This window comes from Telmatherina bonti, assembly GCF_933228915.1.
Source record: "Telmatherina bonti genome assembly, chromosome: 2".
In the NCBI taxonomy this organism is placed as follows: domain Eukaryota; kingdom Metazoa; phylum Chordata; class Actinopteri; order Atheriniformes; family Telmatherinidae; genus Telmatherina; species Telmatherina bonti.
Genome location: NC_136620.1, coordinates 25,338,351 through 25,570,879, shown reverse-complemented (window position 1 = coordinate 25,570,879; position 232,529 = coordinate 25,338,351). Strand labels below are relative to the sequence as shown.

Here is a 232,529-nt window from a genome sequence, read left to right as displayed (position 1 = left end):
GGGGCCTGAGACTGGAATTGAGAAACACTGTTTTACATCAATGCTTCCTACCTTTTTATAGCCAGTGACACCCTATCTAACAACCAGGTCCCCTACCACCATAAAAATGTAATGTTCATGCTGCAGATCTTGATGCTAGATTACTATCTTTTATTGAGATCCGATTTTTTTTCTTTTACTTGGTTAATCAAATTTGGGCACTCCAAAAAGGTGCAAGGGAACACATGGGCAAAAAAGTTAAAGATCATTCTCAGTTTTGGTCCCATAGGATGTGACTTGCATATCTGCACTGTTTGCAATGGCAAAAACATAAACAAAGCAGACATACTGCTACTGGCTTGACTGCCAAAGCTAACTTTTTGTGTCGGAAAAAATAATGGTGCATTGTTATTTTGTCCATGAATCAACATCCCAATGATGGGATTTCATTTTCTGGCCTCCCTGCCGACCCTGAACGGCAGACTAAATGGGTTGCTGCCATCACACAATATAAATGGGAGCCGTCGCAAAGTCTTGGCTGTGTAGCAGCACATTTTTGGTGTTATGTAACTGCAGCGGTTGGATATTTCATATTTTAAACTTAAATGCAAGATCTGGTGTAGACAATGCCAGTGGTGATGAAAATTTGACTTTTTTTCCTTCATGGTGTCAGTAAACAGTCATAAAAGAGCAATGTTTTCTCACAGTAATTTTAACATAAAACCCTAAATATAGCATTGAGACATCTCTAATTTTTACAATACGTTCACGTTATCTCCATCTGCTGTTTTTCACTCATCTTTCACGTGAAGATGAAATACTTTGTTTGGGTCACTTTCCACAGCTGAAAGCCTGACACCCATCCTGACTTGCAAGCTTTTAATTCTGCCCCTGTGAAGTACAATGATCAACTGTAATTCTCACAGTAAGCTGAATTGAGTAGTAATATCTCCATCAGTTGGCATTTCTGCAGGTTTGTAAATCTGGATTTTGGAAAATCATTTAAGTCTTGAGCATCAGCAAGCACAGGTTTTGAAAATAAATGCCCGACATGACCACATAAGTGCTAATTTGGAAAATGGAAAAGTCTGCTGGGGCCACCCTTGATAGGAAACTGTTAACAGCAAATTAACAGTCACATAATTATGGTGCCTTGCTTTTTGCCAGCCAACATAGTGATGTATCAAACAATGTCACATGACTGAGAATGGTCTTTATCTATCTGCCATGTGAATTAAGCAAATTCCCAGATTACCTGTCGTTGATTAGTTGTTTTTTTTTTTTTTTAATAATAAAAACTTTTTTAGTGAAACAGAAACCAATGCAAAGTTTAGAAAAATATGATGTTGTGAGTCTGGTAGCCTTCATTGACTACGGTGAGGACACATTCAGCTAAAACCAGATTTCAAACCAGGGCCAGCTGAGCTGAGGAACCGTGGCCAATTTTGTGTAAAAAGAGCCTGCTGTACCAGATGAGCTAAACACAGATCTTTATTATTTTTTAAATAAAGATCATAAAGTCTATCAAACTCTTGTCTCATAAATATTCTTTAAAACTCATATGCCACTTGTGAGAAAAAAAAACAAACACAGCTGGGTTTCCTTACTGTGATATTTGAAAATGACTCACGAGGATTCAGGTTATAAGTGAAGAACAAAGGTTTTTAAGTTTGAGCATGATATTTCTGCTGTATACATACTACTACCCTTTGGATTCACGTCCATCTGGTTCATTGGTGTTTCTTAGGTGGATTTGTGAACTAGGTCTTGTTTCTCCTGTTAGTGATTGGTCGATTTAAATAGCAATCATCAAATTCGCACAGTAGATTGACAACGCCCCCAAAGACAACGCAATGCCCTCCTTCTGTGAATAATTCTTCCAGTGCTACTTGACAGTCCCTTAACAACTCCCAGTGGTCCGTACCACCATAAATGTGCTTATATAATATACGTAATATGATATATAATTATGGGAGTTTTTTTCTTTGGCTAATTTGTTTCCTCAGTGGTGTTTTTTATGTAGGAATATTCTATTATGGAGAAAATGGGAAGTAATACTTAATCTGTTCTGTTAGGGAGAGTTAAATAAGAGGAAATGGCAGTGGCAACAGACAAACTAGCCACTGAATAGTTTTATAAATGAGAAGCATTGGTTAAACGTGTTGTGGTTTGTGCAAAAAAAAAAAAGCAAAAAAAAAAAAAGCATGACATTGACCAAGGACTTTCAGCTGTGGAAACAAAGTAACCTGCAGTCAAGCCAAACAGCAGAAAGGAAAGAAAGAGACAGGAGTAGATAGAGATAGTAAATGAAACACATCAAGATGGTTCTGTGTTGCGGCAAAGGAACCTGAATCGACAAAAATAGACACAGCTCGCAAAAGCTAGAGTAATCAGATGGACTGAAGTTAGTAAGATAAGGCCAAACAATTTTAAGAGACAGTCAGAGAACAGGCAAGGAGAGGTAGGAAGAGAGCTGGAATCAGGCTAAGGAGGAGGGAGGATGAGAGAGAAAACAGGGAGGCAGGCTTTGCCTTTTCTGGTAGTTAAAGTTACTGAAAGGACTAACAGGAATTCTTTGGGCTGCAGAAGAGCTGAGACATAAACCAGACTGCAGAAGTTGAAGTATGACAAAAGAGGAGACACAGTTGTTCATGGACTAAACAGGAGCTTCTGTTAAGGTATTGTATTCTAGCAGGCACTCCAGTTTCTTTGTAAATGAAGCTGTCTTGAGTGGTCCGACTGATCCAAAGCTAATAAGAAGTTGTAATATTGTGTGTTCTCTCACAAAGCTGTGAAGCTGTGAAACTCGATGATAGTGTTGGGCTGACTTCAGACACACAAACTGATGTCATGTTCGTGTCTCTCAGCGAGAACAGAAACATTGGGCCATCATGGATGATGACTTTGACCGCCGCATGGAGCTGAGGAGGCAGAGGAGAGAGCAGATGCGCCTTGAAGCTGAGAAGTGAGTAAACCCTTTAAAAAGATTTAACTCTGTAAATAAGAAATCAAAAGGAATTCTATTCCCTATCATCTTAAAGCAAGCTTCAATTGAGTCATTTGTGTTTAAATCTCTCATTCATCGCTGACAAAATAAACCAGACACACACTCTGTTTGATCGGCTAATGTTGCTCTCTAATGAATCACATCTGCAATAATGCCAGCAGCTGTTTCCACAGCTGACAGGTTGCTTTTCAACACTCTTTTCAATATAAACCTTACTATGTGAAGCATCTCAGAAGCATTCACGACATCACAAATACACATGGTCTTTTTATCTGCCCTCTAATGATTCATTAATCATGCGGAGAGATGGGATCAAGGCTTTATGTGTGTGAGAAGGGGTTTGCCTGTCTCTATGTGGAGCAGGCAGACTTCACAGAAGAAACAACAACTTAATGATCTCCACTGCCTTTTCTCTGGCCAGAGCTATAGTCAGCTGTGCTGCTGTTTGAACTCATCCTTTCTCACTGCTGTTTTCCTCCATCTCTGTTTTTCTGTTAGCAGACTTGTTAGAGTGATTGTGCTGACATCCTCTCCAGACATGTAATGCAGTAGGTCGAAAGATTCCGGCTAAATTTCCAAATGTGAAGAATGATTAACGGAGATGTAAAGTTTCTAGGAACAGATTTCCAACCAGTTAGCATTTCTGAGTTGTTTACATAACTCAAACCAAAGCGAGTTTACATGATTAGCTAAATTTATATGCAACTCAAAGTGCTTTGAATGATGCTTTGTGAAAGAAAAGTATCAAAGGGTATGAAGAAAGACTAAGAAGCATTTTCATTTCAAGGACAATAACAACAGAGAAAAGCAATGTTGAGTTTGACCTTATTCTCCTTCATACAATGCGTTGATATGAACAATAATAATTTCTACTCTGTTCAGGACCGTGTTCAGGTGACATTTACTTGTCATATGCAGAGATGTCTCACTCTTACTCAAATCAGATGATAAAGAATCAAGTCAGTGTGTGTCCATTTGTGTAATGCTGTTTAAATTAGTTTAAATGCCTCATTTCTTCACAAAATGCTAAAGTACTTTCTGTCATAAATGTTCCCTGATTGGTCACCTTAGTAAAACCCAGGAAACCAATTTGTTATTGTATTAAATAAAAAATAATTTTATTATATTAATTCTTACCTTAACATATAAGCTAAAACACATATGTTCATGGTAAAAATTAAAATGATAATATTTTTATTAGCACAAGCAGTTGATTTCTTTTAGTTATTCGTCTCTGCGCTTATCCTGTTGCAGACTGAACACATTAACTGGCACAGTTATGAACATAGATATGGTAAAAATATCATGTTACGAGCAAAAGGGGAATATTTGGATGCTAAATAGAGAAGTTCCAAGAAAGGATCCCTGAGGTTCTCCAGGTTAGATTTATTTAGCTCATAATCAAAATCACTAAATGATACCAAGTAATTTCCCTTTTGGAAATACGATTTAAACTGGTTGAGTAAAGTTCCCACCACTTTCCAGTTCATCAAGAACCAGAACTGAAATATTTGCATCGCTGCTTAGATTAATTTTATTGAGGTGAATTCATAATCCAGGTAGAAATACATTTTAGTGAATCAGAAAGACAGATTAACAATTAATAATTATTTGCACAGAGTGATTATTATTATTATTATTATTATTATTATTATTATTATTATTATTATTATTGTTATTCCTGTCCAGAAATACTTGTCTTATCAACTATCTTATAAAAATCCTGGTGAAACAAACATTCCTAGCAATTTTCTCACAGTCTCGGGGCCAGCCCCTGCCAGCAGTGCCAGGCCTGCCTGCCCTCCGGCCCCCCAGCTTCTCTCCCCTCTAAATGCTGCAGACACAAGAATGTTTTCACTGCCATTTTTATTTCAGCACATGATAGCCTGCTTTAAAAGCTTCCGACTCATTTCTGTCAGCCATGTAGCACTGAGCATATTTCCTTCAATTTATTATGTTTAATATCCCTCTGCTTTGTCATTTGGGAGTTTTAGCTGTAATATTATGGCAGCACTCTGTCAACAGGTTTTTAGTTAAGGGGGGAGTAGCTTATTGAATTTCTTGGGGTGACCTGTGGTTTTGGAGCGGAAGGAACCCCTGCCTACACATTTATTGGCTTTTTGTCTGTTTGAAGACAGAACAGATTCTTATGGTTTCTGTCCACCTCTTTCTCTCACAACATCTGTAAATCATTGTACTGTGGATTAAATAAGAGGAGAGGGAAATAATACCCGTCTGCTTCCAATGGACCATTTCAAGCTCTCCCTCTACCTCATAAATGCTTTGAAAGACACTGAAATGAGTACCCAAACATCTCTGTCTATTAATATACTTTCTCTATGCTGTAGTTAGAAAATGGTCAAAGGCCACAGAATGAGGAGAGAGGAAAGACTCTGATGACTTTATCCTCCTATCTGAATCGTCTTTTTCTTTTTCCCTTTTGCAAAAGCTTCGCATTGCTTACCTTTATCATCAACTGACACAAATTTTCCACTCAGTTATCAAATTTACATTCTCCACAGTGTCCCTATGTTTTCGGTAGGAAATATTTAACCCTGCAAGTGGGGGAGAATTTTATTCTGGGGTCAAACAAATGACAAACGACATGTAGACTGTTAAAATAGTTTGTGGTTAGACGTAAATATAACAGCATAATGAGGGTGTACAAGCCAAAGGACTCAGTAATTATTAGTTGTGTTCCATGGACCACTTTTAATCAGACTAATAGTCCAATTAGAATCAAAATGCTTCAGGTAAACACACTGATCAGAGCAAACTGATCCAACTGAACTCAGCTGGAATGAACTTTTGGTCAAATTGAGGTTGTATAAAACTTGATGATGAAGAGGGAATATGTTGCAACCATGGATACACTTTCTTCAATTGTTCCTGCATGATTCGAATAACTATGTTTAGATATAAACATAACTTGACATCGATTTAAGAGGGTAATTATACTTAGTATAATTACTTTGGAGTTTTAGCCACAGATTCTAGATCTGCTTTATATTGAAACTAGTGAACTACTTTGTAAAAGATCCCCATTGTTGCATCTTGTTTACAGAGAGCCAGAGATGTTGGCTTATTTGCCACTGGATGAGCTATGAAGCTAAAACCATGTTTATCTTTTTTTGTCATAATTACCAATAGTTGTTGAGTACATTGAGAGCATTTAATTATGTTAAATGCTAAATAAATGCCATAATGTTCATGTAAAAAAGTTTTTCAAGGTTGAGGAAATAAATTGAAGGTATGTTTTTGATTTTGAATTTTAATAAGATAAAAATATATATATATATGTTTAAAAGAGAACTACTTAAGTTCAATTTATGTTTTTTTCCTTCTGGTTTTTTTTTTTTTTTTTTTTTTTTTTTTAACTTTTCAGAGTCCTGTCCCTCCATGTGAAATCTGTTGTCACTGTTCAGGCAGATCTGGCTGGTCCGGTGTGGATTGTAGGCCATTAGACAGGACATACTGTATGATCATTACTGACAGCAGAACAAAGATGGGAGAAATAGGGAAAGCAGCAATATTACTGTAATTGCAAAATCCCTGACTGATTTTGATTCCATTTAATTCCACATTTTGGTAATGTAATTTGTGATTTAATATAATTTGATCATTTTGCAATAATATTGAAATATGTTGCTCTTAAGGCAAATATGCCACAAGTGAACCGCTTGCCCATAAAAAAAAGTTCCTATTTCAGAATTTCTTCTTGTAATTTAGCCTTGCATGTAGCATAAAGTCAACTTTAGTGATAAAGTATAACTATAGTCATGAAAGTATTGTTGTGTAACTTCAGATATGAGAAAGCGTTAGTCTTACGTAGTTGCATGCTTTTTTTTTTTTTTTATGTATCTCATCTGGGTGAAGTAGCCCTGCAACAAATTGGTTTGATCATTTTACAGGACTGCTGTTAACTTAAGTTTGTTTTAAATGTGTTTCAGGGGGGGGTTCGCCAATGATGATGATGAAGAAGAAGCTCGGGAGCAAAGGAGACGTGCAAGGGAGGAAAGGAAGAAAATGAGAGACTTAGAGGAGTCAGAAACAACTGATGTAAACATTACAAACAGGTATGGATGAGGATAACACAAAAGTCAGAGGAGCCATTATTAATATTATTTTAATATTGTTTAAATTCATAATAATATTCTAACCAGTCTTAACCTTTTAAAAAACCTTCAGTGACTGTCAGGATCCTCAGTTTGATCAGATGCATTTGACTGTAAAGATTATTTATTTTAGGTTTAAGTACCAGATGAATAAGTTTATTTCATGCTTTTACAGCACAGATGCTGACTCCTCCATGACTACTGGTGGACTAGCAGAAGATGACCAGGCTTTGCTGGAGCGTTTGGCCAGGAGGGAGGAGCGCAGGCAGAGAAGAATGAAGGACGCAATGGAGAGACAGAAGGAGGTGGACCCCACTATCATCACCAGCAACTGCACAGACAGCTCAGCAGAGGTGCAGTCTTCCATCACCAGCAGCAGCATAGAACAAAACACAGAGGATAATGAGCAAAAGGAAGAAGAGAAATCTACCCAGGAAGAGGTGACAGAGAATGATACAAACTCCTGGAGGACAAACGAAGAAGACAAGAAGGATGATGAGAAGGTGAAGATATTCATCTGCGTGAGGGCAAATCCCCTTTCTTGAGAATCACGTTGCATTAGCATAACAGCAAATCTTTATTATCTTTGCATGTGCTTTCTTAGCTGCAATGATCAGGATCCAAAACAAAAATGACGTTTTATCACTTGCAGATGCTGACTATGGAAATCCACTGTTCTGCTAAAATGTAACTGTTAAATTCCTTCACCCATTTATGACTATATAGGTTTACTTGTTACTTTAGTTTATCTGAGACTCTTATATACCCTTATCTTATAGACCCAGAATCTGACTTATAGGCGCTTATAAAAAACATTCAACAAGTTGTTTTCAAATTTCATCCAACCATTTTCAGTTAAACTTGATGAGTAATGATATATTTAAAGAAATCTATAAAAAAAAAAAAAAAAAAATCACTGTCACCATATTCTTTTTTCCATGTCTGAAAGTCACATAGTTCCCCTGGTTAAAACGGTATAGTACAAAAACTGGCCTCCGTTGGCCCAGTTCATGAATCTAGCATGGCTAAACATAGTTTGGGGTAAAGCCACTGTCATAAAGACACCATCTCAGAATGATGAATTTTCAAGCAGACTAAAAGATGCAGTATGAACCATAATTTTGGATCTAGATTGATTCATTTATTTCTTATTTCCATGTAACTTCTGATGAACTTATTATGCCCTGAGAGAGAGAGTCGGAGTTGGAACGTCCTTGAACTGGTTCTGGTCTGTTTCTGTACCCTTTGCTTGGTAGAATTGCACTGTCCATAACTATGTCTTAGTTGAGCCAAAAGACAAGGGAGTACAAACCCCCCTTAGTTTTTGGCAATCTGAGTGAAAGAAAAGTTGTTTATATTACTGTATGTTATTCTGGCAGGCATCTAAAAAATTAGGAGCAGTTACAGAAAAAGACTTAATTACTTTTTCCACTTTGTGTTATTTTTATTTTTGCTGCTATGTGTGAACAGAAATTGCCCCAAAATAATGACATCTTAACTTTGTAGGCGGACGTTGCAACAGAGGTGGAGGCTGAGCCGCCTGCTTCAGAACAAAATGATGCCGAAGAAGAAGCTGTTCCTGATGTTGACAATGAGGACAAGGAAAGGGAGAGGAAAAAAGAAGAGGAAAGACAGCAAAAAGAGATGGAAGAAAAACTTAGGCTAGAAGAGGAAGAGAGGAAGGCAAAGGAAACAGAGGAAAAACTCAAGAGGGAAGAGGAGGAAAGGAAGAGGAGAGAAGAAGAGGAAAAGCAACAAAGGGAGATGGAGGAGAGACTTAAAAAAGAGGAAGAGGAAAGGCAGAGACAAGAGCTGGAGGAAAAAATGAAGAAAGAAGAGGAGGAAAGAGAGAAAAGGGAAATGGAGGAGAAGCAGAGGAAAGAGGAGGAGAAACAAAAAAGAAAAATGGAAGAGAGACTAAAAAAGGAGGAGGAGGAAAAGATAAAGAAAGAAGAAGAGGAAAAGCGGAGGAAAGAACTGGAAGAGAAGAGGAAAAAGGAGGAGGAAGAGAAGCAGAAAAAGAAAGACCAGGAGGAGAGGAAGAAGAAAGAAGAAGAAGAGAGACAGCGAAGGGAGATGGAACAGAAGAAGAAAAAAGAGGAAGAAGAGAAACGCAAAAAGAGAGAGATGGAGGAGAAGAAGAGGAAAGAGGAGGTACTGTCGGTATTAACAACTCTTTTTACCAACACAACTTCAAATACCACAAAAACCTTAAATGAAGGTTCAGTATGAAGTCTGCATTTGTAAAATAACTACAGTCATAACAGAATAGTCAACAAGAAATGGCATCAGCTTTAGTTTCATGATTTGTGGCTTTGAAAGGATCGTTTTAGACAAGATATTTTTTAAAATCTGACTGTTTATTTTTGCCTTTTTTTTCCCCCCTCAGGTGTTTTCTGTCAGGCAGTGTTTAATCCCTTTTCCATCAGGTTTTCATTGTTTACTTCTACTGTTCATACAGTATTTACTTCCCTAATTCCCCATCTCTGTGTCTTGTCTGTTAAAAGGAGGAGAAACCGAAGAGATTTGGATTTAAGGAGAAGGTAAAACACAACTAGCCAATCAATATTTCATATGCTTTTGTTGTTTAATGGGGTATATAACATAGTAACGCCTCATTTCCTTTCTGCAAGAATGAACCGGCCAAACAGAATGGAGCTGTGGTTGAAAACAAATTTAAGAAAGCAGAAAAATCCTCAAGGTGAATCCTGACAGACTTCTCATCTCATCTGAAAATTAAACTTTATAAACATGACTTTTTTTGTCCACTTCGTCTCGTTTAAGAGACATTTATTTCTGTTAACTTCCGTTCAGTTTTATTGAATTAATTCATGCTCAAATACAGTTTAAATAAAATAAGATTACATGTGTGAGCAGCTAAATTTAACATCATTTGATTACATTTAATTTAAGTTAGTCTAGTTTGATTAATCTATTAGTTTAGAAAATTTAAAGACAGCACAAACACCTATGAGCTGTTGAGATAAAGGTACGATATGACATATAATTGGTTCATGTTTGCAAGCAGGGACAACACTCCTGCCAGCAAGCAGGACGACATGCAGCAACTGGAAGCTGAGCGGAAGCTGCAGGAGCTGAAACAGCGACGAAACAATGCAGAGAGCGAGGAGTTTGAGAAGATGAAGCAGAAGCAGCAGGACGCCGAGGCTGAGCTGGAGGAGCTGAAGAGGAAGCGAGAGGAGAGGAGGAAGATCCTGGAAGAAGAGGAGAGGCAGAAGAAACTGGAGCAAGAGGAAAAGAAAGCCAAAGAGCAGGTGTGGACGTTCTCCACTTGTGCTTTATTTCTGTTTTCCTTCAAGAAATGTAAAGTGTAAAACATGACACAGATTTGGCTCCGTTGGATCATTTTACATAAAACACCCCACTTTCATAGGATCCAGTTTGCAGCTGATGGAGAACATGTTTGGATTTTTGTTTGTTTACTTCTGTGACAGGAGGAAAGAAAAAGGATGAAGGAAGAGATAGAGAAACGCAGAGCAGAGGCTGCAGAGAAGAAGAAACAGAAAGAGGAGGAGTGTACAAAACCTGCTTTCACAATCAGTCCCAAAGGATCCTCTAAGGTGACTTCTGTTTTAGTCTTTAATTCTCAGGATACTGGCTGTTCATTGTGTGAACAGCAGTTATCACACAATACATACAACCAGTCAACATTTTTTGACCCACTTTCCCATTGGATGTAGTCTGCCCACTGGAAAGCAGACAAAAAGAAACACTGAAACTTGTTGGGTCTTAATAAGACAACAGGGTTTCGGAGGATTTCGGAACCAGAACTTGGATGCTATTTGTACCTTTTTAACTCTGAACATTTACTGGGAAATGTCATTTATCTAGAACAATAATACCCTGTGTGTGTGTGTGTGTGTGTGTGTGTGTGTGTGTGTGTGTGTGTGTGTGTGTGTATGTGTGTTTGTGTCTGATGTCTGACTATGCATGTGTTCTGGCTCCCTGACAGCATAACTTTCAAGGTCAATAATGCAGGCACCATCCATCATAGTGCTCAAGCATAGTGAGACCTTCCCAGGGACAGACTGGTCTGCCTCCCTATGAGGTCATTCTAAAGCAGGGGTGTCAGACTCCAGTCCTTGAGGGCCGGTCTCCGGCAGGTTTTTGTTGTTTCCGTCAACCAACACAGCTGATTCAAATCAAATGAATCCAGCAGCCTCTTCTCAACCTACTTTGAATTTTGGTCAGGCGTGTTGGAGCATGGTAACAACAAAAACCAGCAGGATACTGACCCTGGAGGACTGGAGTTTGACACCTTTGTCCTAAAGAAACCAGGACAACTTAATCTGTCAAATATCATCACTGCATGGCAACAACAGGTTCTTCTCTCTAACTTTGTGACATGTTGTTTCATACAGATTGGAGAGAAGGCAGAATTTTTGAGCAAATCAGCCCAGAAAAGGTTAGAAATATAATCTTGACAAATAAATACATACATCCATTCATACATACATATATGTATACATGTATTTATATATGTATATGTATATATATATATATATATATATATATATATATATATATATATATATATATATATGTATGTATACATATATATATATATATATATATATATATATATATATATATATATATATATATATATATATATATATATATATATATATATACATATATATATATATATATATATAAAACATAGAACATAGTAACTATAGATAATTTTACCATTAGCCTCACTGATACTGTATATTCTTCCTCCATTCAGCTCTGCAGCCAGAATGTCACACACCCCAATTGTGCCCAAGATTGGCAACAGATTGGAACAATACACTTCTGCCATTCAGGTGAGACTGCATGTTTTACACATCAACCTCAACAAAGGTTCAAGTCTTTTACATCCCACAAAAAAACAGTCAAATTATTTTGGAAAAAAGAAGTCCAGTATATTACAACCTCAAAACATGTTTCAGCATGTAAGATGTGATTCAGATTTAAATTCAAATAATGCATTTGGAGAAAATATATACTTATGTTTTATTAAATGAGATCAACAGTGATTGAAACAACTCTTCACACTTTTTTTTGGTAAAATATCTTAAATATTTTTCTCAATAAATCCACAGTGAGTACATTATAATGTTCCAGGTCTGAATGTGATTTGATGTGGTTTTGCTGAAATAAGCAAACACTCTCTAGAAAAGAAAAACAAATTAATATCAACATACCAGCTTGTGCAGTATACAAGCTATATATGATTTATGCTGCATATCAAGTTATTCAGTGATGATGACCAGAAGCCCCCATACTGTGTCGTCATAACATGTCAGATGTTCCCTCCTCTGCTGTTTTAATTAATGATATCTCTCTTAACCTGTTGTAAAGCTGGAAGAGGAAACACTTAGAAACACAGTAAAACATAAAATGAAAATAATGATAATTAAAGCACTGTGTAAACGTATGAATACACTGTCATCACTCTGCTGCTTTTGCCATGTAAAAGAATTTGAGTCCGTTTTTAATCCTCCAGGGAAACAAAGATGTAAAATCCCCAAAGTCTCCAGCGGCAGATATACCCTCAGGAGGCACACGCAGCATCAAGAGCATGTGGGAGAAGGGCAATGTCGGTAGCTCCTCCGAAAGCCCGGCTCCTGCAAACAAGGTGGGAGAAATGAAACAGAGGATCAGACAGATGTTCTTATATCTGATCTTACATGAGTTGCCCCCTCTTCTCCCCTTCCCCCAGGATGTGGCTGGTATCAAAGGAGGTGTGGCCGGACGTGTCAACAGCTGGATGACAAAGCCTGCAGAAGCAGAGAAAACAGCAGCACCAGCTGCTACTGCAGCCTCACCAGCAGCAGCATCACCAGCAGCAGCAGCAGCAGCAAAGCCAGCAGTAAGGCCTCATAAATCCTCCTCTTGATTAAGCACCTGCATTAATTTAAATAAGACACCAGTGTTGCATTAGAAGAGTAATCCCTTGATATTCTGTGCACGCTAATGCGCTCTTTTGCACACTAACATGCCAACTTGTTGTTGGCTTTCACCTTTAGAGCAGAGCTACAAGACTGAGCAATCTTGCAGGTTGGAGTCTGGTGACACCACATGGGCAGCTTATCCAACAACATCTGCTATCACAGCTTTCAAACCTTGTATTATTCCTCACATCAGTTGGAAGATTTCAATGTGTGTATTTAAACCATTACCTTTAGCAGCTTATTAGTGTGGGGAGGGAAGTTATTTCCCTCCTTTGCACACAATACTCCACCTAGAAAAAGGCCTCGCAGCAGGTGGCCGAACGCCAGCATGCCTTCATGCACAGAGGCTTCTACAACCCTTTACAAATCAATCAATGTGAGGTTTCTGTGAGGTCTTTATCATTACATTGCAGCCATTTCGCACCATATTGTTGTAACGTTCGTTTGTTTGCGTGTTACCCATTTAAACTAATTCCAGCCTCCAAACTCTTTCTCCTCCTCCAATGAGGGAAGGTCATGTTCATTCACATCACAAAACTTACAACACAACCAAGAGAGTGGAAACTAAAATATCAATTGACTTTATTTATTCCCACATGATGCTGACGAATAAATAAGGCCACTTGTAACCAGGCACTAAGTGAACACAGTGTCCTTTTCTTGAAGCTGAACACCAGCTGCTAATTCTGCCAGGTCTTCTGGAGGCATTACACCGTGTCCGCATACAGCAGCATTTCCCGATGACGTGTGACATTGTTCTAAGCAAAATTTATGGGTGAGATATCTTTGGTGTCAAGCGTCTTGGTCAGAGAGGGGTTTGACTCGTTGCAGTTTACTGCTGCAGCAACACCACCTCCTGATGGGACAAAGTTGCACAGCAGTCTGGTGCATATGCTAAATGTGTGTCTCAGTATCACTGAATTGTGTTTCTGGATTTCTTGTTTTTATAAGCTGAGTTGTCAAACTAAATCTGCCTTCCTTTCTCTTTGATCGCATCACTTTTCCTCAGCTATCCTTTGTGAAACATTTCCTGCTGCTCTCTTTCTTGTCTTCAAACTGGTCAAGGTACAGCTTTGCCTGGATTTCATCACAGCTTCCACATATAAACAGGAACATCACATATAAGTCTGCAAGTCACGCTATAGTTGCATTCAGCACATGTATTGGGAAGCACTACTCAAGTACTTTGCTTTGAGTTATTTACACTTAAATTTATTTGATACAATATTATACTTCCTCAAATTTTAAAGGGATGCAGTTTCATTTTCGCTCCTCAGCTCTGTAAAGCTCGTAGTGATTTGATGAAATGTCCAGTTTTGCTATTGAAATAATTGATAAGAGAACATTTAAAGAAAAAAAGAAAAAATCAGACAAGTCAACAAAACCTTTCTTTGTCATATTTTCTTTTTTTTCTTCATGTGAAGCCATAAAAAAACAATCAGCAAGGTTTTTAACCACTGTATACATTTTTAACATTTCTTCCACCCTTCTGGATCTGAAACATGTGACAGGATGTGAAACCAGGTGACGTTGGTAGCAAGCGTGGCATGTGGGAAACAAAGAGGAGCTCTACACCAGCCAAGGTAACACACATACACACTCGCATCCACTTTCTGCGAAGAGACAGAGGTCAATGTTTTACAGGATTCATGGTAAGATGGTCTTGTTTGTGTGTTTGTTTCAATCAGTCCACCAAATAGATGAGCGAAAGAGGTACTTTGTACGTCTTCTGCAACAACACTTGCATCTGTTACCTTGCAGTGGGCATGATGTGGTTCATTTGTTACACTGAAATGTTTTTAGTGTGAAAATATCATTTCTGTCTCAGTTAATTTAAGCTATGAAGTGAATATATGATTGTTTGCTATTTTTATGTAATTATTATAGGTGTCAGCAAAACGCAAAGTTTGTTATTTTTCTTTGGATCCTTGATTTCTCTCAAATGAAAAAGTAGAAATAATAATTTTCATCGAGGCCCCAACTTACCACTATGCCTCTTGCTAGATGTAAATTGAATATGTTCAGTTTTTATCCTCTCATTCTTATACCTCAGTTGAAATAGAAATATTGATTGTGATATAAAGAGGAACATGGCTGCCATAAGAGGGGATTCTACCCTTCTTCCACCTTCCCACACACTCCCATTTCCTTGGTCTATATTAAGTGATGCTATCATTAGTGTTTAGACTGACTTTAAGGTCATCATAACTGGCTGTGTATCGTCTGTTCTGTGAAGTTGCTGTTCGTTTTAAAGATCTTGTCATGCAGAAATGTGATCATGGCTCCACAGCTTTTAGACAATTTCACCACAATGAGGATACAATAAAGTGCATGTGCTCATGCTGGAGTGCTCTGTTTTGTTTTGAAAAGCCTTTTACTCATGTGCCTTAGATTTTATAGCTAGAATTTTTGGCTGCATGCAAATAATTTGTTCAACATTTATAAGAGTGTTGTAGAGTATGCTATATCTGACCTGCTGGGAATGTCCACCCCATGTTTTTACAGCTTGTTGTGTTGTACATCATTAACACACAAAATCCCTCTATCAATCTCACTCCATCTTTAAGTTTGGTTTTGTGTTGATTTCATTATATTATGTATGTGTTATGGTAAAGAAGAATCTAATTTATTTTTACTTTAATTCATTCCTATTATACATCCTGCTTTTGCTTTATTTCCTCTTGATTCAAGGTGGCAGTTGGAGGCAAGAGCAAGTTTGTGAGTAAAGGTGAGTTCCCATACCCTATTTCATTAAGTCTCTTTATCCACATGTTGTATTTATACTTGTGATGTGTGTTACTTTATCTATCTGCAAATCAGCTTCACAAATGCTCCATATTCAGATTTTTTCTAAATTATTATACACAGCTATGATGTATAAATATCAGAGCTAAAAGCAACATTTCAGGTGCAATGATAAATGTGTGTCTTTTTATACTTCAATTCAAATTAAAGTCTCCCAATAATCAAATACAACTTTGATACAACTAGTCTGAAATTCCAGCCAGCAGCTTGCTTGTACAGAGGTAATAAAAGCCACCGACAAGCAGCTCTAACTTCTTTTACTTAATAAGAAGTATTTATTAGAAAAGAAAAGTCTCTCGTTCACAGCTTACTTGTTAAACCCGGGTTTATACTGATCAGTCCTGAGGGAGCAGGGTTTACATGACGTGTGTTTGTCCTTCATTTCCTGGGCAAGGAGAGCAGGCTTCAACTGATTTATAGTCAACAGGGGGCTCATAACTGCTGCTACCCACCGACTGTCCTTTGTACCACAGTGGTTCCTCACTGTAAATCAAACCTGCTGCTGGAGATTTTTGGGCACAGACTCAACTCTGTGGCACCAAGGTCTATATTTAAAAACCTTCACCATGACCTTGTTTCCCAGTATAAAGAAAGTTCCAGACTCCAGGGATGGCTGGCGTGTTTTTGCCATGCACCATTCACCCAATGCCACCTGGATTGTCCAAGCAGAGAGTCTGAGAGCTGACATGCATACCAAAGTGCAGCTGCTTGATTTTCACATTACAAGTGAGTGCTAGGAAGGATTACTAGCTGTTTGAGCTGCAAATCGGACTCGATCACCAGGCTTACTCACTCAGTGCTAATGATTAAGACTTAACATGTTCCTACACAGCTAAGTTAGGTGTGTGGAATTATACAAAATGAAAAATATACACTACCAATCACAGGTTTAGACACACTATCCCATTTGATTTAATGGGAACGTGTGTCAAAACTGTTGACTGAATATTTTAAATGGACATTGACACATTATAGCTGGCTCTCCTCTCCGTGTCCAGAAGTCTTATTTCTTGCAACACGAAGCCTGCAGTGTTAACAATATGGATGGAAAAGCATTTGTGGAGTATCAGCTTCAGCCCTAAATAGCGGTCTTTGTTTGTAGCCTTCCAGCTTCTTCATCAGAAATGTACAGCTGAGGAATGGCGGAAAGGGCAAATGACAGAGTTGCAGCTTTCAGTTACACAGAAACATGTTCTGACTGACTATAGCCTGTCCACAACTGTAACTCTGAGTCTGATCTATAGACACACTGCAGTCTGTCTACAACTGTAACTCTGAGTCTGATCTATAGACACACTGCAGTCTGTCTACAACTGTAACTCTGAGTCTGATCTATAGACACACAAACCCACATTCACATACAGTAAACTAGATTCATAGATCTTTTGGTTGTCAAAGCTTTAATGAACAGCTCTTTGCTGGATCTTATTTCACACCTAATAAACGCTGATAAACTATGCAGTGATGTTGACATGGCAACACTGACAGATGCTGTGAATAAAAGGTCATTGATGTATGTCTATCAGCAGACTAAGACACTTACATCCCGGCCAATCCTTACCTGACCAGGCAGACCTCTGCTACCGTTTGCATCCATGATTCTCCAAAACATCTGTACTTCACAAGTGGCTCATCCAAGGATGAAGAAAGTCCAGGCTGAGTGACACCACCAGCAGCTTCCAGTTATACCTCTACAGTATGAGAAACTTTTTGCATAGTTTTCTATTGCATAGCTGTCCTTTTAGCTTATTTTTAAATAAAAAATTAAAAGATTTAAGTGTGTTGAGGCTGAGAACTTCTGTGCCTGCAGTCGGTTATCTTCATTTGACCTCTTCTCATTATAAGCTTATTAAAGCAATCCACTCTGGTCAAGTCATACATTTGTTTTTTTCTTTGCTGCAGTAAAATGAGCCCAGATAGTATCTTCCCATGGTGACTGCTTGCTTCAGCAAAAATGTGCTCAAATAAAGCTGATGCATATCTTAAAGATCTTAGCCAGCCCTCTACAGCAGTCCAGCATCTGAGAACCATAACCAATAAACCTTTTTCACTAGAAATGACAAAATTAACTTTTTATCATGACAGATATGTTTAGTTTTTTGTTTTTTTAAAAAAATAACATAGACTTCTCTAAAGCATGTCTGCTATCAGCATCCTGACTGTTTCCACAAAAATTCAAAAAGCATGTTGCAAGTTTTCAAGAAAAAAACGTGTGCAATATTTAATAGAAAACCAGCTGCCTTATAGACATTGTTTTCAATTTCTTTTTTTAAAATAGCTTTTGGTTTTTTATTAGTAAAATTAAATCATTGTTTTCAGCAAATCCTCAAACCAAATCAGGAAAATTAAATGACAATTTCCAATCAAACATGCTCTGCAATCTCATGAAGCATTTGATTTTTGGTGTTTTTGTAGATTGGTAATGACCCATCATTTCTGCTATAATTTTTTTTTTTTTTTACCAGCAAAACACCACTCCGCTGGATGATGAGTGATAATCCTATGTGTAATATAATGTGTTTAATAAGTTGGTTCATTTTTTTGCATCATGGATAAGTTGAAGGCCTTGAGTTAGAATAAACAGGCATGAAGAGACATATTTGGTTTAAGTTTAGTCTTTTTATGCAAAGGATCAAAAAGTTTACTGCCCTCACGTAGTTCAGCTCAAAGATGCGTCAGCATATGTCACAACTTTCTAGTTGGTTACTTCCATTCTAAACTGCACCCACATTTATGGCATGAAAGTTGTAAAGACATTCCTGTATGGACTTTTTTAAAAATAACTTCAAGTGATACTCTGACTTTAATTATCACCAGCATCAGATCATTATTTTCTTGTGTGTATAATTTGGCTTTATAAGTTAACGCAGGCTTTATTTCTGTGATGCTGCGCAGTACTTTGTGTTATTGCTTAAGAATGTTTGCATGTAGATTTAAAACTAAATGGGAAATCATATTAAATATGTTAAATGCTGATCACTGTGTGTTTGCCATTTAAATAAAAACACAAAAAAAAACACAGTATAAAATCACAGCCAATAACAATTGTTTCTTTGTTTTAAGCTTTTAAGGAGGCAAAAAGTCCATTTATTATTAATACTGTCAAATGACTGATTGAGTCAATAACAGCCATAAAATGAGTTTTGTAACATGGTAATTAAAAGCACACAATCTCAGACTAGAATATGACACTTTAACTGCAGCTAAAGAACCACAAAGGTCAACATTTCTGTGGAAAAACTGTCTGGCTTTTGCTAATGCATCCATTAACCATTATATTGCTTTGTAATATTAACTCTAACTCAGCCAATGACTTGTTGTGTATCTGCTGTAATAGCTATTCAGTGACCAAAAGCAGCTCTGTTTGACAAGTACATGGGGGTTTTTGCTCATTTAAAACAAAACATACTCTGTTTTCATGCAGCCGGTAATTAAAATGAAATGGATGTTAAATGTGAGCAGTACACAAGTAACATAAGTTAAATCCAGAATGTGTTGTGAGTCTAACAGTATCACTGTGGTGGTATGCTTTGTTTGACTTGTTTGACATCATTGGCTTTAGCAATAAAGGTTATGAATAAAAGCTTGTGTTCCAGTTGTGTTGTTTATTTTTACCTACAGAGAGAAAATCTTGTCCCTCCTAAGCACATGTGAAATTATGGACTGTTGAAACCAGAGTGGCTGGTGAAAGCTTGAATAGATATATGATATTTTACCAGTGCAGGAATGTACCTGTAGAATGTGTGTGTGTGTGTGTGTGTGTGTGTGTGTGTGTGTGTGTGTGTGTGTGTGTGTGTGTGTGTGTGTGTGTGTGTGTGTGTGTGTGTGTGTGTGTGCGCGCGAGCTCAGTGTGTCAGAGACAGCCTCTGATGTCCAGTTGCCTAACAATAGACTGGTCAGCCATAGGGTGTTGTAGTCACATGAGTACGAAGGGTTGGGCTATGTATCCTTGATGCTCAAACTGTGTGTGAAGCTCAAGGAACTTAAATCGTCTCTCGTCTCCTGTTTGGGTTGCAGGTAAGGGCGTTCTGATGGCAGCAATGAACTGGCACATTAAATACAGTTTAACTTTACATTTATAGAACTAAACTGCTTTATGAATACATCTTCTACTTTATCGGTTTATTTCTGATCTTTATTGGAGATTACTGAAAGAAAACGTATCTTTTAGTTAGTGTTGTGCTTTGTGTTTGCTGAGATGTTTCTCAGCCTCATTCATCATCTTTAAAGTCACCATCATAACTGCTCTAGTTTTTTTTTTTTTTCTGCAGTCTCTACTGCATTCATGCTTTGTTAATTTTGGGAGCAATTGAGCAAGAAATCATTAATCTGCTGCATTTGGCCAAATTTATTTCATACAAGTCCTTTTACTAAAATGTTACACTTAGACTCAAGTTTGAAGTTCTGCTTTAGCAAAGAATTAGTCTTTAGTATATTGTACAGTGCTTTACTACCTCACAAAGAAAAATCTATTTCTAATAACACTTGGATAAACTCAGAGTTGTGCTAATTACCAACTTGGATAATACAGATTGCATGGCAAAGCATGTGATAAAAGATCTTTTTTTCAATTTATATCAACCATTCCTCATTGTTTTTCATTAGGTACTAAATATGAGTATTTGTTGATCATTTTATCACTTATGTGCCCACAGTAAAATTTTGAATTACTTGTTTCAGTGCCAGCTCATGCAGAGGAGTGAGATATTTGCTCACACTGACACCCTTTGTAAACTGTGTACACTCTTGTAACCCGATGTATTGGTGTTTAATAATCAGAAATATTCAGCAGTGTAAATATAGACTGATGGGGATCCATTTTGCAGAGCTCATCCATCGCAAAATGTCTGACACAGAAGAAGTCATGGAGGAGGGAGTTCAGTGCGTAGTCGATTTTATTCCTTTACATATTAAGTGCAGCATTTGTCCGATAAAGGTTAACTTTGCCTCAGCAAATTATTCATTTAATAAATGTATCGTAACACATTTATTATTAACTGCTTTTTCTTTTATCCATTGTTTCTTCTGTTGACACTGCTGTCCTTCTAAAGGGAGGGAGAAGGTAAGTAAATTGCATCATTTCAATGACTTTAAAGTAAATTTTATCACCCGCTGAAAATAAATCCAGATGTTATTTTTTCAAGTTTTTCTAAAAACACAAAATACTCATTTCTTCTGCTTATTTGGTATAATTCTATGTTTTTAGAAAAACTTGAAAAATGACTTTGGCTGTTATTTTAAGAGGTTGCAGATTTTAGACATGTAAGAGTTGCCCGTGTTCATCTGCATAAGAGGGGGCAACACATGATGTATTACTATGCTACTGTTGGTGCCTTCTTAAAATTAGTTAAGTACATTTAGATTGTTGCAGTACTTATTATTGAGCAATACAAAATATTAAATCACAAAATAAGAAGATAAAAAAAAATGGTAGAGAATCACTGTGTGTGACTATTGTGAGCTTGAATGACATACAGTAGCAAAATTGAAGTAGCCTCTGACTGAAGACATTTTTGTGTTCGCAGGATATCATGCAAACAGTGTGCCATTATATTTAGAAACATGTGCTACATCCTTATTTCTGTACTCAGCCCTTGAAGCAACAGGACAATTCCCATTACAGAGCCAGTCTACATTATCTGTTTGTTTGGTTTCTTTGAGACTCCAACCTTTTCCAGGCCCATCAGTCCTGCCTTTAATATGCTGTGCAGAAATGGCTGCCGGCCCTGACACTGCTGCCCAAGCACATGTCTGAAGAGAGCTGCGCTTGCCATCTCAGTATATCTAACATCTCACTGCAGACATTAAAAATCTGAGCTTCCTTAAAATAAATGCACTCAACGTTTTTTTTTTCGACAGCATCAGTGTTCAGATGCTCAGAATCCAAACCTTAAGATAAAAAGATACATCAAAACAAGTGCAGACAGAGAATCAGACAATATAGCAGCAAAAAAGACAGTGAAAAATAAATGTAATCTAAACAAATAATAATAATAATAAAAACCAAGAACAATTCTCTCAACCTGGGAATATTTCACTGCTGCTGCTTTGCATTACTGAGAGCTGAGGGCCTAAGATCATCTGCCTACCCTAATTTCACATTCTCCATCCTATCTCACTTGCTCTTAAGACAGTGTTTCTCCTGGTCTTCAGGATCCTGTTCCCTGCATATTTTAGACATGTTCCTCCCCAAAAGTGCCTGAGTCAGATTATTAAACTTCCACATCAAGCCTGTTAATGAGCCCCTTATTTAATTCAGGTGTGTTAAGGTAGAGTGGCCTATAAACAAGCAGAGTAGGGGGTCCTGAGGACCAGACTTGAGAAACACGATCTTAAGACTGTTCCCAACCCATGCCACTGACACCCAACAAGTCCATCCATCCATTATCTGAACCGATTAATCCATTCAATTGTTGCAGAGGAGCTGGAGCATAACCCGGTGGCCATCGGGTGAGAGGCAGGGTACACCCTGGACAGGTCCCCAGTCCATCGCAGACCCTACAAGTTCATTCCTATTTTTTAACCTCAGTACTAGAGAAAAACAAATGAAAGGGTGTTTCCTCCATAGTTCCTCCATCATATATTGCATTTGAAATATCCTATAATATAACAAGTAATACCAAGAGATGTCTTTGGTCTGTGCCAAACCAAAATCTGTCACTGGCTAAACAATTAGGTTTTTCCTTTGTCTGTACCCAAGTTTGACACCATAAAAGGCCCCTTCTGTGTTTATTATACAATATCTTCATTTGCAAATCTTACAATGATTCTAATGTTAATTTTGGACATTATTTGGCATGCCTTATGTCACTTATGCCATCTTTGTCTGATTGTAAAGACATGCTTTTGTAAAGACACCAGCAGTTGCAAGACTCTCCTGCTTTTAACTCCCTGAAGAAGAAGTTCTAATCTTTCGAATCTAATCTGAAAGCTCTCCGTAGGAAAGGGATAAAAAGATCAAATTTAAACCTTGTGCCATAAGATACATTCACCTTATCTAGGGGCTATATGGAGGAGTTTTCTGTGATACTGTCACTTTTTCATGACTAAATATTCATGACGACTGTTTTTTTGTCTTCCAGATGAATCAAAGCCCAAACCTAAGTAAGTGCTTTAAGTCCTCTATGAGTTAGCAGTTAATAAACCACCCATAAAATATATTTAACAAAATATCAAATTGTTTTAATCTGCAGGTTTATGACAAACATCTCCGCTCCAAAGATTCCCGATGGTGAAAAAGTGGACTTCGATGTGAGTTAGTTTTAAAAAAATGCTTCATTTAACGTCTGTTTAGATCTGATTGGCCACATTTCAACCAGTGTGTTTCCCCTACCTGCAAATGTGATGACAGGACATCCACAGGAAGCGTCAAGAGAAGGATCTGGCTGAGCTGCAGTCTCTAATTGAGGCTCACTTCATCCAGAGGAAGAAGGAGGAAGAGGAGCTCATTGCCCTTGTTAACAGAATTGTGAGCACGTCACTGTCACAGATGTCAAACCATCAGCACACAATCTACAATGAACACTAACTTTACTCTTGTTTGTGGGTTTTAAGGAAAAGCGTCGTGCTGAGAGAGCTGAGCAGCAGAGAATCAGGGCAGAGAGAGAGAAAGAGAGGCAGGCCCGGCTTGCGGTATGGTCTTTGTGCATGACGGTACCTGATTGCATCAAGATTTAAAGAGACAAAAAAAACAACAATTCACCTATGATGTACACAGGAAGAGAAGGAGCGCAAAGAGCAGGAGGAGCAACGCAAGAAGTTGGATGAGGATGCAAAGAAGAAGAAGGCCCTCACAAACATGACACAGCAGTACACTGCTGGACAGAAGGTCTGGCACCTTTTTTAGGCTAGAAATATTTCAGTGTTACACTACCTGACCACACAGTACTGAAAAAACAGCCAGAACAGTTAAAATAATTACATTGAACAACTATAATATGCAAATGTTACTGGTTGAAAATATATTAGCAAAACTATAAGGAGTAGAAATAATGTGTAAAATACACAGCAAGTTGATATGCATTGTAAACACTTCTTATTGATGCATAATCCATCAGATGATCCAAGTAAAAAACATCTTTGTTCATTGACAACAGAGTGAAAACAGGAGAGGAGCCAAAAAACAGACAGAGAGGGAGAAGAAGAAGAAGATCCTGGCTGAACGCAGGAAGCCTCTCAACATTGATCATCTGAGTGAGGACAAACTGAAGTATGGCACAACTCTGCTCATCATCTATTACAGCTCAAAATGTTTGAGTTATTTTAAAGGATCTGATTATTTTAAGAATGAATCTTCACATCAACATGTTAACATTTCGGTCTGTTTTAGGGAGAAGGCCAGTGAGTTGTGGCAGTGGCTGATGGGCCTGGAAGCCGAGAAGTTTGATCTCGGCGAGAAACTCAAAAGACAGAAATATGATGTAAGTTAAAGGCAAGGCATGAGACCCGTCTTTGGTATGAGATTATATTTTAAGTTAGTGTTTAAAAGTTGAAGGTGTTGGGTCCAAAATGTTTTTTAGCCCACAAATTCCTGATGAAAACAATCCTCTGCACTTGTAAGGTAACCTGTGCTCTTTGAAATGCTAAGAGACTGTGTACTTCGCAGATTAACCAGCTTCTTGCTCGAGTGCAAGACCACCAAAGGTAAGTACATAACTCTTGCTTATGATAAAGTCCCAATATTAGGCTTGTCCGTTTTTACTCTCTAAACTTGTGTTTTTTAAAGAAATGCTGAAATTCCCCATTTCCCATCTAACAATCATTATTGATGCACCGATCCGATACCTGAAACTTGAATATCTGCCGATACCAAATCTGTTTATGTTGGTTTGGCTGATTTCACCTAAATACAACTATAAATGTGTGGTATTGAAACAAAGATCTTTCTTTTAGTGGAACAAAAAAATGTCACATTTTAAAATTCAAGGCATTTATTTTTTTTAAAAACATGTCTGAAGCATGTCATCACACATGTCTGTGCTAGCTTGACTAGTGTGGTATCGGTACACTTTTATTAACACCAAGTACGAGTACACATGCTTGGTATTGAGCCGATACAGATACTGGTATTTAGCCAGAACGGTTAAAAAAAGAAAAAAACAAACATATATTTTACTTATGTGTGAACATGAATAGTATTATTTTTGTTGAAATATCACATGGAAGAGAAACCCTGTCCAACATCGATGATATTTAAATAAACCTATTCTTCTGGCAATAACCGGGAGAAAGAAACAAGATGTGTCTAAATGTAATGAAAATAAAATTGTGCAACACTGTGATGCCATAGAAAACTGCAACATCTCCGCACTTAAAACACGAATTTTATTTCCACGATTGTGTCTCAAGCCATTAAAAACAGCCATTTGTGTTTCTATCTCTCTCCCAAAAAGTACCCTGAGTACTGACTTAATGGCTTTCTAACATCCTGAACTAATTGTTAACTGTGTTTTTCTGTCTCCTTTCAGTGCCAAAGGTCGCGGTAAGGGCAAGATGAGCGGTCGGCTGAGGTAAAGCTGCTGTGAGACCAAGTTGAAGGAGACCTTCACACCTATGCCTAACCCATGTGTCTACAGTTACTGGGATCGCTGTCCAGTTGTGTTGGGCTATATGTCAATTATCAGGAGATCAAAACAATAAATAAGTCTGTGCACCCACTTAGATCATTTTCAGCAAACTATATACAGACCGTGTGTGTGTTCATTTGTCCAACATACATTATGGGACAATAACACTTTTATAAAATAAAAATAAAAGAAAAAGTGAACAGCAAAAATGTGTCTGATTTAGCTTTGTTCCATGTCTCTACAGAAATAATACTGTCATTAACAGTAATGTGTCAAAATGGTTATTTAGATCTAAATTAAGGGCAATTCATTGGAAAAATAATTGCATCGTCTAATAATGAGAGGATGTGCGTGTTTAATATGGTTTTGTCATTTCTAGCTTTAATTCCAATCTACAATAAGAGCAGACATTCCTCAGCAAGGCTCCACATAGTGGTAATGTTTAATATTTATCTCTATGTTTACTGCTTCAATCCCAAGAAGAAAATATGATCTAGTTAATACCAATAAAAGGGACTTAAATATTCTGCCCCTCATGTGATTCAGTCCATGCTGTTTTGTACATTAAAACCACGTTTTGATATACACATAACCCCAGCAGTGCATTTTCAAGTTGTCTCTCCAGTCTGACGAGCTGTGAGACTTCGTAGGGGAGGTTTTGTGGGCGATGAATGGTCCGTGATGATGATGATGGCTCTGGAGGGATAAAAGAAGCTGCCTTCACCAGAGGTGGGTCTCTCTGATCTCTGCGATGACCTGACTGGCTTTCTGCAAAGCCTGAAAACAGATAATAAAATCAACAACCTTTCTTTGTTGAACAATGCTTTTGCTATGTAAATCAAACTGTTTGCCCATGAAAAAGAACATCTGAAACAGCTTTGTATTTCTAAATTGAGAATATTAAATTAGCAATGTTGGTCATAAAGCAGTGAATCCAGACTGTAGCTGTTTGTCCTGACCATTAAAAATGTCTTTCAGAATGACTTGCAATCAGAGTAATAGAAGATTAAAAACAGTTTTCTGTCTGTTGTAGCCCAGCAGGAAAAAACTGTTGATGAAAAACTCTCTCTCTACTTCATCTCTTAGAAATCATTCCCTTTGGTGGCTGCAAAACTTAAGACATCCACAAGGAAAATGACTTTATCACAGTAAGTCATTCATTGAATGAATTAATTTAATCAATCAGGGAAACTGATGTCTTATAATGCATTAAAAACTGGGAATTAAAAGATGCTGAAAGTTTTGGCTCTTTGCTCACATTATAAACACTGTTATCAACAAGAGTTTCAAATCTTCACTTCTGATTTCCAACAAATTTATAAAATGATGTACTTTAATAAACTGCATTCATATTTATAAAAGATACCACTGATGAAAGTCCAGAAATAACATTTTAAGTCACTAATAAAATTAGGACAGTCTGTGTGGGGATTTATTGTCCCTTTGAAATGTATCTAAATATTTATCTTACAAAATTTTTTAGCTTATGAGCTGTGCGTGATTGACACTGGCTCTTGTTTCCCAGTTTGTAGTGATATGTAAAGAATCTGTCACCTTCAGCATGTCTGCAGCCTCGTTGCGTCTCTGAGCCATGTCCTCGGACTCTGTCAGCAGGTCGTTCAGCAGGGTTGTCTTGTATAACTGACCCACTAGCTCGCTCTGCAGGCAGTCCTTCACATGATTCACCAGGAAATGCATCACTGCTTTTGGTACACTGAGGGCAGTAAGAAATATTCACTTTAGTAGAGTTTCAGAATTTGTTTCACACAAAACAGATAAATAAAGAAATAATAATTACAAATATCATATAAAAAAAATCAGTTAAATAAGAACATTTGCAACAATGTGTACCTGTCTTGGATATTTTTCCGAACAATAAGGAAGTATGATTTAATGAGTCTCTCAATGACTTCACAGTCCCTCTGCTCTCGAGCAGACAACTTCCTGGAAACTGGAACAGGCTGGTAATGAAAAGATATCAAATCTGGTTGGTAATGCAAGGAGTGTATGTGATTTAGAAATTTATGAACTAATAAAAGCAAAAATAACAATAAAACTATTTACTTTTATAACCAGGTATAAATGCCAAATAAAACACATCAACTGAGCACAGAAAATCTTTGTTATGATACTGATGTATGGCAAGAAGCCTAAAACTAGACAAATATGACCGAATTTCAAGTGTATAAATAACAAAGAAAAATATTAATTCATGCATTCATTATCCAAATTGCTTCGTAGTAAAGGTCGCAGGGAATCTGGAGCCTTTCCCAATGGTGTTTGGGCTGGGTTACACCCTGGACAGGTCGCCAGTCCATTGCAGGGCCAAAGAAAAACATGTCTTTATAAATAATCTACCCCTTTGCAGATAAATCCCAGCTTTCTCAAGCTTTGCAGTATAATTTACATCTGGACTCATTTATTTATTGTTTCAGTGATGAAACAACAAAGTGTGTTCAGTTAGAGGCTTCTTCAGGTCTGATGCAAGGCTGAAAGATATAGATCATTCCTGCCAGCAGCCATCAACCTCAGGAACAAGACCTCCTCAAATTAATTATCATTATATACTACAATATTGAATTTCCCTTTGGGGATTAATAAATCATTTTTAATTTCATTTAATTTAACAGATTAAACCCTCTGTCTTCTCTCCAGACAGTGATGCTGGGTTTATGCTTCAGATCACTTTCTTGCTGAAAGTCCAACAAACTTAAAACTTTAACCAAGATTTAAGTTCTTGCTCCTTTTCATCCCCTTTTAAAAACAGATACAAACTTTGGTGTCTTCTGTCCATAAAGCTAAAAACCATAAAAACGACAGCTTATCAAAGAGGGACTGCAAAGATAAATGCTGCCTTTCTCAAACACTGGTGTCCTTCTTGGTCTGTGCTCATGTTGGCCTTTTGGTTTGGGGTGAGGACTATTGTTTGGGCTGAAACCATCCCTTCACATGTTTCACATCAACCTGAGTTTCTTTTCATACATCCTACTTATCTTACCAGTATTCTGTGAAATGTCTCAACAACTTCAGAAACAGGAGTACCCACCACATCAAGCAGATTGACAGCGTGGCCCCTCTGTGGACTTGCAGATGGTGGAGCCAGAGGTGTGTTCCTGTCACCCGCAGACATCTCCTCCCCCTTCCTCAACATGCCCCTCCAGCCGCCTGTCCCACTGTCTACCTGCTCACTGACAGGAGCCACCTGAGAGCCACCTGCTGCTGCCTTCAAATGGAAAAAGAGAAAATGATGGACAAAAAGGTTGAATTAACATAACTGATCATTTGAAAACAGCTTCAGGGGTAACATGCCACAAGCCCAACTTGATTTCAATCCAAACTGAATCCAAATGTGGACTTTTATTCTTCTGAATTTCTTTCTGATCAGCAGAAACATTTTAAATTCAGTTCAAGATAGAATGACACTCACATACTGTTTATCATGAGGCAACAGAAGCACATAAAGTAAAAGATTTTTTAAAATAACATTTCAAGAAACTCTTGACTGTGATTGACTGGTGTGAGAATTACTAGCAAATCCAAATCTCAATTTAATGAAAGCCTTTTTTCTCCCTCTTTTCATTGCAGAGCACGTATCCATTAAAAGATAACGTCACATGCACTGTCTCATCACATTTCAGCCACATCAAACTTTTCTGCATTTTTTAGGAAAAAAACTGAATTAAATCAGAATTTAACTCAGCATTTCATTCTGAGTTGAATTTCTTCAAACAGGGCTGTCAACATGCACAAAAAGGGTTAAACAAACAGTACATTTGAGTCAAGGGTAAGATTAGAAAGTTTAGAAGAGGCTAAGGACTCTGCCTGACATGCTGCACATGCTGACCACTGAGGGCACAAACAAACACTTGGAAAAAAGGTTTTGAGGTGGTTTTGAGATCATATACAGACAAACAATGCAAGCAGTTAATGAAAGGGACACACCTTGGCGGCCTCGCCCTCCTGGGAAAAAAGCTCAGTGGGGGAGAGAGACTGCCCACCGGGGCTTTTAAGAGACTAAAAGAAGAAAGAAACGAATGGACAGAAGGCTAGCAAGAGCTACAGGCAGAGATGTACATGGCTTGGCATACTGGAAAGTGGAAAGGATTGACTATACTAGGCCTGTATCTGACTCACACTTCTGTGAATACAGGCTGAATGAGAAACAAAACTTCTGTTACAGCCTGTAACAAGAAAACAGAGGAACGGTGTTGAACATTGTACCTTGTCTCTTGGAACAGAAGGGGGCAAGTCTCTCAGCTTGTTACGCCTCTGTTCCTACAAACACAAGAGTTTGACACATGTACCAACATATATAGGAGAAGCAAACAAAATGCCTTTTATGTTTTAGAAGATATTTCCATTATAGTTCCTTTGTTCCGCTGATGTACATCAGGATCAGTGCAGAGCAGTGGAAGAACTGTAGAAAACGTATCATGAAAAGTGTAAAGTTAATTTCTTACTTCTAGATTATTGTTCATGAGGCCACATGCATCAGCAAAGTCAGGGTGCTTGGTGTTGATATAAGCCAGTTCAATAGCAACCAAGTTATGAACCTGCAAAGAGGTGAAGAAAATGCATTGATCAGACTGAAAAATCCCCTGAAATAATTCAGAATATTCAGTATAATCCCGACCATATCATTAGTGACAGGGAGTCTCCTTCTGAGGAGGGAGGTGACCACTTCTACAATGGCATCATGGAGCTTAGGAAACCTCAACAATTCCTGCAAGAAAAAAACAACTGTTGCAATCATTTACAATCATGACCACAGTGTTGTTTATTTACAGCACACTTCTGCACATTTGTCAGCAATAGTTTGCATGAGTGTGCTTCTAACTTGTGTGCTATAGTTGCTGCAGTGTTGGATAATCCTCTGCATCTCCTCATGAACCAGCTCCACACACCGCAGGCTGGGCTCCTCCAGACGTTTGACCTGCCGCTTCACCAGCAACTCAAACGAAACCTCAGGCACAAACAGAGCAGGCCTTGGGCCCTGTCATAGGAAATTCAACTGTGAGCATTAAAATGGAGTCGTTAAGACAAAGATTATAAAAGAGAGGGGCAAGCAGAAACCCACTGTTGCATTTCTGATTGCTGTCAGCACATCAATGGTTGTCAGGCCGCCCAGAGGATCAACAGACTCCAATGTGCGACCAAACGTCTCATGGAATATATAACAAATTCTTGCTCCACCACATCTGTAAATAAAAAAAAAGGAATAAAATGCAGAAAACATTCAGATTTAGACAGAATTTAGTTTCAAACGAACATGAAACCAGCAGCACCCCACAGTGGTGAAAGAAAGAAAATGCTGCAAAGAAGGTTACATAACTCACAATTCAGCTGTCTCAATGTACTTGGCCGTGCCTTCTATGGTGTTGCAGTACTCTGCAGCAAACTTAGTGATAAGCTGCAGCAACGTGGCACTCTTGTCATCGACAGGTTCACCATAACTGTTAAGTAAAGACTGGTACTGTGCAGCGAGCACATTGATTCTTGTCTTCAGCTCAGGAAGACAGTCTCTGATATGATGCATCAGTAACCTATAAGATAAGATTTAGTCAATATAGTAAGTAAAAACCATCTCATGGGAGATTTCAACACAGTAAAAATAGAGAAAGAAACAAAAGATTACAACATCAAAGTCAAAACCTGTTTAATGTTCTAGCCAGAAATTTGGTTCCATTTCTGTTTGCAAGGGAGGGGTACTTCTTTTGCAGGAAGGCATATTCATCACGAATAGAGTCAGCCACTGATTTCTTCTGGTTGATGTCCAGCTGACTCCTGAAAAAATGCACCAAAAACACTTATCAGGACATGTTGTCCTTCAGGTTTAGTTCAGTTTCAATAATCCTGCCTACAGTGAAACTGCATTTACAGTCATCATACCTGTTAACTACCCCAATGATACCAAGTTTGACAGGAATTACTCTGCCCATCAAGACATCCATGGCATCTGTACCAGCATCCATCAGATCCAGCTTTGTCACCACTGCAAGGGTCCTCCTGCCTAAATAAAGAAACACTCAACTGGTGGCAATCATACTGCTGTGACATGCAATGTAAAGAACACACGACTGAGAAGATGAAAACAGGGAATATAACAAAGCCAAACAAGTAATGACGGGGTTTACCATCAGGATCAACCTCGCGAGCCACCTTCAGAGCCTCCGAGGTTGCCATGTCTGTGTTGGCAGCAGTCACAGCAAGGATGATGGAGTTGGGGTTAGAGATGTATTTTAGAATTAGTTCCCTGATCTGGATCTCTATGTCTTTAGGCTGGTCTCCCACCGGTACCTGTTTAAAAAAATAAAAAAAACATATGGATGTGGACTGGAAAATGGAAAGATTTTAACAAATTGCTATTTGAAAAGAAATAAAAAATCCAATTAATTCAAATGTTCATGATGACAACAAGAAAACATTGATGGTTACTTATACAAAGATATACATTCACAATGGTTAACTAGCAGGGAAAAATAAACCTTCTGAAAGGGAGCAACTCAGTAGGTTACACAACTATCCACACACAATGATTGCACAGCAACACAAAAGTATATGCAGATAAGAAACTGCAGCAATATCATACACACGGACACACAACTCAGCCGCAGCTTGTCAGCCTGATTTGCACAATGATGATTTTTTTTTCAACAAAATGATGAATTACTGAACTGCATCTGAATTTTGAAAAATGTAATAAATAATCAGATTCTTAACTACAACTAAATTTAAAAAATGAAAATACTCGGTCTCCAAAAGCAGATTGCAGGTATCATACTATAAAACTTCAGAACGAGTACGGCTGAGCTCAATTTTGCCACTTTATTCCAGACATACCCTTCAACATGCTAACAAGTCAGTCAAGTGGCCTTATCAGACTGAATATTGTGTGTGTGTGTGTGTGTGTGTGTGTGTGTGAGACCCATCTACTATTGCAAATTCAACTAAGAAGCACCATCTCATATCTTAAAAGGGTTGCAAAGACAGAGCATAGAAAAAAATCTCACAAAATTGAGAATCAGAAGCTAAAGCGATCTTACTTTTGTAATGCCAGGAAGGTCCACTAATGTGAGGTTCACAACGTGCGGAGAAAATATTTTCAGATGAATGGGTTCATCACTAATACCCTACGGGAAAACAGACTGGTCAAATTTCTCCATAAATATCTCTCATTTGACAACAGTTCATGCTGCATAAGTGCAATCAGCGTACCTTGTTAATACCAGAAATTCTTTCTGTTTCTGCTTCAATTTCTTGTCTGATTTCCTCAAAATCCGTGTAAATCTGAAAGATATTTTTAAGCATTCTATGTTACAAAAAACACCTGAAACAGCAAGTTTATTTGTATTGCACCTTCCATGAACAAGACAATTCAAAGGGCTTTACATGAAACATTAAAAGCATTACAGATGGTGGCACTGAAAGGGGGGCAGCACTGAAAGCTGCTTTTTTTATATCCAAAAAGTAAATCAATAAATTTAAAACAGAAAGAGGACAAAAAAAAAACCAACAAAACATGAGATGAGAAGTTTATAATGAAACCCTGAGAAAACCTGATTACCATCATGAGGCTACCAGGACATCATAAGGGCTTCTTTGTTCAGACATTAGGAATTATTGTACATGGAGCCCAACCTCGGAAGACATTTCCCCTTCAGCCGTTCAGATATTTTTAGCTGCTGAGGAGTGTGCCTGCTCCCATTACAGGTTATGGATCTCGCTGTTGTAGGCAAACTTTAGATCCACAAAACGCCCTCCTGTTGCTGATCACTGATACTAGCGTGTTAACAGAGGCACAAAGAAATTATTCAACTCCCTCTCTAAAATATATGGATGGATTTTTTACATAGCTCAGTAGTGAGTGAAACATCCAGTGTGCAATTCTTTAAGCTAAACAAGAATTCTACCTTGTTTTTGGTGTGTAGGAATTTGCCCCATTCCTCTCCATCAATGCCTGCAAAAACACAAAGTTGAGGACAGACGTGTTAGTTGCGTGACAGATGTGGCCACAAGAAGAGTGTTACTATGACAACCTTCCCCTTGTTAATATCTCATGGGAGGATTTCTTTTCCCCTATGGGGGATAATGGGATGGAAAAACTCTTCAGAGCAAAGATCCACAGCTGAAGAGTTTTCAGGAATAACACACAAACAGTCCTTTCTGCACAGTGGAAATGGAAGCAAATTATGGGAAAAGCAAATTTAAAAAAAAACTGTGTATTTTTTGAAGCAGACATTTAAAGAGTCAAAATAGAAAACAGTGATTGTTATGGCTACAAAAACCCTACATCAAAACACGGCTTGAAAAGGGTGGCTCTGTTTCTCATCTGGAGGAAGCTGCTCTTTGACTGCATTAAATAGTTTTTTTTTTCTCCCCATGAAACTGGAATTATGATTGTAAAAACAAAATCCAGATTGAAATAGTTATTTTTTACTTAACAGCAGTATGCTAATATCTTCTCTGTAATTTTCTCTGATCGAGACCAGTCTACATGGAGAGAAGAGCTGCAACTGAGCAAATAAAGCCACATAGTTTGTAACTTTGGAATGTTATAGAAATACAAAGCATGATGGGGTAGAGAGGGTAAAAAAAAAAACAAAAAAAAAAAACAGAGCAGATGTGGTAGGGGCAGGTGTCGGAGTGGGGATATTGTAATATAGTCACAGAAAGGCAAAAAACAAGGAAAAGGAGACCTCTGGATAAGCGTCCATTTTTCTTTGGTTCTGTGGTTAAAAAGAGATGACAGGAAACAAAATGGTTAGGCTGGGTATCTGCAGCTCTTATATGAGAATCTGCTGCAATGCAGTCACTCTGAAGACATTTACAGAGGACAGCATTAGATAAGACCGGCATAGTTGCGCATCTCAGCCTCTTTTTACTCAGGACCAGACCCCATCAGAGTTGATTTTAAGACAAAATGCTACTGCTTCCTCAATTAATACAAAGCTAATCTAAAGATATGAATAAGACTGTATCAAAATATTGTAATAGAAATACAACAATAACAGAGAGAATCTGTTTCATCTTATTAATGCCAAATACTTAGTAAAGAAGCATTTTAGCAAATATAAGCTTCCACACTGTGTACTGTGTATTCTATGCTATATATGTTAAATACTGAACATTAAAAGGCTTAGTTTATTAGAAAATATCACATTCAGATATACCAAACTGTAAGGAAAATAGTGGAAGTGGAGGTAGGAAAGTTACCATTCTCTTCATTGGTTTTCCTGCGATCCTCAGGGTCAATGTGCACAAGCTGTAAGATGAGGGGCCGGCGTGTGACGACTCCTGTACCTCGAGGAAGGATGTCTTTGCCGACCAGGCTCTCCAAAACAGAACTCTTCCCACTGCTCTGTAGAACAGAAACACCAACAACATAATTAACATTGGCACTAAATGTAGAGACCGCGTGATTCATTGGTGTTCCAGAGAAACCTGTCTTTTCAACATGCTAATACCGATCAAACATGTCACTGTCAGCTTAGAGCAACTGTACAATATCATTTTTTCACTCAAATCTTTTGAGCAATTTTTATTGAACAAACTTACAGTTCCCAAGAGAATTTGCAAAGAAAAAATACTTGAATCTAATTATAGATCAAAGGTAATATTTAAGGGTTCCCAAACAAGTCATTGTATGGGTGTGTACAATGTGAGTCAAGTAACAAACTAAGCAAAGAGTAGACTCACATTGTACAAATTCAGTGTCTATCATGAGTGACTTTTCATAAAGATGAATTAGATGTGAACGAGTCCCTTATACTAACATTTGTTGAACTGAAATACCTCACTTTGAATGGAAAGGTACTTTTGCTCTCTGTAGGAGAGGAGGGCTAAAATTGCCTAGCAGGCATCAACCTAAAATTGTTTTAACTACTATAATCAACCAATCTAAGTCAGCAATACTTGACACCTTGTTTTAGCCTTTAAAGAGCAATAATAACAGCAAACAAAAGGAAACTAGACATTCAAAACATCCTATAGCTTGCCTTGTCTCACACTTAACAACCTCGGACACAGGCCAAAAAGTCTGAGCCAGTCACATCCTATTACCTGACCAGCAGGAGAAACCCTGTTAAGATAAAACCTGCCACTTTAAACCAATTAGGCTCCTATGTGTACACACGGTAGTGACTCAACTTAATAGTCGTAAATAGTTTGTTCTGTTGTTGTCTTGCACTGTGTTATAGTGCAGAACCTTTTATGTTACAGCTGGTTCATTTTAATCTTTTAAAGGAAGGAAGAGTAAATTTAATTTCAGATCACATTAAATATCACGATACAATAAAATATTTCACAAACTGTGGCAACAACAAAAGCGAAAGGGAGTTTTTAGTTAAGCTGCTCTAGATTCCAGTGGCATCAGCACAAAAACCGAACCAGCAAGTTTGATGTAAACTGAAAGAGTTTTAAGATACAGCATTCAACACAGAGTTTTCCATAAAAACAAAATACACTTATCCAGAACGCAAATTATGCAGCGAAATCGAAAGAAGTTAGAGAAAATTAACATTTAGCTGTTTAGATAGTGATCAGTGGGATAAACGCTCCTGTCAACTGTCAGTCAAAACACTGCTGCAATGACGAGCGATTACTTTGAGCTAAGGCTAACTGAGTTGATACAAAAGTCAATTTTTAAAAAAATCCAAAAGTAAGGTGAAAGTAAATCCAGACAATTGAGAGCATAAGACTTGTCTAAAAGTGAATAAAACCTGTGGCAAATACGAAAGTAAATGCCATAGCAGTAAGTTCGCGCAGGCTAAGTTGCTAACGTTTAAGCAGAGTGACGTTTCTCACCTGGGTTCCCACAACAACTATCTGCGGTAGTTGCATTATATCTGCGCCAACTGTGTTAAAGACATCTTGCAGTTTGTTTATGACAGGTATAAGGGCCTCCATTAGCTGCAATACAAATTCTGACCTGTCAAATACTTAACTTTCTTAACGTTGCTACACACGGGTACAAAGTCATTCAATGTCCCTCAGCTAAAACTACTGGCGACTCTCAGATTTGCCCACAACTGCGCACACAGTCGCTGAGGAGTGCATCATGGGAGATGAAGTTCGTGAGAGTTCCTCTCTAAATGTCTACTCTAGGGTTTTGTATATTGCTGAACTACATTTCCTGTAGTTGAGACCACCATGTGTACCGCACCAATAAAAAGTCCGATCTATTTTCTCCACATGGCGACCGTAACTAAGAAATAAATCATGTTACTAATGATGTCAGCGATTCATAGTTGGATGTATAATTATGCCGACGTCAATGGGAAGTGTTAAAAAATTGAAACACTGAAATTAGAAGCGCATGTAAGGACGACACATTGTCTTGGAAATTAATTTTGACTACTAATTACTTAACATGCAATCACCACTTCCTCACTTTAAAATAAGACACACAAAAAATGTTTGGTTGTAACAATTTATTCACAAAATGTAAAGTGCCAATGGATATTTTACAAGAATAAACTCAATTTATGAAATAAATATTACACAATACATTATGAAAAATGAGACAAAAAAATGATAGCTTATAAAAGCACTAACATCCTGCTGCTTTTATCGTGCTTTTTATGGCAATAGGTTAGCAACCTATTTGGAAAATATACTGAGAACCCATACATTTAACCATTTATACTGTGTGTGTGTATACACACAGTATTTATTCAAGACTGTGGTAACTTAGTACACCCACACCTAGTACAAAAAGTAAAACAAACAAAACAATTCCTCAAAGGTATAATGGCCCCTTCACCTTGCACATTGAGTATTCTTCAGTTTGGCAGACATTCATACTCTTATGTAGGCTTGTTTGGTCGTTCCTCCAGAAAGACAATTAACCTCACGTTGCTGTGCATGTGGAGTGCATCTATACAAGCATAAGCTTCATTGGAGTGCATGAATTGGAGAATAAACACATAGCAAAGTACTGTAGAATCTAATTTTACACTTGTGAGGACAAGAAACGACTCGCTACAGAATGACCTAGAATTTATCTATGTAACAACACCTTGTCTTGACAACGCTAATAGAGTAGAAGCAGACCATCTTTTAATGCCACGAGAATCAAAGCTGTGTTGATAACAAGACTTTCGGACTCATGGTCAGTTACACTACCATAGGGTCTGACTCCAAAATGTCTACTTTTTTATCCCATTTTCTGCAGATCTGTTGTACAGAAAGTAACACTGAAAGTGGTTTAACCGCAAAAGACACTAAAAGTTAAAAAATTTACTGGCTTGCAGAGTGCAGGAGTATTTCTATCCAATAAAATATAAACCAAACAAGATCACAGATGTGTGAGAATGCCTTTCCACCTAAAGTAAGGGGCAAAAGTCCTTAATTTGCTATTATAACTGCCGTTAGTGATTATTGAGTACAGAGGAGCGAACGTGAAGCAATTAAAAACTGTCCAAAAATATCTAAGGAATGGTAGTTGTGATTTGACACGTTTCTGTATCATACTGAGCTAATGTAATGCTAATGTTGTCCAATTCCATTACTGAAAGAAGGTGCTTAAAAGAAATATTGGAAATATTCAGCCTACTTCAACAGCAAGCAAATAACTACATTCATTTACAAATCTATGAAAATATTCAAGGAAAAGCTTAAAAATAGCTGAGTAGCTTAAAATCTGAATGTCAGTACGCAGTGTCACTGTTTATACCTTACAGCTTTTAAATAGACTTGGCCTTTAGCTACTTGTTAACTGCCACAGTGTTTCATCCTCTTAAGGCAATTTAAGTAAAAAAAATCAACTCACGATGCAGTGCAGTCTGTGTATGTGGTCACCATATTTCCTCTGCGTTGAGTTACTGTTCTACAGTGTTGTTTAGGTACACCATGAAACCGACTTTCAGTCTGTTTTGGATGTCTATCAAAAGTAAACATTTTCTCTATGTCATCATACATGTCATCAAAGATTCCTGCTCCAAAACCACCTTGAAAGTGCCTCTTGTGTCTGCTGTGGGATTCCTTATGGGACCTGGAGTGTTCTTCGAAGTGTCTTCGATGACGTGCATGCCGGTTTTGGCTGTAGATGTCAAAGTCTTTAAACATGTCATCAAAGTTGAAGCTGAAAGTTTGGTGGGCACCTGCTCTGTGTGTGCCTTGCGTCTCCCCAGCGAAGTGTGTAGTGTCACCAAACTGATCATACTCTCTTCTTCTTGTGTCATCTGATAAAATTTCATAAGCTGCATGAGATAGAAAGAAATTATTCAGTCAAATCACTGTACTTCAACACTGAACATTTTTTTTTACTTCTGCATATAAATATTCACAATGTATACATTTCAGTAAACACAATGCTGAAATGACTTTTTCAGTACACTGCACTGCCCTAATAGAGAAGGCTCTTATAGACAGACTGCAGTGCATTAACTCCCAATTTTAAAAAAAGATCAACTTTTTTTTTACTTTAGAGGCAAGGATTTCTACAAATCTGGGGAAAGTTATAATTAAATAAATTATGGATTTCTTTTCTGATGTCGAAGCTGTCCAAAACTGTCAATAAGGCATTTATTATGAGACAATACCCTCAATCACAAAAACAATGTGGTATTGTATACTGGTGGATTGTGACTTGTAGAATTAATGTCAAGCCACGCAGATGCTGATCTGGTGAAACACGATGAACCAACACATAAACAAAACACTTTCTAACAAGCTTAGTTAAGCTATACAAAACTTAGCTCGAAATCTTAAAAATTCACATATGAAATAAATCTTTTGAGATCAACTGTACCTTCAGCAATTTCCCTAAATCTTGTTTCAGCGTCTGGGCTTTTGTTTTTATCTGGGTGATATTTCATTGCAAGCTTGTGGAAAGCCTTTTTCATCTGGCGCTCTGATGCACTTTTGGGCACTCCCAATATATCATAGTAGTCCTTCTTGGCAAGTATAAGCTCTGTTATCATGAAGATGCACACTGCAAACGTCAGGACAGACTGTGCAGCTGCCATTGCTCACCAGCCCCCCTGCAGTCAAGAGAGAAGTGGACAAGTTGGTATAGACTGTACAAACCACAGGTACAAACAAGTTGCACACAGCAACTTGGCTAGTTAAATACTACAGTTCGGATAAATTGCGGCTCTTTGATCGATGGTATTTAAAAAAAAAAAGACATGCAGGGTGAGGAAATCCACACCCAAGTAGCGAAGTCTTCATGTACAGATGAATGGCACCAGGGACATGTTACAGGTCTACCAAGCTCTTCCTGACATTAGCTTTTTGTTGCTAACACAAGCTGTCCTATCAGACTCCACCTCTTCAGACTCAAATCTCTTACCTTTTGGAGGACACAACTGCCTTCCTTAGAATTCACACTGGCTTTAACTGTTTAATTAACATGAACATAATGTTTTATATAATCTGTTAAAACAGGGACGCTAGCAGTCAAAAACCGGTTATTTTTCTTCTTCGTTGGTTTGGCAGTGTCATCGCGCCAAGAACATGTCCTGGTCTGCCCTCTGCTGGTCATTTCTGTTATTGCTTCCTGTTTAACTCACCGACGGTAACCCCGAAAGACTGAGAAGAAACAAGTAATTAGGATTACGTAACCATGGTACAAAAATAAGCAAGTCAACGCAAAGTAGATTACACGACCGGGCATGATCAGTTAATTACACTGTTGATGATTTTTTTTTTTTTTTTCAGAACAACTTAGAACATATGACTTAAAAAACAACACCAAATGTGCTGAGCTGGGCACGTCATCAACCTCCCCTCATAGGTCTGTTTTAATTAGAATGTTGATGATTTATTTGTTTACCTACATTTTATAATTCCTAAATAACACTTAACATAAATTCTTTTTTTTTTTTAAATGAGACATTCATTTGTTTTATCTTTTCTTTTTCTTTCTTTTAATTTCTCACGCTAATAATAAAACAATCTGCATTCAGTAACTGACTAAATTCCAGTTTCCTTAGACACAAACCTAGGTTAAGTAATCAGTTGTGTTAGTTACTTCTCGCCCACAATTGGTAGTGTTCATTTAGTTGAGTTGGGTAACTCCAATGTACTAAAATTAAGACTTTAGAGTTTTCCAGTTGATGAGCCAGCGTTGATGAATAGTGAGGACCTTCCCAAATGCTCTGACACCGCCTGCCCGGGTTTATATCGGGGTGTGCTGGTTTGTGTATAACACGTTAAACCCACACAGATCGACCAATTGTAGAAGAGTGCTCACAACCAATCAACAGATTCTATTTATGGGCCAACTTTCAGACAGCCAATGGTAAGACAGAAGGAGAACCACGTGGTTGTTGTTTTTCTTTCGACAGTCACCGTCTCATCATTCTGGAAATTGTTAGGTCAAAAGAGCCAAGACATTTTATTCTTGGTTGTACTTTCTGTTTTGATTTACGAAAAGGGCCATATAATGGAAATGTTAAAGGATTCCGGACATTGTTGAAACGGAAACATAAATAACTGGTATGAAATTTTATGTTTTTTGTGGCCTCTGTGAATGCTAACGATAGTAGCAAGACGCGCTAAGCTAGTTACCGATGTTAATAATTTTCTATACATACATCAGACATTTATGTCCACAGTTGTGACTTCCTAGAGAAGTGTATTCATTGTCATAACCTTAACAATGTTTAAATGACATATATAGAAAAGTTCATTGTTTGTATTATTTTTAATGTCATCTTTCAGACTTATTTTCCTCATTTCATTTTTCGTCTTTGATTTTGTTTATTATTAATTTTGTTTTTGTCATGTAAACATCGTCCTTTTTTGTTGTTGTCGTTCATTACCAGGCTAATGTCAAAAGAAAGACAGCGTTTACCCCCAATATTTCTTTGGATGGCATAAACTCTTCTGCTCTGAGACGATATGAATCATAGATGGGCTCCAAATACCTGGGAGAAAATAAACAGAGCATCTCTTATGTGGAAAACACATGCTCACAAGTCAGCAGCATCACATCCTTTGTCTGCCACCTCTCACTGTAGGATTCATGTGTCACTACCTGTTTTCTACAACACTGGCTACCCCAACTTGAAGCACATACATCACCTGCGGATTCGGGGCCGAAAGGGATGGATCTTTAAAGCCAACCAAGTTAGGCACCGGCTGGGACTCCACACCAGCTCCCTGTATTTGAACACTTCAGCCTCAAGGTGGTCTGTCAGTCTAAGTCAACACATGTCACGGGTCAAGAGCACACTGGACACAGTTTCTAAAGCTGTGAGTGGGACAGAGCTCCTGTCCAAAATGTCCCGTCTCAAAGCTAATGCTCTAAAGGCACGTAAAAAGGCTGAGGCAAGCGCTGAACTGCCAACAAAAGTTGATTCAACTCCTGCTCCCACAAATGGTGCTTCACCTCCTGCATCTACTTTACCCAAATCAGTAAAAAACCCGTCCTCTGCCAATCCGCCTCTTGCCTCTTCTGCTGCTGCATTGAATGCCATTTCCACTACCTCCACTCAGCCTCAAAGCCCTGACCCAGTGACTGTCACTGCTGCTATCTTGACTGTGCGTGATGTTCAGGAGAAAAAGCTGAGACGGGTCGTTCCAGTTGTCAAAGCTGGTTGTGCCAGGAAGCCAGAGGAACTTCCATCATCACTGAAAGACACCGAGAATAAAGGCACAACTTCCAAAGAAACCACAGCACTTTTCCATCCCAGCACCTTCTCAGCCAGCCTGGATGAAACTTACACCTATCTAGCTCATCACATCAACTCCTACTTCGGCAGTAGCACAAAGACTCAGGCCAAGAAAGGAGACAATGTTCAAAACTCTGCTGCCTCATCTCAGGATCAACAAACCTCAAACCTCATAGTGGTATCTGATAAAACAAATCCTGCTGCCCCAGTCATCCCACCCTCCTCCAAGAAGGGTTTAGGACAGTATCTGTCCTATTCAGCTCCCACTGTGCAGGCATTTGTTGGAAACTACATCGCTCCTCTTGTCCCGAAGTTCAGAACAGGGGAGCCCAAAAGTGCTGCACTGGAGGAGAAGAAGCCTGAGGAGCTGTCAGTAAAACAGGCTGAGGTCGCAGTCAGTAAAGAGCAGATGACAACAGAGGAGAAAGCCAAAAAACTTCTACTCCAACGCGAAAAGGTAAGTCTGCACAAAGCAGTATGTAACTCACTGAGCTATTATAACTATATTAAATAGAGTAATTAGCTACATGAGTCATTTGTCACACAGCTATTTGGGATAGCATAGCTTTTTTTTTTTTATTGGTTTACAGCCTCAACCAGTAGGATATTTGATTGATATTTGATATTAGATGTATATAGTTAACACTGGTGTATGGTCTTTGCCTGTGATTAAGGCAAACATGGTGCCTACATCAAGTATCTGGTATATTTTTCCAGCTTGTTTCTAGTCCATTCACTGACACTCATCACCACTCTATACGCTAGTAGGCAGTGTCCTTACATGCTGCCTTAGTTCTGGGAATCAGTCATCAAAAATAACCCCCTTGTGGTTAGAAGTCAACAGGGGTTTCATTTAAAGGGTCTCACATTTGTGGACTTCGAGCTCCACAACACTAGTGTGTTGTGGAGACATGAAAAAAAAAAATTAGAAACATTACATTTATTTCCATGCATGGGGTGGTAGAGCTGCTTGTCTTGTGGCCTGATGGTCAGCAGTTCAAGTCCTGCTCCCGCACATTGCTGCAGCTTCGAGGGGAACAGTTCTCTGAGGGTCCCAAGCCCAGATAAATGCAGAGGGTTGTGGCAGGAAGGGCATCCGGCGTAAAACGTGCCAATTCACACGAGCAGTGATTCGCTGTCTCGACCCCTTCAGAGGGACAACACAAAAAGGAAACATTTATTTCTGTGCCTGTAATTCACATGTTTTTAAAGGAGCAATGAGCACAAATGAATCATTTCTGGAGTGAAGGAATTAGAGGTGTAATTTCATCTGGAGTATTTTACAACAGAAAGCATTTAGCTTTTTGCTCCTTTATATGAAAACATGGGGGAAAAAAGCTCCTCTAAAACTTTTTATTCCCCAGCCTGAAGGAGCTGTATAAACGTAGCAGAAAAAGTGAGGACATTTGTGTTTGGTAAATGATTTATTACCTTTTATAACAACAGTTGGTCTCGCAGTCGTTTTGTTTGTAGGAAGGCTTGACAAGCCACATTTGCAATGAGGCATAACTTTTAAGTATCGTGCTTCTGTGGAATGACAAAATGTGTGACTGCAGTCAAAGCACCATGCAATGTTCAATACACTCAAGCTGATCCCAGGAAAATTTAGTATGGTCGATGTTTGATCTCATGGGATGCCAATCCATACTCTCCTGGATGTACTCTACGATAATCCTGACCTCATGTTGGACAGTGATGTCATCCGGGACGAAGGAGTTAGGTCCCAAATATATCTTCCAATTAGGTGCCTAACAGGTGCCAGTCATACATCGGGTGACTGGTGCACATCTGGCAACACTTGAGTCTCAAAACAAGAATGAATACCAACAGAAGAATACTGCAGAGGGTTTTGGCACATCTATTGTGGCGCTACCCACATGTTTAGCCGTGTTGTTCCCTTGTTAGTTATAACTAGTTGTAAAAGAGACTCAGGCTTTCCAGTAATCTACAGAACACCAACTGGTACTATTAGAGGGGAGAACTAATCAAACAACTTTCTATGTATCTGTAATGAACAGTTTATTGAGTGTACTACTGTGACAAACTGTTACCCAAGCAAGTGGTTATGCAAAAATACTGGTTAAGATGTATAACTTTTTATCTTCCACTTTTAGTCTAATTCACTTTAATTCATAAGTAATAAAGCAAACATCTGTTTACTATCGCTTCAGTGAGGTTATTATGTATACATTTTAAAGTTGTTTATGTGATGAACCACACAATATGTAAAGTTTTAACTGAGAATCTTGCAACTCGTTATAACTAAAAGCTGACCTGGTTGTGAATTGTTTTTTTTCTGTCTCCTAGATCATTGCTAGAGTGAGCGTTGACAACCGAACTCGGGCCCTGGTCCAGGCTCTGTACAGAGCATCGGATGTAAGGGTCTACATCAGCAGGGTGGAGGACTTAAGCTACCATCTGTTGGAGTTTCCAGAAACTCGCGGTGTTGCCATCAAAGTAAGGAATCTAAACAAGCATTTTTTTTCTTTTTTTTATCAATGCATGTTGCAACAACATGCCATATAGAGCTGTAAAAAGAATGAACTTTAATGCTGATAGCTTCTCTGACTACAATTGATCAATCATGATTGCATGGATTAAGCATTCATTGGCTTTGTAAAATTGATCTTTATTCAAAAACTGAATTGTCTTTCCCCAAATGTACATCCAAATACCCCCCCCGCTAAGCTTAAAAGTGTTTGTTAACATGCTTTCATGTTTGTTACATATAAATCATGTTCTCTGGTGTATTTTCTTCAGAATCCATAGCATGTAAATGATATAGGTTGCAGCATCACAGAACATGTGATCTGTAGATAGTTCTGTAAAAGTTCATGTGAGGTAGATAAATGCAAACTGCGAACTGTGGGGTATATTTATGTCACAGTCTCATCTCTGAGAATGTCAGGAATTTGCTCTGTACTGAACATAAGTTTTTTTTGGGGTTTTTTTTTACCAAGGTCATTGTATTTCTGTAACCCAGCAAAAGGTTTTGGCTCTGCATATTGTTGGGAGAGAATGCAAACTTTGCAAAAGGCTTTTGATATAAAAAAAAAAGAGGGTGATCTCATTGCAGCTGTGCTGTGAGACACAGTACTCTCAGACATTTTCCAGATTCATTTTAAACTTAATAAAACGTTATTTTGTCATGTTACTTTTGGCTGTTGGGATGTATTTACAGCCAGTTTAAATTAGTGTAGTCACATTGAAATCCATCTCCTGTAGTTTTTGATGATGAAATGATATTTGCCTTTAGTTTCGACCTCATTTCCATTATCTTACTTCTATACAACCACTTTGTAGAAGTAAATGTATCTCTCTTATTTTATCCGCGTTACATCACTGTGGACTGACAGCAGGTTCTATTTCCAATACGGACAGCTTTTTGCATGTTTATGTTCTGCAGGAGAAGGTTGTCCCTTGCCTCCTACGTCTGAAGCAGGCCACTGACCCGGGCTTAAAGGCAGCAGTCAGAGAAGCTCTCGCACTAGTTGGTCATCATAAACCCGTTAAAAGCCGAGGCGTACGGATTTTATCCATAGATGGAGGAGGTTTAAGGTGCATTTAAAGCTCTACTTTTTTCTTGTCTTAACCTTTAAATACAAGTGACTCATGTCTTCTAAACATAGATCCAAAAAATGTTAACTGATTCCAAGTCCACATCTGAATGTTTTTTGTACAATTTGTTATTGTGAATCATTCGATCAAACTTTCTCTCCTTTGTGTCACAATGTGTATGTTTATCAAAGTTGTGTGTCTGGCATTATTTTTTTAGGGGACTTCTTGCTCTTCAGACTTTACAAAAGCTGGAAACCCTGACTGGCAAACCCATTTACAAACTGTTTGACTATATTTGTGGTGTCAGCACAGGTATGTCATCCTCCTGCCCTACTTCTATATATATATATATATATATATATATATATATATATATATATATATATATATATATATATATATATATATGTGTGTGTGTGTGTGTGTGTGTGTGTGTGTGTGTGTGTGTGTGTGTGTGTGTGTGTGTGTGTGTGTGTGTGTGTGTGTGTGTGTGTGTGTGTGTGTGTGTGTGTGTGTGTGTGTGTGTGTGTGTTTGTAGACAGAGGCGTGTATGTGGATTATCAGAACAGAGTGCAGCACAGACTGGACGGGCTGCACAGATCACTCGCTGACCCATTTGTTGCCCTGCTCTTGTTTTGACCTCAATTTCCCCAGCAGCACTGCACACATCAATCATTCTGTGTTGCCGCAATCTACTGGGTCAAAGCAAACATACAAGCAGTAGTTTTACTATTTTTTTTACATTACATTTTGTTTTAAAAATTGATAGATTCTTAAAATTGTTATTGATCTGTTAATAGCTGGTTGGATTTGCACTACTCTGCAGAATGAAGAGTTACCACAAGGGGGGGCTGTGCACCATCCTCAAAATATCTCATGGCGCATCATGTTGAACATGGCATTTAATTTGCACAACACATATGATTGCAAAACCTAAGAGCTTCTTTGTCTGAAGTTTTCTTCAGAAAGTGTAGGAACTTCATTCTTTGATTTAGGAATGCTGTTAAATAGTAAAATAATCTCCCTGCTTGATCAAACAGCATTCACACATTTAAAATCTACAAGAGGAGCATCTGTCAAGTTCGATTACCGACGTTATTCTAGTAGACCTATCTCTGCTCCATAGCACTGTTGTGCTTTCTTAATTGTGTTAGCGATCCGGAATTATAAGAGGGCAAACATTATAACACTGGGATGTCTAATGATTGTGTCAGTACCGTTTTATTTCTTTTGATTGGCTCATTAGTGGGTAATGTTATTCCTAACAGACAATCCTTCAGCCAGTTATCTTCCAGTACAATAAAACCCATGGCATAAGTGTTATGTTCCACTTAGTCTTGAGAATAACTGAGCAACAAGCTGCAGTGCAGTGTGGTGCTTTGTTAGCTGCACAGATGACCTTGTTGCGTTCCCAAATGAATAACTAAAGCTATATTACCCTATGACAGCAGCGTCTCAGTTGTTTTTCTATTTCTGGCTTTTTTGTGTGTTTTTCCCTCAGGTGCTGTACTAGGGTTCATGCTAGGTGTGCACCAAATCCCTGTGAAAGAGTGTGAGGATCTTTACAGGAAACTCGGCGCTGATGTTTTCAAGCAGAACGTGATTGTAGGCACTGTGAAGATGGGCTGGAGCCATGCTTTCTATGACAGCGAAGCCTGGGAAAACATCCTCAAGTCAGTCTCACTGTTTTTTACAGGGGCGGTTGCTGTGATAAGACATTGCTATTTTTCAGGCTTATTTTTTATAAGAGTACACGGAGTTAATTGAAGCTAGTTAAAAAGGAATGGGTTGAATTTCAAGAGTTTTTTTTTTTAACATGCAACAGCGTGTTGCAGTTAAACACAAAAGCTAGTGTCTCATTAAAGAGAGTAAAGTTTGCTCTCAGACGCGATGCAAACTGTAACTTAATAAACCAAAGAATAACATTTCTGTGCTTCAACAGGGAGAAAATGGGCTCCCACCTCCTGGTGGAGACATCAAGAAACCCTGAATGCCCTAAGGTGATTTTAATTTTTTATCTTTTTTTTTTTCTTTAACCCTCTATTCTTGATTTGTTTCACTGCATGCGAGTGAGTCTTCACCTTGCCGTGTTTACTTTGATATTATGGAGAAAGCTTGTCTGTTTGTCGTGACTTAGTCTATGACAGATGAATGAAAAATGTATCCTAAAACCATGTAAGACAATGTGTCAAAAGACATCTGAGCGTTCTCAGATGTCATCAGACTCCTCTGAGGCCCAGAAAGCAGGGATATGATAAACTGATCTGTCAGGATATCAGTCCTGCATTTGTCACCCGTTTCCTTGTAAAATGCCGCTTCATGCTAAATGAGGAAGTCATCCTGAATGCCATTTCTTTTACTTACAGGTGGCAGCTGTGAGCACCATCGTGAACAGGGGCCTTCCACTGAAGGCCTACGTGTTCAGGAACTACAATCTGCTGCCTGGGATGCGCTCACACTACCTGGGGGGGTGCCAGCACCAGCTGTGGCAGGCTGTTCGTGCCACTTCAGCAGCTCCTGGGTATTTCCAGGAGTTTGCACTGGGAGATGATCTCCACCAGGTCAGTCGCATTAGCAGCTGGTCCAAGGCAACATTTCTCTGGGCAATAATGTGTGCAAGTTTTAGTTTCAGAAGCAGAAAAGAAAAATAACCTAAACAGATGTTTAAATCCTGATTTGTAAGTCTTTGTGTTTTTTTTTTTGTCAATAATGACTCAAAATAGCTGCTGTTGTAATAATTTTTTCCTTGGTTTTTTTTTTTTTTTTTTTTTTTTTACCCATGCAAATCACTAAGTTAAGTTTTAAATGGGCTTCCAACACATTATTTGATGTTTAAAACACAGGATGATTGCCTGCATTGTTTCACATGAACCTCAGCGTAAGTCAACAAAAGGCCAGGTTCTTAAATCCCACATTTGTGCTATAATACACAATGATGCCAAACATTATCGTTATGTTTGTTTTTTATTGACCCATAACACTTGAATTGTCTCACCTATCAGCAAACATTTCTTAAGGTTACTGGCTCCCCTATGCTTTCTGCCGACACATTTCTATTGGTTTTAGATAATAACATTGTTTTGACATAAACAGAGTTATTATAACAAAAAAATTGTACTTCATCCTGGTCCTCATTCAATAAAGTCTCGTCAATAACGCAATAACTTATACAACAACCCACATAACTTACACAGCAACACTTAAGTCATCATTGCACTTCAGTCTGTGCATTCCTTATTGACCTTATTTTTCTCTCATATTTAATATATTTATTTATTGTTCCTTTTGAAAGCCTGTAGCTTGTCCTGTATATTTTCTTCCAACTTTTCTTTCACTTGTTCACAACGTCCAGTCAGCAGATCCTGTGTGACAGTTTAACCGCAGTCCGCTGCGTCATACTGCAGGGTTTATTGTCAGGACGCTGGATTATAAAGCCTTTTGCAGTCATTGTTGATGGGGAAGAGTTTGAGGGATTTCACAAAGCCTAATGAGAAAAATCCTCTGCAAAACGAGTGGGAGGGAGGAACTCCATTTCCTTTTTGTCAGTGTTCATTTCCAGTCAGCTACATTTTGACTGCAGAGTGAGGAGCAGAGTCATTGAGAGACACACTTCGATTCACCACCAGTAAACTGGTCTGCATGAGCCATCAGAAAACTAAGAGCAGCCTACTTTAGCTTTCTGCTGATCAATATGTATATCTGCTCTGGGCTCAGGCAAAAAGCACAAAGAGCATCAGTAAAGGCATATAAGGTGATAAGTACCCTGCTTATTTTATTTGATTTAGTCATAATTGTAAGTAACATCAGTAGAAGGGACAACAAACAAAGAAGATGATTTGGATGCAAATCACTGTCCACTCCAGTTTGGGAATTTAGTCATTACCAGTGTTAAATATAGCGGATGTCCACGTCTCATCAGACTGTCATTTAGAATACTAATGTAGTGTACAGGCTCTTGACAAACTCAACTAAGAATACACGAGTGGGATTGTGTTTACATCAAAGGCAATATCCACCGTCGGCTGGAAGCGCCACTTTTAATTGGAAGCTGTGTTCATTGTGTATGTGAATGAGGAGGAGCAGGGGGAGAAAATGAAAGGGACTGGCTGATGAAAACCCACCTATGGAGGGAGATTTTCCCAGCATGCCGGCTCGCAGGTCTCCTTCTGCCTCGAGATGCATAAATTATCTCAAGCCGGGCTTCCCTCTTCATGCACTTAGCTATTTACTTGTTACATCTGCTTTGTGAGGCTGGAGAGACAGACTTTCTAATTATGGAGTTTATTTTCCAAGCTCAGCTAATTCGCCTCCTCTTACACTGTGAGAGGATGAGACATCATCAGTAGTTTAATGTTTAACACATTTTGACATGAAACCATTTGAGTTTTTCTCCCATTTTGTTTAATTAAAAAATTGGTTTGAAACAAGAAAAAAGCTTCAGTATGGATGTAATAAAACGTTTTTTTGTTTTTGTTTTTTTTCGCTTCTTTTGGGCTCATAACTCACAAGAGAATATTTTAAGTTGCTCTTTGGCATTAAACAGCTTTTCATTTGGGGAAAAAAACACTTTTTACCCTGGGTTCTGCATTTAATTTTGTTTGCCATGTTCAGAGTAGTTCTCTGTTTATTCATTTGCTGTACTCTGCCGTCCAAGGTAATATCAGAGCTGAGGTGTCGCGCTTCAAACTTGGAGGATTGAGAAGAAAGACGTGTGCTGCTTTCCACAACTCTTCTTAGCTAGTTTTTACCTATCTTTTGTTAAAATAAAAGTCTTAATTATGTTATAAAGACAATCTTTAACTGTAAGGATGTTCGATATACTGATTTCGTTCAACTCTTCATTTCTGATATAGATATTAACCAATACTGATACTGATGCCAAACAAACAAAAATATCTGGAAAACTACATACGAAACTATATATTTACATTTTATAAATTTGAGTTAGAGGAGACTGAGTTGATAAGTTTAATATTTAATATGAGCATGTTGTGTAAAATGTCATCAAAAAAGTAAAAACTGATTTTAGTGTTGATATCAGTCGATAATATTGGTATGCCACTAAATTCTGACGTCTTCAGAATGAAATTGACAAGAAAACGGTTGTATTAATAGGTCTGACTTAATAAGAAGTTGATAGCAGACAACAGGACTGGACAGTATTATTTTCTTCTCTACTGAAACTTCCAATATTCACTCTGAGTTCTGAGCTGATTTGTGCAGCCAATTATAATTCATTACTTTTTATACAGTTTTTTTCTCCAGTTTGATGCTTCTCCATCTTCAAAATGCCACCCTGTCTGATGACATTATTTACGATGGAACCAGCGGCGAACACAACATGCTATCTGTATGATGTCAGGATTCCCTAGAGAGAGAGTCATCTCAGTCTTTTCCACAGACACCCACAGACTTCTCCACTTAATCCAAGCTCAGAACAATCTCCCTTTTGTGCAGCGAGCGCAAGAGTTGCTGCGCCGTGTTCTGAATGACGGCTGGAATGTTTGAGTCCCGTTTGAAGACCGTTGATTTGTTTCGTTGGCGTGTCTGTGATTCTTCAGGCTGGAATGCAAATCAGCCGCAGAGTCGGCGTAGATTTCGACTCATAACGTTGTGATAATTGTAACTTGCTGTTAGACCTTTGCAGCAGAGCAACCGTGACGTTACCCAAGCTCAGTGGTAGCTACCATTGCGTCGGAGAGGATGCTTTAGGGATGGGTAACAAAGGAGAATAGTGAAAAACAGAGGAGATGAAGAGGGAGATGTGGTGCATGTTTCACATTTAAGCTCTCATGGTTATCTCAGCTCTGAAGTACACAGCTGTAGAGGACCGCAGATGTTTCACAGAAGATGGCAGGGCATGTGTGGAATGGCGAGGAGGTCCCGTCCCGTAAAAAAAGTTATTGGTGCTAAATGACTTATTCAGCACCACAGTGTTATGAGAGAAGAGATGGGGTCGATTCAGTAAGGCAACAAGGATCAATTGAAGCTTTAAGTCACTTTCTTATCCTTGCTCTCCCCTCTTGTGTTAACCCTAAATACAGCTCAGACACTACAGAAGATATTTTAGCTCTGATGCAGACAACTTTCTCTGGAAAGGAGAAGACAAGTGAAACTGACATAGATCAATATGTATATACAGGGATTAGTTGTTGGTGAACACAGGGAAGAGATGAGGATTTGTGGTACTTGTGTTTGAGAATCACAGTTTCATGCAGATTTGGGACCGCTTCCCACCCAGTAATTGTCCCATTGTCACATTACTTCAGTTTGCCCAGCTGACCTCTCTTTTTGCTCTGTTGTACACACGTTTTTGCACATGCACAAACACTTGATTGAACCGACACACTTGTTTGAGGATTAGGTTGGTTCTCTGATGCTCACTGACTGCAGTGTAATAGTTTCTCTATTCCTTCCTCTGCCTCTAGCCCTTCTACCTTCTCACACTGCTTTGCATTTTGCAAATTTAGTTTTTCTGCAGTGCCTCTACATGTCAGTCTTTGGAACCTGTACATCTTCAGTTGCAGTTTATCGTCATTGCAAGTCACCTCTTTACAACTATCCAGTAGACAAATCCTCAAAATAGGCTTTTTAATTCACTGTTCACTGAAACCCAAAAAGATTTCTGACTGAGTAAACATAAATGAGGGTTTCTGTACCAATTTATATCACTCCATGAGATGTGGCAGTTTAATTTCAGTGGCTCCAGCCAGCACAGATGATTAATAGTTTTAATACTGCTTGTGCAAGTGTGCCATGAGTTTGCAGAACATGTGGGGAAAGGTAACTTATCAACATATCTCAGTTGTTTTGCCAGCCTGGGGCAATGCTGGCTTTGCCACAGATGTTTTCCTGTTCTGTTTACGGCTTGGGAGGATGAGTTGAACCTCACTGCGACCTTTGAGCTCTGTGAAGCTAAAAGGCCAAGTGAGGAACTAGTCGACGTAATCATATAATATGCCATGAAGACCTCTGACTTGACCTGGCCAACGCATAGGACCGGCATTCACACCGTTCCCATTCTCATCCTCGCTTTTCACAATGGTGCCTTTTATTTGGATTGGATGCCATTTAGACAATTGATTTTCCTCATTGAGCAGATTTCTTTTTCTCATTACATGAAGATGGATTGGAAGCATTTTATGTGCAAACACCAGTAATTGGTTTTCAAGATCTGTGAAAGGTAATGAGAGCACAGAGGCATTTTTTTTAGTTTATTTTTCAACAACCTAATTATCTTCTCATATATTGAAACAGCCATCTGTGGCAAACAGTCCAGTTATTGTCTCAGAAATAGTCAGATGTCCATGACTTATGTAACACTTCCTTAACTAATTATAAGATAAAGGGGAAGCTCATTTGCAGAGCTTCATTATAAATCATGACAGAGCTCAGTGACCAGTCCAGTCCTGTAAAAGACACATGGAGCTCTGAACTCTGTCATTAGAGAGGAATGGGTAATGACCGCAGCTGCTCTTTTAAAGCTGTGATGTGAATACCACTCCTGATGTGAACTGATGTCTCACCTCATTTAGGTTTAAAGAAAAGATGGACTTATTCTTGGTTTGTGGCAGCTCAAAATGACCCAAGCCTTGGCAATCATTGGTGTTAACCCAGAGTTTACACAGGAGGAGACGCAAACACAAGGAAAGCTGTCTAAAGGGGACAGTTTGCTTTTGCTAATTGGAGTCAATTTAATTGGGGACTTGAAATAACTTTTACTGGTCCTGATAATGATTGGATTGGGAATTTAATCATAAATGAAGGACGCTTACTCATTAACTACATTATGAACCTTGATATGTTTTTAAGTAGTTACTAAGAGAAGCAAAACAATGACAGATGTGAGCATACACGAGATGTGTAGAGAGAGTGTATGTGGTTAACTATTCTAAACGCTCTTTTGCAGATTTTTTTTCCCCTACCATGATACCTCTTTCTGATCTATTTGACCCTTTCCTTCTCAAGAAGTTTATATTGACACAATGAAGATCCCAACATCCCAAAAAGCCATGAAAGCTGAGAAATTTCAAACAGGGAATTTAAGTGACTTGAATGTTGTCCGACACCCAAAAAGGCATAGTAGTAATTATGAAACCTCCTTTTCTATTTATTCAGCACAATAAACAGATTGCTTGGTTTTAGCGTGTGTGTTATTTGACTTAGACATTAATTAAGTTGCTACGGTTATGGTTTCCTCACAGTCATCATTAGGAAGAATAAGTGAAACAAATTTCAGAGCTTTATCAGTACTCCTTAAACTTTGCCTCCAATAAACATTAGCATGTTTCTCTAAGCAGGAAAGAGAACATTTTAATAATTGATGCCAAGAAGAGAAAACGATCAGAAGAAGCTAGACAATTAAAGATGATGAAGAAGAGTAGAGATCAAGTTGATGTGTTGAGGATGAAGGACTTTTTTAAGTGCTTGTGCCAAATTGAAAATGGTTAATGGCCTCAAGCAAGTTTGGAGGAAAAAATGCACTATTTAATATCACCATTATCATTTCTGGTCCACTAAAGAAAAAGATTCTGCAGAGAATGAGAAAAGAGAATGGCTTCTCGCTTTAAAACTAGCAGCTGACTCACAAGGTCGCTAAAGGTGTAAGCTGAAGAATTTGTGTTGTCATTTTCACTTTCCTGACCAATCCCACTTAGAAAATGTGTGGACTGATCTCCAAATGAGCACAGCATGCATGATGATTCAAGGATTTCACGGAGCATGAAGCATTTTCCAGGAAGAATTTGTGTAAAATCCCCATGGCAAGAGTTGAAAGGGTCCATGGCTGTAAAATGTGTTTTCGCTGGGTATAACAGTACTAACCATGCAGGGTGCACCAGGCCAAAGGCTGCATTTCATTATTTTAAAGCCATTAAAGACCAAAACAAAATGGTAACTTAGCATAAAGTCTTATTTTTAAAAAAACTTTCCTGTTATTCATGCTTATGAATAATGTTTAATTATGAATTTAGGTTATCTGGTATCCTCACAAAGAAGAAGATGACCAGGGGTGTCCAGAATTTTACAAGTCACTATAAATAAAAAGTTTCTGGGGGGCAAAGTTGAGGCCAACTACGATCCTCCACTGTATAAACTGAGTTCTACCAGAATCAGAAAACAAGGTCAAAGGAAAGCATTGAGTCTTCTCAGAAGGCAGAATTTAAAGATGAAATTCCTCTTCGTCGTGGAAATTTAACCTCAGATTGTGTCCTATTAGGATGATTTCTGTTGACACATGGCACATTACAGTTTGAGCAATGTTAACCCTCTAGATCCAGATGGATAGAGGCAACCTTTGCTTCACATCATGCTGCATGTTTGACAGATTAAGTTGAGCATTTTTGCATGCAAAGCTTGTTTGCGGTGTGTCCTGAGTAGATCATTGTTTCTAACTTCAGTGCTTTTCCAAATATGCTTTGGTCTCAAGGAACCTTTGTGTGAGTATGTGGCAGTGGGCCAGGAATGGAAATCACACTGAATAGTAACTTTGAACAGCCGGAGTGCTACTGACGCAACTTTCCTATCGATCAAACTGTTTTTATTTATTTTACTTTTTCAAACATGTTGAATAATGCAAATTTAACTCCACAACAATAATGTTCGAAACATGTTTAAAGTGTGTGAGAAGAAGCTTAAGCCTACTCAGTCCCACCCCTTCTTCACAGGCAGTCAAATCAGTCATCCAGCCCCTATTCCACCTAATGATATTTACAATCACATTATTTACCTGCGTTCATATTTATAAACATACAAACGTATCCACAAAGACAGTGAGGTATATATCTCTGCAAACAACAGAAAAGCCATAAAAATAATTTTTTTAAAAAGAAGAAAAACAGTGGTGACTTAGTGTGATCACCTGTTGAAAAGATCTTATTTTTTTAAACTGATTTGTTTCACAATGTTTGAACTTAATTATTTTTGGACATTTCTTCAGTTCATCATCCAATCCCTTCCACAACGTTGCTTCACACACACATATGCTAAATTTTCCGAATGTTGTTCTTTCATATGAATGTCGAGGCAGATGGCTGCCCTCCCTGAGCCGGGTTCTGCCAGAGGTTTTTTTCCTGTTAAAAGGGAGTTTTTCCTTCCCACTGCCGCCTTGTGCATGCTCAGGATGGGGGATTGGATCGAAGTCATGATTCGATGCAATCAGTTGGTTTCTATTCTAGGCTATGTATGAATTGGCTTGAAATGATGTGTATGTAAAGTGCCCTGTAACAACATTGTTTTTAAGTGGCGCTATACAAATGAAGCTGAATTGAATTGAATTGAATGTTTGAAGTTTAAATTTCCCCGCGACCCTGAATTGGATTAAGCAGTTCAGAAAATGAATGAATGAAAGTTTAAATTTCATCTGAAATTAAACTTTTGATCTTTTTTAAACCAACAGTTTTAAAACTTTATCTGGGATTTGTTTATTATTTATTTTATACATGAATATTGAAGTGTGGAAATAAATATGTGACTTAAAGAACAGTTGGAAGTGGAACAGACTGCCATCCGTTGAGCTGGCGGCATAACTAAAAGTGAGGAAATGTGACTTATTAAAGACTAAAATGTCTTCTTATATCACATTCTGATGGATTGATGAACTCTATGAGTTAAAGTCAATAATGTGTTAGAATGACATACTGTAAAGACTATTCCTAAATCAACCTGAAAGTTAGTTATTACATTCGTAATGTGAAAGTCAAAATCTTAAAATGCACCAAATTAAATGGATGTGAAGGAAGTCACAAAAAGAGGCTGCACTTTGTCACAAAGCATGTAAAAACTGCTGAGGTTGTCGTTTGTCCAGAGCACATCATTATGCACCAGCAGGGTGTCTGGCAGAGCACGAAATTAATCAGAAAAAGGGAGAAAAGGCTTTGGCTGGAATCGTCCTAATAGAGACTTAGAGGGAACTTACTGCAGTGGGCACCAGACAAACCCAGCTGGGAACCAAACAACCAAGCAGTTTTCTTATCATTTACTCTGCTGTGTGAGGCTCCATTTTCTGAATTTAGTGGCAGTTATGTCAACAGTCTGAGGCCCAGTTATGGCCTCTTTGTACTTAAAGCTGGGGGCAAGTTTCACGGGAACTGTGGCCGACTTTGCACACTATGCCAAAGCCTGCAACATTACACATCCGCTGTGCAATGGTCTCATTAGCGGGGGACTGAAAGTTATAACTTGTCTCCATTTCAGAACACCTGCTCAGTCAATTCAGAGCTGGTGAACACAGTCAAGACCTTCAAGAAAATCTGCTTTTTGATAGTGAAAGTAGTACTGGGCAATTCATCCAAAATGAGTTAAAACCAACACTCAGTACCAATAATCAATGTATTCTCGCTCATCTATGTTGTTTTAAATGTTTGGAAATATAAATATCTGCTAAATAAATAGAAAACTATTTATTTATCTACCTGTCTGTTATATATCTGCCTTTTTATTGCAAAAGTATTTGCAATAAAAAATTTCAGTTAGCTATGAGAGCTAAAAGTAAAACAATACTGAAATAATTGCTAATAATCATGATCAAGGTAAACTGATTTGAAGTCATATCGCCCAGGTCAGTAGTGAAGATCTGACTGTTTGTTTTTTTAATATTGAAAAAATTAAAGAACTTTAAGTGTAGAGGAAAATTTCAATCTGTCTTATTTTTTTGTTATTAAAAAATCATTTTAAAAAAATCAACTTTCTATTTTTTTAAATTAAAAAATCATTAAAAAACATCAACTTTGTTGATTAAAAAAACCCAAAACAATAAAAGGCTAGACCTATGCTGAAAACAGACGTGTTGGTAAAACTCTGTGAAATGGGTATTAAAAGAGCACCTTAGAGAGGAAAAGTCTCTTAAAAAGTAATGCAATGTAAGAATTTTCTTAAATCTAAAATTGCAAAGACATGGATGGTCCGATTACAAGGGATACAGATGGAAATCAATGTGAGACGTCCATTGTGCCCTCAGGATGCACTACATAAAAAAAATGTTGATTCTGTCATAGAAATCAAAGCATGGGCTCAAAAACATCTCCAGAAATGATTGTGTGTGGACAGTGTGTGCTACTATCTGTAAATGATGTTTAAAGCTCCATTATGTCAAGAAACCACGAGGAAACATGATTCAGAAACACCACCATCTTCTCTGAGACAAAGCTCATTTAAAGTAGATCATGGCAAAGCCAAAAGATGTTGTGTGCTCAGATGAATATAAATATGAATTTATTTCCTAAATCATTGCTCCCACATCCTGGTGAATAACAAGGAGAGGGACCATCTGGCTTGTTATCGGCATGCACTTCAAAAGCCTGCATGTCTGATATGGCATGAAGGTGCAAGGAAGCTTATGGAGCTGGCAACTTCTAATATGTGGAAAATAAGCATCAGTACTGAAAGGTCACATTCAGAAGAGAACTTTTTCAGGTAAACACCAGACATTATCTACCACAACAAGATAACATATTAGAAAGATTCAGACTTTATACTGCCATGATGTGTGTTTTGTGTCTTTAGTTCTGGTTTCCTTTTGTTTAGTTCCCTAGTTTCTTGTTTAGCCTTTGTTCCTGTTCATTAGAGTCACTTGGTCTCGTCTAGTTTCATCCCTTTCACCTGTGTCTTGTTCTGTTCCTCAGTATTTATACCTCTTGGTTTCTGTTCCTCATTGCTGGTCCATTGTGTTAGCTTTTTTGTGGATTAAATACGTCTTTTTCCTGCATCTCTGGCTCCCGTTTCATACATTTGGGTCGTCACCTGCACGCCACCGTGACATTTTACTAGTTATCAAAAAACTGTTGTTGAAGGATCCGCTACACATAGTCCGTGGAATATTTTAACCAAAGGATGGATTACTATGTTACAATATTATTTGTCCTCAGAGTCACAATCAGACCTAACTTTTTCTCGTGGAGGACTTCAACAGCTCTGGTTTTTAATTGGCTCAAAAAGATTAATTTCAATATAATTTTATCAATTTGGAGTTCAAGTTTGAACATTTGGGGATTCATAGATTTCTCACACATGATTAATTTCATTTAAGTGAATTGTGTTCATATTATTGGGCTGAACTAACTTTAAATGCATACAGACAGTAATATAGGGAGGAAATGACCACTTTTGTGCTTCTTAAACTTTTCATCTGGTGAGATCATATGATGGCTTCCCAACTTTATTGACTAAGTGATGATAAAATGTCTGAGGCGATGCTTTCAGAACCACAAAAATTGAGGCTGCTGCCATAAAGTAAAGATATGAGAAATTTCCCATATTTAAGATGTTTGAATGAGATGAGTTCAACAAGCATGACATCATACATACTACAAACGCAGAACATTTCTGTTAGTGATGATCATCAGGACTTTGTGTAAAATTGTGAACTCAATGGGACGTTTTTCTTAATCATAGCTGATACTGGTTGAAGAAATGTCTGTATTTGTTGATGGTTCATCACAACACTCTTATTTTTGATCAACGAACGTCTTTACAGGCTGTTTATGTTACAGAGTAATTGTTGTTATGTATTCTGAAGAACCAGGTCTGCCATAAACATTTTTTCCATTAAAAAAAAAAAAAGAACTGAAAACAGTCAGGCTTTTGCGTGATTGTTTTTTCCACTAGGTGGGCTCACTTTCTGCTTCTGCACATAATGAATACAAGCAGCCACCGCACGGCACAAAGACATAACCAGGACTTGTTTTTTGGAGGAAAAACATGTTTTTCTTTTGACTTAAACCTGAATTTCAGCAACAGTTTGAATTAATTAATATAACACAGGAAACGCATCAAACTAAACCTGAGCCATTAACAGCGTTTTACTAGAATCTGTTATTGTTATTATAATGAGAGTGTCTGCATGCAGACGATGACAAATGGCCAATCTACCACTGTACCTGGGTCTGCTTTAATAGAACTGCAAGTGTATCCGCAGCCTCTCAGTGTTTAATGTATTTTTTCCTCTTAATGCACTATTTCTGTTACATTCATGTTTTGTTTTTGTTTTGGAAAAAAAGCACATTTTAAAAAAGTTGCCGTCATCAAAAGTGTTTCCTAGTTGGACAGCGTCTCCAGTTTACGGTAGCCAGTTACACTTGCAGTTTTAGTTTCCTGGGTTTTGGATTGATGTGGATGATGTAGGGTTCATATCATCTGTCACTTTATGCATTCCCACAAATTTGTAAGGAATTACTGTCTGGCTGCCGCTGTAGCGGTGTGTGAAAGGTTGGTTAATTCCCACCCTTCTCTCCAATGTGTAAATCCATGTGACATTCACTGTCAGTTACACCCACATTGTAACATGCATTGACTCAAAGCAGGAATGCGATATCAATCAAGCATCCCCATACGCACAGTCCCATAAACAAGCACTCTTCCCCCTGCGGTGTCCCAAGACACTTGGGTCTCTGCGGTTCCTCTTACCCAGCCTGGCCTCCTTTAATGAGGACTGGCCTCTGTGTGTTTGATCCTGCTGCCAGCTCGCAACCCTGAGGCCCCTCAGCCTCATGCCTATTCAACAATCCCCACAGCATCTCCAGTTACTCCCCCCACTGCCTGGGGTACAATATGGATCCAAAGCAAAGCCACTTCTGGGTGGTTGTTTGATATCAAAGCAAGCCTGACTGTGAGAAAAAGGGAAAATGGGGAAAAAAAACACAACAGTTTGGAACTGTGATTTGTAGACATACAAATGGCCGTGTAACTACACATGAACTTGTTTTTGTTTTATTTTGTTTTTCATCCTCTAAGATGTTTTTCAAAAGTATCATCTATTGGCTGCTAACATGTGCCAAAGATTATAGGTTGCGAAACAGTAATTCATTGGTTTTGGTGCCCATGTTTTTGCCATGAAACAGCATTCGGAGCCTGTGATTATGGTCTCTAACATGGTTTTTAATTCTGTTTTGTGTACAGGATGGAGGTCTGCTGATCAACAACCCCACTGCTCTTGCAATCCATGAGTGTAAGTGCTTGTGGCCCAACACCCCCTTGGAGTGTGTGGTCTCACTCGGTACAGGCCGCTTCGAAACACCTGGGAAAAACAGCACCACATATACGAGTCTGAAAACCAAACTCACCAATGTGATCAGCAGCGCCACAGACACTGAGGGTAAGTCCCACTCCAGTGTTGAAGTCTTGGCTTTGTTTGACTTAATATGTACGCTCAATATTGGGGGTTTTTTCCATCTACATAAAGTGGGTTTTTTTTGTTGTATCTTGTGTAGATAGTGTAATTTTCAAGTAGCTACCCTAAAACATGCATAAGAAAATTAAATATTGATGAATGGATTATAATTTTAAAAAAAAGAAAAAAAGGCTGGGACACAACCTAACAGCAAAATCTGAGATTTTAGATTAACTGCATTTTGTTTGTCTACACTTGAAGGTTGAAAGACGGCACACCATGAATTCTAAGTATAAAGAGCCTGTGTATGAATGCATCCTGGGGGTTTTATGTTATCAGTGCTGAAAATACCACCGTTCTTGTTAAGTTTGTCCCAAATAGATCCTGTTGTGTCCCTGAGTAGCGTTGCCCCCATCGTCTCCTTATCACCTCTCGTCATGGGCATTTCTGCTGTGTCTGAATTTGGCTCGCTCCCCTCCCTGTTGCTTATGTGGTGGATTGTGTGACCTAGATGCTTTCCTGCACTTGTTCCTCCTGTATTCAGGATTAGGCCCTCCCCAGCTCTCTCGTGGGCTTTGTTGTTTAGAAACAGCAGATAAGACAGAGTCTTTATCACAGATTTTTTTCTGTTTTTCAAAAGCCGCCTGTTCATAAGCTTCCTGCTTTGTCTTGGGTGTATCAGTGGAGCTTGGTTTCTTGTTCAGGACCGATAAGGCTAAAAGCGGGTTTTAGATTCAAACAAAGCTTTCATGGAATTGGCATGAAACTTTCAACTGAACAGGCAGTCATGCACTATTTTTGAGCCTGGAGTAGCATTACTCTGAATGTAAAACATGTGCTTTGGAAATATGACCTTGGGTACATGCTCTCTTGAAACAGCTGTGCAGTCACAACATTCGACAGAGTCTCGGCGACAGTGCCGAAATGCTGTGCAGGTAATGTGTTGTCGTACTGATTGGGATGCTAAAAGCGTACAGCTTGGAACCAGTTGCCGTTGATTGTTGGTGTGGTGGGTGTCTTATGAAGTGCAGCAAACACTTGTGACAAAAATAAAATCATCCTGGAGTCCTTGTGTAATTATTTTTCCTTCATTCTTGGCATTACTGATTATAGCGGTGGGGGGAAGAAAAAAAAAAAGCACTAGTTGGCAAAGACACTGTTATTTCATATAGCTAAAGGTGTTGAAAGCATAATTGGCTGTATAGTTTATAATATCCTGGTGCTTACCTTGTGAGTGTTACTGGATGTGAGGAATTTCTGGGGTTTGCAGTGGCAGCTACAAAACTGTGGTTAACCCACAACTGGATGCCAATGCATAGCTTACAGAAGAATCCATCTGCCATACGGCATACTGTTCCTCAGTTCACTCTGAAATGAGCTGAGAACCTTATCTTCTCAGAATACATTTGGATTCTCTCCATGTCTTTTCCACTTTTATTACATCCACCAATGAGGGTCATGTGTTCTGCCTGTATTTATCTGTTTGTTTATTTGCAATTTTATGCAAAAAGTACTGGTTGGATTTTTTTTTTTTTTTTTTTTTTTTAAATCTGAGAAGGCGTCTTGATCTAACCTACATTCCATTACATTTTGGATGATCAACATCTGGATCCAGGAATTTTTTTGAAGGATTCTTTATGATTACGAGATAGAGCCATTTTCTTTATAAATGCTTGTGACTCCACAATAAGTGATCAGGGTGCTTGGAATACATACTTTCAAGTGTATTTCCTTCTGTGCTAAGCCCACACTTGAAAAAGGGTGTGCCCACAATGATGAAAGCGACATGTATTTACTCAGGCGAGGCGTCTTTCCAATTCTTTTTACTCCTTAATATCCTTTTAACTGTTTCACTCTAGTGGTCAATTTGCCAGGTAAAAAACCTTTAACACAAATGAACAATAAAAGTAAACACATTATTCACAATACACATAAACCACAGTTGTGTCACCAAATTACTTAGCCTACACTAAAATTTGCGTCAAGCATTTATTCAGCCTACCTAGCACATTAAAGCATCCAGATTAACTCCATAACTCATGTACCATGATAATCCACGCCACCTGTTTTCCACCACAAACATTTTAATGAACAAGCCCAAATGCAGGCAAAACGGCACATTGCACTCTATTAATGCGCATCAAGCGCACATCAAAGGTCCACACATAAATATAATGAATGCCCTTACCAGTTGCCTTCTTACCGATCTTGCAGGCACCTGTGGCACGGTCAGATGCTCCTCATGCCCCGCTGTCTTTGCGGCCGCTGTGAAGGCTGTCATTTATGGCCGCGGACCTATTAGAGCGAGCACTCCAGACGCAACAAGCGGCCCTGGTTCCGCCCCAAACTGTCGTTCCCAGCAGCTCAGTGCGACACATAGAAAATACAAGAGAAGTTCCCAACAGGTTTTAAACAATATCAAAGATCGATCTGGGTCCCAGCTAAATTCTGGATACTCCAATCCATAAGAGAAAAAATATGGCACCCAGGAACTTTCATTACAGCAAAAGAACAAATGAAGATTTTAAACATGCTACAAATACCATCATACATCTAAGGCACAGTTGATTTATTATCTAATAGTGTTTACATATCATATTGAAGTAGGACATTAACAAAATTACACAAACACATTTTATATCGTCATATATCGTATGGGGATGTAAAATGAGCTATATCGGGATATGAGATTTTGGTAATTTCCCCCAGACCTATGGGTGGAAATGAGCTGTTAGGCAGAGGTCTGCGCTCTCTCTGAGCTTTTTAGCAAATGAAACATGTTTAAGAAATGCCACAGAGCAGATGATTTGTCCTTATTTTGAAATAAAGTATGCCTATATATGAATAATTACCTTAACTTTAGTTTGGTCAGAGGAAATCATTTAGTCAAAATGCATTTTTTTTATGGTGAGAAGCAGCTAATTAAAGCATAAAACCAAGTATGGTTTCAACACTGGGCCGGTGGGGAGGGGTCCACAGCTTTTTGGTAGTTCCATGAAAGGGGTCTTCAGGGGAAATAGGTTGGGAACCACTACACTATGATATCATTAAGATTATCAATTAATGTCTCCAGATACCTTCCTATAAATGACTAGTATTGCAAATCCTTAGGGCAGCTGATGTAGATAACATCCATGTTAACCTTGACTCGCCGTGGGAACCGCTGTTTGGATCCGTCAGGCACATTCACGCTGTTTTGTTAACCGAGGCTTGCTTGTATGCATTTGCATGCAGTTGATTTTAAAGCACTCATGCAAAGCAAATGAAAACAGCCATGATAGACAAGCTAAACTTCTTTTTTTCCCCCTCAGAACTACCTCACACTTTCAGCTCAAAGCACTCCCTCAGTGTTGCATGTGATGCTTTCATTGTGCTGACAGACAAGGTTTCACTTCACATGCCCTTTCTCCTTCTAAACATTGCATTACATGTTTTTATATATTGGAGCCATTTGCAAGTCACTTGTATGCTTATGAATTTGTTGTGTGGTCTCACTCTCACCTTTGTTTCACCCCCCTCCCCCAGAGGTTCACGCTATGCTCGACGCCTTCCTCCCTGCAGACACTTACTTCCGCTTCAACCCCTTCCTGAATGAAGATATCTCCATGGACGAGAGCCGACAGGAGAAGCTCAACCAGCTGCAGACAGACGCTGTCCGTTATTTGGACAGGAATGAGGAGAAGCTGAACAAGGTTGCTCGCATCCTTACCCGAGAGAAAAGCTCCGTCCAGAGGATGACTGATTGGACCAGACTCAGAGTTGACATGTATAATGGTCTCTCTTACAAGTTTTAGATCCGGTGCATTTACCTTTCCCTGTATTCACACAAAAACTCTTTCCTTCTTCAGAATTTACAAAAAAACCTATTTCATAGAGCCTCAGTTTATGTGTCATAGTTGATTATTTTTGACGAGTAGCTCTTTTTAAAAAAAAAAAACTCTAATGCATCTAATATGCCAAATGTTACCTTATTTACCAACATTGACAGATATTTTTTAGTGTTCATGTGCGAACCACTTTGGCATTTGCCACATTAGCAGTTTCCCATGCCAACTACTTTGGCAGCAGACATTTACCTTGCTAATGTTGGCATGTAATATTTGACTTAGTGTAATGGCTGTAAATAGCTTCTAGATTTGCAAACTTCTGAAAACAAGATTAAGTATCAGCTAAATATTAGCTGCCAAACGCATTAACAGGAAGAGTTCATCATTTGGGGCAACATGTTTCTCCACTTTCTTTCCAAGATCAGTGCAGCTGAATGGTAAATTTGAAGTCAGTCAGTAGAAAGTTGGCTTTGCTTGAAGGAAAGACTGGAATGAGAGGAACAACAAAGCAGAAATTGAAATTGCCATTAACTCTGCTGACTTAAAGCTAAAGGAAGTCAACCTGCTGCTGGCACCAACTTCACTTACCGTGCAAATAAGTCAGAGTTGTGTCGGTCTGATGGCACTTAAACATATATCCTGTTCATATTCGTTCAGAAGTCAATCATAAACAATAAAAATGTGTACAGCAGCCATTCACAGTGGAGTTACAGGTTTGTTTGGGGTTTTTTTTTTTTTTTTACAAGTAAGCATTTTTTTTAATCAAAAGTTTTCCTTTAAAAGCTTTTAAAAAAAAAAAAAACAAACAGAAGAAAGAAAAGAAAAAAGACAACCGGTAAATCCTCACAAACCTTTGTTTGTACCCTCAGAATAATTTAGAGTTGGTGTGTTATTAAAATGTATGTTTGTTCAGCTGAGATACCAAGCTGCAGCACTGTAAAACACAACGGTATTGAATGTAAATGATTTAATCAAGGTTGAATCGAGCACCTAGTGCATGTGACATGTTTCACCTGAAATTATAATAATTTGCACATTTGATGATGCAGCTAATGTAAACTGTGTAATTCGGTAAGATTACTAGATGAGGGCCCACTTCAGGCATTAGAGTATTATATGTGTAATACTGCTATACATACATAGAAATGTAAAAAAATGATGGTAAATATCAATATTTATGATGCGTTAAAGGATCTAAATGGAATCCGTCATAAGGACACTCTAGTCTTTTAAGTTCAGTTGTTTCATATGCTTTCATGTTTGCTTCATTGTTTGGTTTTATGGACTTCCTGCAGGCCATTCACAACTTCTGCTGTCTTTGGTGAGCCCTCTTTCCTTTGATGCCTTTATCTCAAAAGCCACTTTCACCCTGTCCCACCTTGAGCAGCATATTTACCTGCTATTCTTCTGTCCTATAATGTTTGCTGTAATCATGCAGGTTATGTTTGAAGGGTTTTATTCAAATAGCTTAATTGTTTTTTGAGTTACAAAGAGGTCTTCATATGCTGCTACATGCACTGGTGGGAAATGCACTGCAGATGTCCATTTTAATGCCTAACCAGGTCAAGTACTGTATAACTAACACCATGATGTGTGAATCACTCCCAGGGGAGACCTGAAGTAAAATGATTACTGATATCAGCCAGATTAATGTAATTCCAGTGTTCTCCTGTTGGTCCTGTGTAAAGTCTGTTTGAGAGTTAATTAAAACCTTTCTCTGAACCTCGCTGGATGCTGTTGAATAATTATTGGAAGATAAGCTTGTGATCCACGTAAAGCTACTATAACAGCTAGATTATTCTCTTTAGACTGACATACCTCATACATATACCTATCATCTATATCCAAAAGCCACATAATACACTTAGACATCTTAGTCCTTTAGAGTCCATTTTTATCCCTCTAAACTCAAATATATGTTGTGAAGGTAGGACTGTTTGTCAGGGGAATTTAATTTCAAGGCCCATCCTTGAGCTGCCTGTCAGAAAAATGAGTAAGGTGAGATGAGACAACTGTGCAAGGCTGTGCTCAGGCACCTGCATAACAGCTCTGGCCAGTGATGGATCACATTTCCCTCCAGCATAAACACTCTGCACCGACACAGCTCTCCACCAACTGCTTACACGCATGAAAACACAGAGATAGCTGAAGAAGGCAAAAGGATGCAACGAACACAGCTCAGAGGAGGAAACATGGCTGGATGTTCAACTCTTTAAAAAGTAAACCCTGACCAAACATAGCAGAATAATTTGACGCTAAGTGAACAGAATGAAGATATTTCTAAATATTATTAAACTGGTTGAAATGTGATTTCTTAAGCGTTAGGCAAGTCACCTACTGAGTTGAATAACTGGACTCATGCAGGTTCAACTGAGAATTCATAGATAGAAATTGCATCAAAAGGCACTGATATGTTTAAAAGACCAATAAAAACAATTAAATAAATTTCAAACCAAAAAAGAGCATTCATTTCAGTGTCAATTTTAGATGAAAAAAAAAAAAATCAAATGTTAACTTAAAAAGTCAAAGAACTTGGAAAGTTATCATTAACAAGTGCTGAGAATGTGCAAAAATCTCAGTTCATGACACATGAATACAAAATATCTGTGTATTTAGGGACACATGCAAGCTTTTAAATGACCATGCAGATATGATGAAAAGAACATTGACAAGATTGAGAAACAACGCTGCCTCTTGGCTCATCTCACTTATTGACACAGTTATAAAATAAGGATGCCGAAGATGGCTGTGATTGGGAATTGGTGTACATTACATTGGTTTTGAAGTTAAATATAAACAAGCTACACCAAACTATTCACAGGACTCTAATTTCATACCATGCCGTGGTTTTACAGTAAAGTTTCAAAATAAACAAAATATTAACAGCTGATGTCCTGCATTTAGACTGTGTTATAAATGCATTACAGTGAGTTAACAGTATTTTAGAAACAGCGCAAACAGCATGGATTTAGTTGTTTTTTCTTCTAAAACACCTGAGCTTATAATAGTAGAACCAGGACACTAAGTGCGCTGGTTTCCTTCCACGTCAATCCATTTGCATGAGCTCATGCACCAACACAATTGTTTTGTCAACTATTCTTTCATTTGTTACCTTTGATAGCTGCTTTCTGAATAATAAAAACCTTGATGATGGAAGCTGCAGCAGCACCGTGTTGATCGAAAATACCATTTTTATTTCATCTTCTTTGATGGCCCGGCATTTTTGCCCTTTCATTTGATTGCGAACTAAAGCAAACAACCTTGATTTGTTCAACAAATAACGCTCATGTGTAGCTGGGAAAAGCACTTATAGTGATAAATAAAGCTGATTGGGAATTGATAGCAGCAGACAAAGATGTGAAATGAAACAAAGAAAAAAACCAACAAAAACACAAAGTACAATCTGTAAAAATCACCAGCTTCATATTTACCTGAATCCAGCATGGAAATGAATCCAATCAGTGATGCAGTGCTCAAGTTTGGTACAAAAGCTTATTTTTTGTGACAATATTTTATTTATTTTTAAACTTTTAACAAAAAAACAAGTAATATACAAGTCAAGTAGTCCAGTGGTACCAAATGCAGTAGTGCTCTCTCTGCCATCCCTTAAAAGTTGCTGTTTTTGCTGATCCGTTGCAGTAAAATGTTCTTCCAGCAAAAGTCAAAACACAGTAAAGTTTCTTGCATTCAGACGCTGTGGATCTGCTTGGAAGTACCAAAATATGAATTTCAAAATTAACTCTATATGATCTTTTCCATTCCCATTAAGATATCTGTGTAAGATATCTAATATTTTTTAAACTTATGGCATGACCTAAAACAAAGAGCAAGAGTGCTCGCTCCCATCTCACATGAAGACACATGGGGAAACAACAGGATGGCACAAATATCTATTTTTGTCCTGTGTGTAATCTTAAGCTGGAGTGTTTTTGCACAATTGCAAACTAAAAATAATTAAGCTTGTTTCCAAATATTTCCTTGATTTTCATCATCAGCTGTAATGGCTGATTGTGTCTCCCATGTCTTCTTCAGTCCCTGCAAGAGAGCAGGGGAAGCAGAAAGTGGGATTTTAGAAAACAGACTGACAGAAACCTTCTCTGCTGTTTGAGAAAGCACCCACTCCACAGATGATATCGCTCAATGTTTGACCAGTATTGTTTTATGCAATATGTAAAGTCTTGACTGGAGAAAGCTAACAAAAAACAAAAAAAATTCTGTTTGGCAAAACTATTTCTCTGCTATTTGTTCAAATATCAATACAAACTTAAGTTTTTTTTCTCATCACCTTCTTGACATTTTCTTCACCATCTGAAAGGTCCATCTTCTATGCATGCTTGTGTGCATTTATTTACAGTCAATATGTTTCTTTCTTTCAACCTTTAAAAATCTCTCGAAAACGATTCAACTGACAGAAGTGGAAAAGCTCAAGTGAATCAGTTAATCAATTGGTGAAACAAGAAAAAAAAGAAGTTGGTTTCAGTCTTTTAAGCAAACAGCTCTTCTTGTTTTTTGTCAGAATGCCTACAAACCAAATAATTACTCAACGTAGCACAAAAAGTAAGAACATTATTTTGGTTGAGCGTTTCTTCTCAATAATAACTTCAATAATACCAATCGTTGTTGTATTATCAATTGTTGAAAAACTTGATTGTTTTTGCAGCACAGTACATCTTGTCAGAAACAGACACATAATTCCCCTGAAATATTATTTTTTTAATTTTAAAAACACATGTTGGCAATTTTTAAAGTTGAATCATTTTACACAGTCACTGCGCTCTGCATTGTGGGAAAAATCAGCAGCTTTACCGTTTTTCTACCCAGGGTCATCACAAGCCTGTTTTCCTTTTGCTGCGGGGCTGCATCCCATTCCTCAACCAGGAGTTGTTCATCGTCAACCAGGTTGTGTTAGACACACTAGAAAGCAAAGCATGCTCAAGCAGATCTTAAAAGTGTTCTGTGGAGTTGAGATCTGGACTCACAGCAAGCAAATCCAGCTTCTCCTCTCCCAAATTCAGGAGGTACTTTAGAGATGATCCTGGCTCCATGGAAACAGCGCTGTTATCCTGAGTGAAGTCTCAGATTCTGGAGATGTGGGATTAGTCGGGGAAAGAGAGCTGACTTACACATACCTAGCCGCTTTTCTAAAGCCAAAACAGTGAATACCAATAGGAAAATATTGCAGAGGAGTTTGTACATTTTGAGGGGACACTACCTGCATATGTTGCTGCACTGCTCATCCCATGTGTGCACAATCCCTAGAGGTTATTCCTTGTTTAAAAGGTGATGAATCAGGATTTCAAACAATGAATAGTACAACTTCAGTTGGTATTAAGGGAAAGTAACATTCAACAAAACTTTATTTCCTTATTTTTTGTACAAAGTTTAGAAAGTAATTAGCAGCCTTCTCCATAATAAAGTAGTCATTAGGGGTGGAAAATCGAATCGAAAAATTAAAAAATCTGGATTTCTTTGCTTCACAATTTTAAAATCAATTTTTGGCTAAAAAAAAATCGATTTTCTTTTCAAATATTAAAAAATCCATTAAAATTTTTTTTTGTCATTTTTATTGATACTTTTACTTGTCATTAAAGCAGCAGAGTGATGATCCGGCTTCTGTGTTGTTTTTTCCTAATTGAAATCAAGAAAAATGACATGCAAAAAAAAAAAAAAGTTTTATACATTTATTTTGTTTGTAATCTAAAAAAAAAAAAAGAGCAATATAGAAGAATTGGGAGGATCACAATTTAACTCTAATCGGCACCCAAAACATCGGAACATTGAATCGGGACAAAAGCATATTTTCACAGCCCTAGTGGTCATCAATATTATTTACAACAAAATACTTCAAAGTCGCAACTAAAGGTAACATTAAAACTTTCATTTTTGGTAAATTAATGGATAATGACTACCGAATGAAAGGGCAGATAACAGAAAAAGAGTCACACATGATAGTTTTTATGCTTCAATCCAAACAATGTTGTAAATTAGAGATTTAATCTTCTTCCCCACTGACTCAGATGCAGGTGATCCACCAGTTGTTGCTGAGCTCTATTAAGTAAATTCCTCTCAGAATTTTGCTCCTTGTGAGATAACACAATCATGCAGCTGGTAAAGGCTGTCCCCACTCAATATGGAGGAGACATAATGTAATTACACAGTTCAAGAGAAAATGCACCCCCACCTTTGATGTAAACTGATCTGACTCATGAGCCTGTCCCCCAGCAGTAATCACATCAGTAATTTACACCTTTGGCAAAAACCTTCATGCTAAAAACGTAAACATGTCTCTAAGGTTCATCCTGGAACTGTGTGTCGGAACCGTTTTGATACACGCTGTGATCTCTTCCTTTTGTTTATATGCAACTGTTTTATCCTCAGGGTCACTCCTCCTTAATTGCACTTCCCATTTGCCAGCAGCAGGTAAACCCAGCACATTATCACTAAACTGGTTTTAGAGGGCACGACTGATACTGAAATAAATTATAGTTTAATCTTAAAATGTGACCTAGAAAAATCAGTGAAGAGCAAATCCTTATAGACTGAACAGCTAATGAATAACGTGGCGCTCCGTCTTTGTCAAAATTATGTATTTGCAGCTCATTGAAAACAGGTTCAAAATTAGAGCACATCATACATTTTTGGTCCTTGATCTGTGATGAATCTGTTCAGTTTATCATCACCTCATCACAGGCCCCAAGCTGACTCTCCTTCCTCCTGGGCGTGGAAGAAACATGGCATCTCAGCAAGCAGAGGACTTCAAAGATCTGCTGCAGAAATAGCTTCCAAAGCTGGGGAAGAGATAACATCTTTGCTTCTGTTTTTTTTTTTTTTTCCTTTTCAGTAACTTGCAAAGTCCCAGACATAATCACCTTGGTATCGTATCCTTGAACTTAAGAAAATCCCTGAGTATTTTACAGATAATATGATGGAGGAAATTATGTGAATATAATAATTTGATTCGAGACATATGCAGATATGTCTGCAGACAGTCTGAAATGAGCTGCAAGGACACGTCCCTGTGTGGCAGTGAGAGGGAACGTGTAGTTGAGAATCCCACTGGTCCCCCGTGATAATGACTCTCGTAAAATGAGTTTGCTCCATCCTCAAATTTCCATCGCTTTTCATAATAGTTATTGAAACAAGATAATAAACTATGCACTGGAAGAATGTTTCCTCTTTAAAAAAAATGTCATTTGTAGCTGCTTATGTCATCTTATGATGTGCAGTTTTGCTTGCTTCCTCATGATTTCTTTTGTCGAGTATAAACTCATTGTCATCTTGTTTCATGCCGCTGCCTAATTGTAGTTTATCTCTGCTAACCACCTTCTGGATGGCTTCTCAGATCACAAAAAAACCCTGCCTCCTTTGCAAAACCCAGCTTACAGTAATAGCCTCACTTGCTCTCAATGCTTGATTTCATGGCTGCAGATGGTTAAGCCTAAGATAATGCATGAATGTGTGTGTGTTACAGGAGGGCATGGCTGGAAGAGGACTCAACTAAGAGGAAATGTGCTTTTAGGGTCACATGACCACATCCAGTGTAAAGGTTGCTCCACAAACTGTGATTATTGGTGCAATCTCAGTGACAAAGCACAAAAAGCAATCAATGCCCAGAAAAGCTGACATTGAGTCCACTATCTAAATGGGGAAAATACCACTTATGCTTGACTAAAATGTGGATTTGATATTTTTTTTTGGTGTGTGTTAACATACTTTATTTGTTTGTATGTTTCGGTTTAATCTTTTTCATGCATCCAGGAAAATAAAAATGTTAGGATTATTAAGCATTTACGGCTTGAAGATACTAATGTTGAACATTATCTCACTTGTTTCATCGTAACAAGGAATTTAATCCAACATTAATCATAAAAAAAGAGAAGCTCCCTGCTGTCAAATAACCAAAAATTGACACGAGTAAGCTTTTAAATGACAACTTTTGACTCGTTTAATATTATTTTTTTAATGAAAGAAAGAAAGAAAAGTCAAGGAGCTGCAGTCCATTTGCGATTTGCAGTAGTGAAGTACCATTACCTACCGAGTCTATTTGTGTAACATCGTTGTGGAGAGCCTCGAGGGCAGCGCGCACCAGCGCCGGCGCTGCAGCGCGCACAGCGGGCTTGCGCACGCCTCGTACAACTGCTGCGCGCCCCCGCCTGTGCGAGTGTTTGTATGTGTGTCTGTGAACTGGTAGTGGGGAGAGAGATAGAGGAGAGAGAGAGAGGAAAGGACCAGTGACTGAGGCAAGTGGAAGAGGCTCGGCGCTGAACTGGACTCCACTTAAATAAACAGCACGCAGTATCGCTGTCGCGCGGGGGGCCAGAGGACACGGGAGTGGGCTTCGTGTGTCGCGTCGCCGAGGAAACCGGTGAGGTGAGCTAAACGATATACCATTCATTGCGGACACGTGTGGTGTCGCTTACAGTACACTGTCAGGAGTTTATGTAGAGAGAAGCAGCTGAGTTGGATGGTGTATGGCTGCCAGGAGAATGTTAACTGTGCTGTTTGCTGCTTTTACACCTGCAGTTTTACTGAGGGTGGTTTAGCTTAAGAAACACGCGGCACTTCACTGGATTCCACATTGACTTCTCACTGATGTAATTTGGGGTCATCTGGGCGTCACAGGAGCAGGTGGGTATGTCAGAGGCTGGTAGTAGTGCACTGCTTAAAGGATACTCCTCTCAGTCTCATCCTCTGATGTGGTCTCTCTTTTCTGAAGTGGTCACATGTTGTACTAAATGTACAGTATAGCTCTACAGAAAGACAGCTCTGCTGTAGCTGACCACTGTTTGTTGTCCTGTTATGAAATTGCGGTCACAAAATCCCCCATGTCTCTAAGCTGATTTTCTCCCTGCTTGTTTAATTCCTGCCATGCTCATATCACAACTCTCGTTTCGTTTGGCCGCTCAGATTGTTTAATTTCCCTTCGTCAAGCTCAACGCCTTGATAATATTCTCTCCAGAGATTTTAGCAAAACATCTCAGGATTTATTTAACTTGTCATGCAGTTGCTGATATAACACAAAAACAATGTGACCCCACAATCTCACCCAATCCTCTGCTTTCTCTCCCCCCTTCTCCCTCCGTCTGCCCCCCTCAATCAAAGCTTCAGTCAAGGGGGGAGCTCACCATCATGCAACAACACCCCCCACCCCTCCCTCCTCTGCTCATCCCCAGACACTCTCGCTAACATGCACACTCAAACACACATGCCTTGAGTGCACACTTTCGCTCTGCTCACTTGGCCAAATTAATACAATGCTAATGACCTCTGCTTTATTGTCTGAAGCTCCGCTGCGCTCTGAAAAGGCTGACATACTTTCTAGCAATGTTTATTCACTCCAAGCAGACTACAGTTAATCTGTTTAAGAAGATAACAATATCCCTCTATTCCATCCTTATGTCTTGTTTGCATTAATGCAGAAACAGGCGGCAAAGTGCATGATGCTACTTTACTGCCCCACACTGAACGTGTGCTTGCTGGTAGTCTCTTGACCAGGAAGCGGCTTAAGTTCTGCGAAGCATCGCTCTGAAGCGCCTGGAGATTTGCTAGCATGAAATTTCAGGCTCATTTGATAGATGTCGAGAAACCGGGGAGGGACAAGATAGTGACCTACATTGTGCTGCCATCCTTACTTTCACCATCAGCACAAACGGCACTACGCGGAGAGATTTGCATAACTAAGGGATTATCATGACACACGTTGGCCAGAGTTATTGAGGAAGCAACAGTCTAAGTCAGACTGCTGACCTAAAACCAGTGACGGCTGTGCAGCTCTGCTCCGGGGGCTGTGGGAAAAGCTTGGGTGTTGGAGGGAAAATGCCACCGATTTCATTCTGTGGGCTGAAGAAACACGTAGACTATTCTCTGACCAGTGATCAGGACTCCTTCTGTGAGCAGTCGTCTGTGGCCTTGTAGATACCACCAACCTCGGGATGGAACAAAGTGCCTCACAGAAAGAGAGTCATTCTGTGTCACTTCTGGCAATGACATCATTTATTTGAGGAACTGGTCTAAACCTGGGAGCCTTTCACTTTGTGTGTATCTCCACGAGTACACTGAGATGTTCCTGTAAGCTATATAGAAAACTGAAAGTACTGAAATGACCCAAAAAAACTGAATCCAATGTTAAAATGGAAAGAATCACATCAGCAGGCTTTTTAAAGAGGAAGTAGCAACAGAACCAACATTTTGAAGGTTTTTTCTCTTTACATTTCTTACTGTATAACCTTCTTCTGGATGACTTGGGGTACTTTGTTCTCTCAGCTAAAGAGGAAAATATAAATCAACATTGCCAAGATTACGCTTGACGGTTCATGACTTTAGGGATGATTTCTGAAATACCCAAGGGCTGGGATTTGCTACTTTTATTTATTTATGTGTTTATTCGTTTATTTTTTAAATTTTTTTTTATTTTTCATGCTTCTCTGTCAAAGATTAACCAGTTTATAGCAGCTCAGCTGTGATTTTGGATGATAATCTTTGTTATTATGAGATTAAGATATGAATCCTTGGACTTTTCATGCTAGACATTGCTACAAAAATTTCCTGTGTTTTCCACAGTCCTTGTTCTTTCCTTCCTTTGATTAAATTATTGATTGCATAGCAAAAACTTCTTAAAAGGTTCCCTCTCAAATGGGCAGAAAAGGAAAGCAGTATTAAAGATTTTGATGGCACGCTGAGATTTATTATGTACATTCCCAGAACCGACATGACTCTGCACTGTCCCAAGGCTTAGAAACTGCACTCAACTTTTTTTTAAATTTTTTTTTTATGCTCGACTGTTGCTTTATGGCACCATTTCACTTTAAGGCTAAAAACTATTATTCCTGGCATGAGATTACTGCTTTATACTACAAAAGCATAATTTCCAGCCACGGATTTTGACTGTAGTGTTTTTATGGTATTAGGAAAATGTGCAATATGTTTTAAATTTACTTTTACTCTATGACTGATTATAATATGAAAAAAATTGTTAAGTATATGATGCCAAACACAGATTTATTGTTGAGGTCAGCTTTCAATCCAGACACTGTTAAAATACATCTGAATTCCTCTTCCAGGGAAGGCATTGTCGTGACTTGGACTTTTTGTGTCTTTTGTTCTTTCCTGATTTATTTTGTAGTTTTCCGTGTTTATTTCCCGCATGTATTGTTTCCTGTTTTGCCTTCCTTTTCATTCAGTTCACCTGGACTCAATTACAGTAGTTTATTTAATACATCTGTGTCTTGTTCTGTTTCCATGTATTTATACTCCTTGGTTTCTGTTCCAACTGCTGGTTCATTGTGTGTTAGTGTGTGTTCTTGTAGTCAATCCTGTTTTCCTTTTTGAAGTTTTGGGATTAAAATGTCTTGGTTCTGCATCTCTGCCTTTGGATCCACACCTCCACCAATCCATGACAGTTATACTGGGATCAGTGTTGAAACCTATATGACTGTATCTCTTTCTTGGAGCTCATTTTTACAAAACCTTATCACATTTTCTGATCTTAGCATGTATCATAATCCGTACAAGTTTGTGCCATAAATGTTAGAAATGATGGTCAAGGTTGTAAAGGTTGAGCCTGTTGAGTAAGAATGGCTGATATCTCTGCACCTAAAATAGGAAGCGATTGTAGAGTCAAGGAAATTACTCTTTCTCAAATTGCCACCTATGGCTTGTTATAAAACAAGGTAGGACTCATTCGTTCATTATCCTAACCGCTTAATCTGATGGAGGGTAGCGGAGAAACTGGAGCCTATCCCAGCAGTCTTTGTGCGAAAGGCGGGGTACACCCTGGACAGCTGACCAGTCCATTGTGGGGGCACACAGAGACAAACAACCATTAACGTGCACACTCACTTCTATGAGCAATTTTAGAGTAACCGTTGAATTAACCTAACATGCATCTTTGGATGATGGGAGGAAGCCAGAGTACCCGGAGAGAACCCATGCATACATGGGGAGAACATGCAAACTCCACACAGAAAGGCCACTGTTCAAGCCTCCCCCTAGCCGAGGATCAAACCAGTGACCTTCTTGCTGTGAGGTCACAGTGCTAACCACTATTCCACAGTGCAGCCCCAAGGTAGCACTCACGGACCAAAAGTAAACTATTTTATTACAGAATTGCACAAGTTCACAGGGTGGAACAAATAATACGTTTCTTTTGTTTGTTTTTTCATTGCATCTGCATGGAGGGGTTGACTTTTACATCAACTGACAGTTTAAGTTGTGTTAAAACTTAAAGTTATACATAATTTAGTGTATGGTTTCTTTGAGTGACAGGTGAGCACATTAGCTGCTTCCCACAGCTTTAGTGTCCTCAGGTTCTTAGTCAGATCCATCTCCTGTACATCACTGTTGGCCCCACAAACCCAAGATGGCAGCAGCAAACTGACAAGTCCAAGCTTCAAAATAGTCTACAAACTAGAGAGTCATATCATGGTGGCAATATTCATTCTTTCCTCCCAATCTATGGAAGAAATGCACAATTATCCCTCACTGAAGGACAGTAAAATTTTCTTTGTGGTGAAAAATTGCACAGTTCCATTTTAATAATGCAGAATCATATGTCACTCCTGCTGATTGACTGAATGATTGAGTGTGCTCTGGGGAGACGTAGGCGATCCAGCAGCCGTTATAAAAAGAGGAGCTGTGCTGCTCAGCTGTGATGAGGCTATATCTCCAGGGACTCATGGGGGTCCATGCCTATCCATTAGTGTCACTGCAGCCTGGGTGTTGCTTCCCAGTGGACCAGTCTCACACAGCAGTCCAGTACGTTGACATACCCTGGACCTCCTTGTCACAAGCATGTTCATTTCACATTGGGACTGATGAGGACCTCATTAGTGGACAGCAGAGGGAATAAATGACTCCTCACCTCACTTCATGGCTGCTTGAATGCTTTGCTTAGTTGTAATTTGAACAAATACATGTAGCGGTGGATGCATACATCCAAAGAGGGGCATTCAATGCATACATGTTCATTGTGTGAACACAAATCTCACTTTCTGTCTAGCTTTTTCCTTGAGTAGGATATAAGCTAGTGGGTGTAATTAGTTTCACAGTTAGTTAGGCAGCAACTCTAATTGGGATTGACACCGGAATCCACTTCACGCAACTGCAACTGTTGATATTTACATTCAAGACTTGTGCTATATTGGAGGAGATAGTGACACATAACTAAGGAAAATAAAAGAACAAGATGATTTGTGTGTCACAGGCGGCACGACTCCTTCATAAAGATTTATACTGCAGTTTGCAGTTTTCTCTTGTCTCTTATCTTTGTTGAAATCATCTCGTCATACTTGTTCACTAAATAAAAATGACAAACTGTGGTTATAGCCCTTCTAACATCAAGAACATCAAGCTTGTTTTAGTTTTTGCAGTCTGACATGTCAGTAAATTGATTATCTCTGGTTTTTCAGCACTTTGTTGGATAAAAATGAGATTTATGAGGATGCTATCATTGAATTCTTAAAACTTCTTATGGAATTTGTTCAGTTTTTTGATTAACTGATGATAAATTGCAGCTATTTCTCTATTTTTTTTGTTTTATTCAGGTAACAATTAATGGAAACAATCAATGGAAAGCTAACTGGATTTTTTTTTTCAACTTAATGGTTAATACCAGTGAAACTTCAATTTCTAGCTTAATATATGCAATATTTGCTGTCTACAAACGTAAAATAAATGTTATTGGACAAAAAAAACCAAAACGAGTGGACAGCTTAAAAAGACCAAAGGACAATACTTTTCAGACTCATTTGAACCCTGATCCCAGTCTTCGATAATCATAAATTCTTCAGTTTTGTGATAAAGTTATTTTATGATTATGTTAGCCTATTATTTTTGGGCAGAAGGGTGATTGGGCAGATGGTGGGTGAGCAGAGGTCAGTGCAGACATCACAAGACGGCCCACTGTGACCAAATAATTACACCAGAGCTTTACAGCATGACAGTCATCAAGCCCAATCACTCAACGTTGCCAAGGGAACGCTATTATCACCCATGTCAGGTTATTACACCCTTTAGTGAATACAAAACATGTAAAGATGTTCTTGTTTTGTCCCAACCAACGGCAAAGAGGCCGCAGCAATACAGCTTTCTTTTGAATTGGAACACTGGGAAAATGGGTTTTATGTTTCCTCTTTGGTCACAATGTAGGTTGGGGTTAGTTTGTAACATTTACTGCTAAACTTGTTTGAGCCAAGCTGAAGTTTAGAGGTGAGATATAAACACATGGAGAGGGGCCGTAAATGTGTGTTCAGAGTATAAGCTTGGATATTTTTTTTTACTGCTGCTTTTGCCATTCACGAGAAGAAGTGAAGGGAAGAGGAGGAGGAGGTAAAAGTGGGTGTTTTGAAGCTTTCCGGGTTCCAGGGAGGAGGGGTAGATCATGTACCACCACTGATGCTGAGAAGGGGCTGGGTGAACAAAGGGGGTCTGTTTTCTCTGTCTGTAATGGTGGGGTGCTTTTTTCTCGCCTCTTCCTTGCAGTGTGTGTGTGTGTGTGTGTGTATGTGTGTGGGATCCACAATAGGAACTTGGGTGTTGGTGCCTCTCTTTGAACACACAGTTGTTGCTGCAGGAGATGGATGGAGAGGCAGTCCCTGCTACTGACAGCTTCAGGCCTGTTGAAACTCTGCCCAGCTTTGGATGGGCAGCAGATGTTGGAGAGGTTGTTGGTGGCCCGGTGGTAACACAAAACAACATGCTTCCCTTTCCTGCCCTACGAACAAGAGAAGGTGGGCATCGCTCTGCCGGCTCGCCAAATTTACAAGGAATTCAGGAAAAGCATGCATTTGAATGGTGATTCTCAAGCTTCCATCTTTCTCCTATTTGCATGGAGCTTAGGACAAACTGTTCCCCACATCCCACTCGCTGTTGGCAGAGTGATGCAGCCCACTTGTGCTGTCTTGAGCTCTTAACTCTGCTCATAAAAATCAAGATTTTTGTAGCTGAGTGCTACATGCTGTAAACTCGTAGAATAGAGGCCTGCTGTGATAAACTGAGCAAAGGCGTAGATTATATGTGTCGCCCCAGCACATGATGCAACAGTGAATCAACAGGAAAGAGTGTGACACTTAGCTGACAGCTCATGAATGAAGTTGACATGGAAACACGAATTTGCTGTGGTTCATGTCTCTCATTGACCTCAAGGTCTTATTCAGGCCAGGCCTTCTAATGCCTTTACCCTCTGCTCCACCCTTTACCCCCTCCCACAACCCATCTCTGGTTAAGATACCATGTTAGCAGCTCAGCAGCCACCAATGAAGGGCCCTTAATCCAAGTGGGATGACAGCTTGGCTCTAGATGCTGTTTCTGTGGCGCTGAGACCAATGGGCTTTTCTTTCCCTCTTTTTCATCCCTTAAACCCCCCAAACACAACCTCGGGAATCCTGGGAAAAGAAAAGAAAAAAAAAAACTATCCCAAGGGAGACAAAGAAATAGGATGGTAAACAAATCTAATAGTGGATCTGAGATTCCTGCATTCAGCACAAGATAGATGTGCACATCCTTTCAGACATTGAAAGGAGATGAATAGTGACATGGGCTGCTCAATTAAAAAAAACAATTTCAAACATTTTTTTCACTCGTCCTGTGCTACATGTTGTGTTAAAAACATAATCTACACCCGCATAATCTTTGTCCAGGCCTCAAAATGATTAGGGAAGATTGAGGTCAGGAAGCCATTAGAATAAAAAAAATTTAGTACAGCATTTACACCAAATCCCTTTTTCTTATTTTAAACCAATCAGCTTAGCCATTCAGAGATCACATGTCCACACAGGTTCAAACGGACCTGTCTAACATGGTTAAGCATCACATGTTTACCAGAAAAGTCACTTTCAATAAGTTATCTTTGTCCACTAAAAACCCTCTTTTCCTCTGGTGTGCAGTTAATTCCAGGGACAGCCAAGTTGTGAATGGGAACATTTCTATTCTTCCTGTAATGTGAGGCTTGTGTACTGTTGTATATTTAAATGTTAGAGATAAAATTGGTCTGCTGCTCTGTTGTCTCAGACTACATTACACACAGAAAAATGTAGAAATGTTTGGTTTTAGATTTAAGTACCCGTACAATTTTCAGTTTTGTCACGTTAAACTAAAAAAATTGTCTGTATTTTGAACAATTTTGTTGAATAATACTGATTGTCGGACAAAGACTAAAACTGAGTAAGGAGCAAACTAATACAAAGCATAATTTAGATTACTTAATTAATTAGAATATACCTGGTAATCTTGAAGAACAGAAGAAACCCAGAAAGAGGCAGTAAAAAGACACAATCAAACATATTACTAAACATAAGTAAGTATGCATTTTTTAAATCCTTTTCAAATCATATGAAGCACAATGTCAATCACCATTAACTGTTATGAAAGGAGAGTGCTTGTAAATTTGATTGGTTAACATAAACCTCAGGATGGCATGGCTGGCGTGTGTAAAGGCTTTGCACTAGAGCTATTTAAGATCAGACAATGCAACAATGCAAAAGCAATCAGTTTAATCTCCTTGTGGTTTGTCCTCTGCTGGCCTCTCAGTGCTGGGCATCAGTTTGGGCTGGAAGAGTCTAATTGTCACAGAGATAATTCCTTGCTGTGGGATAGCTGCTATGATGAAGGGAGAGCGGACAAATGGCATCTTCATTTATCAGGATCTCTTCGGAGGCTGGCCGGCCTGATAACCCAATCAAATGTCTGCTGTGGCTGAGAGCTTTCCCAGCCCACAGTGGGCTTTTTTCAGCACTATTTCTGTCCTGCAGCCTGTGTGGAAATATCAATGAGTCCATGTGGAAATATCAATGTGTCTTTGTCAGTGTGACATTGTTGATAGCTAAAGCTCTGTGGTGTTAAGAGCCTAATGCAAAATCTCATAGAAAAAATGTCACCTATAATCTTTTTTTGTACCATTGTCTTTACATTTTGACACAATCACATCATTGTATATTTAGACCTTGGCAATGAATGACTTTCTTCAGTTGGACCTCGTTGGAGTTAGTATTGTGGTGTTGGAAGTTGAAAAGACTTGGGTTTGGAGCAGACCTAATGCTCGGGTCTTCAAGGTTGGCTGATTTTGGGCCTCTCAGGGCTCAGGGCACAATGACCACATTTCTCCATGAGTGGACCCATGGTGGATGTGTTACTCAAAGGGCTTACTGCGTGACAGGGCACACGCCTCCATAGATCTTGTGAGAGAAAAATAGGACACTTTTACCATTGCTCATTTGTAATGTCTCCCTGCGGTAGAATTCACGTAGCTCCTGATTTTGATACCAGTGTCTCGTCTGTAGTTGACATTTTGGGATATGCAGAAGGCAAAAGGCGTTCTTTAGATGTTCTCTGCTGCTTGCATGAAATGCGTTGGGCTTGGAATAATGGACTCAATTGTAAATGTACTCTGAGGCAGCTTTTTATAAGTCAGCTATGTGAGCTGTACACATCCAGGCTTTTTAAATAATTGTCAAAATTACTATCCAAATGAAAATATCAATTTTCACTGATTGAAGGATAGTGATTAAAACTGTGGTTTCATTTCCAAAGCCAGTTTCTGAGATCCTGAAATGCGCAGAGCTTAAGGAATTATTTAAACCTATGTGGAAAAAAGGAGCAGCCATCGCCCAGGGAGCAGATTATACACTGATCTCTGTCTGTCTCTCTGTCTTAGCCCTCTTCTGCTGCTTTTCTCACACTGACACACTTAAGTTTGGTCTCTTCTTTTTTTTTCTTCACCCTTAACTTTTGTCAACCACCAGTGTTGTCACCCTAATTTCCCTTGTCCCTTGTGGTTATCCCAGAAACATCCTTGCTGCCTGCTGTCATCCAGGCCAGGCTTAGGGTGGCCCAAAAATGAACCTTCCATGTTTGTAATGCCCTGCGACAAATTAATAGCTGTCATTGTGTCCTTGAATATGTGATTTTATAGTTTTCCTTGTTCCAAAATTGCCTTTAAATCCCTCTCTAGGCAGAATCAGTCCAGAATTGAGCAACTACATGGACTCCAGATTGATTGGATTCTTCACAGTCAGAAAAAAATTTCTAATTAAACCATAGGCATCCCAAGTCAGAGTCCCCAGGATTACCCTGGCCCTGCACCCAAAACCCAACCCTGGGAGAGAGTGATAACCAGGCTCCCATAATCCAAAACTGGGGAGGACTAGAGGGGGCGGCAATGATGAAATCTATTCAAACCGAATCTACCCATCCAGCTGCAGGCATGGCTGACACCACAGACTCAACATATGAGCCATGTCGTCCTGACAAGAGTAAAACATTTCAGGTGAATAAAGTTCAAAATCAAACATCACAGTTTGAGATTTACTAAAGTGGAGTTTGTGTTAAACATCTCAGCAGGGAGAACTGCATACAGCTGAAGTGTGTTTCAGAAAGATAATGATAGTAGAACTGATTCCATGCAGAGTTTCATCCATATCGTTCTCCCCCCCTCAAGCTTTGAAGTCAAATTAGTAGTGTGTCTGTATGGGTGGAAACACAGACAGATTAGAGAACTGAAAACATGCCTTTCAAGCACTTTTAAGCCCCTTTCTCCTCCTACTCAAATCTGCCTTTTGAGACAATTTAAAACCCAGAGAAATTTTCTCTCCTTTTGTCCCAACTTTAGGATGTGGGCTTGATGTTCTCTCTGAATTTTAGGGTTTTTCTTTTCACTTACTCTCTTGAGTGAAAGTGCATGTTTACTGTGGTCATTGCCTTTTAACAGTCTTTAAAATGCTCACAACAGGAGACCACTATAGATTAGGTGTTTGTTTCAAGGAAGCAGGGAGAGTAGGGGGTGGAGGTGGGGGAGGGTGAGGGTGAGGGTCAGGGTAGGGGAAGAGAGAAGGAGAGAGATGAGGGAGAGTTAGTGACCAGGACATGCTTTCCATTTCACCAGGATACAGCTGAAATATAGCTGTCTTCTTTTAATCTTGGAAACAATGCACCTGCTGGAAGCCTGAGGATCGGCCGTGTCTTCATCCATCCTGACTCGTGTCTCCAAGGTATCAGTGTGTGTATGTGAATAGGGCTTATGCTTTTCAACTATCATTACACAAGCAATTTTCTTATTTTCTGTGTAACCACAGAAGTTTGGAAATTGCAAGACCTTGTCATTTAAGCTCCCACTCTCGGGGATTTGATTGTTTGTGAGTTGTTTTTTTCTTTTCTTCACTTAATAGCATGAAATAGAAGGCAGAGTAAGAGCTGAAAATGCTCATTTTGCCTTGGAACAAAAACCTCTGCCAGTTCATCTAAACTCTACTTCACTCAAAATAGGACTTTGGATATGAATTGAGAGTTGAGGCAGAGCAATGGCCATGGTGGCAGTGCCATGACCTTGACTGCCCTGTTGGAGTAAGCTCTTCCAAATTGCAGGTTTTAGAACTGAAAAGAAAGTCTTGCTTTAAACCTGCCACTGAACTTAACAATCAGCATGACCAAGTTCCATCTTTTACCATCATGCCTTTTGATGACTCATATTATGTGAAACTGAAGTATAATGGAGAAGGTGGACACAGAGGTTCAAGCCAGAACAGTTTATTTTAGGGCTTGGATTTGATTGACATACCTCTTCTTTTATCACATCAGACAGGGTAAAATGGTATAAGAGTGGCTCTTTTACATGACATTGGACAACTGCATGGTTAACCTCCTTTATTCAACACTGGGCCGCCATTGATTCAAACTGGAGGAACCTCAACTTCGCAGAATCTGAGGCATGCATTTGATATGGTAATGGAGCAAAATGATTATGGATGAGCATTTGTAGCGGTACTAATGTCTATAACTTTATTCAGACAAGCAGAAATATAAGTAATTTGTAAATATGTTCTTATATTGTAAGTTTCCTGCATTGAGGAGTGAAGATTGATTCTTGACTGAAAAATGGATTCATGACTTCTTATGACCACCTTCTGTTTTTCAGCGGAACGTTCAGCCTTATCTCATTGACTTTGTTTGATGCAGTTAACATGCTTTTTTTTTTTTTCTTTTTTACGTTTTAAAACTGAATGCATGGTAGAAATAGTCTGTCAAAACATCCTTTTACCTCTTAAATACAACTTATAATTCCATCCTGTAAAAAGGGATCCCCAGCTCTGGCCCTTTAGGCCCACTACCCTGACTTTTGATGTTTCCCTGCTTCAACACACCTGACTCAAATGAATGGCTCAGTAGCAGACCTGTGCAGTGTTTTTCAGAGATCCATTTAATTAGAATCATGTGTGTTGTATGGTGGCCCTGAAGTGTCACAGCAAAACAAAAGCCACAACCCAACACAATAAGCCACAACACAACACATGAAGCCACAACACAACAAAATTAGCCACAACACAAAACATTAAGCCACAACTCAACACTAGTAGCAACAACACAACACATTAAGCCACAATCATAGACTGTATAAAAAGACATGGACGGAGCCTCCACGACGTCACCCTAATTTCTGAAGAGCTGAATTGAAGCTTGGTGGGTGGTTCCTACCATCGCCATCTTAGCTGGGGCGTGTGTGTCGTCTCGCCTGGAAAATACAGATATGGGCAAAGAGGTGGAGCTGAGAGGGGCGCTGTGAGCAGCATGGTGGATGATTGACATTGAGCGAACTCTGAGCTGCCTGTAGCTAAGAGCTTACCGAGCTAACATGGGCTGTGTCTCAATTCGTTAGTGCATAGTGTATAGTGCATAGTGTGCACTACGCACTTTTCTCTGTAGTGTGCACTGCGGTGGGTAAGTACTGTCCCAAATGGAACACTGGACGTAGTGCACTAACCGGTAGTGACGAACTCGCATTTGACCACAATTATTCTGCCGCCAAAAGTAAAACAAAGCGCTAAATTAGGAGAATGAATTTGCTTCTCTCATGAAACCACATCGCATTAAAGATGACAAAGGGTCCTCCTCCGATTGGCTGAACATGAGTTGGTACGTATATTTATTTATTTCTAACGTGTATGACCCGCCTGCATACGTGCCCAGAGTGCGTACCTGTTGCCAGTCTCGCATCATTGTTGGCTTATCGTTTCAGGGACGGTTCGTCCCACTAAATTCTTTATAGGAAGTTGTAATAAAGAAATGAACAAATCCAGCAAACATAACTTTATGTATCATATCATCATATATTATGGCCTACACTAGAGTGATCTATCTCAGTTGTTAACAATACAAAGCAACATCAGACTGTCATGTGTCTTTGCATGTCTCCCACAGGCTTACTAATATAATAAATTGCAAATCAAAACACTAATAAAACAGCTTTTAAATATGCAAAGATATTGTCAGTGGAGAAAATGTCCTTTACATTAAGCACATCTGTTTTAACTGGTGTTTACTCTGATGCTGTGCACATTAGGATTAGGATTAGGATTATAAATGATAATGTAGGGAATGTAATGCTGTAAAGAAGTTGCTCAGACATAGGGACGCAGCAAAGTTGTTACAGAAACATTTTATTGAATCCTTTATTGAATCTCCCCCTGCTTGTAGCAGTCCATCTTCCTCATGACGCTCCTCAGGCAGCCTGTCTGAATCCACCTGCAAGCTCGCTTCAACTGCTGCCTGTCAGAAGCCAGGTGTGTGTGGAGAGGTCTTTCAGGATCCTAGAGACCAGGTGGAGGTCCGTCTTCCTAAAGGCTCTGGAAGGAGGTGAAGTACATCCACCGTCCTCCACAACATCTGCATGAGCAACGGTGACCTTCTGGAGCCAGATGATGATGAAGATGTCAGGAGGGCAGCTGGGGAACAACCAGCTGGAGAACCAGCAGCATCTCCAGGAACCATCTGTGAGACTGATGAGAAGCAGAGGATGGCAATGATGTGTTACTCCCCAGATCATGATTGCATTTATATCTTAACAATAAATAATTTGGCGAATGGGAAACAAATTGTGTCTCTATATAATGAAGATGTACAATGAACTTCTCTTTACATTTTTCTAATATAATTAAATATTTTGTAATGATTAATTTATTACCATACACAAAACACACGAAACATTCAGTAAATATTACATGACACCAACTACAACGTAAACTAAACACACACACACACACACTTGATCAATTTTCAATCAGGGACAGACGAGGTGGAGCCATGCAGAAGAAAGTTACACACCTCACACTTTGCATTCTAATAATCATACCAACTAAATTCACTACTATATTTATTTTATATCTATATTTTCTCGTTCAGTCTCAGCACTTCAGATCTGACCATACAATGCAGATTTATGGCATCAGTGGTAACCATGGTAACGGACCGCTCTCTAAAAACTGGCGCTATATCGGTATTAATAGTTTACGTTATAAACACCACAATGCTTCATCTGGACGTTCAACAAGGATCAATGAACATAAAGAACCTATAACATTCATCATTTATAACACCTATAACCTGTATACGTCCACTACAGCGGATAAAAACTGCTAACAGTGTGCTAATCTATCCATAACTGTCGTCAGGGATAGATTAGCAGGTTGCAGTATACATCACAATCATAACGGAATAATTTAATACTTACATTTATACAAATGAATCCCCGCCTGGACCGGCGTTAAACTCCGCCATTATTTACCTGGTAAACTGATGGAAAGTCCATCCTCTTCCGCTACGTCAGCAAAATGGCGTCGATTTAGTGCGCGAAGTGTCCATCGTTCCATACTGCATTTATGGGCGGGTTTAGGGCAGCATCTGGGTACTTTCAGTGCAGAGATTTTTGCACAAAAGTCAGTGTAAACGCACTACACACTGAAATATAGTGCGCGAAGTAGTGTTAGTGCGCTGATTAAGACACAGCCCTGGAGGTAAGCGGGCTAACGCTAAGTCATGTTGCTAACCGGCTAAAAACCGTGTTTGTTCTATGTTGTTTTTACTTGAAGCAAGAGATTGGGTAACTGTCAATCAAAAAGACACGCCCCTAAATATGTCGAAATTTGAGATTAAAATACTTTTAAACAGGCAAATTAGAAAAAAGGACTGAAAACAGCTGACTTCCCTTCAGATGATGTAAATTCTACTGCGGTGGTCCCGAGAAAAAAAGTAATAAAAAGCAATATCACTTACGTTGTGGCTAATTGTGTTGTGGCTTTTGTTTTGCTGTGACACTTCAGTTATTGTAACTAAGTTACTGTTAAAAGTAAGTTTTTAGTTACTTTTTAAAAAAATGTTTTTTAAAGCGCTACTATTCCTAATGTGTGTTGTACAAAATATAACGCTAACTTAAACACAAATTAATTTGTGAAACAAACATATAAAAACATAATTATTAGTAATTTTTACACAAATACAAACTATTTGCTTCCTTTTTCTTAATAAAACAATCAAGGAAAGTTTATTTGACACATTTTATGTACAAGACAATTCAAAGTGCTACACAAAAACATTAAAAGCATTACAAATGGTGTAAAGAAAGCATTAAAATGAAAAAGTGAAGAAGAATAGCAAAAAATCACTGTAAAAGCATATATGATATATTCTGATCCTTAACCGTTCTGGGATTTGTGAACGAGTAAGGTTTTTAAACCTATTCTGTGACTGACTGGAAGCCATTGCAAAGATTTTAAAACTGGTGTAATATGTTAAGATTTCTTTAATTCTGTTAATCTCTCTGAGTTGGTAAAAAGCTGTTTTAGTCGCAGCTCTAATTTGGTTGTTGAAATTCAGATCTATGCCCATCAGGACTCTCAATGTTACAAACTTGGTTGCTGATTTTAAGCACCTGAGTCTCCAGATGTTTATTAATGCTGACCTTCATTTCTTTGTTTTGAAACAGAATAATCAGAAACAGATTCTGGCTTCATTTAATTGTAGAAATTTTTTTCATCTAGATGTTTATTTGTTTCAGACATTGACAAAATAACTCTGTCTGACTGCAGTCATCTGGTGACAAAGACATAAAGTTGTGTATTGTCTTCATAACTGTGATTATTGAAATTAAAGTTCTGTAATATTTGATGCAAAAGGGGCATTTACTAGTTGAACAGAATTCCAAAGACCAGTCATGCCTGTTTTAATAAAATGACTCCGGCCTTGAATGGGACCTGAACCAATAAAGGTCTGCTCCAGAATATGCAGGCTAGGTTTTCAGCCTGTACACCAGGATTCTGTGATTTACAGAATCAAATGCAGCACTAATATCCAACATGTGGTCAGTGTTCAACCTAATGTCATTTAACACTTTAACCAGAACTGTTTCAGTGTTGTGATGAGAACACCTGACTGAATTTTTAAAAATATTTCCAATATCATGATCACCTTTTCCGGAACACGTTCCACTCTGCATGTTCTGCATGTGACACAGTCACCGAGTCGTCACGCAGTTTTATTCACTAACAGCAGCTAGTTTTCTCATTTCTGTTTGTTTCTCATTTATATTTAACTTTTTAGATTCATAGTTTAGTTACTATGATCTAAAGTTGGCTTGTATGTGTATGTATATGTGTTAATACTGGCAAGTGCGTATATGTTTGTACGTATGTATGTGTGTGTATGTGTGTGCATAGAGGTGTGTGTGTAAATGTATGTATGTATATATGTATATGTGTACATATGTATATATTTGTGTATATATATATATATTATGTGTGTATACGTGTGTGTATATGTATGTGTATGTATGCGTGTGTATGTGTGTGTATATGTATGTGTGTGCCTGTATGTGTGTATGTATACATCTGTAGGTTGTTTTCTTTCTTTTTGTTTTTGGGTTATTTTTTAGTTGTTGTTTTTTTCTCTCCCTTTTCTCTCCCTTTATCTCTTTCCCTTCTCTTATGAGGTGTTTCTTCTCCTTTCTCTTTCTGTCTTTTGTCTGTCCTCTCTGGTCCAGCAGTACAAACTCTACAATTCAAACAACAATACAAAATAAACATAGAAATAAAATAAAAATTCAGAAAGTCAAGGGGATCATTATATCTATAAAGCTTCCCTTGGCAGAGAAAATTTGCTCAGCAGAACACAGCATCCAGACCATCATTCTGCTTGCCTAAATGCTGGACAAGACAAAAAAAAAAATATTTCCACTTTCTTTTAAAAAGACATTAAGCTGGTAAAATACAGGTTGCTCAATAAATCTTGGATGTAAAAGAGAGGTCATAGACAGATCTGGTCTATATGTGTGGATGTTATTGACTTGCATCTCTTTAGACAATGACACATTTTTTCAGCTTTAATCAAGGACTGGTATAGTTTTGCCCATTCATTGTCACTGTGTGTATAGCTGTGTGTGGATTAACCATGACACAATAACATCTTATTAATACTTTAGGGCTAATTCATGTATCCTCTTTAATGGTGTCACTCTGTTTTTTCCCCCACTTCCTTTACCTTGTGTTCCACACAGGACTTTCTCAGGCTTTCCTAAGGCAGAATGAAAAATGCATGTAAACATTTAACAAAAACGTGCTTTGTGCTTGATGATTTATGATAGTGTTGGTTGATGTGACACAGACCAACACTTCTGTGATACTCACAAGTTTTCCCACATATCAAACAGTTGCAGCTCTCAGCTGTGCAGAATGCAGGAGTGCTGCTCTAAATGTTTAATGGAGAGTTAAGGGATAAGGGGCATCTTCTGTCTCAGTCTGCATAGTGTCTCATTCCTGCCTGGCCAGGCTCCAGTGCTCACTGCAGCATTATGCCCCACTATGCTGCAAGACTGAGAATGGATACATTCATTGGAGACTTTCTAGCTCCACAGAAGTTATGCTGTGTATTGACTAGTTTGTACAGCAGGGTCTTCTCAAACTTGGCCAGACTACAAAGGCTCTTTGTCTATTAAGTCGTGTGCACCTATATTTCACTTTTTGGCATGGTTTTTATCTTCAGCATCCGACTAGTATGCAGGTCGCTGACCACCACCCACCCGCCTGTGTCACTGTCAAAGCCTCAGCATTTTGGTGAGGCCCTGGCTGTCCTTCAATGGCTCATTCAATGCCACTTGGTCACAATGCATTTTTTCCATGCCATAAAGCAGATGCTGTATTATAGCGGCACAATACTGGGCCCATCTGAAACTGTTTACCATGTGAAAGGCACACCGGGATCAGGATGCCTGCCACTGTGTGGGGCTTTTTGACTTGCCACTACATAATGAGTATACACTGGAAGGAAAAGGAGCGGACTGCTTAAACTGGCATTGTGATCACTGCATGGAGAGAGGAAATGCAGAATAAAGTGCTGATCCAGGCTATTCTTCCGAGGCTGGGGCTTTTTATACTTTTTGAATACAGTGATTACTGTGACATCAAATGAGCTTGTCAGCAGTTGGACTCATAGCAGATCAACAGGGCAAAACAATTGCAGTTTAAAATCTTGTCTATCTAGAAATAAACATTCCGATCTGAGTTATTTATAGCTGTAAAACTTGTTTAAGTGCATTTCTTACGCTACCTGTCATTGACCTATAAAGTTCGGTCCTGATCTGATCATTTGAAAACTGTTTTTGACATTTCAAATCAAGATCTGAGAAGTTAACTGAAAAAGGCTTGACTGATAGAGGCTTATCTGGTGGAACAGATGAGCCCTGCAGTTAAATGATTGGCTTACTTTGTGTGTTTGCTACCCATCTTCTCTGAAGTTACTGTTTGTTGGCTGGTATTTAAAGAGACTCCCCTTGTTCATAGTTTGTTGCCCTCAGGGCTTTCTATGTGATGTACCTTTGCATCCCTAGTTCTAAGGAACTGCAGCAGTGTAAAACCAGCCCTGTTGTCAGACTTAATGGTTGTCTGCTGGGAATGTGCTTAGTTGCTAACTAAGCTCTGAAGCAGAAACAGACCATAAAAGGCCAGATGTAACCAAGCAGACAGAATGGTTGATCAGTCACCTCTCACAGTCAGACTCATGTCCCAACAGATTAAATGAAGGCCTTCAAGGGGCTTGCTGGAGACAGAGAACACTCAGAGCTACTCCTGAACCCAAGGTCTCTTTGGCCCCTTAGCACCACTCAGGGGGATTATTCTTCCTGACAAGAGCTCTCTGAGGCCTCCAACTGGTCATCCGTCATGTCAAGGACACACATTAGTAATGTTGAGAGCCTTGGAAAAAAAACAAAAAAACAACAGCATTGACACAGACAGGAGCCCACATAGGGACAGCGAAGTTCCACCTTAGAGGAACATTCACTGCCGGATGGTAATGTGAAGTTCAAACCATTGGATTGAAATGATTTCTGCTTTGGTTGCAGTTTGGTGAGTTTGCAAAACTGAACCCTCTTAGTCTGCTGCTTCTAGATAAAATGAATAAGCAAAGCTTCTTAGTTTTTCAAATAAATACAATTTATTTTGTTTAATCCAAGGATGTGAATACTGGTTTGCGTGAGAACCTTCAGAATGTAACATCTGATTTGTAACATTTGATTTGTTCCACAAAATTTATTCTGATTTGAAGAATGAAAATATTATAATTGAACTAATTTCTAATGTTAACCACTGGTGAAATTGCGGTGTGTTTTATTTTATAAGTTTATTCAGAAGACGTAAAAATTTCATAAGTTTGATTTTGTTTTAAGCACTTGACTAATTGAAAATTGCAAGTGCAAAGGTTTTGGTTTTGTTTGAGGGGAAACTGAATAGAAATTTTCTGGACCAAGCTTTGTGTCACAATCCTAAAAACACACAACTTTACTAACAGACACAATGAGGGTATTGCACATTATATGATTCGAATCATGGCAAGTTAAGAGAAAAAGCACAAAAGAAAATTGTTTCTAATGGCCTAATTTATTTCTGCAGAGGATTTCATAAATTGACTCACCTTCAAGCTAGCCTTCTCCAAACTGGCTCAAATCCATCTTTAGTTCCTCCAACATCTCTAAAATGTAAATGCAGGAGAAGCAATATGTGTTGATGACTGCTTATCCCAAAACTATTAACACAAGAGTAAAAATGTGTTACACAGAATTTCCTTGTTAAATATAAGTGCAGTTTCTATTAGCCTAATTAGCTCCTGGTTAGGAATATCCCTTTACATGTGCAAAATGAATATATTTAAGTTTTCTTCTCCGAACACATACAGAATTCTTTGTGAATGTCCCAAATTGCATATTCATTGTGGCACATGTTTTAACTGGATGTAGGCTAGCTATTTGGCTTCTTTGAAAATCACAGCCGTTAGTGTGCACTGTAAGTAAATCTGTTAGTTGGTATATTTTTTGCACACTGTTTTGTACATGGAAACCTTTAGTAGATCCGACCCCGAGTTGTTGAGGTAATCACTGAGCCATCACTAGGGGGGTGTTGGACAGGTAGGGCAAAGAGATGAGGTGTAGTTGAATTTGAGAGGTGGTGAAGAGGAGTGTTGGGTGAGGCATGTGAAGGGGAGATGTAAAGGGAGGTTTGGAAGCAGGAAATGGAGACAGGACGAAAAAATGGGATATCAGGGACGGTGGTGGAAGGTGTAATAAAGATAAAGCAGCTGTTGTCCAGTTTAAGAACAACTAAAATCTGCCAATATGCTTCCTACATGACCATTTCTAAGATGATCCGTCCTTACTCCTATCTTTCTATTAACCTCTGGTGTCTTTTTCATAATGGAGCTTTCCTCTAATTCTTTGGTCAGTTATTATGAATGTTTGTTGAATTGTTAAGGCTCTGGCCTTTTTCAAAATGGAGAAAGCCTCGCAACTTGATCCCACCACCAATACATTGGTAGAAACATTGCTGGCCAGTTCAGCCACATGTCAAAATGGCAATGACTGGAACCAGTAAAACCAAAATGTGATAAAGGAATGTTGTTTTTTGGTAACATGAAACTAAGGAGTTAGTTTTCTCAGAATGTAATGCTAAAACCAGACAAAGTAAATTCTAATAGAAGCAATCGTATAGTATGAAAACATTTTTCCATTAGACTTACCCAAAACATCAACACGGCTAAACATTGGCATTATCTGGCTTTGTATTGCTGTTAGCTCAAAATAGCACAGTTTGTAGAACTGCTTTAATTCTTTATTTTCTGACCTCTAAAAGAACAAAAATAGCATTCATACCATGATTAATGCTAAATGGGATGATTTAAAGTATATGCACAATCAGAATGAAGAAATTCGTGTAGCATAAAGAAGCAAAACACTTCTGGTAAACAAACTATTGTACTAACAAATCCCCCCCAGTCAAATTTTATATTCATCATAAAATATTTCATTGCTTTTCTAACCATGCTACGGACTGCTGCCACCATAATTATTTTGCCATCTGTTTCATTTTGTTATATTATTTCCCCGAAGAGTACAAGTCATGCTGTCACAACAGTAGAAACTGTTAGTTTTGCTTATCAAGAATCACAGTGAATACAGACCTCTGAGACTTACCCATAAGCGGTGAAAGCTGTGTGAAATCACTCTAGGTTGGGAATAAGTGCGGATGTGGCACAGATACCAGAGAAATCACATCACCGAGTCAACCCAGGCCCACATGCCTGTAAATGACAAAGCTGTTGTCTCGAACAAATCAAGTGAAGGCTTTTCCTTCCCAGCATCTTATCCTTGGAGCCAGTTCCTCCAACATTGTGCACTCGGGCAAAGCTTCGTTTTGTCACTAATTTATTCATTTAAGCTGTGGCAGCTATATTCAAAGACAATAGCATTCAAGCTTTGAGTTGAATCAACCCCAATTATTATGCAGTTCTGTGGAAGGAAAAGCCCAATTGTTACTCACTCCTTAAAATTCTTGCCCCCCTTCTGTGCTTAACATCCAAGTGAATAAATTATTCTAAGAAAATATTCACATTCCAATCTTAAGAATTAACAAGGAATGGCAGTGCAATGTGGTACGTGGGTTCCAGGTTTGTAGACTGTACTCCCCAAGGTTACACATTTTGTTTATGTTTGCATGTTTGCAGCTAATGGAAGCATGCATCCACTGTGAGTGCATTATCCCATGCTGGCAGTGCAGGGGATCCATTTTCTCAAAACATTTTAAAGTGTTTCCAATAAAGGCTTGGTCAGAAATGCTAATAGGATCATTTGATCAATATTTGAGCTTTTCCACTGTATGTACCAAAGGTTGCTAAACACATTCATACAAGGGCATTTGAATCCATTAAGTGATCACTTTAATCCAGGAGCAACTTGAGATGCAGTCAGTCTGTATGATTGTTGCATTCTGAACTCAGGTTTGTTTTATTGGGAAGATCTCCTTCTTTGTAAACTAATAACTTGTATTATAGCTAAAAAATAGGTCTGGGAGCTTCTAATCAGTCGGTCCAACATTGTACAGTATTACAAGTCACCGCTAGTCTTTAAACATGAAGAGAAGTTACACTGCAAAACAGTCAAAGTCTCATGAAAGTTTAACATTATCTTTACAAGAGAAGTTATCTAACCAGGTTCTACCACACCTGAATAAACATTTGACTTAATCAGTAACCTTTATTGAGAGCTACAGTAGGGTTTTAAGTGTGATTACATCAAAAATACCTCCTATTCACCAACCGATTCCATGTTGTTCTGAGCTGGAAGTTTGATTTGTTAAAGGCTGCTTGTGACTTTTATAGCCTCTCACTTCATCTAAACATTTGATAACATTTGATTGTGCCTCTCTTTTTCTGAATTTTGCTCTCCTGCCCTGGCACGTTCAGCTTGTTGCACGTCAGCATAGGCCGATTTTGCTAGGAGCCATGTGTGCTTTTGTTTGCAAATGAAAAGAGATACAAGTTTGAACAAGAGAACTAACCTTTCCCAAAAATATTCTTAGCTGAAATGCATTAAGTCAAATAAGTGTGTATCCACATTTCGAGGCAGATCCTCATTAATTCACCATCTGTTGATGGTGTTGCACAACATTTTGTCCCAACAACAAACCTATACTGTCTAAAAACTTGCCAAATGAAGGCTTTTCTGCGAAGTGATAATAGTCTGTACATATATATGTTACTGAAAACAGTAGATCTGAATAGGACTGGGATTTATAATAACAAATATTTAATATTAACTATTGTTAAGAGTTGCATTTCCTTATCTCTGTTACTTGTAGCTACAGTTATTGTAGACAATCTCACTCGGTTTCCAGTGTACAAGGTATATTATGTTAAAATAATGTTAAAGTTAATAACCATGAAAATAAAATACACCATTCAAACTGATAAAATACTTGAAAATTTTTGTCAAAATATAGGGGTGGAATATCCATGCACATACCATCACACAGCTGAAAAATAAATCCTGGCTAACTGGAAATAAACAAGCAAAACCAAAAATACCAGAAGCACATTTGCATCTCATACTCAGCTGCTACATCAAGGCTGGCTGAAATTCTGGCTCATATGTAACTCTGTACTGAAGATGAAAGCCTGTCTCCGTTAGTGTGCCCAGAGCTCAACCTGCTTCAGATTTTCTATCATTAAGAAGCTGAAAGATTTTTTTTAGTCAGGTGCTTCTATGAATAGAGCAGCTCTTCTGCCAAAAGTCTTTCTATTGTTTGTGTTTCGAAAGCTTAAACCTGGTTTGATCAGCTCAGTAGTTTGTGCTGTAAGGATGCAGTCACATGCTTTAAACAGCAAATATTTTTACTTCTCAGTATCACTGTGTGGATCTACGGTTTTGACCTCTTTTTGGCCTTTTCAAAATGTAACAAACCATATTTGATGTGTTTTGTGTGGGCTCTCTTGGATTTCTACAAGGTTGAAATATTAATGCAGTGTAAATCCAATCTGCCTTATGGTGTGGCATGTGCTGTTTGTTGTCCATGTGTTTCTGACTGCCTAGGAGGAGAAGGAGGAGGAGAAGGAGGAGGAGGAAGAGGAAGAGGAAGAAAGAGTATTGCTGTAATTAAAAGGCAGCACAGTCTGCAGTTCAGCCCATATACAGCTGCAGTCCAGGCACACAGGCTATGGACTCAGTGTATACCTTACATATACATTTAACCATGAGAAGGAGGGCTGCATCTGAATTCTCCACGTCTCCCCTCCCTATTTCTCGATCTGTTAGTCAGCTCATCTAGTCATTTCCTCTCTTTCTGCCTTCTTTTTTTTTCTCACTGTGCTTCCTTTTCTTTTACAAAAACTTTGCAGCATGCCTCACTCAAGCTGCTGCAATCTGTTGTTGTGCAGAACGCGGACAAGCTGCTTGGAGTCGACCAGTGATATCATCCCATTGTCCCGGTGCTGTCACCTGCACCAAAGAACATGGGCTGTGGAAAGGGCTAGACAGTGGAAGAGGAGAGAGGTAGATGGAGGAGAAAGAAGGAGGTGGAGGAAGAAGGCAGAGGGTGAGGGAGGGATAGAGGAATCCTGGGAGAGATGGAGGACTGTGTGGTCTTCCTCCACTGAGCCAATTAGAAACACAAGCTACTGAAAACACAAGACGAGTAAAGTAACTGGTTTTAATTGTTTATTGTATTATACAAATGAAAAGATGGCTTGATCCTATATTTACCTCACACTGTTGCACAAAACAACCTGATGCCTGAGACCTTAGTTCCCGTTGAAGTGTTGTTTGATGACAGCAGTCAGCAGCAGTATCATTTGTAATAAGCAATGCAATATCTGATGGTAGGCACAGACAGCCTAAATATGTGATAAAATGGCCATGGATTGATACTGTTACAAGATTTAGGGCATGCTGGATGCCTTAAATGAGAATTCAAATTTACATATAAATTAACTGAACAGAAAGTTCATGTCCTGTCAAGCAGAGGCATATGATAAAATAAATAAATAAATGGAGACTGACTACCAGATCAACAGACTGATATGACATTTTTATTGGGTTTAGCTGGATATTGGAAAACGTCTCTCTGGTTGCTGTGAAAACAGCCAAAGAAATAGAAAGAAAACTTTATTACTTCAAAAATATTGAATCAGTTGAAAAGCTGATTTAAAATTGATCAAATTCAAACGAGAGACTTAAAACATTTATTTTGTTTGGCAGTTAGATATATGATGATATTTTGAAGAAGTGGTGATGGGAAGAAAGGGAGTCAGAGTTGAACTGGTCATACAAAATGAGTTAACTTCACTGGATATCAGGAAAAGGTTCAAATCCACATGAGGTCACTCAGCAGGGAAAATGACAAGACACAAGATAGTTTTAAAGAAAGGGGATGAGAGTGTTTGGCCTGAAATGTACCAAGCAACCCCACCACTTGACCAGCGGTGATAACACAATTAAGATTACAAGGAGTTTAACAGCATGGAAAAACAGAAGTTGTGTTGTAAAGCAACAGTCCTTCTTTCTACATAATCCTCAGTTCTGCAGTAACACACAAATAACAGGCGGATAATTAACATAAACTTTTTCAAATCAATAACAGACAAGATATTTTGCCAGCAATTTAACCGCTGTGTTTTTACATGATCTCTATTGTGATTATGATTGTGTTGAATAAGCACTACAGATAGACACAAAAAGAATTACAGTGTCCATTTATAGCTTCAATTATGGGACACATTCATTTGACAAGCTTATGCGGTGTAACATTTATTTCTATTCAGTTTCAGTAATTTGAAGATCCTGTTTTGATGGTGTAAGAATTGGGCAGTAGTGTAAAATCTTCACCACATCCAAAAGATTATTAGTGGGGTAAAGATTTGGACTCTGTGAGGTGCAACTTGTATGCCAAAGTGATATCTGATGGTCCCCAATCATTCATACTTTGAGCCTGATAAATCCTAAAAATGTCATGCTGGAATATGGCCGGAAAGAAAAAGTCTGTTATTTAAAAAAAAAAAAAAAAAAGGTCCTTTAGTATTTTAATCTTGTCAGATGACAAACTAAAGCAATCTCAGATCATAGCGCTGTCTCCACTGGGATCTATCTTGATACAATTGTTATTCTGGAACAGTGCAAGTCTGGAAACTTCAGACCACTCGGTCCTTAAATTGTTCCACAGCCTAACCTTGATCTCCCCATGGCAAACTGAAACCTCATTTATTATTGATTTTCTCAAAGCTCTATATATATATATATATATATATATATATATATATATATATGAGTAAATATGTGGTGTGTGGTAATGCTCTAAATTTCATCATTAAACCCTGTCATAAGTTCTACTGATGAGGCAATTTTCTGCCATTAGATACTAAACAATCTCTAGTCATTTAGGATTTTTCTTTGACCAAATTTCTTCCTCTGAGGTTATGGCTAGCTGAGATACTTACACGTTTAATAATCATAACACAAATTCAGTGGTTTTGGCAGGATCTGTATATACAGAGTAGCATCTCTTCCACAACCGAAGGACTTTGCTTCAGTTGTTAAAGTGGAACTATTATGTGTATTTCAGGCTAATTTATTTTTATTTCTGAGACCAGAAGGGCTGGGATTGATCGAGTTATTGTCACAAATCACTTTATTTACTTCAGACCGACCCTCTCCGTAGGCAGTCAGATCAGCCTGTGGGCAAAACGAGTGGATTGAGACTCTTCCGCATTAAGCCCCGCCCTCCCGCCACTGCACTACATTGGGAGCGCACCGCAACTGCTTTCGCCGTCATTGTAACATCTCATAAACAGAAGGATTAGGCTAATATGAACTCAATAAAAAAACAAAATACCATGTCAACACATAGCATACAGCCCTACATGTTGGAACCTGAATCAGACCCTGAAAACGAAGTGGAAAACAGCAACCCACAGCAACAAATGCAGCAGGATGTCTCTCTTTGGTAAACTCACCAGCCATCGTTCGAAATAACTTTATCCGACGTTTTCCACCCGCCTGATGTCTTTGTACATGCCCTTGTTAACCAGTAGAAGGTAACCAATCACCGAACCTTATCCATCCCCCAGGACGTCACAAGGATTTCCAAGTAGAAAAAACTCTCTAAAACGATGCGTTTTTCGTCGCCATGGAAACCGAACGGAGAGAGTGCTGGAACTCAAACTCAAAAATGCATTTAGGTGATAAAAAACAGTGCCGTTCACATGTCTGATGAGGATTCAACACTGTAACACTGTAGAAAGCTCAGAAAACTCCAAATACCATAATAGGACCCCTTTAAACACATAAGAAGCTAGTTAAAACATCCGTTTAACTGTTTCCAGCTGAAACATATTAAACACTAAAGTAATTTAATAAAAGGCTTTAAATAGTATTATGAAATCCTGATGGTTTAAATCCTACCGTTTGAGAATTTATAATTCACATACACACTGATACACACGCATTCATATAAAAGGGGATTGATCTTTCAGTGTTGTGCTCATAAGTCAACCAGACACACAGTCTCACACATACGAACCTTTGCTGACTTGATGCAGGAATTTGCACACCTTTTTCCTTCTCACGATTAAACACACAAGAATACATACTATCACCTAGACACACACTCACACACAGACACACACAGGCAATGTAGCCAACACCTCCACACCTTCACTTTCCTTTTTACTTCAACTCCTTTCATTTGCTTCAGCCTTTGGCACAGCTTATCTCCCCTATATTTCCCATCTTTCTACCGCTCCCCCTCGACATTTTTTCTAAGCACCTGCAGCAACATGACGAGTGTGTGTGTGTGTGTGTGTGTGTGTGTGTGTGTGCGTGCGTGCATGTATGTGTGTGAATCAGTCTGCTATACAGAGGCTGATTAAACCATTCATGGTGTCTCCTTCACCACAGAACACCTCTACATATCACTGACACTCCCATCCCACCAGCTATCTGCATCTTTTTTTACTTGTATTAAAGCTTTTTATTAAAAAATATATTCTGCATATTATGACAGAGTAAACCAAAGTTATTCTTTTCTAAGTTTTTTCTGTTTCGAGATTGAACATAATACAGATTTTATATGAGAGCAGGAATAGATCACGTTGTCAATTTCCTGACTCAATAAAAAGCTGCTAATTTGGTCTTTGTGCTGATGGAAAAACAGCTGAAGATGAGGTATTTGCACTTGGTTCCAGTATTATTTGTCTTGGCCTTTGCTTTGCCATCTGTTCTCTGCTCAGGCCTGCGTATGTGTGTCTGAAGTGAAGCTGTTATTCAGTGTATAGAAACTAGTCATCATTGCATTTCTGTGCTCATTCACTTAAGTCTACCAATCGAATGCAAGGCCAGAACGGCTTCCTACTTGAAAAGAGGGTGACACATACATTGAGCTATATGCATGTTATTTATTTGCTTTTGTCCTATTAATTATCAAGCCCAGACTCTCTGAGAGCCAGACATGCATATTGTGCATACTATTACTTTTAGGTAACATGAGGAACTTTTTTGTTTGCACTTCTTTTCTTTAAATGAAATATTTATGTCAAACTGTCTTTGTTTACACACTTGTATTGTCTTTGAGACGTTAGGTGAGTGTTTAGTTGACAGGTGGTATGTGAACTGGGCACACAGCTTGGGTGAAGATGAAGAAAGAAGTAGGGGGGAAGATGAGAAATCTCATTCCCCCCCTGCTGCCACAAACATGCACTTCAAAGATGCTTTCTGGAGACACCGAGCTCGTTCAGCTGTTGTTGTGGATGGCTAGTGCAACTAATGAGGTAGATCACTTACAGTCATGAAGCAATTTCTGTTTTTTCCTGCAGCTGCTTGTGAACTAAAGAGTTAATGTTTAAGTGCAGTATTAGATGAAACTGCTGTCCATCCATGCAGCACTGGCTCTTGTGTAATGCATCAGTGGGGCAGGTTGTTTTTGCTTATGGCCATAGCATTGCCAGCAGTAATGAACAGCCTGGATGAAGCACCCTGTGCAGCATCGATCGCGCACTCTCACACAGACGGCGGATGGAAATTGGTCCTGGTGGGAAAGCAACGGAGGGGCACACATGCCTACGCCTTCTGTGGACACATATGGACGCAGGGATCAGCACTCGTACATACTGGGAGATAGAGAAAGTGAGACAGAGTGTGTGTGTGTTTATTGACACCCGTGGATGCTCCGTGCTCACTGGGCTGGGGATGATCTTCTTATGGGTGACAGTACGGAGCATATAGAGGAGGAGACTTGCTCAGTGGGCCTCTCTTTATTCTCTGCAGCAGAAAACTCTTGGATATCTTCCACCTCCCCTCATGTCCTCAGCTGGTATGCTCTGCAGTTGGATGCAAGCCCCATTCACACTATGTCAAAGAAGGCTGCAGAGCTTCTTCTCCTGCTTCATTACCACATGAATGGTTGCCATATTGCTGTATGCTTCATGGTTGCTGTTGGCATGTTGTTCAAAGTCAATGGCTTAAAGATGGTTAGCTAACAACTAGAAGGATTTTTTTTATTTCCTCATAAAACAGTACATGTTAATCAACACTAATGCTGCAGAATAGTTTCTTGGTCAGACATTCGGTCTGGACAGTTTTAAAGGATCAACTGGAAATAACAGCATAATGTTAAATTATTTTTTCATTCCACTGAGAAGCTGTACAACATAGCAAACAAGAACAGAGATGGTAAAAGCAAACATAAAGAGACTTCTGGGAATACTACATATAAACAGAACCAGTGTTAAAAGCAAGTGTATTACTGTGTGCCTATTTAAAAACACACATCAATGCAAACAGTGAGGAACACAAAGCTTGTGAAAAAAATAAAAATAAACAAAGCTTGTGATGTTGACTGGGTTATACTGCTGTAAGAGGAGAATATGGTTTAATACAGCTTGTCTTACAGTTTTCCTAAGGACAAAACTAGCATCATTCATGTCATATTCATACTTACAAGTTACATTTATAACCACAGCTACAGTCTGGGGCAATGTGGCCACCAGTCCGTGCCAACGGCCTCTCCGACCGCTACCAAACTCATACACACTCAATCTCATACACCACTACATTTTTGGAGGCAAGGACGGTGAAGTATTTTGCCCATGGACACAGTGAACAGGATTTGAACAGCCAACCAACCAACAACCATCCCAGTTGCTGCTATTCCTGATTGTTGTTGGTATTACAAACCAGTAGCATCCACCCTGGCTGTGCAATACAAAGTGAGTTCATTGTGAGAAAATGCTGTATATCTGCCACAATGAAGGCTTTTAATACTGTTTTCCTAAAGCCAAATGTAACTTGCATTTTTTGGGTCTGAAAATTAGGAGTTACTCTGAATGTTTTGTTTAAACCATCTGATCATTGTAACAGGAGGTAAATATCTCTGCTTATGCAGGTCTCTGCTAGTAATCTGTAAAGTACAACATTATTTTTCATGCTGCAAAGGATTTCAGAACGACTGATAATGAGAAAATGTAATAAAAGGAATTTTTTTTCCTTAATAATCTAAATTGCAGTCACCCTTTAAGGGTAAGAAACAAAGCGCCTGTCACCACTTTGACTTCTGTTAAGTTCCACTCTTGTGTGTTTTCAGTTGTGTCAGTGAAGCTCTTTGAGTTAAGAAGAAATACGATACCTACAGGTCCTTAACCTCAGGGATGGTCTGCAGCCTGTGTGTGGTAAATCTCTCCCATACTACACTCGCTTTGTTTCTTTTACTGCTCTCTCTGCCTCTCTCTCTCCGTCTGTCCTTTTCTTTTTCTCTCCATCATCTTCTCTGTTGTCTGTGAGCATGTTAACACTCACGCCCTGTCAGTGAGCCTCATGGCACCATGGAAACCAGTTATACCATTCTCCACCAGTGTGTCTTTGTGCCTGTGAGTGTGTGTGTCAATGGGTGGGATCGGGTTGTTGTTTAGTTTCAAAAAGCTGAGGAGAGGTCGTGGCCGTCCCTATGGGCGTCTTGCTGTAATTCATGTAAATTCCCTTAAGACCCCATCTGCTTTGTTTTCCTCATCGTCCTCTGAGCTGAATATGATGCCTGTTTGATCAGTGCAGCTTGATAAAAAAACCAAACAAACCTTGTTTTCATAAAATGAAATTCCTTCACCCACATGTATCTGTCTTGATAGATAACCAGATACCTCACATCACAATGACCGCCCTACTATGTGATACCTCAGGACTCATGACCTCCTCGCTGTTATTGTGTTGTAATGAGTTCAAGCAGTTAACAAGAGTTAACAAGAATGAAATTGATTCAGACATGGATGAGAAAAAAGCTAAGCTATTGCCAGAGGAGACTGCTGTCCTGTTTCATCAAGCCACTGTCACATTTTATTATGCTATAAGGAATAAGTGAAATTGAAGTAGTTGTTTATTCTGCATGTCCTGGGAACAAGACAGAAAACCATATTGTAGAAGTTGTGCCTAAACAAACAACTGTAAGAAGATTACTTGAAAGATGTGTCAGCAGCAAACTTTAGAGCACTAAATCATCCATGCTTGTCTTCTTATTTTGTTGAAGTATTTCACAAGTGTCCCCCACCCTGCCTTGATAGCCTTGTGAACCAGCCCCTTATTCTTACCCCGAGCCAATCATATTTCACTCCCATTCACATTTCTGAATAGAACATTTAAAAGGAGCTCTCTCCACATACACCCACACATACACCCACCCATGCACACACACTCTCTCTCACACACACACACTCACAAATGTGTGCAATTCGCAGCTCCAGTTAGGAGGATCCAGTGTAGACTGCTGCACGAACTTTGCTCTGTTAAAAGTTGCCATTGAAATATTGTTCTTCCATTGGTGTCGTGACAAAGAGCAGGGAGGGCGGCGGTCCCGTCTCAGTGTGTGTCTGCAGAAGCAATGGGCCGGTGGGGATCACCCAGTGTCTCTGCTCTACAGAGTCAGTGTGCAGAAATAATGCCCATTAGACTTGGTCAATCATGCCACTCGTTCAGAGAAATATAGCCCTTTCAGTCATTTCATACTATAATCCATACACTCTAGCACTATCCATCATTTCTTTGAAAGATGCCTCCCTCTATGAAAGCTTTTATTTATGATCCATTTTTTACGTTAATGCCCTTCATGTAGCGATGTTAGACCCTGAGAAACCTTTACATGCTGAGTTATGTTTACCTATAGAATGTCAGTAGCTGTTCATTACTGAATGAAAGTGAAATTGAGGCACAGATGGCTTATAAAAGAATGTAGATGGAAGGATTCATCACTGAAACATAGTGGAAATGATCAATTTTGCTGCAATGTGCATGTTGTGAGGACATTTTGCACGTCTGCAGACAGGTTTCATGTAAATTTGTTGGATCATTAGCTGTCTTTTCATTAAAAGCTTGCAAACAATAGAGTAGTAATTGAAGATTCTCTCAGACATGAAGGGTGCATTCACATCATGATAGTCCGTTAGACTCGGTCCAATTGAGGGACTCAACCAGTTGTAGGGAGGGGTATCCATTCATACCGAGATTGCATTCACGCTGCACTTTGGTCAAATATGTCAGACCTTTACAATAACATATCCCCATTCCCACCAAAGGTGGCGCTGCACTAGTATTAGGCAAAAGAGAGGACAAGAAGAAGAAAACTGCATCGCTATGTATTTACCCACAATGCAATTACCATATGCAGGAAGTGACTTTTTGGTAGTCTGCTTCTTTGATTTGGTCTGCTTGAAACAGGCTGAGACCTGTGTATGTAGGCGGACCAAGTCCGCTTCTTTGGTCCGAATCAGAATTTGTTTGGCGCATTCACAGTTCTCCAAATGAAGCGGACTTTCCGAGCAAATGGACTTGGAATCTAATCCAAAAGAATGATGTGAATGTGCCCTAAAGAAGCAATCCCAACTACCTCTGCAGGTCAGAAGCCCTGTAGTTTGATGTCCAACTAAGAATAGGTTCAGATTGTTACAATACTAAAATTTCAAACTCTTTACCCATACCAAGTTGGTTTTTGATACTCAATATAATTTTTAACACTGTACAGGGGGAACAAATACTTTCCATTAAAAAAAAATCTAGACCATAAGATAACAAAACATCACAATCCAAATGAAACAATAAAAATATATTAAAAAATATAAGAAAAGACATTAACACTGTGAATGTATAATAAATGCATTATTTTTAAGCTCTATTAGCTGATGTTAATGTAGTCTTCTCACACTTTTTACTTTTTATAGTGCAAAAACACAAACCTAGAAAAGCTCCAACAACTACTTAGTGTACTTTATTGCCAGTGCTTTTTTTCTTTACAATGCTTGAAACTAGGCGAGATGATTTAATTTTTTAACTAGATCAATTATTTAAAAGTAGGCATGAATATCTAACAGTAATCCGAGACGGGATCAGTCATTGGCAGCTTCATGAGTTTTATTTTGAGTCTAGGGATGGAGCAGAGGTGATTGTCTGCTGCTCTTCCTGGAGCTGGAAGCTGAAACTACTGCTGCGTGAGGACTGAGTTTCTTGTGAGCACATTTGGAAGGGGGGAGCGGCCACCAGTTTACTCATTGAGAAGAGTGAACGATATGTGCTCTCATGTCTGTCTACACTAACACCAGAAATAGTTGCTAAATTTGTTGCTTGTCATCTACAGTGTGAAATGTAAATATGGACACAATACAGTAATTTGTAAGGGGCCTATATTCAATGAAATACTCTACAGGACAAGATATTTGATGTTCAAACTGACAAAAATAAGAAAATGAGACAGGGGCAAGTAAAGACTGGAAAAGCAGAGGAATTTTACAAAAAAAAAAACTGTTTGGAGCACTTCACAGGTGAACAGGAGAATTAGAAACATGCGAGTGCCATGATTGGGTATAAAAGGAGTATCCCAAAAAGCTCATTTGTTCACAAGGAAAGATGGCGTGAAGATCACCAGACCAGCTGCACACTGACCAGTTTGTCAGTGTGCAGTTGGAAGGAAATTAGGGATTACATCAATAACATTTCTTCAAAAGTTTTAGAGAATCTGAAGAACTTCTGAACTTGGGCAACAAGGCCAAAAACCTCAGTTGAATGCCTGCAACCTTAGGCCTATCAAGTGACACTACATTAAAAACCAACATAATTGTTTCAAGGATGTTGCCATGTGGGCTCAGAAACACCTCAGAAAATCATTGTCAGTAAACACAGTTTGTCTCTACGTGCAAGTGCAAGTCGAAACTCTACCACCCAAAGCAAAAGGTTATCTCTTTTAACAGTAAATTTCTTGTCTTTGTAGTGTATTTAATTAAATATATAATAAAAATGGCAAAACACTGTATTCTGTTTTCATTTATGTTGCACACAATGCGCAAAATTAATTGGGATTGTGGTTGTAGTCCTGGGAAATTTCATTGCTAGTTAGAAGCTAAGAAATAACTCAAGGCAGATCATTGATGCATTTAGTACAATCCCTGTATGTTCTTATCTTGGCTCATTTGCTTAGTGTGTATGAATTATTCAACATAATTAAGAGTTTTTTGGCTTTCAGGAACTTAGTCAAAATGAGAGTAGTGGGCATGTTTAAAATTTTTTCTGAGGGCATGTACAACATGTACATCTTAAATAGTGTTACTGCAGTGTTTTCTGAGGATTCAAGGCTTCAAGTCCCTTTTCAGGGTCTCAAACTGTAGTAATTTTTCAAAGGAAATGTTGAGTCTTATAATCTGTAAAATTAGATTTCTACAACACAAACCTTGTTTAATTTGAATAACTTTATAAATTTTTTCTTTTTTGAGTCATTACATCATTTTAACATTTACAAAGCATTTAAAAGATGACATTAGTTTGATGTAAGTCTTTTAACAGCAGCTGTAAAGTATTAATTTTCTTTTAAATGAAAATACATAAACTAAATACTTCATATTTCCACTTAAATGTAAAAGTAAATGCTCCTAACAAAGTTACAATTGAGAGGGAAAGATGTAGATAAATGTGCTTTTCGAATGTAAGAGTTTAAGTCATTGTTGAATGGGTTGCACAGTGTTCTTTGATGCAGATAATGTTACATTTTCTGTGCTTTTGTCCGGAGAGGAGTGTTATTTAAGGCTGGGTGCAGAGAAAAGCCACTCTTTGAAACCATTGTTGCCCTCTGCAACCGCAGCTAACAGACGCCAAAAGACTTTCCACATCCATTCTTTTTAAAAGGGCTCCAATAATACCAGTGAGAAGTCGGCAATAAATAAGCTTCCTCTCACTGAGTCAACTAGATTAGATTGCATGGGGACATCTGTTGAGTGTAGGTGAACACTTTCTTTGGTTTCTTACTGTATGGGAAAGGAAGTCCTTAGGATGTGCCTTGAGGCTGTTTCTTTTTATCACGTAGCTGCTCGTTCTGTCCCCCATCTCCACCCTCTATTGAACATCCATAAGGCTGCATTGACTCGAGTACAATCAGCACAGCTGACAGTTATTTTGCTGTGTACTGGCGGCTTTTGGATTTAACATGAAATTAAAGTGTCAGTGTTGCTTTTATGCTGCGCCAAGTTGAAAAAGCAGGATGTTAACGCTCTGTGCTCTCCTTATTCTGCCGATGGATGTGGCTGATGCAAAACAAACAACTTTCTGAATGTTCCATGTTCTTGCGGCAACACGTCAACAAAAACCCAACCTGGCAACTCTGTGGATTCTGGTAGCTGTTCATGTGATACCAGGAAATGTTTAACCCCTATTGTGGAGAGACAAAAGGTTGTTTTAATCCCAGTGTGAGAGGGGGTGGGAGGGTTTATGGGAGGAGGGGGAGGGAGGGAAGGGGCTTGTGGGTGTATTAGTGGGTTGGGGGCTGATTTTGTGAGGGAATCACCTCCTCTCTTTACTGTCACTCAGTCACAGCAGATACACCGAGGAACACAGCCACTGGGATTATGACAGCTGGGCTTCTCTCATGCAACAAATAGACAAGCTGAGGGGATTTATCTTTATTGATACATACAGGAAAAAAAGGTGAGGTATACTTTTTTCTTTTTCTTTTTTTTAGAGGCTGTTTGGATGGGTTTAACCTACAAAAGACAGCATTTCCTTTCATACTCTCTAATATCTGCAGGTGGTCACCCAGACAAACATCTTGCTAGAGCTTATTAATGGGTTTTATTTCTCCTAAATGGTTGAAACCTGCAGGATAATTACAGCACAGACACAATTAGTCCATAGATAAAGCAAGATGAAACATATTTTGTGTTTGATTAGTGTAATTGCTAAAAATCACAAACTAAATAGACTGTTCAAACATCACTATAATTTTTTTTAATTTAATTGTGCTTAAGATATGTAGATATTTTGGGATTAACGCTCTGCAAAAAAAATAAATAAATTAAAAAAAAAAAAAATTAAAAAAAAAATCTTTGGCTTTTAGACTGTGATTATTGTTTAGCCAGTTTTTTTTTAAATGTTTACATAGACTGAATTATTAAACATTCCCACTCTGAGCTTCTCAAATGTCCCAAATTAAAACCCTGGATTGAAATAGGATTGATCCATACATTCTGAAATGTAGTTTTATTATTGTTATTTTAATTTAAACCATAAACAAGAAGATAATAATCAGTTGCTGTTGACGGGTAAAGCTTTAAGTAGTTCCTCGCAGTGAGACATCCAGAGGAGCTGTTCGCCTCTGACAGTCTGCTGCAGTATTAATCATTTACACTTTTTCAAAACGTGCACATTAACAAATCCTCTTTATTCTGCTGTTTACGCTGCTGAGTAGGAGCTTATCTTCAGCGTAGTAACAAAAGACAGCACATCTCTGTCTTGACAAGCCCTGTGGTTTGATGGTTATATGGAAATGGTCATAAGGAAAGAAAGAGTGTGTTTCCACTCTAATTATTTCTTCCCTCTTTGGTAGTAATTGCGCTTCATTGGGAGAGTGGTATCATATATAGCTATGCTCAGCTTCTCATTAGGCAACACTAAAATTAAACCCACAGGCTGCTTCACTGGTGTTGAGCCCCCTTCCACTATCTGACACATACACACACACACACACGCACACACACACACGCGCGCACACACACACACACACACACACACACACACACACACACACACACACACACACACACACATAGTTGCACACTCATCATGACAAGACAGCCTGGACAAGAAAGCCAACCTCATTAGAGACCACACTACTTGGAATTATCTGCAGTGAGCCAAGCCTGCTTGACCTGTTGACATCTCACTTTTACCTTTGTTATATTTTAGATGACATGACAAATAGAAAGCAAACTGATGCGCTCACCAGGAGATATTCATTAGTGTACAAAATGAAACTTTAATCAGCTCCATTTGATCTACACTTAAGTAGTTTTAATAACTTACTTTCTTTTGGGTCTTTTAGTAGAATTTTCTACATTTACTTCACTTTTGTTGCTAAATCCAGTAAGATTAAGTAAGGAAACTTGTATAATTTGATAGCAAATGTGCCTACCTTTACAGAAAGCTCTAAATATTTGTAATTATTTTACTTTTACTTTTACAATTCTAATCACATGTTCTTATGAGTTGTAACCACAGCATTAACTTTTTTAAACTGTTTATTAAAAATGGATTCAAATATAGAGCAGTGTTTTGCTTGTAAATGATCTTTCTTTAAAATGTTGTATAACCCAACATAAGTTAATGTTGTGGGGATTGTTAAAAGAATTTTAGCAAATACATATTTTAAAAATAGATGTAAAACTTAATCTTTATACTGAAGAAGTTATCAGAAGTTATCAGTGGCAGCATCCTTCTAATTTATGGTGCAACTTTTGTTCTGCTGATTTGTTCTAACCACTTACTATTTTTAGTTGTAAAATTGTTGTCATGCTGTCAATTCATCATAGACAAGGCTCTCTATTTCTTGTGAGTCCTTTGAATGGTACAAGTATGCTCTGAGGTACTTGGGATACTTTGTGTTTCTTGCTGCGAGGTGTTTTGTGCTCATGCTTGTTGCCCACTATTGGCATCATATCAGGCTATTTTCCGTCTCAGTCCTCCATCCTTCTTCCTATCACCATGGCAGCCCATCTAGACTGACTGTGTAGTGTCTGAGGGCAGGGTTGGGGGAATGGGATGGCTGGCACAGTGTCATGGGGTGAGGCTGCTTTTGATGGGATCAGGACTGAGATCATTCAAACAGGATGTGGAAAGGTCACTTTGTTTTTGTGTCTTATTCAGAAATCTCAGCTGCAATCAGCTGTTGTTGCTGTCTGTGGGATGCACAAAGGGCCTGAAATGAAGAGTCGGGTCATGTAAGGCCGAAGTACAAGAGCTGATGAAGAGTAGAGTAGTTCTTCACTGGGTGTTTGTGGAGTAAGCACAGGTGTCTGATGTTGGGAAGGAATCACATCTATAGCTGCGTTTTCAGGACATTTATTTTGCAAAAAAAAAAAACCCAACAAAATTTGTTAGTTTCAACAACAAACAATGATTGATATTTTTTGCAATATATTTTCATGTTGATTTATTTTATGAACCTGTACAGCCCTTTGGATACCTTGTGGTTCATAAAAGTGCTCTATAGATAAAGTTTTGATTTGATTTGATTTTTCTATATAAAAGTCCTCTCATAAGAGTGTTAAAACTGTTTAGCAATATTTTAGCCTTTTTTCAAAATGTAGGTGTTTTCATTTGGGTTTTTTTATTGTGATATTTAGTTTTTGCACAATTCTAGGTGTAATAGAAACACTTATGTCAATTTGTTTTTGTTTTAATTTTTTGTTTTAATTCTCCTAAATTCAGAACTGTGGTAGGATCAGATAGCTTTTATGATATTCTGTAAGAAGAAATTTATTGTCTGTTTGAAAATATTTTAAATGAATGGATTGCACAATAGTAGAAATAAACAATGTAGGCTTTGCTAGAACAGCATGACAAAACTCATGTTTTAGACACACCAAGGCTGCAGGAATGTTGTTCAGCCAGATGGAAAAAGAAATGCACAGAAAAAACACACTGGGTATTTATGTGTAAGAGAGTTACTGTAAACCTGTAGATGACAATTGTATCTGCAAAGTGGTGCAGAAAGCAGTGTTCCTGTTTAGCCAAGTGGAAACGGTGGCTTCTCTCTGTGGGGCTTCCAGAGTCCCATTTTCAGCAGCAGACTGAAGTCGATAAGCCTTCGCTAGAAGTAAATTGGATTGGCTTCTTCAATCATTTTCCTGTCAATTCTGTTGGGGTGTGTCTGTGTTCACTGTGACACAGTTTAAAGAGAAAAAAAAAGAGAAAAGAGGGTTTGATATAAAACAAAAGCTGACAGAGAATATATGCAATTATCTGAGAACAGAAAGACAAAAGATGAAAGGCTTTTCTGACCTGTCAACATTTATACTGCATTTCATTTGTTTATTTTGATAAATTAGAATATAACATGTTTATATATTACATGACCGGAGAGTTTGAACTGAAAGAACGAAAAAGATAGAAAGGAGTGGATAGATATGAAGGATGATGAAGATATGAATATACAAGCCATGACAGGAAGATATAAAAGAGACGGTGCAAGACATTTATAAATTGGGTATCGAAGCCTTTTGCAACTTGTGAGTCAGCTTTCCGGACTACAAGTGTAGACATCAGAGTAAAGAGTTATAAAGTTGTCGTATGATAGCAGATATTTCTTTTAATTCACATCACATCTTAAAATGTTAGAGACATTGTCTGTGTGCTTCCTTGAGTCTGTGTAGAAAAATTAAAAGGCAATGTAAGGAAAAGCATTTATTCATGTATGTGAATCTTCCCAAATTTTCATGATTAGAGGACATAATCTGGAAGAATTGCTGAACATAGTCTTCATTTTAGAAATGCGCAAACATCTTTATAGCACATGTACCATGACTTTCTGCACAGTATGTGGCCCTACATACTGACTTTAAGGCTGAGAAAGTGATGACACAGAGGGTAAGAGAGGACATAAAAGAGATGACATGAAGGAAGAAAAGAGGATTGGTTATGGCAGGTTAGAGAGCAGGAGATAACACTGGGAGGCAGTGAGATGAGAGAAGGAAAATTAAGACGGTATAAAAAATGTGGAGAAGATTGAAAAGGAGACGCTTTTAGCAGAAAGAGGACATGAGTGAGGATGACGGTAAGGGAGGAGGAAGAGGTGGAATGGAGAGGTAAAGGGAATAAGAAGAGGAGTGAAGGGAAGAAGAGATCATGAAGATGAAACAAGACAAGGGGTGAGATGAGGGGAGGAGATGTGTCTCTCCTCCAGCTCTCAGCTACAGGCCTTTATGTCTATCAGCTTGGATTACACACTGTTGCTTCTGAAAATCCATGATCACTCTGGTTTACACAGCTTGGCTGTTTGCTTTCTTTTCACCTCCAAATCGTGTCACAGTTGGGAGTGTTTTAAGTGCATTTCCAAAGAGCCAACACACTCACAGATGATTATACGTGTCAAAAACTCTCACTTTTGTAAGACCGAGCCTTTGGTGCAGCGAGATTTCGTGTTGGAGCATCCTGTGGCGTGATGGTGGCTGAGCAGGAGATGTTAATAATGAAAGGAATTTTTAGCAGATTATAAGAAAAGTAAATATGGAGAAACAAATATATTATGGAGAGAAAAAGATAAACTGAATACTGTGCAAATTCCCCCCTTAGAAATATCTCTAACAAAGCTTTAATTCTCTTTTCTACTTAGTGTAAAGTCTTGGCGTTTTTCCTAGAGCAAAATGAGAAATCTAAATATTGTATATTCCATTTTTTGTATCAACAGATTGAAGAGAAGTACAGACGAAGGAGCAGACAAGCCAGGGAGGAAGAAGACAGGGGGGATTTAGGTCTCTCTGGTAAGTTATAAACATTTCTTTGTGACTCTAAATCCTTGTTTCTGTTTGTTTCATCTCATCTCCTCTGATATCATTCAAAACAGTGTGAACTTCCACTCTTACAATCAAACGCTCTTCTCAGAGGCATTTCCGCCCCCTCAGGATGCAAACACACACACGCACGACTGTCAGTCTATTGCCATGCCTGGCAAGTTTCCTCAGTCTAAACATCTTTATTTGTTTTGCTGCAAAAATGTGAAGTTTCTGATATTTACACGTTCTCATAAGTAAAGCTCATGAGTCCTCTATCCCACCTCTACCTTTCCAAATCCTGTTTGTTGTGGGGAATCTTTGTTTTTTCTAGCTGTGCAGCAAAGACCACCACTTGCTTGACTGCCATTTATCTGTTGGCAAAGTATGTTTTCATGTCAGCATCCATTTTGGCAGCAGAATTAGGCAATGAATTAAAACAAAACACTGTTTTCAAGGCTCCGACTGGCATTTTGATGCATATAGTTGTCAAGGTAACAAACGCTCTATATTCTCACCCACTGCTGTGACAGTGGGCGTCAATACTTAGAAATCACAAAACAGGCACTTAGAGTCTAAAATTGGACCAGTGCCCCCCTCTCTCTTATTGACACATAAAGTGTCATCATGGAGCGTGCAGAGGTAGAAAAGGTCCCTAATGGCGGTCGCAGAATTAAAAGCTAAAGCAGCTCTCTACAGCATCAGGTTTCAGGATGCATTACAGCTCAGAGAATTGGTTTTACAACAACCCCTGATGACCTTTAGCTCACTCCCTCATTGGGCTGTGCTGAAAGTGTGTCTGTGATCCAGCAGGGAGTTGATCTAACGCCCTGTAAGTGGACGTGACAGAGTGATGCCTGTCCACCGTCCACTGGGGTGTGAAGAAAAGGTTCCACCTCGGGCTTGCAGCGCACCACGTCAGGCAACAAGCACTTTGAAGCTCATCTGCCTCTTCTATTGATGCTTCATTTGTTTTATTTTTACCAGCAGGGTGGCGCACACTAGCTCCCAGATTATCCATTTACATGCCTGTTCCAAACCTCCTCTTTGCCTCTGCCTTTCTGTCGGCCTGTTTGCCTCCGAATTCTTTCTGTTTCTCCCTTGTCATCGCTCCGAGGCGGTCGCTTGTTGTGAATGTGTGCTGCAGGCCAGAGAGGCTGAGTCTACAGTTTTGAATGGCCCGAGTCACAGAGGGCCACACTTAGGAGCCGCAGACTGAATTTGCAGTTTGAAACACAGCGAGGCGTGAAGTTTCTATTGTGAACCACTGCATTCAGAGCCCAGGCCCTCCAATAGAAAGCCGCAGAGGTTTCTGTTTACCTCCATGCTGCTGTCTTTCACCAGTCTCTCTCACGTGGCCGTCAGGCAGTGTGTTTTTATTGTTTAAGTTTGTTGATGTCAAATCGGGCTGGGTGGAAAAAAAAACCTGTACATCCAAGATGTTTTATAAGAAATTTTATAACCTACAGAGTATTTAAAAGTTTTGAGCTCGCAAAATATATGCTTTGCCTCTAATTTACTAACACCCATCAAATCTGCTTCAAAGAATCAAATGAAGAATTTTTTTTTCAAAAGAATTATTTTTGTAGAATTAAAAGAAATTGTGTGTAACACAAACTTCAGGAAGAGAGCAGAGAAAATTTCTAAGCATATGTAGAACAAACAAGTTTTTGTAAGCCTGTTCAATACTCAAACCCGATCAGACTCTTCTTCACTTTGCTCCTTTTTAGTCAAATTTTGTACCTTCTCTGCCTTTCTTGGTAAGTAGAATATGGTAAATATTTATGTAATGATGGTAAAACTGAATAAGGTATTGCGGCTCTTACTGTGGTGAAATTGCTATAAGCGCTTTAGTCTTCTCACTCATTAGCTTCATATTGCACTTTAATTAACAGTAACTTGCTATTTTTTATTACAGAAAGCTGCAAAAACACCAGCATAAAAAACCCATCAATGAGTTTTATGGAAGTAGTTTTTATTGCCTGATTCAAGATATTTGACCTTGCCACAGCTGATCATGTGTTTTACTTGCTAAAAACTAGACTGAGTTAAAACTCCCTGAAAAAAGTAAGAAGTGAAGATGGCTGCAGTGCAGGATGACAGGAACAATGCCAGGTCATAGACTTAGACTTAGACGTCTGGGGGCAACTATATGGTTTCATATTGTCATATATGACTCTTATCTGCAGCACTTTGAATAAAAATATGTGATCTGTAATTTTATTTTGTTTTTTTTTTTTATAATATATTATTGAAAGTATGTTACCTCAGTAGCATTTGTAGTTATTTTACTTTAAGATTAATTTTACTCATGTTCAGGGAACTTCAAAAAAGTATCTAATTCGGCTGTAATGTTGTGCTGTATAAGCACATAGCCAAGTTTCTGGGTTTTTTTGTACCAGTGCTTATGTGCATGAACTCATATACTTTGTGCTCTCTACTTAAAATGGAGCAACTTCTTGATCACATTTGGTTTAGTGATATTATATGGGACTTGTTATGAGATCAGAGGAGCTGAGGAGTACTGGGATTCAGACTTTTGCAGAATGCCCCTGGGCTCTTCTTGGCACACATAGTTTCAGATGAACATGCCAAGACATTTCCAAGGTTTCTTTTTGACATATTTCTGACATTCAGTGTCTGTGCATGTCACATCTACTGCATGTGAGAAAGTATGTGTGGAGTTTTGCCTTTTTGTGCTCTTGTTCGAGAGGCACCAGCAAAGAGGGAGATAACAACTGAATGAAGGAAGACATGAATAATCAAATAGATAAATTAGGGCTGGGCGATATATCGAATATACTCGATATATCCTTGCTAGTTCCCTGTGCGAATATAGAAAATGCCTATATACGTCATATTCGAGTATCCTGTTGTCACGCAGTTGTTTTTAGCTGTGGGCGGGGTTTTCTCCCTCCTCCTCGACTCTGCACCGCTTTGCACAGAGAGTTAAAGCAAGCGCACCTAGTTACGTACATAACGTGAGCCACGTGCTACGTCATGAGAGGCAGCGTGTAGCCACTTTCTAGCTAAATCTGGCAACTTCTTGTGAAAAGCGACTAGCAACAAATCTAGCAACTTTTACAGGAGTTATTGGAGACTTTCCTGGTGTTTTGGCGACTGACTTTAAAATGCATATTGTAAAGTTATTGTTTCGAACGAGAGTCTCTCTCCGTCCTAAAGCACTCAGTCGCTCCGGCTGCAGCTGCAGCCGGTCAGAGGAGCAGAGAGGACACCTGCACGACTCCACCTACAGTCACAATGAACAGCCAAATCCGCCACTGATGTAAATTACAAAGTTTTTCACGTCACGCAAAAATAATTCATTATATTTGATTACATTCACAGCCTCTGTCACTTACTCACCTCATCCACTGTGTGTGTGACACAAACATATTTATTTAGCTCGTCATGTCTCTAGAAAGTACAGAAAGCAGTGGGAATCAAATCCTGAATTTAAAACTGGCTGAAGCCGTTTATTGGAGACGATACGAGGACATTCTGCTTGTATTATAAGACGGATTTCTACGCTAAACTCTGCGATTACACGAAAAAATACACGACAACTCAAAAACGTATCCATAAAGCAAAGCCTTATAATAGTTCATCATTTGAAAAGTCCCCCCCTAGAGCACCTATTTTCATACGTTGCATTTTTTACATCATGCAAAGGCACTTTATATTGTTTTAAAATGACATGTTTCTGCCACTGCTTTAACTGTTCAATAAGTTCAATAAGTTTTGATCAGTTTGCTTCGTTACAATTTCATCCTTTTGGCATGAATGTTTAAAATGAGCATATCTTAATGCAGTATGAACAATTATGTTTTAATGGAGACACAAAATCATCTTACTGATGTGATTGTATGCACCAAAGCATTAATTCAAGGCTGAGGTAAATGTCGAGATATATATCATATATCGTGACATGGCATAAAAATATCGGGATATTACTAAAAGGTCATATCGCCCAGCCCTAAGATGAATACAAAGAAAGTTAAAGGAAGACAAGCTACACAGCAAGAAAGTGGTTTTAAATGGCCCCATTTAAGATGCTTCTGCTTTCTTTTACCTTTTTCCACAGATGTGAAAGAAGTTGGCTTTGTCCACAACTGAATCCAACTGCTTAGCAAACAGCCTGTATGTCTGGGCTGTATCTGCTTTATTCCTTTCACCTTCTCATCCTTTCCCCAAGTCCTGTTCTCCTCTCACTTCTCTCCTTTTATGTACAGATTCTGCTTAAAATTGACAGAAAAGATAGTGTAAAGAGAGTGTTTCAGTCAGGCAAGCAGATTTCCCTTATTCAGTAAATCACCTCATGACACTTGCTAAAGAATTTTTATACAAACATAATATATGTCTTAATCTCTTTAATGGGTAGAGCTCCGCAGGTAGCTGCATTTCTGAGGCCTGCTTTAGAAGAATGTGCGTCTGCAAGTTTTTAATAGTCATTTAGATGGAAAGCTGTGGGAAAAATTCAAAGGCACATTATAATGACTGCACACGCCATTATTGACGGCATGATTGAGTCTTTTTGTTCACCATTTTCTTTTTTTTTTTTCGTTCACCTTTTTCATTTTTTTTTTCTTTGCCTGGGACTTTTCCCCTCTCCAAAGGTCTGATTTTTTTCAAGTCTACATGTTGATATGGCATTAGTACAGAGATGAGTGTCCTTACTCTGTCTAAATCTGCTAGGATTTATGTGTTTGAAATAGCCAATATGAGAAACCAAATGATTTATGTGACTGGTAAAGTAGGGGTCCTGGTTCAAGGCCAAGACTATCTGCTCATCACAATAAACAGTTGCCTCCCTGGGTGTTGCTGTGGAATACAAATGGATGAATTTAGATGTAACCTCCAGCTCACCTGCATCTCAGCTGATTATAATGAGAAATCTCTGTATGCACCTGCTGTGAAACTGAGAATAGTAGAATGAACACATGGCAATGGCAAGCGGCGCAAATACTTTTCTCGTTGGATTTCCACTGCATGGTAAATTACACCACATCTCAATCTTCCAATGTGGGAAATTCAGCAAGCCTTACAAGCTCTTCTGTAGCTACCTTGTGCATTTACACCAAATACTGTTCTGCATTGTTATATAATGTTCTTGTTTTGAATATTGCACAACAATACAAATACTGGAAGCTATATAAATATATCCACACACTACACATAGTCCATCATGAAATGCAGTTGTTTATTCTTCATATGAAGACAGATGATTGAGGTGGTTCCTCTGCAGGGATTTTACTGTACCCTGACAGCAGCTGGTTCCTGATACGTTTAACCCTGAGGGTGTAAACAAACTCAAACCCCACTGGTTCCCTTCCCTGAAAGCAAGTCACATGCACCATGTCCGGCAGCACTTTTCGACCTTCCAGTGTCAGCCTTTTTCTGTACAGTACCTGCACTGACTAAGAGAGGAAGTCAAACAAAAAGCTCCTAAAAAGCCTCACCCAGCCATTATCCAACACTCAGCAGACACTTTTCCTGCATTAGCAGCGAGTCTCATCCCTTCAAATGCAGACACAGGGCAGAGACTCTTAGTGGAAGCTGGCTGGACTCTTAGCTTTAAATGGGAACGACGCTTCCTCTGGAATCATGTTTGACAGATAAGGGCTGACGAAGCAGCTCTTTCTGGTAACATTATTTCTGACAGGACCAGACATCTGGAGAAGAAGAAGCACTGTTTGTCTGGTTGCAACACTCTCTGGGCAAGACACCAAATTTACTCAAAATACACTCAAACTTCCCTAGTGATGGGTGTAATGTGGGAAATCTTATAATACAAGAAAAACAATACCACAGAAGGGGTGAAAAAGTGAAGTTGTTTTGCACTACTGTTGAATCTCTGGTGTGAGGAGTTGCATAGAATCTTCCGTTATTAGAAAGTTAAATCCATCATCAGTATGATCAGTGCTCATTAGCTAACAGTTCAGTCACCCACACCCATGAGACAGACAGAAAATGCTCTCATCGAGCCTTGGTAAGGCACCAGCAGACTCAATCAGTTACTCACCACCAGGGACTTTTAATCTCTAAAAGTATCTCTTTCATTTCACAAATCCAATGATTCATAAAAATTGAGGTCACCTAATTACTTCCTGGCAAAAAGCACTCCCATCTATTTAAACAAGGAGCTGTTTTTCCATGTTGTTTCATTTTTGATGAACTATCACAAGTTTCTCAGCCACAGAAATGAATTGGATCAACTTAATAAAGCCTGCGGAAAAGATATTTAAAATCAAAATTCATGTCCTCTCGTTTAAATTCAATCAGAAAATTTTACTTAAAGCCTTAAAAGATTTGTTTGCTTGAAGCAGAATTATAAAAAAAAAAAAAAAAAACACAAAAAATTGTAAAATGCCTGTTTGAATTAATCGGTTAAATCAATTAATCGCCAAGACCCAAACTCATACTGCTTTGTCATACAACCTATTAGTGCATGTTTAGAATTAATGTAGAAATAACTAACCTCAAAGTAAACCTGATTGATAACTTGATGCTTTTGTTAATTTAATCTTTAGACTGGTCTTGACTAAAATTACATTAAAACTGGAGCTAAGCAATAATTTTAGAAACAAAGACTAATGATGTGCCAGTAAAAGTAAAAAATTTGGTAAGAGAAATTTAACAGCTGGTTGGTAAGTTACTTTAAAACAAATGTTAAAGTTTTGTCAATGGATGGATCATTTAGATCATTTACTGATCTAAACTTAAACATTTAACATTTACAAGTTGTATCATCAGATTTTCTCAACTAGTTCTCCATTTTGGAGGGTGTAACTCCTGATTAAAAAAAAAGACCATGATTTGATTTTCTCACACTTTGAAAGGACTATTGTTTGTCTCCTCTACATCTGAAATTGGATGGTGAGTCCTTTTGGGAAGCAGCGGAGGGGAAATGATTTGTATTCACCTGCTGTATCTGAATAGAGCTGAGGAGGGGCAGTGAGACAGAAAAGGAGCTGTTACATAGTGCTTCCTTTATGTGATAATGGATTGCTCTGACATTCACACACATTGTGATGTGGTGTGTCTATCAGTCAATACTCAGGCTTGTGAGATGAATGCCGAATTTTAAACACATGCTTTTTGAGTGTCTTGCACTGACATAGCAGGTGACATTGTTGCATAATGTGTGTGTGTGCTTTTATGTCCAACTAACAAGAGAAATGCAGGCATTTTATGCACATGCTATATAAGTCTTATCATCTTTGTTGCAAATTAATTCCTATTCTCTTTGGCTTTTTTTTATATAGCTGCACTCTCTTTTATTGGCCCAGCTAGGCAACTGGATTCTTCTGTCAGTAACACAAAAGAGACAAAGTGAAACTGGGGACGGGCAGTAATGAGCAACTCCTCGTACAGTGTTACATATAAACCCGCAGCAGTGTGGGGAAACCTTCTGAAGACAATGGAGGGTTTTGAGAGGTCTCTAGTCCTCTGAAGCCCTTCTTTGATTGAGTTTCCTGACACTGGGCTCCTGTGTTGGGGATGATTGTGGAGTGGGAGCTGTGAGTTGAGGGAGGGGGGAGGTAGAGACCCTCCTCTGTGCTGACCTTTCACAAACACAGGTGGAAAGAGCTGCTGAAGAAGGAGGAGGAGGAGAGAATGGTGGAGAGGTCTATTGTGATGCTGTGTGAATGTAGAGGTGGCTCTCAACAACACTGCGTCCATCCACCTGCAGCAGATTTTCTCACAGTTTACTTTTCTCACAACTTATTTGTCTCACACTTAAATGACATGTTCTGGTAACACGCAGAGGCGACAGATTGCTTGAGCGCACGGTGTTCACTCTTTTCTGGTTATGTTGGTAAATTTTGATAGACACATGCTATCACAGCATGCTCTTTTATTGGCCGCACCAACAGCATGCCCCTGGCAAGGCAGCAGTGGTCTGTCAGATCCACTGATTCTAATAATTACTGGATGATGGCATGTTGTATGGTTTCCATAGTCCCATCAGGAGAAATCTCATAAATGAACAGATCCATCATGTTTTCCTGTTTTATGATGGTAAATTTGAGATTCATTTAAAAAATGTTAGAAAATAGGATGATGGAATTCGTTTTTCTGCCATTAAAGCTATTATATTGTATTGTACTAAAAATAGTCATACGATACTGATCAATGTGTGTACGTGCATGTGTGTGTGGGGAGGATGGACTCAAGCTCTATGTGCATTTCAATTTATTGATTGGCATTTTGGCTTGCAGGTCCTCATCAAGGTTAATTTGTTTAATTTTATGTCTTTGTCTAAGTTATTACAAAGTGATAAATATACAGATTAGATCTGCCTGTCCTCCTGGACATGTGAGGAACTCTGACCCCCATTTATTTACTTACTTACCCGTTTCAAGGAGGGAAATGCTGCCAAGATTTCTACAGTGTGTGTTTTGTCATGCACAAAAGCTAAACCTCGTGCTGAATTTGTAAATCAGGAGGTCCTGGAATAAAGAACGAGTTCCTCTGCGGTGGGTCAGAGGAGAAAAAACACTCAGTGTCCATCCAAAAATCTAGAGCTTGGACAACATTCAGGTAATAGCTGGGACGAAAAAACAAAACATTTATTGTTTTATTAAAACTTGAACAGAAGCACTTTGTAATTGGTAATATGATGTGTCGTCTTCAGTTCTGGTAACTTTATATTCCCTGTCTTGTTCCCTACTCTGTATGCACTACCCAGATTAGCCTGTCCCTGATAACACACATCACAGCCAAGCGGCAACCTGCAGCGGTTAAAAGTGAAGCCTATGCAGAAGTGCATAAAACTGTAGTTCCCCCTTCATCTGCAAGGGGCTGGCTGCAAAACTTCACAGCAGTAATAAATATGTTTACAGCCTGGTTCAAAAATCCGTTTTCAGTTTAATAGGTCAAGTTTACCTTCATGAAAACTGTGTGGGGGAGTGATTTTTTTTGTAACTCCACTGTTTAAAAGTAATTTATTTCAAAATTGGGCATATTTAGGGGTGTGTCCTTTTGATTGACAGGTAACAGATCTCCTGCTTCAAGTAAGACTAACGCAGAACAACCGCGGTTTTTAGCCGGTTAACAGTGTGACTTAGCTTTAGCCCGCTTACTTTCGTTAGCTGGTTAGGTCCTGTTATCTTCGGGTTAGTTGGGTAAGCTCTTAGCTACAGGCAGCTCGGCGTTTGCTTGATGTCAATCATCCAACTTCAAAACTCCAAGTTCCTAGTGTGAAAAAATAACTCGAACTACTCATTAAATCGGATTTCAAGCATGGAAAGTTGGAGGAACATCACCGTTCATGTCAACTTTGGTTGTATGTTATTATCAGCTCTGAGTTTTGGCTGGTGGTGCAGACTGAGCGCAACATTAACACCACCATGGAAAGTGATGAAATGCTGGCTGTCTAAGGAAGAAATTCACAGCTGTAGGGCAGGTTTATGCACTCAAAATATGTAAAAACACGATATGGTCATGTGAGCAAAGTTAAAACTTGATTTTTCAGTTTACCGGTGTAACAGTAAATACCTCCTAATGCCATTTTAAGCATGTCAGCATAGTGACACCTCAGGGTACACACTGACAGCTGGATGCAATTAAGAATAGTCAAAATGTCAGGTTTCTTCAGGACATGACATGTTTAAAAAGTCATTAATCATACCTCTGAATCTTTTTCAGTCTGCTTAGTATTCTGAGTATTAAAGTGGCTACAGTGTACAGGTTCAGTCCAATAAGAGCAGACCTAACTGTCCCCATGTTGCTTTCTCAGTTAGAAATTACAAATGCTGGTAACGTGCTGTGGTAACAGATTGTTCCAGCTCACAGTCACAGCTCACGCGTTGTTATCTGATGTTGTCTGCAGATTTTGCTAGAATGAATGGTACCACACAGACAGCCCTAAATGGCCAATCTCTCCCTGCATGCCTGCATACTGTATCAGCACAATTGAGATTCCATTAGAAGAGTGTTTATTATTATGCAGTTGTGTTGTTCTAGAAAGGCCTGGCCACTTCAGCTGTTGACTCATAGCTGTGATATATAGACACGGTTCCATTCTGTGGCCATGGCCAAACGGCTCACAGGAATTCATTTGCAACAAAACATCTCAGCTCCCAGTTTGTGAGTCTGAGGGAAGCACTTCCTGCACTCTAACACAGACTCTTTCTGTTTCACCCCAGCCCTAAGCTCAACATAAACTCCACATATTGGCTCCATCTTGAGAGACCCTTTACATGTGGAGTAAGCCATCCGGTGTGGACAGTGCCTGACTGAGATTCTAATCATGCCTCTTTTGTTAAGCTCAGGGGAGGTTGAAAGCTTATTTATGGCCAAGCAGATGTCCAGTGCACAGATCTGTCCAGCGTTATTCCTGAGAAGACAAATGGCTGTCTGACTCTTTGTTCTGCTTTCTTTTTTAAAAATATGTCGTTGTTTGATGAGGACGTTGACGTCTTTTTGTCGGCATAGAGATATAAGAGCATTGGACGATTGCCATGGATACAGAGTGCACTTTTCGAGAGCAAATTTGAGTAGCTTCACTCAAAATAAGTGGACAGGTTCCAACATTTTCCATCAATGTGGACTGTATTGCAAATTAGATTGTGTGCAGTGTATGCATGGAAGTTTTTATCTGCTGTCTCATAGGATTTGCATGTCTTCCCACAGGAGATTGGTTTTATGTTGATTACTTTTTTGAAAGCTGGCGTGTTCCTGTTGTTAAAGTGCATCTTGTGATGTTGTATGCTGAGGAGTTTGAGAGTCCTTTCAGCTATTTAAGAAGCTAGTCACCATGCATTCCTCCCACTCTCCTGCATTTGCTCAGCACAATGGACGTCTGCTCAGCATATGAATGGCCTCACCAATGACACTCTCACGTGTCAGGGCAAGCAAACTCAACCTCTGTCCCTGACGTCCTGTGTTGGCCAAAGTAAGAAAAAGCATAAACCAGGCAGATATATATACAAATAGATGTGGATATGAAAGCATGCACTACCATTGATAAGCAACATGGTTTAAGGATGCAGAAGCATCTTTTAAGAAAATAGTCCATGAATCAGCTATCAACTAAAGGTCAAGTTCAGCTGCCCTGTTGCTCATTTACTTTATTTCTGCTTTGTAGACTTCACCACCTATCTGATTATCGAAGAACACATCTCCGGACCAACCAAGAGTCACATTAGTGTGTGAGTGTACATTTGTAGTTTTTGCAGTTTTGCTGAAATTGCATGCACACTAACAATGTGAACATTTTTTTGAAGATGAAGCAATGAAAAGATTGAAACTTCAGAAACAGTAGTCCTTGGTCTACTTTTTTCTCTGGCTGTCGCCAAGAAAACAATCTTTTAAAACTACAAATCAAAGAAATGGATGCATATTATGGGAATAGGCTTTTTAAAGAGCAATAGAAGAACTAAAGCCCATTTACACAAACAATATACCTGCTTTTAATGATATCTTGTATCAATTTCTAACTCATAATTTTATTAGAGGTTTCTGATAATTCTTTTTTTTAATTATTCTTCCTATTAGTATCAATATTACGATTAGCCTTCAACTTGTTTTTAAACGTTAAAATGATTTAATTTTATTTTATTATTTGTTAACCTTCTTTACCTTTCTTATATCCAGTATGTTTCAAGTTATTTATTGCCATTATTATTATCCCTATAATAATTTTATGGTTTAAGATGGTTTGAGATACTGATGCTGCTATTACTGTTCTATTTGTCTTAAATTACATTCTGGTATATTTTATTTACATCTGGACTGAGTAGAGTTACAGTCTCCATGTTACAAAATGCACACAACACATATTACTCTGTCTTATAGATATATCTATATATATATATATATATATATATATATATAGATATATCTATCTATATCTATATCTATATATATATATATATATATATATATATATATATATATATATATATATATATATATATATATATATATTTATATCTATATATATATATATATATATATATATATATATATATGTAATATATGAATACTTGCATACATACATAGAGCTAATTTTGTTATATTGCAGAATATTAACTGTCTTTTGGATGTTATCGTTTCTTTTTGTTAAATATTAGCACTGCTGCTGCAGAGTATGTATAGGGTTATCCAGAGTTAAAGATCTTTTAACTCTGGTACTCCCTGATGGTTGTCCTCCTCTGACTTGAAGTAATTATTTTGCTGATATTAGATAGCACTGTTACCACCTGTCTTAGTGAAATCTTGATATGCTTTTAACCTCTTCTTCTTTTACCACGTTTAGACTGATGTGTGACAATACTAATTTGTCATTTTTACGCATCGTCAGCACTTTGACAAAGTAACTGATAAGCTCAGAGGCACAGAATCTGAACAGTGGTGTCATACACCTGTACAAATCAGAAGAATCCTCTTGCTGGGAGTCTCATGTGAAGACATGATTTGACAACTAAATGTCATATTTCGGGTCACCAGTGAGAGGAAGAAAGCAAAATGTTATTTAGTTCCTTCCAGACTAAACCAGCCGGGATTCCCTCGCTAACACCACCATCTCATCTAGAGGTGCTGCTTCTATCTGCATGCTAAAAAGGAAGCCTCTCTCAGGAGTGCCGGCGCCGTAACTGATTAGCATTTGGAGAGAAGGGACAGAGAGCAAATCCCGGAGTGTTGTTGGCGTGTATGTAGAGGAAGCCTTGCGAATGTCAATGCTCTGTACTGTGAAAAGACGGGAACTCAACAAATCGTCGGACATGTTGCATTAGCAGCAAATGTCAAATAGAGTTAAGGCTTGCGTTATATCTGGGGAAGGTTTGAAGAGAGGTCTGCCATCGAGATTTCATGTAGCACTTACACGAAGCTAGCATGACCACGTTTGAATAAGAATAGTCATTTTCCAGTAGGAGATAAAAATTAACTTCCCATGATACAGATGTTAACAGGTATATTAACATTTCATTAATGACATTAATGACGGTTCAGTTTGCATTATGGATCCCAGTAAATCATAACAGCGAAACAGCATGCACACCAGCAGGACCTCCCCCAAGTGGAACGTTGCCATCATTAAGACACCTGTGCCTACTGTGACAAAAAGTCTTTTCCTGCCTGCTAAAAGCTTCCTTTGAAGGTTTTGTAGTCTGTAATCCCAAACTGTATGATTGCTGGAGCCCACATCATACATGAGGATGTATTATTAGTAATGCTCTGCCCATGGACAATAGCTTAGATTTACAAATAAGGAAGGTGGATTTTTTTATAGATGAAAGCCTCTGCAGTTCTGGACAGCATTGTCTATACAGCAAGAAAGAGTTGAAAGGGGAGAAAACAGACAATGTACAGTTTTTACATGGGAGCTGATGACTGGTGATGTCTTATTGTCTGGTATTGTTTTGTGCCAATGAAAAGCTTTGGTTTGTGTTTGAGCTGCGGGATTTCCATGAACAACAGGATGCCAACTCATACGCTAACCACACCAATTATTTGCATGCGGTTCCCCCCAATTATAAAGGCTAATGAAGAGATTAGGGGAAATGCACACTGAAGCCAGACCATGGAATTTCCATTGTGATCATGAAAAGGCCTGCGAGACGTTTTTGTCCAAGACAGCAAACGTATGGCTTAAACTAATATTGCTTACACTTGACCGATAATTTAGCTGTGAATCCAAAGCTCAAAGAAGCAGAGTAATCTGTTAAATTAAGCACAGTTAATGTTTTGTTCCCTACGGCGATGAAATAGCTCGCTCTATTTTAATGCTCTCGTGATTATGATTTTCTCAATTTTGATAAGTCCATGGATGTTTGTCTTTTCATCTTCCTCAGAAAGGCCTTTTTAAGCAAGCACCCTCTCTGCTTAGCTATGTGATGGTGAAGAGAGAAGTGCAAGGAGCTTTAGGCATGAATAACAGGCAGCCTCAGGGAAATAAACTCTTCTAACCATACCCATTTTCTCATCTCCATCTTCCAGAGTATGCAGCCATTGTCGTCATTAACCCTCTTTTCAGTCGCCTGTAGGGGAACCCTGCTGCTCCATTAAGGCCATACAAGGCCTCACAAACTCCTGATTGCATGAGCCATCAATTGCACTGATTAAGGTAGTTAATTAGGATGCCTAGCATGAGAGAAAGGCTTCTTTCATCAAATATGTTAAAACTGTACAGCACTGATGCAACAGGGATTCTGACAGGTCATATTGCATCACTCCTATTTAGTAAACATCCTCTTTGCTAAGGTTTAGCATAAATTGTAAGATGTAGAATTATCAGCTGCAGCAACAGGAGTGCACAGGGATTTTACCCAATGATTGCTTTTCATTTACACTGCAATGGGCTTTCATTCTCAGTCGTTGTGCCCTTGTCACCTCCATCTGTGTGCTCAGACATGTCCTGATCCTCACGTTCTGTGGACGGCCTGTGTGATTGTGCCTTACACTGTGTGTGGTTGCCTGTGTGTGCATTTGTAAAGTGTACAAAACCAATTAGTTTTGGGATGGTGAAGTAGCTGGCGATGGGAAATTGACAATGGAGTAATTGAAGAGACTGTTTGAAAGAGAGGCCAGGCAGCTCAATGCAGCTTTGACAGAGCAGAGTGGGTTTTTTTTCCACAGGCAAAATGAAAAGCAAGGCCGTTGTGAAGGTGGTGTCATGTAGTTCAGTAATTAACATCATAGCCTTTACTTTGCTGACAGTAATCACACTTGTTTATTGTTTAGTGGAATTTAATCATTATTTGTGCCATTGATTGATGAATTTCTGTCTTTAACAGGATATAGCTTACTGTTATGAACATCTTGAGCTTCAGGAACTGGCCTGTTGTACAAAATTAAATTTACTGATAAGTCAGCTACCATAATCTATGTCCCTAGGAAGACCAACACAAACTCCCCCAAACTGCAGAATTACAGCACTTCCAACAGAATTCCTAAAATGTTTACATTAAAACCTAGCTCCACTCACAATTTGACACATTCCAGTTTTCTTATGTAGCCATCAGACCAGCTACTGGTGTCGTCATCACTGCTCTCCTACTGAGAGCCATTTGGAATGCCCAGGTAACTAAGTCAGGATGCGCTTCATTGACTACAGTTTGGACTTTAACACAATTATCCTGGACATCCTGATTTAAAACCTAAACAAAAGCCCCTCGATCAAGGACATCCCCTCCAACTGTCAAACAAAGAAAGCAGAAAGTCCTCAGAGTGTGTGTTGTGTTCTTTCCTCTACTCTATGCACACTTGTGACTCTGCAACAATCCCCCCCCCCACCATCAGCATTATTAAATTTTCAAATGGTGGGACTTATTGCTGGAGGGGACAGGTTGGTATAGAAAGGAGCTCTACAAGCTTCCAGAGTGTTGTTCAGTGAACAACATGATGCTCAACAACAGCAAAACTAAGGAGATCTGACCCTATTCTACACTAATGATGACTTTATGAAGAGGGTGTCCTCTCTCAGGTTCCTGGGGACACACAACCTCACCTGGTTACCCAGTATGACAGTAGTGGTTAAAAAGGTCTGGCAGCAGTTACACTTTCATAGGATGCAGCACAGGGAAACAATCTGGAGCCTTTTACTTCCCCACCACCACCCACCATGAGTTGATATTTCTGTCATTTTCAATGCTTGAATATAAACATTAATTCCATGGGGAATTAAAGTACTCAGTCAGAAGTTGTTATGGAATCATTATCCTTAAATAATTAGTGTTTAAAAGATAATAAAAATAAAAATAACCTTACTGGATGTGCTGTTTCCAAGCTATCATGTTTCTCTCTAAGAGGCCATTTCCTATTCGATTTTATCTGCTGGCTGACAGCTTTTGGCAAAGCACTCCAACCAGTACTGCAAATTTATCTAGACCTCAGCAAGGGAGCTTTATTGACTTTGGCTTCCCCATCTCTGTCAGCAAAGGATGCATTGGAGAGTTTAACAATCGAGGCAGATATTTGTGAGTCCTTGAAGAATAAAATCCAAATGAGGAAAGGCTTACTACTCGAGTTTTATAGCTATAAAACTACTCACCTTGCTATAAGCTGCATTTATAAAGTAATTTTTAAAAAATTAATACATTGATTTCTCTAATAATTCATCTGAAGTTTTTCTTGGGTGGTTGGTCTGTTGGTCTTAAGAGCCCCAGTTGAACTTTCCACTGTCATCCTGCTGTGAGAACAATGTGAGTGGTTAGCCCCATATTTCTGCAGTACATAGGGATAATTATAGCACACACACAGACAGTGTTTGCATGCTCAAGTGAATACAGGCATCGGCATACACACAACAGACTTGGAGACACACGTGCTGTCCGGCTGGAGATAAGCTGCTACACCTCATTAAATTGGGAAATGAATCCTGAATGAAGCCTTGGCTCCATTTCAGATAAGAATCTCCAGGCTTTTGGGATACACCATAAAATTTCTAATTAGCACATTTATCCTTTTACTGTCATGCGTTGCTGCTGTTTGTGACTTTATCCATAATGTTGACTCTCAGTTTAAGCTGCATTGTATGTTCCTAAAGAAGCAAACACAGTGATCCAGACATTAACATCTACTTACAGCACTGAAGTTGCAACTGAGTTGCAGCAGTAATCCGAGCTATCCGAGTGGCTTTTGCTCTGAAGGACTCTGATTCTGAATTTTTAACATAGAGTTTACTGAAAACAAAAAGTGAAGGAAAGAGTGTATTCAGGTTTTTCACCTCTGCCTGAAGCCTTCAGATGAGCTTGATGATACAAACCTCTGGATCGTTTTTGTGTCAAATCCCAAGCCGGACCTGCCTTTTGGTGTACACAGCAGTGTGATTGGATGCCATGGGCGAACAGTACAGGCCTCCCCAAGAGAGGTGTAGCTGAAGCTGGGGGCAGCAGACATTAGCCCTGATCTTTTCCCATGCTACTAGATACCTGCTTTGGGGCCAGAACTGTATAATGACCTTGAGGCGGCACGAACAAATACATTAGTTCCCCAAAGAGTACCAGGTCTCATTGCCCAGCTGTTTAGCCTCTGGTCCCAGACACAGTTCCACCAGATCATTTGTAGCCTTGACTTGTCTCATGCCTACAGGCAGCAATCCACATCTGCACTTCTGCCTTAAAATGGCTCCATTTTATTCTTTCATAGTGTAACCAGCATTAATATCCCAAATTTGATCATGTTCTTTTGTTATAATGCACCAAATTTGACTTCCTTGGCTCTAAATGAAGCTGTGACATTTTAATATCGCACCAGTGGATGCCTCGGGTAAGACAGGCAGGAAGGCAAGATTAAAGCAGGTCAGACTGTAGTCATTAAAAAGGGAAAAAAAACAGCTCCTCTTTAATTCACTTTCTTCATTCATTTCGCTCGTCATCTGAGAGCGGTGCTCTCGTTAATAAAAAATATTGAGAATGTCTTTGTGACAGCACTGAATGACTGTATCAATAGGAACATAACTGAGCAAAGACAGTTTGACTGCAGTGCCTCTTATCATTTACTGAAACTTGTTCCACATTCTGTTTTGAAGTACCTTGATACATCAGCTTTCTGTCATTCTATTATGGTCAGCTTTGTCTAAAAGAATAACTGCATTTTTTGGAGTAAAGTGTGATATGGCAGCACTGGGCTCCCTGGCAACAAGTGAAAAATGTCCAGTATGATTAATGAGTACATCCATTTTGTTGTGCTCTATAGTCAAGTGCATTTAACCATCTATCACAGTTGCTTCGATGAGGACACATTTACACAGCATTGCAAAACAAAGAAATATGAAATAGATAGCTAAGTAATCTTTTACCCCTTTGTTCAAACATAAACAAGTGGCCTCAGTTTAACCTGAGCATCTTGTAGTGTGTGTATCATCTGGCCCCATTTACCAGAGAAGTCAGAGATCTAAGATCTGTCCAGTTACTCCTGGCATTTCCCATCACAGCAGTCTCATAAAAGAGTGATGATTCAGTTTCTGAAGTCTGACCTCACTGGAGATCAGATTGATGCTGGGTCTCTCTGCCAGTCACTCAAACCAGTAAAACTGAGAGTAAAATGCAGTGAAATCTAAAGTGTGTCCTCTTGTCTTGAACCTTGGCATGTCATCGGCTGGCTGATGAAACTGACATGGCAGCAAAGCCTAATGGCATCTTGTCAACAACAGTGATGAGTGGAGCAAAATGGGCCCATGCGGGTTCTGCCGATCTCTATTGGAATACACTAGATCAAACAGATAGCTTCCAGCCAAATGCAGCACATGGCATCCAGCATCGATCTATGGCCATGGTTTTAGTTTGTGCCTTTCTCACTTATTCACCGTCTGACCCCTGATGAGCAGAAAATAGAACAAACTGTGTGTTTTGATTGATAGCAGCAGCAACTGGATGGACTATGCAGTAGGTCATTTCTGGTCTTGCGTCTACACTACTTTCATTAAAACGCAATTTCTCTTTCTGCTCTTCTCGTGCAGGTGTTCTCAAACAGTGTGACTGAGTGGCAGAGAGGAGGGAAAGCTCATTATTTTGGAGGCAGACCGTCGTGTCACACTGATGATGGAGAGGAGAAGGAGGATAGATGCAGCACTGCTAGTGTTGTTCCTGGGACACCTTGTCACTGCGCTGGAAGTCCCACTTGACCGTAAGGCAACAGATCACACACCCACCCTGCATTTCAGGCATCAGAGTTGCAGGAAGTTTAAACTTTAGTCAATTGAAATATTAGTCTGTCATCCAGTCAGTCAGTTGATTAAACACAAGACTGAAAACTAAATCTGTTGAGTGTTGGACAGTTAGACAGACTGTGATGTAAAAGGGCCAGTATGTAGAATTTACAGCCAAATGCAGTATTAGTAACTTAAACTGGAGTCTTCCTATGCAAAGCCCACGTTGTGCTGGTATCTTTCCCCAGGTTGCAGTCTGAAACTTCATCTTTAGATGCAACTTCATCCAACACTTTTTTGACATATTTTTTTATTAAGTAGTTTTTTTTCTGTTAACTAATAAGGAAGACCCATGTTTTTTTCTTTTTGTTAAATTATCCACTGAATATTTTCTCCCTGAATTTAACAATTTTATTGTAAATTTCAGAACCAATTGAATTTTTAATTACATTCCTCAACAAAATATAATGTTCTTTCATTTTCATGTCTATCAGACCAGTCTAAAACCAAAAGGCTTATTGTGTCTTTTCTAATCACAAAGACTGATATGAAAAAAAAGCCAGGTCATCTTGACTCTCTGCTTCTCTGACTGATGAAACTGTACTTTCTGTTATATTATCATTATTTTCCACTCATCAACTTGGTATTTTGTTGGAAATGTTGACCAATGGGTACTGGCCCTCCTCAGTGGGGAACTGGCCTTGCTGAAACATCGCAGTAAAGCAGAAATAATGCAGGAAGGTATTTTTCATCACTAATGTTTGGTTCTCTCCACTGTCACACTGTTCTCTTGTTTCCTGATACTTGGGGGGGAAAACCCTTAAAGTTCTTAAAGGATGTAAGTCTCAAACAGATGTGAATTTTCTGACAAGGTTTTGCTGGAACACTTCTTTTGTGTGTGTGTGTGTGTGTGTGTGTGTTATGTTTGATCTTGCTACTCTTTTATTTATATTTAATGTGTTCTTTGTTTGTAGATGCTAAGTGTGAGTTGGAGTGATTTTGGCATTCTGCATGCTTTGATTTCACTGTTAGCTGTTTTTTGTTCTGTATCTGCTTGCATTGGTAGAGCGGTTTCCATCATGCAAAACTGCAAACAATATGAGTTATTCTACTATTTGTTCCCATAGTCCATTAGTTTTCTCCTCAGCAGTGACAGGAATACATTATGTATTGAACAACTGCAGTAAATGGAAATGCACCTGAGTGTTCTGCATGCCGTTGCACACGTTGTGAGAGCTTACGTTTTCTTTTATGCATGTCAGCAAACCACTGTCTGGTTTAAGGCAGCACGGTTATTTCTGTGTGTTTGGTAATGACTGCTTGTGTGGAAAATATGGCAGCAAGAAAAGCCATAGCAATGCAGTAAAGGTCATGATTTAATATTTCCCTCTTTCTGATCGCTTTTAGTGGCACAGCCACCGACAATAACTCACCAATCCCCCAAGGATTACATCATCGACCCACGAGAAAATATTGTAATTCACTGTGAAGCGAAGGGGAAGCCACATCCCAGGTAGGAATAAGTCACCTGTGGTTTAATATTCATGATGCTGTTAGGTGAGGAAGACACATCCCAGGTGGGGATTTATCGTCTACCAGAAAAAATTAAGTTTGAAGCATCCGCTGACAGCAGGTTCTTTTGTACTGAGTCTAAAGAACTGCTTTTAAGGTGCCGGTTTATACAAAATATTAAATTAATTAAATGGTTTTAATTATAGGCACGTTGGCCTTGCCAGAAGCTTTTTGAATGCTTTAAATTGGTGTAACACTTTATTAATTTTCTGGCACTTCCACAAACATTTTCACTGTTATAAATACAAGGAACCTCAACTGACAGCGTACACCGTAGCCCCTTAATTTTAATCTGTCTTAACCTTAATCCTAAAACCAATTCCATGCATTAAAAATTCCAGACTAAATTAGCATTAAATCACAATTAATTTTATTTTCTACAAGTTTATTACAACCAAGGAATGTTTGTATAAAGATGCATGTATCTTCATCACCACTACTCATACTCTGTAGCTCAAGAAAATTACATTTTGTTATTTATTCTACCATTTCATGTTTGAGGTGACAGTTTTGTGCCTTTTCATCTTAGTCACATCCTTGTGATAATGCTCTGCTGTTTTTTCTCAGTTTCTCCTGGACAAGAGATGGGACCCACTTTGACATTGACGAGGACCCCAATGTGAACATGAGGCCCAACTCTGGCACTCTTGAGGTGGATATCAGCAGGGAAAGGGTCGATCAGTATGAGGGGGTGTATCAGTGCACAGCCAGGAACAAACACGGAACTGCTGTTTCCAACAATATAGTCGTGCGCCAGTCAAGTAAGTGTATCCTCGTGTGTCGTTTCAGCGAGTCATTTTCAGTTTCTTCCATTCTATTAAAACTGTAAATATTTCACATCATATCAACGTCATCTCCCTTCTTTTCTTTTTCTATCAATTAAGTCTCATTTGCCATCTTTAGAACTCTCCTGGAAGGTAAAGGTTGCATGTAGGAAGATGCATGTTGTACTATAGGATGCAATAGAGGATACAGTCCTACGTCCTGTTGTATTTTTCCTTTAGCATATTGTTATTCTGTTAGGTATCATGCCTCATCATCTCTGTCATTATGTTAGCAGTAGTCAAGCAACAGCAACAATTTCATATGAAATTATAACCCTCCTAATCCTCTGTATGTCATAATGCAAATAATCCAGGATCCCCGTTGTGGTCAAAAGAAAGGATCAAGCCAATTGTGGTTCAGGAAGGCGTTTCCTTGGTGCTTGAGTGTCGACCCCCTGCAGGGCTACCTCCTCCTATCATTTTCTGGATGGACAATAGTAAGAAAAACGGTCTCCTGTGTTTCCTTGTTGTGTTGTTGTTTCTTTACACTAACGTTTATGTAGTTTTAGTACATTTATAAGCTAATATACTAAAAATCATATGCAATTAATGTCATTTTCTGAGCCAAGTCTGAGGAATTGTGAGATTTTAATGATTGTTCTGCTGTGGTTTAATAGATTCATGTCATCAGAAAAGATATTATTGGAACTGCAGAAACAGAAGCTTCTCTTTGACATCCCTAACCTCCCTCAAACACTGCTGTTGATGTTTCATGTAACTGTGATATAAGTGTACTTAAATAACCATACATTTCAGACTTTCAGAAGCTGCCTCAGAACAAGAGGGTGTCCCAGTCCCTGAACGGCGACCTCTACTTTTCCAATGTACAACCAGAGGACTCCAGGAACGACTACATCTGCTACGCCCGCTTCCCACACACGCAAACCATCCAGCAGAAACAGCCCATCACTGTCAGGGTTCTCAACCGTACGTTGCACTCTGTGTGTGAAACAGACAAAGATAGCAAAATTCATTTAAGGTGTAATGAACTTCCACATGACTGACACAAATAGAGAGCCGTAGTTTTGTGTGTAATGTGTGTGTATGAGAGGCAGTTCATTGGCAGTAGCACAGTATGTGCTAGCATGAGTGTGTGGGAGGCAAACAGTGTTTCCTATCTCAGATCCCATCCTCAGAGACGCCACTGGTTCTCGTCCCACTGAAAAGACATATTGTCAGAGCTCTCATAGCTTTTTGCACTATCTGCCAAGCAGGCGTTCACTGTCACTTCTGCGTGACGTTGTCAACACACATTCTCCAGCAACAACAAAGACCGCTCTCATCACTGTAGCATTTCCAGTCGACATGGTAACCGGCTGTTCCCAACAGATCCTGATGCTGATCATTCCTCATCCTCAACATTTGAGTCATGTCAAGTTCTGTTCTTTTGCCTTTTTTGAACACTCATTTTAAGTGTTTTTGTTTTTATGTCATGATGATTTCAACTTGTGGCGTGTGTGATTTTTTTTCTGTTGTTACAGTGGATGCAATCAATGACACAATGGCAGCTTTTTACAATGACACTGATTTATTTAGTGGTGAGTTTTGGCACCCTCTAGTGTTTAATGTTCAACCTTGCCCGACCTCGAGCTCCAAACTCCAGCTTCCACCTTTTAACACTGATCCTTCAACCCAACATCCCTGGGGTTTCACTGGTATATTTGGGGCAATATCTGGCACCCTCTGGTGGTTAAATCTAACATAGCGCTCTGATCTGTAGCTTCCCCACTAACATTCACCCCCACAGTCCAACTTCATTCCTTACCCTTCAGTCTCTCCTGCTCTGTCTAATCAAAACCCTTCTCTTAACTATTTACTTCCTATTATAAATTGTTTAGCTAATTCCTGCATGTAGATTTTACTGTTTATATATCTGACTGTGTGATATGTGACTTTAATATTAAAAACAGAAATTCGAAAAAGCTACAAGTGAATTTAACATGAATTTAAGTGGTGATATAATCATTTAAAGAAATAAAAATATAATGTTGTGGGTGATTAACAACAATCCTAATCCAACCCGTTAAAGTGTAAATTTAGTAAGAATGATGTCTTTGGTCAAACAAGTAGCTGCAATATAAATTTCTAAAAACTTCATGCTACCCTACCCGATTAAGCACCAACTTACTTATCTCTCTGTCAAAACAATTTTTTTCTTATTTCACTCTTCATTGCCTTAAATGTCTTCATCACGCTCCCTTATCGAAGCAATCTCACACACCAAATCACTTTCTTACATTAAAAGACCTCCATTCTCATCAAGTTTATGATGTTTAACATTATTATCATAAAGGTTTACTCTTTTTTATGTTACTAGTTCAGAAGATAATTTTATTGTCATTTCAATTGCCAGTTCTAACAGAAAGAAGTGTTTTTAAATCAGTTCTAAATTATATATTCAATTGATTTAGGTTATTTGTGCTTGGATGGCAACTTTAGCAATAAACACCCACTAACAGCAGCATATTATCATATAACAGCAGGTTATTATTGCCAGGACATAACAATAAAATTCACATTGAACCATAAACCATGAACATTTGCAGGCAGTAAATTAGCAATGTTTGCACACTGCAGACTTACATTGTTATTTCATCTCTGTGGACAACGGAGGGGGACTTAGTCAACATGAAGGGCCCTATTTTGCCTGAAATTCTCTTCCTCATGGACTGATGAAAAGAATATGGTCATTTTTTCTGCTTTTTTTTTTTTTTTAAATTCTGAATGTGTTTGTGTTATCCACAGAGGCCCCGGCAGATGAGAGGAAGCCAACCTTTCTTATCCCATCTGGCCCCTCCAGCTCCAAGATGGTGTTGAGAGGACATGTGTTGGAGATGGAGTGCATTGCAGAAGGCCTGTAAGTCTGTTACTGCATGACTGAATGTTTCAAGTGCTCACCACCTGGATCCGCTCTCTTAGTCTCTTTCACTAACTCTGTTATTGTATTCAGCCCCACCCCTGACATCTCCTGGAGCAAAGTGAGCGGCGATCTCCCTGCCAGGCGCACATTCTTGCTGAATTACAACAAGACCCTTCGTATAGTCAACGTGTCAGAATCAGATGCAGGACATTACCGCTGCACAGCCAAAAACCAGATTGACTCTGTGCACCATACCATTCATGTCACAGTCAAAGGTGAGTCTGTAATGAAACATGCACTATTTGCTGTGAGACAGAGTGGTCTCTGCTTCTTTCCATTTCTTACTTTGCCCTCTTCCTCTTTTTTATTTGATTTAATTTATGTAATTTATGCACAGATGCCAACAGGTCAGTGTTCAGTAATTAATTCTCCAACCTGCTGCTGAACTCTTCCTTTCTTACAGCTGCTCCTTACTGGATTGGTGGCGCTCCCAGGAATCTTGTTCTAGCTCCAGGAGAGAATGGTGTACTGACCTGCAGGGCCAGTGGCACACCTAAACCCGCGATCAGATGGTTTATGAATGGCATTCCCATAGAGAGTAAGTACAACTTGCTTCTCTGACTTTGGAATTACTGCTGTCTTTTTGTGGTCTTTGTCACTTTTCATACAAACACTTTATAGGTTCTTCTTAAAGTTATGATGTGACCCTTCAAAACTATATTTAAAGGATGAGACAATATAAAAACTTATTAAAGGACTGTTGGATACTATAAGTCTTTATTTTTACTATTTGTGATATTAATATGAAGTTGTGTCATAATCCTACCTTATATTTTCATGTATAGGAAAGCAGGGTATAAATTACCAGCATAATTGGTATTTAGATGACAATTTAATAGATGGTTAATAGCTACAGTCATTTGTAGATGGTTTTTTTTACTAGATTTTTCCTCCTATGAGATAGAAAAGAAATTATAATACCAGTACCAGAAAAAAAAGAAATCATTGTATTGCTTAGTGGAAGTTGTGTTGTGATTGTGAAATTGGGGACATCCACCAGTGGCAATCCTTGACACTGCACCAAGGCAGGAAATAGTCTTAGCACATAACTTCCAAAACTAAACTAAATAAAAAACTAAAACATGTCGGCTGTAATGTTTGGTTTTTGCATCACATGATAATGGTATCATCTTAAATTGTTAACTTTGCAAATGCTGCTCTTTTGGAGTAAACAGGGTGATTGTTTACTACTATTTCCACTCTCTGTATAGCTAACCTAATTTGCTGCTGGTTTGTTTGATCTAGCAATGGATGTTTTTAAAAATGCTCAGCTCTATAGGTTCTAACATCCAGCCATAGGGAAAAAGTCTCTGTCTTTTATCCGCATTGCACATAAATGATCAAAATCTTACAAAAATTATATTGTATCTATTCTCCTTATGTTTGCAAGTATCACTAAGAATTCAGTGAACAACAAGCATCTATAACCTCCCTGCTACTTTTGAACAGATTCCCCCAAAGATCTGAGCAGAAAAGTGGAAGATGATACAATCATCTTCACTGATGTACAGATTGGATCCAGTGCTGTGTACCAGTGCAATATCTCAAACGATTATGGGTACCTCCTGTCCAACGCATTCATCAATGTCCTCTGTAAGTTCATAATTTGTGTTTGAATGCTATCTTCTGTTTCTACTGATTTGTGGAGGGTAATAATATGAAAATATTTCCTGCTGCCTCACTGCAGCGGAGCCCCCCAGAGTGCTGACAGTAGCCAACAAAGTCTACCAGGTCATCAAAAATCACCAGGCCCTGTTGGACTGTTCTTCCTTTGGATCACCCATCCCAAAAATTACCTGGTGAGTTAATGAACCTTGAACAGAGGCAAGTGCCGCATTATGTTTCTTCAGCTCTCAAAGCATTCAACTCTGCGCCTCAGGTTTAAAGACAGTCGCTCCAGCACCCTGGATGGAGACCCTTACATTCTGCATGACAACGGCACTTTGGAGATTCACGTCGCTCAAACCCAAAATAGTGGCAAATACACTTGTGTTGCCAGGAACATCCTTGGTATTTATGAGAATCATGTCTACCTGGAAGTCAAAGGTGAGAGTGTTTTTGTGAAAATGATCAGCCTAAGTACATGCAATGGGGAGGAGGGGGGACAGCTTGTTACAATTTCTGTGGCCCAAAACAAGTTTAAAGTGTTTCAGAATAAACGTAGACATTGTTTCATTTCTATGTTTTTTTTAAATGCTTCAGATCAGCAAACCGTTAAAACTTCTGCTTTTATAAAGTTGCTCACAGCCACCGATGATCAGTTAACAAAACTTAATAATTTAAAGGGAGTAAAGTGCTTAGTTTTATACACACTGCTTCTAATTTTTGCAATAGTTTTTTTCAGCTTTCATGTAATTATAGATACATTTAATTTTCCATTTTTATTACCTGCATTTTTCTTTAAGTTGGTCACCAACTTCTCAGTTTAGTCATTACTTAGACTATTCGTGGTTTTTTTGTTTCAGAAAATTGAAATGTCATGTTTCAATTTGTGCATGTAGAATATTGACTCATTCATTGGCTTATTTACCTTGCTACGTTTTTACATTCCTTAACAACGATCTGCTCTTCCCTTCAGAGCCCACCCGAATCATGATGCAGCCAGAGTACAAAGTGGTCCAGAGAGGCAGGTCTGTGGTGTTTGAGTGCAAAGTAAAACACGATCCGTCACTCAGTCCCACCATGATCTGGCTCAAAGATGATGGAGAGTTGCCTGATGATGAACGGTTAGAACTTTTATCTGATGTTTGGAGTTTTTTTTTCTCCTGCTGTTTAACCTTTTATTATCTTTTTTTGAGCTGCTATAAATTTCTATCTACAGAAGGATGTCATAGTTGTAAAATAAGTTCAAATCTAAGTTTGATTGCACTAAGTCTGATGAACAATCTGTGGTATATCTTTTTACAGATTAATCATAGACTCTGACAGCCTCACCATTACTGATGTGACAGAGAACGACGCAGGAGTGTACACTTGCATCATGAACACCACTCTGGACCATGATTCCGCCACTGCTGAGCTCACTGTTGTTGGTATGCTACCCACTGAAGAGCCTCATTATTTCACACTTGTAAATAAACAAGTAAATTATTAAAATGCAACTTCTTTCTATCCCAGGTTTTCCTAAAGCAGTAAATCTGAGCTATAAATTCACAAAGTTCACAAATATCAGTTTCTTCAAGGTTAATTAGATGAGAGTTTACCAGAGAGCTGGGATAGATTCAGTCAGTGATCACGTCAGCAGCATGAATATTTGGTTATTGCCTTCTTAGCCATACAGATAATCACTGTTTTCCTATGGCTGACTGATCATTAAACTCCCTATTTCACTCCTGTCCTTCTACCTGGCAGAGGCCACACCAACTCCAGCTGTTGTCCACGGTAAACCTGCAGCACACATGTGCACCCACATGTGCTCTGCTAGCATGGGCTTGTGGTGTTTGTTGGATATTTCTGTTAAATCCAGCATGATGGTGCCTGAAGAGGCCTTTATTGTTTTCTTTTCTGTTTTCTTTTTGCATTGGACATCCATACAATGTTGTGTTGTTTCCTCTGTTAATCTTTTTGTTGCCAGTATTAATTTCTCCTTTATGTAAAATGTCTAAGTCCTTTTACATTTAGTCAATTAACAAAAAAAGAAAGAATTATTAGGATATTTCAAATTCCACTAATTTATTCCAAGTTATCATCATGATTAAACAACAGAGCATTACTTTAGTCTGAGTGAATGAATTCAGACAGTGTTACTGAAAGCTGTTGAGATTCTCAGGTAGAGAATCACTCATTTCATCTGCATGATGCACTGTTTGCATGTTCATCATTAGTAGACCACGTAAAACTTTCAGATGGAACATGTCTGGAAATAAAACCTAGAATTTATTTGAAACTCAACCCAAATAACTTTGTTTTGGTTACATCTGGCGACAGCGTGAAACCTTCATAATCAGTAACTGTACGAAGGCAGAGTGTGAATAATTCCTGCCGGATGTGTTGATGTTGCTGCTTTTGCTGTTTTCCCTCCCAGAGCGACCCGACCCCCCCACTGACCTGGAGCTGACAGACCAGAAAAAGAGGAGTGTTCAGCTCACTTGGATCCCTGGGGATGAACATAACAGTCCCATTCACAGTAAGTGTGTGTGTGTTGTGTTTGGCTGACTGTGTGTTTTATAGTCTTCTTCAACTGTTTGATCTATTTTGACATTCAGCCAGAGATTTGGACCACAAATACTTTATGTCATGCTGCTTTTGGTAGAAGATGAATCTATATGATGGGAGAATCTTGAACATCAGCAGAGTTGTTTATAGAGTTGTTTTATCCACCACTGTCAGATTTCAAGTCAATAAGCACAGAGACACAAGCATGCAAGTTTCAAACATTCAAAATATGTTTAAGCTGATATTTGTTTTTGTTTTTGTTTTTTTTACGTTACTTTTAAAATAAACTTTTTTAAGCTAGTTACTTGATTATAAAGATGTAGGTCCTCTGTTTGAACAGACAGAAACGGACCCATAAAGGTATTTGTCTCATTTCCCTGAAAACTTAAAAGAAATTATACTAAAACTGACGTTTTTTTTCATGATGTACATACACTGACTCTATTCAGTCAGGGAAATGCCTTATTGGAATGCATAAAATAGTTTTAACAATTTTATTCAAGCTGTAAAAGAAGTTGATGAAATAATATCAGAAATGCATCCATATCATCACATTCTATTGTAAAATGGGTTGTTTTGGGATGGTTTTATTTATGTTACTAAACAAAGCAAAGTAACTCAAAATCTCCAAAGTGACCCATGTAATAAAAAACCCCTGTGCTGCATTGAGTGCCCTTATAGTATGAAAGCTTTTTATTTCTTAGTCATAGCTCAAAATATTCTTGTATTTTATATGTTATTAAAGATTTAAATGACTTTCTATGGATATATATTATAATTTAGAGAGTTGGGAATAAAACATTTCTTGTGTCCCACTTGCTTTTTCAACCCCAGATTTTTTTTTTTTTTTAATCTGACCTGGTTTTGTAAAAAAAAAAATAAACAAAGCTGTTTCTTGATGATTAATTCCTTCATGGTTCTACTGAATTGGTTTTTCCTTCATATAGTTTGAGCTTGAATAAATTCTCTTCATCAATAAATAAATACATACATACACAGACACATACACGCATGCATACACTGGTAAATGAAAAGAGAAACAAAAGAAAAAGAGTTGGCAGCAGCAGCAACAGTGACACAGATAGGGTCGAAGGCAAGATACGAGTTTTGCAGCTTAGATAGACCATTTAGATTTATGGGGGTATGTTTGATTTATGGGATGTGGAGTACAAGGCAGTAGTGCAGCTCCCGAGGACTAGCCAAGGTACCTCACAGGTAGCACTCCAATTGTGCAAAATATAATCAACCAGTAACTTTCCGCTTTCAAGGCAGTTAAAAAGAATAATAATACAATAAGGAATCTTCTTCAATTCTCTAAAGTGTTTTAGCAAATAGCATACAAATAAACTTCTCTGACCTAATCTGTTGCAGATTCATAGATTATCAGACTGTACGTAAGTGTAAAATAATTACTTTTCTTTTTTTTTTTTTAAACAGAATTTCTGATCCAATATCAGGACTCACTTCATCATCGAGGTCATTGGCATAACCTCACAGAGGTTCCTGGAACCAAAACAACAGCTCACCTCAAGCTGTCACCCTACGTTCACTATACCTTCAGAGTTTTGGCCCTAAATGAAGTGGGCTTCAGTGAGCCCAGCCCCCCCTCCAGAATGTACAAAACTGATCCTGCAGGTACAGTCTCTGTCATTTCTGACTTCACTAGGTGGAATTTTATGGATTAATTAAGTCAACATTGCTGCAATTTTTTTTGTTTGTTTTTTATGTATGAATAATTCCTTCAAATGAAAGTGAATTAACATTGTCTTGCATATTAAAATTATTTGGGAGTAAAACACATTCATGTCTGATTGTGTTGTAAGTTGCTGCCAACTGGCTCATTCCTGTTATAATCAGGAGGCTCACGTGATCCACAGAGTATCTCTTGCACTGAAAATCCATTAATTTGTCTGAAATCATTTATTTTCCAGCTCCAGATGAAAACCCAACAGGTGTACAGGGATTTGGGACAGAACATAACAATCTTGTTATCTCGTGGAAGGTAAAAACTAGCATAAAGGCAACTATTTAGTCTCCCAAATTACTCTGATCCTCAGAAAATAAAATAAAAAATATTGAAAAAGAAGCATAATTCTGTCTTCTGATATATGACCTTTTTGATTAATTCATTTAATCATATTCACTATTCATTGAAATAATAAATAGCCTTTTGCCACATTTATTAATTTTCCCTCTTTTAAAAAATATTTTAATAGATTTTACTCTTATCTGTTCATATTTATTACAAGCATGTGTTTTTAATTTTTTTGTTTTATATTTTTATTATATTTATTAGTGTATTATTTTTTATGTGATCACATGTATTGTCTCACATTTATTACCCTTTTAATTTTCTAAATCAGAAATTTTAGTTTGTTTTAATGACACAGCAAGTTCATGTTGTTTGTTTCAATTTTATCTTTATTTTTTAAGTATTTGTTTACTGATTATATTCTTGTTTATTTGCTACATTTATTCTAAGTCATATTTCTAACTCTCTCCTGTGTAGCCTCTGACTGGCCTCCAGGCAAATGGTCCAGGGCTTCACTATAAAGTGATGTGGAAGCAGCAGACACAAGACAGCGATTGGACTCAAGTGACTGTGGCCAACAATTCCAAGTTTGTTGTATCTGGAACACCTACATTTGTTCCATATGAGCTAAAAGTTCAGGCTGTAAACGATCATGGACATGGACCTGAGCCAGCTATTTCCTTTGGATACTCTGGAGAGGACCGTGAGTCTCACAAACTCTGAAGCCTCTTTTTAAAAAAATGATCATGTGGTGTGATGGGGGTGAAATATTTGGTTGTGTAACCAATGACATTTTCTCAGCATATGTCCTTGCTGTTTTTACCTGATGTATTCCTTCTCAACTGTGTAGTTCCACGCGCAGCTCCAGGAAATGTGCAGGCTATAGTGGTGAACAGCACTCTAGCTCAGGTATACTGGGATCCTGTGCCTCCTCATTCAGTTCGAGGACATCTCAAAGGATATAAGGTACTTTTTGATGGATCATAAGATATACACCTTGCCAGTATGTATGAGTCATAAATACACATTCAGCATGTGTTAACTGAATTTTTCAGGTGTCTTATTGGAGAAAGCACAGTGACCACAAACACAACCATAACACCCTCATCTTCAGCGGGAACCACACCCACGGCATGCTGCCTGGTCTGCATCCTTTCAGTTTCTACTCATTCCATGTGCAAGTGTTTAATAGCAAAGGTGACGGACCCCCAAGCCCAACACACCATTTCAAAACACATGAGGGAGGTAAGAAAAGCAAAGCACTTATTCTTTAGAAGAATCCTGTGTTATGTGTCAGAAATGACTTTTTTCTTTTTTACACATTTTTTATAAACATGTGTTAATATATTGAGAGGGTCTTGGCTGCAGCCTGGAGAATGAGGCAGGGCTGGACATCCAACCCCGCCCCCTCAACGTTTTGATTGGATTAACCCTAACCCTAACCCCACGCTCATTGGACATCCATCCCCACCCATTTGACATCCAATCACGCCCATTGGACGTCCAAACTCCACCCAATATCCAGCCCCACCCTATTCGCCAGGCTGCAGCCAGGGGTTATCCAATATATTTTAAGGGATACGGCATAGGATTTACGTCTAATGGTAAAACTCTAAATTCCAATGATTGGACTTTAAAATGAAAAGGAAATTAAATATTTGCTGCCCTTCTGAAAACCCTGAAACCATCAACAAAAATTACATACATACATTAATTTTCTTTTAATATTCCTCATCTTAACTTTGACATATTTAGGTGATATTATATCTTGTTTTGCCTTGCTGCAGTGCCTGGTCCTCCTAACTCTCTGGTGGTTACTGACACAAATCTGGATTCTCTAACCCTTGAATGGACACCTCCTCGTGAGCATAATGGACACATCACTGGGTACACCCTCCAATACCAGCCAGGTGAGTTCTTCTGTTTTCATTAAGGCAACAACAAGGATTTTATATCCATGCCAAGTAAATATCACCCACATTCATGTAGAATGTAGTTTCGCTTGTTTCCCTTTTCATATCATGTGATGCCATTCTGCTCAGTCTACTAGATGCTATAGATAATGAGAAAAGGCTAAATTAGTATCATAGTGTGTATTTTAATTCCAACAAACACAAATTAACAAGTCAACTTTGGTCACTCCTACCTTCTATTTCTGAACCCTCCACCTCTGCTATTCAAATCCTTCCATTTCCACTTTTCTCATCATTGGCACTCCATCTACAACCCCGCCTACCTTTATTCAACTTCACTACTTCCCACCCTCCTTCCCAATCCCATCGTTTTTTTCATCCATTCCTCACTCCTATAGTCAATAGCTCCAATGAACTGGGCCCAAAGGAGGAGCTGGCCCTGGCTGCCAATGAGACCTCAGTTACTTTGCCAAACCTCAAGTACAGCACACGCTACAAGTTTTATTTGAATGCGAAAACAATCAGGGGACCAGGCCCAGCCATTACTCAGGAAGCCGTCACCATCGTGGAGGAAGGTAAGTCATCAAATGCAGCCAAGTAGAAGACAATGATCATTCCAGCTGATTAATAGCTATAATTAAGTGGAAGCACCCCCCCTCGACCCCAAAAAAGATAAAAACACATCTATTTCAGATTGTGTATGTGGCTCTCATTGATCTCCATCATAAATAAGAAAACACACAATAAAACTAAGCTACTCATTGTCCATAAAATATGTTTGTTTATCTTGCCTGAGGTGTGAACTATGTTTTTAATCATAAGATGCTACCATAGACACTTTGTTTGCTGACACAGTAACGGTTTGTGGGGGGATAAGCTTTAAAGCACAAAAAAATGGAGTCATATTTTATAAATCATGCTGGTTTGAAGATTATATAATACTAGCAACTGAGACTAGAAATTCATTGGGGCAATTCCTTATAAACCTTTATACAATTTTCCTTAATTCCAACTGGGGGAAAAGAAAAGGCCAGATTAAGGTTGAGGGTTTTGCTTGACCTGGGAACAAATTTATTAAACTGGGAAGTTATTATGTGATTGGAAAGCAGAAATGGGAATGGCTTTTACGTGCATTGGTTTCCATACACAGAGCTGATTGATACATACACACGTCAACCAGCTCTTACACAACAGGCTAAAACAGCAAACATAAATTGCAAAAATCTGTCATTAGGAGTGCGTAAATTAGCAGTTACACAGGCTTGACGAGTGGATTGAAGAGTAGATTAATTTGCAATGTTTAGTCTATGCACTAGAAATGACCCAAATTGAGGAGGAAAAAGCTAAGAAATAAAAAAATTCTTGTTTACTTGAAGAAAGATTCTCAACATGTTTTGATTGTGGGAGCTCACACTCCCCCGCAGTGTGATTTTAGATTGTTCCAATAAAAGACATGTCTCCAATATGATGTTTTTCAACTGTGAAAGGAAGAGTGACCTGTTTTTTTCTTAATAAATAAGAAATACGTTTGATTAGTTGAAAATCAGCTGGCAATTCAGCCACAGTTTAGTTTTTTTCCTTTCTAATTAAAATTAAAAACTGCAATGTTTTTATCTCTTGCCTTTTACTGAATAGTTTCTCGCCCTGCACGTTTGCTCGGATAAACATCATTTTTGACTTTTTATTTATATTGTACAATTTTGTGTTATTTATTTGGCATGTATCATAAAGTTTTAAAATATTTTCTTTGATTTTGAACATTATAGCTTGTTCCCACCTTTGCCCCCCCCACAACATTCTACATGGCACGATAAATATGTACATTTTCCTCTCATCTACTTTTAGTTGGATATATCCTATGGCACTGTTGCATCATTTGGCTTATGCCACTATGAAAGTCCTTTGCTGACAGCAAGACCACATAAATCTGTCGTTGATACAGAAGTGACACTGTTTCAGGGTTAGGGTCAGTGTGTTTAGGCCACTGCAACCCAACTCCCCATGTTTATTCATGTTTAATTATCTCCCCAACATGTTTTTATCACTGGTTAATATGTATACCATTTTTCTTGGAATATTACTATTTTGCTTCCATCATGGCAACTACAGCAAGCCATCTTTATCTTTGCCTCTTTAAAATATTATGACAAACCAAAATGTCTGTTTACATTCAAAGCCTTTTTTGCTTTGTTACATGTGCCTTTTTAATTCCATGCGATACATCTAAACAAGTCCTTTTAAAGTGCTCTGCTGCTTCAGTTTGACTTTCTTGTTGGTAGTCTCTCGCTCCTCCACCACGGAGGCTGCTGGTGATGCTTTTCTGCTGCATGGCGACAGTTCTCTTGGCATGCTAATGAACTGTGTGCTCTGTGTATAATGACTCAGTGTCTGTTGTGTCTTTCCTTGTGGAAATTGTCTTTGTGTGGTTTGCCCACGTGTGTGCTTTGTGTGTGGTGCCGTCTTTACCCCTCTTGGTGTTGTTTACAGGGAACCTGCAAACCTCTCATCCCATTGCACAGTCTCCTCCACGTCATCCAACTCGCAAGGGTACAGACTCTGCTGTCATTTCAGCAAAGTGCATGTCTGAATAGTGTGTTGTGTTTTTATGGTATAGTGTCCCAATTGTTGCCATTGTTGGTCTAGATTCACTCACTCTACAGTATGAGCCTGCAATGAAAGCATGATTAAAGCAAAGCATCTGATTGCTAGTTGCTTGTCCTTCGACTAACAGACCAATTTTGAAGGCTGTCTTTTTTTCTTGTGTGCGCAGCGGGACCTGTGAGTCCTTTCGCGAATGTTAGTTCCTCGGTTGAAGAAGATGGAGCCCTGATCAGTTGGGAGTACTGGGGCCCAGAGAAAAATGTGTACATAGAATACAGAGTAAACAACAGTAAGCAAAAAAAAAAAAAAAAGCACCAATGTCTCTCAGTTTCATGCACAGGTGGAAAGAGACTCCTACTTCATTATTGGCTTGTGCAGGTGAATAGAAATATTGGCTCTCATGTTAATGCTGGGTGCTGCCAGCACAGTCCCAGATGTGATAAATGAAGCTTCCTGTGATTGGATTGCTAATTGCTCAGTGATGATATCGACTAGAGCTGTGCTCATTTCCAGTGTCCATGTGGATGGAACTTGTGCAGACAAACATTACAAAAGCAGCTCAAACACTTTTTTTTATGCTGGCCAAGTTCAGCTAAACAGCTCCCCATTGTTTTTATGCACCTGCAGTGAGGATGAAAAGCACTACAGTATGACTCTCTCACACCTACTGTTTTATGCACTCAGTTATGGAATACCATAATTGTAGAACCCAGAACCCATTTTATATTTAGCTCACTACTGGTGTGTTTGTGGTGGCCCTGACAGCGCAGATGCAAATGAACAGAACAGAATCAAATGGAGGAAAAATCATTCCCAACATTTACATCTTTTAGAATAGGAGCCTTTATCATTTATCGAAATATTTTTACCAGTTTGTTATATGTTTTAAGTTTTGAAGTAATTTGGCATTTGACTAAATATTAAAGCAAAATGGGATGTTAAATAATTGTTAATTTTTAGCAGATTTGTGGAACTTCATCAAGGAAAGGACACAACAGATTATATGTCTATTAAAATGAATATATCTTGGCTAACGTAACGTATATATAACTGTTGTGTATTTTTAAAAAAAAACGTTTTAAGTGGATCAACATAACAAACTGGGAATCTCTTCCACAATCTCTTAATAATGATGCATCTGACTGAATCTGTATGAAGTCCACTTCAGTTTGTTTTGGGGCCATTTTTTTTATTTCAGATTGCCTTTGTCTGCAGAGACCCTAAACTCAAACTTCAGGACAGATTTTTTTTTATCTTCAAATTATAGGAATAATCTCTACAATTATAACAGAATTTTTTCTGATGATCAAATGTTGAAGATTTGTTCTTTGCATTTGAAAAAAAATTATTCAACTGAATACAAAAAAAAAAAAAATGGAAAAGGATGAGCTGTTGCAGGAGGATGTTGTATAATTTTCTCCTGGTTGAACCTTTCTTCTAGGAGACTACCCCAGGATTGGCCATTTTTAGCCAAACAAAACAGCAGATAATGAGGCACCAAGAAACAGGATGATCCAGCAACTCATCACGATAAACCTTCATTTCTTGTCACTTTCTCACTGGATGATGTTATTTGGGCCTTATTTGTAGTGTGTTCTACGCCTCATGCAGGCTTTTTTAATGTATTTTCCAACTCAGTGTTTTAAAATAAGACATATTTGAATTTGGCTTTTTGAAGTGGCATTGCATTGAGCTTTGAGGGTCACCACAATAGTTTATTCATAGACTTAATACATTTTTCAGAACTCCATCAGTATTAATGGTTGGCTGAAATGTAATACTATTCAATGTTTTTATCAACCACATAGTTTCCATAATGTCATGATCTCCATGGCCCATTGGAAGCTGTGTTTGCTCCCTCAAACATACCTTTCTTCATAAACATTCCCCTCCCTGCAGGTGAAAACGAGTGGCAGAAAGAGCTCGTCAATGGCTCTCAGAACATAAAGCTGAAAGACTTAAAGGTCGGCCTCTCCTATAGGGTGCGTGTGGTGGCCAAGGGTCACCACGACCAGCTGCCCTACTTCTCCAAGGAGCTGTTGGTCACGGTCCCAGGTGAGGTAGTTCCTGGGCCGTAGGGCCTCCCCAGTAGCCTGGTTGAACCTCACACTGTGACGTGTAGAGCGTATTGTAGTTTATTCCGTTGTGTTGGTACATGTGGACAAGCATGGGTTTAACTTGACTGGTTGCTCTCACTCTGTGAAGTACGGAAGTCATGTAGAGACGTCATATAGCGGCATGCATGACTTTATGGTTTAGAGTTGTCATAATTAATGTCAGGAAATTTCTGTAGAGTTGAAAATCTCACATATCAGACATTCTAATATAGAAGTGCGGTGTGTGTGTGTAGAGTTATAATATCCAACCTAATGTCACGCCCTGTGAAGTGTGTGTTGTGTGTAATTGTCTTCTTGTTTATCTGTCATTGTGTGTCAACTTGAGTTCTCTAATTGTGCTTTACTGCTGATGCACTGAAACACATTGCTAATATAATCCTAGAGATTTCTAACTCATCCAACATAAAAGTTATCTCTATGCGATTCTCTTAACCCATAAATATAGAATCGACCCAAAATATTCAGCACATAATTGTGGATCGTCACTGGAAAAAGATGCAAAATGAGTGCCATTATAAATGTAAAGTCTTTTCCTCCTCTTCTGGCCAGCTGTGGCAAGCAGGCAAGTGGACATCGCCACTCAGGGATGGTTTATCGGCCTGATGTGCGCCATTGCTCTGCTCATCCTGATCCTTCTCATCATCTGCTTTATTCAGAGGAATAAAGGAGGAAAATATCCTGGTGAGCATTTACACAAATATGTCCATGCAGGTATAAACTCAGTGTGAGTTGCTTTTATTTATTTGCCATCTAACATGAGATTTTTTTGCCATTTTTTCTCTGATAGCTCAGTAATCAGACAAAGCTGTTCTACTTCAGTAAACATACTACTGCAGTGGCATTCTTCTGTTTTGTTATACAAAAATTATATCTTTGCCAGTTTATTACAAGTATTTTTCTTGTTATAGTATAACTTGCACAAGACAAAACACACCACCTGGATGAGTTTGTGTAATTAAACTCTGTGTCTTTCCAGTTAAAGAGAAGGAGGATGCACACACAGACCCAGAGTTCCAGCCCATGAAAGACGATGACTGTACTTTTGTCGAATACAGGTGAGAGAATGAATCCTGGCTTCTAGAGCCCCCAGAGCCCGTTTCACCCACCAACCCTTGCTCTGTACCAGCTTCTGGCCCAGATCTTCTCTCTATAGCTGGGCTGGAGCTCTGCAATACCTCCTCTTCTCCACCCTTACAGCTGACAAGTAAAGGACCCAAAACTACGAGTAACAGTCACAACTGCAAGAGGAAGTGCCCCATCCCAAGTCTGAACTTCAGCCACCCCGGAGGACTGCATTGTTTTGTTCTTTTTGTTCAATGGTTTGTGGGACATCTTGGATGCTACTTGTGTTGGACTCTTATTGTATGCACTTGACGTGGCATTATGGTGGTTTTTGAGGAGCAGGATTCTTCAGGTTTAAGGGATTTAGGGATACAGTTTGAATTTCTCTTCATTTGGGCATTTGAAAAGATGAGGAAATATTGTTATGAAAAAGTTTAAAGGAAAGTAACATTCAGCTGCAATGCATTCTAAACCAATCACAAGCATTGAATCCCACTCCAACTAATAAGCTATTTGTAAAAGAAACAAACCAACATTGTATGTACAGTATAGTATTAACACCTCATGTATTGCTACATTACCATGATGGAAATGGAAAAAAAGTGAAACAACTTCTCACTTCCAGTGGTTACCCAGTTATGCTTGCCAGCATCTTGTTTGTGGGTGACTTTTCCAATCACACAAATAATCAAGGAAAATTAAGCACTTTAATTCTGAGTTCTGTATATCTAGCATTTGGGTATTTTATTCCCTTTTTTTTTAAATAGGTTTATATAATGGTCTTGCTATTAGATTTTCTATTCCTTTTTGTATTATATATCAGAAATATCACAGACACGTGTGTCTGTGATATTTCTTTATACATATATATATATATATATATATATATATATATATATATATATATATATATATATATATATATATATATATATATATATATATATATATATATATATATATATATATATATATGGATATATAAATGAAATGTAATATGCATGGTTATAAAATCTGATATACTATTGACATGTCACTATTGGCAATAATGTGTTGAATAAATTTATTTTTTTATATAGATAAACAAATGCATATGGATTCAAAATTAAATAAAAAGCATGTTTGAAGGAAGCAGTGATGTGTGCATAGGAGCTGGCAAATACTGTTTATAAAAGATCTGTAGCCATTATGTACCTGTATTGATTCTTAAAGGATAAAATGCCTATTATTCTGTTTTGTTTTTTTTTTGTAATTGAAAAAGATTTACATCAACATTGCTGTAGCCGATTTCTTAGTACTGTCCAGCTTCTCTTGACTCTTCCTAACTCTCTAACTTCATGTTCCCACTGAAGTCCTCAGTCTATAATAACAAAGTTGTCTTTCTTGCAGAAACCCAATATTCATCTGAAACTTGCCAATCACTGCTGTTTTTAGAGATGTTGAACAGTATATTTGTCAATGACTATTTGCAATTTTTAGCGAACGAAGATTGACTTCATAGCATGGATTATTTTCATTTAATGCAGATGGAAGTGATTATTGGTTATGGTGTTTGTTTTTTTGTTTTTTTTTAAATAATAATACAAAGGGGGAAAGAAAACCAGAATTACAAAATCTAAAGTATTCCAGTGGGAGAATCCAGTGGAGACCAATTGGATAAAAAACAGAGTGGACAAGTCACAAGGCAAAGTGTATAAATATCATAGTGCCTTTGTGAGAGAATTGTTTCTATCCATGCTGTTTCATTTTGTTCAGCTGGAAACATTACAATATGTCAATAAAGGCATAACTTAACTCAACTGTACTGTTCTTGATTGACTATAGAAGAAGATACATAATGTTTAGACACAAGTGCCACACGACTGTGCACATAGTTGTGTGGCACTACTATGTGCACAGTATCTAAGTGTGTTACATATAATACACAACAATGTTTAGGAATGGTGTTTGTGTGGGATCTCAGCTGGATCTCTTCATCTGATCACAGGTGTGTAGGTCTCAGGAAGGTAAGGGCAATGGTGTTGTATGTAAAGACAATAGAGATTTAAGTCACTGTGGAGAAAAAACACTCACTGTCATCAGCTTTAAAATTTGTTCATAAAGCCTTCATCATGTTCAGCACTTATTAAAACCATTCTGGCCATGAAGCTTTACGCTGCTATTCTTCTTCCTTCAATGCTTTTGCATACTAATAACTCATTTTAGCATTGGAATAGCCCAACTCTCCAGCATGATGATGGCTTTGTGATCACATCTCATAATGTTCAGCTCATGTATGTGGAATGTTTTTTTTTTTATGTATCTTGATATCCAAAGAAAACTTTCTTTGCAGACTTTTCATGCATTTTGCAGAGTTGTGATTTTAACCATGCTTGCTTTGGGGGGGGGTGTTTGGCTGAAACCTTTATTCACCTCATTGCACTGGATTTTCTGTTTTTCATCACAGCCTCTGTCTTGGGGGGAGGTGTCGGGTGTGCTTTGATCAAACAACACATAGTTCACCTCATATTTGGTTTCAGGGGGAATTTGAATAGCGTATGATTGCTTGGGCTTTATTCCCCTGTTGCCTGATGGAAACCAACAATCCATTCATAGCTTCCATTTTTTAGACATGGAGCAAGCCAAGTTGGAATGTAATTAAAAAATGCTTGCCGCTGTGTATTTCTGGAATAATTTTTACCTTGATCTACCGCACTCAGTAGGTCTTGGTGAAAATAATGATTGGCCATTGATGCTCCATCTAAAAAAGTAAAAAAGTGATGACTAATCTGCCACTTCATTTCACCTGTAACACATGCATGTTATTTTCTCCTTTAGTGACAATGAGGACCATAAACCATTAAAAGGGAGCAGCACACCTTCTAACGGGACAGTTAAGCGAGATGACAGCGACGACAGTTTAGTTGACTACGGGGAAGGAGGAGATGGACAGTTCAACGAAGATGGCTCCTTTATCGGCCAGTATAGTGGGAAGAGTGCAAGCAGGGACACAGCTGAGGGCCACGAGAGCTCAGAGGCCCCATCCCCTATTAATGCCATGAACTCCTTGAACTCGTTTGTGTAGCAAATCAATTGTAACAGACCGACTTGAGGTGCTGCACAGACTGCCTGCATCTCCTCAATCCCAACATGTCTTATAAAGGGCTTTCCACACTGCTGCATGGCTTTATGCTCACACTTCCCTGCCACTTCCATACAAAAGGAAAAAAAAAATTATGTCACGTAAAGGACTTAGCAGAATATATAGAGGCTCTCGGCTCAACCATGACTTTGAGTTTTACTATACATAAAATAAGTGATATTAACTTAATCAGGATATTATTAACACATTGATATTAACAAATGTTGGATCCTCACCAAGACGCTCACATGAACAATGCAGTTCTTCTCTGGATTATATTTCTGTTTATGTTATTGGTTATATGCTATTTTCACAGTGTGTTCAGCATCTACAGCAAACGCAGAAACTTATACTGGACAGTGTAATGTGAATCATAGCACATATAATACAATCATACAGCCCACACAGCAGATCATGTACAGTACATGTAATTGTGTTTTGGCAGCATGCAGCACGCTTGGGATGGCTGCACTCATACGTCCTCATTTGTTTCCGCTGTGTTTGAGCTCATCTGTAAAGGTGGAAACTGAAACGCTGCATGGCATGTCACGAAACCTTGTGACTTTTCTCCTCGCATGTGACCTCCATCCATCCAGCACAAGCTGAAGGCCAGAAGGGAGGCAAAGCGTGGCATCTTGCCTCAGTCCTTGCAGTGCTCCTTTTGGCAGGTAGTGCCTTTTTCTCAAAGTGATTCAGTAAAAAAGTTGACTGGAATTGAAAGATAAGACGGCAGAAGTCGCATCCAAGGATGGATAAGATAAGCTTGAGGACAAATTGGATGAAGGAATGATTCATACACTCCCTCCTCCCAACGCTTTGACGTACAGGACTGGCTCTGGTTGACCTTCAGGAAGTTACACACAACCACAATGGATCTGACCAAAACATAGTTTAAATCTTTTCTGGTGCATAAGCGCTGTAGTCATTATGTAGAGTGCATCATTATATTTCTGCAGTGTGTTAATGTATGGAGACCCGTGAGTGTATTTGTATGTGTGCTTGGGTGTGGAAACTGTACATTTATTCAAATTATTCAGTTCCCTTTTAGCAAAAGTTGTTATGTACTAACTACACTTGAGGGCCTTTGGATGGGATCAAGATTTCTTTTCTCTTAACTTGCATCAAGTTTTATTTTTTTTTAAAGACATGTAGAATATTTGTTGAATTTGTAAATAACTTAATTGATTGTACAGGGACAAGCAGCTTTTATGGCAGCCTGTGAGTGGCAATATTGTGCATGAAATGGCTTAACTTGTTGATTAAATATAGACTTGTAGAGACTATATGAATATATCTACAGATATTCTTTTCTTTTTCTTGCTGTGCAAATTGTATATTGTACTATAACTAACTGGACTGCATTTCTATTCTTATCATTCACTGATGTTACGCAACTCTGGGATCATTTAGCGTCAATATCATGATCCCTTGACTGACCGTATATTCTGATGTGTAATGGTTTTACTTACTTCCAGCATACATCTGATGCTCTACCCTGACAGCATTGCAAATGATTTTAATTTTTAAAAAAGACATGTACTAACAGATATCCTTCTTTTTTTCCCCCTTATTTAAATTTTCTTCCTTTTTAGTGCAAGTCAGATATTCAAGCTCCAGGAACTATAATGAATGAATAAATAATGATCTGCTTTAAGGTTTCAGTCTCTTCACTCATAACAGCCTTTCCTGGTAGAGATGATGAATGAGTTTAGACTCAATGATTTGTATGAAAGCCGTTACTCAGTCTGTGCATGTTAAGTCCTCCTAATGGAGCTATGAAACATTTACTCTCTGACAATGATACTCCATAAAACTAAAAGATGTACTGCTCAGTATGCTACACTGCAACCATTTCTTTCACAATAGAGAGGAGATATTAATACAATATTTCAGTGAGACATCAACAGACTCATTAACTACAGAGTTGTCAGTTATCTGACTGCTGGCAAGTTTTCCAAGTCGGCCTCCTTTTGGAAAAAGTCATCTTACAAAAACTCTGGGAAACATTATTCAGTCTATTGTGAGGAATTACAATTATAACAATACTTTGATTTATTGTAAAATAGAGAGAAAAACAAAAACCGAATCAACATTTCAATAGTCAGCACAATTGTGTTGGTATATGAAACGTATTCAGCCCCCCAAACCCAAAATAGCCTCAGCCTCCAGCCCCAGACACACGTACTTCTTCAGGTATACAGTGAGGAGAAAGTGAAGGATTTGTAAATATGGATGACTGCACCTGCCTAAATCTCCTCAGTGTCAAGCATCTGTTAGAAGGCCTTATAGAACATGGCAGTCGGGCTTCAGCTTTGTGGAGCTCACTTGTGGCACTTCTTCTTCCATTACAGTCATATTGTCAGGGTAATAGGGAGAGAGCAGCTTGCCATCTGGTGCATTATCACACTGCACTGGTGTCAGGAAGCAAGGAAGTCTGCTGTCTTGGAAATACCCTCTGGCAAGGATTTCTTTGCCTTCTGTTTCCCACCTACACTAATTCCTTTTGCAGTTGTTTGAGGAAATTTCTGGAGAGTATTTGAAGTTAACAATGGCCATGATTAAACTGGGAATGATACATGGATGAGATATTTATGAACTGCAGCTTTCCAACTGGAGGCGTGGATCTGAGAAGAATTTTCCAAAGGATAAGTTCATCCTCTGAGAGCTGGCGCTGCCTGAAGCAAAGTCTTTGTGTTTAAACAACTTAAATATCTCCTACTCCAAAGCAGTGACTCAGGGACTTTTTAACCTTCGGTTTATTTTACAGATTTATATGTTTAACAGATCTGAGCTCTTGGCTTTACTGCCATCTAGTGTTATGAGCCAGTTTATTGAACGACTGGGCCGAGCAACAGGCTTTTAAAAACTGATAAAGAAATGCTACAAAATGTTCTCACTGCAAACTGTGGATAAAATAAATTATGATCAAGTTTCAGCCTTTGGAAATAATGGCCCATTATATAGACTGCACATTCTGGAGGCTTTAAAAACACATAATATTATAATGATAGAACATTTTAGAAGTGAGTCAGTAAAGCTCTGAGTTTATTTCTCCTTCTGATCTTGTCACCTATTCAGGCTTCCTGTAAAAGGCATTGCTAATTTGCAGAATCACTTTATCTTTCAACTGGTGATCATCTCCGCCAAGCAAGCAGCTGCCCCATTGCACTTCTGAACTCCACCCACACCCTTCCCTGCCAGCTCACATCCACCCCTCCCTCCATCTTCTCTTTCCTCTTCCACTCAACAGTGAATTTATTCTGTGTCAGCTGTGTGCCTGCCACAGCATCCATTAACCATTCCCATCTCCTCTGCGTCCTGGTCATTTCGTTACTGCTGGGCAGAAAGCCCTGGTTCGCTTTGATTTACAGCTGGTTCGATGTCAAACTAAACCTTAAATGCAGCGGGGGGAAAAGGCCATTACATGGTTTCAGCTGAAAAAACAGCTTAAAAGTGAAGAAATTATATACAGGATGCTAAAATGAAGGATATGAGAGCCCAAAATCTCTCCTGGAACACAAAAATATGCAGAATCAAACACATCTTATACAGGTAATCATGTAAATATCACAATTCACTGACTCCTATGTTTTAAGCTTGAGTTTTGGGGCATCCACTTCTTTGATGCAGTTAGAGTCTTTGTGTGTCTTTATGTAAATTTGCCCTATTTTGATGCCCTGACAACTGGGGAAGATCATTGTTTATGATTATTCTGTGACATTTCCATATGGCTGATGAATGGTTTGCCAACACACAGACCAGCTTACACAGACATCCATACACACACATACATCTGTTATATTAGGCTGTCTGGAGTCTGAATGGTAAGTTTAGTTAGCCTGAAATTGAAACAGCACCAGGAGGGGAATCGCCTTCTCTTGAGTGAGAGTATTTTTGCTTTTCTTTCTCCAATACTGTTTCTATTAACCTGAACAGCTGAGTCCCTCTCAAGGGGGAAATGAGCTCTGATAATGGCAGTTTTTTTTCATTGCACAAAAGTGCAAAAGTGAGAGGGTGAGGTCCTATTGATCTATCATCAACCCTTCCATAAATCCCCCTCCCCCATTTTTTTTTTTTTTATAAAGATAGCACCAAGATAATAACCCTTCCACACTCAGATTTCTATTCCCGATGCACCCCCATTATGTCCCATGCCTGTTTGCGTTGATGGGTGGGGGGTTTATACCTTTGCATGAGGCTCCATGGAGATTATTGGGGCTAAATCACATTTACTCTCCCTCCTTCCTGCCTTCTCTCCTATGCCTCCGCCATGTCCCTCCTCCTTCTCCTCTGCCAGGCAGATACATGACAGCCACCTATTCTTTCCTCCAGACAGCAGGGTGTTTGCTGTTTCTCTTATCCACCCCAGAGACTAACCTTGTAACAGTGTTATTCACCAGCAGGATCCGTCTCTATTTGCTCCTGCCATGTTGTAAGAGGAACAAAAGTGTTTGTCTGAGGGTTGAATACATCTAGAGCTTAGATAACCCGCACAAAAAATAATATCCTTTTGGGCTGTGTATCATGATGCTCTATTTAGATGTGATGAATTTTCCCCTGTTACTGAATCCCTTTGGTTTGGTGATTTTCCTTTTCTTTTTTTTTTCTTTTCTGAAACATCCCTCTGGGCTGAAGATAATGTCTTTTTTCTAGTGTATTAACAATAATTTAAATCTCGAGAAAACAATGAATTGTTTTTTGGTTTTTTTTTTTAGTCAGAATAATAACCTCCAAGGAACAAAGCATCCACATTCATCTTGATACAAGGCTGCAACCTCAATGTTAAGTCAGATTCTGATCACATAAATTGTGAACTTCTTTGATATGCTTCCTAAAATTTATTCAACGAGGGCTAAGTCCTTCAATTAATTCTGGACTGCTCTTTCTCAAAGATTCCTGCATTATTTATGGGCCCTGCCACAGTAGATTATTATTTGGCTGTTTGGTGTTTACATCCAAGATTTCTATCTAATCCCAGGGGATTGAGTTGGTCTCATGTTTGGACTGACACATGCACAAGGCGTTGTAATTAGCAGAGGTGCCCTTTTGATTTCTGTCTAATGAAAAGCTGGCAGTTAATACTGTATGGAAACTCATTTCTCATCCTGCTGGTGTAAAGACATGCAGCTCAATTTATTTAGCAGAGATTGAAGATATTTGCTATGGAAATGATTCAGCTGCACCAAATCGTTTAATTTGTGGCATCTAAAGTACATATGTCAAGAACAAAGTACACACACAGCAGTGTTTTGGGAAATGTTAGGGCTTATTTTTAATTCTTTTTTTAAAAATTATTTTCTAGTTTATTTTAATTTTTATATTCAATTTTATTTGGCAGATTCCTGTAATGTTTTTAAAGTCTATGAAAGGCAAATAGAATTGTGTCCTACATGAAATTTACTATCCAAATAAATCTGTCTTTCCTGATCATGTGATTTTATACCCGACTGTATTTTGTGTACCTAATCCTAACCCTGACACCCCCGAACCGAATTGACTTATAGTGAAGCAGAAAGGTAAAAGTAGATGGATAATATTTGGACTGGTTAAATTTCTAAATTAGTTTTCTGTTATTACAATCTGTGGCATAATGTCATTCTTCCCCTCCCAGTTCCTCTTACAGAAGTAGTTTCAAACGATTTTGGATTACAACCTATTACATAAAATTATTATTTAAACTTTTTTTTTTATTGTGTAAAATGCTAGAATAGCATAGTCCAAATGACTGGATTGCTACCATGTGAATTCAGAAGTAACATAATTAAACCAATAAGATCCACCTGTGTGTAATCTTAGCATCCCATGGTGTTAGTTTGATTCCACTAAGTCTAAGACTACACAACTAAGGAGGCGAAACCAAGAAGACCAAGGAGCTCTGAGTGACTAAACAGTATAATAGACTTTGGAACTCCAAAATCCTCCATCAAAACTCACCCACTCAGCAAAGAGGCCGTTAAACAGAGAGGCAACAAGGAGACCAAAGGTACCATGAGGAGCTGGAAAGCTCCACAGTGGATATTCATGTAGGACTGCTTTTACAAAGCTCGATTTTACAGAATCGTGTACAGATAAAAGTCACTACTTGCTGGAAACTTTACTAAAAGGTATGTGGGAGACTCTCCATCTGGAAGGCATCTGGAAGAGGCTTGGGTGATATAAAACCAAAAGACAGTGCCTTCAACAGTGAAGCAAGGTGAAATTCATGCTGCAGGAATGTTGTTCATTGGTACAGACTGGGAAGCTGCTCAGAATAGGGAATTGTAAACAGACCTGAATACACCTAAAATCTTGAGGAAAATCTTTCACTACCCCGCAGATTTGAAACTGAGACAGAAGTTCATCCTCCTGCCAGACAATGACCCTAAGCATCCTACACACTCCTCAAACCAAATGAGAATATATGCCACAACTTAGACTGCTGTACAGAGGCAGAACCCATCCAACTCCAAGGATCTGGAATAGATTTGCTTTAGAGAAAATAATCCCAGTGTCTAGATGTGCCAAGTTCATTGCAACATACCCTAAGAGATGTGCAGCTGTAATTACTGCAAAAGGTGCCATTACAAAGGCTGACTTTGGAGAAAGTAAAGCATATGTAAAACCTCTTTTCATTTTTTCTTTAGAATTTAGAAATGTCATCTTATTTTTCTACAGAACATGTGTAATGGTGCCATGTAATGAAACAAATGATGTTATGAATGTGAAAGGCAGACAGGCAAATAATAATCTTTTGGAGCAGAGCGTTTCTTACACATGCTGGTGATAGACCAGATTGCCATGTTTAAGTGCCTTTCTGGTGAGTACAGTGTAGTTATACACCTTTCATTATGCTGGGGAATATCATGAAAAAATTACACCTGAGGTTTTTAAAAACATTGAAGGGCAATCGCGGTCTTCACTGTCTTTATCTTTGCATGCAGGCAGTCAGGCAGGAACAACCCTCAGGGATCAGAAAGGTCAGTCAAAGGCTGGACCAACACAAGAAGATAAAGAAAAGGTAGAGATTATTACACTGAATCAGTTTGACATGATGATGATATTCTTTGTCAGTGCTGAACGTGAGTTAGTTAATGAAAGAAGATATATATGTGGAGAAAAGTTTAGAGTGTGTTTTGGCTTTAGAGATGTTTTCTTTGTTAATTGGTAAAAAACAGATTCCGCTGTTTTTTTTTTTGTTTTAAAAAAAAAAAAATATATACAGTGTGTCGCTATTTAAAGACACCACATGAAACAGCACAAAAGCAAAATGGTCAAATTATACAAAATAAATACCAAACTCTGCAGCTTAATAAGCCTTTTCTCCTCCAGTGGTTTTTACTTTCTGACATCACATTTGCTGCCATAAAGCTGCTTCAGCATCTCTCACACTCTCCCATTAGGATTAAACTTTCAGTTTACTGTCTACCCTGCACTCTAGCCAGAACCTCAGGGCCACAGACTTTATGCAGTTACAATTATTTCTCAGGCTATACCTGAGGCAAAGAAAGTCATGGATAAAAAAATAAACATTGTTAACGGATCAAATCATTCTGTGATACTGGGAGAGATTAGATCACAGACAAAAGGAGGGTGAACATTTAACTTTATTTAATGATTCCATATTCTTTATGAAAGTATATGTTTAATAGACTGACTGAATGACGTGGCCACCAGGATTTAACTTAGCACATAGGTACAAGTTTCCATTTGATAATTACTGTTTGGGTGATTATCTTTCAGCTGGTTATTCAACCCCAAATGATGCAACGAGCACCTTTTTATTTTTTAAATAACCATGTAGACAACTAGATGATATGGGCGCAAGGAGGCGAGGACCCAAATGCAGAGATAGAAGCCAGAGAGTCTGAGTCTAGATGCTTTATTTAAAATAAATAAAACTTAACTGAGGGCAAATTACATGGGATGCCAACCAGCAGAACACACAAACACAAGCTAACACAATAAACCTGCAATGAGAACAGAAACCAAGGGTAGATAGATAGATAGGTAGGTAGATAGATAGATAGATAGATAGATAGATAGATAGATAGATAGATAGATAGATAGGTAGGTAGATAGATAGATAGATAGGTAGATAGATAGATAGATAGGTAGATAGATAGATAGATAGATAGATAGATAGATAGGTAGGTAGATAGATAGATAGATAGGTAGGTAGGTAGGTAGATAGATAGATAGATAGACAGATAGGTAGATAGGTAGGTAGATAGATAGATAGGTAGGTAGGTAGATAGATAGATAGATAGATAGATAGATAGATAGACAGATAGGTAGGTAGATAGGTAGGTAGAAAGATAGGTAGGTAGATAGGTAGGTAGATAGATAGATAGATAGATAGACAGATAGGTAGGTAGAAAGATAGGTAGGTAGATAGGTAGGTAGATAGATAGATAGATAGATAGACATATAGGTAGGTAGAAAGATAGGTAGGTAGATAGGTAGGTAGATAGATAGATAGAAATTATCATATTTCTACATGTATTCATTTATTTCAACTTTTTGTTTTACTTGTACTTTTACTAATATCTATGAATAAATACACATATAAATAAACTGAGTTTATTAAATCTTAGATCCATTTATACTCCCCTGTTTATGAATAGATCCATTAATGTATTATAAAGGTATGTTTGGGCTTCATAATGGGCATTGTTAGACAGCTAAGAAGGCTGTTTACCTTCGGAGCCTTTTGAGAACAACATAATGCCTGCATGAAACATGATTTCTGCTGCCTCATTAAGAGATCCCTGAAGCAGACTACATGGTAGACCTTTAAGATGAGTAATAGATTCTGCTTTGGCAAAGACAGTCAGAGCTGGGCTGCTACCAGAGAAAAAGCAGGAGGACATCTTCTGCTTCACATTCTTTCTTTCTTTTTTAACTACATGGACTGGAAAAAAAAACAAACAAACAAACAAACAAAAAAAAAACAACTATGTCATCCAGTAATAATGCTCTGGAGTGAACCTGACACATTGGACGCCACTGTTCCATGATCATGTGGCGCAAGTAGGTCTAGCGCCCCCCTAAGTTAACAGCCATAACCCCACGTCCAACGCACGAGGACAAGTCCGCGTCTCCTTCAGTTTCCTTCCCTGCTCTTGAGCGCCCGGCGATGCGGTGCTGAGCAGGTGCTGAGCATCGTGAAGGACACACGCACTGGCCCGCTACGAAAGGTAAGAAGAAACACAGATGAAGACAAATGTGAGATTTATTAGCGGAGAAGCCGGGCGCTGTATTTTGACAGCTGGGAAATGAGCGTTGTTTACACCAGGCTGAGTGGGATACGCGGGGAGGATGGAGCAAATATGCAGCCTTCCGCATTGCAGAAATGTGCACGATAAGGGTTCTTAGAGATAGATTATTTGGGGGAAAAAAAGAATTTTACTGCCTTGAAAGATGCTGTGTTCGCAACATTATCCCTGCGTGATGGAGTGGATGGTGTAAATGTGCGCATCCTGACAGGCACTTCCCTCCCATAACATAGTCTATGCAGAGAGATGATCTTTTTTTTTTTTTTTTTTTTTTTTTTTTTGGCCATATTTCTCATCTCTTCATATGTGTTCTCTAGCATCAAATCTCTGTTTTAAAGTCAGAATTAATAAAAACACGCCAGAGGCCATAGCCTGAAAGCGCCTCACATACCGATAATTCAAAGTGCTCCCTGCCTTGGAGGCAGGAAATTAAGATACACCCTGCACTGTAAACACTTTGATCTGGGAAGGAACTAAAACGCATGTCCCAGTGGCTGAATCGTGATTGATTGAGGCGTAAGGCTCAGCTTTGTCATCTTTACTGGGAGATTGAGTCGTGTGCTTAGTAATGGACCGTTGCGGGGTTGTTCTGTCAGGATCTGGGGTGCTGGAGAGGGTGCCATGGGCGCGTCCTGACTCGCCAGACTGGCTTCAGTGAGAAGAAACTGCTTCTGCTACATGTTGACTGAGTCAAGCTCAGAGACTTGGAGTGCTGCTTGTCATGTTTCCATGAGAGTTGCTTGAATATAGCAAAATATGGAATTTGCTTGATTTAAAACACTGATAGCATGCAGCACAGAAAGGTGATGAGGTCTCCTGTGCTTAGACATTTACAAAACCCCACATGTGTTTCTTATGGTAACACCTCTGGTCAGAGTCTCTGATATTTTCTTTTATGAGAATGTGTTAAATTTCTAAATTTCTGAACAGCATTTTGTTTCAAATAAATAATTCTTTTCAGCATTTGGAAGCAGGATGAATGGCACCCGGTGGAGTCTAATCTCATTGGTAACTTTCACCTGCATCTCAAATGTTAATTGGCTTGTTCAAATTCACCATAAAGAAAGGCCAGGTTAAGCAAATGCCAAAGCTTTTTAGAGTGCTACTCCTCAAAGCTTTTCCCAACATGCAGCTACTCTCGAAGCACTCTGAGAATTAGAATAATTGATGCTCACAAAAGAAGAGAAAGCCCTGAGAAGATGGCAACGCAGTTTCAGGTAGGCGCATACCCAATAAAGTAATTCCTGCACAACTACACCTGCGAAAAGATGGCCTTCATGAAAGAGTCATCAGACACGGGCAACAAATAGCATTATGCTTGGAGTAAAAATAAGAATGCAGTTGCAGGAAAAGAAGACCTCTTTATCCATTTCACAGACACAGGAGAGGGTCTGTATTCAGGGAAGGATGTATGAAGCCTTTGACTGAAGACAAGAAAGATACAGTTAAAAATGAGTCATTTCTAGAAGCAAACACAATGCCATCTGTAATAGTATTAGCAAATTTTGGTTGTGCAATTCAAAGGAACAGTGCATCGAGAAGAATATCAAGAAATGAATGGGCATTTTGTTATGATATCAGTCAAAAATGGAACAAAGCAATAATCTCCAAGCCTGGATGATTTTCAAGCGCTCTTCCTTTTTGCAATCTGTTGAATGCATATTTTATTGCAAAAAAAAAAAAAAGAGACATTTGTGTGAGAGATGTAACACTGGAGTTCCGTTTGGGGCTCATTATGTTACATTATACTAAGTCAATCACTTGACAGTCTGTGCACATTATGCACCTTGTACAACCTGCTGCATAATGTGCAATAACCTTAATTACAATTATGTGTGATATCTCACAAATCACCGAGGCTACGCAATATTCTGCTTACATCTCCATATGTCACTCACAACTTCTTTACTTCTCTTTATTTTTATTTTTTTAGTATTTTATTCTCTCGAATTGGATTTTGTGGATGATAACTTCGTTCCTCTCATGTTTAACATGCACAGAATGACAATGTTGATGTTATTTAGAGACAACTTCTGATGTCTCTAAATAACATCATTCCTGGCCAGTAGACACAAATGGCCTTCTGAAGTTTGTCTGCTATATCCATTACCATATCTAATCTATACAAATAAACATCCTAATATAGCCTTACGGTTTGAGTTTTAAGAAAGCAAAACTATCTAAAGTTCTTAGTTCTGTGTCTTACTCTTTGCATTAGACAGCAGAGTCTAATTTGAGACACCACATGTCTGTGATTGCGGAGTAACAAGCGTTCCAATGTGATTCATCATATAATCAATAAGAGCAAATTAGTGTTTGGTATTTATGGATCCACAGATGTTTGTGATGGTGCATAATCGGCTTGTCTTCCATTGACTTTGTACGACTTGAGTTTAAACAGAAATGTTTAAATCATCTCTGGGTATTTGCACCTTATACTGTTAATCCAAATTTCAATTCTCGGCCTCATTCTTTGCGTCAGCACACTGTGTGTGTTCCGTCTAAATCAGAGTAGTATTGTGGCACAAAATGTCAGAAAAATTCCATGGCCGTCTGTCAGGTGACGCGTTATAAATCTTATGAGCTTGACTTCTGCTAATGCATCCTGCACTGGCCCGTGCACACCCTGAGGACAATCCTCCTTCATCTTAAGTGAATGAATTTGTTGTACTCAGAAGTAGGCTAGCATGCTTCAGTGCAGAGAAACTAGTGTTTTATCCACTTTTTTACAGCAATGTGAGACACAAGTTGTTCCTTGCTTATACATTGTTGACGCTAGCTGATGACAATCTTTTTTGCATAACTCAGCATGATGTAACATGATGTGTTTTAGCCTCAGCTTCTGTTAGTGTCACAGTCAAATATCACAATGAAAACATGCTTTTGCACAGATTGGAAGCTTTTGTCAAAGCATGCTAACTATTAGTGATGGGAAAATGGAATTGAAAAAATTGAAAATCAGTATTTTATTGCTTCAGAATTTTAAAATAGATTTTTTTTTTTGTTAAAAAATCTTTTTTTTTTTCAAATAAATAAAAATACTCCATTATGAAACTTTTGTCATTTTTAGTGTTTTTGTTGATCTTTTTTTTGTTTTCTTGGGCATTAAAGCACCAGAATGATGATCTGGCTACTGTGTTGTTTTTTCCTATTGACGAGGAAAAAATACATTTTATACATTTTTTTTTGTTTGTTTTTAATCTATAAAAATTGAATTGTGAGAATCTCAACTTAAATTGAATCGGCACCCAAAACAAATCAGAATTTAATCGGTTCACATATCGTCACAGCCCTACTAACTATGCTGTCTCAGTTCAGGCAGAAACAGACACTTGGATGCTTGCTTCCAGAGATTACAGGAATTTTAGAGTCCCTGCAGGAGATTAGATTTGTTCCAGATGTCCTTCCTAGCCTTGGGTGAAGAATTCTTGGACAGAGTCAATGCATTAGCCGTAAAGAGTCATTTTGAAATGAATCTAAACTGATTGGCAGTGTTTGCATTTGGCAAGAGCAGGCCAAGTTTGTCAGACACTGTTTTTATTGTTATACCTAATGCAGTTAAATCAGACTAGGCGGGGTGTCTCCTTTAAACTGGCCTGTTTTTTAATGAAATGAAGTCACGGCAACAGCCCATGCAGATGAACACTGTATGCAGAAACACACTCACAGACATGAAGCTTTATTGCTGCAACACTCTTCGCTGTCTGTAAGGTGCTTGTTTGTGTTCTGCTGACAGTAAAAAAAAAAACATTGCTCTTGTGTTGATGCTTCAAGTAGATTGCTCAGCAATTTACACAGAAGCGATCAATAGCGAGATGCACTTATGGTACGGAAGAGGAGTATACATGACGTGTTCTGTAGTTGCCTGGAGACAGACCTCTCCTCTGTTCATGTCTGAAGAGGAGAAAGAGCCTCAGTCCTCATCTGTCCTTCTTTGCAGTCTACAATACAGTACGGTTTGCAACAGGCATGCCATTGATTATTCCAGTGTGGTCTGCTCCCGGTTCTCTGCATGCATTCTCTAACAGAGAAGCAGACAACTGGTAAAAGCTCATAAGCACTGTGCTCATTTGTTTCCCACTTGTGGATTGTGCATGTGACGTGCGTAATGTTATATATCCAGACTAACAGTTCCTGTTACCATCTTGTAAAAATAAGACAGAAAAAATGATTAACATTAATATATTTAACTGTGTTTCTGTAATGAGTTACCCTGAGGATTCTTAATTCAGCCACACACAGGGAGTTCTGGACAAATGACCAGTTTATTGGTGGAGGAGTATGAACAGAAGATCAGTCCGGGGGAGTGGTCTGCAGAAGAAACCAGGCAACAGCTGGGAGGTAAACAGGATGGCAAAATACTCGTCCAGGCAACGACAAGGCTCAGAGATCCAAAGACAGGCAGGGTCGGTAACCAGAAGATCCGAAAAGTTGCGGTGTCCGTCGAGGGCAAGGCAAGGAGGGTAATCCAGGGGCATAAAGCAGAAGGTCGGCAACTGAGGCTCAATCCGTAGAACGCTGGAACAAAACTAGACATAGGTCTGATTATTATCTGGCAGAAAAGGAGGGATTGGAGGGAGCTTAAGTAGGCAGTGAGAGAAAAGGAAACCAGGTGAACTGAATGAGGTAGCAGAGGCAATTAGGAAGCCAGCAGGTGGATCGAGTTACCAATGATGAGCGCCAGGAGATCAGGGTGGCAAAAACATGACAGTTTCATGATAGCTCTGTTTGGCTAAAAATATCTATTTTTGCCTTGGGAAAAATATTATCTTTTTTTGTTACTGTTAAGTCGGAAACAAGATATGCACATGAATTTTCTTTTCTGTACCAGTGCTGGTCTGCAGTATCAGGACTTTCCTCCTAAATCATTCACTTTGATTGAAAAAGAATAGTTTTGCTTGTGCTTATGTTCTATTTCTAGTGGCTGATATTACAGTCATGGATGTGATTAACTAAAATAATTGCTCCTGGCACTTCAGGAGGCCACTTGCTCTTTTACTTTTTACATCTTATTTGAATAACTATTCAAGCAGCTTTTATTAAAAAAAAAACATTTGTAGAATGTGCATGGAAAATGCGTGTAGGTAAAAAGAAATCACGTCTCGCCAGGATCAAATGAAGTGCAGCCTGGACAAACATAGTACAAAGAGAAAAACAGATGTATTTGATGTCAACTCTTAGGTTTTTTTAAATTTTTTTTATTTGGTCTATTTATAGTATGAAAGGTCTCGGAGTACGATGTAGGGAAAAAAAAGTTTTGAGGAAATGGATTACTTGTAAAAACATTAAATATCCTCCTCCCCTTGAGATATAGGTCTAACTTTAAGTGTCTTTTATCTGTTCTTCTCCTTATCAGTGTGATTATTTCTGTTGATAAAAATGCAGAGCATCGTCTGTGACTCACGCTGTTAGTCTGGATTGTCTCTCTGCCAAATGTTGTCTCAGTGAAAATCAGTTAACTCAATTTATATTAAGATAATATTGACTGTATAAACCAGCGGGGTTGGGAACATGAATGTTAAATTGTCTCCCAAGGCCACTTGCTGGGGAAATGGGATGACGGTGCTAAATGTTACTGTAGCCTCATGCAGTGGATAAAAGTGTCAGAATAATTCTTTCATGCTGCATAACTGTTTATCCAGTTTAGGTTTGAGGATGGTGATATTAGGTCTGATGGACTCTTGATTGTGACAGCATGGTCTTAATGGTCACCATGGGACTCAAGCTTGTCTTTCCCAGTTATCAGTCAGATGTTATCTGTCACCCCCCTTCAGTCTACTATCTTGCTTTCTGTCTGTTAGATGTGAGAATTTTGCTAAAAGCTGTGACGTTGTTGTACATTATTTATTAAGTTATTTTTAGGTAATAACTTGTAAAAACAAGAAAAAATTATTTATGGACTGATATAACATTAAGTATTTTTTATCTAAATGAAGTTTTGCTGAACTGCTGTTTGGTCTCTCATATCTGGGTCCAGACCTTCTTAATTTGTGGTAAAACTTGATTTCACTGAGTAATTTTAGCTACATTTTAGCAAATATCAAAAACAAGAATTAGGCCAGATCTAAAAAGATTCAGTGTCTTTTCTCTGATCTTTTACTTGCTTTTCTCTGAGATATTATTAGATTTCACAATCAAAGTAAACCCTCTGGGATTCATAGACTCAATTAGAAGGACATTACAGATGTATGACCTTCCACCACATAAGATGTATTAACAGCATCAATCAGCCTAAATCTGATATTTGCCTTCCTTTGTTGAATCGCCAGATAATCGCTTACTTATTAGCCAGAAAATCCTCATCTGGCTTCGGTCTGGACTTAAATAATTACAACAAGAGTTGGTTGCTCCTCAAATGAGTAAATGCAATTCATTTATTTTTCTTTAGCACAGTTTTCCTTAATAAAACATCCAATTGTAAGTACCTACATGTCATTAGGTCCTATTTTAACTTCTTAAAGTGTCAGATTCCCTCTTGTGCATTTGTTTGAAAATTCACTGCACAGACATGTTGTGTCGCAATCTGACTTCTCGCATGGGAGTCTTGAGCCATCTGTTTTTGCACCTTTGTAGGTGCAGTAAAAAAAACAAAAAAAACCCCAACTTGTTTACAGGACTGCAGCCCGACTAGGTGCTATTTTGATTTTGTGAGAGTTGACTTTTAGTGTTATGCAGAGTGTGTCTGATGTGTTCCTGACATTTTAACAGGTTGCAAACTAAATAAATTACTTAAGTTCTTGTGCAACACTATAAAACATGAAGTCCAGATAGTCGTCACCACCAACAATACTTTGTGAGCATGTGATATCTTTTCACAAGAAGGTCTTTATTAACTAAAGTGGGGATTAAAAATGCTGATCTATTTTACCTGTAAAGCATTTTCCCTTCAACATGTTTTATACCATAATCGACACCCAATAGCTATAATTCCAGGTAATTTAAAAGCTCATACACCTTAACGAAATGCGATGCATTGTTTTGAACTCAATCCCTGTTTAATCAGTGTTCATTATACTGGGGATAGAAAACAAGCCAAGTGATGGAAGGAACCATCCAATTAGGTATGAAAGCAAGTTTCTCAGCAGGGCCACACTGATCATGGGGGCTTATAAAAAAATTTAAAAAAAAGCCTGTTGCTATGGAGTTCAGAATAAGTGCCGGAGAGGAGAACACAAAATTTCTCTACATGCTAGATAAGCTCACAGATAAGTTTAGTTATACTTTCAGGTCTAATTCTGCTCTGATTTATCACTTTTTGCATATTTAGAGTTTTATTTTTCATGCTGCTGATAATATGCTCAAAGCAATAAACACATAATATATTTACATTTAAATTCAGCCCAGTTACCTGGATAGAATTTAAAACTGCAGTCATGAAATCTCCAACAAAGTTGTGTTAATTATGATGATATGAGAGAGTCTGTGGGGATTCTTACATAAATGAAAAGTGTTGTTGATGGGAGGCGTGCTTACTCCTTAACCGACTGATCCCTCGACTACTGGGTGAGTGATGGTAGAAGTGCATTGGAGGCTAATTGCCCAGAGGCACAGGCTTCCTGCACGTGGAGAGAATACTGAGAAAGTTGAGCTCTTGGGAAGTCTCATTATACATTTAGGGGCGTCCTGTTTTCCCTTTCTCTGGACAGCTGGACAGCTAAATTGTTTGTGGATCAATAGTTTAGCTTCCTATTGGCTCTACACAGTAAGTGAAGTGCATTTAGGCCCAAGAAATCCCATTATCCTTGGCAGAGATGGGAAACAAAGCACTCGGAGCCTCAGCAAGTTCTGTTGCATTGGCTATTATTCAGTCTTCCTGTTTGTTTACCTGCAGTGTCTCTGCTGAGGCCACCGTGCTCATATTACAACAGTGTGATCTAATTTTGATTTAATTTACATTTTCTTTGCCAAACAGTTATAAATACCCCACACTATTCCCATAGTCATGTATTTTTTAAAAATAGCTAATGCAAAATATTTATAAATTATTGATTGATTGCTGTCAATGAGGCCGCCTTTCATGAAGAGATCGCTGCCGTCAGAATCAGAGGAACACTATAACATTATATTGCGATTCTTTCCAGACCAGCTGATTAACAATATGAGGTGACTGGAGCCTGGTTTGCAACTTCATTGTGAATATTCAAGTCTTCGTTGATGAAAAAAAAAACCCAAAAAACACGCCTGTTGTTTTGTCAGTCCAGCTCTATAGTAATGGAAAAAGGCAGAGAGAAAAAGGGGCAGAGGGAGAAAGAAGAAGGGGGGAGGGTTGGTTGTATTATAAGAACCAGAAAAGAACAAAACATTTGGAGCTCTCCCTTCATTCCTCAGATCAGTGTAACCAGAAATAAAAGCTGGTGCTGTTGCGGGCTGTGGGCCGCCGCTGTTCTCTCCTGGCTCATCTGCTGTGCCGCCGGTGAATTTGTGTTTCAGCGGTCAGCCTCTGAGCTGCTGGGTCGTCAGCCTTGTCTAAAACATGAAGAGCCCATTGATGTGGACAGCATTAGCATTCAGTGTAGACGAGCACGACAAACAGGTTGGTTTTCCGTTTCACACTAACAAACCTGTTCTCACTGAATCCTCCTAAATCAGGCCTCTTGTTGCAAAGCTAATAAGCATGAAAAAAGGAGGTCAAAGAGTTCTTAATGTAGCCTTCCGCAGCCAAGGAGTATAGTACTGTTTGTAGATATGCTCACTGTGCCAATCAGGGCAGCACTTTCTCGCTGGTGAGACATTGTCACATTTGGGTTCTGCCGCACACAAGGTGATATAACGACCTGCGTCATGTTTTCTCAAACTACAAGTGGGATGGTGCACCAGCACTAATGGCTTCTGACAAACTCTCCTCAAATGTCCCTGAACAGAAGTTGTTCTTTTGTGTTGGCATGTCAATATTCAGGTCTGAACCCAGCATTCTGGCGAATCTGTGTGACTTATGCATGAGAGTCGTGCACTAATTATGCTCCACATTTTTTCCTTGGCTGAGTTTGTAGCTGCAGGAGCTTCTGTTGCAAGCTGCTAATTCATGCTGCTTTTTGTTTTTCCTCTATTTTATTTTACTTAGCAACAATGATATGTCCCAAGGAGGAAGTGCCTCATATTACTCTGTGAAAAATTAGATATGCAGTCTAACTGTGCACTATTTCCATGTCATAATGATCAGGAATCCACCTGCTGTTTGAGTAAGTGTAGAAGCAAATCAATGCATACCTTAAAGGTAGAGTATGTAAGATTTTCAATATTTTCAAAATAAATTAAATAAAAAAATAACTACAATCATAATTTGATAGTTTTTTAAACATGTAGGTTCCAGTCTGTCCATATTTGATGCGTTTTTAAATTACAAGTTTAATTAATGACAAAGACCCTTCTTGAATGTTTTCTGACCAGTAAAAAAAAAGTACTTTTTTTCCACCAGTAGGGTGAGTATAAGCCCATTTATTGCAGAGTGGCTCTGAGCTACAGCTCACAAGCGATTCCTGCCCTCATTGGAGCTGGCAAGGAGGAGGGGTGAGGGGTGAGTTTTGCTCATCACTGCCAACCTGTGGTCATTTGTGGAGGTAGCAGTTTTGTGGTTTCGCTCACGACCTGTTGTTTGCCACCTGGTGGTGGAAAGATTCGCCTTGAAATCTTACTTACTCTGCCTTTAAGGGAGTCCCCCTTTCCCCAACCGAAATGACCTGCTGAGAGTTTGCCACCATCTGCACCCGCAGCTAAATGGGAAACTTATTATTGTTCAGTATAGAATTTATTAGCAATAGCAGTCAGGTACGACAGACATTAAAAGCTGCCAGTAGCCCTTTAATTGGGAACTACGCCAACCACACATAACACACGCTCATACACAGGTAATACCGAAAATACACAGTTGCCCCCCCCAACACAGGAAATTATTGCCTCATCCAGCATTTTGTTGTTGCAGACAGAGTGGCACTGGCCACTCTAAAACCACTTTTATATGGACTTTGTATACTTCTCTGAAGTTCATGAAATGACTTTTTCCCAACATTGATGACTACAAGAGAACTAATCTCTGATTCTCTCCTCTGTTCAGCTGGCTGTTTTTGCCACTACAGAAGTCATCCAAGAACAGGAATAAACAGTCAATTGTATAAGCTAGCTTCGAAATGACAGATTTTCTCTTTATGCATTGAAGCCGTAATGCAGCGGGCTATAAACACACAGACAATTGTTATTACTTTATGTCTAGACTAAGGTAGGTCCCAGTAATTATGAGAAAAAAAAAGTCCCAGGCCTACTGAAAATACTCCTCACGTCATGAGGAAGATTAATTTGTGCATACATACGAAGTTTAGTGGGACACAATAGTAAACGGTTTCCATGCTTTATGTGTGGACCTCGAGAAGAAATGGGTCAGTGTACCAGCTTCTGTCAATGGATGGATTATTCATGAAGATGGTGTAATGGCAGTGAGTGGAGGAAAGGGCATCCAGAGGTGAATCTGACTGGGAGAAAGAGCACTGAATCCTTTTCTTTCCAGTGCTCTTTCACACATGCCTCCCCATCCTCATAATAACACTCTGACTCTTATCTGCAACACACAGCTTTCCTCATGCTGCATGCACAGGACTTTAGTGTGTGTGTGTGTGTGTGTGTGTGTGTGTGTGTGTGTGTATGGGACAGACAGTGTCACAGTATGGCAAGCACACATATAGCCTTTCATATTCTTAAACACGTTTTGAAGGACAATGGATAAAAAAAATAGGAGGGGGTGCAGTTTTCTTCATTTCCATCAATAGAGCAGCAGGCTAAAACTAAACATATGTGTTTTATAGGACTGGAGAGGATGAAAATGATTGTGCTAAGACAGTATGTTGGGATTTATAGTATTATTCATTTTGACCTATGACCAGCTAGTGAATCCAAAGAAAACAGTGATAATTTACTTACTTCACTTGCCAAAAAAGGCTTTTTCTTTTATTTTTTTCCACAGAAAGCATCCTTGACATAATCCTCAAGGTTTTCTGCAAATATTTTTGGTAATGCCCTGCATCACGCATGTCCATGAGACCAGACTGAGTCCAGCTTGTTTTCTTAACTGTAGTGGAAAAAAAAAAAAAAAAAAAAAAAGATTACATTAAGAGTGGAAATGATTTCTATAGTTTTAAATATTTGTTAAAAGTCAACAAATCAAAAACAGCAATAGAGCAATGCATTTCTTTATACTGGATCCAAACAGACACCTGTGGCACTGAAGGCTTAGATGCTAATTATGTGCAGGTAAGAAAACATAAAAAACCAAAAAGAAAAAAAAAATGAACAGAAAACTGGTTTTTATAACACGTGCTGAAATAAAAATCTTCTTTTGAATTTTTGTGTGTATGTATATTTGCAGATGAAAGATTATGATTTTAATTTCCTTCATTTAAAAAAAAAAAATTCTTTTCTAAAAATGCACATGATTAAAATAGAACCCACTTGCCAATTTGTGTTTTTGGAAGGGGAAATATCTTTCACACAATTCATTTGCTCACTTCATCATATAGCCTTTAATGAAAACAAAGAACCATGAAGCTTTACTCAAATCGTTGTTAACACTGGAACATCTACGACGCACGGGAATTCTTCTCACAGTTAAACAGATTCTGAAAGTTACCTGTTTCCAGGTAAACCGAAGTTTTTTTTTCATGCTCTCATCGTGACTGTTGGATGATAGTCTGTTTGATCGTTCTTCTGGGTTTCCCCCTGTTGTGTCTCCACTGTCTTTTGGCTTCTGATTAAAGCTGTTCCTGCGTACCTTGCTTTGGTGATTTCCAGGGAGGCCCAGGGAGAGACACAGAACTTGTAATACAGTTTACATCTTGTTAAAGCTGGAAATAGCTTGGAAAGATATTGTTAGACGTGGAAAGTGTTGCTTCTGATGCCCGATGCAATTTTGATACAGAATTAGATAAAAAGAAGAAATAGCTGGAACTATAGTGAGGTGGATGGAAACTGCTACACTGCTAATTAAATGAAGCCATTCAAAAAGATGGTGTTATTTAATCCAAATGTTGCTTAATTACTCAGTGAAAGTCATGGTATAAATACTTCATGTTGAGAAACTGATGAAAAGGTAGCAAGCAATGGTGTTTCGTTGTACTTCTGCTACACACAATTTAGATTTTATTCCACTACTAAAGGCAGTAAGGGGAGTTCATTTTTGGTAAATCAGTTGAAAGGTGTATGAGTGTGGGCTGTCTGAGCCGTGTCTTAACAGCACTTGGACTGAGCACAAACAGTAAACACAATTTTGCCAGAACCCTCCCACACATCTGCAGGTTCTTGTGCTGACTTAATATGACAATCAAATTGTGTATTTTGAGATTTTACTTAAAAAATAATTTGCAATTATTCACCTGGTGGGCACTATTTTTTTTTTCTTTGTTTTAGAAAAACCTCTTTCTGTTCCTTTCTCTTTTTTTTAAATTGGCACCCTTTCTCGGTTGTGAGCCATGATCACACGGTGTGACTTGGCCAAGAGGAACCAGATGACTCAGGTCTTTGCCCAGACTGTTCTCATTGTTAGGCAGCGCACACTATGCTGTCCAATAGGTTGTGTGACTGTGGCCATGTGCTCACCGGTAAACAAGTAACAAACTCTGTTTACATGGACACTCTGTTCCACACATGAATGTATGTGGTTGTGGTGGTTCATGCGTGCATGGATTCAAAGATTAACAGCCAGAAATCAAACTAAAAGACTAAAATGAAAAGATGTGGATGATATGTTCATGCCTTGGTATATCAGGAAATACAAGTAATTCTCAGTTGTCATTCTCAGATTTCTGGCAAATGAAATAAGAGCTCACACTGACTGTTTCTATCAGCATATACACACTTTTATGGAAGGAGTGCCATATAAAAGGGGAATATTGTTTTACACATAAATGCACCCAAACAGAGACACTGCAGAGCCTGCAGGGGAATAAGTAGTGGAGGAAGACTTCCTGATGGGTATGCATGAATATGCATGCTGCTGCTTTAAAGCACTGCCACAGACTAATACAGTATGGCAGTCAATTGATTCACAAAGCAGAGCTTTGTCTTGTCTACTTTCAACTCTGGAGGAGGTGTCTGAGTGTCTTGTTTGAACTGCACAGCCCTAAATTGCCACTGGAGAAATTTCAGGGAGCGAAATCCCAGATCTTATCATTTAGAAGGCTATATTATGCCTTGAATGCATTCCCACACACATTAATTACTTATTTATACAGAGGATTATAGAACTTATGCATTCCTGTTCAACTTGGAATTATAATATTATTTCTTTGGGGATTCATTGAGTCTGGAGTTGGTTTAATGAAGCAGTTACTAATTACTTAACAAAGTAAACAACTCAGCGTGTGTCATGCACACCAGAAATCCTTTAAAATGTCTACTTGTGTTTTTTTCTAAAACCCTTTTTGCCTAGAAGTCCAGACAAACGGGCGCCACTGCCTTTTAAACAGTGAGTGGCAAGGGATTTGTTTCTCTTTTTCATTTCCTGGAATAAACTGTCATCCATCCACATCTGCCTTGCAGAAAAATATGGAAATAGGGAATAACAGAAGTAAACAGATATCTGTAGGACTTGATGTGTGAAGCTGAAAACTGTGCAATGCTACCCTTGATGGAAGGTTTGCTGTTGCATCAAAGCAAAGGTAACATTGGATGCAACAACTGAATCATCAAATTAATTCCCAAAGCCTAAGCACCTACGGACCCTGCTTGGCTTTCATATTTCCGTTCATTATTTTGCATTATGTTGCGGCTGTGAAGTGTGACAGAAGAAAAGGAGTGAAACTGTTGATACAAGTTTCCTCAATAGATGTATTATGCAGAGAAAACAAATAAAGAAACAAATCCCTCTCTTTACAGATACAGTGACACTTCTTGCTGACTTCTCAATAAGTGGTGGAACCCCAAATGTTTCAGCTTTGCTAAAGTTTCTTTTAGAGAAGAAGAATGGAAAAAATGGTTGTAACATGGTGAGCTGCTGTGGCAGAGACCACAGGGTAAATGGTCTTGTACTTCTATAGCGCTTTTCTAGTCATACAGACCACTCAAAGTGCTTTACACTACTTGTCACATTCACCCATTCGCACACACACTCACTCAACACACTCATACCCCGATAGGCACATCGGGGGGCAGTTTGGGGTTTTGTGTCTTGCCCTAGGACACTTTGGCATTTCAGGGGAAGCCTGGAATCGATCCCCCAACTTACCAGTTGAAGGACAACTGCTCTTCCTCCTGAGCTACAGCCGTAGGGTATTAAGTATTAAGTGTGTGTAAAGTAGCAAAAATTCAACTCATTGCTTTTGCAGTGACTTCCACAGCGGCAGCTAGGCTGGATTTGGTTTATTTGTATTACGTGCAATTAGCTTACTGAATAATGCACAAAAAGTTGTTAAATTCAAACATGTACATTCACAGATAGAACGCAAGAGGCAGGATGCAGTACTAAACTTGCTGACAACATATAGCCTGATGTTGCACTCTTAAACAAAAATTGTTACCCAGCCCTTCTGGTAAAAACGTGTTTTTACCAGCCATGACTGGCTGAACACTCCTTCTTGATAGTTCAACCCTTCATGACCACATCCACACAACCTGCTCCACGTCACCACAGCAACCAAATAAACCAAACCATCCAACTAGTGAAGGGTTCGTTACCTCAAAACAATATTTATGACTCCTCAAATGTTATAAAATAAGGGTTTGTAAAAACAAGTAAAGCTGATATATTGGTGGAAGTGAAAGTATTGGATGTTTTTTGTTGAGTTTTGTTGAGTAGAGGAGGGAATTCAGTACAACGTTATTTAAGGATAAACGTAATGATGAGGTTAGCCTTTTTCATTTTTTTGTGTTTATAATGTATAATATATTTACACAATCATATATGACAAGGTTTATGAAGCAGTAAAAGTGTTTAATGTCATGTCTTAGGAGTCAAATGTTCACTAGTAGCATTAAAATTTGGAATCTTAGCTTACACAACACTAAATAGGACTATAACAAAACTTAACTTCTAAGTTTCTGAAATAAACATCTGTAACAAACTAAAGCATGACAGTAGTTTGTTTGTTTTTTTTTTTTTGTAAAATTTGAATTCAGTTTAAAACTGTTAAAATTGTTACAGTTGCTTATATCATTGCATTTTCATGGGAAACTGGCTCTGTTGTGAGCATAATTAGTTCACATACTTTTAAAGCTGGATGATGAGTAGCTGTACCTGAACGCTTCATTTTCACTCGTGATATTAAATAGGCCATTCATTTCTCATAATACCTCAAAGTATATATATATATATATATATATATATATATATATATATATATATATATATATGTATATGTATATATATATAAACTAATAATAGTAATATATTAAAAAAAAAAGTCTCTCCTTATCCCAGTGCCAAAAAAGTAGTTTTGATGCCTAATATAAAGGCACTAAGGTTTGGAGTAGTTTAGGTTTTATGGCAATAAAATCTATATGCTGATTCTTCTTGTTTAGCATAGCATAGCATAGCATACCAATGACCAACCTTAAGTTTAACCTTAAGCTGAGGTTTAAAGCCAAAGTATAAAATTGTCTAGTTTTGAAGTTGGACAGCGAAGGGTCCTGTAATCTACAAGGGCAGGTTAGCAGAGTTTAGCAGCAGCAACAGGGAAGGCCTGTTCACTTTGAGCTTCTGCCTGCATCTGTTAAAAGTGGTTACAAAGAAATGCTTACAAACAGCAGCACTTTAAACCAGGTGTTCTCAGTATTCATCTTTTGCAACACTATTGATTTATTGGTCCAGTGATCCAGAGATATCAGCACCGTATTAAGGAGTCAGTCCTATGAGACATCCATTCTCTCTAACTGGTGTTGCTGAGCTGTGCACAGAAACATGATTAGACTCCCGTTGGATTCTGTTTCTCACATGTTCTCAGTGAAATGAATGTTTGATGAATATCTTACCCACAGCCACAAATACATATATGTGGCTTTTGTTGTTGTAGATTTCACATTGAGAAATGTGTAAATTGTGACTTCATAATCTGGAAACATTTCCGTAACTGTCTTCATGTCCTCAGAAGCTACTATGTCATACATGCCTTTTATTTATTTATTTATTTATTTTATTCATTTTATGCTTTGTGAAAAAAAAATGCCCTTATGTACTAAAGTGAGTTAATATGGCACTCCTCAGCTGACTTCACTTTAAAAGCAGTGCACTCACACTTATTCATGCACATCCACCCACACACACTCAGGTTTGAGTTCACACATTTCTCTGACAAATCTGAAGTCAAATGCTGAAATTAAACAGTACATGGATGTAAGTACTGTTGTTTTACAGCATGTCAAGTTACTCTAGAGTAAACTGAAGACTTATGGAATTATACACACACACACACACATACATACACAGCAGATGTGTACACTTGTTTCTTCAAACAGTCTTACCACAAAATAAGGAAGCCACAACCCTGAGATGAGAATGAATAAACAGTAAATGTGGTATGCTGGTGAAGGTCACTGTTTTTTGTTACTGCGCTTAGCATTTTGATGCACAGAAATAATTATCATATAGGATGAATTTCGTTGCTATTATGCCCCATTGAGCAGTTGTGGGAAAGAGACAGCAGTTATTTACATTCTAGTGTCGTGCAGAGGGGAAGACATAGAGAAAGGAAGAATGTCAAATTGCCTCAGCACTTGGTGACACAAACATGGGACCTGGGTCATGTTCTGTGACCTTGTTTGCTAATTAAGTGTCAGACCTATTTTTCCAGTCCAGAAAAAAAGCTCATATCTTCGGGCTTGGATTGCCAGAAGGCGCAGAAACAGACATTTTTGCTGCATTTGCTTGGGGTTTCTTTTTGTGTTTGTCAGCGTGTACACGAGAAGACATGAGAATGGGGTTCTCTTTTCTTATGCATACTGCCTGAAGCTTTGGGTATAAATGGAAGATTTGGACCCAAAAGATCCAAGCTGAAATCATTAAAACAAGCAGAAACAGCAGATCATTTTTATAAAGTATGTTAACTTAAAATAAAACAAAACATTTTAAAAAGAAAAAAATGAATTCTTTGAAAAGAACTTTATGACCTGTATTCTGTGCACCAGCATCATCAAAACCATAGTGTTATTTATGGTTTTTTTTTATCATTATTTATTATTATTTAAAAAATATTGTTTATTAGTTGGTTTCCATTACATGCAGCAAAGAAAGATGACTGTGTCCATGTCACCGAGCCCTGCTCACACAGGGAATTTCTTTCAAACAACGTTGTCATTTATTCTTGTTAAAATCACTCTTTGCCTTCATATCATAATCCGTTTAGATCGTATCTGCTTGAAAAGTTGTTTTGTAGACATATTTCCCCTTGTCTCTATGCATCAAGCCACCCAGTGTACATTCTGCATGTTTTGTTCAGCCAGCATGAAAATTGCCCCATTTAATGACGCTCTCCCGTGTCTCTGCAGATGCAAAGCCTCTTGAAGCACCAAGAGCAACTCATTGATTCTTCCTCCAAAAGCTCCTAACTCCATAGAACGTGCTGCTCTAAGTGAACAACAGATTTTACTCAGCATTTCTGGATTATTCCCATTGTATTGTAGATTGGGATGGTCCAGTGCTGCAGGGTGTAAGTGATTGTTGTTCCAGTCCTAAAAAGAGCAGCATTGTGTTTGTGACATATATCAGTCACTTTAAGGCCACTGGTGACCTATTTATCTATGAAGGCATGGGTCAACGGGGGGTAAAAACTAGCCAGAGCAGAGGGTAGGTATCTTTTGTTATTAACCTAAACGTAGCATCCTGCATGTGACATATGTCAGACTTTGACAGACAGATTCCAGCCAAGAGGAAGATTTTGGTGGAACCTCTTCAAGCTGAGGCAGTTTTGTTTTGCAGTATTTCTGCTTGTACAGACCACTGCCTTCTGGATGGGAATGACATGCATGAAAACCTTCACAGATGCAGATGGCTCTTTATTCTTTCTGGCACAAGTTTATCCTCTATTGTTTCTTCTTTCTGTTTCACAGCATTTCTCGCACAAATACTTTGCAATACACCTTTGGATGATGTTTAGTTCCAAACCAACAAATCCAATTTAGATACATGTTGGACAGGGCAGACAGTAGATGACGGGAGAAGATGGACCAACTTCCTAAGGGGGAAGGGAAGGATGCATAAAATTCTGTGAGACTCTAAACCTTATTATCTATGCCTTGATGACTCATCTGGTGCAGGAATCAATACAGCCTGACTGGCTTCATGGCCACAGGGCCACTACAGGAAGAGGCTATCTCCAAATGATCCATTATAGATGAGAAGAGAAATGAAAGAATGTAAAAAGGACAGTAGTCAAAGGACTAAATAGAAGGAAATGGTCGATATGAATTAGAGGTTGGAAAGATGGAAAAGAGAGATAAAGAAGGGCACAGAAGAAACTGAAAATTGTGGCTTATAGCTGTTGATTTTCTTTGTTATTATGAAACTGCGTCCATCTATATTTCTACTGTTCTCCCCTTTTGAAATCTTTTGCCAGTTGTGCTACTGGAAACACAAATTAACCCCCCTTTACTCTTCATCTCCTCCTCCTCCTTCTCTGCTATGATGTGAGGTCACGGCTGGGGAGCCCTGTGATTTGACAGCAAAACATTTATATGTGGTTACATTCATGTGTGTGCCATTAAGTCCCTGTCACAGAACGGGGCAGGATGCCATGATGGCGGCTGCTAACCAGCAACACTAGCAGACCAACTCTATCCTGAGGCACACTGGTGGAGAGATATTTAAGCTGGCTCCCCTGCAGTCAAGTCAACACCAACAGGACGGTGGTTATGGAGATTTATGCGAGGGAACACGTGGCTAACAGAGAGGCTTCACGTTTTGGTTTGTATGCAGTGTAAGGTTGGGAAGTGTTTTTTTTTTTTCTTTTCTTTGGTTTTTGCAAACATGTGTGTCTTTGTGTGTGCACTTTCTCTGGCTCCACTTATCTCTGCTGGCTGTGGGATTCTGTCCTCTGTTGAAGGAATGGCTCATTCTGTCCTCATATTTAGGTATTCTACCTAACACTGCAGTCTTGCACAGCCAAAGGCTCAGCCTATTCAACCATTATTTATGTGGGCCTGGATTTGTGTAGACTATGTGTATGTATGTGTGCCTTTTTTTTTTACTTTGGAAGTCATTATAAGGATGCTGGTGATGTGTATTACGACATCTGTGTCTGTTTTTCTGTATTCTCTCTAAGGTCAGAATGCAAGAATGTTTGCAATTCTTGTTATGTTTTCATATTTTCTCTTTTCTGATGTATTGCATATGTTTCAGTCACAGAGAGGCACCCATTCATTAAATATTCATAGCTTATTTTCTGTGACTACTGTAGGACATATGCTTGCACATTCAGGGTGTGACTTATTTATGTCAATGCTTACTTTTACACATTTGTTCCATCAACAGATATAGATCATGCTAGGGCAAATAAAAGGCCATCTTCATCATCAAATATCTTGTGAAGATGTAATGGATGTATCTTTGGAAAGCAGGGAAAGACTTATTGACACTTGGCTAAGGTACGTTAAAACCATACAGTAAAACTATTAAGACTCCAGTAGACTGCCGTCAAACAGTATGTGTGTGAAAGCAGGAAGAAGAAAGTGATGGTGGTTGTTATTTTGCAACGGTATGTTCAAAATTAACCTTAAAATGTTGTGCAAGGGCACGATTCACAAAAAGAACCCAAAAACTAAACAGAAAATTGCCTGTCTTCGTGGGAAAGCCAAGCCTGCCTACGCACAATGTCAAGAAAATGGACAAAATGATTGATTAATCGAGTTCAACAAATCGTTCAAATGTAGCAGAAAAAAGGTAATGAAATGGCTGCTATATGTGAATAATGGCTTTGATTTGTTAATGGTGCAGGCAAATAATTACCCAACATCTTATGGGAAATATCACAGAGGTTGTTGAATAATTAGTATTTATTGATGTTACTGTGATGTCCAACAAAGGAAGGGTTCACTTACTAGCCATGTGACTAGCCATGTGGCCTGTGAAGAGGAATAGTGATAGGCTACTAGGCTTCTGAACATTTTGATTAAACACAAAGATAAACCTGATACTCCTGCTAAGGCATGTATTTCATATATCTGAGTACTGGTATGGAGGGCCCTCAGCCCTGTAATTAGGTTTACATTATACACACTTTTATACATGGATCTCACATAAAACGAGTAACTTCTTTTTTTTTTTTTTTTTCTCTTAAATCATTTCCGTTTAACTTCCTTGCATTTGTAAGAACTGGCTGTCTTTCAAGATGTCTGCTTTTACCCAAACTTCTTGGCTCAGCTCATATTTACATGCACACAAAAGCTCTTTCTAGAACATTGGGTCCAATTGGTCTCTGCTCTAAGTCACAGCTTGGCTACTTCATTGTGCCTCTGTTCTTTTCAGCTGACTCACTGAGCAGCAATAAGGGCTTTGAAGGAAGAATCAAATCTGGACAATCAGGGGCAATTTACTTTAGCTTAAATTAAAGTATTTGCGAGACAGTGGTTCTGCCTGTTCCACAATCAATCAACCATAAAAGCAGCAGCAGAACCTTAGCAGCATTATGCGTCCTAAATTATGCATTTGCCAAGGAAACAATTTATGTTTCGCTGACCTGTTCTTAACCTGTGGTATATGATACAACAGCACACACTGAGCTGGATGCAGCTCATCACACACCCACTGACACTTACTGACATTTACATTAAACTGAAAAAAAAAAAAAAAAGCTGAGGGAATGGTTGGAGAAATAGTTGTCGAGGAGCTGTGGACCTCTTGATTGACCGTTGTTGATGCTGTTCAAATTTAACAAAATGAATCTTAATTTTCATAAAAGCTTAAAATAGAGCCGTTTGAGTTGCATATATATTTTCTTTCACGTCATTTATGTCTTCTCGTTACATGCTGGTATGAAGCATGTCAGATGTGGTGAGAGGGAGCAGACGCTGTGAGCACTGCAGCAAAAAAGACAAATCACAAATGGTATTAATGTGCCAATTGCTATGCCATCACCAGAAGATAGTTTATTTCTAATGTTTATTTTATGACAGCAGAGTTAAGAGGTTGACTAATTTGCACATAATTTGCACCATCAATCATCTACTGTTCCTGATGTTCTGATAAAAAGTCTAGATAAAAAATTGGAGAATGGCTGATGGTTTTTAATTTCACTGCCTGTTTTTTTTTTTTTTTTAAATCTGTCTAATTTATTGCAGAAAGTCACGATGTTGGTGAGAAATTCCTCATGTGCATCGAGTGTGTTATTAGAGCTTTTTGCTAATTTTTACTGTTTTGTTTTTTAATGTTCTGGTAAAAGACAGTCTTGGTGATGTGTTTCTTTATTCTATATTTTCATTGTGTACTGATACACTGTGGATGTCTGTTTGTGCTGGTTATGCTAAATGGTTTTTGTTAGATATTTTGTTGCAGACTGGAAATTAAAATGAAAAAAAATGATGGCTTAAAAAACACCATGGAAAGTGACCAGTGAAGCTGTCCAATGACTGGTTATCTGGAAACTTTCCAGTAATAGAGCAAGACCTGCTTTTGTTACCAGTAGCTGGTAAACATCCAAAAGGGAAATATCTAAGACAGATATCAATTCACAAGAAACACTACAAAGTAACTGACAAGTATACAAACACTTTTGTCAGCTTTGGTCAAAGGGAACATTGGGCAGAAACAAAATGCACTGCACCTCTCTTTACATGCACCAGCAGGAGGAAGCCATCCTTATTTGGATTTGTACGATTGTGCTGAATCAGAAGTCTGATAAATCACAAGGGAGGAAAATCCTCGAATCCACAAAGCTAGTGAGACACAAGTGTTAACGTTCTGCCACTGCACCCTGCCCTGCTCCACATGCTGTATGTGTCGGAGAAATTTGAGCTGATTTTAATTCACCAGCAAGCTCATACTTTTATGAAGAGCAGCAGAGAGCTCGCCAAAAGGAAGAATTTGTGCTTCTTTGCATAATTCTCTAGCCTGGTGGATCTAAATAACAACCATCAAATTAGATTTAGTCTAAAACTGTAAGACCCCATCCATTAGCTGTGAAGGATCAAAGGTTAAGTGCAGACGTTTAGTAGATTCATGACCTCACGGGGTACATTATAGCATGGGTGCATTATCCTTTATCACTTTAACAGGCTGCACTCACCTTTTAACATCCACAGGAATTCTTGTAATCCCTTGAATGAGTGATGAAGCCCGTTTTACACGAAGCCTCTTGTTTACAAAAATACCATCTTTTTATTATCATTTTCCACATCCTGTTTGTGTTACGCCCACTTCCAAAACCCAGCTTAAGACTCCCACTTTGAATAGTATATCATGATTCATGTAAACATGTCAGACTTCTGCATGGTTTGAATTTAGTTCTGGCATAATTAGTTCAATGACTTTGTTTTCCCAGCAGCAAGCTTTTTAAGGACCACATGATCTCAGATGTTAAGTTACATTTATGTTGCGTACATAAATGGGGACATCCATTTCAAACATCACGCTTCGATGTGTCTATTACCTTGCCTTAGTTGTTAAGTCAGTTCATCCACTCGTGGAAAGTACTGAGTTCAGAGTTCACCTACAGTTGTGCTCAGATGTCTTCATCCCCTTTCATTAAAGAAAAGGCTGAATTAACAACAGTCACTCAAATAACTGGAGACTTAAAAAAGGAACAATAACTAAAAATTTGCAAAAATATAATTTAGTAATATAAGACACTGTTTTTTTCATTTAATTGAGTTGAAGAAAGAAAAAAAATAAACGAATTGGTCCTGGACAAATTAGAATTCTGTTGATCAGTGGGACAAAATAGCTGTCAACAGGTGCAGAAGTCTGACTGAGAGGAACAGAAAACACCTGACTGTAGCGGAAACATTAAAGGATTGTTCAACAAAATATTAGTTTATGAGTGATGTAATATGTAAGAAATTATCTTATTTCTTTGCTTTTTAAAAAAAATATTTCTATTGAACCAGAATTAGAAAATAATGTCATGATTTTCATAAAATTTTAATTTAGTATTACTTTAGTCAATTTCAGCTTATTTTACAGGCAGCTGTTTTTTTCCTTCTTTAATGAAAGGGTATGAATAAAGATGAGCACACCTGTAAGTGTTTTGACACTGGTTGGTGACAGTAACCCACTGTAGTAAAGTTGTTTACAATTTTAGGCATTAAAAAATAAAAACGAAGATTTACTCACTCTCAGTTTTCTTGCATTAATGTCTCCATATTTCCCCAATCAATTCAGTTACCCCCTTTGTGATTCCCTAGTAAGCATTGCACCACATGTTTGTTAATGCATTCCAAATGCTCCATTTGGGAAGGCTTCCTTTCCCAAACATCATGAATCACCTTCCACTACAAAGGCTTCGTAACATACTCTCTTCTGGGAATAGCTGAATGTTATGTCTCCTGGGAGGGGCGCAACCTAACAACACAGATGGACACAAGACACATTTAGAAGACTGTAAAATTTGTTTGAATAGGAATTAGATGTAGCAAGATTATGGAACATGTGGGGGAGGATAGGACATTAGGCTGTGCCAAAATCAAGGAAAACAAAACAAAATGAGGTCTAACTTAGACTTTAGACATGTAAACCAAATCCAAACCAGATAAACTCCTAACTAACTAATCTAATAAACAGAACTTAACCAAAACATATACAAGGGTTGGCAACAACCTCTAACCCTAGTGTGACTTATACATTTTTTTTTACTATGTTTAGAAATGTAAAGGGCGCCCCAACTTACCTGGTCCTCATGCCTCCCCACATACCTGTTCCATCATGCCATTAACTTACAAAGAGAGGGAAAAAAGAGTGACAGCCGCAATCGGAAGCAGCCAATAAAAACGAAAGATAGGAGAGATGATAAGTGTTGCAAAAGTGGAAATGATGCACCTAACACCCCCACCCATATGAGTCCAAACAGCAACGTGTGGAACTTTCAGTCGCCTACCTACTGATAGGGCGCGTGACAGAGCATCAGCAGGTCACTTTATTGTCAAGGTCAGCTTTAATGGCTGAGGAGTTTGTGCCTTCTCTGATAAGATGCCAGTGTTGCATTCAGGGAGACCAGAATCCAGACTTCCTCCTTTTGGAAAAGGCCAAGGGCCCTCCATCTCCACCCTCATGAAGTGCGTGAGGACTGCTTTTATTGTCATAAAAGGGGCCATGTCATTGCAGATTGTCTTGCTTTAAAGCAAATTCTCACCAATAAAACTCACCAACATGATCCTTGTTTTAAACCCTTCATTTCTCAGGGACTTGTCGCATTAGATAATAAGAAGATGTCAGGGAGGCAAATACAGGGGGCACACCTCATGGTGCAAATCATTAATCAGGCCCCAAGAAGAGAAAGTCTAGATTAGAATCGACCAAAAACATCTAAAGAATCTGACTGAGTTCATAAACACCATTTGTAGATGAAACTAAGATCAGGCCCTTACCAGAAGAATGGTAGAAACAAGAAAGAGGGGAGAAGGGTTTGAACAGCTCGTGATCCCTAAAGAGGTTACACCACATATTCTGTAAAACATGGTAAAGGCAGTTAGATTGCACTGGCATGCATGGCTTCCAGCAGCTCTGGGTCACCAGTGTTTAGTGACGATGTGACAGCAGACAGAAGCAGCTGAATGAAACAAAAGTTACGGGGATTTACTTTCTGCTCAGATTCAGTAAAATGGATTGACTATCACAACATGTTACAGACGAAAAATGAGCCAAAACACACTGTAAGTAACCCAGCGGTTTTTAAGCGGAATATTCTGCCATAGCTGAGTCAGTCATCAGATCTCAACCTGACCATGACCATGAGTTTCAGCGAGGCGGTGGGCAGAAAGACTCACACACAAGCGATAAGTGAAAACAGCTACAGTAGAAGTTGAGCAAAGAATCACAAAGGAAGAAATCCACTATAAAGGGATGTTCATGGGTTGCAGACTTCAGGCAGTCGAAAGATTCTCAACAAAGTATAAAAAAAAAATCCAAACAGCTTATTTACAGTAATATCAATTGTCTTAATTACTTTTGAGCCCTTGAAATTATAGGCTACTTTGCAAAAATATGTTTGCATTCCTAAATATTTTACTTTATAGGATATGTTTGAATTAAACCTAAAATTCTGCACTTCAGTTACATCTTAGTCATGCAGAACAAAAATCATGAAAATAGATATTTTGTTTTATTTTCATGGCAACATGTTGATTTGGCAGTTTTTGGAGTATTCTAACAACCCCTGCCTATTCCGGTTTTAATAAAGAGATAAGCCCTTAGAGAAACAGCGAAATGATGAAGGATAATTGTTGCAGTTGCAATATATTTGGCTTGACATGGGAAAGGGGTGGACTAGCATTAAGGGAGGTGTACTTAGAGCTGAGGTTCTCAGGGTCAAGTCCCTGGACTGGCTGTGGACCCACTGTGAACCCTGAGCAAGGCCGCTGCAGTCTGACCAGAACCACTTCTCAGAAGCTGAAAGACAACAGCCTACTGTTCCCCACTAAATCTGGAGATTGGTCTAATCTAGAGGCTAATTTCCCTTTTCAGATTTCTGAAATATATCTTGTTACAACTGTAGAAACAAAAACATATATTTCATTATGTCTATATGTGACTGTTGCTGCTTGTTCATGGTAAAAGCTGTAATAAAAGACTTCATTTTACTGAACCATGTTTCAAGGTGACGGGTTCAATGAACTTCTAAGATGATTTTTCATTGTGCTTTTACTTCTTCATGGTTTTAAGATGTTGATGCGCAGATATAAAAGAAGGGAACAATTTGAAACATGATCTGCGGAATATGCTTATAACTGGATTACATCAACCCCAAAGGAAGCAGTCCAAGTCACAGTCTTCCTTGTCTGATTTTGACCTGTCTGGTCCTGAGCAAGTCTTTTTTTTTTGTTTGTTTGTTTTATTTGCAAAAAAAAAGTCTTATATGTTGACTCTTTCAATCATCTGCTCTGGGAAAAGTCACCCTCTTTGCAGCAGCAGAGAAGTTGATGACAGTGGGAGTGTTGATGACACCGATGGCTTTCTGCCAGGCAAGAGGGCTAAGTTGAGACAGGGTTTAAGTTTGAATACTGTGTGTCTTTGAGCATGGTTTCCATTTGTATTTTTGGTGTGGGGGTCTGTTTTCTTCATGTGCGTGAGTGGGACAGGAGAGCTTAAGAGATTAAACTGCGGCCACAGTTGGATGATCCCTCTGTGGGGCTTTTTCGCTGCAGGGAAGCTCCTTTGCTGGCATCCCATTTGCATGGCTCCCTGTCCAGCCAGGGGAATTGGCCATTTCTTTTCCCATCATCTATCCTCCCTCCTTTGCACCTTGTAGAGAGCGCGCCTCCATCCAGCGGCATTGCTTCTTTCTGAGGCAGACAATAGAGCAATGTATTTAGGACACTTGGCAGGGTAGGCACGTTGAAGGGGATGGGGAACACGGGCTGCTAAGTAGCTTGTATTGTCAAATAGCTACTGCCATGATATCTCTGCAAGGCAAGGTAAGCAATGAGCTGAGTAACAGCACACTCTTTGCCCAAGTTGTGTTTCAGTCTGTTGCAGTATAGCGGCAGTTTTTCATTGAAAAGTAACCAACAGTTTCCTTGACTGAAATGCTAAGGAGCGTATTTATGACTTAGTTTCTAATTATAAGGAAATATTTCTTTGTCTGCTGGCCTTATATTGGATTTTCCCTCTAATCTAATGAGAGGATGAAAGAGGTAAACTTTTCTGCTAATTATTAAACCTAATACATACCCCCGCACCCATTAAAAAAAAAGTGTATGTATATATATATATATATATATATATATATATATATATATATATACATATATACAATCAACTTTATATATATATATATATATATATATATATATATATACAATCAACTTTATATATATATATATATATATATATATATATATATATATATATATATATATATATATATATATATATATATATATATATATATATATATATATGTATATAAAGTTGATTTACTGATAGCTTTTCTTGGCATAAGTCAAGGCAGCAATGTCCCGTTGTCCGCAAATTTATTTCATTATTGTTACAGCTTTGCCTCCAAGAATAAGCTGTCATGTAGTAATTACAGTTATTTATGGGAGTGGACTGCGTTTGGGAATGGAGACCAGGACGTGCAGCTTTTAAAGCATGTCACTGCTTTCCTGGTTAAACGACTAGTCAACATCGTTCTTCAACAGATGTGGCATGAAGTAATTAAGCAGAGCACTCTTTTCTTGATTGAGTGTAAGCCTATTCTGACCTTTTGACACAATTTATCATACATGATATGACACACTTTCCATAACCGGCAGCGCATATGTGGAGGCTTTCTCTTGAGCATTGTTGTGCAGCTGAATGTGTCAGACTCTTCCAAGGCTGTTGCACTGAAAGGTCAATGCTTTTCTGTGTTTCATTAACATAAAGGTGCTCTGCAAGCTTATTATGACCTATAGCAGAGGTTGTGTTACATGTAAAAATGGTGGCAATGTAGTCTGTCCACTTATAAGGCAAGTTATGGATTGTTGCCCAGAAGCTAGAACAATGAAAGTATAAACTGGAAAAAAAAAAAAAAAAAAAAAAAAAATATATATATATATATATATATATATATATATATATATATATATATATATATATATATGTATATATATATATAAAAGCTGTTGTATGAATTTGTGTTTGTTTCTCAACGCCAAGGAATGTCTTAAGAGGTTTTCAGCTATGATTAAGAGGCCAATGAGGCCTGAGAAATTGATGTCATTGCATCACAGCAAGCAGGTTACTGGTTCAAATATTGAGTGTGCACTTTCTGTGTTAAATGAATGTGTTAAATGTTCTCCACATGCATACTATCTTTCTTCCACAAAACACATGGGTATTAGGTTAACTGGTGAGCTTAAATTGACCTTGGTGTTGTTATTTGTCCTGCATCTTGCCTGAAAAAGGCTCCTATCTTTTACACCTCTGAACTGGATTATGTAGATTTGATTATGTAATTTTATTATGTCTTGGCAATGAAGGGTTTTATACCTTGGTGTTGCATATCACAATTTTATTCGCCTCTATTTTTATCTCTTTTGAAGTGTTTCAGGGGAGACTTTTTCTTTTAAAAAGAACGTCTTATTTTTGTTCTCTTTAGCTCATTTATTCCTTTGGAAAATTAGCTCTCTCTGTGACAGCTACAGCGATGACGATCATCGTGTTAAATAGTGTTATGTCTGGCTTTCTGCCAGGATAATAATGAAAGCAAAGTTGGGGCAGGGTTTAAGTTTGACCACTTTGTTGGCTGTCAATGAGCAAAGGGCAATAAATCTCCTATTTTATTTATTTTTTTTATTATTACCATGTTTACAGGGCAACTTTGCATTTATTTACAGACACCTGATTTTAGGTTAATTTAATGCACATCGAGGTCCAGCTCCAGTGCTCAAGGATTGAATGACTGGTATCATTGATATTCAGGCCAGCTGAGGTTGCTGAAGCAGTGTGGCCCCCCGGGGGGGCGGTTGTGTTGACGGCAGGGGTTGGGATAAATAGCTTACATTAGCATGGCTGTTTCTATTGAGTGAGAGACTGAGCTGGAGAGAACGGCAGTGGAAACGAGACGGGGTGAAAAAGCAGTAACTGCATCATCTGCAGCTTGATTACATCATGAAGAATTCTACAGAAGTTTGTCAGGGTGGTAAAAGATTGTTCCAGTGGATGGAGAGAAATAATTACAGTTTAAAGCAATCTGAATTTTAGATGAACAATGAAAGAATAATGGAAGAAATAACCATCCCAACTGAATCCAGAGTGGATTTCCTATCAAATAAACATGAAATTTTACTAAGAAGTATTTTTGCTATGAAGTGGCTGCAATACAATACATGCTTTTATCCCTGATCAGTTCATGTTTAATCTACCTTTTTCTTTATCAATAAACATGATGAACATAAAGTGAGCCCCGAAAATTATTACAATGTCAGCGGCTTTGTTGTCAAATTACCGAATGCAAAAACAGAAAGTGAATTCTAGCTGCATATGATAAAAAAAACCTGATAAAATTGAGAAATAAAGTTTTTTTTTTGTTTTGTTTTTTTTTTCTCCAGTGCTGAACCAGTTTCTACATATCAGCAGGGGATCTGTGCAAGCTGGGGAGGCACAAAGCCTCTTTTTCTTCTCTGTGTCTTGGGGTTATTGCTTTATCTATTGTAGAATATGCTTAGATAACCACTGAACATATCCTGTTCTTGACTGAATCATTCTTTTGGTATTTTAGGAGATAAAATCTTGTTTACATGTTGCAGTTGTTTAAAGTATATCTTTCAGAGTTAAGGTTAAAGCGAACAGACGGACAACAGCTCACTCATACATCAATGATCAATTAACTTGTCATTAATAATTCATAGGTTAGATATAATGCATTCCCACTTCTTTGTTGTGAAATAGAACTGATTCAGACTAAAAAAGGAATAGATCACATGACTAATTCTTGGAATTATGTTAAAAACCGTGAGTAGTTGTATCATGTGGATGATCTCATCAGATTATTTTTTACTTTCTCTTTTCTTTTTTTGTACTCTGAAAAAAACTTGCCCAACTTGAACTCCAGAATTATCATTTTAATATAATTTTCCTCTTTTTAACTGAGAATGATGTACCATAGCAGAATATATTAGAGGAAAAAAAAAACTGTGAAAACTGCTTTGTTAGTTATGTCATAACAGCTATTTGCTTCTAAACATAGACTTTGGCTGGAAGAAAGAGAGCAGTGCTCATGGGCAGAAAACTGCTACTGACTGGAACATTGCATACCTTTTCTCAAATAACCCTGCAGCTTCAGTGGACTCTCGTTTTGGATTTTCAAAATACTTGTGAGACATGTTTTTGTTTGACCTAACAAAGGTGTGCCAGGAAAAACAACTCCACAGGTTCTGGATGAATTACTCTAAAGAGATTGAACAGTAACACCCTTCAAAGCAGGCCGAGATGCAGCTGCCTCTCACAGATGTCAGACTCAATGTCTCACTGTTTCATCTTAATTTAGTCTCAGTCAATATTCCCCTCTTTCTCTTTATCGCTTGTTATTTTTCCAGCAGTATTTGGCAATGATGCTTAAGAGCATGCAGCATTATTAATAATTTGATTTTATGATGATTGGTCTCTAGATATGGTATTTCTGAAATGTTGGATTCCTATCACATATTGTATGCCTCAGCATGAGGAGCAGGACAGCATCTGGAGAGGTTGGGGTTATATCTAAAAAGCAGGAAAAGTGGAACCATGTCACAAAGGAAACATTCATTCATTCATTCATTTTCCGAACTGCTTATTCCAATTCAGGGTCACGGGGAAGCTGGAGCCTATCCCAGCTGGCTTTGGGCAACAGGCAGGGTACACGCTGGACAGCTCGCCAGTCCATCGCAGGGCCACACACAGAGAGACGAACAACCACACTCACACTCACTCCTAGGGGCAATTTTAGAGTGACCAATTAACCTATCATGCATGTCTTTGGATGGTGGGAGGAAGCCGGAGTACCCGGAGAGAACCCACGCATACACGGGGAGAACATGCAAACTCCACACAGAAAGGCCACTGACCAAACCAGCCAAGGATTGAACCAGCGACCTTCTTGCTGTGAGGCCACAGTGCTAACCACTGCACCACCGTGCAGCCCAAAGGAAACATGTTTATGGGATATTCATTTTTTTATGAGATTCAGAAGAACATCAATAATAATCTAATAAGTAAGGTGTAGCCAACCCATTTTTCTAGAATTGGTGAAGTCTGACTATCTCTACCTGTTAGAGCAAATAGGAAAAAATAATTTAATCAGTGAGGAGTACTCATGCTGCTTGGTAGGATTAAACTAATTTTGCAACATTTCAGAGACACAAGATACATCACAGAAGTTAAGTCACTCAATATCAAAAATAGTATGATCGATGAAAAGTGAAAGACTGATTTATAGTAGATATATTTTTAAAAGGGATCATGTATTCTTTAGAAGAAAAAGACTTTTCAGCATTTGTGCTAAGCTAACAGTATGCAGGCTGCTGCTTCTTGTTTGGAACATACACATCATACATAGACACCTCATTATGTACTGGAGAGTAAACCAGAGTCGCCGCCATATTGGATGGGTCTCCGCTTTCAAGTCTTGCTGCAGAGTCAACGTAGTTTCCCCACATAACTGTTTTCTGTGGAACAACTTGTAAATATTACACTCAAACAAAACCCTTTTCTACAAAACTGGTTTATAATAATGTTAACACAGTGAATAATCTACTAAATGCAAATGATAAATGTTACTCCTATGAGGTGTTTATGGAAAAATATGATACTGATGCTTCACAAAGAGAGTTTTACATGGTAGGATAATTACCTCACCAAGGAGGTTATGTTTTTACTGGCTTTGTTTGTTTGTCTGTTTGTGTTCCAGATAACTAAAGTTATGGACGGATTTTCATGAAATTTTCAGGACTTGTTGGAAATGTGAAAAGGAAGAACTGATTTAATTTTGGTGGTGATCCAGATCACCATTTGGATTATTTAAAATGTTGCTAGGCGGATCTGAAAGCAGATCGTGTGGAATTACATTTCACAAGGTTGAATAATAATTTCAACCAGATAAAAAATAGATAGATAAATCCAAATGCATTGATAAACAATCAAACACATTAGTATCAAATTTATTTATACATTTATTTATATTACATTTATGTAACTACCTTATGTCTTTGTTAAATAGCATTAAAAATATATTTTAGCACGTAGTATGAAATGTTTGACAGTGACGTGTATCATAACAATATCTCTGCCCTTTGTTACAAACCAAACTGTGAGAAAAATCTGGTAATAATTGGTGAAGTTATTGTTGTGGTTGGGCCTACACCTTACAAATAAATGCATCCAGGATGGCGGCGCAATGAGACGTCAGCTTGTATAGGCAGCATGATACTATGCGACGTCTATGTATATATGTCCATAGTTTGGGCTAAGATGCTAATTGAGCTTGTTTTGGATTAATTTTTCCAGTAAGGCTTGCTAGCATATTATTATATTTGTGAATTATTAAAGACAGTATGACCCAATATCTGATGTGTAGGAAAATCCTAACTTTGGTAGAAGTCCACTTACCAACCTTACATTGAAGGAAACATAAAGCGACACAGACTGGAAGATCTTTTCAAAGATCTAGTCTGGGACGCTCAGATCTTCTTAAGATTCTGCTTGCTAACATCTTGGTGATAAACATTCAGAGCATCTAGAAATATTTGTCAAATTTCAGTAAGCTGGAGTTGTTTTGACTACATACAGGACCAACAGCCTTTCAGAAATGTAGATGTGATCCTTCACATAATATCTGTGCAACACATGTAAGAAGAGTCCCTGAGTCAGATTATCATCCCCAGATGATCATCTCCAGTTATGTTTTGATGCTGATGTTTCAGTTAAAGCAACAGAAACTAGAAGTTAGAGCCTAACTATATGTGTGTCACATGGATGTGTGTGATAATGTGTATGTGCAAAAGAGTATGATCAGGTGTGTGTTATTGAACTTTGATGTTTTATACTTAAGTGATTGCAATTTGTTCTTCTAACTAAAACACTTTTAGCTGCTTTTGTATGAGAAGGGTCTTATAAATAAAGTTTGATTTGATTTAAATCCAAAGTGTTCTGAGACGGTACCAAGTATCCTGAAACTAAAAAAAATGTGGATTTTTATCAAATTCTACAACAACATGAATATATTATTTAAATTATTGGTCACATCTGAAATCAAGGTTAACACCCCCCCTTCCTCCCCCCAGATTTTCCTGAAACTTAGAGAGTATCCATCTTTTCTCATTTTCTACATCTTCAATCAACACCGTCACCAAGAAGATAATGTGTCCTTTAACTTTTGTCGCCAATGTTGTTCCCCCTCCCCCCACACTCCACCCCCCTTTCTTCAATTCTGTACAGTGAATGCAACAACATCACTCTGTTCAATTCACAGAATGAAACACCTGGTTAGGATTCAGAGAAAACAAAACACGGTTTAATATTGACTTCATCACTCTGGCGAGAGACACTGAGCACCTTTGACTGTAAAAGATGCAGCTTTTTTATAATTGGGCTTTTCAGAAACGTACGGCGGCCACAAAATTCTAGGAAGTCTAAGCTGCACAAACCCGATCTTTAGGGATGGATTAACAAATGGTCTTCCCCATCTTGGTGAACAGCTAACTAAAATAATTACATGATAATTAAAGTGGCTTCTCCTGTTGATTCACTTCTTTGTATTCGCTGCAGAGTTTGATGCTTAATTAACGTCCTGGTGAAGGCTGTTATGACCAAGATGCAACTGCAGATGACACTTTGACTGTCAGTGCTCATTTTCCCCACTCAAACTGATTAAGACCAATCCAGTGTTAAACCCAGTTTGGCTTCTTCTTGTAGGATTACAGCAAATCTGCTGGTAAATCACTGATTGTGGTGATGGTGGTAGGGGGGATGGGGTTGCTAGAGCAACGTCTTGTTTTTGAAGTCTTCCACTCTGACCCCTCCACCATCCTCTCCTCCACTTTGTGCTCTCGTCACCTCCCCCACATCGCTGAATCTGCACGACTCAAGAGGGAAAACATTTCTCTTAAGTTACCTACTCAATTATGCGACTCCCATTGGGCCAAACACAGAAAGGCCTTTAGGAAGTTTTGGGGTCATGATAAAAAGCACTTGCAGCAGTATCGATTATAGGACTGCAGCAGTTGAATTTCAGAATCTGCCTCCTGGAAGCCCCTGTTAGATACTATATGATGGGGGTTTCAGAGCAATAACACCGGCTAGGGGAAGTAAGGACACAAAAAGAGAACAAATTACCGGGAATAGAAGCATAACTGGGGGCAGAAAAAAGATTTACAAAGAAAAGAAAGAAAGAAAAGAAATCACCAGAATCAAACTAGCAGCAGTAATAGCTCTGGCATCATCCTGAGTATGATTTATGAGGGAGAAGAAACGGCCTTGTTTGAGGGCTTTCATGACTGGGCCTGGTGATTTACTGTGATAGCTGAAGTGCTTTCATCACGTGCTTTCAGGCTGCTGACATAAGACCAATGAAGTAGAAGGCAGCATTAATACTGATTTCAGGAGCTTGCTGCTTTTCTGGATGGTGCAAGTCTGATGTGTATTTGTAGTTTATCAGTGACAGTACTCAATGGCAGAGGTGGGTTTGGATCTTTCACCACTGTGGTGCTATAAGGAGGTTTTGTTTGTCTTTCCTTAATCTTCTAAGTGCATCTCTTTAGAACATTTATGATTTATGAGAAGCAGAAATGGTACTTACAGCAGCGCACAGCTGCCGAAGGAGAAAGATTGAGTTATTAAGAACTAATAGATGTTTTCATAGCTTCGTCTGACATCAAGACATCGATATATTTAATACTGTAGATGAACATAGCACCGTATGTCTTCTGTCCACAGCAGCAGCGTTGTTCCAGATTAAAATGAGTGTTTGCATAGTTTCATTGTTGGTCACAAAAGGCCCCCTGCAGCACACAAACTGCTGCTTTTAAAAGGTGTTGCTAGGATACAGTCCCGCTTAGAGATGAAATCCCCTCTGTATGGTTTTCTTGCATCTGCACATCTCATGCATTGCTGAATGCCCACCGTATTGGACACTTTATACAGGATTCAGTTTGTCTGGCTTTTCCTGCTTCACCTGTCAAAATGTATGTATAGATGTTAAGCCCCATGTTACCTCAAGTTTTCTTTTGCTTGCGTCATGCGAAGATGGTTTTTACAGGCACTCCTTTTTGTAATAATCGATTTTCAGTGATAAAACTCCATTTGTCTTGTAAGCTCTGAGATCTCAATCCTATCAGACCTCCTGGTCTCTGGCAGTTGACACCTCAGGGTGGTCACAAAGAATCAATAGTTTTCCCCTCATGTTCAGTTACACTTTGATCAACACTTGACAGAAAAGATGGGCCCGATGTGATGCTAAGTGCTGTAACACTGGAAGATGGGTATGAATAAGAAAGCATTCTGGTCAAAAGATAAAAAAAAAAAAAAGAAAAACCTTAGATTGGGGCTTTTTGACACTTTTTAACTGGTCCTTATTATACCATAAAATCTGTTGTTAATGGCTGTTCATCGCCACATAACCATGACCATGTGGTTTCATCAAAAGAAAAATGGACTGACAACGTCACTGAAGCATGAGTTTGAAATTGTGGTTCATCTTATATGTGAAATTTAACATGCTGTCAGATTTTAGAGATGTTATAATTATGCTTATATTTGCCTCTGCCAGATCTTCCACTTGATTTCTTCAGTCAGTCAGTGTTGCTTTACATCTTGTATTACTGAAAATGAGGTTGAAAGCTGGTGCTGGGTGGTGTGCTTTTAAGAACTTGAGGGAAGTGAGTATGCCTACTCTTGGTATGGTCCCGCAATCATCCAGATGTCAATCATCAGGCATCAACCTATCAAGAAGCCAGTGCCTTGGAGGCTGACAGGAATCAGATGCATGTCTGCTTCTGCTGGGAATGAAGACTGGAACTGGCTGCTAAAGCTTGTCGTGGGCAGCAGGTTGATCCTGATACAGTTCCCATGGTCAAATGTTGATATGCTGCCAAATGATGCATAAGTTTCCTACAATGATCCCAGACATTTGATATACTAAGAAAGATTAGACATGATGAAACAACAACTTGATTATAGTGGCTCTATCATGCATATTTCAGTCAAATTTATTTTAATATGCAAGTCCAGAAGGACAAGAAATAATCAAGCAGTTTTTGCAAACCCCTTCATTCATTGTGTATTGTTTCTGTCAGATCGGCCTCTGCCAGAAACAAGCGAACAGAGAAAGCTCCGCCCCCTGTCCTGCCTGCGGGCTGCGTCTGATTGGTCAACTGCTAGGAGTAGTTTTCTTTTCATGAATGTGCACAACTAGAGAAAATGACCAATCACTGAGTCCCTCCCCTGGGACATCATAAAAACTTTGAAGTAGAAAAAACTCTAAAACCAATCGTTTCCATCGCCATGGAAACTAAACGTAGAGCGTGCTGGAAAATTCAAGCATGTGTTTCGGTGATAAAAAACACAGCGCCGCTCATATGTCTGATGAGTATTTAACACTATGACACTGTAGAAAGCTCAGAAAACTAGAAATAGCATAATAGAGCCCCTTTAACTTTCATTAGAATTTTCTCTTACTACTCATTAGCCTCACAGTTGATTAATTGACATTGCAACAACTTCTTTTTTGGTTGTATAAATTGGCATATTTCAGAAGTTTTTATAATTCTGACTTTACTTTGGTCATATGTTGCAAATAAAATATTCAATTTATGTAGAAAATACACACTTTCTGTATAGCTTTGGCAATCTCTTTCTTATCTGTGTGTAGTTTGGACCAGAACAGGTCACATTGTTCAACTGTTTAAGTGCATTAATGGTGTAATTGGTCAGTATTTTTCCTTAAAGCTAGAAGACATTAGAAGTTTTATCATTTCTTTTCAAATGCATTGCACTAACCATTATGAATGTCTGATATTGTCTTCTTTTTTTTTTTTTTTTTTTTTTTAACCTATGTCCAATCTGCCGATCTTGTCCAGTTCTTAATTTGCGATATTGATATCAGCCAATACCCAGCGAATTGTGCTAAACAAACAAAAATATCAGGAAAATTCAACACGAAATCTCATATATTGTGTCATTTTAAGTTAGAGGAGACTTAGCTGAAGAGTTTGATATATAATATGCGCATGTTGTGTAAAAGTTATGCCACTGAAAGAGTGAAAACGGATATCGATAATTTCCAATATGACATTTTAATGTTAACATTGGTCGATAATATCTGTATGCCGATAATATTGGTCATCTCTACTAACCATCAAATGACAGTCTGATGTGCTGATTATAACTGTTTCTCTTTTTGTTTCTTTTTTCTCTTGTAGGGAAAACAAAGAGGTCCTGCTGATGTTTCATCAGCTGAGCTTCTGGCTGTAACCCCTCCAGGTGGTTCTCACTTCAACATCATGCTGCACCTCACCCTGCTCCTTCATCTCCTGGTCCTCTCACTTTCTCCTGCAGGTCTGTTTCACATTCAGCTTGAAGGAAAACACAGAACTAAATCACAGCTAAATAGGTATTTGGAATTACTGATGTGGTATGAATGCCAACACAAACAACATACTTTATACTCAGACTGCGAAATCCAGAAATGTAACTAGAGCACTAATTGTTGTCTGCACTCTGACAATTTGCTTTTCAGAAATTACTGCTAAGACAGCTTCATATAAAGTTTCATTTAGCTCCCATCACTGTACCTCGCCTGGCCTTCATCTTTCAAGAATCACCATTTGAATGAAATGGAATTACAGAAATGAGATGGAAAAATACTTTGCACTAATCACACAGCTGGTAGGCAGCTTGGATAGCAGCATGCTTGTGAAAACGAGGTTCTCATTTTAACTATGAATAAAAAAAACAAGTGAGACAAAGTGTGAAAAAGCTGCCAGCTTTTAAGAATGTAGTGTAAACATAATGACACTGGCTGTGATGAATGCATTGATGGGAAAAATGAAGAAAAAATGCATTTTTTAATAAGCAGAGTAAAACTGTGATGATCTGTTTAGACTCAGGTCACACTTGTGATGGGATAACTAAAATAAGCACAAATTGTCATATATGTACTGTTTATCTGACAAGGCAAGTGGGAGCGTTGCATGCCTTTGAGGGCTTAGAGCTTGCAGGGGTCTGTGCAGGATGCTGCTGTGCAATCAGCTATGTTGGAAACAAAACAAAGTGGACAGAAAACAGCAAGCCTGAAAATGACCTGTCTGAAAAAGCAAACAACCCCTCCATGTACCTTGGGCAATTCATACTTGTCGTAGTTCGATTTCGCTCTGCACAAGATCTTTCTCAAAAATATCTTGTTGCTTATCATTATTTTTCTGTCGTTATTGCTTTGCAAGATACTTGTGACACATAAAATGCATGCACAAGAGGCTATTTTTTATAGCTGGAAAACATCCTGCTGAAAATATGCTCATGCTATATACCCAATATGATGCGGGGTTTATCTTTGCATACAGTTATGTGAAAAAGGAAACAAAACCTCTTTAATTTCCAAAGTTTTACCTTCCAGCACGGAATAAAAATAATTTTGTCATCACTAATTCTTGACTTGTTTTTAACACCACTTCTGCATCCTGGTTTTATTAAGTTTAATAAGAATACAGTCTTACATATCTTGTTTTTTGGTTTACTTGAGGACCTTTAAACTTGACCCACCTCAAAAAAATCTTTCAATCTGAGACTTTATTTTGAACTTTAACAAAATGTAAAAAAATAACTCACAAATATATGTTTTTTAATTTATTTACAGTTTATTGCCATTTGATATGTCAAAATTATTATTGTTTATTATTGTGTTTTTATTGTATCTACACAGGGGCAGAAGTATGAGGTTGTGTAAAACAGGGTTTTAGACAAGTTTTCACCATCAAGGGATACAAAAGAAACTGTATGTATCAACTATGATACATGCGGCATAAAAGGGTTAAGTCCAGATAAAAAGCAGACTATTTTTATTACATCCTAATAAGTCAAATCTGTAAATAAAAAGAGTGTTTTTTTTTCCACATGACTAAACACTGGAGACGTACAGTGTAAGCACAGGTTTATATTGTTACTTGCGTTTATCCAAAGAGACAGCAGCCAAGCAGCAGCCTCTGGCCTTCACTGGAGATAGAGGACATTGGGATGGCATTTTTTTTTAGCTCTAGCATGAAAAAAGGTTTGATGGTTAATTTGACATTAATGTAGTGACAGCTGAACAAATGTCAAGCATACTATATAGCAAATCTATAGTATAGAGAGTGTTGAAGAGCTATTATTTAATTACATGCTTGATAGGACTCGAGGGACCATTTCAGTGGAGCATCACAGAGAAGTTAAACACACATTTTCTGAAGGATAACACTGCAATGTTAGATTATCATTTATTCATAAAAAAATCAGAATGTTGGGGATTCCACTTCAGGTAAATGTAGTATTTCAGCTCAAGGCTGAGTTTAGACTCATTTGTCACTTTCTCAGCAGTAAAAAAAAACAAAACTCTGAAGACAATTACATAATAATGTATGATGAAAACATTATTTGATTTGGTCATTTTCTACTTTTTTTCCTTTTCACATAATGAAAAGTAAGCTAAATATATTTACACTATAGAATATGCAGGTTTCAATTATTGTTGTTCACTTATTCTGCGTTTCAATTTTATGTATTAACATGACGTTTTTTAAAATTTTTTTTTTATTACAGATGCATCAGTCCATGTGGACGTGCCTGGTTTTTATGGAGGTAAGACTGAATTCAGTACCAAAAATAATAATTCTCATTCAGTGTCAGAAACATAAAAAAACCCAACTTTTTTTGCTAATCACGACGTCACATGAAACTCCATTTCCACAACAGCTGGGACAATGTGTATAATCTGTAACAAATATAATTGACAAGCAGTCAGTAACGTTGTGGTATGAAAAGAATATCTTAGAGATGCATAGTCTCTATCAAAAATATAAGTAGTGGTACCACAACCTGTAAATACTGATGTTACAATACCATTTTTTCTGAACAATAAAGATTCTGATATCTGGGGTGTACATATCTGCCAATAAATACCAAGAACCGATCAAATATCTGGATTATATTATTAAGAGGTCTGTTGAATATATCATTTCATCATATTTGTTATAGACTTTGATGTTTATTATTGTTGCTGTCGTCAATATATATGTTACATGTTTTGTCGTTTAACCTATGTCACAGTAATTACATATTTGTACATTTTATGTTTTATTAACACATGAAAACACTGTTTGCCACATAACTTTTAAGATTATTGAGTAATTACACTCAAATATAAGAATTTCTATTAAAAAAGATATAGTAAAATTGTCACCCTTTAAAGTGAATGGAGAGGGGCGGGTCATCCAGAACTACTCATTGTAAAGCTTTGTCAGGCTTTGTAGTGGCTTTCTGGCTTGCTTATGCGAGTTCCTCATGTTTGTATAAAGTATTCGAGCCCTATTCAAATGTTTTGTTGTATCGGCCCTGTATATTATGCATGTCTTGTTTTACTAGTGGAATTTTCTTATGTCAAAATGACACCAAATTGCAATTGAAAACAATCGTCACGCAAAGTTGCATGACTTCCTGTGTCTGTGTGTGGTAGACTTGTGCAGGAAAAAAAGAATCAGCTCTAATCAATACTGTGGCTACAATCTGTAGAGCAATTTCAGAATAACCTTCCTCAGTGTGAAATTGGAAGGAATATTAATTTTTATAATCTAAAGTACATAATATCATGAAGGAACCTGGAGTTATCTCTGTGTTTATGGGACATGACAGAAAAATCAGTGTTGGATACCAGCGATCATTAGATCTTCAGGCTGCAGTAGATTAAAAAGAAAGGACCAGTTCTATCGTGAAAATCTATTCATGGTCTGAGAAACATTTTCCGAATCTCTTTCTGTGAACACAGTTTATCATACCATCTATAGATGCAGATTAAAGCTCTATCATGTAAAGCAGAACCCATATGATCCAGAAACACCACTGTCTTCTTTAAGAAGGTTGATCTAAAACAGACTGATGCAAAGTGAAAAATTGTTCTCTCGTTGGATAGGTCAACTCATCTTTGGTGGGGGGGCATTAGTGTCTATTGGCTTTTATTTTTCAGGAAAGAATAAACATATTAAGGAAATGTTACATTGGATCTTTTACAGGAGTTTGGCTTCATGGTAGTTTAAGCCTCAAGACTGTTGAGCAGCCAGAACGCTATGAGACAAAAGTAGGACAATATCCCTCTTACTGTGGTACATTACCCACATTTTTATGGGTTATCTGTGTTTTAAAGGTATGAGGCTACACATTAGTAAACATGGATCTGTTCACATTTTTGTGATGTGTTGCTGCCATTAAATTCAAGACGACTTGATTTTTTTTTTTTTTTTTTTTTTTAAAGCTAATACTAAATTATTAGTGTATTTTATTTACTAATCATTGAATTCTTTTATCATTTATGTTTTACACTGTCGCTGTTTTAGGGTTACAGTTGGAAATCTGTTCTTTATTTACACTTTATTAGCCAAAAAATATATCCTTTAACAAACATTCTTGGTTGTGTTGAGTTTATGACATGCACAGACATTGTGATTAAATAGACTACTGTTTGCTGGATACATAAGCTGTTCACTATTTGCTGTATTCTGTGGGAGAAAAAGAAAATCGAAAGTGGAGCCAGACTATCAACATGTGTAAATTTGACGTAGGGAATCGCTCTGATTTGTTGCTGGGGAACAGGAATATAACGCTGCATGTATTGATTTGTAGCTGGAGTGAGTAATCCATTTTTCTTATGGTCTCTTAGCTTTTTGCTGCTGTTTTTTTTCCCACTCTTTATTTTCTTTCCTTCACCACGAGACATATGCCTGGATGACAGATTTCTGCACAAACACCTTAACATGATATAACTTGTGGTCTTCGAAGTAACCCCGAAGAAAAGAAAAAAAAAAAGTTGCTTGGTTCTTTGTCAAATCTGGTCAAAGACGACAGTGTAGTCATCGAAGGAGGCAGAATCAATACCAAGCTTGTCAAAGGTCAAAACTCTGTGTAGGTGGCCTTCTAGCTTCACTACAGGAACCATCATTATCTAAGTCCTTATTCTTTAGCTCTTTGAATTGTTAATACTTATATAAGGTGTTACAGTCCAGCTAAAATTCCTCCAAAAATCTGTCTCCTTCGTTACAGGGTTCAACCTATACAGGCTTTTAAAGAAAGTTGATCTTTTTTCAGATCAGCTCTTAGCTGTAAAGCCATGAGGGACAAACATTTTGATAACAGTTCAATGGCTTCAAAGCCATTGAAAGCGTTAACAGAGTTTGATACTATACATACTGATTGTTGTTGGATAATTGGTAGACTGTACAGTAATGTGGTAATAACAGTGACTAACCATTTGAAATTATTTATTACCAAACCAAATTTGTTCATGTTAATTATCTATGAATAACACAGGGCTCTAATTCAGAATAATGTTGTTTAAATAGGTTAGATCTGCCACATATGAACAATTCTTTTTTTACAGCAGTTGTTATAGCTCAACTGGCACTTTATTGCTTATCCAGACAAATAATTGGTCCTGCGGTGTGGCAGAATGATTATTTTATGTAGAATAATTCCTCCAGGGGAAGTTTGCTACTCTGAACCATTATGTGGCTCAGGGGCTTATGGGACATTATTGGAACGCCGTGCACACAGTGCCTCAAGGATACAATATGCTATCCGTCCCTTTTGGACCCACTCCTGGTCATGCTAACAAACACACTGCAGATGCAATAAAACTCACCAAAGAATTACAGGAAGTTCCTCTGGGATAAGAATTGTGAGACTATATAGATGTGAATCCCAACCAGCATTGGAGCAGCAACAAGTAAAACATATTTAAACATATATAACAATAACACAAAAACATTAGAAGTGGGATTTTTATTTTAGGCTACATAATTTGCATAATTATGCATCTAAAATATTGCTAAAACCTCAATGAATAATCAATGTTGTGTTAGTAATCCACATTACAGAAGATAACAGTCTCCAAAAATAACCGGCGGTGGTATTTCAATTTCAATTGAGTCCACACTTACCTGCTGTCAGCCTGAATGGGCTGTCTTTGTTTGGTAATGAAGTCTGTCCAGTGGAAGATCACTTCCAGCAGGCCCTGGAGACACCGCCTGCCTTTGTGTGTACCTTTAGTATAGATGTAGTTTTCGCTGAGAATAACTGTCCATCTTACTCTCTTTGTGTATTTGAGGAGGAGGAACCTCAGTGGTTTGTTGTGCAAATAATTTGTTGCTTGTTAAAAAGGCCAGAGCAGTGCAGTGCTGTGCCAGAAGAGGAAACAGAATAAGGTGTGTGATGCAGACAAATTAGGAAAATGAATAATAAGCACAGTGAGAAACTGAAAAGTCACAACAAGATGGGCTGTTTTAGACAGAACATATCTGATATTTTTGGAAGGAGAGTGGGAGGCTCTCGGAGAGGGAGTGATGCTTGGAGATTTTAGTCTACATTGATACTTGGGTTTCTGGTTAGCTGCAGTGCTATGTGGTGAGTTCTTGTGCATTCTTGTGCTCTTGTGGATGCAATTTCTTAAAACTGAGTGTTTAACCTGTTTTTCTTGTGTTTTTATGTTGGAATGTGTGCACAATGTAGATGCATCAAAGGCAGTGGGCTTGCTGTTGCACCTCAGCATTCCCTAAAAGCATCCAGCTATGGTTTACTAAAATTCTGAATGCAGAAACTGAATGTGTCAATGTTAGAGAAAAATAAAGTTCATTGTTGTTTTTAATAGATATTGCAGTTTCAAAATTATAGTTGTTATAATTATAAATTTAATGCCTATGTAAGCATGTTATGTCTTCATATTCTGTCTGTGAACATCCTGTTCTTGACTATCATACATAAGCTGATTTTCTCAGGGGAAACTGAACATGACCTTCTTTAGTTGGCTCTTAGCTCATGTTCGGTTCACATCTTCTTGTCTTCTGTATTTGTGCTGAAAGTGAACTCCTCGCAACATAAATTGTCATTTATGTTTTAAAGGTTGAGATTTTTTTTTTTCATCTAACAACCATTCATATGTCAATATTGCTAATACAGTGTTTTGATCCTGATGTTTTCAAGATACATCCTGTCTTAGACTCTATGTTATACTAATATTTGATAGATGGTAAAAAACAAAAAATAAATGATATATTACAAGAATACTATTACATATAACTACATTGTTCTCCAAAGGGAATTGTCTTCATGAAGAATAGTGAATTATTACTGTTGTAAAAGTAGTTATCGATTAACCTTATAGATAAATGACTAAAAAGAACAGAACCCTGTCATCATTAGTAAAATTGGAATTGTAAACTCACTGTGTTAGGCTTCACCCAGGAATGATCTCCTGTAAATTTCTTCAGTGCAGCAGGGCTGAAGAGGCCTCTGACTGAAGTCCCTCTGGTTTGATCACTGTATTGTGTATATGTACCAGGTTATTCATTACTTTTAGCAACTTGTGCAGGATTTTCCTCTGCGTCAGCTGCAAGGGATCCAGAGTTTTCATCACAGTCAGCCCCTCTTCCTTAGTTTGTCCAGTTTCTTTGGGTTACTAGCGCTGATGCTATTGTCTGGACAGATGACTACAAAAAACTTCACTGTCCAACATAGTCTCGTATAGATGGTATGCAACTTAATACCATTTGATGGATCTAATCTTCCCAAAAAATAGTTTCTTATGTCTCTCCTTGCAGCCACACCCACCTCTTATTATTTGAATTGTATGTGGCTTTTTCTGGTCCCTCTAAAATCCACAATTATCTCCTTTGTCTTGTTTACACTCAGATACAATGTGAAGGAGATGGAGGAAGGGCATAGGCAAGGCAGGGAGAGTTAGAGACAGACACAGAAAGTAAAACAGGGCAGAGAAAATGTAAAAGGCCTGCGTGTGTCTCCAGGCGATGTATATGGTCTCCTTTAACACCCCCCTTCACCATCTGTCACATCCCACATTACAGGAAAAGGATGGGAACAGCACCAGCGCTCATCTCTCCGAGTTACACTCCAACTGCTATGTCACCATTGCGCCGCAACCTCAGCAACTGCCCCCCCGCCCCACCAGGCTGTCTAACATTTATTTTTTATTTTTACATGTAAAGAATTTATTGGGCACGTATGTAGGCCAGTTTAAGTCTGACAGCAGAATAGGGTCACTGTATTCCATTACTCTACTTATCACCCACAGTTTTGTGTTCCTTTCAACTACTTTTTTTTCTCTCTCCTCTCCCTCATTCCCAGAACATAGATTCTCACTTAATTTCCCCTCTGTCAACCTCACACTGACCCATTTTTAGAATGTTTAATTTCTCTCACAGCCAGCAGTAATTCATAGTCCTTGGGATTTGCATCAATGTCAAGTAATCTCACGCGATTGGCTGCTGGAGTGTGAATAGGAGTTGATTCGTCTCCCAACATCTTAATTGCAGCCCTCTGGTTAGCTGCAAAGGGTACAGCTAACTTGTTCATGTGGCTACAAGCCTTTTTTTTTGTTTTCTTGATGTGCAAAATCACTGCTTTTTAAAAATCTTTTAGCTACTGAGAGAAGAGAGAGATCAGTCAACTTTGCCAGTATTAAACATATACAGCCCTTCAGTTTTGTTATTTTAGTTGTTTACCAAAATATATTCAAGACACAGTAAACTAATCAATATGGATGTAAAGTCTCTGTTTTACTTTAAAGATATTCACGTTAAAATTTGATAAAATATTTTGGAATTAAAACTATTTCACATGAGGTGTTTGTTTAAGGGACCATATTGGACAGTTAACTTTAAAGCTATTTCATGGGCTTTCCAAGTTATTTCCATATTAATCCATCATCGGTCGAGCAGGTAAAAGCTCTGGGGATGATTTTAGGTGTGGCATGTGTCTTTTTTTACGTGTTTTATAGAGTAGCTTTTCCTGTTTAGCTTCCTGTTCATTAGCTCACTTGGTTTGATTTCCTTTATTTTGCCTGTTCCTTATTAGTCCCTCAGTGCATTTATATGCCTCAGTTCTCAGTTTCCTTCATCAGATCATCCATCATTTTCCTCTATCGAGTCTTCCTGTTCATTTTCTTTTGGATTAAAACTATATTTCATGCATTCCACCTTCACTTGTTGGTTCTGCATCTGGATCCACATCTCTGCAAGTTGTGACAAACATAAAAAAGTCTGATGTTCATGCAACAGAACAGAGGTGGATGTTTGCAGGATCATTTTCATAGTGTTTTCCCAGTATCCACTCTATTAAAAAATGCTGTCAAGAGTTTAGCTCAACCAGTATCTAAATCTACCATAAAGAGAAGATGTCATGAGGGCTAGTACAGAGGGTTCACCATCAGGTACCAATCATGAACCAGTCTCAACAACAGAAAGTCCCGAATAGACTTTACCAAAAAGTCTCTAAAGAAGCCGACTTAGTCTCAATTGTCTGCAATGTCTCAACAAAATATTAAAAATAAATATTGTTTCTTTTTGTTTTGTTAATTATCCGAAATTATGTCATTGTCCAGATGTTTCTACGCGTAACTGTGTATTAAATTCCCATACAGTCTCTGCTGTAAAAATTTGTATAAGATGCATAAGATGATCTTGCTGCTTTTGTTGTCCTTATAAGTGATGACACTGTACTTTCAGGACGAAGAATATTCTTGTTATAATTATCTGGTTTTGGCTCTGAAGGTTGCCCAGTCTGTTGAGATGACATTTTCAGAGTGAGCGAGTCCCAAGCATTAGCCTGGCTAGAGGGATGGAAGAGGAGTAGCATACTACTGTCTGAAAGAACAAGCTTATCCCCACTGAGGCATCAGCTGCACATTCTGAAAACCCTTAGATGCAGGGGAATATCACACATGCACACACACGCTGACACACAACTCATGTCTGAGATCCTGCAGTCACCTACACACACTCTTGATCTTTGCGAATAATCAGCATTTGGGAACATTCCGCCTCATTGCTTATTCATAGCCTGGCATTGTGTTTATGCCTTATTCATGCCACCGCTCATGATGTCTGTCTGTTTAATGAATAATTGGGGGTAACTGCATGTGTGTTGATCATGTAAAAAGCAGATTGAAGCTGGAAAGGCATTTTCTTCTAGGGGACTTCTCTTGTTAAAGTTTCCTCACAGCTTTAGAGAGCAGACACATGCATGGAAAAGGTTTTAATTTTGCAAAGTCATGTTGGATTTTAAGGTTTAAGAATGTTTATTAGCTCTTAAGACTATCACATTTACCTGCCACGGATTAGTGTGCCAGTCAGGTTTGCCACCTGAGTGAGCTCACCATACACGGTGTGATATTGCAATTTGGAATAAAACAGAGACCTAACACTCAGCTACTACATATTAGGTGTGAGTGAGTGGGATAATCTGACTCAGCTTGCTATTATTAACCCTGCCCTGCTTTGTTTGTTATCAGCGGCTGAAGCCACAGGTTTCGGACCAGTGTTTGAGGAGCAGCCGGTGGACACCATCTATCCTGAGGAGTCACCCGAGGCCAAAATTACCATGAACTGCCGAGCTAGAGCCAACCCACCTGCCACATACAAGTAACATATGTTCCCCTGAGCCCAGTCTCATTACTCCACTCTGTGCTTTCTACAGGAAATGCTTCCAACCACATATCACTTGCTTGTTCCTGCAATTGTAGCTCACAAGATTGTGTGTGTGTGCACTAAATTTGGCAACATTTTGCATGATCCATTCCAATTTACGTATAATACCTGTAAATATATTGTACTGCATGTGGTTTTACGGTCATTGCCCAGAAACAGATGTCAGAGGAGAAGGGATTAGCTTTGACCAAAGCAATCATTCAATGCTGTAAATGGCTCATTTATAATACATACAGTTCAGCTATTCAAAACTTCAAATAAGACATTTGTGTTTGGGCATTTGTGTTTATAATACCAGCAGTACAGGAGCAAGTCTGGTCAGATGTGGCCCTAGATTGAAGAATTAGATATTGCTACCATATTATACAATAACTTTGCTCCAAACACTGCTCCTGATGATCTAATAAACCATGCTAAGGGTGCTCTGTGTTTGTGGAAAACAAACCCTTCTCATTAATGTAAATGATGATGTTGTGACACACTTCCATATCACTTGGCACTGATTGTTTTTCAGATTGTTTTACTGTTCTGACCCAGGTTGTTTTTCACGCAGATGGATGCAGAACAACACAGAAATCAACTTGAATGAAAAGGACAGTCACTACAGATTAATAGGAGGAAACTTGGTCATCAACAATCCCATCAGATCGAAACATGTGGGAAAATACTCCTGCTTGGCTACTAACATGTTCGGGACAGTCATCAGTAAAGAGGCCTCCGTCCAGTTTGGATGTAAGTCGCACATGGGAACTCTCATGTACAATGGGATGGAATATAGAGCAATATGCAGATGTTAAGCAGCTGCCTTGCACCTGTTACTGCATAGCTATTACATAAAACTGAAATCTCACATACAATCCAAGACAAATTAGTACAGTTTATTAATGTTTAAATTTTTGATCATAATACAGCCAATGTGTTAAAAAAAAAAAAAAAAAGAAACATTTTGGAACAATATAAGCTCTCTGTCAATTTGAATTTTATGAAATTATGTCAAAGGATTACCTCAAAATCAAAATGTAAACATTTTATCTCTCAATTTTTCAGACCTTGATCTTTTCTCATCTGAGGAGAGAATGACGGTGAAAATCAAAGAGGGTCAGGGGGCAGTCCTGCTTTGTGCACCCCCACCACATTATCCAGGTACAGCATGCGACAGCCAAGTCCCCTTCCACTGAGGTGTTCAGACAAGATAATATTCCCTCATCATGCAACATTAGCATCTGATTACTTACCTGGAATTCTCTTTGTAAAGAAGAAATGTTTTGGATTTTGCAGCTGTCCTTAAGTTGGATTCCTAAATATCTCATCATTTCTAATTAAACTAGTACTGGTAGTCATTTCTTGAACTTTAAAATTGATTAACGAAACAGTTCCCCCCTTGCTGTTAGCATTGCTAATAACAAGCCTTCAGCTCTAAAAAACTGTACCAATATTTAGAATATTTATGCAAATCTGTCTCCGTCCATTCAGTGTGACAGCACTAACTCTCTCAACAGCATGACAATTACCACAGCACGCAAAAAAGTGCTTACAGCACACTCTTATTATGCCGCTCTGCTGAAAGAATTAAAAGATTTCATCTGAAAGGTCAATGGATGCTTGAATCATAAATCCCCTCAGCGCTATATCATTGTTCTATTTTTGTTTTGCATGTATTTAGGTTATTAAGAGTGCCGGCCTTGCATCCAATCCTCTGGAGAGTTTCTGAAGCTGTTGCTATGTATCTAGACCCTTGATTGACAGGCAGCGTTTGAACATGTCTTTTCCTGTGCAGACGAGCTGTCATTTCGATGGATCCTCAATGAATTCCCGACCTTCATCCAACTGGACAAGCGGCGATTTGTCTCCCAGATAACGGGCAACTTATATATCTCCAAGGTGGACTCGTCAGACAGAGGCAACTACTCCTGCATCGCATCAAGCCCATCCATTTCCAAGAGTGTGTTTTCTAATTATATAACCCTCGAGCCTCAGACTGGAAGTAAGTTTTTCTGTACCTACTGCTACTCACTTTCTTTTACCTCTTTTGTTTCTTTGTTTTTAAAGGCAGCTATAAGACCATCACTATCTAAACTGGTTTGCACCAGATTATGTTATTTGTAATGTTCACGATAAGTAATACATCATCATATTCACTACACATTCTCAGAAAAAGTACCAACATGGTCTTTCACACTTGTGTTATTGAAGTGAAGCACAAAAATAAAGCTGAACAACCGCGGTTTTTAGCCAGTTAACAACGTGACTTAGCCTTAGCCCGCTTACCTCCGTTAGCTGGTTAGCTCCCGTTATCTCAGGGTTAGCTTGGTTAGCTTTTAGCTACATAAAGCTCGAAGTTATCTCGATGTCAATCATCCGCTGTGATGCTCACGGCCCCCATCTCAGCTCCACCTCTTTGCCCATATTTGTATTTTCCGGGCGAGACGATGCGCATGACGCTGCCAACATGGTGACGGTAGGAACCGTCCATTGAGCTTCAATTCAGCTCTGCAGAAACCTACGGGTGACGTCACGGAGACTCCGTCCATCTCTTTATATACAGTCTATGATCATGTTGGAGCTGCACATATTTATTAATGAGCTGTGTATTGCTAGAATGTGATGAAAGAAGTTTTGGTCTTAAAAAAAAATGCTGCTTGAACCATTTTCTTTCTGGAATCCATATGATTTTCACTTTCATTGTCATCTTTCTTTTTGCCACGTCTTGGATGGAAGTTTCCTCCTAAGGAGCTTAGGAGCAGAGCTAAGCAGTCCTAATGAGAAGCAGATGTTTATCAGTGTGGCCGCTATTTAACCTGATGTATTTTTAGAGTTATACCTGTGTGTGGGCCTCTCACGATGCTTAAATTTGAATGTGTTGATCCCTCTGCCCAGGTTCCAGCAGGAAATACCTCGCTGACCTGAAAGTCAAGTTCCCGGACACCATTGCTCTAGTGGGACAGAATGTCACCCTAGAATGTTTCGCTTTGGGGAAGTAAGTTTGAGAAATTGTTTGTCACCTTTGTGTTAGTATCAAGTGCGATGAGATCAAATAAAATCAAAACCAAACTTTATTTATAAAACACTTTTTACACAAAAATAGCGCAAAGTACTTAACATGATCAAAACAAATTTGGAATATTTATAAAGCACTTTACACTAAAGTATAAAACACCAGAGTTCAATAACACACCTGATCATACTCTATTACACAAAACCATATTCATACTCACATAGCACACATAGACATTTTCTATATTGACATTTATTTTATTTTATTAATTTATTTATTCATATTTAATGGTTTTTAAAGCTTTTACGCATGTATGTCCTGGCCCTAGAGGAGATGAGTACATAGTTATTTAAGGTTGTGCTTCAGTATTTTTGTGTTTGTTATTTCAATTTTCCATACTTAGTTGGGCCTTTTATTTTACTCTAAATCAAATCTACCTCCAGGTATCAAGAAAGTCACCTTTACTTTGATATACAACCCCAACCTATCTCAATGCAAAAATAAGCTCTGGTTTCTAGTTTCTGTCACTGTAAATCAAACATCGATATAAAAACATATACAGAGATAAAAATGTGAGTATAAACTTCTGGCTTAACGTTGAAGAGAGAAAACCAGGAGGTGGAACACAGAAAAGACCCTGCAGACTTGAAGTAGGCATAGCCCCTGATGTGGAGGATCCCCATGAGGAAAACACTGGCGATGTTAAAGTAAAAACAAAACCAAATAAACCGAACCTGAGCTTCTATTGTACGCTGTTTCACAGGCGAGGAATGTAGTGTGAAATAAGATCTCATCGTAAGTTTTAGATCTGACTTTAAGAATAACTAAAAGGCCAGTACCAGAGGACCCCAGGGTCCACAAGGGTACATTATTTTAAAGGAGGTCAGACAAATAAGAAGGTCCAAGACCATTAAGACATTTTTAAACTGCTAAAAGAAACTTAAAATCAGTCCTGAAATACACCAAGTATTGTCATATGTTCCCGCCTTCTGCTCCTCTCCAGCACACGTCAGATGGGTTTAAGAGGAAGGTTTATCTGAATATAAATTGAATTTGTGAGGCTTTTCTGTCCAGTAAGTTGGCTGTAGCTCAGGAGCTTTAGTGGTCATCCTGCAGTCAGACAGTTGTCACTGTAACCCCTTACTTTCATGGTGCAAAGGCTGAAGTGTCCTTTAGCAAGATGCTGAAATTCTGTGTTTCCTTACTTGGACATTACTATAAATGAGAGGGATGGAAAGATCTGAAACTTAACACATATAGCTGCCTGGAAGTTGTGCGGTTGCTATGGCAGCGGCCCCTATGAGCATGCGGGGGACTTGCTCCTGGTGTGGATGGATCCCTAAGTATCGTTTCCTCACATCAGCAAAAAGTCAGAATTTTGATCACTTAATTAATATTTTATTTGTTTTGTTAATGTGCGTTCGGTTAAAGAGACAGTATTCAGGGAATGATGTATTTCGGGTAAAGTGTGTGTGTGTGTGTGTGTGTGTGTGTGTGTGTGTGTGTGTGTGTGTGGAAAGAGCTTGTGTTTTTATTGTTTTTAAATGTCATGTTATCTACTGTTTGTTTTAATCCTTATAACTTGATTTTATCTTGTAAAGCACTTTGTTTTGCCCGTGGCATGAAGAGTGCTCAAGAAATAAAGTTTAATTTTATTTGATTTTATTTTGTATCTGCCACTGAAGTCGTATTACATGCATTACAATGACATTTGTTGTAGTTTAGACTGTTGGTAAGCTGCATAAAAAGACTCCTGCAACATATTTCATAAAAGCTGTGTGTTAAAGCCTATAGCATGTTATGTTCCCTCCCAGTCCAGTGCCTGACATTACCTGGAGGAGGATAGGCGGAGAGATGCCACACAGCCATGATGTGCAGATGTCTGGTGCCCAGCTGCATCTGTACAATGTTCAGTTCGAAGACAGTGGCACTTATGAGTGTAAAGCAAAAAACTCAAGAGGAGAGGACGACCACACCGCACACGTGTCTGTAGAGGGTAAGAGGAATTCTGAATGCAATGTTATATATACACAACAGTGACTCCACATATACAATAAGTGTTCTGCAAACAGTTTACATCCTTTGTGTGCTCTTTTCTTTATTTGTGTTATTGAAACATCACTCCATCTAGCTTTCTGCAGCTTTGTTGTTTTCTTAAAGTCCCCTCAAACAAGGTAATTCTGACTATCCTCAATTTTAGCATCTCCTGAGTGGCTGGAGCACATCAGCAGCACAGAGAAAGACCTCTACAGTGACTACACGATGTTGTGCAAAGCCAGTGGAATACCTACACCACAAATTCGTTGGCTGAAAGATGGAAAACCGGTAAAGTTGAAGCAGAATTTTTTGTTATCCTTTACATGAGCAGTTACAGGATAATTAGAGCCCACTGGGCAGCTCGGTAAGGTCTCGTATCTATTCAGTATGCAGCCATGTGTTGTTACTGTGGCTTAGCAGAGACAGGAAACTGGCACTGTGGGTACACATCACGACAGGAGAAAGTACCTGTTGTTATTCAGTAGTTGCCAGCACGCGTTGTGTAACGCTCCCCAGAAACAACTGTCATCAGGCCTGAAATACCCAAGAGAGCAGCAGCTAGTGAAGGCAAAGGGGGGGAAGTTGTGGGATCCATCATTATGCAATAATGAAATCCTCGCCCAGGTACATAAGCTGTCTTAGCTCTTATTGTTATTCTTATCAATGTCAGCATCAGTTTCAGTTTAGGTTCTTTGCTTTGTAAGAGAATTAAATCTGAAGAAGAATAATGAAAATACATCAATGTAACATGTTGCTTCCTGCAGATTGACAGAAAAGAGATGAGCTTCAGAAGGTTGTCATTTGATGACTCAGGGATGTACCAGTGCATAGCAGAGAATCGCCATGGAGTTATTTATGCCAACGCAGAGCTGCGTGTTTTTGGTGAGTCACATTTTGGCAATAACTGCATGACAAATGAACTGTGTCTGCGATTAAAGGGCCCCATCTGAGTAATTGAAGCTTATTGGGACACACTGTACTAACTTCTGCAGCTGATGCTTAATCATCTAAACAAAAATTCTGATATATAATCCTTCCTTTCACTTCTCAGCTTGCGCTCCCACATTTGAACACAACCCAGTAAAGACAGTTCAGGCAGCCAGAAATGGTCGTGCGGTGATTGAATGTCGACCCAAAGCTGCACCAAAGCCTACCTTCTTTTGGAGCAAAGACACTGAGGTGCTCTCCAACTCCAGCAGGTAAGTATTAGATCATAAGATCTTCTTTAATCAGTAAACATTTGAGGGTTTATTAATTATTAGATTGGTTTATCAAGTTGGAGTTTCTTTTGGTGTACCTTCTGCCAATATTCATCAATCATCTACTACTATCTGTATCTGTGAGACACATATGGGTCATCAGGAAAGTACTTTTGAAGGCAAACTGTAGTTGCTACATAAATACTACTCAATCTGTTGATTTTCAGGATCTAAATAAGCTCTAGATCTCCAAGACATATTACACATGACAGAAAAGCTCTTCAGTGTTCTTTGTGATTGCTGTGCAGAGCTTTGGCGTCTGCCAGTAGCTGACATTAAGCTTATTTTGAAGATCACTGTAGACGGATTGGTGTGTTGAACCATGCCGTGTTTTTCTCACTGACAAAAAAAAAGCCTTATCTGAGAGTGCTGAACCCCAACCCCCCACCGTGCCAGTCACATACTGTAGAGGCGGAGCAGCAGGCAATTTACTATGCATCCTAATTCTTATTACGGCTACTGTCTTTGCAAAGAGGGTGTGGAGGGGTGATGTTGCAGCTGGCATGCTGTTTGTCATGCATAAGTATTAAATGTGCAGAAAAACAGATCAAATATCAAATATCATTGCTTTTAGCACAAATAAATGTTGCTTCTTGCAGACTAGTTTGAAGTGTAGACATATGTTTTTCTTTGAAGACTGCATAATTATTGGTGCTCTAATTGGAAATGCACCTTCATCAGTTTCATCAGTTTTCATCAGCTGCATGTTCACGGAATAACAAACACTAAACTTTTGACCTTTTATGCTTGTGTTAAATATTTTATGCCATAAATCTCCTTCTCTTCAGTATTTGTGAGGATTTTGTTTTGGGTCATCCTCAGGATGTTCATATGGCAGGATGGGAGTTTGGAGATCCTCAACGTGAAGCAGGCAGATGAAGGCAGGTACACCTGCTTTGCAGAGAATGAATGGGGCAAGGCCAACAGCACGGGCGCTCTGCTGGTCACAGGCAAGTTCCTGCTAAAGAGAAATGTTTCATTAATAGGTCCTTTGATATATCTGATGTTTCCTGGGCAGATGGGGTGGTTTTGATAGAAACCAGCATTAGCTTGTTGTCATTTTTGTCATTCTCAGGTTTAAAAAACACTCTCGACCTCCAAATGTCTATTGTTGAATTATAGCCCTCTGAGCAGAGCGACAGTATGCAGGCTACTGCTGGTTGTTCAGTCATTTCCCCAAGGGCAGATGCATGAGGGGGCTGCTTCAGATCCAATGTGATGAGACAAGGACTTAGACCTCACACTGTTCAGTAAAAAAAAATGTAGAGGAGGTTGAGATATCAGCTAAGATAGTTTAACCCACAAAAAAAATGCGTTTGTGATCCTTTGCTTCTTATTGCACGTGGTCTCAGCTGTCATGCATGTAGTTATTTATCTGCTGATCTCTGGTAATGCTGGATGCACAGCTCATTTCTGCCCTCTTCTGGACATTTGTACATAATGAACAGCTTTGTTCTTTTTTCAGCAACATAAACTCTTAACTGCTCAAGACATTTTTTTTCTTTTCATCTAATTATTGTGAAATTGCCTTGTTGTTCCAACAATAGACTAGATTTTTACTCTTTCCAACAATCTCCTTTGTGTTTTTCCTCAGATTCCACAAAGATCAACTTGGCTCCATCCAATACCAGCGTCGAAGCCGGGCAGAACACCTGGATGCAGTGTAGCGCGTCACATGACCCTTCACTGGACATCACCTTCATCTGGTCCCTTGATGGACGAGTCATTGACTTGCACAAGGACAGCCAACATTATGAACGCACCCCAGTGAGATGTCATGTTGTTTTTTTTCCCTGTGTTTTTTTAAGAACCATACATAAATGTATCACTTTAGCATGCCAGCAGACATCTTCTCTATATTTAAACTCAGGCTTATGTTAATGTTGTTTTCATTGGAATACCTCAAATGGAAAACTACACACTAAGGTAAATGGTTAGAGCTCTAAAATGCATTTCACATTCCTTCCCTGACAGGAATAGAGCGTTATCTATCAGTTTAATAGCAATTTCCGCAGCACTTGGTTACTGTTGACATAACCTTCTCTTGCTCTAAGAGCAGTTGTCACCATAAGCGTGTGGTTTCTCATTTGTCTGTCTGCCTACTTAGCAACCACCCTATTATGACTGTGATTGATGAAACCCCATTTTTGTGTAGAAGGATTTTCCACCTCTAAAACCAGCGTTTGGTTTCACTGCTGTTTGGGTGGTATTCAGAAAACCAATTTGACTCTTAAACAGATATTTTAGTGCAACGATGTATTTCTAAAAAAAACTTTTCTGTGCCATGTGTACATTGATCGCTATTGTGAGCTGTGTGAGAATTTTATCTTCACTCTTTTTATGATAGAGTGCCTGGTTTGGATTAGATGTTGTCTCTTACATTGTGTCATGCAGAACGGAAGCTCAGAAGGCGAGCTGCTGATTAAGAACGCACAGCTGAAACATGCTGGACTCTACACCTGCACTGCACAGACACCGGTGGACAATGTAACTGCGTCTGCCCATCTGGTTGTCAGGGGTGAGTTTGTAAGAAATGGACTTTATGTTAAATATTTTAAAGAAAACAAGCATGTGTATACAGTTGTGCACATGTGTATATATGTATGTGCGTATATGTGTGTATACATGTGTATGTATGTGTATGTATATATGGGTGTACATACATATCGATATATAACTCATCCGCTCTTCTAACATGGCTTCTCATCTAAATATCCTATGGACGAATATATATAAAAAAGAAAAAAGAATAAAATTATGTTTTTTTATTTGTATGTGTTTGTTAAATGTCTTAGGACTGGATATGTTATATGGGTTAAATATGTAAACTGTGAATAAAAAAAACAAAAAACAAAGATTAGTGAGTGGTTTAAACTTATGTACTTGAATAAATAAATAAATAATTATTTTAATATAAATAAATGTAAAACTTGTGTAGTACACAGTCGGGAGAGAGACAGAGATGTACATTATGGTATGTTTGCTGTTCTCTTATACAGTGCCATGGAAGTCCATCATGTTTTCTTTTTCTTTTTTATTTTATTTTTTTTTTAAATTTCCACTTTACGTCAGGGTGACATTGCTATAATGATGTGTGGTTCACACGGTCTGAAGAATGCATTAGGTTCTCATTTTCACCCCAGCTTCTTCTACTGTAAATACCAGTTTGTGTGTAGGAAAGGTTGTGTACATTATTTATGCAACTATGATACATAAACATAATAAAAAAAATCTAAACAGATTGCACTAAGAAAAACTGCTACTAAATAAAACAGCTTTCACAGTAAAAATGGAACTCCAAAGCTCTGAAAATAAAGGGAAGAAACAAATAACATATCAACAATTCACAGACCGTGATATCCTCGGATCTGCTGCTTGATGCGACCCTATCTCAAAGGCCCTTTAACGGTTCTCCCATCCTAATGGTTTCCACTTCAGCACAGACCAACAACTATGAGCCTGTTTTGCACATAGGTGTGTGCCACGCCATCACAAGGACCACAAAGAGTGTAAAAGTGGTGGCAGTACCAATAGATCAGAAAGGCTAAAAAGCTAAACTACATATAAATACTGTCTAAAGATGTGAGTGTATATGTTTTATTCATAAATTTTATACATAATATTACACAGTGGAAATAAGATTAGAAGTACCATCAACTTTCAGGTCCTCAGTGCGTATTAACTGCAAAAAGCATAAAACAGTTCCACAGTTCATCAACCTTACACCCTTACACTGCTCATTAAAATGTGTGTGGGTGTGTGTGTCTGTTGGGGGGGGGGAGGGGGGGGGGGGTGTTTGGAAAATACACAGAGTACACAGAGTGAGAGACAGTGCTTTTTCATGTACAGTGCCTGTCAGTGGGGAAGCAAATCCCTCCAGAGTAACCAGACTGTAACCTCCTGTTGCCAGCTAGTCTGTCAACCCCGAGACTCCATGCGAATGAAACTAAGAGGGAAAGTGTTGGAAAATGTTGTGAAAGGAAATGTCTTTGGTCCTCCACTGTACGGCAGTGGTAGATGGGAAAAAAACTGCTAGTTAAATTTAAAGTCTTTACATGTGCAAAAAATGTGACAGATTCAAACATATCTTTGCCGTTTCCTTCTGAGTGGGTTACAGAGAGTCACTTCATGTTGGAACATAAGGGTGTATTTATCCAGGAGCCTTTCCTGTCCATCTTGGAAAAGAAGCATGGAAAATTAAGCTTCTTTTTTTAATTTGTTTTGAGTTCTGACAGCAAGTTGTTGCTGTGGTTGCATAGTCACAGTAGTTGATTTAACTGAATGAGACAAGCTGTGGTATGTCAGTAAGACCTTTTTTTTTTTATTTTAATTGTGCCAGTTCCATCTGTTTTCATTATTATCAGTGAATGCCATCTGATGGGTATGCAGTGAGTCATAGATTTCTATCTCTCCACAGTATTTTGATATGGACAGGTGCTGATTTTCGTTCTTGATATCAATACACACAGAGTAAACACTGCTACTCTTCTGCAGCGCCTTGTCTCTACTGTATTTCTGATCTTGGATGATTCATTAAAGTTTGTTTGCGTTTCCTGATGACTGAGAGTTTGCCTTACAGCCCTTTTTTCCAGGTCATGAAACAGGCTCAGTGTCTGGAGACAAAGGATCTCTTCAGACAGACACCTAGGAATTCTAGCTGTGATCTGGTTTCCAGTGATCCCTGTTGTGTCCTGGGCGTGCTACTGCCGCTGCCACTGCTGCTGCTCTGCCTTTAGAGCAGGTGTTGACAGATGGCCAGGTGAACGCACAGCGGCTGAGTGTGACGTTTCTCAAAGTGTAACCAAAGCACACGTCCATCCCAGGCTGCTCCTAATGGAGCGCCAAATGCCAGCAGCCTGGGGCGCAACGAGGAAGAGATGAAAGACAACCATTTATCACTTGTTACTCCTACGTTGCTCTGAGGTGTCACAATACCTACATAAAAATGTTGTTTTTCAGTCCGTAGGAAAAAAAATCTGTTTCTTATTTAACATAGCTCTTCCTCTCTCTTTCTTAGAAGAGTGTTTAAGCTTAGGAGCTTTATCTGATAACTTTATCTTTCCTTTTTTTCTGAAGAACAAACTAAAGGAGCAAGTGTGTGGCTTTTGATATCCTGAGTTTTATATCAAGCAAAAGTCTTTAAAATGATGCTGAAGTGGATTGTTGTACTGCTCAGGGCTTTCACCTTGAGCTTGCAGCTCTTCCAGTAACATCTATATCGTCGTGTGTCTGTCGACAGCTTGTACACAAGTGTCAAGTTCAATGCGGCATTTTGAAAATATGAAGTGTTGCTTCTCCTTTTAAACCTGTGGCCACATCTGTGTTGTTCAGATCTGAAATAAGACTTTAAATATGCCTCATCATTTTCTCTTTATTCCAGGTCCCCCGGGGGCCCCAGGTGGGGTACGAATAATAGACAAAACCGACAAGACTGTGACATTGCAGTGGAGCCGTGGAGCAGACAACCACAGCCCAATCTCCAAATATACCATTCAGTACAGAGACGACTTCTCGAAAGATGTCTGGAAGAATGCCACGACACGTAAGAGCTCCGACATGCTAGCTGGTCAAATAAACACTGCTACCTAAACGCTGAGCAGAAACTGGTGTTGAAGGAATTTTGGTCATGCCACACACTGATACTGCAGACACACACGCTGCCTAATGTCTAAAATATCATATATTTATACCTCAGTGACTGAAAATATAGGAAGTTCAAAAACATAGATCTTCATGGTGGTTAAAGGTTATTTATGTTAAATAATGGGATACCACATCCTATGCTGTATAAGACTGAAATGTGTATTTATCTGTAGATCCTGCTAATGTCGACGGGAATAATGAGACAGCCAAAGTAGTGGATCTGTTCCCCTGGACAGAATATGAGTTCAGGGTCATCGCCACCAACACCCTTGGGACAGGAGATCCAAGCAAACCATCACCTAAAGAAACAACCCTGGAATCAGGTAACCTGTGTCCTGATTTTGGATCTGCACACTGAACATTTCCTTTATAAAACAGAGAAACACAGTAATTTTAAAGGTCATGAAACAGAAGGAAAATAAATGCAGTGCTACAGTCCAGCTTTCCATTCTGTAATTTATACATTGTCATTCTATTTTTTTCCACTGTTTACTTATGTTAAGTATTGCTGTAGGAGTGAGTCAGCAGAATTTGCATCGTGCTGCGCTTCCCAGAGCACAACCATACTGCCAAACTCACCACACAAGCCACTACAAATGAGCACTTTGGTGAAACTGTATGCTGAAATTCAATTATAAAATGGGAATCACAGGCATAGAGTAACTTCGGCAAGACAAATAATCATCAATTGAAAGCGAGCTCCTAAACTTGAGGCAAAACAAGTAAACCTGTCCCTCTGTGTCTGCGGCTGGCAGGTTTCCCACTTGCACATTAAGGTGTTGAGTTTGGCGCAGGAAAAGACACTGATAGTGTGTCTGCAGAGGAAGGATGTTTCAGTTGCAGAGCCACAGCTAGGTTACAGCATGTGTGGCTTGGCTTTGTTTGTGTGGATTCTTAGTATGTGGGCTCAGAGTTTTGCCGTTGCTGTCTCATTGTAGTTCCTGTGGTGGCGCCCTCAAATGTTGGCGGGGGTGGAGGGGCCAGCAGAGAACTGACCATCACATGGACGGTAAGCTGGGACTTTCCACCGGATGAAAGATATATTCCAACTGCATGTAAAAGTTTGAAATAAGCCCTTTGATTGCTAGGTTGATTTGTAATGGTGACATTTCAGTGCAAATAAATAATAAAACCACAACATGTCTACAGTCATGTAGATGTACTATTTCAAATTCTAGATATCAATAGTAAAAGAGCCTTAGCAATATAAATAATGACTGCCAATGGGCTATCACAAGTCAAAAGCCCAGAGTTTGAAGGTTGAAAACCTTTATAATGTTGCTTTGATTGCCTCATAACATTAAGGAGATGGTTTAGTTTTTCTTCCCATTTTTTATAAAACAGAATTAACCCTTTATGGGGTCAAGTGACTATTTTTTATCCCTTTTTTTCTTTCATATTCAGCATGTAACTTTTTTTTTTTTTTTGTTAATGTAACAGCAGAATGGAGGTCTTGGTACATACTGAGTTTGCTTTCACAATCCAAGACACCATGATGGATTTTAATATCCAACAAATACAAGTTAATTAATGTAGTCTAATCACATCTGATCCTTATTAAGTTTTGACTTAAAAGTCCTTGTTGATTTTCTCACTCATGCTAATCTCTACTCTGAACCAAGCGACTGTTCAATAAAAGTACTTATTTGATCTTTTTTTTTTCTTCTTTTCAGCCAGTACAACCACAGTATTACTTTGGGCCTTATTTTGGCTACATTGTGGCATTCAAACCCCATGGAGAATATGAGTGGAAAAGGGTGGAAATACCTGATGCCCTTGCCAGTCGCTATGTCCACAAAGACCCCAACATTCCTCCTTTGACAGAGTTCGAAGTCAAAGTTAAAGCGTTCAACAACCAAGGAGAAGGACCTTACAGCTTAACAGCCATCATTTATTCTGCACAGGATGGTGAGCACCAAAGATACTTTCAGCTCCATACACTCAACAGTATAAAAGAGAGAACATACAAAAAACATGTTTTAAAACAAAATGGAAGCTCAACCTGGTCAATGTCAGAGAATAAGGAATCCCTAACACTGTTATTTCAGTCTGTCATTGTCAGCTACTTAGCATTACAATGGTTTTCTATGAAGTGGGACCCATTTCGTATTAGTTCCCATGTATTGTTATGAGGAATTTTAATAACCCTTGAAAGTGAAGCCATCTTCTGCTGCTCTCTTTCCTTGTGGGGGGATTATAATGATCTGTGTAGCATGAACCAGAAAGCTGATAATTCGCCTAAGGATGTGAAGCACTTACCCTGGTTATTAACTTCCAGTGACAGACAGTTGAGATAACCACTGGCAAACCAGACATGAAGGGTAGCAGAGATACCCTGCTGCCATGGAGACACGCTTAGGGAACATTTGCCATATAAACGTATGCACACATGACTTTGTAGTTATGCAAAATCCTGCGTCTCCATAAAAAAACAGTGATTATTTCAGTTTGTATGCATGATGGTTACACCGTTATAGATCTTTGTACTTTTTAAAATTTTTTATTAAATGTCTGTGTCTTACACATTGCCAGCATAACAATTTACCATTCAAAGCCAGTTTCTGGCTTATAATGGCCCATGAAGAGTGTGTAACTGTCGCATTAGCTATGGGAAAGTGTCTCATGATCCAGTAAAGGAATGTGAACCAGGAGAAATATTTGTCCCTTCATGGATAACCTAATGTTGTTAATGTGTATAACTAATATTCCTCACTGAGAAAAAGAAAAACATTATAGAATCGAAGACTAAAAACAAGCCACTAAATGTGGTTCGAGTAATATATCCAAATCATTCTGTGTATATTTTTAATGAAATATTTAACAATTATCTTAAATGATGGCTGCATATTAATTATTTACCACCTTGCATTCTGTACCATTTTAGCTCCTTCTGAAGCTCCTGTTATTCTCGATGGCAAAGCATTGTCTGCCACGGCAGTCACTGTCTCCTGGAAGCCCCTCATCAAGAGAAATATAGACGGGTACCAGGTTAGTAGAACACGTCACATTATGTTTTTTTTTTTAATATGCTTTAACTCTATAAAGCCAAATATATTATATTAGATACATACTGTGTCTGAGATGTCACTTTCTGGTAAAAACTACTCAAAATCACTTTGAACACAATCTGACACGTGTTTTCTGCCCCATAATAGATATCAGAAGGCAGGAAATCATGCTACAATTACTTTAACATTTCATATGATTATTAAATGGTCAATTTTTTTAATTACATTTTGTTAAAAGGTCAAAGTAAGACCACATAAAAAACACATCTCCAATCTTTTTTCATGGGGCAGGCTTTAAAGGGTTAAATCTTTAGAAAAAAATAAGGAGGTAATGCAGTTTCTGTACTTTCACATTGTGGGATTAGAAGATCAATAAAGTACATCTGAGTTTAAACACAGAAGGAGCACAGAAGAGCAGCCTTTCTCTCTTTCTCAAGGAACCTTTCCCTCTCTTATGCAGACACTTGCTTTTCTAAACATAATATTTGTGAATCTTTGGAGGATTTCTAAAATGTTGATAGTCCACGTTTCATTGGTCAGTCATGAAGAGTGCCATGACAAAACTGCTTCTTTCTGTCTCTTTCTTGACACTGTGCTGCCCATGCCTTGTGTGCCTGCACAGTGCTACATTTATTCATAGTCTCACTCAGTGCTTCATATGTAAATCAATGAGGTTGCTGCTATTGACAGGATGCTATTTTTATCTTATATTTAAATTTCTCAAGGATTGTGCAAAAAAAAAAGCCTGAAAAGAAATCATCCATAAAGGCTCTATTTGTCTGGGTATGGGGAGAGAAAAAGTAACAGAATACACCACAAATCCATAATAACTGGGCGGTATTGACAAAGCTTGTCAACACAAATAAACTGTCGCAATTTCAAGAAAGCTTCCTTTATCTTGGTATAATTTCTTTAATCAAGACATAAAACAAGATGTTTTCCTTTCCTACCAGTCCATGTTAGAGAAGATCCACACAGCTTTCCCATCTCATCCACTGGAACAGTTTGTTGTTTCATCATCCATTGCTTCAAACCTTCATCCTGAATGTAACAAAATCTGGCAAATACATATAGAGAACTAGACAGGACATTTTTTTTTCTGAACACCATAAAGTGGCACAGATTATAAAATACATAGTATTATAAAATGGCATAAAATAGCAAAAGGCAAAGTACAAAGACCTAATAAAATATGCACTGAAAGTACGAAAATATGAAAGTAACTTTTCACTACACCTGTAGCTTTATAATCATCAGGCAGACATGAGAGCGGTGTCTCATTAAACTCAACTCCAGCAAGCATAAAGAACTGTGCATTTCCCAAAATACTGAATCTTCCATTTAACTTTAGCTGAATGTTATTTCTGCCCTAATCATGCGTGTAGCTTGAGCCAAAACAAATTAAATCTTTGCCATCTCACCTCTGTTTCTGCGTATCCCAGGTGAAGTGCTGGAGAAACCATGAAGATGGTGAAGGGGGAGCCAAAAGGGTTACAGTGTCCAGCAGGGAAACCCACACTAGACTTGATGGTCTGGAACCCTTTTCCAACTACCTTATTGAAATTCGAGGCTGCAACTCTGCAGGATGTGGCCCACCCAGCAAGCACTACAAGATCCAAACCAAGAAACCTCGTATGTTGTGTTCACAATTATTTAAAGAGTGACTTGCAGGAATCTAAATGTAAAACTCCAAATTTCACCACTATCCATCTACAAATAGCATTTGAGTAAGTAATACTGATTGTTATTTTCTTCTTGCAGCACCGGATCGTCCTCCAAAAATAATCGGTACAAAGTTAAAGGACCAGTCTGTAAATATTTCCTGGGAACAAGTAGAAACACTGGTCAATGAGTCATCAATAGTTGAGTACCGAGTGAGTACAGTTCAATTTTCATTTCATGTCTGATGTTAAACGTTAGTTGCTGGAAACCGTAATTCCTCATACTGCAATATGTAATGTATAACCAGGTGCTGTACAAGCGGAAGGGCACCAGTTCAGGCACTCTATATTCAACTAATAAGCAATACATAGATCTTCCTCGGCGGTCAGATGGGGAATATGCGGTGGAGGTCCGGGCGCACACAGAAGGAGGAGATGGGACTGTGGCACAAATCTACATCCCACCTATGACACACAGTAAGTTTTTCTCCAAACTGAATGTGGGTAAAAGGTACCTGAGCTGTTTCTTTCATTTCCTTTCATTAAATGTGTCTTCATGTTTTGCTGGACTTTGTCAAAGCTGGCTGAGAAAAGGCTTTAGGTTAGAATAATTATAACACATCTCATTTGTGTGATAAAGTGTGCTTTTGAAAGACACATCTCAATAATCAAATCAAGTTTATTGAATGAGAGTAATCTCCAGTGAAAAGTGTTATGCCATCTTCACTCAAGCCTACTTTCAAATCATTGCACTACAAATAAAGACTTCAGTCACCTACTGGCATTTTAAATCCATACTGTTTAAAACAATATGACTATTCATTCTGACCAGCCATTGGTTTGTGGGATTAGACAAGGCTCAGAGCTAGCAGTAGGTTATCATTTGTCAAAGCTAAAGGGTTCCCATGGGCCAAAGGAGAGCTGTCACTTCAGGTTTCATACCTCAGACTGGATGAATGAGATGGCCCGTGACTAAAGCCTTGATAGCCCAGTGACTGGGTCCTCTCATTGGCTAATGGACTGACTGGCTGACTGGATAGTGGAGGCCTTAAGCCTCTGTAATTGATCTTGATGAGAAGAGGAAACCCCTCCTGTGGTTTTCCTTATCCCTTATCATTCGGTCCAGACCCTACCTGACAGCTTGATTTCACAGACCAGGAATTTAACTCATGAGGGATTTCAAACGCTGGGCATTGACAAATAGAGGGGCAGGAGGTCTGCAGTCTCCACCCAGCTGGGATATCACACTAGACATATCAAGTGTTATGTTTGATGGATGAGGATTGGAGGTGCATTGCTGTTTTGTATATTATAATGTTGTTTGTTATTTAAAAAGATTACACTAGAAGACCTGTTTTATTGTCCCATTCCTGTTTGGGTCTAGTGGGCTGATGCAGACTTCTAATGAGGTTCAGCTCACAGGAACAATTTGAAGCTGGAAATGCAGTGAAACGGCTTCCGGTTTAACCATGGGGGTTCAGCGTGACAAAAGTGGTTACTTCATCTTACCAAGGCAACCAGGGTCATCACTGAGTTGGCGTTGAGCCAACTGCACCAAGCGTCCTCCAAGAAATCTGGAATGAAAAGATTTTTTTGTGTTACATGTTTTCAAAATGCCAAATTATTTAATGCTACAATAAAATTCACCCTGGCTGAATGAAGAGGTTGCGATACAGGATTGTATCTATGCATCTAACAGTGATAATGGATGTCCCCTGAGCCCCCATCACCCCTTTACACGGTGCAAAATGTTATAGTCTACATCTGCATACAAAGTAACAGCCAGAGGAGCAGGAAAAAGCTGGAAAACCAATAAGAAAACAAAAAAGAAAAGAAAGAATGGAGAGGAAAAGAAAATGAAGGGAGAGAAAGCAGCTGCTTCCTCCTTTCTTTGAAAACTGATGAGCAGCACAGTAGAAATGATGCACACAGTTTGCGCTGACACTGTATTGACATACGTCTCAGGCTGAAGGCAGCATATTTGGCTTTATTTTGACAGCATAAATCAATAAACATAATTTATTTATAAATTCATTACTATTCATTATTACTGCCAATAATTTGACATTGCGGACATCATGGGAGAATCAGTTAAATTTCATACCAACATTTTAGTCCTTTCTCACTGATTGGTCTTGATATGGGCTACTTAGTATCAGCAGATAAGTGATTGGGCTTGTGACGCCATTATCTAAAAAATGGACTTCAAAAACATGGTATCAAATGGTCATCCATAATTTTAATGATGGTTAAAATAGGTTAACTCAAACAAAGGAGGTGAATGTTCGAAATTTAAGGCCATATTGAACAATAAATAAGACAGAGTGAAATGATATGACCATACTGTTGGTACATTCTGTTCAAATTGAATGTCTCATAACGGTACTGCTTTGCTTTAGAAAGGGCTGTCTTGTCATTAGAAATTAAAGACCAAATTTCTGTTCCTCTGACATGTGTAACAGCTCTTAAAGGATGGCATCTTCATTTGTTTTCTTTCAGATGGAAGTGTATTGATCATTTCGTCTTTCAACATACTCTCTTTGCTCCTGGTGGTACTCTTCCTCCTGAACCTCTGAATGTAGCGCCACCCTTGTCTTGACTTACCATGAAGGAGACTCCAGTGGTTGCTTAAGGTTCACGCCTAAAAGGAATTGGGACTCTTTCCACAATATTTTGGTTCTGCCCTGTAATCTGGGATGTCACTTTCTGGCTCTACCCCTCTGGAATATATTTGTGGAAATGGACACAGAAATGGAAAAATTGGACATGGACAAAGACATTCCTCATTTATCCACAAGAAGCCTCTGAAGGAGTGTCTATGGAGTTCTGTCAACTTAAAATGCCTTATATAAACGATTGCTCTTATCTTTCACAGTTTCTTGTTTGAAAGTGGATCATAACTGGGAGTGTAAATTCTGTAGTTTGCATAGTTCACCTGTCTAGACTTTATACGTTTCAAAGCAGATGTCCTGATAAAGAGATGCTATGTTGTCAGTACTGTGGGCTTCATAAGATCTGTGATGTTTTGGAAAATCAATCTTTCAGTGCATTCCATTGTGTCATGTGAGCAAGTAGCTGTGAAGGGCAAGTGTATAAGTTTATAAAAAATAACTTTATGTCTTTCTTTTACTTGCAATTTAGTGGATTTTTTTTTTTTTTTATCAAGCAAATCTTCTCTTACAGGGATACAGTCAAAGCAAATCTCAAACTCTTGTATACTTGATTTTATAACAACTATAGAAATAAGAGCATTTTATGTCATGCTGCAATGATATATTCAATAACTGATACTGTTTTAACATTTAATATTCTTATAATGATGTATATACACACACATACATATATATATATATATATATATATATATATATATATATATATATATATATATATATATATATATATATATATATATATATATATATATATATATATATATATATATATATATATATATGTATGTATGTATATATATATATATATATATATATATATATATATATATATATATATATATATATATATATATGATATAATATATATAATGTATATAAATAAGACACCGATCAGTGCTTATTTCCAAACCATAATATAAGCTTGATTAATGCCACTTCCAAACTTCCAAACTATGTGCATGTCAACATTACATGATGGTAAAGTGTAAAATATTTGGGTGTTTGGCAAATTCAAATTTGAGTCTACACTTGAACCCAAAGCAAAGCACTTGAACAGGAAGTTAACTAAAAACATGCCAACCAAGCTGCGTACAAACAACTCCACAGCTGACCGTGGTTATAATGATTTCTTGCAGCCTTTGGGTGTTATTTGCACAGTTATCAAAGCTTTGTCACAATTCAATACTGAAAACTGAAAAACAAACCCAAACTAAGTTTACTTTGTTTTGACTGTATCATAGGACCTCAGTGGTACCAGCCGGTGCTTTGTAAAGAATGTTGGCATTTCGTTTGACGTAGACTATTTTGTTTCTTTTTTTCTTTTTCCGTTGATGACTTTGTGTGAGAGTCACTATTAACAGTAACGGTAAATAGTAGCGACGCTCATGCCCTTGAATAATTGTGCAATGTCTGACTCATCTGTGGCTACTTCGTGTTTTTTAATAAGACAGTTTGCTAAGCTCCTGTAACAGGAAACATGTATATTTCATTTTTTGTGATTTAATATAAGCAAAAGGTGAGCAAAGCCATCCATATCAGCTGTAAGAGTGCATCCAAAGCTCATGATGTTGTTTCAAATTCATTATTTTTGTCTTTTTATTAACCAATGAAAAGAGTTATATGGACATTTTCAACTGTTGTAATTTTTAATCTCTTTTATTACTATATTTCTCTGTCTTCTTGACCCATCTCTGGCTGGACAGTTTTAAAGTTTATTTCCCTCTGATTGAGGAACAAATGCTGCGTTTTGAGTTCCTCTGGGTCATTTCATGTGTGACTGATGCTAGTCATGCTTCTACATTGTGACGGTATCAATCTCCACCACAAAGTGCTTTTCCCAGTTAATCTTCATGCTAAAAATCATAAAAAGAGTTGCCAAATGCATGAATGCCTTGAACTTCGACATTTTGGACAAGCAGTGGCTCAACATAACATGCATGACATTGGCGACAAAGTGGTGCATTATTTTGCAACAAAAGCAACATTATAGCTACATTTCAGACTGGTATGAAATACATTCCATTCCTGAGTGGCATCCCTTTATGTCAGAGACAGAGTAGACCTTAGACTAATATGTGCATTAGCTGTTAAGCTTTGTTAAACCATTCATCTCATGTAAAGTTGTTTGGAGGGGAGAAAATCTTCCCCTGACTAAAGGAGTCTCACTCGGTCAAGTTAAAAAAAAAAAAAAGATCATGTCGTCTCGTGTGCACTTGATGCTTGGGATCTGATGGCATCGGTGGTGGTTGTGGCAGCATGTCTGGCTGTCTGCTGGAATTCAGAACTTCGCTGGATATGAGTGGCAGATATGAGGGATAAAACTGAAGTCTCTCATTGGCTGAATAAGGAACAATAAAGGTGTAGTTAACTATTGCATTGAGCTGCTGTTTTTTTTTCTTCTTGTTTTGTGCAGCAACTTTCCTATTGACTGAGATTTGGGAAGTGTGCAAAAAATGTTTAAATCCCAGTTACCCAAAACTGCTTTTGTCTGAGAGCGCTTCTGTCTGAGCAGTAGAAGTTAGCAGTACAAAAGATTCTTTGACGTTGCTTTTACTTTAGCCCTTCACGCACAGTGGTCACAATAGTGAACACCTATTTACAAGATTTTTCCTGCATATTCATGAATAAGGATGGTATATTTTTACATAAATCACTTCAGTGGATGTTACTGAGTTATCCAATGCAGTACAACTCACTGAAGAATAAATAAACACATGATATAAATGAACATAAATACATATATTGTAATTATCAAGTTTGCCTTTGTGATAAATAGGCAAGGAAAATTATACAGCTATATTTTATGGAACATTTACATAATATAA

The 232,529-nt window shown here is 38.5% G+C and overlaps 7 protein-coding genes across 17 annotated transcripts; 5 read left to right on the top strand and 2 right to left on the bottom strand.

Moving 5' to 3' along the window:
• Nucleotides 1-2,870: 2,870 nt before the first annotated feature.
• On the top strand, nucleotides 2,871-22,972 carry cald1b (caldesmon 1b; the record flags this gene model as incomplete). The annotated part of the gene is made up of 17 exons (XM_079257059.1): nucleotides 2,871-2,944; nucleotides 6,937-7,062; nucleotides 7,277-7,604; nucleotides 8,608-9,255; nucleotides 9,609-9,644; nucleotides 9,735-9,802; nucleotides 10,130-10,376; nucleotides 10,557-10,682; nucleotides 11,484-11,527; nucleotides 11,855-11,933; nucleotides 12,617-12,748; nucleotides 12,833-12,982; nucleotides 14,576-14,647; nucleotides 14,753-14,784; nucleotides 15,756-15,792; nucleotides 17,399-17,565; nucleotides 20,696-22,972. The coding sequence occupies 14 exons, from the start codon at nucleotides 2,871-2,873 to the stop codon at nucleotides 14,762-14,764; spliced, it is 2,142 nt and encodes a 713-aa protein (XP_079113185.1). The 3' UTR covers nucleotides 14,765-14,784; nucleotides 15,756-15,792; nucleotides 17,399-17,565; nucleotides 20,696-22,972.
• On the top strand, nucleotides 22,957-25,581 carry tnnt2d (troponin T2d, cardiac). Its single transcript, XM_079251668.1, has 9 exons — nucleotides 22,957-22,973; nucleotides 23,063-23,120; nucleotides 23,221-23,337; nucleotides 23,424-23,501; nucleotides 23,587-23,697; nucleotides 23,966-24,078; nucleotides 24,199-24,289; nucleotides 24,475-24,512; nucleotides 25,337-25,581. The coding sequence occupies exons 2-9, from the start codon at nucleotides 23,067-23,069 to the stop codon at nucleotides 25,380-25,382; spliced, it is 648 nt and encodes a 215-aa protein (XP_079107794.1). The 5' UTR covers nucleotides 22,957-22,973; nucleotides 23,063-23,066; the 3' UTR covers nucleotides 25,383-25,581.
• A 234-nt stretch (nucleotides 25,582-25,815) lies between these two features.
• dnm1l (dynamin 1-like) lies at nucleotides 25,816-36,423 on the bottom strand. The gene is made up of 19 exons (XM_079251646.1): nucleotides 36,239-36,423; nucleotides 34,649-34,793; nucleotides 33,346-33,392; nucleotides 32,651-32,722; nucleotides 32,479-32,565; nucleotides 31,570-31,732; nucleotides 31,325-31,445; nucleotides 31,088-31,219; nucleotides 30,772-30,978; nucleotides 30,513-30,633; nucleotides 30,273-30,428; nucleotides 30,069-30,158; nucleotides 29,896-29,988; nucleotides 29,657-29,710; nucleotides 29,378-29,449; nucleotides 28,482-28,658; nucleotides 27,287-27,396; nucleotides 26,990-27,149; nucleotides 25,816-26,212 (listed from the first exon to the last, which is right to left on the bottom strand). The coding sequence occupies exons 1-19, from the start codon at nucleotides 36,338-36,340 to the stop codon at nucleotides 26,156-26,158; spliced, it is 2,166 nt and encodes a 721-aa protein (XP_079107772.1). The 5' UTR covers nucleotides 36,341-36,423; the 3' UTR covers nucleotides 25,816-26,155.
• Nucleotides 36,424-36,996: 573 nt separating this feature from the next.
• Nucleotides 36,997-39,862, bottom strand: dnajb9a (DnaJ heat shock protein family (Hsp40) member B9a). The gene is made up of 3 exons (XM_079251657.1): nucleotides 39,729-39,862; nucleotides 39,186-39,417; nucleotides 36,997-38,634 (listed from the first exon to the last, which is right to left on the bottom strand). Exons 2-3 carry the CDS (start codon nucleotides 39,400-39,402, stop codon nucleotides 38,201-38,203), a joined length of 651 nt encoding a protein of 216 aa, XP_079107783.1. The 5' UTR covers nucleotides 39,403-39,417; nucleotides 39,729-39,862; the 3' UTR covers nucleotides 36,997-38,200.
• An 887-nt stretch (nucleotides 39,863-40,749) lies between these two features.
• Nucleotides 40,750-66,105, top strand: LOC306765172 (calcium-independent phospholipase A2-gamma-like). Its single transcript, XM_079252544.1, has 10 exons — nucleotides 40,750-40,876; nucleotides 41,206-42,511; nucleotides 44,362-44,511; nucleotides 45,461-45,612; nucleotides 45,830-45,924; nucleotides 47,114-47,285; nucleotides 47,555-47,612; nucleotides 47,979-48,173; nucleotides 60,505-60,700; nucleotides 64,241-66,105. Exons 2-10 carry the CDS (start codon nucleotides 41,282-41,284, stop codon nucleotides 64,507-64,509), a joined length of 2,517 nt encoding a protein of 838 aa, XP_079108670.1. The 5' UTR covers nucleotides 40,750-40,876; nucleotides 41,206-41,281; the 3' UTR covers nucleotides 64,510-66,105.
• A 6,671-nt stretch (nucleotides 66,106-72,776) lies between these two features.
• Nucleotides 72,777-155,391, top strand: nrcamb (neuronal cell adhesion molecule b). 11 transcript variants are annotated; one of them, XM_079251239.1, is made up of 31 exons: nucleotides 72,777-72,912; nucleotides 112,866-112,938; nucleotides 124,040-124,103; nucleotides 131,357-131,523; nucleotides 132,953-133,058; nucleotides 133,685-133,878; nucleotides 134,256-134,378; nucleotides 134,698-134,868; nucleotides 135,423-135,479; nucleotides 136,687-136,798; nucleotides 136,892-137,076; nucleotides 137,265-137,399; nucleotides 138,311-138,454; nucleotides 138,549-138,660; nucleotides 138,741-138,907; nucleotides 139,440-139,587; nucleotides 139,769-139,893; nucleotides 140,213-140,242; nucleotides 140,886-140,987; nucleotides 142,454-142,651; nucleotides 142,948-143,018; nucleotides 143,526-143,751; nucleotides 143,899-144,014; nucleotides 144,104-144,293; nucleotides 144,836-144,958; nucleotides 145,360-145,536; nucleotides 147,732-147,851; nucleotides 149,462-149,617; nucleotides 150,229-150,360; nucleotides 150,656-150,734; nucleotides 153,559-155,391. In XM_079251239.1, the coding sequence occupies exons 4-31, from the start codon at nucleotides 131,436-131,438 to the stop codon at nucleotides 153,803-153,805; spliced, it is 3,834 nt and encodes a 1,277-aa protein (XP_079107365.1). In that variant the 5' UTR covers nucleotides 72,777-72,912; nucleotides 112,866-112,938; nucleotides 124,040-124,103; nucleotides 131,357-131,435; the 3' UTR covers nucleotides 153,806-155,391. The 11 variants fall into 11 exon arrangements, with proteins under 11 accessions (XP_079107365.1, XP_079107369.1, XP_079107362.1 ...); XM_079251243.1 differs by lacking the exons at nucleotides 124,040-124,103; nucleotides 145,360-145,536 and adding an exon at nucleotides 147,449-147,508; XM_079251236.1 differs by lacking the exon at nucleotides 124,040-124,103.
• Nucleotides 155,392-200,175: 44,784 nt separating this feature from the next.
• On the top strand, nucleotides 200,176-229,619 carry cntn1a (contactin 1a). Its single transcript, XM_079256195.1, has 23 exons — nucleotides 200,176-200,245; nucleotides 202,481-202,519; nucleotides 210,231-210,360; nucleotides 210,980-211,158; nucleotides 211,474-211,569; nucleotides 212,204-212,410; nucleotides 213,304-213,403; nucleotides 215,236-215,417; nucleotides 215,622-215,746; nucleotides 216,223-216,340; nucleotides 216,510-216,657; nucleotides 217,540-217,667; nucleotides 218,312-218,484; nucleotides 219,112-219,235; nucleotides 222,098-222,259; nucleotides 222,534-222,683; nucleotides 223,299-223,369; nucleotides 224,034-224,268; nucleotides 225,245-225,348; nucleotides 226,811-227,000; nucleotides 227,130-227,242; nucleotides 227,338-227,506; nucleotides 229,529-229,619. The coding sequence occupies exons 1-23, from the start codon at nucleotides 200,191-200,193 to the stop codon at nucleotides 229,603-229,605; spliced, it is 3,075 nt and encodes a 1,024-aa protein (XP_079112321.1). The 5' UTR covers nucleotides 200,176-200,190; the 3' UTR covers nucleotides 229,606-229,619.
• The last annotated feature ends 2,910 nt before the right edge of the window (nucleotides 229,620-232,529 follow it).

Excerpts from the sequence above, each read along its gene's own strand:
- tnnt2d (XM_079251668.1), top strand. The coding sequence starts at position 23,067 with ATGACAAACATCTCCGCTCCAAAGATTCCCGATGGTGAAAAAGTGGAC. Across the intron at positions 23,502-23,586 it reads AGAGGCAGGCCCGGCTTGCG|GAAGAGAAGGAGCGCAAAGA; the intron begins GTATGGTCTTTG and ends TGATGTACACAG. Across the intron at positions 23,698-23,965 it reads AGTACACTGCTGGACAGAAG|AGTGAAAACAGGAGAGGAGC; the intron begins GTCTGGCACCTT and ends CATTGACAACAG.
- dnm1l (XM_079251646.1), bottom strand. The coding sequence starts at position 36,340 with ATGGAGGCCCTTATACCTGTCATAAACAAACTGCAAGATGTCTTTAAC. Across the intron at positions 30,634-30,771 it reads TACATTGAGACAGCTGAATT|ATGTGGTGGAGCAAGAATTT; the intron begins GTGAGTTATGTA and ends TTTTATTTACAG. Across the intron at positions 30,429-30,512 it reads CAGCAATCAGAAATGCAACA|GGCCCAAGGCCTGCTCTGTT; the intron begins GTGGGTTTCTGC and ends TTCCTATGACAG.
- dnajb9a (XM_079251657.1), bottom strand. The coding sequence starts at position 39,402 with ATGGCAGCTGCACAGTCTGTCCTGACGTTTGCAGTGTGCATCTTCATG. Across the intron at positions 38,635-39,185 it reads ATTTAGGGAAATTGCTGAAG|CTTATGAAATTTTATCAGAT; the intron begins GTACAGTTGATC and ends TATCTCATGCAG.
- LOC306765172 (XM_079252544.1), top strand. The coding sequence starts at position 41,282 with ATGAATCATAGATGGGCTCCAAATACCTGGGAGAAAATAAACAGAGCA. Across the intron at positions 45,925-47,113 it reads TATTTGTGGTGTCAGCACAG|GTGCTGTACTAGGGTTCATG; the intron begins GTATGTCATCCT and ends TTTTTCCCTCAG. Across the intron at positions 60,701-64,240 it reads CAGCGCCACAGACACTGAGG|AGGTTCACGCTATGCTCGAC; the intron begins GTAAGTCCCACT and ends CCCCTCCCCCAG.
- nrcamb (XM_079251236.1), top strand. The coding sequence starts at position 131,436 with ATGATGGAGAGGAGAAGGAGGATAGATGCAGCACTGCTAGTGTTGTTC. Across the intron at positions 139,894-140,212 it reads TGCTGAGCTCACTGTTGTTG|AGGCCACACCAACTCCAGCT; the intron begins GTATGCTACCCA and ends TCTACCTGGCAG. Across the intron at positions 150,361-150,655 it reads TAAAGGAGGAAAATATCCTG|TTAAAGAGAAGGAGGATGCA; the intron begins GTGAGCATTTAC and ends GTGTCTTTCCAG.
- cntn1a (XM_079256195.1), top strand. The coding sequence starts at position 200,191 with ATGCTGCACCTCACCCTGCTCCTTCATCTCCTGGTCCTCTCACTTTCT. Across the intron at positions 213,404-215,235 it reads GAATGTTTCGCTTTGGGGAA|TCCAGTGCCTGACATTACCT; the intron begins GTAAGTTTGAGA and ends GTTCCCTCCCAG. Across the intron at positions 227,243-227,337 it reads CATCAATAGTTGAGTACCGA|GTGCTGTACAAGCGGAAGGG; the intron begins GTGAGTACAGTT and ends ATGTATAACCAG.